Source organism: Macaca fascicularis, chromosome 4, assembly GCF_037993035.2.
Source record: "Macaca fascicularis isolate 582-1 chromosome 4, T2T-MFA8v1.1".
NCBI classification, from domain to species: Eukaryota; Metazoa; Chordata; class Mammalia; order Primates; family Cercopithecidae; genus Macaca; species Macaca fascicularis.
Window position 1 is genome coordinate 25,753,166 of NC_088378.1, and position 286,835 is coordinate 26,040,000.

At 36.7% G+C, this 286,835-nt stretch overlaps 4 long non-coding RNA genes and 1 other non-coding gene across 5 annotated transcripts; 1 reads left to right on the forward strand and 4 right to left on the reverse strand.

Annotated features, from left to right (window-relative positions):
* Positions 1–29,784: 29,784 nt before the first annotated feature.
* On the forward strand, positions 29,785–155,712 carry LOC102139483 (uncharacterized). The gene is made up of 7 exons (XR_001489937.4): positions 29,785–29,951; positions 101,296–101,417; positions 107,008–107,083; positions 108,429–108,587; positions 150,617–150,685; positions 154,142–154,186; positions 154,865–155,712. It is a non-coding gene; the product is annotated as an uncharacterized lncRNA (long non-coding RNA).
* Positions 43,855–43,991, reverse strand: LOC123573230 (small nucleolar RNA SNORA46). Its single transcript, XR_006697959.2, has one exon. It is a non-coding gene; the product is annotated as a small nucleolar RNA SNORA46 (small nucleolar RNA).
* LOC141410210 (uncharacterized) lies at positions 52,301–78,764 on the reverse strand. Its single transcript, XR_012434405.1, has 2 exons — positions 78,627–78,764; positions 52,301–52,764 (listed from the first exon to the last, which is right to left on the reverse strand). It is a non-coding gene; the product is annotated as an uncharacterized lncRNA (long non-coding RNA).
* Positions 86,946–108,504, reverse strand: LOC135970527 (uncharacterized). The gene is made up of 3 exons (XR_010586220.2): positions 108,396–108,504; positions 105,947–106,114; positions 86,946–87,111 (listed from the first exon to the last, which is right to left on the reverse strand). It is a non-coding gene; the product is annotated as an uncharacterized lncRNA (long non-coding RNA).
* LOC123573048 (uncharacterized) lies at positions 112,753–243,229 on the reverse strand. Its single transcript, XR_006697781.3, has 4 exons — positions 243,116–243,229; positions 148,641–148,792; positions 140,673–140,866; positions 112,753–118,522 (listed from the first exon to the last, which is right to left on the reverse strand). It is a non-coding gene; the product is annotated as an uncharacterized lncRNA (long non-coding RNA).
* Positions 243,230–286,835: the final 43,606 nt, after the last annotated feature.

The window sequence follows — 286,835 nt, forward strand, 5'->3', positions numbered from 1 at the left end:
AAATACTGGTCTCTCACACACCTACTTTACAATTAGGAAGTTGGTTCTTACACTATTTCTTTTTATAGTACTTCTTTCCAATTTAACCATATAGAGTGACATTAGATGTGTGTGTGTGTATGTGTGTGTGTATGTGTGTGTGTGTGTATCACCTAGATTTTAAGCATCTGGAGGGCAAAAACAGTATCATTTAGGCTTTTGGTTCATGTTACAGTACATTGTGTGAATACTTGACAATCGTTTTGCCTGGCTAGGAGACTGAGCTTTTTTCTTTTAAGTAAGCAATTATAAAAGGACAGTTATTAGTTACCATTGGTTCATTACCTAATAAGTGCCTGTCCAAAGAATATAGGCATCCTATCTGAAGGTGGGTCTCAATGTGTTCAAATGGGTGCATGTTCAAGCAGGCTGGAGAACTTACATTGATCATAGACTATGGCTGACTTGACAAAAAGGAGTATAGACCAAAGGCATGTGCTCAAAATAAAACTTCTTGTGAAATTATTCTTTAAAAAGCATTAGCTGGAAATTTGGTTGAATAATTCTGCAATAAGGGCATTAGATCTTTTTGTATTAACTGGCCCTTCAGTAGTAAAGGTGTAAGACCCTTACTTTAAATTAATCCAGTGTCTTGAAAATGCATTATTGGGTTCATATAAAAAAACAACTTGACTTTTCTCAGTAGTCTGTTTATATAGATTCTTCTGTAGTATGAACTTTTGGGACATGTGTAGATGATTGTGAGATTCTCTTATGTTTTTAGCTTTTCTATCTGAAACAGAAAACCACAATCCTTCTTCACCTTGTCAATCAGTTAACTGCTACAATTAGATGAGAGAACCTAAAATCAATAATGGAAAAAAAGAGATTACTCAGAAGATTTATTATCATAGGTAGAAAAGTTAGATGTGTCTTTACAATAATATTTTTACTTTAACAGTTTAAAATATTAACAATAATAGCATTATCATTAAGTAGTATGGGGCTGTTTATTTTAACTATAGTTTAAAATATTAATGATAATAATATTATTAAGTAGTACGGGGCTACTTATTTTAACTATCTCTTTGATGTGGTGGAAACAGACTCAAGATGAAAGCTAATTTCTTTGTTCTCCTCCCCAAACTTTCCCATTTGATCCCAGCTACTTGCCTGAAACTCACCTATGGTTCCTATTGAGAGTCCTGAGAAGATATGTTTGAAAATGTCTTCTTTGAGCAGTCCAAAGTTTCACATGCTGTATAGCTCTGTACACTCTCTCTCTCTCTCTCTCTGTTTAATAAGTGTTAAAAATCAAAATTAATGTTTTGGTTATTTCAAGACCATGAAAAATATTCATCTACTAAGCTGAACATTTTTCAGATACAAGTTTTTATCAAAGAGAAATAACATTTTTTTAAAGCTGAAAAATTGAATATAGAGATCCTGAGTAACAAGAAAGAAGCAAACACGTCTTTGCTTACAGCTCTCTGTTACGCCATGTGAGCATTGTACATGCACTTGTACTACTTTACCCTTCTCTGCTTTGAAGATTAAAATAGTTTGCATAAATCATTTTTGGCAAATAACTATCTCAAAATATACTTTATATAAAGTGTGAGCTTCAACACACTGTGGTGACACTCCAGGAAACACTTTGGAACCTCTCTAAGAAGATTTTCAGAAGTTGAGAGAGATTTGTTTCAGGCATGACATAAAATGTAAAAATTGAATTTCTTGCAGAAACTTAAAACCAAAACATCATATAACCTCTCTGTGTTTTGGACCCATTGTGTCTGTCTATTTGGATAGAAACTATTGGATGCACATTTTTTGGTGAGCTGTCAGCAGTGAAGCATGAAAACAGATGTGTTTCTGCTATTTTTATTATTAGGGAAATAAAAGCAGCTGTGCTGGACTGCTGTGCGAAGGAAGCTCTCAGTGAGGCCTTCACACTCAAGAAGCTGGAAAACCTGGCAGCGTAGACCACGGGGGACAAATTCTGGGCATTGTTGAGGATTTCATTCCTTTCTGGAGGTGTTGGTTCAGTTTTTCTGATATCAAAGCTCTATGTGAGAATATATGCTAAAGCTAGATAAAGTAATTATGGCCTCAATTTGCATATGGCAATATGAAAGACTATTTCAGAACTGCACTTTTTCAGAATTTGAGACTCTGTCACTTTAAAAAGTGAATGTTGCTTATTATATTTGTGTTGGGGGATGGTCAGTGAGAAGTATAAACTGATGAAAGTGCTTTGATACAGTTCTGCTAAAGCTGTCTAGACAAAGAGGACCAAATATATGTTTTCTAGACACAATACACACAATGGGGGAAAAATCTAGCATATTTGGTGAAAGAAAAACAAATCAAAGTATAAAAACAGTCTTCTTTTGTGCACTTGCCGACCTGACAATAACCAGATGCTAAGTTTTTTTTTGCATCAAATTGGTCTTTTTTGTGCAGAGGGTCTATTTTGGGTCCAGTTTGGAAAATCTGTCACAAAAGTTTACTTGTCTCAAGCTTTTGCTTCCTTCTGTAGGTGTCTGGTGTTTGTGTTTGTGTGTGGAAAGAGGAATGGGGAGGAGGATTTTGTGTGTGCATCTGCACGTGTGTGCGTAAGGCTACTTTTATATGTGTGTATTCATCCATTCCCATGCTGCTAATAACAACATACCTGACGCTGGGTAATTTATAAAGGAGACACATTTAATTGACTCACACTTCTGCGTGGCTGGGGAGATCTCAGGAAACTTACAATCATGGTGGAAAGGGAAGCAAACACATCCTTCTTCACGTGGCCGCAGCAAGAAGTGCTGAGCAAAAGGAGAAAAGCCCCTTATAAAACCGTCAGATCTCATGAGAACAGCATGAAGGTAACTGTTCCCATGATTCAATTACCTCCCACCGCGTCCCTCCCAAGACATGTGGGAATTATGGAAACTGCAATTCAAGATGAGTTTTGGGTGGGGACACAGCCAAACCGTATCAATGTGGCTATGTGCTTTTCCTGCCTTTACATAGAACACAAGTTATCTCTTGGCAAAGAGAGCAGAGACAAAATGAGAGAATAATGAAACTAGATTTCTCTATATTGATCTGAAGTTTGAACTGATGTTATACTAATGATCAAGATAAAACATGAAAGCAAAGAGACTGATAAAAGGGAACAGTGACGTATTTCACTGTATGCAAAATTATGTAAGTACTGCATTTATTTATAGTATCTTGAGAAATTTTCCCAAGGGGAGAAATTTAAATGGACTACAGATAATCAGAAAAAGTACTAAATTTAAGAGTGTAGCTTTTGCTCTAAAATATAGATGCTATGGTTTCTTTAGGTAACTATGATAATAGCTCACCACTGTAGCCTTAAATTAGTCAGAATCTCCAAGTGAGATATAGCTACATGTGTTTCTAATGAGAAATGAAATTCTGTGGTGCCTTCGTATTCATTTTTACAAACTGCTTGTGTGTAGTAATCTACTAAAAGGTTTTGATTTGCTCTTCCTCTTTTCATATATATATATATATATATATATATATATATATATATATATATCTCTCTCTCTCTCTTTTTTTTTTTTTTTTTTTTTGAGACAGGGTCTCACACTTTTGTCCAGGCTGGAGTGCAGTGGCATGAACTTGGTTCATTGCAGTCTCTGACTCCTGGGCTCAAGAGATCCTCCTGCCTCAGTCTCTTGAGTAGCTACAGTAGTTCACCACTGCACCTAGATAATTATATATATATATATATACACACACACACACACACATATATATATATATATATATTTTTTTTTTTTTTTGTAAAGATGGGGTCTCCATATGTTTCCCAGGCTGGTCTCAAACTTCTGGCCTCAAGCAATCAATTCTCCCACCTCAACCCCCAAAGTGCTGGGATTATAGGTGTGAGTCACCACACTGGGCCATAAATTTTAAAAGGCTGTTTATGAAGCAATTTTAAGAGAAGAGTAAGGAAGAAGAGCAAATTTAGGTATGGATTTCAGAGAGCCTTGGCACGATCTCTAAAACTCCCACCCACACAAGCAATTGTAGAGAGCTACTCAGAGTCTTTCTTTCCCAGGTGAGTATTTCCGATGCTACAAATTTAGCTCAAATATTAATTTTTATTTTCATAACATTCTCATTCTCTCCTCTTTCAGTCTCTCTCTCTCTCTCTCTCCCCTATTATATCTGCCTTTAAATTTGTATTACTACTAGCTATACTTGACCAAGCTTAAAACAACCCAGTGTGAGAAAATGGTTTACACATTACAGTTATGGAATGGTTATTAGGAATGCTGGTTCAAACATGCTGCTTATCTGATCAACTCTCAATGAAGGGCTTTTTAAGATTTTAACACAAATTTTGTAGCATTCTATTGATTCATATTTTGATTCTCAAAAATAACTATTTCCAGGTTGTCACTACTGAGTATTTTGGACTCATATATTGAATGGAAACTCAGGGAACACCACTCTGTAACAGCAGCAGGTAAAGGCAGGTGCCCAGGAAGGGAGGGAAAGTAGCAGCCTCGGGTTCTCCATTCTCCAGGGAGAACCCCCAGAGATATAAATGCCCACCAAATCAACAGCAAGGCCTTCTGGGAGTAAATTCTAAGTTTTTGTCTCTCTTACTCTCATATTCCTACCTTCTCATAGGGCATTCACTCCCCTTTTATTTGAAATTTATAATGTTGGGATTAACCTAAACTTTGTGTAGGTGTTCAAACCTATTGTAAAATTCACTGTTTAACCTATTGCCATCTGGGCTCTTTCCCTTCCCCTCAGGGTAATTCTCCTACACCACTCCATTCTCATCCTACATCTCTGACTTCCCTTCTTGGTTTCCTGAGGGGCTTTTTTTTTTCTGTCTTATAAACTTTTGATGATCTTGGTTTTTTGTTTTTGTTTTGTTTTGTCTTTTGCACATACTTTATCTGAAAGATGTCATTTTATTTCAAGGTGTTATCTAAAGCCTATTAAAGACTTCCACAATGGATTTCTCCAGTATAGACTTCTCCTGGGGGGTGGGGGAGGGGAACATATTTATCTCCTTTGAATATCTAGGCCTGAAATTCAGTCTCTTTCATCTGAATCTCCTCAATCAGTCTCCCTTCCCTGCTCCTTCTCCTGTGACCTTCCCTACAACCCTTTCTCTTACATCATTCACTGCTGAACTACTACCAAATCGTGCAGATGTTATTTTTAAAGTATTTCTTGATCCTGATATCACCCAAAGAAAATCAAAATGTCTCCTCCTAGAATATGGTTTCCTGAGGGTAATGAGTGTTTTAAATTAAAAACCCTTAGAGATCGACAGGCATTGGAAGAGACTCTTTCCCCCACCTACATAAAGATAGGACCCATCAAGGAGAACATTTCTTCTTGTTCCCCTCCCCACATTATCTTATTATCCATTAGAGGAAAGAAGACCAAAAAAAATGTAACTACACCTGACCAGACCCTTTTTCAAGATAATGACTGTCTTCAAGGAACATTTAAATTACAAGAGAACTATTTTCACAAGTTAATTTCTGTTCTCCCTCCAATCTTTTTCCCTAGTAATTTTTTATTGTTCCTTAATACAATTTCTCTTCTTCCCCCCTCCCATAACCTGTTTCACCAGGCAGGATCCAAGCTCCATTCTTTCTGTAACCCCAGGATGGTGTATATGCTCATGTACCACACTTGGAAAGTTGGGTCTTCATTCTAAAGGCTCCCCTGTGTATATGTTAAATAAGTTGTATGCCTTTTCTCCTATTAATCTGCCATTTGCAAACTGATTTTTTTTTCCAGAGAACCTTCCGAGAGCCAATGGGAAAGCTGGACCCAACATACTTCTCTCATCGCTTCTTGCCTGGATTACTACAGTAACCTTCTAGCTCGTCTCCCTGTCTCGAAATGTTTGTTCTTTAAGCCCATGCCCCACACCACTATCAGAGTGGGCCATCAAATATCCATTTTGCTACCATCTGATTCACACCATAAAATTGCCCTACTTGTACTAGACACCTCTACATTTCAGTCCCCCTTCCCATCCCAGTTTGTTGCCAGTGCTGCTTTTGGCACTTTATTTATCTTACCTTCATACCCTTGTTCCTGCTGTTTCCTCTGACTTCATTCCCTCATATCTTCATCTAATTTTGCTCACTCATCAATGTATCAACTCCTTCACAATGCCTTCCTGACTACCTTCAGGACCATTACCCTCCTAGAGGGGTAAGATTTCCTTCCGTGGTTTGGGGCCTCATGATCAAAACAACAACTGCTTCTGTGCCTTAAACTGAATCGATGATAAGAGTAGCACTGAATCGGTGGTAATAAGCAGGCAATAAGGCTGTAGCCCCCAAGCCTCTGTATTTTTCTAAAAAACTGTAAAACAGCCAAGTGGCAAAGGTTAAATTAAGGGAAGTACATCTTCATTCAAGGCAAATATTTTAAACAGCCTCTAGGTAGCATCCATTATGTGGAAAAAGTCGAGGGTGGTGAGTGGGAGGGTGGGGACAGAGGTGGACGGTGAGGCGTGTAGAAGGGAGAAAACAGTACATAAAAAGAAGGCATGATTTCAGGTTTTAAAATTATGTCCAAAACTTTGGCTATGGTTACTCCCAAATAGAATTGAGTAAGAACAAAAACGTGGCAACCTATTAAACTTTTGAAGACATTATAGTCAAAGAATCCACATGTTGTGCTTACAAAGACTTCTAACTCTTCAAATCCTGAATCAGATAATTCTGTAAGCCAGATTGTGAAGCTGGGCAGCCATCAAACATACATACTACTTTCAACATGTCCAGAGAGAATGAAAGATAGACTTGAAAGGTACTTCCTAGAGGCCAAAGCCATGAGGTCATGGAAAACAGGATGCTGGAGAGCTCCTCACGGGGAACAGGGTGCTGGAGAGCTTCTCACTGAGGTAAGAATCAGTGACAGTCAGACAGGCTTTATAAGAAACTTACTCTGGGCTGGGCGCGGTGGCTCACGCCTGTAATCCCAGCTCTCAGGGAGGCAGAGGCGGGAGGATAGCTTGAGCCCAGGAGTTCGAGACCTGCCTGGGTAATATAGCGAGACCCCATTCTCCACAAAAAGGAAAAAAAAAAAAAAAAAGACAAAAAAGAAAGTTACTCTGAGGGAAGGAATCTTTGCAGTTCATACCCATCAGCCCTTGATAATCCCTATGGACAGATGACTGACATTTCTTGTTTTTTCCTATTTAAAACTGAGATATTATGACAGTTCTCTTAGTCTTAATCCACCATTGTAAACTTAGTGTGTGTCTATTGGTAGAGGGGGTGAGGTGGTGGGGAACATACTTGTCTTTCATTTCATAGGTTGCCAGGTGCTGAATAGAACTTAGAGAGGCTTTAATATATTCCTTATATGACACTTAGGTAAGCAAAAGAAATGGATTGTGAGAAAGATAATTTTCTTCTTATCCATGGTAATGAAATCTTACCTTTTACAAGGCCATCCAAAATAAAGAGTACATTTGTAGCTTTTTTGCATCTGGTTGGTTGTGTTGATATGACTTGGTTCTGGCTTCTAGAACAAAAATAATACGTGCTTCTAGGTTTTTCTCTTAAAAGGATATCCTTCCTTTGCTCCCTTTTCCTTTCCCAGTTGTGGGAAGGTAAGGGCTGGGCATCAATTGCAAGATGGAAGCCACATATTGTGAAGGTTGGAACACTGATATAGGTGGAAGATTTATTCTTGAGGCTTGTGGAACTATCATGCAAGCCAAATGACTTGTTTGGGGATTTAGGGACCTTCTTTATCCCATCATCAAACCAGTATCATAACTAATGTAAATTAAATAAAGATAAAAAGTATCCAAATAGGCCAACATAATTAATTCAACTTCATTATTAAACCATGTGTTCATTTGAAGAGTTTCATGATTTTTACTTTTTCAAAAGCAATTCCAAACTTTCTCCAAAATCTGCAATAGCAAAGTCATACATGTATACACAGTTATTTTTCCTTTCACCCACACTCAATTTACTTGAGGGGTATAGTGAGATATAGACTGGAAGTAGGGCACCATTAGTGGACAGATGAAAATTAGATAATCAGATTCCACCCTCTTTGGATATGTATTTTTGGCTCCTTTGAATTCAAATGGCAGATACTTATATTGCATGTTTTTGTTAAATATTAACTTACAGTGGCCCAAGTCACCAAGAGTTGAATTGCAAATGAACACAAAAATGATGAAAAGTGAACTTAATTTGAGACGTTTAGGGAAGGGATAAGAGTAAGCACATTTATGAGAGAGCTGAAACATTGAAGGCCAGGGATTTCCTTGACTCTGGAAACAGAGAAAATTCTAAAGGCCAATCCGTTTGAGCCTGGTCCCTACATTGCCAGGGCACTAGATATTTCTCTTCCCCCTATCTGTGTCCTCTGCTTCCTTGGCCTGAGAGATTATCCTGGATTATCTGTGTGGGCTGTAAATGCCATCAGATTTTCCTTATAAGACAGAGGCATGGCCAGACATGGTGGCTCATGCCTGTAATCCTGGCACTTTGAGAGGCTGAGGCAGGTAGATCACTTGAGGTTAGGAGTTCAAGACCAGCTTGGCCAACATGGTGAAACCTCATCTCTGCTAAAAAATACAAAAATTAGCTGGGCCTGGTGGTGCTTGCTTGTAATCCCAGCTACTCTGGAGGCGGAGGCAGGAGAATCGTTTGAACCCAGGAGGCAGAGGTTGTGGTGAGCCGAGATCATGCCACTGCACTCCAGCCTGGGTGACAGAGTGAGACTGTATCTAAAAAAAAAAAAAAAAGAGAGAGAGAGAAAGAGAGGCAGAGGGAGATTTGACACATAGGGAAGAGTATGTAAAGACAGAAGCAGAGATTGCAGGGATGCAGGCACAAGCCATGGAATGCCAATGAATGCTAGCAGCCACCAGAAGCTAGAAGATGCAAGGAACAGGTTCTTCCTCGGAACCTCTCTACAGAAGGTCGCATTGCCCACACTTGATTTTGGTCGTCTGGCTTCCAGGACTGTGACAGAATACTTTTCTGTTGTTTTTAGCCACCAAGGCTGTAGTGAATTTTTTTTTTTTTTTTTTAAAGCAGCTAAAGGATATTCATACAGTGGGCAAGTCATAACTGGGGATAACATACTTTGAATTGTCTTCTTTTTAAATAAGTGTACACACCAAGGTTACTCACTAATTCATTCCCTTTTCTCTGTAAGTAGACTTCTTTCCTGTAACTGACTGTGGGTGCACAGGTGTGTGAGTGTAGTCATGCTGACTTTGCCCTTTCAGTATTTAAGCAGAGTGATTCTACGGCAATCTTTTCTACATGCCTCGTTCTTTCTTGCTCTTTGTGACTTTAATTTTTCTAGCCTGTTTTTGTCAAAAAAAAAAAAAAAACAACAAAGTTATGAGTAAGTTCATTACTTCAAGTAGTTTCATCTATTACCCCTGCTCTTTGCTGATACATGCAAATACAGTTACTGCTTTGCCTGGCCTGGCAGTAGGATAGACATCTGATGGATGAAATGCTTTATAAGATATTTTACTCTTCTAAGCATTGCATAGGCTTTTCTTAGGGTCGTATCCATGATGAATAGACTATATGTTTTCAAAAAGTAAACAGCTAAGATTTAGAAGTCAGCAAATTGGTCTATAGACAAGGTCAGTCAGTCTTTGCTGTATTAAGCCTATGCTCTACTGGGGAAGATGTACAAGAGAGGTATGGACAATATTTGACAAGTGTTAAATTACTGTGTTTGTATCCCTCTCCCCCATAAACCATGTTTCATCACAGTGATTTTATTGGGGTTGCGCATGGAAAGGAGGCGTTGACAAATGCTTCTTCAGGAAGAAGGAAGACAGAGACATAGTAAAAGTCTATGTCACAAAGCAGGCAGCCAGAACACTCCCTTCTTTCATTGGCTTATGGGCAGAAAAAGAGGAAGAAATCATAAGATATCACGGGGAGGAAAACAGTCAGACATGGGGTTTTGATGAAGGATGTGCCCTTTAAGGAAAATCAAGGCAACGAGGGTTTTGGCCCAGCCGCCCATTAGGTCTCTGGGAGGAGCCCATGAACAGAGTGGCCCCACAAAATGAAATGGCCCACATCAGGTAAGCAGGTGGACTGGCATACACACACTGAGTCAGAGTTCTGTTTTTCCTCCTGAAACCCCCTTAGGTACTGTGTAATGTGAATGCTGAGTTGACAGCCCAGTCCCTGGCCAAGCCAAGCATACTCAACCACAAGCTCATCAGATATAGATGTCAGCAGCAGACACTAGCAGAAAGCCCAAGGGTGGGACTGTGCCAACCACAGCTCACTGGATCCCAGCCAAGTACACAAACAAGGCAGCACAGGATGGTGGTTAAAGACATGGCTTATGGAGCAGTCTGCCTGGGTACAATTCTTGTCTCTGTAGTAACTTTGCATAAATCATAGTGCCCCTCTCTGCCTCAGTTTCTCCAACTGTAAATCAGATTAATAACGGGACAGATGCTTTTAGACTTATGATGGGATTGTGGCCCAATAAACCCACTGTAAATTGAAAATATCATAAGCTAAAAGTGCATTTAATAGGCTGCGCACGGTGGCTCATGCCTGTAATCCCAGCACTTTGGGAGGCCGAGGTTGGCGATCACCTGAGGTCAGGAGTTCAAGACTAGCTTGGCCAACATGGTGAAACCCCATCTCTACTGAAAATACAAAAATTAGCTGGGCATGGTGGTATACGCCTGTAATCCCAGCTACTCAGGAGGCTGAGGCGGGAGAATCACTTGAACCCTGAAGGCAGAGGTTGCAGTGAGCCAAAATGGCACCACTGCACTCCAGCCTGAGACTCTATCTCAAAAAAAAAAAAAAAAAAAGGCGCATTTAATATATCTAACCCACTGAACATTATAGCTTAGCCCAGACTACCTTAATTAAATGTGCTCAGAACACTGACATTAGCCTATGGTTGGACAAACTCATCTAACACAAAGCCTATTTTATAATGTGTTGAATATCACATGTAATTTATTGAATACTGTAGTGAAAGTGAAAACAGAATGGTTTTATGGTTACTCAAAGTAGGATTTCCACCGAGTGTGTATTGCATTCACACCATCATAAAGTCAAGAAGTTTTAAGATAAATTATTGTAGGACAGGAACTGTCTGTGTTTACCTCACAGAGTTGTGATGATTAAATTAAGCAATGCATGTAATCAACTTAGAACAATTCTGGGATTATAATAATCATTCATTAAACATGCTTGAGTTACCCAAGAACCAGCATGAGGCCAGGAAATTCCCTTTCCGTATTGCTATGATGACACATAAATACTTCCCCCTTTTCCAACTTGAGGAAAGCAAGGAGTTCAGAAGTCATGTAAAAAATGAAATAATTGTATCAAACAAATCTAAAGGTGATTTAAATCCTTGGATTGAATTAAGTTTTAAAGTGAAATATACTACATAGAATTTCTTTTTCACTTTTCCTTGCTACTAGCTGGTGTGGTTGGGGACAGGCTCATGAGTAAGACCACATTAGTTAACAGACCAAGAAAAAAAGACTTCATTTTCTTTGCCTTTAATAAATTGTAGTGTAGGTAAAAGCCTGGTCCTGGTCCCAAGTAAATGAATGACCATTTTCTGATAGTAATGATTTGTGACAAAACTTCAAGTGAATAAAATCATGTATAATAACGGGTCAAAGCAGGAACTTTAGAGCCAGGGAAGAACTCACTGAGAAGGTAACATTGGAGTTTAGATTTGAATTTGAGAAGGAGCCACACTGACTTATATTTGGAGGAAGAGCTTTTCAGATAGATGGAGTAGCAACACAAAGGTCTGTTGGCCACAATGAATTGCTGTGTTTTAGGAACAGAGGGAGAGCCAGTGTGCCCAGAATGATGGAGGTGGAGGCACATGACATTGAAGTATTTGCAGGCTGTGGTAGAGAGTCTAGGTTTTATTCTAAAAGTAATGAGAAACCATAGAACATTTTTAATCAAAGAGTAAGATGACAGATGTACATTTTTACAAGTCACTTATATGCATGGAATATGGATTCTAAAGGGACATTAGTGGAAGAGATGTAGACTGTCCACTGTAGGTAATCCAGACAAGTGAACATGATTTGAACTAGGGTGATGGCAGTGGATATGGGAGAAAGTGGATGGATACAGAATATATTTGAGTAGTAGAGACAACAGTTTGTGCCGATGCATTAGTTGTGAAGTTGAGAAATTAAATACCCCTTACTGAGGTGAGAAAGAATGGTTTTTGGGGTTTGTGGCCACAAGACAGAACAGGTATCAAATAGTCTGTTTTGAATGTATTTAATTTAAGGTGCTTAGTACCTAGCCAAGTATAAATGCCAAATAAGTAACCAGTATGAGTGAGTCTAGAGCTCTCAGTAAAATTCATGTCTTTAACATCTAAATCTAGGTGTCACCATCCATATAGAAAGATTTGGCATCATGGGACCATAAGCAATCATCTATTTGGAGAATGTAGATAAAGAAGAGGAGAGTGCTCAGATCTATTTAGGATGAAACAAAACCAAAACACAACACATAAAGAACAAAAATGTTTCTTTTTTTTTTTTTTTTGAGATGGAGTTTCGCTATTTTTGCCCAGGCTGGAGTGCAATGGTGCAATCTCGGCTCACCACAACCTCCGCCTCCCGGGTTCAAGCGATTCTCCTGCCTCAGCCTCCCGAGTAGCTGGGTTTACAGGCATGCGCCACCATGCCTGGCTATTTTTTTTTTTTTTTTTTTCAGTAGAGACGGGGTTTCTCTATGTTGGTCAGGCTGGTCTTGAACTCCCGACCTCAGGTGATCCACCTGCCTCAGCCTCCCAAAGTGCTGGGGTTACAGGCGTGAGCCACCGCACCCGGCCACAAAAATGTTTCTTTATCTGTCTTTTTTGAATCTGCCAATACAGTGGAAAAGTGCACAGAGAATACAAGCTAAACTTGGAACACTGACTCTGACATGGTTGTGGGATTGGAGGAAGTTGAAGGAAAATGTTATCTTTTTGCTTTATGCATTCTGTATTGTTTGAAGACACATGGCTTCAAACATGGAAAGTATCATAACTAATACATATATATTATAGACAATTTAGAAGATAATACCAACCCCAAAAATAAAAGAAACTTTATTCATAACCCCACACTCAGAAGCAACTACAGCTAACATTTTAACATACAGTCCTCTGGATTTTTCTTGTACAAACATATTTAGATATAGAACCTTAAGTATTTTATTGTTAGTATTTCTCAAAAAAAAGTTCCCCAGAGTTTGTGTCGTCAGTTTTCATTCTATCCCAAGTTGATTTTTCTCAATGCCTAAGTTCTGATACCATTTATACCTCTGATCCAGAGTTTAATTCTGCTTATCCTACTTTTGTATCCTTTGACTACCTGTAGTTCCACCTGTGTGCCCTCTCAGAAGCCCAGATTTAATATATCACACTTGAAATGTATGTTTCCCCGATCTGCGCATTCTGAATTTTCCAAACCAGAATTTTCAGGCAGGCTCTTATCCTTGACCTATTCCATTCTCTTACTTTCCATATCTAAAGAGTTAACATGTTCTATATCTTTTATACTCTGTACATCCTTTAAATCCAAATTTAGATATCCTTATTGCCACTGCTTACATTCAAGCTTTTAATTTTTTTATTTAATTGTTTTGTTGCTGTGTTATAATCTGATTTTTCTAAAAAAGTAAACCTGAGTATGTCACTCCCTCATTTAAAGCTACCTACTGCCTTCGGGATAAAAGCTGAACTCCATAGTTTCACATAAGCCATTTGCTGATGGGGTTCCTCTGCCTTGGCTGCATTGTATCTTATCACCTTCCTTCTTGCATCTTTATCTCTAGCCACAGGGAGGCACTTGCAGTTTCCAGAATATACTCCAGCCTCCAATTTACCTACAGTTTCTGACGGACTCCCTGGAACCAAATAGTCATTCCTTACATGCTTATTGAATACCTAAATATAAGTTTAAGAAGGCCTCTAAAACTTACAATGTGGACATGAGAAGTAGCCGACTGTGTAGAGACGAAAAGTCCAAGTGAAAACATGAGCCACAAATATCAAAAGGATTCAGAATCAGGAAGGAATATTTGAAACTATAGGGATATAGTATCCAGGGATTCATATTCTAATCCAGTGCTGTCCAGTAGAAATATGATGTGAGTCACATAGCTAATTTTAAACTTCCTAGTAGCCACATTTTAAAAAGTGAAAATATACAGGTAAAAACAACTTTATTAATGTAAGTAATATAGCCAATATATTGCAAATATTTTTCAACATGTAATTAGCATTTAAAAATTAATATTAAAATGACTGAGATATGTTACTTTTTGAATAGTACTCAAAATCTAGTACAGGTGTATATATGGCAATCGTTACTTTTTAAAGTTTTATTTATTTATTTATTTATTTATTTATTTATTTATTTGGAGACAGAGTCTCGCTCTGTCACCCAGGCTGGAGTGCAGTGGCGTGATCTCGGTTCACTGCAACCTCTGCCTCCTGGATTCAAGTGATTCTCCTGCCTCAGCTTCTTGAGGCAGCTGGGATTAGAGGTGTGCGCCACCACGCCCGGCTAACTTTTGCATTTTTAGTAGAGACAAGGTTTCACCATATTGGTCAGGCTGGTCTCAAAGTGCTGACCTTGTGATCCGCCTGCCTCAGCCTCTCAAAGTGCTGGGATTACAGGTGTAAGCCACCGTGCCCAACCTAAAGTTTTATTTTTTTAATCAACTTGATTAATGAGATAATTTTTCATTAAGTTGAAACAGTAAGATTTTTTTGTTGTTCTTCTTTTGATTTTTTTTTTTTTTTTTTTTTTTTGAGGCAGGGTCTCACTGTGTCACCCAGGCTGGAGTGCAGTGGTGTGATCAAGGCTCACTGAAGCCTTGACCTCCCTAGGCTCAGTAATCCTTCCACCTCAGCCTCACAAGTGGCTGGGACTACAGGCCTGTGCCGCCGTACCTAGCTAATTTTTATATTTTTGTAGAGATAGGATTTCACCATGTTGCTGAGGCTAGCCTTGAACTGGGCTCAAACAATCCTCCCACCTCAGCCTCCCAAAGTGCTGGGATTACAGGCATGAGCCAGCATGCCCATCCTGATATATAGTTCTATAAATTTAACATATGTATAGAATCATGTAATCATCCATAAATGAAGGATACAGAACAGCTATATCACTCCAAAAAATTCTTTTTAGAAAATTGACATGTAATAATTGTACATATTTCTGAGATACATAGTGATGTTTTAATACATGCACTATATAGTAATTAGGTCAGGATAATTAGTATATCCATCTCAAGGCTTTCTCATTTCTTTGTGTTGGGAGCATTCAATATCCTCCTTCTAGCTATTTGAAATTACATAATATATTATTGTTAACTATAGTCATCCTACAACTTCTTTTTTTTTTTTTTTTGAGACGGAGTCTTGCTCTGTTGCCCAGGCTGGAGTGCAGTGGCCGGATCTCAGCTCACTGCAAGCTCTGCCTCCTGGGTTCACACCATTCTCCTGCCTCAGCCTCCCGAGTAGCTGGGACTACAGGCGCCCGCCACCTCGCCCAGCTAGTTTTTTGTATTTTTTTAGTAGAGACGGGGTTTCACCGTGTTAGCCAAGATGGTCTCGATCTCCTGACCTCGCGATCCGCCCGTCTTGGCCTCCCAAAGTGCTGGGATTACAGGCTTGAGCCACTGCGCTCGGCCTGTCATCCTACAACTTACAGCACATAGTAATATACTCAATATATACAATATAATTAAGCCACATTCTCAATATAGAGTAGTCACATATATTGCACATATGTACAATAGATAGTATACACATCATAATGCAGATTAGGGCTCCATAATCTCATGTGGCTAGTGACTACTGTATTCCTATAAAATCTCCTAATCTTCTTCTACAGAGAAGAAACTGGGGTGGGTGCAGGGAGATCTGTTGAATACCATGTTGCTGTCATTGGGGTAAGAGCAAGCATCCAGAAGTTCAAGTTTGAGGACTTTAGGAACACCAGTTCACTGTCTGTGGATGAGATTTGAGATGAGTCAGAAAAGTTGAAAGTAGTGACAAGAGTAAAAGTGTTAGGGAGAAATTTCATGATGAAGGGTGACAATAATAACCATGATGCAGAAACGAGAAGTCCCAAATTAAAAGTTCTATGACTGTGGTACAAGAAAATAGACCTACTTCAGGTAGGCTATCAAAAAGTTTATGTGACTGGTCATGTCATGGTGGTTCATGCATGTAATCCAAGCACGTTGAGAGGATGAAGCAGGAGGATTGCTTGAAGCCAGCAGTTCAAGACCAGTGGGGGCAGCATAGCGAGATCCCCATCTCTGCAATAAATTTTTAAAAAGATTTTCCAGGCATATGGTGCATGCCTGTAGTCTCAGCTACTTGAGAGGCTGATGTAGGAGTATTAGTTTGACCCTGGAGGTTCAAGGCTATGGTGAGCCGTAATTGTGTCACTGCACTCCAACCTGGGTGACAGGGCAAGACCCTGTCTCAAAAGAAAAGAAAATATTTTTTAAAAGTTTATGTATTTAGGCTTTGCAAAAGCTGAGTGTATTTGCTATTTTTTTTTCTGGTTTACTTTTCATGGCCTCATAAAAACAACTGACCAAATATTTCAGAGGTTCTTATAGTTTATTATTTATTTCACAGCACTTTTCATGTGTTGTTATTAAAAATCCAAACCAATGGTTTTCATTTTTGTCACCTTGAATATCAGTGAATCAAAATCTCTAAAATAGTACAGGGTGGCCATGATCTCTAAACCAACTTGATGACAGTACCCCATCCTGCCCTTCAATAAATATGCTGTGAGTCCAGATAGAGAAACCTAGCACCTTTATTAGATAAGGACACTAATTATAGTGAGGTAGGGTGCGTTCAGTCACATCCTCTGGTACTTCTGAAGAAGCAGGAGTAATGATGTGTCAGAACCGATAAAAGGTGCTCAGAAACATGTTTCCTGCTTTTTATCCATAGGGAATACACATCTGTGACTAAAGACATGTTAGTCTTTCTGTGAAAAACTCAACAGGCAATCTTTATAAGGAAATTTTTCATTATTAGGCTATCTATTTGCTAATAAGTAATACATCAGAGTTTGATTTATGTATTTTTTTTTCTGATGTAATGTTTCAACTCTTGGAAAGGTAGTTTATGAAATTTTTAAAAAAGAAGTGCAAAATATTACACTAAAAGCAGAAAATCCTTTTACATATTAAATTAATTGGCTATTTGAACAGTGTCCTAGTTTTCACCATATCTGCAAGCATCTCTTGATATAATATACAACAAATATCAGCAAATGTTATTCTGCTATAGGGTCTTTTCTTTTTTCTTTTTTTTTTTTTTTGAGACGGAGTCTCGCTCTGTCGCCCGGGCTGGAGTGCAGTGGCCGGATCTCAGCTCACTGCAAGCTCCGCCTCCGGGGTTTATGCCATTCTCCTGCCTCAGCCTCCCGAGTAGCTGGGACTACAGGCGCCCGCCACCTCGCCCTGCTAGTTTTTTGTATTTTTTAGTAGAGACGGGGTTTCACTGTGTTCGCCAGGATGGTCTCGATCTCCTGACCTCGTGATCCGCCCGCCTCAGCCTCCCAAAGTGCTGGGATTACAGGCTTGAGCCACCGTGCCCGGCCAGGGTCTTTTCTTATGTTACTACTCCTGATTATATTACCCAAAAGGAGGAAACATTTATGGTATTATTTAGCTTTTTTGTTTTTTAACATTCAATAAGCATTTAATGAGTTTCTTCTATGTCCATTTCAATTAAGAAGCTAGATTTTCTTTACTGATTTTGATTTGATTTTTTTTCTGCCAAACTTAGACATCTTTTAAAAGTTGGCACTAAAATAAGAACAGTAAGAACAATACTTAATTTGTATTACAAATAGCAAAGATTGATGCATGTAGACTACAGAAGCTTGGCTACAAAGCTAGACTTTTGGAGCTAGTAATATGAAGTCTCTCTAATGATGTATAGGTCTTCGTGACCCATATTTGGTTCAAACTTAGCCCTTTACAGGTGGGGGAACGTGGGGCAAAGAGTGGGGAACAAGTTGGGTTCTATTAGCAGGCTGGGGAGTGAAAGGGGTTCTATTAGCTGGATGTAGGAGTGAAGTAAGTCTACCAGCTATTGCACAAATAATGAGTTTTGAATATTGCAGGGAAAACTGTGGTTATTTGTTGCAAGAAAATAAAGTACCTGCCATTTCTGCATTTGTTTCAGGTTAAACAAATGTTTAAATGTATTTTTAAGAAAGACATGTGTTCATGGAAACTAGTAATTTTAATTCTACTTGAAAAATCATGACATAATTTTCACTTTTTTCTTCTCAAACAAACCCATGCTTCCCAGTTGATCTTAAATTGGGACCCCTTCCTCACAAGTTTTAAACAGGTCTAATTCATGACAGTTCATATCCATATCTGAAATTTATGGCAGTGACTCTCTATGCCAGTGGTCACTATCACATGGCCCCATTCAGTTCCCAGAAGGACAATAGTGAGTCAAACTTCTCTAACCCCCATCAGGCTTCAGGGAGAGAGAACATTCTCATCAAGGAGATCCTTGAGAACCCTGGTTTAAAGTCAGCTCCCGTCACTTTGAACCTACAATTTTGCTACAGTACATCTGCTAATTATCTTATACAATCATACACATTTATTTGATATAGAGAACTGTTTTCCTCTGCTTCTTCTAAGCTAATTTTCTATAAGTATTTTCTGTAGAACTGGAAATAATTTGACCAGAGGGAATTGTCAAAGCCAGTCCATACAATAGAGGAATGAGGTTTAGATAATTTGTATTGGCCCAGGATTTACTTTTACTTATAGAAAACTTTAAAAAATTGCTTTTAAAGGCTTGCTGTATTGGGCCTATTTGTTTGTTTCTCTGTTTTGCTTTTGCTTTTTAATTTTTTATTTATCTATGTATTTTTTGAGACGGAGTCTCCCTCTGTCACCCAAGCTAGAGTTAAGTGGCATGATCTCAGCTCACTGCAACCTCCAGGGTTCAAGTGATGCCAGTGCCTCAGTCTCCCTTGTAGCTGGGATTACAGATGTGTGCCACCATGCTCAGCTAATGTATGTGTTTTTAGTAGAGATGGAATTTTGCCATGTTCTCCAGGCAGGTCTCAGACTCCTGAGGCTCAAGCGATCCACCCACCTAGGATTCCAAAAGTGCTGGGATTACATGTGTGAGCCACTGTGCCCAGTCTGCTTTTACTTTTTTAAAGACAAGAATATAAAGTTACTTTCTGAGGGATTAAGTAATACAGTAGGTGTATTTAGTACAACTAGTTTCTTCACTTGGTTACTCACTCTGTAGCCACTAAAAGTACAAATCTAATATGTAATAAGACTTTAATAAGAAGAAATAATTAATGAAAAATTAAAATTAATTTTAAGCATTTAGACCAACTATAGTTGAAGCATGTCTTAATAAAGCTTCTTTTAAAAAGGGATGGAGACCAGGCATAATGGCTCGTGCCTGTAATCCCAACACTGTGGTAATCCCAGCACTGTGGGAGGCCGAAGCAGGAGGATTACTTGAGCCCAAGAGTCTGAGACTAGCCTTGGCAATAGAGTGAGACTCTGTCTCTACAAAACAATAAAAAGATTAGCTGTGCATGGTGGCACGCACCTGCAGTTCCAGCTACATGGGAGGCTGAGGCACAAGCATCAGTTGAACCTGGGAGGTCAAGACTGCAGTGAGCTATGTTTGAGCTACTGAACTATATATAGCTACTGAGCTATATTGCCTGGGCAATATAATGAGATCCTGCCTCAAAAAATTAAAATAAAATAAAAAGTAAATAAAAAGGGAGAAGGAGCTATTATCAAGGCCCAAAGTAAAAATTATAGTGAGATTGATGTTCAAAGTTAATAACACCTGTAATTTTAACATGTTCTGATGTAGACTTTATTGTCAAGTAGTTAAAAAAAAAAAAAGACTCAGTCTCCATTTATAGGACAGTCAGTGGCCTGTGGCAATCTGTAAGGATGAGAGAGAGAAAAAAGCAGGATTAACATCTCACTCTCCTGTGGGACTGAACCATGGGACCTGCAAATCCCAAGACAGAGGGGGACTCATACAAGGTCACTTGGGATTAGGCATGCAAACTAATGGCCTTACTAATTGTTCCAAGGGGTCCTGTGATTGGGCGTAAGGCCAGCACACTTCAGCCAACAAAGCCTTTCAATTAGGTACAGTCACAATGCCAAGTTCCTCAGCAAGAGCATGTGAAAGGGCTGCTTTTGACTTTTGATCAAATCCATTGAAAATCTTTGCCATGGGACCCTGAAAATCACCCTTGTAAAATATGCCTGGAATGTCTCATACCTGGGAGCTAATATTAGATATTATTCTTACTATAGAGCTTATGACCAATGAATTGGTTCATAATGCTCTCAAGTAAATGGATTTCAAAACAAAATACTGCTGTAGATCAGGCTGGAGACAGGAAATCAACCCGCATCTGCCAACAATGTTAGACGATCTCCTTTTGAAGGCAGGGTCCTTGTCTTATACCTCTGTGCAGGTGCAGAGCCCAACATATGGTAGACATTTCATGAATTGTTTTTCTGATTATATTGATAAGACAAACAGTGGATTTCTTGAGCTTGTAAAATATGCCTCAAACAAATAGGTGGTTTACGGTTTGGAAGACTCTTTTCTCCTCTATTTTCTTGGCTACCCATGGTGAGACTTGAAATATTTGTGCTTTTAGGATAGCAGAAGAGCTTGTTTTCCTACCCTGGGAAATCCAGCCCAGTGGCAGTGTGCCGGCTTCGTGGTGGTTGTCTAATCCCTCCTGCTTTGGAACGCTCGTTTGTGCGAGATGTGAAGTCTCCTGTCTTGGATCTGATCATAGAACTATGGAGAAGGGCTTTCACTTCAGTACGCTTTATTTTCTTTTCAAGTGTAAGAAAAACAAGCTTGGACCTACACGTAGTCCTGGATACTTTGTTTTCAGCTCTTCTTTGTCCTTTCTATTGAATTTTTGGTGACAGTAGTGATTCACAACCAAAAGAAGGATTCAGATTTATTCTCTTCAAAAGGGATACTCCCATAATTTCAACTCTGGTGAGGTAGATAAAATAAGGGAAGTTATGGAACCCCAAAGCAAAAGAGTTAGGACGGACTGCAGCAATTTCTGTGGCCTGTGCACAGAATCATCTGCCTGTTCTGCCAACCTCTATGTGGAATCAAACAAGTCGTCAGAGAAAGGAATTCAATTTGTTGTTTTTCTGGTGAAGAATGCGGGAATTTAGGAGACATTGAACTTACATCTTAACCATGAAAGTCTGGAGAATGTAACCTGGAAAAATATACTTTTAAAAATTTCAACAATATTTGCAAATTCAAATGCCTACAGAGACCAAAAAGGTAAGAAATAAATTTGTGAAGTGGGGCAGGTATTAGGTGAAAGAAGTGTTAGGGCTGTGGCAGAGTGGTAAATTTATGCCTGTTCCAAAGTTATTCAAATTATTGAACATACACACACACCTTGGGCCAAACATTTCAGTGGCTATATGTAGTTTTTTGGCCATTATTTTAACCCATAGATCCTATCTGGCATTTTGTTTAGGTTTTCCATGTTAGGAAAGGTTTTCCATGTTAGGAAAGTTTTTCCACGAGGGACTTAAGCCTAGATTCGCTTACTGTCATGTGACATTTAAAGACAGGTATGATTTCAAAAGAACTAAAGATTGAGCCATGTGGAAGCAGGACCTTCTTAGCCCTTCGTAATTCACCAAAAGCTCAATCTGCTACTACAGTGACCCAGTGAGGACTGTCTGGACCCTCATTCAGTACTCTTCTCCTTGAGCTCCCCCTAGAGGTCAGAGTCCTCCATTAACAGGCCCCCTGCTGTTACCCAATATCTTCTGAAAGGTGAGATAAATACGCTGGAATAGGAGTGGTACTGGTGTTGATGCAAAGAAAAGAACAATCAAAAGAGAACTAAGAACAATATTTATATGTGTTTATTCCTCATGTCTTGTTCAATAAATATTGAGGGCATACTACACGCATAAAATTATGATAGGTGTCCTGGAAAACACAGAAATCAACAATACAATACCTCGCTCTTTGGGGAAACTAAAAACCTGCATAAAGCAGCCATTCTTTCTGCCATCTTAACCGTTCTTTCTGACGTCTTACAATTATCTTTCACTAATTTTTCTACTATGTACTTCTTAAGTAATGATGTTCTTAAGAATTCTTTCTGAACTTTCTTTCCTCATTTTACAGACCTTTATTTAGGTACTCCTGTTCTATCTTCTGGTTTCAGTTACCACCTATTTTCTGAAGATTTTCACCTTTATATCTCTGTATCTCTAGACTGCACCCTTCCTGAGTGACAGACTTAAGTTCACAATTTTCTGCTGGAATTCTCCCTTAGAATGTTTCAAATTCAATTCAAATCCAACATATCTCAATGAAAATTCAAGGCCATAAGTATTTGGTGCCATATGTGCAATACTAGCGATAAGTGCTATGAATCTAGATCACTTTGAGCTGAGATGCCTGGGAAAGTCTTATGGCAGAGGTAGACATGGGCAAGACTTCAAACAAAGGATTGTTTATTGGGCAACACTGAACAAAATCAGGAGCACACCTACCATTGTTTCTTTTTTTTTTTTTTTTTTTGGAGACAAAGTCTCACTCTGTCACCCAGGCTGGAGTGTAGTGGTGCAATCATAGCTCACTGCAGCGTTAACCTCCTGGGCTCAAAAGATTATCCTGCCTTAGCCTCCTCAGTATCTGGGACTACAGGCCAGTGCAGCCACACCTCGATAATTTTTAAATTTTTTGTAGAGACAAGGTCTCACTTATTGCCTAGGCTGGTCTCGATCTCCTGGTCTCAAGCAATCCTCCTGCCTTGGTCTCCCTAAGTGCTGGGATTACATGCATGAGCCACAGTGCACAGCCTTATCCCAATACTTTGGAGGTTCAAGCTCGGTTTTGACCTCTATTACAATCCATATTTTTTTTTTAAGTGGAAACTTCCCTCATGGCAATCTTTTTCATTCTGTCTGTTTTATTTTTCCTCTTCTAATTGAGGAGATTGGAGATTGAAGACTAGATAAGCAGAAGTCCCAGCCATATTCAGCTCACCTCAAAAGTATACATATTTTCCAAACATTTGTAGATTTCTTGATGCCTAGGAAACAAAAAGAACAATCCTGAATCCCAGTTGAGAGGCAGCTTTTGAATTCCAGGCATTTTCTTTATTCACTCTCCCTCCACTTAAGAGTAGCTCTGGCTCTGCCTTTGTTTCAGCCAGTAGCTGAATGCAGCCTCTCAGGCTCACAGCACTGCCCTGTAATCCCCTGAAAGGACTGCTGTTCTTTCTGTTCCCTCCCTTACAGTGTGGCACTTCCAGCTTAAGCAACTCTCAGCCCAACTGAACTCTTTTATAATCCCACCAGGCAAGCTCTTTTGATGCTTATTTCAAAATAAAATAGATGTTTTCTTCTTTATATCTTATGCAATGTTGCTTAGAAAGAACACAGAGAGGATTTTCTGTTCCCTGAGTAATCACAGTAGTTGCTTTTCTTCCTAGAATTGTAGATAATTAAGAACATGATTTTTTTTTTTTTTAATCTACAACTGGGTACACCATGAAAATCTTAGCTGTGTTGTACTTTTTCACGAGAAAAAGTGACAGCCTCAGGGGTGAAATAAGTTATACTATGACAGCTTACAAAAAAGGCAATATACTTGTGAAAATTCGCTAGAAAACAAGAGGCTCTATTGAAGAGTTTTAATGTCTTGTGGTTTTTCCTTCCACAATGACAGTTACTAAAATTTTTTAAATTTAATTAATTTTTTTGTAGCCTCTGAATAGAAAACTGTCCATTTGCAAAGCAGGTAAATAGCTTTAAACATTTATCAACCAGGGTCATGAAAGAGATCTTTTATAATTGTATCTACTGAAGTTAATTAGGCATATTATATATCATGGCTTGTTTACCATAATACTGGCTTTGTTGTTAATTGAAGTGTTATTTGGTGAGTCTGTTTAATGGAGGCTTATGTGTTTTCTCTTGTAATTCTAAAAGTCACAAAAAATTTAGCCCAGATGAATAAATGAAGTTAAGAAGCATTTGAAGAAAGAAAGGAAGTTTCCCAATTTTTGTTAGTTTGTTAAGCTAGTGCTCGCATTGGAAAGTAGTGAAAAATCTGTTTTGTTTTTAAAGGCAAAACCAGACAACATTGCACTTGGCTTAGGTTTTGATGGGATAGTCATTTGGCTTTTAAAAATGCATTCTACTGATACTAAGAGCATGCACCGACTAGGAACCGGCATGACTTGTTTCAAAGTTAAGGACACAAATATGGTTATAATATAGTCATCTCCACCCTACCTCCACCACCAATCAATCGTTTACTCCCCTGTACCTCTTTTTAGAAAACAAAACAAAACAAAATGATATCTTTCTTTAAGACCCAACTTGGCTTTCCCTGCTAGGCAAAAAAAAAAAAAAAAAAAAAAAAAAAAAGAAGAAGAAAAAAAAAAGAAGAAAAAATATCCAAGAACCCTAGGAAGGGTGACACTTACCCTGATTCCAACACTAAGCAGAAAGGAAACTATCTGCCCAATTAGACTCCTTCTGCCACTGCTGTTCCCTGACACACAATATTGATGTTAAGGCCTGAGCCTATAAACTGATGGACAGTGGTTATGTACCATCGCTGACGTATTCTTGCTGTTATATATACATGCCAGGCCATAGGGGTGTCCTGTATTATGTGCCAAGGTGGTAGCTCTTTTTGGTTTATATCACCATGCTCAGCTACTGTTGCTGAAAGCACTTAAAATGTGAGGAAAGAATATTTCAGAGGTATAAAATAGCATGTGTTACACTTCGAGACAGAAGAGGTATGGTTATGTCTAGACAGAAATACACTGGAAAACATCACTTTCTAACAGTGAATAACTTTGGACTATAGGATCATAGATGACTTTGTTTCAACTTTCTTAGTCTTCTGCAAGAAAACCACATTACCTTATTATTTAAAAATGTTTAAGTAACCAAAGGAGTAAAAAATCAGTGACAGAGGAAAAAACCAAACCTAGAAGTGATATTATTTTTATTTTTATTATTATTCTTTTTGAGATAGGTTCTCACCGTCACCCAAGCTGGAGTACAGTGGCCTAATCATAGCACTGCAGCCTTGAACTCCTGCCCTCAAATGATCCTCCCACCTCAGCCTCCTGAGTAGCTGGGACTACAGGAACATACCAACATGAATAGCTAATTTTTAATTTTAATTTTTTTTTTTTTTTGTAGAGATGGAGTCTCCCTTTGTTGTCCAGGATGGTCTTGAACTCCTGGCTCAAGTGGTCCACCTCAGCCTTCCAAAGTGTTGGGATTATAGGCATGAACCACTGTGCCCGGCTAGTAATATTTTAAAAAGTGTTATGGAGCAGTACTCAAGCTATATAAGAAGAAGAAAATGAAAAAATGAATTCATCAGATTTAAGGAAAGCATAGATATAGGAATCCAGGTCTCAAATAAAGCCTGGATCTAGGTACTGGCAGATTCTGTGGAGAAGGTTATAGAGAAATGAGAAAGAATATAGGGCTGAATTCAGCATGGAAGATTTTCTTACCTGTTTTTTCTATCTCAAAGGTGTCACCCACAGAGATGCCTGAGAATTTTCCTTAGTCCTTCACTCCCATCTATTTCAAGATTTTGCTTTATGTCTTTGTTTTCCTGCATCTTGAATGTAATATACCAAAGTATAAGAATTTTTATGTTCATCCTGGTTGGTGTCCTCTGAACTTCTTAGATCTGTTGTTTTGTGACTTTGAGGGGAGACAACTGTCTTGCCCTGCTCAAGTGCAACAAAGCAGATAAAAACATGCAGATTATCAACTAAAGTAACTAGAATCAGTCATTAACCATGGCCCTTGTTCCTCTTCCTATCTCCTTTTGGTTTTAATAGATTTTATTACTATTAAGGCATAGTAAAACCAACAGACCAGGAGATAACTGCCATTGAAAAGGTGGTTTATTATACTCTCAGATTCCAAGAGAAGGAATATAGGTCATGCCACAGAGGCCACACGCGGAAGTGCCAGGGTTGGTCCCGAAGCAGAGGGAGAGGGGAAAACTGGTGTCCATGAGCCTTCACCATGGTTTCTATGGGAAAAATGGGCAAGGCAGGGCAATCAGGCTTAGAATGGGAGAGCTTGAAAATTCCAGTGAGTTCTGGGGCGTGTAGGTTGTCCCTAATTGTCTGGCATCTAGCCCTAAGGTGATTACAGCAGGTGTATAGTGGCTTGGAGTGTGAGATAAGAGAGGTGGTTGAGGGTATAGACTCTGAATTAGTTTCAAGCTTACAGAAGCTGGCAACATGGTTAATATACCCTTCTCCCTCTCATCCTCTTTCTGTCTCCCTCTGGCTTTCATACCTCTGTGAAGAGGCTTATGACAAAGGTCCAGTGTACTTTGCTGATGCATAGTGGGTGGAGAGCGGTGGGAGAGTTGAAAATGGGATGGGGCAACAGGATGAATCTCCACTCTTGGGTGCCTCACAGCATTCCCAGTTACCTAAAGAACTTCACTTTATTGAAGAAGTCTTTGGAAGAATTTTGTGTGTAAAATCATAGCTAAGAAAGATGTAACATTAAACTAGTGATAGCTCTGTTGTAAAAAATTACCTTAATGATGAATAATTTTAAAATCATTAAAATGCCTTTATGCATAATTTTTACTCCAAATTTGAATATTTATTAAGCTATGTATGTGTATATATGTGTGTGTGTGTGTGTGTGTGTGTGTATGGTTTAGAAAATACATATTTAGAAAATATAAAGTACATATTTTACAATCTTGGTTTGTATATTAAAAATATAAACACTATATTGTATGTTTTATATTACAAATATATTTATACATATATAAATGTATAAGTGTTATGAGAATTAAAGTGATAATGCATTTATTATACATGGTGTTGACCATGGTTACCAACTTCCAACTTTCTAAATCACAAGTCTTCTTTAAAACCTATTTAAAGTACCACATCCTTGGGGAACTTGGGAGTAAGCCTTGCTCCCTAACAGGCTCATCCTGCTCATGGTATTGCAGGATTACACTTGCTAATCTACCCCAGGATATGGCCAGTCGTGGCCACTGGACTGCCACAGTGTTCTACAAATAAAGGCTTTTTTCTGAATATTTCTGATCACAGTACTCCTAAACCTGAGTTTTTATCTTGAGTGTCATTATCTCTCTCTTCTCCAACTCCTCATGTCCTCACATTCTGTATGCTCAATTCCTAGAATTCTATCTGGACCTGTGTTTTGAGTTTTTGCAATGGTATCCTGCCTTGCTGCTTGGGTCTGCTGAAGGGTTTCTGCCAGTACAGAATCCTAGTCTTTGTACATCATAGACTTCCTAGATGGTGATGACAAGCCTGTCTGTACTGCCAAGTGTCTCCTACTGTTATTATGTGTCTTGCCACCCCAAACCTGCAATTTACTAACAGATGAGTCTATTTCTAAATCTTGGACATTATCTTAAATTAAACCTTACCTTGAGTAACTAGCCATGCCTAGATGATGAGTTGTAAAATAATATACTAAGCGTTCCAGCTAGTTTTGCTCTCTTCTCACACACTTTATGTCAAACACATTGACTTGTTTTGCAGCCAACCGGATTCAGGGAATCACTTCTCCTGTTACATTTGGAGGAGCTGTACTTCCTCCTGTCTACAATTCATCCTTCCACTTGAGCTTTGAATTCTCCCTGCTCCCTGCTTCTGAGACCTCTCACATGTGATTATTTGATAAATGTCTACCTCCCACAGTAGGCTGTAATTTTTAGGAGATCAGTGATCTTATTCTATTTTTGATTCCTATTGCACCCCTAATGCCTGGCAGACTGCCTGGCACATAGTAAGTGCTCAATAAATATCTGTTGAATAAACAAATGAAAATGCTAAGGCCCTTTAAGTATGGGACTGTATAATGTAAACTCCATCTTAGAATCTACTGTTATGTTACTCAGACTCTCAAAATGTATGTAAATGATGAATGAAGACACTCTTGAAGAAATATATAATTTAATGCTGTGTTAGAATTCATAGACTTCGGAAGATTAATCTTCAATTTCAGATAAAATTATTCTGCATAGAAGTTTGGACCTAAATGAAAGAGAACATATCCCTAGATAAAAGTTCAGACCAGCTCTCAATGATATGGTGTATTCCTAGGCTCATTTTGATAGTCAATATCCACATTCCTATTTTGAAATCTGTTTAGATAATTTTCTCCTTTTCATATTGGCAACAAAACAGAATCGGTTTGATCAAAAGACTCAATGCAGTTTCTAACCATGGCACAAGCCAACAGAGGCTCACTCTGGGTTCATTCTTGGGTTAGTCCACATCTCCATCATTTATTATGGAATGTAACTGGTATTTCCTGCTTTCAAAAAGAAACTCAAACCCCAAATGAAATATCAAGAACTCAAAAGGATGAAGCTGTGTTTTCTCCATTCGTAAAACAAGGAATCCTCCCTCCACAAAAGTCTCAAATAAGACCTGAGGGCCTAACAACAGCAGTCCCAATTCTGTTTGCTCTGTAGCAGTGCTGTCCAGTAGAAACTTAATGCCAGTTTCTTAAATACAAGCCACATGTATAATTTAAAATTTTCTAGTATCCACACCTAAAAAACGGTCAGAGAAACGTTGAAAATGATTTTAGTAATGTATTATTAAAACGTAATGCTGTTTATTTAATTTCAAAAATATTTCAGCATTCTAAACATACAAAAAAGAAAAAACAGAATGTTGGCGATCATGTTTAAGTACAGGAGGTTCTTGAACTTTCATTGATGCAGTGAGTCTTCGCTTTGTTGACAATGAAAAGTTCTACAGTTTAAAAACAAATGGTTTAAAAACTACCACACTTAACTGAAAAAAAAAAAAAGCAGAAACAGAAAGTAAACACTTCTGAAGCCAGCTGACCACCTTTTGTTCACGGCTAGGAATGGTAGTAGAATGCTGTGTCATTAGATACAGAAACAAGACAACCTGAAGTGAAATGAATGCACAGTGCAGTCAACAGGCCCAGCTTCATAGTGCACAGCCTGAGCTACGGCCACTCCCAAAGGCATCTTCCACCACAGCCCGAACGTCAAACAAAGAACATCAAGAGTTTGTCTTGGTTGTTTTTACAAACTATAGATATATGCAGTTGATAACTCAGGATTTCTAGCCAATAACCATGTAGTTAACACTACCTTCCAAATTAAAAAAAAAAAAAAATGCCAGAAGCACCTTTAAAGGCCTGATCACACTAACAACAAAGCACACAGAGTGAGGGGAGCATGAAGTTGCCTTTTCATTTTAAAAATATTTGGAAATATGTACAACTTTGATACAGTTTCAGGTTGCTCTAGACCCACTTGGCCACTTCATGTGAACAGTTTCTAGTTTGAGAGACAACAATATGATCGTAATCAAACTTTGTAATTAAAACTAATGAGGGCAACAGACACTTCTCAAATAGGAGATGTGTCAGTTACAGCTCTCCCCTACTTTAAGGCAGGGGTCTCCAGTCCCTGGGCCATAGATAGATAACAGTCTATGTTATCTATGTGCCTGTTAAGAACCAGGCACACAGCAGGAGGTGAGCGGCAAGTGAGCAAAGCTTCATCTGTATTTACAACCACTCCCCATGGCTCACATTACTATCTGAGCTCCGCCTCCTGTCAGATCAGCAGCAGCATTAGATTCTCATAGGAGAATAAACCGTGTTGTGAACCGTGCATACAAGGGATCTAGGTTGTCTGCTCTTTATGAGAATCTAACTAATGCCTGATGATCTGTCACTGCCTCCCATCAGCCCCAGAAAGACTGTCTAGTTGCAGGAAAACAAGCTCTCGGCTCCCACTGATTCTACGTTATGGTGAGTCGTATAATTATTTCATTATATATTACAATGTAATAATAATAGAAATGAAGTGCACAATAAATGTAATGTGTGTGAATCATCCCAAAGACCATCCCCCCACCCATCCGTGTAAAAATTGTCTTCCACAAAACTGGTCCCTGGTTTCCAAAAAGGTTGGAGACTGCTGCTCTAAGGTATTCACAAGGAGACAGAGTTTTTTAAATTTTTTACTCCTCCTCTTCCTCTTCCTTTTCTTCCTCCTCATTTTTTTTTGTTGTCCTCTTCCACCTTTTTTCCAGGCAACTTTAGTGGAACCCTTTGGGCCATCAAACTTTCCTTTAGACTTACAGTCAGCAACGTCCTTCTCACACTTCTTCAGCTGTGACACCTTAGTGATGTAAGGCTGCTTTTTACTGTCTTTTACTGTCATTTAAGTTATTCCACATCTCACCCAGCTTTTTGACACGTCTCCAATAGAGATGTCAGGGTTTGTGGATTTGATCTTGTGGCAGAATTCTGAACAGAACAGAAAGAATCCAGATGGTGGCCTTTTGGGGGCATTAGGGTTCTTCTTGCCTTCCTTAACTGTTTCGTAATTCTTCATTTCCCAATCATAGTGTACTTTATCTGCCTTTGCCATTTCGTCAAATTTAGACTTCTCTTTCCCAGACATTGTCTTCTACCTCTCAGAGCAATTCTTGGAAAATTCTGTAAAATGAATAGGGAACTCTAGACTTTTCTTTTTATGTTCTTCTCTGCCCATCTGCACAAAGAAGGCATAGGTAGACATCTTGCCCTTAGCTTTCTTCGGGTCAACTTTGTCCATCCTGACTATATTGTTCCGATATATTTTATTTAGCTTAAAATATCAAAAAAGTCATTTCGACATGTAATCAATACGAAAATTATTGAGATATTTTACATTTTTTTCTATGCTAAGTCTTTGCAATCTGATGTGTACTTTACACTTCAATTCAAACTAGCCAAAATTTGAGCGCTTAATCGCAAGGTGTGGCTAATGTGCCACTGGGCATAGCTGTACCCGCAGATGACTCCTCCTCCCCGGGTCAGCCTGCGATGTTTCCCCTTAGTCCTCATGCATACTGAGCATCACATGGGCTGCTTGGGAGAGATGGAGATAGTGGGGCAGATTCAGAACCCAGGTCTCCATTCACATTGGGCAGCATAGTTCTAGAATATGCTTCTGTGCTGTTGTTTCCCATACAGTTGAAAGAGATGTCCACATTTATTTCTACTGCAGCCATTGGTACCATAATGAGGAAAGGCCAGCTGCTGAAATCTCTGAAAAGTTTTAATAGATTCAGTAAGCAAGATCTATCCAAGTGCTTCAGTTCTCTCCAAACCTCTGCTCACTGCAGCTGCAGTTGCTAGATTAAGCTCAGCTTTGATACAATGTGACTGGGTTCATGCTGCTGCTCTGATTGCTGCCATCATTATACAACCTTGTCCAGGCTCACTGTGGCCAGACACAGGAAGAACTCTTTTCCCTTTCATGTCAAGTACAACCAAGTGTGCTCAAGCCAAAACTGACTTGACATCTCAGTCCCACAGCTTTTGTCAGATTCACTCACATGTATTCCTTCTGTTTTTCTTACTCTGGGTAACTCTAACGATCAGGAAGCATCCTTCTAGGCCAAGTACCTATAAATGCTAATACCTAGAATAATATATATATGAATTTTTAAATTTATTTTTATGAGACAGGGTCTCACTATTGCCCAGGCTAGAATGCAGTGGTGTGATTATAGTCCACTGCAGCCTCAAATTCCTGTACTCCAGCAATCCTCCCTCTTACCTCAGTGTCCTGAGTAGCAGGGACCACAGGTGCACACCACCATATCTGGCTAATTTTTTAATTTTTTCTAGAGATGGGTTCTATGTTGCCCAGACTGTTTTTGAACTCCTGGACTCAAGCAGTCCTTCTGCCTTGGCCTCTCAAAGTGTTGGAAATACAGGTGTGAGCCACCCAACCACACTCGGCTGAATACTTTTTTTTTTTTTTTGAGATGAAGTCTTGCTCTTGTCACCCAGGCTGGAGTGCAATGGCACGATCTTGGCTCACTGCAACCTCTGTCTCCCGGGTTTAAGTGATTCTCCTGCCTCAGCCTCCTGAGTAGCTGGGTTTACAAGTGCATGCCACCACGCCTGGCTAATTTTTGTATTTTTAGTAGAGACGGGGTTTTACCATGTTGGCCAGGCTGGTCTCGAACTCCTGACTTCAGACAATCCATCTGCCTTGGCCTCCCAAAGTGCTGGGATTACAAGCGTGCACCACCACACCCGGCCCCAAATAATATTTTTTAAATAAGATTTTAACAGACAGGATGAATAAATTTGTGGACAATTAATAAACCAAGCTTTAGTGTCATGAGAATAGCATAAGTTTTCTTAAATTTTCATATGTAGTAAACCACAAAGATTATACTGTGGATTCTGATAATTTCCAGCTCATCTTTAATAGGGAGTGACTGATAGTAGATCTAACCTAAGATGATGTTGTTGATTTTTCAAACTGTGTCGCTTGGACCTAATGCATCTGCTGAGCCTGCTGCTGGGAGCCCTGGGGCAGAGGAGAGAGGCAGGTGTGGATAAAGGGTGGCAGGCAGCAGGGCATTGGCTTCTCATTCTCCTCTTCCCAAATCCCCGTCATTGTCTTCCACTGTTTTTCTTTCAATGCTTCTGGGCAAGATCTGGTATGAATGAATGGTTTCTGTGCCCAATTTTTAAAAGCTCACCTACTTAAGGGAATTGTCTCTGTTTTGATTCAGTCTGCATATTTCTTGTGCTCCCCATATTACATTTTTATCCTGCCATCTGTGCTGAGATGTCCACGTTTTCCTTAGAGGCTTTACTACTAAGTACTGTCTTTGCTTGTGCAACTGTTCAAAGAAAAATCTTTCGGTACCACATATTTTAAGCTCATTTTTATTGTGTGCGTGTGTGTGTGTGTGTGTGTGTGTGTGTGTGTTTTGGCTTTCTGTTTATTTAAGTAATATTCTTACTGTGGAGGAAGAAACTAAATAGAAAAAAGGACATAAAAGTCATCCATAATCGCATCACACAGAGATAAAAATGTTAACATTTTGATAAATTCCTCCTGAAATTTAGTTCATGTATATTTTAAGCTAAATTTGAACCATCTTTTATGTGGTTATCATTATTGTGATCTTGTGTCTATTTCATTAAAGCATAATTGTTATTAACTTTAAAATTCTTTAAAAAAATTTTTTTAAATTACACTTTAAATTCTGGGGTACATGTGCAGAACGTGCTGGTTTGTTACATAGGTATGCATGTGCCACAGTGGTTTGCTGCACCCATCAGCCCATCATCTACATTAGGTATTTCTCCTAGTGGTATCCCTCCCCTACCCCACCCCCAACCCCTGACAGGCCCCAGTGTGTGATGTTGCCCTCCTTGTGTCCATGTGTTCTCATTGTTCAACTCTCACTTATGAGTGAGAACCTGCAGTGTTTGGTTTTCTGTTCTAGTGTTAGTTTGCTGAGAATGATGGTTTCCAGCTTCATTCATGTACCTGCAAAGGGCATGAACTCATCCTTTATATGGCTGCATAGTATTCCATGGTGTATATGGGCCACATTTTGTTTATCCTGTCTAACATTGGTGGGCATTTGGGTTGGTTCCAAGTCTTTGCTATTGTGAACAGTGCCACAATAAGCATACATGTGTGTGTGTCTTTATAGTAAAATGATTTATCATCCTTTGGGTACATACCCAGTAATGGGATTGCTGGGTCAAATGGTATTTCTAGTTTTAGGTCCTCGAGGAATCACCACACTGTCTTCTACAATGGTTGAACTGATTTACACTCCACCAACAGTGTAAAAGCGTTCCTATTTCTGCACATCCTCTCCAGCATCTGTTGTTTCCTGACTTTTTGATGGTCACCATTCTAACTGGTGTGAGATGATATCTCCCTGTGGTTTTGATTTGGATTTCTCTAATGACCAATGATGATGAGCCTTTTTTCATATTTTTGTTTGCTGCATAAATGTCTTATTTTGAGAAGTATCTGTTCACATTCTTTGCCCACCTTTTGATGGGTTTGTTTGCCGAGACCAGCTCAGTAGCGGAGACCCTAACCCAGTGGCACTAGAGGAATTAAAGACACACACACAGAAATATAGAGGTGTGAAGTGGGAAATCAGGGGTCTCGCAGCCTTCAGAGCCGAGAGTCCCAAACAGAGATTTTACCCACATATTTATTAACAGCAAGTCAGTCATTAGCATTGTTTCTGTAGATATTAAATTAACTAAAAATATCCCTTGGGAAACGAAGGGATGGGCCGAATTAAAGGAATAGGTTGGGCTAGTTAACCGCAGCAGGAGCATATCCTTAAGGCACAGATCGCTCATGCTATTGTTTGTGACTTAAGAAGGCCTTTAAGTGGTTTTCCACCCTGGGTGGGCTACATGTTCCTTGCCCTCATTCCCATAAACCCACAACCTTCCAACATAGGCATTATGGCCATGATGAACATGTCACAGTGCTGCAGAGATTTTGTTTATGGCCAGTTTTAGGGCCAGTTTATGGCCAGATTTTGGGGGGCTTGTTCCCAACAGTTGTTTGTTTTTTTCTTGTAAATCTGTTTAAGTTCTTTGTAGATTCTGGATATTAGCCCTTTGTCAGATGGATAGATTGCAAAAATTTTCTCCCATTCTGTAGGTTACCTGTTCACTCTGATGATAGTTTCTTTTGCTGTGCAGAATGTCTTTAGTTTAATTAGATCCCATTTGTCAATTTTGGCTTCTGTTGCCGTTGCTTTTGGTGTTTCAGTAATAAGGTCTTTGCCCATGCCTACGTCCTGAATGGTATTGCCTAAGTTTTCTTCTAGGATTTTTATGGTTTTTGGTCTACATTTAAGTCTTTAATCCATCTTGAGTTAATATTTGTATAAGATGTAAGGAAAGGATCCAGTTTCAGCTTTCTGCATATGGCTAGCCAGTTTACCCCAACACTGTTTATTAAATAGGGAATCATTTCCCTATTGCTTGTTTTTGTCAGGTTTTTCAAAGATCAAATGGTTGTAGATATGTGATGTTATTTCTGAGGCCTCTGTTCTGTTCCATTGATCTATATATCTGTTTGGTACCAATATCATGCTGTTTTAGTTACTGTAGAATTGTAGTATAGTTTGAAGTCAGGTAGCGTGATGCCTGCAGCTTTGTTTTTTGCTTAGGATTGTCTTGACTATGCAGGCTCTTTTTTTGGTTCCATATAAAATTTAAAGTAGTTTTTTCCAATTCTGTGAAGAATGTCAATGTTAGCTTGATGGGGATAGCATTGAATCTATAAATTACTTTGGGCGGTATGGTCATTTTCACGATACCGATTCTTCCAACCATGAACATGGAATGTTTTTCCATTTGTTTGTGTCCTCTCTTCTTTCCTTGAGCAGTGGTTTGTAGTTCTCCTTGAATAGGTCCTTCATATCCCTTGTAAGTTGTATTCCAAGGTATTTTATTCTCTTTTTACCAGTTGTGAATGGTTTAGATTTTCTAGATTTTCAGTCATGATTTGACTCTCTGTTTGTCTATTATTGGTGTATAGGAATGCTTGTGATTTTTTGCACATTGATTTTTGTATCCTGAGACTTTGCTGAAGTTGCTTATCTGCTTGAGGAGATTTTGGGCTGAGACATTGGGGTTTTCTAAATATACAATCATGTCATCTGCAAACAGGGACAATTTGACTTCCTCTTTTCCTAAGTGAATACTCTTTATTTCTTTCTCTTGCCTGATTGCCCGTGCCAGAACTTCCAACACTATGTAGAATAGGAGTGGTGAGAGAGGGCATCCTTGTCTTGTGCTGGTTTTCAAACGGAATATTTCCAGTTTTTGCCCATTCAGTATGATATTGGCTGTGGGTTTGTTATAAATAACTCTTATTATTTTGAGATACATTCGTTCACTGCCCAGTTTGTTGAGAATTTTTAGCATGAAGGGCTGTTGAATTTTAGCGAAGGCCTTTTCTGCATCTTTTGAGATAACCATGTGGTTTTTGTTGTTGGTTCTGCTTATGTGATCAATTATGTTTATTGATTTGTGTATGTTGAACCAGCCTTGCATCCCAGAGATGAAGCTGACTTGATCATGGTGGATAAGCTTTTTGCTGTGTTGCTGGATTCTCTTGACCAGCATTTTATTGAGGATTTTCACATCGATGTTCATCAGGGATAGGCCTGAAATTTTCTTTTTTTGTTGTGTCTCTGCCAGGTTTTGGTATCAGGATGATGCTGGCCTCATAAAATGAGTTAGGGAGAAGTCTTTCTTTATCTATGGTTTGGCATAGTTTCAGGAGGAATGGTACCAGCTCCTCTTTGTACCTCCAGTGGAATTCAACTGTGAATCTGTCTGGTCCTGGGCTATTTTTGGTTGGTAGCTATTAATTGCTGCCTCTATTTCAGAACTTGTTCTTGGCCTACTCAGGGATTCTTCTTCTTCCTGGTTTAGTCTTGGGAAGGTGTATGCGTCCAATAATTTGTCCATTTTTTTCTAGATTTTCTAGCTTATGTGCATAGAGGTGTTTATAGTATTCTCTGATGGTAGTTTGTATTTCTGTGGCATTGGTGGCGATATCCCCTTTATCATTTTTTATTGCATCTATTTGATTATTCTCTGTGTTTTCTTTATTGGTCTGACCAGTGGTCTCTCTATTTTGTTGATCTTTTCAAAAAACTAGCTCCTGGATTCATTGATTTTTTGAAGGGTCTTTCATGTCTCTATCTCCTTCAGTTCTGCTCTGATCTTAGTTATTTCTTGTCTTCTGCTAGCTTTTGTATTTGTTTGCTCTTTCTTCTCTAGTTCTTTTTATTGTGATGTTAGGGTATCAATTTTAGATCTGTCCTGCTTTCTCTTGTGGTCATTGAGTGCTATAAATTTTCCTCTACACACTGCTTTAAATGTGTCCCAGAGATTCTGGTATATTTTGTCTTTGTTCTCACTGGTTTCAAATAATATCTTTATTTCTGCCTTCATTTCATTATTTAGGTTACCTAGTAGTCATTCAGGAGAAGGTTGTTTAGTTTCCATGTAGTTGTGAGGGTTTGAGTGAGTTTTTAAATCCTGAGATCTAATTTGATTGCACTGTGGTCTGAGAGACTGTTTGTTATCATTTCCATACTTTTGCATTTTCTGAGGAGTGTTTTATTTTCAATTATGTTGTCAATTTTAGAATAAGTATGATGTGGTGCTGAGAAGAATGTACATTCTGTTGATTTGGGGTGGAGAGTTCTGTAGATGTCTTTTAGGTCAGCTTGGTCCAGAGCTGAGGTCAAGTCCTGGATATCCTTGTTAATTTTCTGTCTCACTGATCTGTCTAATACTGACAGTAGGGTGTTAAAGTCTCCTACTATTATTGTGTGGGAGTCTAAGTCTCTTTGTAGATCTCTAAGAACTTGCTTTAGAAATCTGGGTGCTCCAGTATTGGGTGCATATGTATTTAGGATAGCTCTTCTTGTTGCATGGATCCCTTTGCCATTATGTAATGACCTTCTTTGTCTCTTTTTAGCTTTGCTGGTTTAAAGTCTGTTTTATCAGAGACTAGGATTGCAATCTCTGCTTTTTTTTGCTTTCCATTTGCTTGGTAAATATTTCTCCATCCCTTTATTTTAAGCCTATGTCTTTGCATGTCAGATGGGTCTCCTGAATACAGCACACCAATGGGTCTTGACTCTTTATCCAATTTGCCAGTCTGTGTCTTTTAATTGGGGCATTTAGCCCATTTACATTTAAGGTTCATATTGTTGTGTGTGAATTTAATTCTGCCATTAAGATGCTAGCTGGTTATTTTGCCCATTAGTTGTTGCAGTTTCTTCATAGCATTGATGGTCTTTACAATTTGGTATGTTTTTGCAGTGGCTGGTCCAGTTGTTCCTTTCCATGTTTAGTGCTTCCTTTGGGACCTCATGTAGGGCAGGCCTGTTGGTGACAAAATCTCTCAGCATTTCCTTTTCTCTAAAGGATTTTATTTTTCCTTCACTTATGAAGCTTAGTTTGGCTGGATATGAAATTCTGGTTTGAAAATTCTTTTTTTTTCGTTTCTTTCTTGAGATGGAGTCTCACTCTGTCGCCCAGGCTGCAGTGCGGTGGCATGATCTTGGCTAACCGCAACCTCCACCTCCCGGGTTCAAGTGATTCTCCTGCCTCAGCCTCCTGAGTAGCTGGGATTAGAGGTGTGTGCCACCATGCCCGGCTAATTTTTGTATTTTTGTAAAGACAGGGTTTCACCATGTTGGTTAGACTGGTCTACAACTCCTGACCTCATGATCCGCCCACCTCAGCCTCCCAAAGTGCTGGGATTATTAGCGTGAGCCACTGCACCCAGTCTGAAAATTTTTTTCTTTAAGAGTGTTGAGGCTGGACACGGTGGCTCACGCCTGTAGTCCCAGCACTTTGGGAGGCCGAGGCAGGCGGATCACAAGGTCAGGAGATCGAGACCATCCTGGCTAACATGGTGAAACCCTGTCTTTACTAAAAATACAAAAAAAAAAAAAAATTAGTCGGACATTGTAGTGAGCGCCTGTAGTCCCTGCTACTCAGGAGGCTGAGGCAGGAGAATGGTGTGAACTTGGAAGGTAGAGATTGCAGTGAGCCGAGATCACGCCACTGCATTCCAGCCTGAGCTACAGAGCGATACTCTGTCTCAAAAAAGAAGAAAGAAAAAAGAAAAAACAAAAAACAAAAAAGAATGTTTGATATTAGTCCCCTCTCTCTTCTGGCTTGTAGGGTTTCTGCTGAGAGATCTGCTGTTAGTCTGAAGGGCTTCCCTTTGTGGGTAACCTGACCTTTCTCTCTGGCTGCCCTTAACATTTTTTTCTTCATTTCAGCCTTGGTGAATCTGATGATTATGTGTCTTGGGGTTGCTCTTCTCGAGGAGTATCTTTGTGGTGTTCTCTGTATTTTCTGAATTTGAATGTTGGCTTGCCTTGTTAGGTTGGGGAAGTTCTCCTGGATGATATCCTGAAGAGTATTTTCCATCTTGGCTCCATTCTCCCCGTCACTTTCAGGTACACCAATCAAACATGGATTTTGTCTTTTCACATAGTCCTATATTTCTCAGAGTCTTTATTTCTTTTCACTCTTTTTTCTATAACCTTGTCTTCTCACTGTATTTCTTTGAGTTGATCTTCAGTCTCTGATATCCTTTCTTCTGCTTAATCGATTTAGCTGTTGCTACTTGTGTGTGCTTCATGAAGTTCTCGTGCTGTGTTTTTCATCTCCATCAGGTCATTTATGTTCTTCTCTAAACTGGTTATTCTAGTTAGCAATTCTTCTAACCTGTTTTCAATGTTCTTTATATTTGATTTTCTGGGATCTCTCTCTCTCTATATACACACACTCTCTCTGTATATACTCTCTCTGTATACACTCTCTCTGTACACACTCTCTCTGTATACACTCTCTCTGTATACACTCTCTCTGTATACACTCTCTCTATACACACACTCTCTCTGTATACACTCTCTCTGTATACACTCTCTCTGTATACACTCTGTACACACACTCTCTCTGTATACACTCTCTCTGTATACACTCTCTCTGTATACACTCTCTCTGTATACACTCTCTCTGTACACACTCTCTCTAAACACACACTCTCCCTGTATACACTCTCTCTGTACACACTCTCTCTGTGTACACTTTCTCTGTACACACTCTCTCTGTACACTCTCTATACACACACTCTCTCTGTATACACTCTCTCTGTATACACTCTCTCTGTATACACTCTCTGTATACACACACTCTCTCTGTATACACTCTCTCTGTATACACTCTCTCTGTATACACTCTCTCTGTACACACTCTCTCTGTATACACACTCTCTCTATACACACACTCTCTCTGTATACACTCTCTCTGTATACACACTCTCTCTATACGCACACTCTCTCTGTATACACTCTCTCTGTATACACTCTCTCTGTATACACTCTCTCTGTATACACTCTCTCTGTATACACTCTCTCTGTATACACACTCTCTCTATACACACACTCTCTCTGTATACACTCTCTCTGTATACACTCTATCTGTATACACTCTCTCTGTATACACACTCTCTCTATACACACACTCTCTCTGTATACACTCTCTCTGTATACACACTCTCTCTATACGCACACTCTCTCTGTACACACTCTCTCTGTATACACTCTCTCTGTATACACTCTATCTGTATACACTCTCTCTGTATACACACTCTCTCTATACACACACTCTCTCTGTATACACTCTCTCTGTATACACTCTATCTGTATACACTCTCTCTGTATACACACTCTCTCTATACACACACTCTCTCTGTATACACTCTCTCTGTATACACACTCTCTCTATACACACACTCTCTCTGTATACACTCTCTCTGTATACACTCTATCTGTATACACTCTCTCTGTATACACACTCTCTCTATACACACACTCTCTCTGTATACACTCTCTCTGTATACACACTCTCTCTATACGCACACTCTCTCTGTACACACTCTCTCTGTATACACTCTCTCTATACACACACTCTCTCTGTATACACTCTCTCTGTACACACTCTCTCTGTATACACTCTCTCTATACACACACTCTCTCTAAACACACACTCTCTCTGTATACACTCTCTCTGTATACACTCTCTCTGTATACACTCTCTCTGTATACACTCTCTCTAAACACACACTCTCTCTAAACACACACTCTCTCTAAACACACACTCTCTCTGTATACACTCTCTCTGTATACACTCTCTCTGTATACACTCTCTCTGTATACACTCTCTCTGTATACACTCTCTATACACACACTCTCTCTGTATACACTCTCTCTATACACACACTCTCTCTGTACACACTCTCTCTGTATACACTCTCTCTGTATACACTCTCTCTGTATACACTCTCTCTCTATACACACACTCTCTGTATACACTCTCTCTGTATACACACACTCTCTCTGTATACACTCTCTCTGTATACACTCTCTCTGTATACACTCTCTCTATACACACACTCTCTCTGTATACACTCTCTCTGTATACACTCTCTCTGTACACACTCTCTCTATACACACACTCTCTCTGTATACACTCTCTCTGTATACACTCTCTCTGTATACACTCTCTCTGTACACACTCTCTCTGTATACACTCTCTCTGTATACACTCTCTCTGTATACACTCTCTCTATACACACACTCTCTCTGTATACACTCTCTCTGTATACACTCTCTCTATACACACACTCTCTCTGTATACACTCTCTCTATACACACACTCTCTCTGTATACACTCTCTCTGTATACACTCTCTCTATACACACACTCTCTCTGTATACACTCTCTCTGTATACACTCTCTCTGTATATACTCTCTATACACACACTCTCTCTGTATACACTCTCTCTGTATACACTCTCTCTGTATACACTCTCTCTATACACACTCTGTATACACTCTCTCTATACACACACTCTCTCTGTATACACTCTCTCTGTATACACTCTCTCTGTATATACTCTCTATACACACACTCTCTCTGTATACACTCTCTCTGTATACACTCTCTCTGTATACACTCTCTCTGTATACACTCTCTCTGTATACACTCTCTCTATACACACTCTCTCTGTATACACTCTCTCTATACACACACTCTCTCTGTATACACTCTCTCTGTATACACTCTCTCTGTACACACTCTCTCTGTATACACTCTCTCTGTATACACTCTCTCTATACACACACTCTCTCTGTATACACTCTCTCTGTATACACTCTCTCTGTATACACTCTCTCTGTACACACTCTCTCTGTATACACTCTCTCTGTATATACTCTCTCTATACACACACTCTCTCTGTATACACTCTCTCTGTATACACTCTCTCTATACACACACTCTCTCTGTATACACTCTCTCTGTACACACTCTCTCTGTATACACTCTCTCTGTATACACTCTCTCTATACACACACTCTCTCTGTATACACTCTCTCTGTATACACTCTCTCTATACACACACTCTCTCTGTATACACTCTCTCTGTATACACTCTCTCTGTACACACTCTCTCTGTACACACTCTCTCTGTATACACTCTCTCTGTATATACTCTCTCTATACACACACTCTCTCTGTATACACTCTCTCTGTATACACTCTCTCTATACACACACTCTCTCTGTATACACTCTCTCTGTACACACTCTCTCTGTATACACTCTCTCTGTATACACTCTCTCTATACACACACTCTCTCTGTATACACTCTCTCTGTATACACTCTCTCTATACACACACTCTCTCTGTATACACTCTCTCTGTATACACTCTCTCTGTATACACTCTCTCTGTATACACTCTCTCTATACACACACTCTCTCTGTATACACTCTCTCTGTACACACTCTCTCTGTATACACTCTCTCTGTATACACTCTCTCTATACACACACTCTCTCTGTATACACTCTCTCTGTATACACTCTCTCTGTATACACTCTCTCTGTATACACTCTCTCTATACACACACTCTCTCTGTATACACTCTCTCTGTATACACTCTCTCTGTATACACTCTCTATACACACACTCTCTCTGTATACACTCTCTCTGTACACACTCTCTCTGTATACACTCTCTCTATACACACACTCTCTCTGTATACACTCTCTCTGTACACACTCTCTCTGTATACACTCTCTCTATACACACACTCTCTCTGTATACACTCTCTCTATACACACACTCTCTCTGTACACACTCTCTCTATACACACACTCTCTCTGTATACACTCTCTCTGTATACACTCTCTCTGTACACACTCTCTCTGTACACACTCTCTCTGTATACACTCTCTCTATACACACACTCTCTCTGTATACACTCTCGCTGTATACACTCTCTCTGTATACACTCTCTCTGTATACACTCTCTATACAAACACTCTCTCTGTATACACTCTCTCTATACACACACTCTCTCTGTATACACTCTCTCTGTATACACTCTCTCTGTATACACTCTCTCTGTACACACTCTCTCTGTATACACTCTCTCTGTATACACTCTCTCTATACACACACTCTCTCTGTATATACACACACACAGAGACACTTTCCTGTGTGCTATAACACAGTTCCTTTGAGTGCTATAACAAAGTAGCATAGATTGAGTGGCTTATAAGCAACAGAAATTTATTTCTCACAGGTCTAGAGGCTCAATGTCTAATATAAGGGTGCCAGCATGGTTGGGTTCTGGTGAGGGCCCTCTTCACAGTTGCTGACTGTATTATTTCATTCTCATACTGCTATAAAGAACTACCCAAGACTGGGTAATTTATGAAGAGTTTTAACTAACTCACAGTTTTGTGGGCTGTAATGAAGCATGGCTGGGGAGGCCTCAGAAAACTTAAAATCATGGCAGAAGGCAAAGGGGAAGCAGGCATGAGTGGGGCAGGATAGAGAGAGCAAAGGGGGACGTGCCATGCACTTTTAAACCATTAGATCTCGTAAGAACTCAGTATCATGAGAACAGCACGGAGGAAATCTGCTCCATGATCCAGTTGCCTCCCACCAGGTCCCTCCTCCAACATTGGGAATTACAATTCAACATGAGATTTGGATGGGGAGGCAAACCATATCACACTCTCTTTACTTATGCAAATTTCTGCAGCCAGCTCCCCACAAAATGGATTTTTCCTTTATACTACATGGTCAAGCTGCAAATTTTCCAAACTTTTATGCTCTGCTTCCCTTTTAAATATAAGTTCCAGTTTCAGACAATCTTTTTGTTCATGCATATGGCTGAGTGCTGTTAGAAGCAGCCAGAGCACATATTTTTTATTTTTAATTTGTTTGTTTTCAAAAATCAAATACAGTCATGTTCCTTAACTCCATACAGCAACAGCAGAATGGCATAAGTCAGTTTTGCAACAGAGAGAGCCAGGATTTTTCTTGCACTACAGTGTAACCAAGAATGGGGAATATTCCCATCCATAGTTCTAAATATAGTGCTACAGATCACATCTTGAATGCTTTGCTGCTTAGAAATTTCTTTCACTAAATAACTTAAATCATCTCTCTCAGATGCATAGTTCCACAGATCTCTAGAGAAATGGCACAATGCCACCAGTTTCTTTGCTAAAGCATAGCAAAAGTGACCTTTACTCCTGTTAGTTCCCAAAAAGTTCCTCATTTCCATCTGAGACCACCTCAGCCTGGACTTCGTTGTCCATATCAGTATCAGCATTTTGGTCAAAACTATTGAACAAGTCTCTAGGAAGTTCCAAACCTTTCCTCCTCTTCCTGTCTTCTTCTGAGCATTCCAAACTGTTCCAACCTCGTCTGTTATCCAGTTCTGAAGCTGTTTCCACATTTTCAGGTATCTATATAGCAATGCCCCACTTCTCTGATACCAATATTCTGTATTAGTCCATTTTCACACTGTTATAAAGAAATACCTGAGACTGGGTAATTTATGAAGAGGTTTAATTGATCACAGTTTTGCAGGCTGCATGGGAAGCACAGCTGGGAAGACCTCGGGAACCTTGCAGTCACGGCAGAAGGTGAAGGGGTAGTGTCTTCACGTGGCCAGGAGAGACAGAGAGAGAGAAGAGGAAGTGCCATACATTTTTAAACCATCAGATCTCATGAGAACTCACTCACTATCATGGGAACAGCAAGGGGGAAATTTGCCCCCATGATCCAATCACCTCCCACCAGGTCCCTCCCCCAGTATTAGGAATTACAATTCAACATAAGATTTGTGTGGGGACAAAGATCCAAACCATATCACAGACTGTCAACTTCTCATTGTATCTTTACATGGTAGAAAGACAGTGAGAGAGCTCTCTGAGATCCATTTTATGTCACTAACCCCACTCATGAGGGCTCCACCCTCATGACCTACTCACCTTCCGAGAGTCTCACCTCCTAAACTGTCACATTGGGAGTTAGGATTCCAACATATGAATTTTGACATTAGGTATATAGCAATTCTTATAGTAATTTTTCCTCGCAAATGTCAACAATTTCAATTTTATTGATGAGGACATTTTGTGTTTCAAGGATAAAACATAAATCTTGACCTATCATATTCATTGTAAATGAAAATGACCCAGATTTTCTTTAATTTTTAATTTTATTGTTTTTTTTGAAGGGGTTGACACACAGGTTTGGTCATAAGCACTCTATTTATTCTGTCACTTCAGGCAGCTTCATCCACACACGGCTTCTATTACACTGAATTCACACAAACTTACATATCCCAGAGCCTGAAATAGAGAGGGCCTATCTTAAAGATACATGTTGAAGGCTTTTATCTAAAAGAGTAGAAAGTAAATTGATAAAAATAAAGCCCATAAGGTTTTATAAGAAATTGTATCAACTTGAACTATAAGACAGAGAGGCAATACAAAATTAAGAGAGGCCTTTGGAACTCCTGAATTACTATAGGCAAAAGGAAGTTAGCGAAGATGACTTAACTGTGAACATGAAACACTTTTTATGAAAATATCACTCAGAGGGATGAGCCAAAAGTCCAGAATATAGTCAAGAGTCATGGAGAAGTATTCCCAGGTAATAGGATTGAGCCTTGGTCAAGGGAATGGAAACATGTCTCTACATATATTTCAGAATTGCTATGGACCATGACTGTTTTGCACCTCTTTTGAATAGAAATGTCTATTGCAGGTATCCTATATTTATCTTATGACTATATGTTGTGGTTGGTGGGGATGTGATGATTAATTTTATGTGTGAATTTGACTGGGCTGTGGGCTTTCCAGATATTTGATGAAGCATTATGATGAGTGTTTCTGTGAGGGTGTTATTTGATAAATATAACATTTAAATTGATTGAGTAAAGAAGGCTGACCTCCTGCATGTGGGTGGGCTTTACCAAGTCAGTTGAAGGGTAAATAGAGCAATAAGTTGACTATTCCCAGAATAAGAGGAAATTTCTTCTGCCTGAATGTCCTTGAGTTAGGACATCTTTTATGTTTGTTTGTTTTTATGCCTTTAGACTTGAATTAAAATATTGGCTCTTCCTAAGTCTGAAACCTGCTGGCCTTTTATCTGCATATAGACCTGATTTAGAGGACTTACACTTTCAGCCAAAGCCTGATGCTACAATGAGAAAAGACTCGTCAGGGGTCCTGGCAGAGGCTTAATGTATTTTTTTATTATTTTTGTGATTTCAGTAGTTTTTGGGGAACAGTGGTGTTTGGTTACATGGATAAGTTCTTTAGGTGTGATTTCTGAGATTTTGGTGCACCCATTACCCAAGCAGTGTACACTTCACCCAATGGGTAGTCTTTTATACCTCATGCCCTCCCACCCTTCTCCCCAAGTCCCCAGAGTCCATTATGTCATTCTTATGCCTTTGCATCCTCATAGCTTAGATCCCACTTATAAGTGAGAACATATGATGTTGGATGTTTGGATTTCCATTTCTGAGTTACTTCACTTAGAATAATGGTCTCTAATTCCATCCAGGTTGCTGTGAATGTCATTGTTTCATTCCTTGTTATTGCTGAGTACTATTCTAGGGTATGTGTGTGTGTGTGTGTGTGTGTGTGTGTGTGTGTGTATGTATATATGATATATATATATCTCACACTTTATCCACTCTGTTGATTGATGGCCATTTAGGCTGGTTCCATATTTTTGAAATTGTGAATTGTGCTGCTATAAACACACATGTGCAAGTGTCTTTTTCATGTAATAACTTCTTTTCCTTTGGGTAGATACCCAGTAGTGGTATCGCTGGAGCCATTAATACCTCTTACCCTACCTGTGGCTTGGTTTCTTCTTGACCACCTTTCTAGGCCCTACCAAGAAAACCCTTAGCTTCATTTTGCCTTTCATAAGTTACATACCCTTTTATTTGGATTTAGTTCTTGTTCTCATGGACTTCAGAGCCCACTTGTGCCCGCTATTTGGGATCCAAATTCTCTTTAGTCCATGATTACAAGCAAGAACCAGCCCCAATGACTTTCATATCAGACACATGGTTTTAGAACTTCAGACTCAGTTACTGCCTAGAAGGAAAGTTTGAGTAACACACAGCAAATCTACTAATGTTCTATTCGGTCACAGATATAGACTGGTCAAGTTATAACATGACTATTTAATACTTTAGGTTTTCATATTATTGTTGAAAAAATTTCAGTAACATATTGTGTAGAAAATCTTTCATGTTGAGATATTTGCATCTATAGACATAAAGTTCTTCATGGTAATAGTTCATATTTTGTTTTGTTTTGCAGAGACAAGGTCTTGTTATGTTTCCCAGACTGGTCTCAAACTCCTGGTCTCAAGAGGTCTTCCTTGCTTGGCCTCCCAAAGGGTTGGGATAACAGGCGTCAGCCTCCATAACTGGCCTTTCATATTCTGTTGTTTTCTCTCTATTTCTTAATTTTGAATTTTCTCCATAGTTTTTAAATTATATTTATAAAAGTTTATAGTTTTTCCTTAAAGATTTATATCTTGAGTTTATTAATTCTACTATCTTTAGATTTTCAAATGCTGGATTTCTGCTTTAGTACCTACAGTTGTCCTTCTTAGAGTTTGTTTTGTTGAATTTTTCCCCTGAGTGTTTGAGTTGAATATATGGTTGGTGCCTTTACATTCTTTCAATGTCTTCTGAATATTGAAAACTTTATATATATAATATAGTCTTCTTATTTTTTTAATTGACAAAATGTTACATATTTATAGTGTAAATGATGTTTTAAAATATGTATACATTGTGAAATGGTTACAAAAACTTATTAACATGCATTACCTCACATATTTATTTGTAGTCAGAACACTTAAAATCCACTTTCTTAGCAACTTTCAAGTATACAATACATTGTTATCAACTATAATCACCATGTGGTACATTAGACCTCTTAAACTTACTCCTCTTGTGGTGTAATTGAAATTGTGTATCTTTTGACCATCATCTCCTCAATCTCTTTACTTTCCCCACCACCAGCCCCTGATAGCCACCACTCTTCTCTCTCCTAGCATGAGTTAGACTTTTTTAGATTCCGCATGTAAGCAACATCATATAGTGTTAGTATTTCCGGGCCTGGCTTATTTCATTTAATATAATGTCTTCCAGGTTTATCCATGTTGTTGGGAATCTATGGAATGGGAGAAAGTATTTGCAAACCATACATCTGATAAAGAGTTAATATCTAAAATATAGAGGAAATCACATTGTTCAATAGCAAGAGAGCAAATAACCCAATTGAAAATGGGCAAAGGATTTGAATAGACATTTCCCAAAAGAAGACAAATATGTCCAACAGGTACATGAAAAAAATGCTCATATCAGAGAGATATAAAATAAAACCACAATGAGATATTACTTCACACGTGTTAGAATAGCTGTTTTGAAAAAGGTAACACGTTGGTGAGAATGTGAAGAAAAGGGAACTGTAGTACACTATTGGTGATCATGTAAATTAGTACAGCCATTGTGGAAGACAGGATGGAGGTTCCTCAAAAAATTAAAAATGTAACTATCATATGATCCAGCAACCCCACACTGGGTATATATTCAAAAGAAATGAAATCAGTATGTCGAAGAATATCTGCACTGTTATGTTTGTTGCTACACTATTCATAGTAGCTAAAATGTGGAATAAACCTAAGTGTCCATCCGTGGATGAATGGATAAAGAAAATGGATACAGGCCGGGCGCGGTGGCTCAAGCCTGTAATCCCAGCACTTTGGGAGGCCGAGATGGGTGGATCACGAGGTCAGGAAATCGAGACCATCCTGGCTAACACGGTGAAACCCCGTCTCTACTAAAAAAATACAAAAAAATAGCCGGGCGAGGTGGTGGGCGCCTGTAGTCCCAGCTACTCGGGAGGCTGAGGCAGGAGAATGGCGTGAACCCGGGAGGCGGAGCTTGCAGTGAGCTGAGATCCAGCCACTGCACTCCAGCCTGGGCGACAGAGCGAGACTCCGTCTCAAAAAAAAAAAAAAAAAAAAAAAAAAAGAAAATGGATACATACAGAATACTATTCAGCCTTAAAAATAAAAATGTTACATATTTAAAACAGAATTCTTGCTTAAATTCTGCTTTGGTCACATCCCATGTTTTTTGACATGTAAGATTTCATTGTTTGAATTTTAAAACTGACCTGCATTAGTATCTTGATTTTTATTTTAATCTTTCTTTTTTGCCAGAGAATATTTTAAAACTTAAGTGTTTTTGTGTTTTTGGTAGTTTGTCAGTCAACTTTATGTGTGTGGGTTAATTTTATTGTAGCCAGCTACTTCGGTCTATTCATTCTCAACTTTTGGGAATATATAGTTTTTATTATGTCCTAGTGTATGATTAACTGTTGTACAAACCTTAGTATAGATATCGTATCCTAATTCAACTGCATTATTTTATTCTCACTCTCTTTAAATTTAAAATACAAATAAGTATTAAATTTTTGTATTTTGTACAAATAAGTATTAAATTTAATTTGCATAAAATACAATTAAATATTAAATTTTGCTTATTTGAGATCAAAAGCTGAGAAAAGAGTGTGAAAGTCTTCCATTACAGTTGTGTTTTTCCTTACTTACCTGTATTTCTAAGTTTTGGCTTTTTATAATTTGATCCTGCATCCCCATGTTTGTCATGACTCTTACAATGTTATTGTGAATTGTATATTATTTAAAATATGAAAACATTCTTGATTAATAAATGCTTTTCCCTTTTCAAAATCATCTTTTTAAAAATTCAACTTTTAAGTTTAGGGGCACGTGTGCAGGTTTGTTATATAGGTAAACCTGTGTCATGGGGGTTGTTATATAGATTATTTCATCAGCCAGGTGTTAAGCCAAGTACTCATTAGTTATTTTTCCTGATCCTCTCCCTCAACCCAACCTCAACCCTCTGTTGGATCCCAGTGTCTGCTGTTCCTCTCTCATCATTTAGCTCCTACTTATAAGTGAGAACATACAGTATTTGGTTTTCTGTTCCTGCATTAGTTAGCTAAAGATATTGACCTCCAGCTCCATTTATGTCCCTCCAAAGGACATGATCTCATTCTTTTTTATGTCTGCATAGTATTCCATGGTGTATATGTACCAAATTTTTCTTTATCCAGTCTGCCACTGATGGACATTTAGGTTGATTCCATGTCTTCGCTATTGTGAATAGTGCTGCAATGAACATATATGTGCATGTGTCTGATATAATAGAATGATTTATATTTCTTTGGGCATATACTCAATAATGGGATTGCTGGGTTCAATAGTAGTTCTGTTTTTAAGTCTTTAAGGAATCACCACATTGCTTTCCACAATGGGTCAAAATCATCTTTTCATTTTAGAATAGCTTTAGATTTTTAAAAAAGTTATTAAGATAATACCTTTCCCCACAATTTTTCCTATTACTAATATCTTACATTACCATGATACATTTGTCACAGTAAGAAAATATTGGTACATTACTACTAACTAAACCTCAGACTTTATTCAGATTTCACAAGTTATTATTATTATTTTTTAAACTGGTATCTTTTCTCTATTCCAGAATCCCATTTAGTAATACCACATTACATGTACTTGTTGTAGTTGTTGTGTCTCCTTAATCTCTTCTGGTCTGTGACAGTTTCTTAATCTTTTCTCTCTCTCTCTGTGTGTGTGTGTGTGTGTGTGTGTGTGTGTGTGTGTGTGTGTGTGATCTTGAAAGTTTTAAGGAACAGTGATCAGTTATTTAGTAGAGTGGAAGATTTATCTGACATTTTTCTCATGGTTAGACTGGAGACATGACTTATTACTGGTGATGTTATCCTTCATACCTGGGCAAGATAGTGTTGGATAGTTTTCTCCACTGTAAAGTTTCTTCTCCTTCCTGTCTCCCCTCTTTTTCTCTTTCTTCATATTTGATTCTTTGGAAGCAAATCATTCAGAACAGTCCATATTTAAAGATTTAAGGTGGGAATAATTAAGTTTCACCTCCTGGAAGGGAGACGTCTTTCACATTTAATTGTATTTTGAGATTTCTTTCATTTGCACTTGACTTGTGAATTTTTATCTGCCTTTAAAAAAAATTGTTAATCTGTATCATTTTTTCATATGTTACTTTTACAGTTGAATTCTATTTTACAAGCCCATGTGTACCTCTTTGTCTTTTATCAGAGTAATTCCTCAAGATTTTATCTTTATTGATTGATTTCTAAGGGATACTACTTGCTTCTAACATGTTAATCAGCAATGTAGGCTCTGGCATAGCTTACCAACCCTAACAGTGGCAGGGAGTTGCTCTGTGTAATGGTGTAGTACTCCGCTGTCTTCTCCATGGTGGGTGAGTTCTCTGGATGGGGTCAGCTTTCTTCACATATCATGGAAGTGAAAGGGGACAATTGAAACCTATTTTGAAAGAGTGAGTAATTTCTAAGCAAGCAATGTAACCTAAAAAATAATCTCTTATTTTGTAATACCATAATCTTTCTGGTTCAGATTTTAATGGCTACCATTTGTACATTTGGCATTATCCTGGACGCTTTACGTATAACATTTTATTTCATCTTCCCAACATTCCTAAGGGTAAGCCTTGTTCTTCCCATTTAAGATGACAAACTCCTCCTAGGAAATAGCAGAAGTTTGAAAACAAGCCCATCTTACTTCTACACCTTCTTTTCTACTGCACCAATCCCCTAGTAGGCAGAAAAATCCCTGACAGCACATTCCTTCTGCTTCCTACCCTTTCCTGGAGGCTTCCAAAATGTTACTATTTATCTGATTCAGGCTCAGAATCAAATAGGCAATTTTACTCTCCTGCTCCCATTAAGTAGTGCAAAAATCAGTAAGTGGTGGTCTAATGCAGGCACACAACAAAGAAAACAGTAAAAGTCACAACGTGAAATTGTAAGGAGAAAAGAAAGCCAACCTTAAATAAATTCAATTCGGCCAGGCACGGTGGCTCAAGCCTGTAATCCCAGCACTTTGGGAGGCCGAGATGGGCGGATCACGAGGTCAGGAGATCGAGACCAGCCTGGCTAACACGGTGAAACCCCGTCTCTACTAAAAATACAAAAAACTAGCCGGGCGAGGTGGCGGGCGCCTGTGGTCCCAGCTATTTGGGAGGCTGAGGCAGGAGAATGGCGTAAACCTGGGAGGCAGAGCTTGTAGTGAGCTGAGATCCGGCCACTGCACTCCAGCCTGGGTGACAGAGCGAGACTCTGTCTCAAAAATAAATAAATAAATAAATAAATAAATAAATAAATAAATAAATTCAATTCAACAAACACTAAATTAGTCCCCTGCTCTATGGAGATCCTTGGGAAGATCAAAGAGTGAATTAGACACAGTATTTCTACATTAGGAACTCTCAGATTTTTATTGAAGGAAACCAAAATATTTCTCTCCAAAATAGTGAGGATTGTTAGATTACGAACACTGAAAACACAGGGGAACACTCTGTCTCAGGCTCTGCTTGCCTGATGGCAGGCCATCAATCCTTCCTTGAGACAGAGCTTGCTTATCAGCCCAGAGAAGTCACCAGGAGGCAACAGAAAAAATTGCAGACATATTTTACTGTCTTCCTACGTTTTCCTACCTTTTGAAAGACTGAAACTGCTCTCTCCTTTGTCTTTCTGCTATATCAGATTGATGGTTCTTTGTGGAAATACTATTTAAGCAAGTCCCCTAAGCCACTGCCTTGAGAGAGGAATACTTTTGAACTGAGGCCTCTCCTGCATGATGGGTACAACATGCATTAATAAACTTCCGCTTGTCTCTTTTGTTAATCTGATGTTTGTTTTCAGGAAACGATCTCAACGAAGAGCCTAAAAAAGAAAGAAAAGAAATTTTGTTTTCTCCCCTACATAATAAATGAGCAAGAGTTGCTTTTTATAAGAATGGGAGTATCCAGAACAGGAGACCGTATCACGACAATGAGGATCACAGTCAGAGGGCTTGTCTCCATTGACATTTAAGCACCATGCTCTGAGCCCTGAGTCAGTGACTCAGTTGGAAAGAATGACCTCAAATGGCCTGTTGTGTATTAGCCAAGAAATTGCAAATTTTAAAAGACTTAAGAAGTTTCCTAGACCGTTCAACTTCTCCCTAGCATACAAAGGAGAGAGTATAAAAAGTATAGAAGACTTTTTTTTTTATTTCAAAATTTTTTTATTTACCTAAATTTGTGTCAAGTAGACACTTCACAGACTTTTCAGAAAGTTACTAAACATTAGTTCGGCATAGCACAATATTTCTAATATTATTGTATTAATATTACCCACATAAATTGATTATAAATTTGTTTCTCCCACTGTGAGTAGTATCATTTTTTAAAAACCTAATGTATTTCAAGGAAACAGAACATATTTGTGATAGATAGTTCAGTTGGTATTTGCAATGCCCAAGTTGACTTGCAAGAATTGAAACCTACCGTACTATTATTCCAAATTTTGATCATAAGTGCCCAAAGTGTATGTTTGAATCTTAGCTTACAAAGTGCATTTGAAACTAAAATGTTACAGATTTTTTTAAGCTCAAGACTATCTGTACAATCTTCTCTCTGATTTGAAATATTTTTTTTCAGATTTCAGTGGGGTTATCTTCAAATCTGGTATTTGTTGAAATGGTGTCTGTTCAAAAGTTGGACATTGTGTTACACATTATCTAATTTGGTGACATTAGTTGTATCAAGTTTCCTGTGTGCAGTCTCTGTCCCTGTGCAAAACTTGTAAAGAGAATCCTAGCCCACACTGGTAGTTTAAGATTTTTAAAATCTTAGTGTACTAAAGTTTAAAAATAAATAAGTTCTATTAAAGAAGATAAGTAGAAAAGTACTGTATTTAGCTTCAGGGACGTGGTATGAAGCCTTGCCTTATGATTTAACTACATTTCAAATTGCAAGACGTGAATAAAGATAAAACTTTATGAGACTATAGTTATTTCTTGTGCAACACTTGCTAGTAAAAATTCTTCTCTGCCTTCATTTATCTTTATTTTTAGTTTAAAAGCTAAAGCCAAGTCAGGAAGAGGAAGACAAGATGAGAAACGCCAAATCAAGGTAAACATTGCTTTAGCAAAGGATAGAATTGTGAAGTAAACCAGAAGGAACGTTATCATGCCTGTCATCTAGGTATCTCCCCACCTCTCCTCCCTTGCAAAAAAACTTGCTTTACTTCTCTTGATATTCTTTCTATAAAACAGATATTGTGTGGTCTTTTTTTTTTTTTTTTTTTTGAGATGCAGTTTCGCTCTTATTGCCCAGGCTGGAGTGCAATGGTGTGATCTTGGCTCACCGCAACCTCCGCCTCCCAAGTTCAAGCGATTCCTCTGCCTCCGCCTCCCTAGTAGCTGGGATTACAGATGCCCGCCACCACGCCCAGCTAATTTTTTGTACTTTTAGTAGAGACGGGGTTTCTCCATGTTGGTCAGGCTGGTCTCGAACTCCCAACCTGGTCTCGAACTCCCAACCTCAGGTGATCCACCCGCCTGAGCCTCCCAAAGTGCTGGGATTATAGGCATGAGCCACCACGCCCAGCTTAAAATAGATACTGTTAGAGAAAACATTTCTGCATTCTCATCTTGTAGAAAAATATGTTTCATATGAAATGTGTTTCTTTTTCTCATTTCCAGCTGATAGAAATATGAAAGATATTTAAGCCTTGCCCAGATGTTGAACAGATTTCTTAATTAATACTATAAAGGCTAAAAAAAAAAAAAAAAAAAAAAAAACTTTAAAAAGAGCTTAAATTTGATAATCATCTGCACATTTTGGTCTACACCTGAGTTTCAAACTCATGTGAAAGTACTGTGAAGGTTTCAGAAAATTCTCTATTTCTTCTTATTTTCAGGTATATATACCTAAGTAGAAGGTATTTCAAGGGCTGTTTTTAAAAGATGGCATTTTGGCATCTTTGCTTCCAGCAGTAGTTAGTCAAAGAGCTTTTTTAAAAATTTTGTTAACCTTGCATTTCATGAAAGTGGCTAAAAAGAAGAGTTAAAACAGCATAGTTGATGGCCTGAAAGGCAAAGATAATTACCACATGATACTAAATATAAAGCGCTAAATTTCTTCAATTAAACTGAAACTTTTGATTACTTTAATGAGGGAATCAAGTCAATGGATTAGTTAACACAAATAATTAACCTATTATCTATTACAGGGACAAAAAAGCTGGAATTGAATAAACAGTAGTCATTGGAATACTTATAATAGTAATAAACTTAAAGTTTTAATGTGCAAATTATTAGGATTATAAAATATTCCATTATTTTATATTAACTGAAGGTGATAAAATATGGGAAAATCACTTTTAATTTAGTAAAATTGCTACTCAAAGATAATTTTTATTTTAAAAAAAGGGTGCTTGGTAAGACAGCTTTCTTTTCAAGTTAACAGTATATAATAGACACAGAGTTGAAATAACTCACATTAAATTAATGTTGCAATGAGTTAAAACTTTAGGGCCTGTTGGAAGGCATGCTTGGTTTGAGATTTGGGAGGGGCAAGGGGCAGAAAGATACGGTTTAACTGTGTCCTCACCCGAATCTCACCTTGAATTGTAATAATCCCCACGTGTCATGGGAGGAACGCAGTGTGAAATAACTCATACTTACTTTACTACTGCCTCCTTCATATGCATTGCCTCTCAAATAAACCTGGTCTAGCCCATTCATGGAAAAAAAAAAAAAACAATAAATCAACATATCGTAACTTGGTAAATATATGAAGCTGAATTCAGTTCACCCATCTGATGAACCTGACAGTTAAATTCTAAGAAAATGTCTATCATGTTCCCATGAATTTACAATGAATGACACTGCCCAATTGTTGCATATAACCTAACCCTTCACACATCTCCACATGCAGACACTTGGCAGTTTTGGTGTGATCAAATAAGCAACAAAGTAGTTGTGTGTCAAAAAACAAAGGAAAAGAAGAAAAAAGACTTTTCTATATCAACATAAGTCCCATAGTAGCTTAACAAATTATAAAATACAAGAATTCCAAAAGGCATAGTGGTGAACATAAGCCAAAATACTGTAAAAGTTTGAAGAGTGGCTGAAGTTAGATAACTTTGGTTGGTTTCTGCCATGTGTTCCCTGCCTTTTTTCTTCTCTGTGCTCCTGCCTGCCACTCTGTCCCCTAGTGGCCACATACAGTCTGACCCAGGAGATCATAGTAGGCTAGGAAGTAGGAAGTAGACCAGGAAGCTCAGCCACCACTGAGTGACACTTAAAATGAAGTCATGTTACCAAGAAGACATGACGTTTTGTGTGCCTGGATTAAGCCCTATTAACTAGCGTGGGATTTTTAACGTTCCCTTCTGTTCTAATTTTCCTGGATACCTGACTTATTTAAAATAACAAGTCTGACTCAATCCATCTTTGTTTCCTTAGCACTGCATCTTAGTTGCTGTGCCCCATCCACTGCCTGGGGTTCGTTGTGATTGGACACATTGCCCAGAAATCAGGATGGAGCATCTCACTATCACCTGAGAAATATTAAGTCAAAGGACCTTTCACTGTTGTCCCTTATTTATTCATTTATCCAGTTGTTCATTCATTCATCCATGTATTAATACATTTATATATTTATTCAGTATCTCCAATAGAAATTTTTTAAGTAGAATCATCAATAATTAGTAACTGATTGGATATACGTGGAAATAAATGGAGACGTCTACCAATTCTAGTTTTGATAAAATCCAGACTTTGCCCCACAAGTATCTGCTACCAGGGAGTCAGATTACAACCCTCAATTTTGCACCCCTCTCCTTCCTGACTCCATGATACACCCTAGTAAAGGAATACCTCTGTCTATAGCCTACTATTCTCTCTCCTCTCCATGCACTTCTTTTACAGCCTGCCTTTTATGCTTCTTGGGGAGGTTGCTTCCATTCTCAATTTGACTTAAAACTTCAGAGAGATAATTTCATATTAGAAGTTAAACATGTAAATTGCACAACCTTATTTTTGCTATTTAGTATAAATGGCAATTAAACTCCATATTCCAAAAGCTTTCCTTAAAAGGAATAGTGACTGGATAAGCTAAATATCTTTAGGTATTTATAAAGCATAGTAAAATATTTAATCAGCAAATGGAATTTGGTGTACATTTCTTATTTTCAGAAAAACTTTCTTTCTGTGTCCATTCTGTGATTTTATCATGTTACCCTTATAACAGAAAGGAAAAGCTTAATTTGGAGAATTGTATTAGTCCATTCTCATGCTGCAAATAAAGACATACCCAAGACTAGGTAATATATAAAGGAAAGAGGTTTAATGGACTCACAGTCCAGCATGGCTGGGGAGGCCTCACAATCATGGTGGAAGACAAAGGAAGAACAAAGGGACGTCTTACATGGCAGCAGGCAAGCAGGTATGTGCAGGGGAACTCCCCTTTATAAACGCATCAGATCTCATGAGATTTATTCACTATCATGAGAACAGCACGGGAAAAACCCACCCCCATGATCCAATTACCACACTCTTGGCTCCTCCCATGACACGTGAGGATTATTACAATTCAAGGTGAGATTCGGGTGAGGACATAGTCAAACCATATCTTTCTGCCCCTCACCCCTCCCCAGTCTCATGTCCTCACATTTCAAAACCAATCATGCCTTCCAACAGGCCCTAAAGTTTTAACTCATTACAACATTAACCCAAATGTCCAAGACCAAAGTCTCGTCTGAGACAAGGCAAGTCCCTTCTGCCTATGAGCCTGTAAAATCAAAAGCAAGTTAGTTACTTCCTAGATACAATGGGGGTATAGGCATTGGGTAAATACACCCATTCCAAATGGGAGAAATTGGCCAAAGCAGAGCGGGTACAGGCCCTACGCAAGTCCAAAATCCAGCAGGACAGTCAAATCTGAAAGCTCCAAAATGATCTCCTTAGACTCCATGTCTCACATCCAGGTCACACTGTTGTAAGTGGTGGGTTTCCATGGTCTTGGGCAGCTCCAACCCTGTGGCTTTGCAGGCTACAGCCCTCCTCCTGACTGCTTTCATGGGCTGGCATTTAGTGTCTGTGGCTTTTCTAGGTGCATGATGCAAGCTGTCAGTAGGTCTACCATTCTGGGGTCTAGAGAATGGTGGCCCTTTTCTCACAGCTCCACTAGGCAGTGCTCCAGTAGGTACTCTGTGTAGGGGCTAGCACCGTACATTTCCCTTCCTCACCGCCCTAGTAGAGGTTGTCCATGAGGGCTCTGCCCCTGCAGCACACCTCTGCCTGGACATCAAGGCATTTCTATACATCCTCTGAAATCTAAGTAGAGATTCCCAAACTTCAATTCTTGCCTTTGTGCACCCACAGCTTCAACACCACTTGGAAGCTGCCAAGGCTTGGGGCTTACACCCTTTGAAGCCACAGACTGAGTTATATCTTGGCCCCTTTTAGCTGTGGCTGAAGAAGCCAGGACACAGGCACCAAGTTCCTAGGCTGCACACAGCAGGGGCCTCTGGGTCTGACCCATGAAACTACTTTTTCCATTTAGGTCTCTGGGCCTGAGATGGGAGGGGCTTACTTGAAGGTCTCTGACATGCCCTAGAGACAGTTTCCCCATTGTCTTGGTGATTAACATTGGGCTTCTCATTACTTATGCACATTTCTTCAGCAGGCTTGGATTTCTCCCCAGAAAATGGGTTTTTCTTTTCTGTTGCATGGTCAGGCTGCACATTTTTCAGACTTTTATGCTCTGCTTCCTTTTGAACACTTTGCCATTTCTTCCACCAGATACTCTAAATGATCTTTCTCAAGCTGAAATTTTCACAAATCTCTAGGACATGGGCAAAATGCCACCAGTCTCTTTGCTAAAGCATAACAAGAGTCACCTTTGCTGCAGTTATCAACAAGTTCCTCATCTTCATCTCAGACCACCTCAGCCTAGACTTCATTGTCCATATCACAAGCAACATTTTTGTCAAAACCATTCAACCAGTCTCTAGGATGTCCCAAAGTTTCCCACATTTCCTTGTCTTCTTCTGAGCCCTCCAAACTGTTCCAACCTCTGCTTGTTACCCAGTTCCAAAGTCGCTTCCACATTTTCGGGTATTTTTACAGCAGCACTCTACTCCATTGGTACCAATTTACTGTATTAGTCCATTCTCATGCTGCTAATAAAGACATACCTAGTCTGGGTAATTTATAAAGGAAAGAGGTTTAGTGGACTCACAGTTCCACATGGCTGGGGAGGCCTCACAATCATGGCAGAAGACAAGGAGGAGCAAAGTGACATCTTACATGGCAGCAGGCAAGAAGACATGTGCAGGGGAACTACCCTTTATAAAACCATCAGATCTCATGAGACTTACTCACTATCACGAGAACAGCATGGCAAAAACTCACCCCCATGATTCAATTTCCTCCCACTGAGTCCCTCCCATGACATGTGTGGATGATTACGATTCAAAGTGAGATTTGGTTGGGGACACAGAGCCAAACCTTATCAATAATGAAAAAAATGTAATGAAGAAATTACACATTTCAAAAATGTGAGCTACTTTTTAAGTTATCCTCAGTACACATCTTTTATTTCTATAAAGTATTTAAAGCAAATACTTTGTATGTAAAACTGCATTCCATGGAAGATATGTGATTGATTGCCAGGCAAGTGATAAAGACTAGCTTTGACATGGTCTTTTTATTTTTTCATACATGAGAGAACCCTATGTTTGAACTCACTAGTTCAGAGTCCACCTTGTCAGCTAACAATTGGTGATTAGAAGAGACTTAATCCCAATGTAACTCCCAGAGGTATGCTGGCAAAAAGAAAACACTGGTGATTCTGCACTTCCTTCACATAAAAATCTATTCTGAAGAGGTTATTATAAGTCTTTTTTCATCCCCTGTATCTTTGAAGAAGTTAGGAATGGTAACTATTACCTTTTTGATTATGAATTTACAAATAAATACTAAGTGGAAAGTGTTCATTTTCCTGGCTCAGTTATGTATAGACAAGGCATATCTTTTTACACTGGTCTACACAAAGCCTAGGTCTCTTTTCTAAGATGTTGGAAAATCAAGTGAAAAACGATTTTAATAGTTCCTGTTCTAATTTTCTCTAAATCTTCTTTCTTTCTTTCTGAAAACATTGAAAGCTAATAAGAAGACATAAAGAGTTTACCTTAGTTTCAGAAAAAGTAAATTCACATGCAATTTATTAGGCATCTACAATCCATTTTAATGATACCTACATTGGCCAATGCCACCTCCTAACAATGAAATTATCCAAAATTTCTGTGTCCTCTATGTCAAAAAGATAAACTCAAACAACCTGTTTAGGGCAAACATACAATTTCCTTACAAACATATAACTATGGAAACAAACAGAAAGTCATTGGAAGGAAAAATGATTGATAGTGCTCAGTATACTGGAGCATGACAGCCTGGTTATCCTGGCTCCACTGTCGGATGTCTAGGATGGCTAATTTCATTCAGAACCTGATGCCCTCTTTTGAGAGAAGAACATCTCAGACAGACCCTTGCAGCCAGTGTCTTTCACTGTAAGTCTCAGGATAACCACCAACCCAATTTGACTTATGTCTGGCCTCCAGCACGTTCTTTCTGCTGTCAGTTTCCTTGACATTCCACAAGTGGAACCAGAATTCAGATTTGTTTCATTTAGATCAAAGGTCAGCAAACTTTTTCTGTAAAAGTCCAGATAATGGGGCCGGGTGCGGTGGCTCACGCCTGTAATCCCAACACTTTGGGAGGCCGAGGCAGGTGGATCACGAGGTCAGGAGATGGAGACTATCCTGGTTAACATGGTGAAACTCTGTCTCTACTAAAAATACAAAAAATTAGCTGGGAGTGGTGCCAGGCACCTGCAGTCCCAGCCACTCGGGAGGCTGAGTCAGGAGAATGGTGTGAACCTGGGAGGCGGCGCTTGCAGTGAGCAGAGATCATGCCACTGCACTCCAGTCTGGGTGACACAGTGAGACTCCATCTCAAAAAAAAAAGAAAAAAAAAAAAAAAGTCCCGATAATGAATTTTTTAAGCTTTGTGGGCAAAGAGGCAAAATTATGGAAATTACATAAATGTTACATAATCAGAGAGAAAACAAATTTCCACATACTTTTTAATTGATGAAGTTCAAATATAATAACAATTATAATTGAGTACTACAGCATTCAAGTTATTTTGAGTACTACAAAATATGTATTTTTTTAACTTTTTTACTTTGTACCCAAATGAGCTGAAATAATTTTAATACAAGTCTAATAATGAGAAGAATGGAGTTCTCTCTTCTGGGAGTTGCAGGTTTGCTTAACTGAAATTCATAGTGTTTTTTCTTATCAAAATCAGTTACAAATATCATCTGTTAATGCTATCCATAATGAACTTTTATGTGTTTCATATTCCAAAACATCTTTTAGCACAGATGGCACTGCCAAATACTGTTATCAATCCACTAGCATATGATTATAATCATAATTAAAACTTGAAATACATTAACACACTCCTATTAGATTCTTTTGATATTTCGCTTTTAGCACGTCACTACATTTTGGATGAATAAGTTCTAATTGAAGGTTAGGTGAAAGCTTCTCAATGTCTTAGTGAAATATATTTTGAAATATGAAATTTCCTTTTCATTTGCATCAAGGTCTAAAGAGTTCTGCTGAAACTGTAGTTTGAGTTCAAAGAACATATCCACTAAATATTCATATGAGGATGAAAATCTTGACTGTTGCTTTAACTTTTGCCAACACGTGGTTCAAAATTGTCATTGAAAAATATTCGTTGCAAAAATGACTTCATTGCAGTATCATTCACATATAAACTCTAAATTCCCTTGCAATTTTAGATTGAATTAAGTAATCAAGTCTGCAGTAACAGAAAATTTCCAAAGCTGTTTAGTATTAAATAATACTGATTTTGGGCAATTATTCATGTTCAAGACAATGTCAAAAGCTTAGTAAAATTGTCCAAATAAGTCATTTTCTACTCTACACTTTTTTTTTTCCCATCATTAATTATAACACATCTTAGCAGATACCACTTCAGATTTTACTGAATTGTTGCTTTCTCATTTTTGGGGGGGAAAATACTCTCTCCTGTAATTATTCCACATGAACTATTCATATACACTAATTCTTCAGTCATCTCAAACTTGGCATTAATTCCTCAAGTGAAAAATAACTCAGCACTATTGGTAACCCCTGTTAACTTACCAAGAGCCAAAAATAACCACTAAACACAATTTGCTTTGTTTATTAATTGACTATTGACATTGCTCCCAATGTCCTCAACTCTTTGAACTGTTATTCTCATTAAAAGGCTAATAATCTTCAGTAGAGTTTTCTCTAGGCAGATATTAACTATAGCTGCAATCAAATGTGATTTAATTAATTCACCATTTGTAAATGAATTTCCTTGCTTAACAAATGAGCAATGTAGACATGTACTTTGGTCACAGTCTGATTTTCATTTTTTATTTTTGTGAAGAAATTCTGCTGTGACAAAATAGTCCATGTTACATTTTTTTATTATTACCTTTTCTGTGAGTTGGGAGAATACTGTAGTGCATGCATAGTTTTTGGTGACGCTGATGTATGTTGCATTTTATCACAGCTATAGTGTCACTGCATAATAAATATAACCCTTCACAATTGAATTCAATAATAAAATAACCTACATTCCATTGTGCCTCAGAGGTGCAACTTTCAGAGCCCCATTTTCTCTTCTTCTTTTGACATAATAAATACCTATTGATAATTTATAAAAATTACGTTATGGTGGAGCAATATGCATGACATACTGAAATACTGCTGAGTTACATTTGAAATATTGTTGAGTTACAATTGCATCACTGTGATCTGTAGTACATTGAGCAGGAGTGTGAAGTCATGAGAGTGTCACATATGGTTTCTGTTGTCATTACTTAACTTTGCCAGTATAGCACAAAAGCAATGGTATATAGTATATGAACAAATGAGTGTGACTGTGTTCCAATATTATTTTATCTATAGATAATGAAATTTGAATTTCATATCATTTTCAAGTGTCACCAGATACTATCTTTTTGAGTTAATTTCAACCACTTAAAAATGTTGGAAAAAAAAAACCAGCTGGGTGCATTGGCTCATGCCTGTAATCCCAGCACTTTGGGAGGCTGAGGTGGGCAGATCACAAGATCAGGAATTTGAGACTGGCCTGGCCAATATGGTGAAAGCCTGTCTCCACTTAGCCAGGCATGGTTGTGGGTGCCTGTATTCCCAGTTTCTCGGAAGGCTGAGGCAGGAGAATTGCTTGAACCCGGGAAGTGGAGGTTGCAGTGAGCCGAGATTACACCATTGCACTCCAGCCTTGGCAACAGAGAAGACTCTGTCTCAAAAAAAAAAAAAAAAGTTAAAAACCATTCTTAGCTCATGGATGTACAGAAAGAGGCAAAGGGCCAGGGCCAGGTTTAATCCATGGGTCACAGTTTGCAATCCTATTTAGATCAAAAGTTTCACATTGCTGCCATTTCTATTTTCATTCATTAAAAAGGAGGAGGAGGAGAAAGACGAGGAGGAGGGAAAAGAGGAGGAAAAGAAGGATGATTTTTAAATGTCTGAGCTACTTAATCTTACTCCTGTCCATGTTGTGGAGAGAAGGAGAGATAGAGGAGGAGAGAAAGGAGTAAGGGGAAGATTAGGTATTTATGTACATCTCACTAAAGCCAGCTCCTTGTGGTCATAGTTCACTTTCTATCTCTAGAATCACACTTGAGCCCTTTGTGACTCTAGTTTTATACTGAGAATATGAAATAACTCACTTCTATAGTCCCAAAGTCATATTTAGAATAAATGTTTTAGGATTATTAGTCATACAAATATTTACTGACTTGTTCTCCATACCTCAATATAAACCATAAAATGAAGCAGCGAAATGTTCATAAATTTTCAAATGTCTGGGTTGTTCATTCTTATCCATGTCCACGTTGTGGGTATACATTTTTGAACATGTGTTATATATAAACTGTAGCTCTCTCCATCTCTACGTCTGCTCTCAAACACATCCTTAAGAAGGAGAAATCATATGGAATTTGATTGAAATACTACTTTGCAGGAAGGGAAACTAAGACTAAGCAATTTATATTTAGTATGATGTCTTTTATAATGACACCACACTCAATGGGGCATAAAAGAAAAAAAAAAGCTTCTTAGAAGAATAATGGTGGAGTCTATTGCCCTAAAAAGGACAGGACAAAATAAAGCTAAATAACCATAGCCTTTCATTTCACATATGCATATGTGTGTGTGTGTGTGTGTATCTGTTGTGAGATATATATATATATATATCTGTTGAGAGAGAGAGATATATCTGTTGTGAGATATATATATATATATCTTGTGAGATATATATATATATCTTGTGAGATATGTATATATCTGATGTGAGATATGTATATATCTGATGTGAGATATATATATATCTGTTGTGAGATATACATATATATCTGTTGTGAGATATACATATATATATCTGTTGTGAGAGAGATATATATATCTGTTGTGAGACATATATATCTATTGTGAGACTATATATATATCTGTTGTGAGATATATATATATATGTTGTGAGATATATGTATGTATCTGTTGTGGGATATATATATGTATCTGTTGTGGGATATATATATATCTGTTGTGAGACATATATATACACACACACATTTGCTTTGTGAGATTTTGTTTTATAATCCTAGTGACCACTTTGATGAAGATTAACTGTCAGATGATCTAGAGTGAAAAAAAGCAAGTTTTCTTTTGGAGGATTTACTGAACCTGAACTGAAACTCTTACCTACTTATAATCATGTAATTAGAATGCATTCCATCTTCCTGAACAAATGAGATTGTTATAAACATTTGAACAAAGTCAGAGGTGTCATTTGAGTTGGTAGGCATGGAATAGACCAAAAAGGGAAACTTCTAACTGCTGAGGAAAGTGATTAGATTTCCGAAAAGGGGGTAAAGGATTGAAATAAGAAACATGAAAAAGGACTTCTTTAGGAAAATGTGATTTTTCAAATTAAAGAGGGAAGTTGTGAAGGAGGATATTTTGCGAGGATGTCTAAGTGTGGAAATATAAAGAAGTAACTACATTAACTACACTGAAAACAGTTCCAATTTCCTTCTTTCTTGTTGTATTACCACCTAGAAATTTGTCCATCTCCTTATGACCTTTGCATATCAACATGTTTAATTTGGTGGAGGCTGATAATTGAAGGTGGTGGAGGTTAGGAGGATACACTGAGAAATGGACAGAAGAGACAATAGGGTATCCTTTCAGTGGAGTATGGGGTGATTTTAGACCTTTTGGGGAATAATCCAATTTAAAAGTATACTAAGATATTTTGCTACTCAATAGGGGTAGGAAACTGATCAATTATAGGAAACTACAGGTAATTCAGATGAATCTTTTCCATAACTATGCAAATGAAATTGATCCTTTAGAAATGCAATCAGTTTAAAAGTTTATATTATATTTCATAGTCTCAAAGGGTGATTCACAGTCCACTTGTGACCCAGAGATTCATTCCAGAGTCCTAAAAGGTCAAAACTATTTACATGATAATACTATGATATATCTGCCTTTTTCACTTTTATTCTTTCACAAGTTTACAGTGGAGTTGTCCAGCTACAGACATATGATATCACCACAGATGACTGCCAAGGCAAATATGAGATTCCAGATGTTTTCTATTAAGCCAGACATTAAGGAGACTTGCAAAAATGTAAAACAGTGCCACCCTTCTCACTAGATTTGTGTCAGTTTTAGAAAATATGACCAATTTTCATAAATATATTACTTAAATTATAATATAAAGTACTATCTGCCACCTCAAGATTATATTGTCATTATATTTCTTCTAGTATTTCAGTGTTTCAATTTTCTATTATGAATTTTTAGTACATTTGGAATTTACTCTGCCATGTGCATGAGGTAGGGATCTAACTTTTTTTTTCAAGCCATTAGCCAGCTCGTTTACTAAATAATCTTTTCTTTCTCAATCATTGTAAATGGCGTCTCTGTCATATATAAGTCTTTTATATACTTATATGTTTCTGGATCTTCTAGTGTATTACATTAATTTGCCTCTATCCTAATACCAGTAATAAACTTTAAAAATTATTAAGATTGGCCAAGTGCAGTGGCTCAAACCTGTAATCCCAGCACTTTGGGAGACCAAGGTGGGCAGATCATGAGGTCAGGAGATTGAGAGCATCCTGGCTAACATGGTGAAACCCCATCTCTACTAAAAATACAATAAAAAAAAAAATTAGCCGGGCGTGGTGGCGGGCGCCTGTAGTCCTAGCTACTTGGGAGGCTGAGGTGGGAGAATGGTGAACCCGGGAGGTGGAGCTTGCAGTGAGCCTAGATAGTGCCACTGCACTCCAACCTGGGTGACTGAGCAAGACTCTGTCTCAGAAAAAATAAAAATAAAAATAAGATTGTATAATATATTTTAATGTATAGTACAGCAAGGAAACCCTCACTATTCTTTTTCCCATTTCTTTCCCAAAAAACATTCCTCTTAAAGAAAGCAAATATGTTCAAAAAATTGCAAGTAAATATTTGAATTATGTGTAAGCTGTTAGCAAAGCATTGAATACTCTTTAGATGGAGTTGAAACTCAGTCTACTAAAACCCCAAAACCCATAATGAGCAACTACTATGTGCCACGTAAGTGCTTTTTAAAGCTTTAACAAGTGCTTTTTATTAACATATATGTTGGTTTTGGTATAACTAATTTTTGTTAGCATCTCAACTCATGTTTTAGTCTTGCATGGAATATAAGATATCCAAAAAGTATTAATGTATCATTTCAAAATTTATCTATATTTAATTTTTCCCAAATCACAAGCCACTATTTTTATAGTTAACTTTTAGTTTGAAAAGAACAAGAGGTCTAATATATTTTTCATTTTCAGCAAGATTGCTTTCTGGTGTGCTAATTATAACAATTATTGTTGTTCAAAAACAAAGTACCACAATTTTCTCTGTTCCATTTTGGGCGATTAGGTTGTCAGGATTATGTAGAAACTTGGAAGTTTCCTCACCTATTCCTTTGTAACAGCAGTGAAGAATGGCTAGATAAGAGACAACACAAATTGGCAATGTCATAAAAGATTTCATTCTCTAAAATCATACGTTAATTTTTTGTATAAAAGGTGATACATATTAACAAATAACTACCTTAGGTGTAAACAAATACAGAAAAGCAGCAACAGTAATAGCTGTACCATTTTAGGAACATTTGAATGACTATTCTCTAGTTCCCTGTCATTCAAATTATTCATTCATTTATTTGTACTAAATATTTTGTTAATGTCTCTTTTAAAAGATTTCAATGGTTTTTCTCTTCTTTTTAGTTTAATTTATGTAGTATGAAGCTACATATATAATGTCTATATGTTTCTTTATACAAATGTTTCTTTTCTCAGTTCTTCAGGCTTTCTATATAAAATGTCTGAGCATAGCTAAGTTATTCTACATTTTACTGCCTTTGAAATTCCAAGAAAGGTTTCCTGTATTCTGTTGGTCCTTTTTCAGTTTCTTTCTGTTCTTTTTCCCCTCAGATTCTCCTGGGCAGTAATATCAAATAACCATGAAGACATCTGATATTTCCAGAGAGAGGATTTCTTGTTGGGGCGGGTGGGGGGGAAACAACAAAAAACCTTTTTGGAAACAGGAAATCATTTTAAGTTGACCACATTTAGCGTTCCAAAGCTAGAAGCTTTGGAAAGTTTTATTTTATTGCTTTTTGATGTCAGCCTAATGTAGGGTTCCATACTTAGTCTGGATGTCTTTCTTAGAATTACTTTAGAAAGCAATGCATAAAAACGTCCTGCAGAATGCAGCCTTATGTATGCACCAATAGTTCTACCCACCTGTCGATCTAGTTCCTCCTAAATAAGCTTTGTATGTAAAACAAGAGTTATATATTGCAAACAAATTCAATGAGTGATAATAAGCAATGATTTATAGTATAAGATGAAGGAAACTATACTGATACTCTGTGATAATTATTTTAATATATATTTGGATTTATGGGCTTGCTTCTAGATATGTAAATTACTTCTATGAATTATAAAATGTTTAGAAGACAAGAAACATAACACAATTGTAATATATTATTTTAGTTTATATAGAGACAATTGACATTACTTTGACCCAAGTTATCCATGTTTAAGTCATAGAATCCATAGAAAACGGATTGAAATACAATTAAAGAGAGATAGATAACATTCCCTCTGTATTTTGTTTGCTTCTCTCTACTCAAAATGTGAAATCTAAGACAACAGAGAAGAAAATTAGTAAATCACCCTTTTTCCAATTTTTAAATTTTTGGTTGCAATGGGCAGAACTTGTAGAGAAAGTTGAAACACAGGCTAAGTGCTCATCATTTTTGGAAGATCTTTTTAATGCATTCTAGGATCACTTAAGTTCCTTTTGCATGACCATATTGGGAACTAAACGAAAACCAAAGACACATCAGCATTTATTTCCTATATGTATCATGTATACATGAGGCAGATAAAGAATTACCATCTCCTCTGGTGAACTGAATTTGTACCTGCCTAAGACAGAATGAATGACTCTACAATAAAACACTTGAGCATCCTGGCATCAATAACAGTCAAGAGAGCTCACCCAATGGGAAAGTGGAGTCCAGCACACTGTAATCTGCTTCCAGCCATGAAAGGCACTGAAGAGAACATCAGGCGCTGTGTTATTACATAGGTCAAATTCCCAGTGCTACTATGGGGAGCTCTGAACACAGTGGTTGTCTGGAGGAGCTCCAGGGGAAGTGACTCTCTTTACCCCATTGTATGTTCTTGTCACAGAAATCCCATCTGTAGTATTCATTATTGTATCCACAGTGTGTACAACATTGTGATGTCCAATGAATTGAGAATATAATAAATGTTATAAACTGACCCATACTGATAATCACACTGAGCATTCCAGTCTCAAAGAGACCCAGGGTCAAACTGAAGATTTTAAAGGGCTCTACTGGGAGATGACCATCACAGGAGCTATGCCTGGCAAGAATCTACTAGTAACCACAAGTCACTGAGTACAGAGGGAAGTATGAGAGACAGCAGAAGGAGACCTGCCTTGACTTGTATCTTTTGCTAACCGAAATTGCCTTTGAAAGCATAAACCCCAAAGCATAGTTCTCTGCTCTCTGCTGTGTTGGAAAGTTTTTAAGTGACAGATTTGGAATTGAAGGGACAAAGGGAAAAGTATAGAAAAAGCAGATGACTCATGTGTACCACTCAATTTAGAGCAATGTAGCATGCACCTTTTGTGAATTCACTACGAGTTTGGCAAAGTTGTTAATCCACATCTCTTTGTGCCTCAGTTTCACACATCTGTAACTTCAATTGTCAGCTCTCTGAGGTTTGCTGGGAAGGACTGACTTAACCCACATAAACCTAGGTTATACCAGAACCAATGATTCCATAATTGAAGAAATTTTTAAGATCAATAAATTGCTCTGGGTTAATTACACAAGGACATGCCTAAACACGGTTCAGAGTATCCATTTCATATATTTTTCCTGAAGCATTCCCTGGCTAGAAACTATATTCATGTTCATTTTTCTCCAGTTCATTTCCTCACACTAGGTACCTCCATTCAAAAAAGATCCATCTATGTAAAGGTCATTTTCATTATATTACAGTGAAATTCATTCCAGGAATAGCCGGTATTCACAGGTGTTGCAGGTGGATTTCCTGCCGAGGAGTCATATTCTCCTAAAAGGAGGTTACCAGTTTCAAGGAAAGCAAGCTCTGCTAGCTAAATTGACAAGTCCTGAAATGGGTATTGTCAGGTGAAATAGTCTTCTTCATCCTAAACCACTGTTTACCAAAGGATGTGGACTGCCGATTGAAAATTACAGCCTCAGAGTTTCCTTAGACTATGCTAGAGGCAGCTTTTCCAAGTTCAGTGTTCTCAGAGTGCCAGCTTAACCTCTTAAATTCATACTCTGTGCTAAGTGAGAGTCCCGTGTAAATACTCTTGGCTACTCTTTTTTTTTTTTTTCCTGTAGAATCCACATCTTTACACTTAAAAATGAGTTTTCTGGGATTGCGAACTGCTCGATCATTGGAAATGTGTTCACAGAACTAATCAAATAAAAAAAATGGTTGCTGTAATAAATTTAATATAAAACCTTGAGACTGTGTCTGATTTCTTGCAAATGAACTGAGGTGGATAACAACGTCAACCTCTGTATACTGAGATTTCTTGCTACTGCCAGGAAAGTGATGTCTTTCCTTAGCCAAAATTCTATTTTACTTATTAATGAAAATTCTGGAAGATATAGAAAATTAGAATGAAAAAGGAAACATTCATAATCTTATATTCACAGTCAACTATATTGATATGTTTATATTTGTCTGTCTAGCAAAATCCATTTTCTATGTATGTGTTCTGTGTTCTCTGCAGTTATATTGTCAAGCTAATACTTATGGAGCATTTGTTAGCCATAATCCCTAGATTTTCCACTTATTACTTTGTTTTGTCCTCACCCAAATCCTATTAATTAGTTTTATATTTTATGGATAAGGAAACCAAAGTTCAGATAAGTCCAGTGAAAGCCCCTTACCACAAAGTTAGTAATGGAAGGATTGAGATTCACATCCATGTCTGTCTGGGTTCAATAACCATCTGTTAGCTCTTACTTTGTGTTGCTAATAGTGTAAGGAATGTGTCAAACACAAAAATGTTTGAGAATGGATCATCCCCAACAATAATCACTTTTTTAAGAGCAAAAATACTGAGTTGCATTCCTTGAAAAATGTTAATGTGTGCATTTATGGTTATATTCAACAAGGCTAGAGACCACTGAGACCTAAATATCTTTCTAAAGCAAATGTTGCCTTTCATAGTCAGAGATATTTGGCAACCCTAACAGAGTCACATGTGTTCATTTCTTCCATGTGCAGAAGCAAACAGATGTGTATACACTGCAAAGCACAAAGGAGCTTGTCCTGGAGACTGTTTTGTCCCAAACGTGATATTCAAGTCCTCTGGGGAAGTATTAAGTCATTGGCATTGTATGCAGTTCTAGCAAGACCTCAAGGGGTTTTAGTAGTTTTGGTAAAAAACATATGGATGATTATTAGGAAACAGCATAAAGCCCAAATATACTTACTTTGACTTAAAAAGAATTGGAATAATTGGATTCAGATTTTCCCGATGACAAGGGTGATTATATACAGTTTAGCTTGAGCTGAGGAGTTAGGTGACACATGTTGAAAATCACACCTGTATCAACACCTGTTCTATGCCTTTCTTCCTCTGAAAAGTCGGGATAATAACACTTTTGAGCACTATTATGAGAGAGAGAGTGCATAATCCATGTAAAGTACTCAGGACTGGGCCTGACTCAGAGTTTGCATTTAAGAAATGCTAGCAATTCAACACTAGAACAGATTAGTTAATGGAATCCTTACCTTAAGCATATTTTTTCTTTCTTTTTAATGGATTTTGTATAGTGTAGCATTTCTTTTCATCTTTCAGTGTATGACTTAAAACTCTAGAAAAAAAGCTCTAGACATACATAATTTTAAAACATTGTTTGTAGACTTTCATCTCATTTTTCTTTATACCAGACTTAAGTCTTCATGATTTGATTCAACATTAAGAGCTCTCACGCTCTTTTCTCTTTTGCATCAGTTGCCCAAGTCATTTAAAATACTGATCATATACCTTTATTCTGTTGATTAGCTTTGTATCTCTCTGATCTTATAGTATCAAGTCTTTTTTTCTCTGTGTTTTTAATACTTTATAGAGAAAACTCCAAATCACAGTGTTTAAAACTGCAAAACAAAAGTGATTAGACACAGAAAAAATGAGTAAGCCAAATGAGCATTAGAGAATCAGAAAAGAAGCCTGTACGCCTTCATATTGCCCCTTAGTTGGTATGTGACCTTGGGCAAATCACTCATGATTTCCTGGTTCAGCTTTCTTGTCTGTAAAATGGAGATTATAATATCTGTCAGGCCTTTCTCAAAGGATATTGTGAAACAAGATAGCAAATGTAAAAACCCTCTGTGTACTCTATAGATTGAGGGCATGAAAGCTTGTTTATTTAAGCTGTGGGATATGCGAAAGCTCTATGTGCAAAAGTGCACATGACATTGTATGGGCTCCTGATGCAGGCACTGTGCTATGATCTGGGGTTTTGCAACATGGTAGCAGCTTTCCAGGAAAGGGAGTTTGCAACTCTAAGTAGAATCTGATGAGAGCCAAATAGGTGATCTTGAGAGTGTGTACTCTAGGTGTCCAGGGAAGGAAAGGAGAACCGGGGACCAACTGAGCTCTTAGGAAACACCTACAAAAGAGGTGGGTTTCTGACCCTTGCAGTAAATATTGGATAGGATGGAAATAAACGGAGGACAGAGGAGGTGTTCCAGATGGGAGGAACAGCCAGATCAAATATATACAGTGGTGGAAGAGCACAATGGCTGAGCAATGGACTGATTTGAATGAGTCAGAACCTTCCTGTGGGGAAGTAATGAGACTGGCAAGGCTGAGAGAGGCTTAATGGGAGCCCAAGATAATGATGCACTTGGTTAACACATCACATTTGAAACGAAGGCCACTGAAGGGTTTCTGAATAGGAGAGTGACGTGGTAAAAATTGTGAACTCGAGCTTCAGACAAACCCATTTTTAATCCAAATTGGCCTTTTAGCCAATATTTTCTTAGGCAACACTTACTGGACACACATGGTACAGTGGAAAAAGTGTGAGACTCGGAGTCAACGGAGGATCTTTGGAATGTAAGGCCTCTTTTCTGGACCTACCTTTGGGCCAGCGTGGCAGGCAAAGCCATTGCCTCATATCCTGCTCTTTCCCAACTCTTCTGGAAACATTCCAGCCACATTCTTGCTTCATTGAATTTCTACCAGTGTTCTCCAGGTTAAGAGTACAAAAAAAGATTAAAAGATGTTTTCACTGAAAAGTCTTCAAAGAGATTTGAAACTGTCCTGCCTGGTATTAATTCTTTTTCTATTCCTTTATTGCTCAGTCTTGTTTTGTTGGTCATGCTGCCTTTCAGCATTGAGTGTGCTATTACATCACAATTAGAAGCATATGATTACATTTTAAATGACCATTTCCTGTCCAAATTCATCACGAAAATGGCCTTTAACGTTAGTAAATTCCAACCCACGTCTAATGTTATTTTAACATCAGATACATTCTTACTATTTAGAATTGTCTTAAGCCACGCTTTTACATGGAGAGTTTGAAAATCTTTTTTTTTTATGTGCAGAAGCTCATGTTAATGATGTCTTTAGCCCTTTCTGGGCCAGAAATATTTGGTTTTAAAGGCATTGGTGGATTTCATATAGATTATTTAGGTTATGACATGCTAGCGATAAGATTTTTCTTTTAAGTAGGGAAAATAGATTCATTTTGCCCATCTGCTCTCTGTTTCTCAAAACTGAAAAGAGGACTAAACTTAAGTTTTTACATATTGCTTGATTTTTATCTTGACCTCTAGAGAGAGGCAGAAACTTGTCACTCCATATACACGTGGAGATTTGGAACCAGCATTTTAAAAATCGTGCTCCACATAACCTAATTAGTACACAAAGGACAAGTCTGCTATAACTGCTGAGCCAATAAACAGGACTGAGTAGAGTCTCCTAGCAAAATGATCAATATGGTATCCCCTTAAAGTATAAAATTGAATTGTTAGGAGCCTAAATCACTACAGTAGAGAATCAACCATCTCAGTTTCTATTTCTTTCTTTCTCATAGAGATTAAATGTAACTTTAGTTGAATTGTCTCCATTTCAAGAATGTATTATTTTTCACATTGTGAAATGATATAGATATTTTATGTCCCAAATAATCATGGACTGACTATGGATCAATGTGAGATAGCTGGAAAACAAGTAAACAATGGTGGAAATGCCTATGGTAATTTGAGTCTGGAAACCATGATAATATTGCCATCTGAGTTTTAAGTTGTTATAAATGAGAATGGATCTAGAACAGTGTTACTATGAATTTATTCCCCATGCCATAATCAGTAACATTTTATAGATAAAAAAAGATATTTCAAAATGATCTTTTAGGGTAGTTACCTTGTAGTTTATTGTTCTTACAATAAAAATGCTCAGACCTTAAATTTTCTGAAACTGAACAACAAGATGGTCAACATGCGTTCTTCAATTTTCAACTAAATTGGTTATGCTCTGTTATGATATCTCTTTGGAGAATCATTCAGATAAACCCACTCTCTGTTTCAAATAAAAGTTTGAGGTAATTAAAAGAGATTTTTATAAAAACAACTTTAAGCCCTGTTAAGAAAATCAGGAATCATTACTGACATGAGATATTTAAAAAAACCTCATGACTCCTTACAAGAATAAAGATATCCCTTGCCACTTTTTGAAAGCCATACTTTAAATTGCATTTTCAAAGCCAGCACTTCCCCCAGATGATGAAATAAATTGAAAACGGAATGTTTTCAATCGAAGAAAGAATTCTCATGCTGGAAGGGAGAGGAAATGGAAAGATACCATTCTTAGGATTATACTTCATTCCAAGTACAGTTATCAAGTCTCACCTTTTAAACTCAAGAAGTCATTAATATTTGTACATGCCTATGACATAGTCTAATGATAAAAAAAGACATGGTCACTGGTTATATTCATATTTGGGGGGAAAAGTGACTGTGTATATTTGTACATACATAAAAGTATGAGAATGGATATGTAATAGCAGAGTGCATGTTAAGAACACAAAAATAAGGGTACATTTTACTACTGTCACAAGAGTGTACACATAAATTAAAAACTAGAGTCTATGAATTAAACCAGAGAGTTCAAGAAAAGATAATATTGTATCATTTGGAAGAAGGATAGGGCCGGGGGTGTTGGTTTACACCTGTAATCCCAGCACTTTGGTAGGCTGAGGCCGTCAGATCTCCTGAGGTCAGAAGTTCGAGACCAGCCTGGTCAATATGGCAAAACTCTGCCTCTACTAAAAATACAAAAATTAGCCAGGCATGGTGGTGCACACCTGTAGTCCCAGCTACTTGGGAGGGAGGCTGAGGCATGAGAATTCCTTGAACCTGGGTGGTGAAGGCTGCAGTGGGCCAAGATGTCACCACTGCACTCCAGCCCGGGTGATAGGAAAGCGGTTTCGCAGAGAGGAAGGAAACAAATACCATTGTGTCATTTGCCTCTGTGTGACCCCTCGAGCCACTCTCCCTCATCTATCTGTCCTTGGCCTCAAAAATGGACCTGCATTGGTCACATCCACAGACCTCCCATGTCCTCTGGCTCTGTACTGTTTCATTTGAGGTTCTATTCACTTCTCCCTTTCCTCAACACTTTTGGATTAAGAGTGGTAACAGTTTACTGCTGCTGGCCACGTGGTGATTCACTTCCTCTCCACTCAAACATTCATAATCTGTTACTTTTTAAATAAATACTCATCTAATTATTTCTATTCTGCTGGGACTTTGGCTGATACATTCATTGGTACTAGAAGTGGCCCCAGGAAACAGATCTCTTGAAAGGAGATCGTAGGATTCATACATCATATCTTTGAGGAGTATAGAGATAATTTTTTGTTTGTTTGTTTGTTTGTTTTTGCTGTGGGTGGGAGGAATCAGATAGGGTATATGGCATATGAGAGCATCATAAATATTCAAGTTATCTCTGGTGGTTGCACATCGGATAATGTGCTAGCAGAGATCAAGTGGTTGTGGGGCTTAGCTGTTCTAACAATTAAGATTATTGAGTCACTTAATTTCTTGTTACAGTTCTACAAAATGTACATAGGGAAAAAGAGAGTTATAACTATAAATGTGTAATTAAGAGTGTATACAGAGAGCCAGAGGGTTTCCTGAATAACTTAGGGTAAGCACTTCTCTCCTATAGTCACAGGACAGATGCAGCTGACAACCAAGCTCAGGGTATGATTGTAAATATTGCAAAGTTTTAGCACTAATTATAAACTTGACCTGCCAGGTCTCATGCTAAGCAAAAGGTAATTGTCAGGAATCAATGAAACTCTGCCTCAATGGGTGAGGACATTTTGGTAGATATAGATGAAGCTAAGAACTCTGACTCTCAAATTCCCATAAACTTTCCTTGTCTCACAACAAATATTGACTATTGTTTCAGACCCACCAGTAGGCCTGTGATAAAAGTTGGAGCCCAGTATAGATTGCACTGAGAGTACAAAGACTATTCACGAAAGGAGGAATGAATATTCTAGCCATCCCAGTAGACAAAAACCTCTCATCCAGCAGAAGTACTTCCAGATGCTAAGAGAGCTTGGAATTGGATGGTGGAAGCAGGCAGTTATGATCATTGATTTATGCTAGTGGCCACCTACAGAGGGAGAATTTAGAGGTTATATTTTATGATACTTCATTATTTTTTTCTTCCCTTTCCCTTGCATAGCAGGCAAGGCCTGCTGGTTCATGCCTGTAGTCTCAGCACTTTGGCCAAGGTGGGACAATAGATTAAGGCCAAGTGTCCAAGATCAATTTGAGCAACATAGCAAGATCACATATCTACAGAAAATAATAATAAAAATTTAGCTGGACAGAGTGGCATGCATCTGTAGTCCTAGCTTCTCAGGAGACTGAGGCAGTGTCATCTTTTGAGCCCCAGGGATCAGGGTTGCAGTGAGCCATGATCGTGCCACTGTACCCCCACCTGGGTGATAAGCAGGAGTTGAGCAAGACCTTGACTCTTAAAAAAAAAAAAAAGGAAGAATTAGAAGAGTTAACTTTTTAGGCTTCAGGAGGTAATATGATTGAATTGATATTATCCTATAGTGATATGATAGTTGATGAGACTTTGTTTCTTCTGTAGTTGCAGGTGTAGGCTTTCCATCCAGGCAGTCACATTATTGAGCAGAAAGCGCTGACTGTCTTGTAATACAACAAAAAGCCTCTTTTCTGACTTCAGTCAACGAGGAGCCTAGTAGGAGGCAGGAAGTAGGGAAGAGAGTGACATCAGGGACTTATTCCTAGGACTGGCTGTGCCCTCAATGAGAAATTCCTGCTCCTCTCCAGGTGGCCTTCTGCTCTCACCTTTTTCCTAGCGAGTTCCTCCTCTTACCCCTCTGGCCATGGGATGGGAGAGGAGAGTGAGAGCTCTATTGATGCTAGTGCTGGGTCCCTGCATGATCTGAGTTGTTTCTTAAACTGTATTCACATCTCAGTCATTAGTCCCTTTGTAAACAAACCCTTCTTAAATTATTCTGATGTGAATGGGCCATCTGTTTCCTGTGAGGAAGGTTTCTGAATGACACTTAGATGTCTGATAACAAATATGCCAAAACCAACTTTAGAATAAGGAGAAGCAATCTTGGCAAGCTTCACTGTTTAAAAAAAAAAAAAAAGAGGTCACTAAGATTTTTCCTCTATTGTGTATCTTTTATGAAAAAGATATCACTGGGTCATCTCAGAGGACATATCCAACTATTTCTGAAATGATGCTGAGCTACTGCTGACATTATCCATGAAGCGTGCTAAATGTCCCAGTCATGGAAAAACTGGGATCTAGGGCAACACTTTGGAGAAAGACACAATGTCTTAAACTGCTTTGCTTCCTGTATATCTAACAATAAATCCCCATTTAGCAAAGCAATCTCTTTGTGAAAAAGGTTGAAATAAAATTTTTCTCAAGTAATATAAAATTTCCACAATAATCCTTTAAATGCCCCCTCTTTTCATTTATATCCTCAGTCAAAATAAGCATGACTGTATTGTGTAAATCATGTGCTTTGAGAATTTTCAAGTTGCCGTGGTGGATTTTCACTGATCCATTCAATCTTTCTCACTTATTTCTCTCTGGTGACTAATGACAGGTTATCAGAGAAGGCAACTCATCAGTAATTACATTTTCTATCTGGTCACCAATCTACTAATGGGGTTAAGCTAATAAACTCTACCAAACTGTGGAAACACATTCCTAGTAATTAAAATCCATTAGGTTTGCTGGCTTCTACATAAGAACCTAAAACAAACAAAATGAAACCAAACAAAAATAACAACATTGTCTCATGCCAGAATTAGTTATTATTATTCTTTTTTTGTAGGTGGTGATTTTACCTGACACATTTATTAATTCTGTCAATATTTGAATACCAATTGTTAGTTTAGGTACTGGCGATTAAAAAAAAAAAAATAAAGGCAAAGCCAAATAATACATGAATTCTTTTGAAGAGTTTCTAGTCTGGTTGAGAAGAAGCAATTATGAAACAATGGGATTAATACTATGGGAAAGATAAGATAATACCATGGACACACACAGGAGGGACAGTTATGTCAGGTGGGAGATGGTACAGAAAATCTTTTTCGGGGCATCACATAGAAGAAAGGTTTTGAAGGATAAATAGAATTAGATAGACCAAGAAAGGGAACAAAGACATTCCTAGAAGAGGGACAAACATGTGTTCACATCATCATGGTACCTCACATCTGGAGAAAAAGGTGAGTATGGGAAGACGACCAGTCACAAAGCAAGAGAAGCAGGAAGGAATCAGATCACAAAGCGTGGATCAGGCTAAGAAGTTTACAGAAGGTCGTAAGGATTATGTCATTTGTAATACTATTCATTGTAAGGATCAGATTATCTTATGGTAAATGGCTTAAAAATAAGGGAACATACTGGTTGTATAACTAAATCAAGGAACTCACTGTGACTTCCTGAGGATGGTTTTTCCCTGTCTCCTGGGTCCAATGTCAGGCTTTGAAAATGAGTATTCTAGTCCTTGGACTCCCACGTGCACACCACAAGGTCTGGAGGAGGAGAAGGAAGCTTCTATCCCAGCATTTGAAATGAGAGTTCTGAGATTCAGCCTAATTGAAACTTTTTAGGTCACATGCCCACTCATAAACCAACCAGGGCCTTCCCCTGGGAGTGGAAAAATTTCTTATGAGGCACATATACCAAATTCTCAAAACGTAAGCATTTCACAAGTAATGGAAATACTCCCATTCCCACTTTTTAAACACTTTATATTTTATTAAGAAGCTCAACTAATGCTCTTAAAGAGATGCTTTATTTCTTTCTACCATAAGCAGTTGGGAAAAGGATTTAGTATCATTTGACCGTGGACACATTATAAACCAAATGGAAAAGGACACATCATAAGCCAAATGGAATTTCATTATGTTAGTATTTTTTTATAGAACCAACATTTAACAGCAGGCTTTCCATGTGTTAAAAACCTTTGTACAGACCATACAAAGGTAGAAAGTGTACTTTCGGAAGATCCGAATTCTAATTCCTACCTCCCTACTTACTTCCTTTGGGCCTGTGAGCAAAAGACTCAAACTTTCCAAAGTCTTAGTTTTTCTCACTTGTAAAATACAGATAATTATCTGTGACCTGAACACATTACAAGATTATCAGAATCAAATAACTTCATTAGAAAGTGTTATGTAATAGTAAAAATAAAATAAGTCTAAATAGTATTATGTTTTCAAATTATTATTCTGTGTAGCTAACTCAACAGGTAAAAATCATTTATTTTCCACTATCTTGCTTTTAAATGAAGATTCTAGGAATATGATTCAGCAAAATAAATTTCTGACTTTATGTTTTATAGCCAACTCAGGTAAGAGTAAGCCTTAAAGGCCTCTATAAAGGATGGCTTCTTGTCTTACCAGAAGATAAATTTTATTTTTTAAATACATATTTATTGCAGAAAATTAGGAAATACTAATAAACATAAAGAAAAAAAATTCCCTTAGTTTCACTAGATATACATTATCAGCATTAAATCCTAAACATATTTTTTCAGAATGTTTTTTACTCATATACATAAATATGCTATATATATACATAAGTTCACACTATGAGGCTTATAATATTTTCTTACAGCTTAGTACATCAAAACATCTTTCAATATTCATCAGATTTAATTTCAAATGTAAACTGCATGAGGACATTTTGTTCATTGCACATCTAGCATGAAGTCTGTAATAGGGGCTTAGTAAATATTTGTTGAAAGGAGAAATGAGTGAATATACAATCATTTAAATATTCTCCCAACACAAATCAGGCTACATAATATATTACAATGAGAAATAATAAAATATTTTATATTCCTTAAATATATGATTTTGATTTAAAATATCCAGAATGGTTGTGTACATTTACATGTTCATCGGCAGTTCATATAATCTTGACAAATTTGCTCTTATTTTAAAACATATTTGCCATTTTGTAAGGTGAAAACTGACATGTTAATTTACATTATTTGAATCTGACGAGAATTGTACATTTTTGTGGTACTTATCCATATTTTGTTATTTTGTTAATTGCTTATTCAAATAATTTTGGATGTGACTTCGAATCTCTAAAGCACGTTATCATCTACAAATTCAGGTATTCATATTATAACAATAACGATAAAATGATTAAAGAGATGTGCTGAGAAATATTCAACCAAATTCTATAATGAGAAACATAAACAGGATTTTATAACATTATGTGCAACAAACAAAATTATGCATTGAAGGCATCAGAATTTCAATGCCTGTTCCTTTTCTAAAGAATAGGTGAGAATTTTTATCCAGTATCAGAACAGCCAAAACAGTATCAGTCTCAAATGCATCCTCTCAATAAGGGTGGTTCACTATTCTGTATTGATTAGTCCATGTAGAGATGTTCACATTTTATTTCAGGCATTTCTTATGAGATTCTTAGTTCTTGCCTAGGTATTTCTTCCACATGCAGTCTTTGAGGATGTCATCTTTGACATTTCTTTTCTAAACCCCGTCTCTACTAAAAATACAAAAAATTAGCCGGGCGAGGTGGCAGGCGCCTGTAGTCCCAGCTACTGGGGAGGCTGAGGCAGGAGAATGGCGTAAACCTGGGAGGCGGAGCTTGCAGTGAGCTGAGATCCGGCCACTGCACTCCAGCCTGGGCTACAGAGCAAGACTCCGTCTCAAAAAAAAAAAAAAAAAAGTTTTTGTAGTACTTATGCATTCCTCTAATGTGTTTTGCACAATGTTGCCTCTGCCTATTCCACACTTTGTCTTTGACTGCTGCATTGTCTCTGGGGTAATCTGCTTGTTTTCATCTCAATGTTCTCATTGTCTCTGGGGTAATCTGCTTGTTCTCATCTTAAATGTGATAGACGTATTTAAGCTCCCTTCGTGAGAAGTTGTTTATTCTTAGGCGTTTGAGTTCATCACAATGCCTTGACAATTTATGAAAATGAATATTTAACTCAAAAAGATAATCCCCCTGTTGAGTATTATATAATGTACAATATTGTCTAGGCTGTACTTCTAGCAACCAATTAATTTTGTGAATCTTTATATTCATGTTTATTAAAGTTCATGTTTCATTTGCATTAGTATAGACTTTCCCTTCCCTTCCAAGCTGGCTTCTTTCTGGCTTTGATTGTTCTTTAATGTTGTTCTGCATCTGGACAGGACTGATTAGTCTCCTCTCAGGTACTATCTCATTTCTAACAGTGTTTGGGTCAACTTTCGCATATGACTCACAGTGATATTACGTTAATTATATCTCTTCATTAGATGACTCACATTGATATTACATGAATTGTATCTCTTCATTAGATAAAAAATTTCTTAATGGTAGCATTAATGTTTTCTTCTCAATCATTCTGTATACTTTCTAGTGCTTGGAGGGCTACACTTCCATGAATATTCAATATATAGCTGATAAGACACGCTCTTAAAATCAGTTAGAAAAAGTACTCTTAATCATAGTCCTTTTGCTTGTATAAATGGTTAAATCAAATGTCCTATCTAAAGATGAACTATCAATATGAAATAATATGGGATTCACTAATGATGTTCGTGATTTTCATTCACCATCTCTGTTGATTACTTGAATTACAGAGTTAAGAATTTGCTTATAAAATTTGTTGATAATTCTAAATTTACAGGGATAACAAAAACTTGATTAAATGTGAACTTAATTTTTTAAATTATTAATTTAAATATGCTGTGATAATTTGGAAACATTAATCAACAAAAATCTAATGGAATTTATATATTCAAGTATGTAAAAAAATTTTAAGGGCACAAGTCATAAGATTTTATCCAAAAGTGACCAATATAATAATAGAGTACAGAATCAACAAAGGGCTACATTATACAACATGTTTTCCCGTTATTATTGGTTGTTTGAAAGTAGAGATATTGCTTTACATTGTTATCATTTCGAGTTTTTAACGAAACAGGCATTTCATTAAAATAGAGTACTGTTTCATAGTAGCATCAGTTTTACCTTTCTTTCTTCGATGTGTAAACCTCATGCTCTGAAGAGTCCTACATCCTAGGGCATGAGTTTGTCACCCTTAATTTGGGTAGCTACCTTATGTTGGAGTGATCAGACCCAATACCAGGTGGTGGGAATGACGAAGTCCGGCGGAGTCAAAGGAATGAGAAAAGACAGTTTGAGAGAGAAAGTGGGTCCAGGGGGCCATTGCTAAGTATGGAGGCTGTGAAGGCCCCGAGCTCTGGAAGCCTAGACTATTTATTGGTGATCAAACAAAGAAACAAGTGGTGAGAATGTAGGGGTGAAAGGGAGGGTTGCATTAAGCACATGATTTACAGCTGTGATAGTTTAGCATATGCTCTGCTCCTTGAGATAATAGAGAGCAGGTTCTTTTAACTCAAGATACAATCAATCCTGGGAGAGCAAGGAGCAAGGAGCCAGCAAGTCTAGACACATTCCAGAGGCCACGAGCCCTGGATTCTATCCAAGCCATGAGGGGTTTTATGCCCTGGACTTAGATTATGGTGAGTCAGGGTAGCCTTCCACCCTTTAGCACAGAGCTTGGTGTTCCAAAGGCCACAAGGGGTTTTAGACCCTGGACCCCGGATATGTTCCAAGACTCTTACATTATGTCAGACGTGCAAGCCGTGCCTCAGCTTCTCCCAACACTCAGCTTTTCTCCCAACACCTGATGAAGCTGATGGATTTTTCTGAGGTCATTTTCAGGTGTCTCTTCTACCATAGTTGTGAAAAAGGAATCATTACGTTTTAGAGTAGTGAGAAAATGTGGAAAATTTCTCCTCTCCATCCTTTGAACCCCATGGAAATTTATATCTTCATTTGCTTTCATAAAATTTGTCTTATTTCTCTATTATTTCTTTAAAGGTAGGTAGGGACTGTGGTATATCATCACACCTCTTGCATCAGTAGGAAAATTTCCTTCATAGGAAAAGTAGAACCACAAGTTTGGTGAATTGAATTGGCTGTCAGGAAAACCACATTAAAATCCCCCTCTTGCTGTTAACTATCCATGTGATATTTGATGAATCACTTACTGGCCTGAGATTTTTTCATCTGTAAAATGAAAGGATTGAACTAGCTGATCTTGAAGCTGATCTCTACTCCTAAAATATTACCAAGTATATAATAGTAATAACCAATCCTTAGTCACCTCCATTAACATAACACAAAAGGAACGTGTGGAACATGTTTATATCCCAAACTAGTTGGATTTCCTTTGCTGAGAATCACCCACAATCTACAAGAAAGTTTGGATTCCACAGTTTAGGCTCTTTTTATTAGCAAACATGCTAAGTTGTATTTATGTAATGTATACTGATAACTGCTCCTAATTGGTGCCAATTCTGAGCAAGGAATCCTCTGCTGGATAAATGACTCTGGAGATGTACCTTCTGTAAGAATTGTTTAGATCCTGCTATTTGCATGACTTTGCCATGTTCCTCCAGGGGCTGAGAAACTTGTTTGTTGATACAGGTGAAATAATTCCAGCAGAAAGTTTTATTTTGTACTCCTGCTTTCTATCCGACTTTCAAACCTGTCCTAGAGCAAGTGAACCACCACTTTTTTTTTCCAGCTTACTTAATTAGGAAAAAATAATAAGGATATATAAAAGCTGCTGTGTATATATAGTATATATAGTAAAGATCAAATTAGTTCATTGTAGATAAAATTTTTACTGAAATAATGTTTCCTCAGTTCCTAAAATGATATATGTGTGTGCATATAATATATATGCTTTGCTGAGCTGCACTTTGACACAGAGGGTGTGACTGCAAAGTCATAATAAGCAGAGTAGCCAACAAAAACCACTTAACTAGGCCCACCTATACAGTATGACCAAGTTGAGAATAAGCCTCACTAAAATATTTCACCTGGCATGTGTTCAAGTTTTGAGGTTGAATGAGTCTGCTTTTGTTTCTCACTAAGCCTGGAAGAAAGGGAACTTGTTAGGGAGGAGGAGAGGAAAGAAGGGAGGAATGAGTTAAGTCCTTAGCATCTTTAGTGCTTTTTCTTTGCTTCTTTTCAAACAAGCACACCACATTGAATAGCATGTGGAAAATTGGCATTTCCAGTGAATAGAAATTAACTGGCAAACAACGAAAGGGAAAACAGAGGAATGCTGCTGGATGCTGTTTGGCTTGTCTCATCTTGTCAGGGAAGGAACACGTGTGAATCAAATGGTTTAAGATGAATTTACCTACATGTTTGGCTCCTGTTCAGATATTTTAGATTTCTTAGTAATTTTGTTTACTTGGGAGGGTTTTTAAAAGTATGATTCTTCTGTAAGTTAGAAATAAAAAACAGAAGACTTAAAAGTAGTATGAGTGAACAACTGTTCAAATATGCCTCTTCAGAAAATGTGCTCACTTTGTTTTCTTTTGGAGAAACACACACACACACACACACACACAGAGACACGCACACATACACACACACTTATTTAAATAGCCAGAAAACCAACACAAGTATCTACAGTGTTCTTACTTTTAGAAAAGATTGCTAGTGTGGTATTTTGAAAAGAAATTTGTTTTTTTAAGAATAGAAAATCTTCTTCAATATCAAAATCCTTTCATATTCATATACAGTAATTTTACCCCCCCCATAATATGATGTATGCACTTCAAAGTTGGAAACTGAAACCTCATTTTATTCTAGTGTATTGTAAAAGTTTACTGTGAACAAGCTGTGTTGTGACATCAGCTACTGAGTGAATGTGTATGGGTTTAGCAAAAAGCAGGAAGCCAAACTCATGGCTCACCTGTTCTTTGCACTTTCTTTGGAGAAGAAAACCGTATGATACAAAATGCAAATCATATTTTTTATACCAATCAATGTTTTCCTGAATATGGAACAGATACTCTCTGTCATGACAACTCAATCATGGCAACTCAATCATGACTTGTGATTGAAGCAATTAATCAAAAGAGGGTATTTGGTTAAAGAGCATATGTCCAGTGACAGAAATCAGCTTTCATGAAGATTACCTCTATAAAAAGTTATATAAGCTTATATTTTAGTGACAAAGTTGTTAAAAAATTCATCACATATGTAACATAACATAACCATGACCAACAATATCAAGATCTTAGAGTTTTCACAGGTGTCAGACATTGTCATTAAATTATGGTGACTGATTTGAAAAAGGGTGTAGCTTTCATGATAATTGAGCATTAACCTTAGGGAAAAATATATCATGAGGAAAAAAATGCCTACAGATGATATTGCTCAGTAAAGCTGGACTTCGTTATTTTATATCAGGTTATAGTCATCTGAAAAGTAGGGACTTTCAGAATCACAGGCTACTTGAGTTGGAAGGAAACTTACTTCACAATGCAACCATTGGCATACTTTGTTTTATTGCATTTCACAGTTAATTGCTTTTTTTCTTTTTTTTTTACAAATTAATATTGTGACAACCCTGTGTGAACCAAGTTTATCAGCACCATTTTTCCAACAGCATGTACTCACTTCATGTCTCTGTTATATTTTGGTAATTTTCACAATATTTCCAACTTTTTCATTACTTTTATATCTGTGATGTATCTTTGTTATTACTATTGGAATTGTTTTGGGGCATCAGGAACTGTGCCCATAGAAGATAACAAGCATAATCGATAAATGGTGTATGTGTTCTGACCACTCCACCAGCCAGCTGTTCCCCATCTCTCTCTTTCTCTCTCTCTCCCTCCACAGGCCTCCTTATTCCATGAGACACAAAAATATTGAAATTAGGCCAATTAATAAGCCTACAATGGCCTCTAAGTATTCAAGAGAAAGGAAAAGTTGCACATATCCTGTATGTGTGATTAAGCTTATAATATAAATGATTAAGCTTAGTGAGTAGGGTATGTTTGAAAGTTAAGATAGGCTAAAAGCTAGGCCTCTTGTGCCAGTTAATCAAGTTGTCAATGCAAGGAAAAATTTATTGAAGGAAATTTAAAGTGCTACTTCAGTGAATACAACAGTGATAAAGCAAAACAGCCTTACTGCTGATACTGACAAAATTTGAGTGGTCTGGATAGAAGACCAAAGTAGCCACAACATTTTCCTAAACCAAAGCCTAATCCAGACCAAGGTCCTAACTCTTTTCAATTTCTATAAAGGCTGATGTAGGTGAGAAAGCTTCAGGAAAATCTCTGAAGCTAGGAGAGGTTGATTCTTGAGGTTTAAGGAAAGAAATAGCAGAAAAAAAGATTTCTTTAAAAATACTACTGCTTATTGACAGTGTACCTGGTCACCCAACAGCTCTGATGCAGATGTACATGATTAATGTTGCTTTCAAGCCTGCTAACACACATTAATTCTGCAACCCATGGATCAAGGAGTAATTTTGACTTTCAAGTCTTATTATTTAAGAAATGCATTTTTAAAGGCCAGAGCTGCATAGATAGTAATTCATCTGATGGATCTGGGCAAAGTAAATTTAAAACCTTCTGGAAAGGATTCACCATTCTAGATACCATTAAGAAAATACATGATTCATTGGAGGAGGTTATAATATCAACATTAACAAGTTGGGAAGAAGTTGATTCCAACCTTCATGGATGACTTTGAAGAGCTCCAGTCTTCAGTGGAGGAAGTAACTGCAAATGTAGTGGAAATAGCAAGAGAAGTGGAATTAGAAGTGAAGCCTGAATATGTAACTGAATTGCTGCAATCTCATAAAAACATTTTAATGAATAAGTAGTTGTTTCTTATGGATAGTTAAAGAAAATTATTTCCTGATATAGAACCTACCCTGATAAATATGCTGTGAACATTGTTGAAATGATGACCAAGGATTTGGAATATTGTTTAAAATTAGTTGATGAAGCAATGGTAGGGTTTGAAAGGATTGACTCCAATTTTGAAAGTTCTGCTGTCGGTAAAATTCTGTCAAGCAGCATCCTGCAGAAAAACCTTTCAAGAAAGGAAGAGTCAATCAATGTGGCAAATTCATCATGTCTTGTTTTAAGAAATTGCCACCGCTACACCAGCCTTCAGTAACCACTACTCTGATCAATCTGCAGTTATCAACATCAAGGCAAGATCCTCCACCAGCAAAAAGATTACAATTCACTGAAGGCTCAGATGATTGTTAGGAATTTTTAGCAATAAAGTATTTTTTAATTAAGGTAGGTATATTACTTTAGACATAATGCTATTGCATACTTAATAGACTACAGTATAGTATCAACGTAAGTTTTATATGCCCTGGGAAAACAAAATATTTCTGTAACTTGACTTATTGCTGTATTTGCTTTTATGCAGTCTTCTGGAATGAACCCACAGTATCTCCAAGGTATGCCTGGAAATTACTTCATGGATGAGGAAGCTTAGGCTTAAAGGTATCAAGTGACTGCACAGCAAGTTGTGGGCAAAATTTGGTCAACATTCAGTTTTCTTAACCCTCCAAACCCTGTGCACATTCTATTATAGAACATTTCAGGCAGAGTCTGGGGATACGCTTGTCTTCATTCCATATTAATGTCTCTGGCATCTAGAATTCAAAGAGGGAAGTACCTGTATTTGGATTGAGGATACCAGACTGAATTTCAAACCACATTTTCTTAGGAAATAAAGGCAGTGCTTCTGATGTGTCCAGGAACACATGACTGCTCACTTTCGATAAATGTACAGTGAAAAGAATATTCTGCTCTCTTTTGAGTGGAGTGAGAAACTCAGTTTCTAAGAAAGAAATAAAGCCTTTTCCCTAGTGTTTTACCATTCTGATGAGTTTCTGCTAGAAGCTGACATTATTTTTCCAAAGACAGATATTCTTAAAAAAGCAAAAGAAAGAAGAGAATGTCGGTTGTAATTTTTTTTTTGGAAAAAAATTTTAGAAGTGTTCATTAAATAAAATATTCCAAATATAATTGCTATATCTGAACTGGAGTCACCCTGTGATTGTTTTGATTTTATTTGTTAGAAAGGAAATTACAAAATTTAAAGGAAAGCATGTTTAACAGATTTTGAAAAGTTAATAATTGTTGACTATAGTAGGAGGTGATTAAGAAAGGGTTCAGAAACTATTTTGCATGGGCCTCTAAATAATTCATCATTTGAATCTGTCCAATGTGTTCAGCTTTCACAGACCAGCTTAGTATCACTGCCAAATTAAAGTTGGCAACTTAAAAGCTTATTGAATCTTTGGACCAAGTGTTTTCTTGTTGTTTAGAATTTTTCAAAGACAGAATAATTATTTAAGGTAGGAAAGTCTTGCCCATGAAAATATGTTTTAACACTGTTTCTCTAAGAATAGGGTTCTATTTTAATACCTCATATTTCTCTTGTATCCTAGTGACTCCTTAATACCCATTTTCATGGTGACTTCCCTCATTTTACTTCGGCTCATAGTAGATGACCTTTAGCTCTATAGGAGAGGGTAATCTGACCCTCCAGGAAGCTAATACTGAAAATATTATTTCCAATCATTTTATTCTTTGACGTTTACCTTCAAAGCCACTTAATAAAAGCCAGCTGAAACAAAGGTTCTTACTTTCCCTTTCTCTATTACTAGCTTATTTTTTCTTAAAAGATGGTGTTTATTCATAATGTTTAAATAGATAACTCAATTTTATATTAAAAAATGTGATTTACCTTCCAAAAATGCAATATGCTTGAATTGCAAATTATGTACTGGATGTATGTTGCCTATAAAACATTGTGTTCAAGCGTCCTCAAGAGGGCTATCTATCTCATTTTACTGCAGGTAGCACAAAGAAGCCAGATCGGATATTCAACACTCAACTTGAAAATCTCTAGCTCGATCATCCCATTCATTAGGTACATTTTCCACTTTCCATGTTAGTGCAGGCAACAGTGTTGCTAAGTTTCTGCCACTATGTAACAAAGATTCCTTTCTTCCAGGATCCAATAACATTCCTTCACCGCTTTTAAAGACCTCCCAGCAGCCTCCTCAAAGACCTTGATGAGACTTTGAGAGTTTTCCTAAAAATCGCTTCAAGGCTTCCAGTGCTTTAATTAACACTCTCCATAGGCCTCCCAAGCGACTTTCTACTACATCATCCCCAGAGCCACTGATATGTTCTGAAACTTTGGCTGCAATAGCACCCCACTTCTAAGTACAAAAATTTGTATGGGCTATCTATTATTGTGTAACAAATCACCTCATAACTTAGTGGTACAAAACAACAATATTATCATCCCTGTACTCTCTGTGGATTAGGAGTTTGAGATTAGCTTCTTGGCTGTCTCCAGCTAGAGGTCCTTCAAAAGATTGCAGTTAGATTTCAGCTAAGAAAGCAGTCATCTGAAGGTTACTGGGGCTGGAGTATTCACTTTCAAGGTGACGTGGTCACCTGGCTGGTGGCTGGTGCTGGTTGCTAGAAGCAGTCCTCAGTTCATTACCACATAGATCTTTCTCCAGGGGTGCTTTAGCATCTCACGGCTTTATAGTGTTAGGAGATGACTCTCCATACATCTCTCACATCTTGTGAGCAGGAGATCTTAAAATTTCCCTTGTTCTGAATTCTCTTTTCGAAGATGTTTGCATAGCAAACTGCCTTGATTAATGAAGATAGTCCCCCTCTAGAGCAAAGGGAATGGATTTTTCACTTAATAAAGATACTGTGTCCTTAAGCTAAAGGTTAGACAAGTTTACAGCCCATTGTAAAAAATTGAGTTTCCTAAATTTGGGTGTGTATCTTCTTTAACACAACCCAGTGCATGTATAAGCATCCCTTGTTCCACTTTGCACTGGTCTGTGGAAACTGGGGCTGAAGGAACTGAACATGCTTAAACTTTTGGTTACTTTCATTGTTTTGAGTCATCAGCTGTCCTTTGACTTTGACTCAGGGATCTCATTTCTTCTATTACCATCCACAAAACTGTGGCAAGGTAACTTGTGTGTTTGCAAGTAAGATAAAATCTCAGATATTCATGGTTCTTGATAGGCAGCTGGCTTCCCCTAGAGTGAGTGATCTAACAGACCAATGCAGAAGCTGAGATGACTTTTTGAATTAGCCTAGAATGTCACATATCATAATTTCTACAATGTTCTGTTGGCCAGCCCTGATTCAGTATAGAAAGGGACTATACACAGTTGGAAATATCAGCAGGTAGACTCATTGAGGACCACCTTGAAACATAGCTGCCACAGCTCTCCTAAAAGTTGTAAAAACCTTAGCTCAGGGATAATACACTGATTATCTTTATGTTCCCTGTAGAGTTCAAACTAGTGTCTTCATACAATATCCACTCAACAAATATTTGTTTAGTATCATTATGTGGAAGAGTACTGAAATTACTAACAACATGTGAATTAGGATCAAGTGAATTAAATATAGCATAGTCGTATTTCATTTAATGAATATTTAACCATATAAATTCAACTTTATGAATTAAGGGGGGAAAAAGAAAACGGTTTTCACAAAGCAAAGCGCTTTAGTCATAAGCAAATTACTTCCTCTGATGCCCAACCAATAAAAACCAATAATCTACCCCTGCTCCAAGGAAAAATAATTCGCTGAACTCCTTGAGAAATAGAATTATATTATATTCAAACCCTGTTTATTCTAATTCATAAAAATTTAATGAACTTTCGTAGTTAACTTTGACTTAAGCAATCTGTCCCCTATAAATGTGTTTAGAATCTAATCACTGAAAATTTCCTGACTGCACTGTGTAACATTTTTATGAAATATTAAGGTAGGGAAAAGAAGAGATTTTTAGTGTGGTGATATAGTTCATCTAACTATATCTAAATCAAACTGCCATCTTCAAGTCCTGCCCCATTTGGTTTTTGATATCAGCTCAGCTAGTGGCACAGGCTTCTTTGAAGCTCAGTGATTGAGATTTATCAAAAACAAACCAAAACCCAAAAAACCTGCCATGATCTTGGTGGAAATAATTTTCAAATTCTTATGCAGTTATTATAGTTTCTGGCTTGTAAGCATAATGAGTTTAAAGCATTAATTAGGAACACATTCCATCCTTTGCCTCCCATGGTTAAACTGTTTAAAGACCTTGAAGCCTCCTGGGCAAAACAATCAGGCCATGGTGTGATCATCTCCCTCTTGTTTTCTTTGCTTTGTGCTTCTTCATCTTTAAAAATGTCATTCGTTTATTCTAGGACTGTTTGGCACTTTCCACTTAGCCAACAGTAGACAAAAGAAGTCAGAAGTAGTTTGGGTTTGTAGATTCTTGAAGTGACTTATTTCTGATGGTTGTATACAGTCATTTATTGCATAAATATTTGTTGAGCAAGTGCCAGCTAAGAATCCTGACACTGTGCTAGGTGCTTTGAAACAAGTGATAAACCAGATGCAGCTCCTGGTTTGCATCTAAAGGAGTGCTCAGGAAAGAAGATGAAATGAGACAGGGACATTCCTATCTACAACCCAAAGAAACAAGGGGTAACTTGCCATGGTAAAATATTATAATAATGCAGATGGTGAAGAGATTATTTCTTGATAAGAGGAATTAAGAAAAGAGACATGGAGGAGATGGGATTCAAGTTCTACTGGAAAGGAATTAGACATGGAGAGGGTGGGATGAGCGAGACTATAGAAGAAAAAAAACAAGGAGGCAGAGGAATGTGAGTCATCAAAGTAAAGAATATAAAAGGAAAAAACAGAATAAATTTGAGCTGAGAAGTTGAAATTCAAATTCTACAAGTGATAGGGAACCACTGAAGATATTTTAGCATGTTGTGATGTCATCTGAAGTTTTCCTTAGGACTTGAAGACAAGAGAATGAAGGTGGTAAGACCAATTAATGGGTCAAACCATCTAGAGTTTTGTTACGTCTTTCTAATGATTTTGGACATTATTCCAGAACCAAGAGTAAGGCATTTTAAAAAAGTTTTAAATATAAGAACCAGTTATTTAGATTTGTATTTTAAATAGCTAACTCAGGCTGAGGTTCAGAGTTTGGATAGGAAGGGATAAGAATAGAGAGAGAGAAAGGTAAGATGACTCCTTAACTAGTCTGCCTTTATAGCTCTTAGTTTTTGCAGTCTGCCCTTTTGCTTGATGATCCGTTTTAGGCAATGACAACCTCTTCTGGCTTGACTCAGTATCCTCTTTCAAGTATCTTTTTGATTTTCACCTTCTGGTCTCTCACCTTGTGATCATAGAAAGAAATGTACTTGGTTTAAATAGAATCAACACTTTGGACCCACTTACTGCATGGTTTCCCCAGTAGTGAAATAAGGGATGGTGAGGTGAGAGGAAATTAGAGAACATTACCGCCATTTGTCATTGTGGTTATTGTAGAGTTTTCTGAGTTTAAATGAGAAGTGCGAGTGTGAGAGTGTGTGTGTGTGCGTGCGCACGTGTGTGGGTGCCCGTCTCAGTATCATTGAAGCCACATACCAAAGACTGTAAGGTTGGCCCTTAACTGCAGGCATGGGACAAAGGAAATCAAAATTCATGTCCTAGACTCAACAGTCTTAGGAAAGATAAACTCTGAAACTTTTAAGTCTATGAAAATAGAGGAGAGCGAGCATTGTGTCCAAAATGAAAAGTCTAATTTTGCTTCTGCCAAAATGCGATAGATGTTAGAGAAATCCTCTGGAGCAATTGAAGCTAGAAGAAGTGAACATTTTTTGAAGAACCTTTAAGAAAGCTTCTGGGCACAAATCATTGTGAGATTGGTTTGCATTTCCTTGATGATTAGTGATGTTGAGTATTTTTTCATATACCTCTAAGCCATTTATATATCATGTTTTGAGAAATGTCTGTTTGGGTCTTTTGCCGATTTTCAATCTAATTGTTTTCTTGATGTTCAGATGTTTGAGTTCCTTGCATATTCTGTATATTAATTCTTTGTCAGATGCGTAGCTTGTAAATATTTTCTCCCACACTGTAGGTTGTCTTCTTACTCTGCTGATTGTTTGTGTTGCCGTGCAAACTCTTTTTAGCTTGATGTAGTCCCACTTGTCTATTTTGCTTTTGTTGTCTGTTGCTTTCAGGCCTTATTTAAAAAATTCTTTCACAGCTCAATGTTGGGAAGTGTTTCCCCTTTGTTATCTTGTAATAGTTTAATAATTTTGGGTTTTACATTTAAGTCTTTAATCCATTTCGAGTTAATTTTTGTATATTGTGAGAAGAAGGGTCTAGTCTTATTTTTCTGCATGTATATATCCAATTTTCCTAGCAGTATTTATTGAAACAACTATCATTTGTCCAATTTGTGTTTTTGTACCTTTGTAAAAAATTGGTTGGCTGTAGATGCATGAATTTATTTCTAGGTTTTCTATTCTGTTCCATTGGCCTATGTGTCTATTTTTATGCCACTACCATGCTGTTTTGGTTATTATAGCTTTGTAAAATATTTTGAAATAAGATAGTGAGATGCCTCCAGATTTGTTCCTTTTGCTCAAGATTCCTTTGGCTATTGGAGGCCTTTTGGATTTCCATATGGATTTTAGAAGTTTTTTCTTTCTGTGAAGAATGTCATAGGTATTTTGATAGGGATACATTCAATCTATAGATCACTTTGGGTAACATAGACATTTTAACAATATTAATTTTTTCAATTGATAAACACAGTGTATCTTTCCATTTATGTGTGTGTCCTCTTCAATTTCTTTCATCAGTGTTTTGTAGTTTTCAGGGTGTAGATCTTTTATCTCCTGGTTAAGTTTATTCCTAGATATCTTTTTTGTAGCTATTATAGAATTTTAATTTCTTTTTCAGATAGTTTATTATTAGCATATATAAATATTTGTAAATTTCTATGTTGGTTATATATCCTGGAACTTTATTGAATCTGTTCATTAGTTTTAATAGTTATTTGGTATAGTCTTTAAGGTTTTCTGTATATAGGATCATGTCTTCTGCAAACAACAACAATTTAACTTTCTCCTTTTCTATTTGGATGCCTTTTATTTTTTCTCTTGCTTAATTGCTCTGGCTAGGACTTCTAGTACTATGTTGAACAGAAGTGGTGCAAGGGAGCACCCTTGTTTTCTCTCTGATTTTAGAGGAGTAACTTTTTAGTCTTTGCCTACTCATATGTTACCTGTGAATTTGTCATATGTAGCCTTTATAGTGTTGAGGTACATACCTTCTATATTTAATTTGTTGAGAGTTTTTATCATGAAGAGTTTTTGAATTTTACTGAATGCTTTTTATCCACCTATGGAAATAAAAATATGGTTTTAAGCTTTCTTTCTGTTAATGAGTTATGTCACATTTATTGATTTGCATTATGTTGAACCATCCTTGCATGCCTTGGATTAATCACACTTAATCATCATGAATAATCTTTCTTTTTATTGTTATACTTTAAGTTCTAGGGTATGTGTGCATAACATGCAGGTCTGTTACATATGTATACATGTGCCATGTTGGTGTGCTGCACCCATTAACTCGTCATTTACATTAGGTATATCTCCTGATGCTATCCCTCCCGTCTCCCCCGTCCCCACAACAGGCCCTGGTGTGTAATGTTCCCCATCCTGTGTCCAAGTGTTCTCATTGTTCAATTCCTATGAGTGAGAACATGAGGAGTTTGGTTTTCTGTCCTTGCAATAGTTTGCTCAGAATGATGATTTCCAGCTTCATCCATGTCCCTACATAGGACATGAACTCATCCTTTTTTATGGCTGCATAGTATTCCATGGTGTATATGTGCCACATTTTCTTAATCCAGTCTAGCATTGATGGACATTTGGGTTGGTTCCAAGTCTTTGCTATTGTGAATAGTGCCTCAAAAAACATACATGTGCATGCGTCTTTATAGCAGCATGATTTATAATCCTTTGGGTATATACCCAGTAATGGGATGGCTGGGTCAAATGATATTTCTAGTGCTAGATCCTTGAGGAATCGCCACACTGTCTTCCACAGTGATTGTACTAATTTACAGTCCCATCAACAGTGTAAAGGTGTTCATATTTCTCCACATCCTCTCCAGCACCTGTTGTTTCCTGACTTTTTAATGATCACCATTCTAACTGGTGTGAGATGGTATCTCATCGTGGTTTTGATTTGCATTTCTCTGATGGCCAGTGATGATGAGTATTTTTTCATGTGCCTGTTGGCTGCATAAATGTCTTCTTTTGAGAAGTGTGAATAATCTTATTAATGTGCTGTTGAATTTGGTTTGCTAGTATTTTGTTGTGAATTTTTGCATCTACGTTCATCAGGGGTACTGGTATGCAATTTTGTTTTTTGTGTGTATCCTGATCTGGTTTTTGTGTTCGAGTAATGCTGTCTTTATAAAGTGAGTTTGGAAGTGTTCCTACCTCTTTAATTTTCTGGAACAGATTGAGAAAAACTGGCAATAGTTCTTAAAATTCATCTGTAAAGCCATCAGGTCCTAGTCTTTTCTCTGATGGAAGATTATTATTACTAATTCAGCTTCCTCACTCATAATTTGTTCAGATTTTCTATTTTTTTATAATTTAATTCTTTCTAGCTTATCAAATCTGTTGATATATAGTTGTCTATAATAGTCCTATTTTTTGTATTTCTGTTGTGTCAGTTGTATGTCTCTTTTTTCATTTCTGATTTTATTTGAGTCTTTTTTCATTTTTTAAATTTTTTATAGATAATGGTGTGTTAGATTTGTTTTTCTTTCCAAGAAAGCAACTTTTCACTCATTGATCTTTTGAATTATTTTTGCACCGTCTATTTTATTTATTTCTTCTCTGGGCCTTATTATTTTATTTTATTCCCTATATCAATCTTGGGTTTATTTTCTTCTTGTTTTTCACTTTCCTTGTCAGATTGTTTATTAGAAATCTTTCTTCTTTTGTTATGTGGGAGGATACTGCTATTCACTTCCCTTTCACAACTGTTGTTTGTTGTGTCCCATAGGTTTTGATATGATGTTTTTATTCTCATTTGACTCAAGAAATTTACCTTTTAATTTCTTCATTGACCCAATGGTTATTTGGGAGCATGTTGTTTAATTTCCATGTATTTGTAAATTTTTTGTTTGTTTTTGATTTCTAATTTTATACCAATATTGTTAGAATATATACTTTATATGCTGTCTCTTTTCTTAGATTTGTTAAGACTTGAATCCTAACATGATCTATTCTGGAGAATGTCTCAAGTGCAGTTGAGAAGAATGTGATTCTGTAACTGTTGAATAGAGTATTCTATAAATGATTGCTAGATCTATTTGGTCTATCAGAATTTCTTTATATGTAAATTGAAGTTTTTCTCTTGATAACTTAAAAATTCGGTTTTGACAGTTTAAGTGTAATGTTCCACACACACACAAAGACAGCTTACTTCTTCAGTCAGTCCACTTGGAATATAGTTGTTTATTTATTGTTTTAGTGCCTTTTTTTGGCGGGACAAGCACCAGGTAAATCCAGTTGGCCATCTTGCTGATGTCACTCCTTCCTATTTACTTTCTTAACACCAGAGAGCAGAGTTTGTGATCAAAATCTTAGCACTTTAAATTCCCTATGGGTAAGTACTTTTTATACCTTTGGGTTGATAATGAAAATAGTTGAGCCAGTTGTAAATATTTCCTTTTGGTATGTGACAGTACATTTTTTGCAAGATAAATGACTATAATTTAAAGAAAATTATCTGCTGGCCTCTTTCTATGTTGTTTCATTGACTAAAACACTGTGACTAGATCAACAGTTTCAGATTTAATTAAAATATTAAAATTGCACTTATATGGGTGGCAAACAATGACATGGAGAGATTGAGTCTTTTGCCCAAAGTTACATGGCAAATTGGAGGTGGTGTCATCATTAATACAATTTATTATCAGGGCAATAAGTGGGTTTGAATTTGCAAGGATAAGAAACTAACCTCAAAACACAACAAAGAAGAATGATTGATGAAATCAATGAGAAGATGGCTCACCACCAAAGAATTACGTTTGGCACTACTTTTATGACTTGCTTCTTATACTTGATCTCAAAGCACTATATGATGAAATTAAGAAAACATTTAAAATGTTCAGCTTATGAAATGTATTTGTTTCCTAAGATGGCATGCTCATTCATGACACTTGGGTTCAATGCACATGTTTAATGGTAAGAAATCTAGCTTAGAAAAATAATAAAACAAGGAGCCATCAAAGCCCAAATCCGCAGTCATTTTTAAGACACTGTTAAATGTTGCTTGCATCATTAAAAACATTTTCATATGTCTATCACTGAATAATCATATACCCAATCTTAGGTAAAAATAACTGCATTTGCCAATAGTTTGCAGTTGAAATAAAAACAAAACTCTTCAGCCAGAGAAACCTTTTAAAATATTTCAGTATTTGCCTATATCAATTTCCTGACATATATTAACTAACTTACGCTCTCAAGAGGTATTTTTTCAATGACAGATTGTGCAGGTCCTTTTTCTCAAGCAATTTATGGTTTAGAAAGGCAAATCAGCAACATATATATTAAGAAATTTTATTAGGTATTTATGTTAAAAATATTGCTCCACTTTGTAAATATGTGAAAAAATTATGTATGGTGGGTTTATTTCAAGATGTATTTAAAAATTTTTTTATTGAAGTAAAATATACATATAAACTTTGCCATCTTTACTATTTTTAAGTGTACAGTTCAGTGGAAATACATACATTTATATTCTTTATCTCTCCTATATACCTCCACCCACCAATCTTCATGAGATCCACTCTTTTTTTAGCTCCCATATATGGGTGAGAACATGCAATGCTTGTCTGTCTGTCCTTGGATTATTTATGTAAGAAAATGACCTCCTGTTTCATCCTTTTTGCTGCAAATGACAGGATTTCATTCTTTTTTATGGCTAAATAATATTCCATTGTGTATATATGCCACACTTTCTTTATCCATCTATTCATTGGTAGATACTCAGGTTGATTTACATTTTGGCTGTTGTGAATAGTGCTACAATAGACATGAGAGTGCAGATATTTTTTGACATATTGACTTCCTTTCTTTTGGATATACATCCAGTAGTGAAATTGCTGGACCATGCATGTTCTATTTTTAGCTTTTTGAGGAACCTACATACTCTTCTTCATAGTGGCTGTACTAACTTTCATTCCCACTAACAGTGTATGGAGGTCCACCTTTCTCTGCATCTTCACTAGCATCAGTTATTGTTTGTCATTTTGATACAAGCCATTTTAACTAGGGTGAGATTATACCACATTGTGATTTTGATTTGCATTTCTCTGATTATTAGTGATGCTGAATTTTTTTGTATATATTTGTTTACCATTTATATGTCTTCCTTTGAGAAATGTCTGTTCATATCTTTTGCCCATTTTTAAATTGTATTATTTCTTTTATTATTGAGTTGTTTGAGTTCTACTTATATTCTAATTACTAATCCCTTGTCAGATGGATAGTTTGCGAATATTTTCTCCCATTCTGTGGGTTGTCTATTAACTTTATTGTTTCCTTTGCTATGAAGGAGCTTTTTATTTGGACATAATCCTATTTTTCTATTTTTGCTTTAGTTGCCTATGATTTTGAAATTTTACACAAGAAATCTTTGCCCAGACCAATGTACTAGAGTATTTCCCAATGTTTTCTTCTCGTAATTTTATAGTTTCAGGTCTTAGATTCAAGTCTTTAATACATTTTGATTTGATGTTTGTGTATGGTGAAAGGTGGGAGTCTAGTTGTATGCTTCTGCATATAGTTACCCAGTTTTCCTAGCCTCCTTTATTGAAAAAACTGTCCTTTTCTCATTGGAAGGTTTTGGAGCCTTTATCAATGATGATTTGGTTGTATATGCATGAATCTGCATTCTATATTTCATTCCATTGGTCCATGTGTCTGTTTCTATGCCAGTACCACCCTGTTTTGGTGACTATAGCTTTGTAATACATTTTGAAGTAAGGTGGTGTGATGCCTCCAGCTTTGTTCTTTTTGCTGAGGATTGCTTTAGCTATTTAGGGTTTTTGTGGTTTCATATAAATTTTAGGATTATTTTCTGTTTCTGTGAAGAATATCATTAGTATTTTGATAAAGGTTGTATTGAATCTGTAAATTGCTTTGGGTAGTATTGCCATTTTAACAATATTAACTCTTCCAATCCATGAGCATGGAATATCTTTCCATTTTTCGTGTGTGTCATCTTCTATTTCTTTCATCAGAGTTTTGTAGTTTTCCTTTATAGATGTTTTACTTCTTTTGTTAGATTGATTCCTAGATATTTTAATTTTTTGTAGTTATTATAAATGGAATTTTCTTCTTGATTTCTTTTTCAGATTGTTCACTGTTGATGTATAAAAATTTACTTATTTTTTTATGTTGATTTTGTATCCTGCAACTTTACTGAATTTATTTATTAGTTTTAATAATTTTTTTAGTGAAGTATTTAGGTTTTTCTAAACATAAGATCATGTCATCTGTGAATACAGCTAATTTTTTTCTTCGTTTCCAATTTGGCTGCCCTTTCTTTCTTTTCTTTCTTTCTTTCTTTTTTTTTTTTTTTTTTTTTTTTTTTTTTTTTGTGAGAAAGGGTCTTGCTCTGTCATCCAGGCTGGACTGCAGCAGTGGGATCTCAGCTCACTGCAACCTCCACCTCCTGGATTCAAGTGATTCTCCCACCTCTGCCTCCCTACCAGCTGAGACTATAGGCACCCGCCACCACACCTGGCTAATTTTTGTATTTTTTTGTTAGAGACAGGGTTTCGCCATGTTGGCCAGGATGGTCCTGACCTCAAGTGTTTCGCCCTCCCAAAGTGCTGGGATTAAAAGTGTGAGCCACTGCACCCAGCCTGTATGCCTTTTATTTCTTTCTCTTGCTTAATTGCCCTGGCCTTTCCAAATTTTTAAGTGTGTATGTAGGCACATCTGTTTTTTAAATTATTTTATTATTTCAATCCTTTTAAGGAATTCGGTTTTTTAGAGATGGCATCTCACTCTGTTTCCCAGGCTGGAGTGATCTTAGTTCACTGCTGCCTCAAACTCCTGGGCTTAAAGAATTCTCCTGCCTCGGTCTCATAGGAAAATCGCTTGAACCTGGGAGGGGGAGGTTGCAGTGAGCTGAGATCGTGCCACTGCACTCCAGCCTGGGTGACAGAGAAGGCTCCGTTTTAAAAAAACAAAAAGCGGGGAGGGTTACGCTAAGGGATTATATTCTGGATTTAATCCCTGTCTGTTACCAGCTGCCTGAAAATTTCCTGATAGTTTTTGGGGCCCTATCCTGCCTCCCTCATATCTGCCTATCTACCTATTCTAACAATAATATCTGCCTCATAGGGCTGATAAGAGGATTAAATTAGTTAATATACCTAAAGGACCATCAATTGTGGCTGTCACATAGTAGTAAATTAATAAATATCATAATCATTAATGATAGTATGATTTCACCAAAGCAGCCAAGTTACTTTATTGAAGAAAATAAGTTTTAAAGTTAGTTATATAAAAATATTTTAATATTGCACAAGTGAAACCATGAACTCATTGATTCCTTTTATTTCACATTCAACCAGTTATGATAATGGGAAAACATAATCTGAATGTAACATTTTCTTTTTATTTATTATATGACACACTAGCATTTAGCTCATAATTTTTTTTTGACATTTTTTACCCATAAGAGTTAGTTTCAGCTCTACATTCTTGCTTATAGTTTCTTGAATCCAAGTATGGTATTCCTCACTTTTCTTATGAACAGGGAGACTTTTCTGAACAGGGAGACAGCACAATTTCATAGAAAATACATGCATGTTTGAATTGATTTTTAATTTTTGCATAAAATTTTAATTTGTGTGTAACCTATGTGTATCTTAGTGGACAAATGATTTAATTGCTCTGAACTTGAATATCCTTAGATCTAAATTGTAAACTAGAAAGCATACCTTGCAGGATTATTGTGTTACCTAGTATATATTTAAAATAATTTGCATGTTGATGGCACATAATAGATAATCAGTGATGGCATAAAGTTAAACAGAAACAGCAGAAAAGAAGCAACATTTCCAACATGTAATAAAAATCAGAACAAAAATAAGACTTTTCACCTTTAGTTTTGGAAAAAATTAAATATTTAAAAATTATGCAGTATGGCAGATGGTTGGAAAAAACTGGAACCCTTACAAATTGTTGATGAAAAGATAAAGGGGTCCATTCTGTGGAGAACAATTATGTAGTGTCTATCAATGTTTAAAAGACAGTCTTTGACCCAACAATTCCACATTTATTTAACTTAGATAACAGAAGAAAATAAGTGCAACATGCCAGAAATCCAGTAAAGAAGTTCAAGTATCAGAAGAGCATGAATCAAAACCAAGTGCAAGAAGAGGCACCTTGACATTGAACTAAAGGCCACCAGGTACTCACTGGGTCAATGACTCTTCTCATTTTTATGTAAATATGAATCATCAGGTGAACTACTTGAAATGCACATTCTCGGACTAATTTCTATTTTTAGAAAAGCTGATGATTCTGGTCCTCAGAACATACTTGAAATACCAAGGTTCAAGTACTTCCTGGTAAAGGAGTACTTAAACAAAAGAGTAAAGAAATGGACACTTCAGTCCCCATGTCCACCCCTCCATGCCTGTGGCCAATAGCACTCAAACTGAGAACACCTTTTCTGATGACCCCATACTGTGTCCAGAATCTAGCCCAACATAATGTCCCATTTTCCAAGTGTAAATCGCTCAGGTATGCTTGCAATATGTTAAAATGTTAAGCCCCTTTCATATTATTTCATGTGGTGGTAGGGAGAGTGATGGTGCTGGTTTCAAACTTAGACATGCAGCAGAATCAGCTGGAAAGCTTGTTTAAATGAAGACTGATCAGTCCAGTCTGGCTGCTGGGTGGAGTTTTAGATTCAGTAAATCTGAGATGAAGCTGAGAATCTGTCCTTTCATAAGTTCCCAAGTTATACAGATGCTGCTGGTCAGGGACCACAATTGGAAAACCACTATCTTAATGCAATTGCTTCTGTGCAAGAAAACCAAAACCAAAGCCCAAACAAAAAAGTTCATGCCAATACTAAGTGACAAAAACCAAAAAGCTCTAATAAATTCAAAGGAAATATTTTTCTTCTCGGAATAAATCAAACTGGAAAAGCAGGCCCTCTCTATCCTCCCAGAAGAAAAGGGAAACAGGATTGGAGAGACAACTTCAAAGCAAAGGTCACTCCCTGGAAAATGCCCCACATCCAAGCTGAGAACAGTAGAAGTGTGCAAAAAGAAAAGTCTTAATCACCCTGTGAAGCAAGAGCAACCTTGATTCATAAGATGTGTAAGCATTGCTCTTAAATGTAACACTAGATAAGGATTCATCTTGTGAACGGTAGGAAGAGGGAAAATACCTGACACATACCCATTCATAACCATTCTCTTGATAAGTCTGTTGAGGTGAAGTACTCCAGGTTTAGTTGTAACTTTTTACATAAAACAGGAAGAAGAGAAGAAGTTATCCGTGACATTCTTACTTTCCTCAAGCAGTAAGACTAAAGAAATAATCAAAGAGAAGCAAATGTAGAAATGTAATGTAATTCTTTGGATAGAAATAGTGCCTTTAGGAATAAAATTAGGTTTACTTGACAAAGTTTATCCAGGGAATAGGATAAACTTGGGGTTGTTAGTGAGCTTGTAAATTGCCACTGTTACTAAGCAACTTTTAGAATACTTATTGTGAACATCAGTAAGCTTGTGGATGGTTTTTCTTTCTATCCCTGATATTAATTGAACTAAAAATAAACCAGACGTTTATCCAGAATGATTTACCACATCAATTATAAATGATTGTTTTACAAAATTTCCTCTCAGATTTTTAAATCTTGGATTTTTTAAGATGAATCAACACCTTACTTTGAGAAAAAAGAAATTATTTACTTCTGAAATTCGTGCGCAAGTTAGCCAACAATGATAATGTTTATCCTAAGAGGTGTAAAAGATTTCCGGGGGCATAAGTTTCCTCTTTAAAAAGGGAAAGTAATTACTAGATTTAGAATAAATTTCCCCAAAGCAGAACCTGGAATTTCACCAACCCCTTTAAGTTCTTTAAGCCTAATAGTTTATTTTTGTTGTTTTTAATTATTGTTACTATATAAAATTCAAGACAGTTTTACATATAAACAGCTAAAAATGAAATTTCCCCAGAGTGCATTAAGGGGGTTGATGTTCCTTCTAGGATTTGTGTGTTGTCTATCATTTAATGTCTCTCTCTCTCTCTCTCTCTCTCTCTCTCTGTGTGTGTGTGTGTGTGTGTGTGTGTGTATGCTTATCTGTGTAGTATATATATTTATATACTTTTATTTGCAAATAATTTGTACCTTGCTTTTTTCATGCAGCACTGTGGAGAGTTTTCTATGTTTCTTCTTTTTTTTTATTTTTATTTTTTTTTTGAGACGGAGTCTCTCTGTCACCCAGACTGGGGTGCAGTGGCGCAATCTTGGCTCACTGCAAGCTCCACCTCCTGGGTTCAGGCCATTCTCCTGCCTCAGCCTCCTGAGTAGCTGGGACTACAGGTGCCTGCCACCGCGCCCAGCTAATTTTTTTTTGTTTTTTTTTTTTTTGTTTTTTTTTTTTTTGTATTTTTAGTAGAGATGGGGTTTCACCATGTTAGCCAGGATAGTCTCAATCTCCTGACCTCGTGATCTGCCCATCTTGGCCTCCCAAAGTGCTGGGATTACAGGCGTCTGCCACCGTACCTGGCCTGTTTATTCTATATCAAGATGTGTAGACCTGTATCATTCACTTAATAGTGGTATGGGATTTCATAATAGAGACACTAGTTCAGTTTAATATTTGTCCCAGTGATAACTTTAAGCTATTACCAGCATTTTTGCTGCATCAATCAATGCTGCAATCAATGTTCTTATAAACACAACTTCGTGTACATGTACAACAGCTTCCTAGATGGCATTGCTGGATCAAAGATTACCTACCTTCAAAATTTTGATTGATTATGCCAAATTATCCTCCATAGGGTTTGTATCAATTTGTCATTCTACTAACTGTGAGAGTTCTATTTTATACATCATCTCTCATACTGAATGTTATTAAATATTATTTCCCAAATTAATAGGTAAAAATGACATCTGGTATTCTTTAGGTTTATGATTGTTTATTAGTTAAGTTGAAAGGAAAGTGAAGACTTCATTCTGGTAATAGCAGGAGGAAGAAGGGAATGAGGGCAACAGCAGCATTCACAGAATATTAGGTAATGTAAAAGCTCAGCTGGTGAAATAGAAAGACCTCAGAATACAGTGGCCTAAATAGTAGGTAAGTTTCTCTCTCTCTCTCTCTCTCTCTCTCTCTCTCTCTCTCTCTCTCACATGAAATGTCTGGCCAGTGTGGGCTGCTGGGGCAGCTCTGTTGCAGGTGATTATTCAGAAACTTATATTTATAGTATTTGCTACTCCTAGGATATGATCCTCTTCCCTATGGTAGAAGCTGGGTTCCCGCGTATCTATGCAACCTGTGGGAAGGGGATACTAGGGAGGTTGAGATGTGGTTTCTAGCTAGATGTTCATGCATTCAAAACCCCAAACACTAGATTTTAGCACTTTTTACAGTGGAAGTGAGAGGTGACAACGTGCTGGCAGCCCTCGCTTGCTCTCCGCGCCTCCTCCGCCTCAGCGCCCACTCTGGCTGCACTTGATGAGCCCTTCAGCCCCCCCCCCCCCTGCACTGTGGGAGCCCCTCTCTGGGCTGGCCAAGGCCAGAGTTGGCTCCCTCTGCTTGCCGGGAGGTGAGGAGGAAGAGGCGTGGGCGGGAACAGATGCTGTGCAAGGCGCTGGCAGACCAGCACCAGTTCAGTGGGCATGGGCTCAGTGGGCCCACACTCAGAGCAGCCAGCTGGCGCCGCTGGCCCTGGGCAGTGAGGGGCTTAGCACCTGGGCCAGCAGCTGCCGAGGGTGCGCCAGGTCCACCAGCTGTGCCGCCCACTTTTGCCCTGCTCAAATTCTAACCGGGCCTCAGCCACCTCCCTGCAGGGCAGGGCTCGGGACCTGCAGCCCACCATGCCAGAGCCCTGCCCTGCCATGGGCTCCCACGCAGCCCAAGCCTCCCTGACAGGCACCACCTCCTGCTCCCCCGTGCCCAGTCCCATCCACCGCCAAAGGACTGAGGAGTGCGGGTGCACAGCGAGACTGATGAGCAGCTCCGCCTACAGTCCCAGGTTAGCATGTACTAGGTGAAGCCAACTGGGCTTCTGAGTAGGGTGGGGACTTGGAGAATTTTTATGTCTAGCTGGAGGATTATAATGCATCAATCAGAACTCTGTGTCTAGCTCGGGGTTTGTGGATGCACCAATTAGCACTTTGTATCTAACTGATCTGGTGGGGACTTGGAGAACTTTTATGTCTAGCTGGAGGATTGTAAACGCACCCATCAGCACCCTGTGTGTAGCTCAAGGTTTGTAAATGCACCAATCAGTGCTCTGTGTCTAGATAATCTAGTGGAGACTTGGAGAAGTTTTGTGTCTAGCTAAAGGATTGTAAATGCACCAATCAGCACTCTGTGTCTAGCTCAAGGTTTGTAAATGCACCAATCAGCACCCTGTCAAAACGGACCAATCAGCTCTCTGTAAAATGGGCCAATCAGCAGGATGTGAGTCTAGCTCTGGGGTCAGTTAAGGGAATAAAAGCAGACTGCCCCAGCCTGCATCCCCTTCCACACTGTGGAAGCTTTGTTCTTTTGCCCTTCACAGTAAGTCTTGTTGCTGCTCACTCTTTGGGGCTGTGCCACCTTTATGAGCTGTAACACTCACCAGGAAGGTCTGCAGCTTCACTCCAAAGCCAGAGAGACCATGAACCCACCAGAAGGAAGAAACTCCGGACATGTCCAAACATCAGAAGGAACAAACTCCAGACACACCATCTTTAAGAACTGTAACACTCACTGCGAGGGTCCGTGGTTTCATTCTTGAAGTCAGTGAGACCAAGAACCCACCAATTCCGGACACAGAAGTGATGCTCCTGACAGCTGCTTCTCAAATGGACGAATTGTTGCTTTGCTCCAAAATTCTATGTATATGCCCTGTATGTGCTGGAGGCTTCGTATAGTGTCCCTAGGGATGAGAAAAGAAAAATGTTTGCCAGTTGAATAGTTGCTATCCTATTAAGCAGGAGCTATGTTAATTTTCACCAGTCTAGATATCACTTTTAGAATAACAGCTAAAATCAGATAAAATTGTTGATAATTCACAGTCATTCTCCAAAGACCATCTAACCATTTTCCCTGGGGTTGATTTGCAGGGTCCTCAAAAACTTCCTAGGTCTAGAAACTGAGTGAGAGGCTATAAGAGGTCATGAATCCACCCCCGTCTCTTTGGCAACTCAAGCCAGATTGCTGTTTAGAAGACATACACTTTTTGCAATTATATAGATCAAGTAATACCTCATCAACCACCCATCCACTTTATTACAGGGAACATTGTCATTAGCCACCGCCACAGATTCCTGCAGGTCAAAACACTGATTGCCACCCCATCTCTGTGACTGATTATGGTAATTGCAACCACCTTTTCTCTGAAGGTTAAGCACTACCACATGGCCTTTCCTACCCCAGGATTCCATTATTCTCATTTAAATGAGAGATTTCTTCTCTCATAAACAAGAAATGAGAGATCCTAATACAATGGCAGCATCCCCCACCTTTATTTTCAGTTTGTCAAAGAGCCACTTCAAAACTTTCTGAAGATGCTGTTCTCTTCTTTGTGAATTTTCTTATTTGCTTTGATGGAAAGAGTATTATTTTTTTAATGCCTTCACAGAAAAAGGTACAGTGTTCTCTGGATATCGTGATGGACAGACAAGGAAGGTGTATACATTGCATATAATAAATCAGCCTCAAGACCTTAATTCTTTAAAGTCTTGTGTTTTTTTTTTTTTTTTCTTCCAATTAGATCAAGAAAGTTCTGGCAGATTAATATCATGAAATGTTGTTTTTCATTAAATCCAGGCTTCAGTAGCCAACAAAGACAACTACTAGAGGTGCTTACAGTTGCCTTGGCTGGCACACTAATTCAAAATACTGGGTAAGTGCATATATTATCTATTGATGAATTGGTTCAATTCACCATTGTATTTTGTCTTCTTCAGTATAACACTCTTAGAAACCATCCCTACACAGTTTATAAGGTTCATGATTATTCAGTTTTAAAAGATCTTTTAAGTTTTATGATACATACTGTCTCTTTATGAAATAGGGTTATCAATTCTATACCTGAGGGCTGCTGAGATATAACTCTAGTTATGGGTACAGAGGCAATGAGAGATAGTGTGTGTGGGGGGGTGGCTTTTGAGAAGAACTGGCATCCCTTTGTGAGTCAAAAGCGCAGATTAGGTCATTGAAAGGTCTTTCTACATAGGAAGTTTATTTTTCTAATACCAGGAAAGAAAGGTTCCTTCTTTTTGCAAAACAATCTTGAGTTGATTTGGAAAATCAAAGTGTACACATTCAAATGGGTCTATCCTATCCAAATATCCTTATCCCCAGTCTCGCAGTGCAACTTCTCAGCCAATGCCCTAAACTTATCATAAGTTCTTTGGTAATGATGTATATTTATAAAATGCAGCAATTCTGCTACTTACACAATTATACATTGGGGCCCAGTCTTCAGGCATGTCTGTCCTGCAGTTACGAGATATAAGGGATTCTTTTAAGATTCACTATAGGAGCTATCTAGTTCTCCACTAGTGCTTTGTGTTTGAAATTTAAGTTGCTGTGCACTTTTCTTGTTTTTTGTTTGTTTGTTTGTTTGAGCTCCCTGCATAGTCATAAGTAGGTAGCCAGCCCATACTTTTTATAATTACCAGTACTGACATATAAATGAAATGCAACAGGAATTGGATACCTGATCCTCCATCCTATGCCAGCGCTGGCAATAATCCGAGTAATTATGATACCACAGCAAGCCATTACCTATCTCCTATTTTCCTTCAGGAAGATAATGCCTTCATCCAACACTTAACAAACCAGCTTCTGAATAACCTATTAAGGAGCTACTTTATGTGGCTATTCCTGGTAGTAAATACTGTATTATTCAGAATCCCTACAGGAAACGATTCTTCCCAGATGGTTCAAATGCAGAGACTTTAATGAAGGACTACTTATGGATGTGTGTGGGGGGTGAAGGGATAGTGAGGCATCCATGGACTCACATCAGTAAGAAAACATTACTCCAAGGACAGAAAGGTCAGGGAGGAAATGAAGTTACTCAAGCACAGAGGGAGCTAGGATTATTAAAAATATGGGCCATCTGGTTGAAGCATTGGTCTTGGAGGGATGCGGCTAGTGCTAAATATACCTGCCAACTCATAGAAACATAAGGGAAGAAATACTCTTACCTCTCTTTTTTGTATTCGCCAATCTCCTGCCAGTGCTTCCAATCGCTGAACTGAACTGGGAACCAATCAACAAGGGAAACCAGGAGATGCAGTCCCTGAAGTTCAGCCTCAAGTAAGGCAGGGGAAGAGAATATGTAAATTTGTGGAGAAGAGTGGTGATGGTGGGAGCTACCAATAAAAACTATCAAAAAGGTAATTATCTCACATGTCATCTCATTTTATCTTTGTACAAATGCTATCAGCATTTCCCTGCATTTTATAAATAAGGAAAGTGAGGGTCAAAGATATGTTGCTAGTAAATTGCTTAAGCTCACATAGCTAGTAAATAGCCGTGCCAAGGATGAAGCCAGATCTATCTAGTGCATATTGCAGTCCTTCCTCTGCCACACCATATCGTGACTTAAACATTTAGATCTCAGCATGAAAATGAAAAGAGACTGAAAGTGATAGAGTCGGTATGGGGAGTGGGCACACACAAAACATGCGTTTTTGACATTCTTGAAACAATTTTAAATACATGTTCTTAATAGAATTTATAATAATATGAGATTATTTATTTACAAATTTTTTACTTACTTGAACGTAGGGCTCATCAGGACAATGATTTTGTTTTTCTTCTTTACTGCTATATTCCTGATGCTAAGATCATTGCACAAAATTTAGTAAATTTTCGAAGAATATTTGTTGAATTAAAAACTAAAGAAATGAATAAATGAGTGGGTCAGGATATGTGCATGTTCCTTTGGAAAACTAGTAGCATAGAATTGTAGCCTGAAACAATAAAATTTTAAATAACTCTTCATACTATTGAGCATTTCCTGAATATTTCCAGGAAAAAAATATATCAAGTTATATAGGTATCTATTTTCTTGTTTAAATATGATAATCATAGTTAGAGCTATACTAAACACAATCAGTTCTGTCTTTACTGCAAGTTTTGGTCTCTATGGTAACAAAATAATATATTGACCACAGTAACCTTTTAAACACTTATTAAGAACGTTATCTAAAAATTATTTCTCTTCTTTAAGATTAAAGTCACTTGTCCCTTCATCTTTTCCTTATACAAATATTTCCAGATAAATTACCCTTTTGGGTGCCCTCTTCTGTGAATGGTTCAATTGTTCATTAATTTTCTGAAAATGTTAATACTTGGTAACATAAACTTAATATCGTTCTCCATATGTTTACTGACTTGTCAAGAGCAAAGTGGGGTGATTGCCTTCCCTTTTTAGGAAAATATATCTCTATTAATTAACCTATTTGGGAAATATATCTCTATTAATTAACCTATCAGTAAATATCAGTAAAACAATTTTCCATTGTAGCCATAGTCTGTTGTTAATTCAAATTGAATATGCAGGGAACTAAAAACATTAAGTAATTTTCACAAAAACTACTCTTAAACAAGATTCATTGTGTATAGGTCTACCTGATAGTCTTAAGACCAAATGTTGAGTTTAGCCACTGACAATTTGCAGAGTGCACCCATATGTGTTTTGCCCACCACTTTATCTGTAGCATGTAGCACAGTAACTCATATATAATAATAAAAGGAATAATAATGATAAACATTTATGAGTGCTTGCTTATTTTCCAGGCACCGAATACGTATCAGATTACTGTTTCAGTCACTAGAGTTGGCTCCTGACTAGTTAGTGAGACTTTATCATTACCAGTTTTGGTGACATATCTTAAATTCCAGGTTTAAGATGATAGTAGGAATTAATTGTGATGAACCCATTCATTTCCTTGTAATGTCTTTTAAGGCTCACTTGGGACTGAATAGAGACCTCAGATTCTAGTCTATTTGATCTGCATAGACTCACAATGAGTATTGTCAGAGCTGTTTCATCCCATTTACTTAGCACTTGCTTTTTGTTACATTTTCCCTTTCTAATTTCTTATTTTTTTAGGTAACTTTTTGTATAACTTTCCTTATTCCATGCCTAAACCATGGAATAAGAGTTAGAGAGAATAAAGGAAAATCACTGCAATATCCAAGGATGTACTGGGGTTTGGGAAGTATAGTTATGTTTGATGAATACAAGAGAAAGACAAATGTTTCTGAGAATGCTTGCCTATCTGTATGAATGGCTATGAAATCCTATGTGTTCATTTGTAATTGGCATTATTACATGAGGTTGATAAAATGTGTACGAATCATTTTCTAAAATACAACATTGTCTTAAATGCAACATTTATTTTTAATGGAACCTATTGTATAATATAACACCAGTGGCAAGTCACATCACATTTAATGTGCAGCCTGAGGTGGAGTCCAGAAACAATGGAATATTTTACCTTCCATTGATCACTATAGATTCAGTCATTTTTCTCAATTCTCCCTCCTGCCATGTGTCTGGTAGTGCATGACCATGAGTGGAGATTTCTCTATTCCAAGGATGTTGGGTTTGGCCACATGAAGTTTTTGGCCAACGAATATGGAATTCTGAGCCAAGATCTTAAGAGACATCCTAGCTTTTTGCTTGCCTCCTTGGTCTTCTGTGAACCACTGTGATGAGAACATGACTTGGATAGCTCATGGTTCTAGGGGTATGTGGAGACATACAAAGCCCATTTGTAGTTAACCTGAAGCCTGGGATGAAGCACAGTCAACTCATAGCCTGCAGCAGAACCATCCCAAACAAACCACAGACCTGTAGAAGAGGAAATAAACACTTGTGGTTCCAGTGCACTGAACTTTTGAGTGGTTTGTTATGTAGTATCATAGTAGCTATAGCTGATTAATACAGTTACATTGAATTGGGAGAAATTTTCAAAAGAAAGGATAAGAGCAAACAAAGTTAAAGATGATGTCAGGAAAGGAGCACAAGAGAGAACTTCCCTTGTTAAAAGCTAAGAGAGGAATGAAAGTTACCAAAAAGAATCAAAGTTCCTTTTGCTTTCAATTCCTGGCCTCCTCTCAAGCACTGGATTAAATTAATTGTTATCCCCGTATTAAAATTTCAGTTTTTAAGGTGCCCACTAATGTGAGTAGTGAACAAAAATATCTAGTGGCAAAGGAATAGTCTAATTTTCTTAACTAAGAACACACTGGTAGATAAAGGGTAAGCACAGATGGGGTGTATATTTCAGCCTGCCTGAGTCAGAATTTCCAGTGAAATTCTGTGTGCCTCTTAATTAGGTTTAAATGTTAGAGGTCCATTTGTAGAGTACAATATATCTGCTTTTGATATCACAATCATATGTCATGGAAAAGATAATTGGGACTTGGGGAAGAAAAGAAAAGAAAAGGACAACATTCTTAGGAAAAAAAGTTCTGAAACATGATGTGAGTTGAAGCTTCCTTTGAGTACCTCTTTGCTACCATCGTATTAGGAGAAGCGGAATAGAAAAACTGATCCATTGTTTTTAAAACTGGGAAATTAGAAAGTTACTCTTCAATGCTTTTATGAATATATAACTAACGAGAAATAAATTCAGTTACATTCTTTAACTGCTACCCCCTCCCCCCACATGAGTGATGTCTCTAATTCAGCATGACCTACTGTCAGCTCAGGAAATTTCCATCCTGAGATTTTCCTAGCAGAGTCAAAACCAGTCACGTCAGAAACAGATAAAAAGTGTTTTAAATGAGAGTGCTTGAAACTGCATTTAAATTCTATCTTGAAAAGTTGCAAAGTGCTTGGTTAATAATTTTCCATAGTATCATTTTTAAACTATTTTGGCATGCTCTATAAACAGTACATACGTTTACTGTTCACATAGTTAAAAAAAAAGGTCTTATATTTCTTGGAACGGAGTATCTTTGAGAAAACAGAAATTCATCCCAGTCCACTGACATTATCCAGCTCATTATGGGTGACAGACAGGTTTGGGTAGACCTTGGCCTGGCAGTAGATTGGAATGAAAGAGGAATTTGGAACAGGTTGGTCTCTCAGGCAAAATAATGGTATGGGTTCCAGGTGGAAGAAACATTGTTTGGGTTTTGGGAAAGCCTCCATCCCTTTTCCCGGGCTGTTTAACAACACATTCTGCAAAGATGTTATTTCTGTACTATTCTAGGCCTACTGTTAAGAGAGTCCCAAGATTCATCCATGTTCCCTTTATTTTTTCCCCTAAATTTTGTAAGGCTGTTTAGGAAAGCTCAGTGAAGAAGCAGAAACAACACATTTAGGAGACAGTCATAAAGGAGGTAAGGATTCATAATCTGGTCAGTTGTCAATTACGTAGTGAGTAGACTAAGAAAGAAGTAGCAAACTTGTTTCTACTTGTTAAACAAAGTTGAAAGCTTGTTTCAATTTTCTATCACTGGGATAAAGGAAACAAGATGGAAGAGGAAGGAGTTCATAGACAACCCAAATCACAATTAAAGCAAAAATAGTCAAATGGATTTGATCAAAACATTTATTTAGGCAGTATTAAACATTTGGGAACAAAAGTATGATTCTGTAGGCATCATTCAAAAATGTAAAAATAATATAATTTTAGTTCACAAAGACCTTAAATTTCAAATAAACTTTCATAAATCATGAACAAAAAGATTTTCTGTTAGTCTGACCTGTTTACATTTAATAAATTTATCTTTTGTCAATTATTGGAGTAGGAGCTGTACAAGGCAAAATTAAAGCCCATGCTCCCTTCCTTTCCTCACTTAATTCCTCCAGTTTCACAGCCAACATAATGGCTTTGTCTGGATTGAGAGCTGACCCTATAATTCACTCTCAGAAGATAGACATAAGCCAGGATTAGATTAGAGCTGGGACTGACTTCACCTTCTCACCACCTACAGCACCGAGTGCAGGATCCAATATGCAGCAAAGGCTTCATCAATATTTGTTGTACGAAAACATGAATAAGAGACTGTTAGCCAGGAGAGGAGTGTTGATGTTTAACAGGCTCAGTTCTCAACAACTCTCTATTCTGTTTGGCTTATGAACTAACTGAGAAGTAGGACAACGGAGTAAGTCAGATGGAAAACAAAATAATTCCCAATGAAGCTAATAAAATAGAATATGGTTTAAATGTATGGGCAAGTGAACTTCCAAATACTGATCCTCAGAACTAGATAAACTTACCTACCCAGTTACAAAAAGTACTGGACTGCCAGATGCCTTCTTCCCAAAATAAATGGGGATAGAAATAGATTAGTTTATATGTATCTAGTTTCTTTTGGATTTACCCATCAGATTGAATGCTGTGTCTTTTTGAAGAGAAATAAATGAAGGAGTAGAGAGAGGCTAAGAACATCACACTGGTGGGATTCCTCCACATAGAAGACAACATTAAGAATGCTGGAGAGCCATCCCCTCACCTCCCAACAGGGAGGACTGTTACAGAGTCAATAGTTGAGAGCAGGCAGCACTTTGTTACACAGAATAGTGTCCTCTGGTTACTTTTTCAGGCATTAAATCTCTCTCTTGCTCTTTTTTTTTTTTTTTTTTTGGTTGACTTTTGGGTAATTAGGAAAAATCTTAAAAGTTCCCAAATGTGTTGTCTCACTGTTTGTCTCCACCATTAGCATTAATCAGCCCCCAGATAATGAAATTGACTCCAACTTCCAAAATTATCCTTTAAGCATAGAGACAAATTCCGTGTCCACCATTATGGAGGTGTTACCGAATGAGGCCACTAATAAAATTACACATGAATCATGCGAAAAATTCAATGCTAATTTTGAGTATATTAAAACTATTTGGGGATTTGTGAAATATGGTATACTAAAGGAAGCTTTTTTTGTTAATTCTGTACATAATAGTATTTTAATACCACAAAACACGCCCAGGAAAATCTTCAAAACAGTCAAATAGGGCCAAGTGCGGTAGCTCACGCCTGTAATCCCAGCCCCTTGGGAGGCCAAAACAGGAGGATTGGTTGAGCCCAGGAGTTCAAGACCAAGACTGGGTGACATAGTGTAGACCTTGTCTGTCCAACAAGTAGTAGTAATAATAATAATAATAATAATAAAATAGCTGGGTTTGGTGGTGTGTGCCTGTAGTCCCAGCTACTCAGGAGTCGAGGTGAAAGGGTCCTTGAGCCCGGGATTCAAGGCTACAGTGAGAGGAGATAGCACAACTGCCCTCTAACCTGGATGACAGAGTGAGCATCTGTCTTGAAAACAAAAACAAAAATGTAAATATGGATTTGTATTTGAGTCCCAAGAAAAACAGAACCCCGTAAAGATCCAACTTTAACTGATTTTAAGGTAAAAAGTCTTAGAAATTACTAAGCAGCACATGGTTCCCCTCAGAATATAACTGAGTCTGGTCAGCCAGAAATTCACCTTTGAACTGTCGAATGGTTTAAAAGTCACCGAGAACATGATCAATATTATTAAATTATACTCAAGAAAAGTTTTATCCTATTTCATTTTACATAGTCAAATTTTTTCTGCTTCCATTTATTTTAAAGCAGCTTAAAGTGTATTTCAAATACTGACAAACGATTGACAGTTGTCAAACAAATGAGATTATGTAGATATACTGAAAGGATTACAAAGTTGTACCTGTCTAGGAAACTTGGAAACTGAATAGGAAAAGTTTAAAAGAGGAAAGCAAAAAAAAAAAAAAAAAAAAAAAAGGAAATAACCCAGGCCTAAATATTATATTTAGAGAATTAAGTTTGCCATGGAATTGCTTTCTTCTTGAATTAAAGCCAAGTCAGTGGGCACTTTTAATAAAAATCGCATATTTGATAAAAATTTGTGACTAATTCTGTCTCTATTTTCAGCTATATTTCTTATGGAAAAAATACAAAAAAATCATGTAGGTACTTTTTGAGTTCATCTACTATGAATTAGTTCTGATTTCATATGGGTTAATTACAAACAGATATTTCTTAATAGTTTAGACCACCTCTTCCTTGAACTCTTTTTCTATGATATTTTCATAAAGAGGGCATAATAACCTCTTAAGATTTTATATGTCGTTATAAATTTGTAGTATTATATTATCAAATAGCATATAATTTTGTGCAATTTTCCTTTATAAAATAATTTTAAAGAAAGGTTTCATGGAGAATCACATAAATATAAAAATACAGAAAATGATACAGAAATAAAGCTTCTACATTGCTGTGCTTCCTTATCTTTTCAATTTCTTTCAACTCTTGTTTTTCCAACAATCTGCTTATGACTCTTTGTCCAGCCTCCCAGTGTGCATTGCCGCAGAAAGCTTCTACTCCAATCCAATGCTTTTCACACACTACATTTTAGACTTACATATTCTCCTCCCACTTGTGGTTCAATCTTAATTTTGTACTTCCTAGAACATTTTTTTTTTTTTTGAAGAAGCCGTGTAAGTAACTAAAATACAACAGTTTTAAACAAAACTCATTTCTTCTCCCTCAGACTGTCTTTCCATTCTAATGTTGGGCAGCAGCTGGGACACTATGTCTATCTGCCTCTCAAGCCAGGAACTTTGCAGTCATACTTTTTCCTCCACCTTTCCTCACTTACATCCGTTCTTCTCATTACACCCTAATTTGTCATCAAACCACCAAGGTTTTTTGTAGTGAAGTTTTTTCCCCTATGATATAGTGCTCTGTTACACCATATCTTCTACAGTGGGGTGCACAAAAAGACAGTTTATGGTACAAATATTAATTCCAATCATATAGAGATAATTCTGGGTTACTGTAGTAATTGAGCCACAGAAATTTTGGTCTCATTACTCTTTAGGTTGATAAAGTTTGAAGGTAGACATAACCACCTGGTGCCAAAATAATAATCCCAACTATGGATTATTAGCAGCCTAATAAAAATAGAACACTACCTATTTCTTTTAGATTTAGGGATATAAAATTATCAATTCATATACCTAAAATATTTGAACTCCTTCCACAGCAAACACTTTTGTATTCCTTAAAAGAACTCTCAAGGTGCTATCACTTGTTCTGGCTTCTGGGCTGCTTATGTAGTTTGGGGGCAGCACAGCTTCTGATACTCTGAGTAACAAGTTATTGGCACCTAAGATTCTTTAACCCTGGTGGTACTGTGACACAAATATGGTGATATTGGCTATTCACACTCCTTCCTATAACTTCTCATTCCTTTTCCTGCTTGCTAGTTGATTTAAGAGCCAGCCATCTTATGAGACAGCTTTAAATTCAACCTTGACTAGAAGCAGAGGGATGGATAAAATATAGATTTCAAGACCCTTTCATTCCTAGAAATTTTGCTTATTTATTTCTTAAAAAATTATTTGGTAAGTAAGTGCAGTGATTCTGTGTTGATGGGTGCAAGAAAAATGTCATCGTATTAACTTTTGTCATTACGCAAAGAGAAGATAGCTCTATATTATTTGTATATTTATCAATTTAGTTTATATATTTGTAGTTTTTCCTTTCCTTTGAATACCATTTCTTTGTTAAATAATATAAAAACTTCACCAAAATTGCAGCAGGTTAATAAACAGAATTGTAATTTAGTTCATTGAAAGATACACAGATGAGTTTAACTAATCAAAATTCATACCTATCTTACTAACTGAACTCGTTAATCAGCTAACAGTGTAGTAATCAGTAGTAATTAGCTATCAGCCTCTTTTTTATGGTCATTTTACTAATTAAAATGTTAGCTTTGATTTGAAGCATAGGAAATATAAATTGAAAATTACTTATTCTAACTACAGATTACAGTGAATTACAGTCACCAATACATTATTGGTTTGTTTGTTAAAATTTCTCTGAGATGACATGTCCAAGTCTTGTGGGTCTTGTGGATATTTCCATCTTAAAGGTGAATGGATATTTTGCAAGACTTAAAGTAAAATTACATATCAAGTAAGTATTAGATCAAATGGAAGAATTAACCATACATTATATTACTGCCATACCATTTAAGAAAAATAAAAGGAATGTTTTTATTCAAACCTGTAAATTACTCCTGTCATCTCACTGAATATCTTAAAAGCATCAAAACAAAACTTCATTTCATTGCAAAGAAGGTCTAAGACATTAAGGTATATTTGTCTTAAGTAATAAACTTTTCTGTCTCCAACACAATAATGGTGAACAAAGTGGTGAAAGGATGCAATTGAGGGATTGTTGTCCCTCTGTTACTCTGATCAGTGTAATCAACATGTTTATCAACATGTACAGGAAACTGGAAAGAGAATAGAAGGAAAAAACAAGAAAATGTGTTTGTACTGTTCATTCAGGCCCCTATAGCTGTGTGATCCAGGGATTACTATCAGCAGGATTTCCAAGGGCCCTTTTTCCTTATTTATCTGAAAGACTGTTGTCATGTAAATAACACTCACGAGGGGACCCCCTACAGATTGTTTCATTAATCTTAATGCTTAAGGCAAACTTACATACAAATGCTCATATGAGACAAAGGAATTATTTTTATAGAGAATTCCACAGCCTCCACGAACACCCCATTCCACTGTTTGACAACGATCATGAAGTTCTGCTTTATTCTATAAAGTCATTCTTTGTCTCGACTTTGTGCGCTGACGAGATTGAGAACATCTGGTCCTCATTCCTAATATAATGACATTTCCTGCTCCAGAGTTCCTCTTTAAATCACCCTCAACCTTCTCTTCTTTAGGCTAAATTCCAGGTCTGCTCACTCTTCTCCAGAGTCATATATGCCAAGCTTTTCGGTATGATTGCCATCCTAATTCGTAAAAAGCCACTCTCCTTTAACCCAGAACCCGTCCCTTAGCTGAGAGGACCAGAACTTCCCACCTGATTCCTGCTGAGCATTGTTACATGACCACCTTCCACATCTCTGTATGCTCATTACCTTCATTTAAGTTCTCAAACATGCTCGAGGAAAAGAAACTATTTTATTTCAGGAAGAGCCATTTCTTTCCATCAACATGCTTTCCTTCTCTGTCCCAAGGGAAGATTGCAGATCACACTGAGCTTTGGGAGTCAAGTGGCAGACAGCTGTGGCTTCAGCTTCCAGCGGTCACACAACTCCAGAGGGACTGGAAGGTCAAAGGAAGCATGTAGAACCGCAGGCTGTTCACGTGGCTTGGAGGAGGAGATGACCAACCCTTAATAAAACACCGTCTGCCGGACATGCCATTGGGACTGGCATGCTAATTGAAAACAGCAGGCGTGGCTCTGCAGCTCTTAGACTTTAGCATTCGGCTTAGCATAACTTTTCCTTCCACAGGAAAGGCAGTCCTCGGCCAGTAAAGCTGTGTTTCCTAAAAAAAAAAAAATCCGAACAAACCACTGTTCTAGTAGAAGATAAAGAAACATTCCTCTTTATTTTCTTTTTTAGGAAGTTCCATCTTATTTAATTAATTTATTTTATTTTATTTTTTCAACTGGGCCAAAGCTTGACACTGCTGTCCACAAATATTTTATCAAATTAGGATGGAAAATATCTATTAATCAAATTCATTTTTTCAAGATTATGAGTGCCCTGTTATTTTTACTACAATTTATTTTTCTTTTTTTCTACATCAAAGTAACATGGGCAAATAGTTCAATAGGTTTGTATTATTTTTATGGAATAGCAATAAAGTGCCTACCTCTCCCAACGCCAGTTTTCTTTCCTGCAAGCAACTACTTTATTCTCTTTTAGCTATTTCCTTTATTACTTACCTCTGTTCCTTTAAATAATATGCTTACTGTTAGTTTTGGTTTTTTAATTTTAAGCAATACATAATGACTTTCTACTATGGAAAATTAACATTTAACTTCTGTCACTCCACCTCTTTCTCATTCATTTTTTGTTTCCCTAGCCCCTCAATATATCATAATTTTGGTTAAATAGGTGGTAAGTATTCACATTATTAAAAATAGCATATATATGTATAAAGCTATTTACCAATGAGCTATATAGGATAAATGATTATTCTTCACCATTTGCATAGCATTTTATTTTCCCTAGAATTTTGTTCTCGTTTTTTTCTGTCATTTAGTTTTCTATATATTTATCCTGAATTCATTTTTAAACTCTCACAAGTTATCTGTATCTCCTTTTTAAATGTTTAAACATGAAGTGTTTTAACAGTTCTTTCTTGTGGCAATATTTCTTCTTAAGCCTTTCTTGCATGCTAACTTCTTTGTCTTTAAATTGATATATCATACATGTACCTAGTCTTCTAGAGTTTTTTGATCTGCTGTAATCTGGACTAGTTTCTCTCAAGGCCTGGTCCAGAGCCATCATCATGTTCTCTCCCTTGACCATTATACTGAGAATTCCATTTGCTTCTCTCTTGAGTGGATCCACTGTTTTCTAGATTCTCTCTCCTTTATATGGATTTATTCTCTTATTTTGGTGAAAGACATCTTCTCAATCATTTCTTGAGAAGGTATATGTGAGTGATGTATTATTTTAGATCTTTCAAGTTTGAAAATATCTTCATATTGTCACATTTAATAAATCAATAATTTGGTTGAGTTTAGAATTCTAGATGGGTATTATCGTCACTCAGAATTTTGACAACTTTCCTCCGTTGACGTCTAGTTTCTGGTGCTGCTGCTGAGAAGTCGACAGCCATTCTGATTCTGGATCCTTCTTAAGTAATTTATTTTGTTTTCTTTCTGGATGCATACAGAATCTTCTTTTTATCCATGATGTTCTGAATTTCACAATGGTGTGCTTTGGTGAAGTACAGCATCGGGACTGTGCTGAGCACTTATTGGGCCCTTTCAATTTCATGATATTATCTTAGATTATTATTATGTGACTTTTTCCACTTATTTCTCTGTTCTGTCTTTGCTGATATTTTGTTTTCAAATGTTGAAATTCCTGTATCACTATTCTAATTATCAATTATCTTTTTTAAAATTTCTATTTATTTTAACTTTCTACTTCCCGGAGTCTCCCATCCTTATTTTTCATTCCTTATACTGGAGTTTCAATGGTAACAGTAATATATTTTAGTTTCAGAAAATTTATTTGTTTTTTGGATTATTTTAAGGTAGAAACTGTCTATTCATCCATGTTCTATTTGATATGACCCTATTCTTGTTTCATAAATGCTACATTTTCTCATATTTCTAATGGGAGTAATGATTCTCTTATTTTAAACTCTCAAGTCTCTCTATAGACTCTGAATCTCCAATTTGTTTTTATTCTGTCTCCTTTGTAATATTTGTGAGTTTTGTGCTAGCAGATTTATTCAAATGTTGACAATCATCAACTGCTCTTAAATAGTAAAGATTATGACACAAATCAATTGATTAGAAACTTAATTCTCCCCATGTGCTTCACTCTTCATGTGTTCTGGCTGAGGTATTTCACTGAGGGAGGCCTGGATATCATTAACGGGACTTTTCTCTTGAGCTGATCAAATTCCCTGGGTAATAACTCTACAATCTTATGCTTGGGAGGCAGTAATCTGTTGCTAGTATTCCGGAAATCAAGCAGCAGAAGAAAACTGGGACTTCAACACTGAATATTAAAACTTTCTTTGAATTCTCCTCTTCCCTGTAAAAATTCCTAAATCTCATCATTTCTTAGTATCCCACAGAGCATGTCTACTTTGTCTTCTGCAGAGGAAAAACATCCTGTATTAAGGTAAAATGGGAGAAGGGCAGTTACCTAGGGTGAGGGAGAGGCTCTAGAAGGTATAACTGTTTCTTAAATTTTCAAACAAGTCTCTTTGCAGCCTTACCTTCAATGCACTTTCACAGATACCTAATGCCATTTTACCAAGTTGTTTTGGGTACTATGGTGTAACTGGTTTCTTCTTAGTTTTCTCAGCTATCGTCTTAAGATTCTGTTTTCTGTCTTATAATGTCAGTTATCACTTATTCAGTTTTTGAGCTGTCTACATTTTATTAATCTTGTATCATTTCTAGTCCCCTTTGACTTAGGTTTCATTTAGTAAGCTCTATTTTGTTATTTTAGAGAAATTCTGAATGAGCGAAGGAAAATCTATATGTTCAATATGCCATCTTCAACTGGAAATCACTTGGTTACCATTCATTCTTCCACTTATTCTTTTAAAAAGTCTAAACCAGTGATATAAATTAGCAGATCACACAGGCCTACTCATACACGAGACATTAATCCATAGACACTGTTACTATCTATTGCATTACATCTACTTGATTCGCAGATGTATTTTGTCTCTAGTTTTGCAGATATTTTGGCTTGTAATCTGTAATCTCTCACTGTAGACAGAAGTGGCTTTGGATTCCAGCCTTACAATTTACTAGACACTTGACTTTTGACAATTAACCTCATCTCCCTGCATTTCAATCCCTTCATCTCTAAATGGGGATAAAATAATTTTCATGTGTGACTATTGCAAGAATAGCTATATTGTATGCAAAGTTCCTGGGATGCAGCCATTATAATTACTTCATTATTTTTCAGACATTGTTTTTCTAAACTTTTCCTTTCTTAAAAATGCCCAAAATGATTAGATAGCTCTGTTTACTCTGTTTTGAGCTACAGCTATGACTTTTGATCAAAATCAAATCAATATAAAATGGATATTGATTGTAAGTGATATATTCTGACCTCAAAAATTTGAGGTAGAAATATATACATTATGTAGTTGTTTTACAGTTATTCATCAGAACTTTATTTCTTAGTAATTCACTTCTTTAAAAGCTATGTAGTTTTTTTCAAGGTTTTTACCATAGCTGAACTTCATATTTTCTACTGTAAAATGAGGATAATGATATCTTCTTCACATGGTTTTATTGAATGAAATGCGATAATCTGTATAAAGTGCCTAGTACTGTGCTTGGCCTCAAGGATGTGCCCATTAAACAGTATCAGAGAAGAAACCCTGAATAACAGCACTCACATGCTAATATAAGGAAATGTTTTATTCAAATTTAGACAGTTATTAAATAACCATCTATCACATTCAATTCCAGGATAATCTAAGAAGTGTCTCTCGCTGTCACTGGTAAAATTTACTCCTTGAAAAAAAACCTCCTTCTAACAAAAATGTTTCTGTCTAGAGATATTTAGAAGGATTCAATAATACTTTCAAAATGTAAGATTACTCTTTAATGCAGTAGTTCTACTTCTAGCATTTTAACCTCCTATATAGATATACGTGTGTATGTGTATATATACATATATATGCATATTCATATATGCTTACATATAATTAGCAAGTCTGAGAAAACACACATCAAATACTTAAACATACATCAAATAGTTATCTCTGGGAACTGGTGAATAAAGGGCAACGTTTGCGTTTTATTTTGTCTCTTCATTGCTTGAAGTTTTATAGAGAGATATTATTTTTGTAGTTTTTTCATAATCAGCAAAACATGTAGTTAAATAATAAGGTTTAAAGTTCTTTGTGGAGTCCATTAGAATCTACATAGGCATACTGAATGATATTTAGTACAGAGGGTCCCTGACTTACAATAGTTCAGTTTATGATGTTTTTACTTTAGGGTGGGTTTATCAGGACATGACCCCATCATAAGTTGAGGAGCATCTGTAATGCAAAGCCCTCTGAAGATTTTGCAGTATTTGAGCATCACTGTAATTTCTCCTTGCTCATTTATTAAGTATCTCATCACTGTAGTTCCCTCACTTTCTTCTGTAGTTTCTCTGAACCCTTTACTACTGGGGAAAGGATAATGTTGTTTAAATACTATACAGTATTATTAGTCACATTGTACTATGGTCTGTTGAAGGAATTGAATATCACGTGATTCCATTTTTAATTTTTTAGAATAAGACAACAGATGTAGGAGTAGTATCTGTATTTTATTGAACTTCATGATAATATGGCAATTAAGCTATTTTAAAATGGACTCGGCTCTGCCACTACAGATAGCTAAAAGTTCAGGATAATATGTAATAAAATTTAAAAAATATATAAACTGGTTTCAAGTGAAAGAAAAATTCTAAGTTGGAAAATAGAAAAAAAGAGAGCTCAAAACCAGATCAAGCTGTGGGGGCAGCTGAGACTGTGTAAACCACAGAGGCTATGGATACAGATATCGAATTTAAGGGCTGGGAGATAGGCTATTAATGCCCAGTTGGGAGGAGGAAAAGGTCGTAAAACTGCAAGCTTTGAAGTCTGAGTGGAAAGAAGTCTTCACATTCTTGCTTAAAATTCTACAGTCCCTTACCGTAACAATCAGAATTAAGTCCACATTAGCATGGCTTGCAAAACCCTTAATCTGAGAATTATCTGTGAAATTTCCAGCCTCAGCTCTTTCCATCTGGTGCCTGAAACATATATACTGTCTTAATCAACTATGCACACAGCCACAAATAGGCTATACACTCTTTCTTTTCTATATGAAAAATTATTATGATGATTATTATTATACTTTAAGTTCTGGGATACATGTGCAGAATGTGCAGGTTTGTTACACAGGTATACACGTGTCTTTGTGGTTTGTTGCACCCATCAACCCGTCATCTACATTAGGCATTTCTCCCTAATGCTATCCCTTCCCTAGACCCCCACCCTCTGACAGGCCCCCGGCGTGTGATATTCCCCTCCCTGTGTCTATTTGTTCTCACTGTTCAACTCCCACTTCTGAGGGAGAGCATGCACTATTTGGTTTTCCATTCCTGGGTTAGTTTACTGAGAATGATGGTTTTCAGCTTCATCCATGTCCCTGCAAAGGACATGAGCTCATCCTTTTTTATGGCTGCATAGTATTCCATGGTGTACATGTGCCACATTTTCTTTATCTAGTCTATCATTGATGGGCATTTGGTTGGTTCCAAGTCTTTGCTATAGTGAACAGCGCCACAATAAACATATGTGTGCATGTGTCTTTATAGTAGAATGATTTATAATCCTTTGAGTATATACCCAGTAATGGGATTGCTGGGTCAAATGGTATTTCTAGTTCTAGATCCTTGAGAAATTGGCACACTGTCTTCCACAATGGTTGAACTAATTCACACTTCCACCAACAGTGTAAAAGCACTCTTATTTCTCAACATCCTCTCTAGCATCTGTTGTTTCCTGACTTTTGAATGATCACCATTCTAACTGGTATGAGATGGTATCTCATTGTGGTTTTGATTTGCATTTCTCTAATAACCAGTGATGATGAGCGAGCTTTTTTTCATGTTTGTTGGCCACATAAATGTCTTCTTTTGAGAAGTGTCTGTTCATGTCCTTTGCACACTTTTTGATGGAGTGGTTTGTTTTCTTGTAAATTTGTTTAAGTTCCTTGTAGATTCTGGATACTAGTCCTTTGTCAGATGGATAGATTGCAAAAATTTTCTCTCATGCTGTAGGTTGCCTGTTCACTATAATGATAATTTCTTTTGCTGTGCAGAAGTTCTTTAGTTTAATTATATCCCATTTGTCAACTTTGGCCTTTGTTGCCATTGTGTTTTGTGTTTTAGTCATGAAGTCTTTGCCCATGCCCATGTCCTGAATGGTATTATCTAGGTTTTCTTCTAGGGTTTTATGGTTTTAGGTCTTATGTTTAAGTCTTTAATCCATCTTGAGTTATTTTTTTCTATAAGGTGTAAGGAAAGGGTCTGGTTTTGGTTTTCTGCATATGGCTAGCCAGTTTTCCCACCACCATTTATGAAATAGGGAATCGTTTCCCCATTGCTTGTTTTTCTCAGTTTTTCCAAAGATCAGATGGTTTAGATGTGTGGTGTTATTTCTGAGGCCTCTGTTCTGTTCCACTGGTCTACATATCTGTTTTGGTACCAGTACCATCCTCTTTTGGTTACTGTAGCCTTGTAGTATAGTTTGAAGTCAGGTAGCGTGATGCTTCCAGCTTTGTTCTTTTTGCTTTTGGATTGTCTTGGCTATACAGGCTCTTTTTTGGTTCCATGTGAAATTTAAAGTAGTTTTTCCTAATTCTATGAAGAAAGTCAATGGTAGCTTAATGGGGATAGCATTGAATCTATAAATTACTTTGGGCAGTATGGCCATTTTCATGATATTGATTCTGCCCATCCATAAACATGGAATGTTTTTCTATTTGTGGCCTCTCTTATTTCCTTGAGAAGTGGTTTGTAGTTCTCCTTGAAGAAGTTCTTCATGTCCCTTGTAAGTTGTATTTCTAGGTATTTTATTCTCTTTATAGCAATTGTGAATGAGAGTTCACTCATGATTTGGCTCTCTGTTTGTCTATTATTGGTGTGTGGGAATGCTTGTGATTTTTGCACCTTGATTTTGTATGCTGAGACTGTGCTGAAGTTGCTTATCAGCTTAAGGAGATTTTGGGCTGAGACGATGGGTGTTTCTAAATATACAATTATGTCATCTGCAAACAGAGACAATTTGACTTCCTCTCTTCCTGTTTGAATACTCTTTATTTCTTTCTCTTCCAATACTATGTTGAATAGGAGTGGAGAGAGAGGACATCCTTGTCTTGTGCCAGTTTTCAAAGTGAATCCTTCCAGCTTTTGCCCATTCAGTATGATATTGGCTGTGGGTTTGTCATAGACAGCTCTTATTATTTTGAGATATGTTCCATCAATAGCTAGTTTATTGAGAGTTTTTAACATGAAGGGATGTTGAATTTTATTGAAGGCCTTTTCTGCATCTATTGAGATAATCATGTGGTGTTTGTCATTGGTTCTGTTTATGCGATGGGTTGTGTTAATTGATTTGCCTATGTTAAACCAGCCTTGCATCCCAGGGATGAAGCAGACTCGATTGTGGTGGATAAGCTTTTCAGTGTGCTGCTGGATTCAATTTACCCGTATTTTATTGAGGATTTTTGCATCGATGTTCATCAGGGATATCGGCCTGAAATTTTCTTTTTTGTGTGTATCTCTGCCAGGTTTTGGTATCAGGATGATGCTGGCCTCATAAAATGAGTTAGGTGGTGCTTATTTTTCTATTGTTTGGAATAGTTTCAGAAGGAGTGGTTGTTGTGGGAAGTCAGGGACCCCGAACGGAGGGACTGGCTGGAGCTGTGGCAGAGGAACATAAATTGTGAAGACTTCATGGACATTTATCAGTTCCCCAAATTAATACTTTTATAATTTCTTATGCTTGTCTTTACTTTAATCTCTTAATCCTGTTATCTTCGTGAGCTGAGAATGTACGTCACCTCAGGACCACTGTTGTACAAATTGATTGTTACACATGTGTGTTTGAACAATATGAAATCAGTGCACCTTGAAAAAGAACAGAATAACAACAATTTTCAGGAAACAAGGGAAGACAACCGTAAGGTCTGACTAACTGCAGGGTCGGGCAGAATAGAGCCATATTTTTCTTCTTGCAGAGAGCCTATAAATGGATGTGCAAGTAGCAGAGATATTGCTGAATTCTTTTCCTAGCAAGGAATATTGATAATTAAGACCCTGGGGAAGGAATGCATTCCTGGGGAGAGGTCTACAAACAGCTGCTCTGGGAGTGTCTGTCTTATGCGGTTGAGATAAGGACTGAAATACACCCTGGTCTCCTGCAGTACCCTCAGGCTTACTAGGATTGGGAAACCCCAGCCCCAGTAAATCTGAGGCCAGACGGGTTGTCTGCTCTCAAACTCTGTTTTCTGTTAAGATGTTTATCAAGACAATATGTGCACCACTGAACATAGACCCTTATCAGGAGTTTCTGATTTTGTCCTTGCCCTGTTTCCTCAGAAGCATGTGATCTTTGCTCTGCTTTTTGCCCCTTAAAGCATGTGACCTACTCCCTGTTCATACACCCCCCTCTCCTTTTAAAGTCCTTAATAAAAACCTGCTGGTTTTGCAACTCAGGGGGCATCACGTACCTACCGATATGTGATGCCACTCCTGGTGGCCCAGCTGTAAAATTCCTCTCTTTGTATTCTTTCTCTTTATTTCTCACACTGGCCGACACTTAGGGAAAATAGAAAGAACCTACTTTGAAATATTAGGGGTGAGTTCCCCTGATAAATGGTACCAGCTGCTCTTTGTATGTTTGATATAATTCAGCTGTGAATCTGTCTGGTCCTGGGCTTTTTTTTGGTGAATACCACATTTTCTTAATTCATCCATTGATGGACACTTAGGTTGTTTTCACCTCTTAGCTATAATAATAATGCTACAATGAACATGGCAGTGCAAATATCTTTTTGAGATCTTGTTTTCAATTCTTTTAGATAAATACCAAGAAGTTGGATTGCTAGATCCCATAGTCATTCTATTTTCAATTTTTTGCGGAAACTCCACACTGTTTCCCACAGCAGCTGCACCATTTTACATTCCCACTGTTGATGACAAGGGTTCCAATTTTCTCACCAATACTTGTTACTTGTTATTTTTCAGGTTTGGTTTTGTTTGTTTGTTTGTTTCTAACATAATTGCTATGCTAACAAATGTGAGGTGATGTCTCATTGTAATTTTGATTTGTACTTCCCTGATGATTAAGAGAGTATCCTCTGTTCAGCATCTTTATATATACTTGTTAGCCATTTGTATGTCTTCCTTGGAGAAATGTCTATTCAAGTCTTTTTATCATTAAAAGAAAATTGGTTTATTTGTTGTTGTTAACATTATTGAGTCATAGGAGTTCTTAATAGTTTTAGATATTAACCGCTTTACAGATATCTGATTATGCCAAGATTTTCTCCCATTTCATTGGTTGCCATTCCAATCTATTGATTGTTTCCTTTGCTGTGCAGAAGCTTTTTAGTTTGATGTAGTCTCATTTGTCTATTTTTGCTTCTGATGTTTGTACTTTTGGTGTCATATATAGGATTTCATTGCCAAGACTTTTCTCTTATGTTCTTTTCTAGGAAATTTATAGTTTTCAGGTATTATGTTTAAGTCTTTCATCCATTTTAAGTTGATTTTTGTGTATGGTGTAAAACAAGAGTCCAATTTCATTCTTTTGAATGTGACCATATAATTTTTTTTTTTTGCACCATTTGTTGAAGAGACTACCCTTTCCCCATTTTGTAATTTTGGTACACTTGTCAAAGATCATTTGTATATGTTTGGGTTAATTTCTAAGCTTCCTATTCAATTCTATTGGTCTATATGTCTGTCTTTATATCAATATCATATTATTTTAATTACTATAGCTTTGTAGTGTGTTTTGAAGAAAGGAAGTATGAGGCCTCCAGCTTCAATATTTCTTCTTAAAATTGTTTTGTCTATTCTGCATCCCAAGTGGTTCCACATGAATTTTAGGATTTTTAAAAAAATTTCTGCAGTGAATACTTTTAGGATTTTGATAGGGATTGCATTAAATCTGTATCTTGCTTTGGGTAGTTTGAGAATTTTAACAATATTAAGTCTTCCAATCCATGAACACAGATGTCTTTCCACTTATTTGTATCTTCTTTAATTTCTTTATTGAAAGTTTTGTTATTTTCAACATACGAGGCTTTCACTCTCTTAGTTAAATTTATTCCTAAGTATTTTATTTTTGGGATTATTGAAAGTGGGATTGTTGAAAGTGGTATTATTTTGTTGTTAATTTCCTTTTCAGATAATTTTTTGTTATTTCATAGAAGTGGTGAGAGTGGGCATCCTTGCCTTGTTCCTGATCTTAGAAAAGATAGTAGTTTTTCACTACTGAGTATAATGTTAGCTGTGGATTTTTCACATATGACCTTTATATGTTGAGGTAAAATCCTTCTAGTCTTTGTTTGTTGAGTGATTTTGTCCTGAAAAGGTGTTCAGTTTTGTCAAATGCTTTTTCTGCATCGATTGAGATGACTGTGTAATTTTTATCCTTGTTCTGTTACTGTGATATATCACATTGATTAATTTTCATATTCTGAGCCATCCTAGTGTTCTAGGGATAATACCCAACTGGCCATGGTGTATGATCTTTTTAATGTGCTGTTGAGTTTGGTCTACAAGAATTTTGTTGAAGATTTTTGCATCTATATTCATCAGGAATATTGACCTACAGTTCAATTTCTTGTAGTGTTTGGCTTTGTTATTAGGGTAATGCTGGTCTCATAAATGAGTTTGGAAGTGTTCCATCTCTTTAATTTTCTGGAAGACATTGAGAATAATTGGCATTAATTTTTCTTTAAATGTTTGGTAGAATTCTTCAATGAAGCCATCTAGTCCTGGGTTTTTCTTTGTCAAGAGGTTTTTGATTATGGTGTGAGTCCCCTTACTAGTTATAGATCTGTTTAGATTTTCTGTTTCTTCATGACTCAGTCTTCATAGGTTGTACATTTTTGAGAGTTTATCCATTTCTTCTAGGTTATCCAAATTGTTGACATATAATTGTTTTAGTATTATAAAGGGGTTAATATCTAAAACTGTTAAGAACTCCTACAACTCAATAATGTTAACAATACTTATAATATTTTTTATTTCTGTGGCATCAGTTATAATGTCTCCTCTTTCAGTTTTTTATTTTATTTATTTGAGTCTCCTCCCTTTTATTCTTAGTCCAGCTAATGGTTTGTCAATTTTGTTGGTCTTTTTTATTTATTTATTTTTATTTCTATTCTTTATTTCATTTATCTCTGCTCTAATCTTTATCATTTGTTTCCTTCTGCTAACTTTTGGCTTAGTTTTATTTTTTCTATCTTCTTGAGATATAAAATTAGGTTGTTTACTTAAGATTGATCTTCCTATTAAATCTAGACATTGACCACTACAAATTTCTCTCTTAATACTACTTTTGCTGCTACCTTTAAGTTGTAGTGTTTTGTATTTTCACTTTTCTTTATCTCAAGATATTTTTTAAATTCCCTTTTAATTTCTTCTTTGACCTATTTGTTTTCATAAGTATGTTTTTTATTTTCCGTATATTTCTGAATTTTCCAAAATTTCCCCTGTTATTGATTTCCTGTTTGATTCCATTGTGGTTGGAAAAGTCTTCTTACATCCATTAAGAACTTATTTGTTACTTAACACATGTTCTCTCCCAGAGAAAATCATGTGTGTGCTTGAACAGAATGTGTATTCTGCTCTTGTTGAGAGTATGTTCTGTTATGTTTTTCAGGTCTATTTGGTATATAGTGTTGTTCAAGTCCTGTTTCCTAGTTGATGTTTTGTCTAAGTGTTCTATTTATTATTGAAAGTGAGTGTCAAAATCTTCTGATATTATTGTGTCAGTGTCTGTTTCTTCATTCTGTTCTGTTAAAAGTTTATATACTTACATGCTTTATATACTTAGATGTTCTGATGTTGGGTGCATATATTTATAGTTGTTTTATTTTCCTGATTAGTTGACCTTTTAAAATTATTTTGTAATGTTTTTCTTTGGTTCTTGTGATAGTTTTTAACTTAAAGTCTACTTTGTCTGATGTAAATATAAATACCCCTGGCTTTCTTTTATTATTATTTGCCTGGACTATGTTTCTCCATCCTTTCACTTTTAGCCTATAAGCTTTAAGTCTAAAGTGTGTCTCTTGAAGATAGCATATAGTTGGATCCTGTTTTGTATCAATTTAGACATTGTTTCTAGTTTTTGTTTAACTTTTATTGTAGGTTCAGGGGTACATGTGCAGGTTCATTATGTAGGTAAATTGCATGTCATGGGAGTTTGGAGTACAGATTATTTCAACAGCAAGATAGTGGGCATTGTATCTGATAGACAGTTTTTAAATCCTCAGTCACCTGCCCCCTTCCACCTTCAGGGAGATTCTGGTATCTATTGTTCCCTTCCTTGTATCCATATGTACTCAATGTTTAGTTCTCAGTTATATGTGAATACATGCATATTTGGTTTTCTCTTCTTCTGTTAGTTTGCTTAGGATAATGGTCTCCAGCATTACCTGTGTTGCCACAAAGGATATGCTCTTGTCTTTTTTTTATGGCTGTGAGTATTCCATGGTATATATGTACCACATTTTCTTTATCCAGTCTACCATTGATGGGCATTTAGGTTGATTCTGTGTCTTTTCTATTATGAATAGTGCTGCAATAAATATACACATGCATTCGTCTTTATGATAGAATAATTTATATTCCTTTGTGTATATACCCAATAATGGCATCGCTGGGTTGAATGGTAATTTTGCTTTGAGTTCTTTGAGAAATTGCAAAACTGCTTTCCACAATGGCTGAATTAATTTATATTTCCACCAGCAGTTTATGAGTGTTCCATTTTATCTGCAAATTTGCCAGCATCTATTATTTTTGGACTTCTTGATAATAGCCATTCTAACTGGTATGAAATGGTATCTCATTATAGACACTCTGTTTTTCTTGATTTGGGAGTTCAATCTCTTTACATTTAAAATAATGATTGATAGGGGAGGTATTACCATTAATACCTTGCGAATTGTCTTCTCTCTCGTAATTCTTTTGCACTTCTTTTCTTTTCCTCTCTGTCTTCTTTTGTGTTTCATTGATTTTTTTTTTTTTGGTAATGACATGCTTTGATTTCCTTCTCATATCTTTTTGTATATCTTCTGTAGATGTTTTCTTTGTGCTTACCATAGAGCTTACATAAAACATCTAATATACATAACAGTATATTTTGAACTAACGATGACTTAACTTCAGCTGCATAGAAAAAACTCTACTCTTTTGTTGTCCCACACAGAATTTATGTTGATGCCACAGATTATATCTTTTTATTTTGTGTATTCATTAACACATTTTATAGTTATTTTAATACTTTTGTCTTTTGACATCCATCCCAGAATTGACATTGATTTACATACTGCCATTATTTAGAATATTCTGTACTTATCTATATGATTACCTTTACCAGCAAGTCTTCTACCTTTATATGCTTTCAAGTTGCTGTTCAGTGTCCTTTCACTTTAACTTGAAAGACTCCCTTCAGCATTTCTTATAAGTCAGATCTAGTTGTGATAAAACTCTTTAGATTTCCTTTGTCTAGAAAAATCTTTATTTCTCCTTCATTTTTGAAGGATAGTTTTGCTAGATATTGTGTTTTTGGTTGGCAAGTTTTTTTTTTCTTTTAGTTTTTTCAATATATTAACCCACTTCCTTCTACAAAGTTTCTGCTAAGATACCAGCTGATAGTCGTATCTCTCCGTGTAGGCTCTCTTGTATGTGGCAATTCACTTTACTCTTGAAGCTTTCAAAATTTTTTTTTGGATTTTGACAGTTTGATTATAATGTGTCTCAGTGTTTTCTTCCTTAAGTTTATCTTATCTGGAATCCATTTGGCTTCTTGAATCTGGATGTTCATTTCCTTCACAATAATGAAAAGATTTTGGCCATTAGTTCTTTAAATAAGCCATTTTCCCCTTTCTTTTTCTTCCTCTTCTATTTCTGGGACTCTCATAATGTGTATTTTGGTCCACTTGGTGGACCAAATAAATTCCTTAGGCTTCTTCTCTCTAATAAATTCATTAGGCTTCTTCTCTCTTCATCCTTTTTTTAAAAATTTCTCTCTGACTGAATACTTTCAAATGACCTGTATATGAGTTCACTGATTCTTTCTTCTGTTTCATCATAGATGATATTGAACCTATTTAGTGAATTGTAAAATTCAATTATATTCTTCAGCTACAAAATTTCTATTTGGTTCTTTTGCACATTTTCTATCTCTTTATTAATATTTGCATTTTATTCTTACATTTTCCTTGATTTCAATGAGCAGTTTTATGATGCTTATTTTAAATTCCTTGTCAGATAATTCATATACCTCTGTTTCTTTAGTGTTGGTTTCTGGAGATTTATCTTGCTCCTTTGGTTTGACCAACTTTAACTATTTCTTTCTGTGCCTTGTTACTTTGTGTTGGGATCCATGCATTTGAAAAACCAGTTACCTCTCCCAGTCTTTATAAACTAGCTTTATACTGAGAAAGACATTCACTAATTAGCCCAATTGGAGATTCTGTGGACTTCTCAAACCATTTCTGTGATTATATCTTCTCTAAACTTGTGCATATACATTTCCCATTAGAGAGGTTTTGTCAGGTTCTCTTTCTCTGACAAGTGAGTATCACAACTTTCCCTACTGGTTTCAATGCAGTTGATTTCATACCCACTTGGGACGCATGAACCTCTTGAATGCTTTCTGGATTTCTAACAAAGATAATTTGTCTGTGTATTGTTATTGAATCAGTGTCTCCACTGGGGAAGGAGGTGCTGGAGCTTTCTATTTTGGCATCTTGCTGATGTCATCCCTCAAAGCATAATTAATTGTATAAATAAGAACAAATTTCTCTAAAGTATCAGATAGTTATTAGAGTACACAGGTTACAAAAGGGTATTTTTGATAGAGCAAAGTTCCACTCTTCCTTTTCTCCCTCTCTTCTCCAACTTATACTGCAGTTGAATTTGGGGTTTGGATTGCAAAGCAAATTTCTAAAGAAAGGGGACCTTACAAGGAAATTTTAAAATAAGTCTTACTGATATTTTTAGAGCATCCAAAGTAAGTCTCTTGGGAAGTAAGTTTCTAAAATTTCATGTCTTTTCTTCATCACTCAGTCTTGAAGTTGGAAAATCATACTTTTTTAGTAACTTTATAAAAAAAGTGTCAGAACTTTGTGTAATAAGTAGTTCAAATCATCTCAATTTTCCTACTTTTCTCAAATATCTTTGTCATGAAGTGATGATTCCCAACTGCAAAATTTTTATTAGCTGTCAACTTTCCATTGACCAATGATTCATTTTCTCAGGTAATAAATCACTTCCACTCCACTACACAGTAGGAAACTTTGTGGTATGTTTCCAGCATAATTAAAAATAGTTTGTTATTCTCAGCTTCTCCTTGACTATTTGAATGAAGATATTAGAGAACCGTCAAAGTCTGCATACTCAACACAGGATTGTCACACTGTTGGTCAGAGTGCCAAAAAGCCGAAGAGAAGAAAACCACAGTTGAAGAAAAAGCATTCTTCTGGCCAAAAGAAGAGTACAACTGCCTCATACATTCTAGTTCTCAAAAACTGGGTTCAGCTATATATATATATATGGAAAAATACACACATATCTATATACACACATATACATACACACACATAGGTGTATCTATGGACAGTTGATACATATATATGTATACATTTATATATGTATATGCATATGAATATATATGAATAGCTTAATATTTATATTCTATACTGTTTATACATATACATATATGCCAATATTAAGCTATTCATAAATTCTGTAAGCTTCTTTTTTATTATTTTTCCTCTAGAATAGAACACATTACTATATTAGATTTTCATTGTTTTTGAGCTCTCATTTGCTACTTACATTGTCTAAAATAAGTTATTTTATTTTATTTACCTGGTACAGTGAGAGAGGCAGATAAAACACAGAGTATAAATAAAATCTTAAGTCAAGAAAAGGTTGACAGTAATTAATTTGAAAATATTTTTTCCCAAATAGCTTTTTGTAGATTAAAAAAAAATCTAGTCTAGCAAGCCACAATGTTATTGGTAGATATTTTGGTCTCTAACTATAATGCTACTGATGAATTTTATCCTAATATTAATTTTAGAAACAATATAAACAAATCAATTATTTTCTTTTTCTTTAACTTTTTTCATTTCTTTACTTCAATATGTTTTTGGGGAACAAGTGGTAATTGGTTACATGAATAAGTTCTTTAGTGATGATTTCTGAGATTTTGGTGCACCCATCACCCGAGCAGTGTGCAATACAATGTGTAGTCTTTTATCCATTGCCACCCCTCACCTTTTTTCCCCGAGTCCCCACAGTCCAATGTATCATTCTCATCCCTTTATAGTTTATGTCTCTTCATAGTTTAGCTCCCACATCTGAATGAGAACATACAATGTTCTCCGTTCATGTTCCTCATTTGATGTTGGTTTTCTATTCCTGAGTTACTTCACTTAGAATAATAGTCTCCAATTCCATCCAGTTTTCTGTGAATGTGATTATTTCATTCCTTTTTATGAATGAGTAGTATTTCATGGTATGTATACCACATTTCCTTTATCCACTCGTTGATTGATGGGCACTTGGGCTGGTTACATATTTTTGCAATTGCAAATTGTGCTGCTATAAATATGCATGTGCAAGAATCTTTTGTGTATAATGACTTATTTTCCTCTGGGTAAATAGCTAGTAATGGGAATGCTGGATCAAATAGTACATCTACTTTTAGTTCTTTGAGGATCCTCCACACTGTTTTCTGTGGTAGATGTACTAGTTGACATTCCCTCCAACAGTGTAAAAGTGTTCCCTTTTCATCAGGTCCACACCAACATCTATTATGTTTTGAATTTGGCCATTCTTGCAGGAGTGAGGAGGTACCACATTGTAGTTTTGAGTTACATTTCCCTTATAGTTAGTGATGTTGAACATTTTTCCACATGCTCATTGGCCATTTGTATATCTTCTTTTGAGAATTGTCTATTCATGTCATTAGCGCACTTTTTGATAGGACTGTTTGTTTTTTGCTTCCTGATTTGAGTTCTTTGTAGATTCTGGATATTAGTCCTTTGCTGAATGTATACATCGTGAAGATTTTCTCCCACTCTGTGGGTAGTCTGTTAACTCTGCTGATTATTTCACTTGTTGTGCAGAAGCTTTTTAATTTAATTAAGTCCCATCTATTTATTTTTGTTTTTGTTGTGTTTGGGTTTGGGTTCTTGGTCATGAAGTCTCTGCCAAAGCCAATGTCTAGAATGGTTTTTCTGATAGTGCCTTCTGATAGAATCTTTATGTTTCAAATCTTAGATTTAAGCCTTTGATTCATCTTCAGTTGATTTTTGTGTAAGGTGAGAGATGAGGAACCAGTTTCATTCTTCTACATGTAGCTCCCCAATAATCCCAGCACCATTTGTTGAATAGAGTGTCCTTTCTCCATTTTATGGTTTGTTTGCTTTGTCAAAGACAAGTTGGCTGTAAGTGCTTGGCTTTATTTCTGGTTTCTTTATTCTGTTTCATTGCTCTATGTGCTTATTTTTATACCTTTACCATGCTGTTTTGGTGACTGTGGCCTTATAATGTAGTTTGAAGTCAGGTAATATGATGCCTCCAGACTTGTTCTTTTTGCTTAGTCTTGGTTTGGCTATGTGGGCTCTTTTTTGGTTCTGTGGTAATATGAGTGTTATATTTTAAAATATGAATTTTAAGATTTTTTCTAGTTCTGTGAAGAATGTTGGTGGTATTTTGATGGGAATTACATGGAATTTCTAGATTACTTTTGGCAGTATGGTGATTTTCATAATATTGATTCTACCCATCCATGAGCTTGGGATGTGTTTCTATTTGTTTATGTCTTCTATTATTTCTTTCAGCAGTGTTTTGTAGTTTTCCTTGTAGAAGTCTTTCACCTTTTTGGTTAGGTATATTCCTAAGTTTTTCTTTTCTTTTTTTTTTTTTCAGTTATTGTGAAAGGGGTTGAGTTCTTGATTTCATCCTCAACTTGTTTGCTGTTGGTGTATAACAGAGAGCTACTAATTTGTGTACATTAATTTTGTATGCTGAAACTTTTTCATTTACCAGTTCTGGGAGATTTTGGATGAGTCTTTAGTGTTTTCTAGGTATACAATCCTATCATCAACAAACAATGACAGTTTGACTTCCTCTTTGCTGATTTGGATGTCCTTTATTTCTTTCTCTTGTCTGATTGCTCTGGCTAGGACTTCCCATATTATGTTGAATAGAAGTGGTAAAAGTGGGCATCCTTATCTTGTTCCACTTCTCAGGGGGAATGCTTTCAACTTTTCCCCAGTCAGTATAATGTTGGCTGTGGATTTGTTGTAGACAGCTTTTATTACTGTAAGATATGTCTCTTCTATGCTGATTTTGCTGAGGGTTTTAGTCATAAAGGGATGCTGGATTTTGTCAAATGCTTTTTCTGTGTCTATTGAGATGATCATGTGATTTTTGTTTTTAATTCTGTTTATATTGTGTATCACATTTATTGACTTGCATATATTAAACCATCCCTGTATCCCTGGTATGAAACCCACTTGATCATGGTGGATTATCTTTTTGATATGCTGTTGGATTCAGTTCTCTAGGATATTGTTGAGGACTTTTGCATCTATGTTCATCAGGGATACTGGTCTGCGATTTTATTTTTGTTATGTCCTTCCCTAGTTTTGCTATTAGGGTGATACTGGCTTCATAGAATGATTTAGGGAGATTCCCTCTTTCTCTATCTTTTGTAATAGTGTCAGTAAGATTGGTATCAATTCTTCTTTGAATGTCTGATAGAATTCAGCTGTGAATTTGTCTGGTACTGGACTTTTATTTTTGGCAGTTTTAAAAAATTTTATTTCAATCTTGCTGCTTGTTATTGGTCTGTTCAGAGATTCTATATCTTTCTGGTTTAATCTAGAAAGGTTGTATATTTCCAAGAATTTATCCATCTCTCTAGGTTTTCTAGTTTGTGTGGATAAAGGTGTTCATAGCAGCCTTGAATAATCTTTTGTATTTCTGTGGTATCAGTTGTAATATCTCCTGTTTCATTTTTAATTGAGCTTACTTGGATCTTCTCACTTCTTTACTTGGTTAATCTCTCAAATGATCGGTTTTATTTAACTTTTCAAAAAACCAGCTTCTTGTTTCATTTATCTTTTGTACTTTTTGTTTGAATACCATTTAGTTCTGCTCTGATTTTGGTTATTGATTTTGTTGTGCTGGGTTTGGGTTTGGGTTTGGATTGTTCTTTTTTCTCCAGTTCTATGAGGTGTGACCTTAGATTGTCTATTTGTGCTCTTTCAGGCTTTTTGATATAGGCATTTAATGCTATGGACTTTCCTCTTATTGCTGCTTTTGCTGTATCCCAGACATTTTGGTAGGTTGTATCACAATGACTCAGTTCAAAGAATTTTTTAATTTCCATCTTGATTTCATTGTTTGCCCATTGAGCATTCAGGGGCAGGTTATTTAATTTCCATATATTTGCATGATTTTGAGGGTTCCTTTTGGAGGTGATTTCCAATTTTATTCCTTTGTGTTCTGACAGAGTACTTGATATAATTTCGATTTTCTTAAATTTACTGAGACTTGTTTTGTGGCCTATCATATGGTCTATCTTGGAAAATATTCCATGTGCTGATGAGTAGAATGTATATTCTGCAGTTGTTGGGTAGAATCTTCTATAAATATTTGTTAAGTTCATTTGTTCTAGGGTTTATCTTAAGTCCATTGTTTCTTGACTTTCTGTCTTGATGACCTGTCTAGTGCCATCAGTGGAGTATTAAAATTCCCCACTGTGATTGTGTTGCTGTCTGTCTCATTTCTTAGGTCTACAAGTAATTGTTTTATAAATTTGGGAGCTCCAGTGTTAGGTGCACATATATTTAGAATTATGATATTTTCCTGTTGGACTAGTTCTTTTATCATTATATAATGTCCGTCTTTGTCTTTTTAAACTGCTGTTGCTTTGAAGTTTGTTTTGTCTGACGTAAGAATAGCTACTTCTGCTCACTTTTGGTGTCCATTTGCATGAAATATCTTTTTCCACCCCTTTACCTTAAGTTTATGTGAGTCCTTATGTGTTAGGTGAGTCTCCTGAAGACAGCAGAAATTTGGTTGGCAAATCTGTATCCCTTCTGCCATTCTGTATCTTTTAAGTGCAGCATTTAGGTCATTTACATTCAATGTAGTAATGAGATATGAGGTATTATTTCTTTCATTTTGCTATTTGTTGTCTGAATACCTTGTTGTAGGTTTTTCATTGTGTTATTGTTTTATAGATCATGTAAGCCTTATGCTGTAAGGAGGTTCTATTTTGGTGTATTTTGAGGATTTATTTCAAGGTTTAGAGCTCCTTTTAGCAGTTCTTGTAGTGCTGGCTTGGTAGTGGCAAATTCTCACACCATTTGTTTGTCTGGAAAAGACTGTATCTTTCCTTCATTTATGAAGCTTAGTTTGGCTGGATACAAAATTCTTGACTAATAATTGTTTTGTTTAAGGAGGCTAAAATATAGGACCCCAGTCCCTTCTATCTTGTAGGGTTTCTGCTGAGAAATCTGTTGTTAATCTGATAGGTTTCTCTTTATAGGTCACCTGATGCTTTTGCCTCACAGCTCTAAAGATTCTTTCTTTCATCTGGTCTTCAGACAACCTGATGACTATTTGCCTAGGCAATGATCTTTTTGCAATGAATTTTCTGGGTGTTCTTTGAGCTTCTTGCATTTGGATGTCTAGAATATTCTCTCAAACATGTTTTCCAAAGTTTTAGATTTCTCTTCTTCCTTGGGAATAACAATTATTCTTAGGTTTGGATGTTTAGCATAGTCCCAAACTTCTTGGAGGCTTTGTTCATTTTTAAAAATTATTTTTTCTTTTCTTTTTTTTTTTTAACAAAATGGGTTAATTTGAAAATCTTGTCTTGATGCTCTGAAGTTCTTTCTTTTGCTTGTTTGATTCTCTTGCTGAGACTTTCTAGTGCATTTTCAATTTCTCTAAGTGTGTCCTTGCTTTCCAGAAGCTGTGATTGTTCTTTATCTATCCTTTCTATTTCACTGAACAGTTTTCCTCTCATATCCTATATCATGTTTTTGATTTCTCTAAGTTGGACTTCACCTTTCTCTGGTGACTGCTTGATTAGCTTAATAATCAGCCTTCCAAATTCTTTTTCTGGCAATTTAGAGATTTTGTTTGGGTTTGGATCCATTGCTGGTGAGCTGGTATGATCTTTTGGGAGTCCTGAAGAAGTTTATAAGTTCTTTAGGACTTTATAAGTTTTATCATATTATCAGAATTGTTTTTCTGGTTCCCCCCAATTTGGGTAAACTATGTCAGAGGGAAAATCTGAGACTCAGGGGCTGCTTTTCAGATTCTTTAATCTCAAGCGTGTTCCCTTGATGTGGTGTTCTCCCCCTTCCCCTAAGAATGGAGCTCCCTGAAACCAAACTGTAGTGATTGTTTTTGCTCCTCTGGGTCTAGTCACCCAGCAGAGCTACTGGACTCCAGGCTGGTACTAAGGAGTGTCTGCAAAGAGTACTGTGATATGGTCTATCTTCAGGTCTTGCAGCTGTGGATACCAGCACCTGCCCTGGTGGAAGTAGCAGAGTAGTGAAATGGACTCTATGAGGGTTTTTGGTTATGTTTTTGTTTAGTGCACTGGTTTTGTGTTGGTTTGCCTCCACCCAGGAGGTGGTACTTTCAAGAGCACATCAGTTGTGGTCCTATAGGGAGTATGCAAACTGGCCCTAGGGATACCTGGTTAAGTATTTGGGTTTCTCAGAAGGTGAACAGGGCCATGGAGCCCCTAAAAGATTATGACCATTGTCTTTGGATACCAGGGTGAATAGAGAAAGACTGCCAGGTGGGGGCAAGGATAGGTATGTCTGAGCCCAGCCTCTCCTTGTGTGGGGCTTGTTGCGGCTGCTGTATGGGATGGCGGTGTGGTTCCCAGTCTAATGAAGTTATATTCCGAGGGGGATTATACCTGCCTCTGCTGCATCATACAGGTCACCAGGGAAGTAGGGGAAAGCCGGCAGTCACAGGCCTCACCCTGCTCCCACACAGCCTGCAGTCTTAAAGGCTGGTCTCAGTCCCACCATATCCCCTCTGCAGCACTGAGTCTATTTTCAGGCAGCTAGTGACAGGCAGAGAACATGTCCCAGACCACCACCTTTCTCAGTCCCTCCTGAGAAAGCAACTCAACTCACAGTTTTTTGGCATCTCAGAGAGCCTGTAGCAGTGATCCCATTCCTTCAAAGGGTCTGTGGATTATCTCGGCTTTCCTGGTATGTTCCTGTGATGGTTCTTGGAGCAAAAGTTCACTATGTGAGTCTCCACGTGCTGCTCTGTCCATGTGGGCAGGAGCTGCAAGCTAGTCCTGCCTTCTATCCACCATCATCCTCTGCAAATAAATAATTTTCAACTGGCATTTATCATTAATCTGTTCCAGGCACTTAATACATATACACATATTGTCTAGTCTCAATGACCACATTATAGGGGAAGATGTTAAGTAACTTGCCAAACATCCCACAGCCAGATAGTGGCAGAGCAAGAATTGATACTGAGCAGAGAAAAGAACCATACTCAAAAACCTTATATTATTCTTTCTTCATTCTTGATGTTCAATGAGTAATAACACAGTCTATTTGCTCTATAGTCTTAAATTAAAACACGATGTGATAGGAAAGGATAAATTATAATAGTATCATCCTACTTTGTTTTATGGTAAAGCAAATCAGTCACCACAAGAGAGAAAATCACTGCACACACACACACACACACACACACAAAGTTGTGAAATTATACAAGGTATCATTTTGTTGTCAATATGCCCCTCCAAAGACTGAGTTGGTTGTACTACACCTTCTCAGAGCTCTATCTGGGAAAGGATAGGAAGGTTCACATGCTTCTTTTCTTTCTTTTTTTTTTTTTTTTTTTCCGAAATGGCAAAAAGCCCAGACATTTTTGTTACCATTCCATGGTAAACATTTGTCTCTCCAGTCACCCAGATTCATGATTCATTTGTTAGGGGCTTAGTGGGCATATTTTGGCTGTCAGCCTGCCGTGTGCCCATGCCGGGCATTGACTGAGTTCTGTATAGAGGAAGTCTCTCCTTTTTGACCATACAAGAGCATGTGGATGGGCTTTCTAACCAGATGCAGTTTAGCAATGAGATAGGTATGCAACACAGGAAAGGCCTAAGGAGGCACCTCGCCCACAAATTACCGTGGGTGCCACACTCAGCACTAAGCAGTGTTGGCCATGAACTACATTAGAGCACAGTAACTGTACTGTTTTATCGTGCCTCTGTATGTGTTAGATGGCACAGAGATGTGGCTTCTTAAGGAACCATCACTGTTTCTAGACATGAAGCAAGTCTAGAACTGCTATATCATGTGACAACTATGTATTTATTTGTTTGTTAATAATGATTCATAATGGTCTTTTGAGTATTATGAATCAGGCTATACAGCCTCATTTTTTACATCATTTAAAAATGAGACGTCTATCAACACCAATTCTAAAAATGTGCATAAAACATCTGCACTGATGCCCCCTAACCTTGTTGGAGCTCAGGCTTTTGCCTTCAAGAAATCATTGTACAGAACAACTGTATAAAACTTGAAGAATAGCTGAGAATATAAATGTAGAAGAAGTAAAGAGACAAAAGATCAGTTAAAGCCACATCTTTTCTTCCTGTTAGGTTGGTGCTTTCTCTAACACTTTCTATGTTTCTTATTTCATTCATTCTTTTAATGAATAATTATTGTGTGACTTCTATATGCAAGGCACTGTAGTAGGAACAAGAATGGAGGAGATAATTTTGAGGCACAGAGTAGTTTGGGGGGTAGGCTGGTCCTGGGAAGTGTGCTAATAAGCATAGTTTAAATTAGGAAATGAGCATAGTATACCCAAATAGCAGCAATATTCAAGTGAGAGAGGAATAAATATAAAGAAGTAAAAAAATTCCCATGTATATTGCCTATGCCAAATTTTATTCACAGCCAGTCCTGTAGCCAGAAAGAAGTAAATATTTGTTCTCTGCCTCCTTCCTTCCTGAACTCAAAGTTCTGTCTCAAGTATAATAAGCACAATTCAACTTAATTACACATTCAATAGGTTTCAGGTGGGGAGAGGCTATAATTTAAAATATTTTCTATCAAAAATTTTGTTTTAAAAGCCAAATAATTTACAGGCAAATTTTGAGGACTGTGTGTACCTACATGGAATCATATTCTTTCCTTTTCATAGGACTTAACTCATCATATAACTATATTTGTAATTATGTAATGATATAGAGCTTAGCTAACTATGTAAAGTTAGGCTGAATATGTAGCAAAATTTCATTCTTCACAGTTAAAAGTTCAAGCGATTAATGGCCACTGTATTAGTCCATTTTCATGCTGCTGATAAAGACGTACCTGACATTGGGAAGGAAAAGAGGTTAAATTGGACTTACAGTTTCATATGGCTGGGGAGGCCTCAGAATCATGGAGGGAGGTGAAAGGCACTTCTTACATGGTGGTGGCAAGAGAAAATGAGGAAGATTCAAAAGCAGAAACCCTTAATAAAACCATCAGATTTGTGAGACTTATTCACTACCATGAGAACAGTATGGGGGAAACCACCCCCATAATTCAAATTATCTCCCATTGAGTTACTCCCACAACACATGGGAATTATGGGAGTACAATTCAAGATGAGATTTGGGTGAGTACACAGAGCAAAACCCATTCCACCCATGACCCCTCCAAATCTCATGTCCTCACATTTCAAAACCAATTATGCATTCCCAACAGTCTCCCGAAGTCTTAACTCGTTTCAGCATTAGCCCAAAATTCCATAGTCCAAAGTCTCATCTGAGACAAGTCAAGTCCCTTCTGCCTATGAACCTATAAAGTCAAAAGCAAGCTAGTTACTCCCTAGACACAATGAGAATATGGGTATTGGATAAATACAGCCATTCCAAATGGGAGAAATTGGCCAAAACAAAGTGATTACAGGGCCTATGCAAGTCTGAAATCCAGTGGGGCAGTCAAAATTTAAAGCTCCAAAGTGATCTCCTTTAATTCCATGTCTCACTTCCAGGTCACACTGATGCAAGAGGTAGGTTCCCAAAGCCTTGGGCAACTCCACCCCTGTGTCTTTGCAGGGTATGCCTCCCTCCTGGCTGCTTTCACAGGCTGGTGTTGAGTGTCTGTAGCTTTCCCAGGTGCATGGTGCAAGCTGTCGGTAAATCTACCATTCTGGGATCTGGAGGACAATGGCCATCTTCTCACAGCTCCACTAGGCAGTGCCCTAGTAGGCACTCTGTGTGGAGGCTCCAACCCCACATTTCCCTTCCACACTGCCCTAGCAGAGGTTCTCCATGAGGGCCCCAACCTGCAGCAAACTTTTGCCTGGGCATCCAGGCATTTGCATACATCTTCTGAAATCTAGGTGTAGGTTCCCAAACCTCAATTCTTGACTTGTGTACACCTGCCAGCTCAACACCATGTGGAAGCTGCCAAGGTTTGGGACTTGCACCCTCTGAAACCATAAGCCAAGCTCTACCTTGACCCTTTTTAGCAATGGCTGAAGCAGCTGGAATGTAGGGCATCAAGTCCCTAGGCAGCACACAGCATGGGGACCCTAGGCCTGGCCCACAAAACCATTTTTTCCTCCTAGGTTTCTGGGTCTGTAAAGGGAGGGGCTACCATGAAGGCCTATGACATGTCCTGGAAATATTTTCCCCATTGTCTTGGGGATTAACACTGGGCTTCTTATTACTTATGCAAATTTCTGCAGCCAGCTTGAATTTCTCCTCAAAAAATGGGTTTTTCTTTTCTACTGCATCATCAGGCTGCAAATTTTCTGCTTTTATGCTTTGTTTCCCTTTTAAAGTGGAATACTTTTAATAGCATCCAAGTCACATTTTTTTTTTTTTTTTTTTTTTGAGACAGAGTCTTACTCTGTCGTCCAGACTGGAGTGCAGTTTTGTGATCTCAGCTCATTGTAGCCTCTGCCTCCTGCCACAAGTGATTCTCTTCTCTGTCATTCAGGCTGGAGTGCAGTGGTGTGAGCTTAGTTCATTATAACCTCCACCTCCTGGTACGAGCAATTCTCCTGCCTCAGCCTCTCAAGTAGGTGGGACTATAGGCATATGCCACCACACCCAGCTAATTTTTATATTTTTAGTAGATATGGGTTTCACCATGTTGACTAGGCTGGTCCTGAACTCCTGACTCAAGTGACCCACTCACCTCAGCCTCCCAAGGTGCTGGGATTATAGGCATGAGTTACCGTGTCTGGCCCCAAGTCACATTTTTAATGGTTTGCTGCTTAGAAATTTCTTCTGCCAGATACCCTACATCATCTCTCTCAAGTTCAAAATTCCACAAATCTCTAGGACGGGGGCAAAATGCTGCCCGTCTCTTAGCTAAAACTTAGTAAGAGTCACCTTTGCTTCAATTCCCAATAAATTCCTCATCTTCATCTGAGACCACCTCAGCCTGGACCTTATTATCCATATCACTATCAGGCTTTAGGTCAAAGCCATTCAACAAGTCACAGGGAAGTTACAAGCTTTCCCACATTTTCCTTTCTTCTTCAAACCCTCCAAACTGTTCCAGCCTCTGCCTGTTACCCAGTTCCAAAGTCACTTCTATATATTTGGGTATCTTTTCAGCAATACCCCACTCTACTGGTACCAATTTACTATATTAGTCCATTTTCATGCTGCTGATAAAGACATACCCAAGATTGGAAAGAAAAAGAGGTTCAATTGGACTTACAGTTCGACATGGCTGGGGATAACTCAGAATCATAGCGGGAGGTGAAAGGCACTTCTTACATGGCAGTAGCAAGAGAAAATGAGTAAGATAGTAAGATGCAAAAGCAGAAACCCCTGATAAAACCATCAGATCTCCTGAGACTTATTCAGGAACATGAGAACGGTATGGGGGAAACCGCTCCCATGATTCAAATTATCTTCCACTGGGTCCTTCCTACAACACTTGGGAATTATGGGAGTACAATTCAAAATTAGATTTGGGTGGGGACACAGAGCCAAACCATATCACCCACTATCTTTCTACCTATTATAGATTCAAAACTTTTTGTGTGTGTGTGTGGATTTGTAGTATAAAACTTTGTATCCTAAACATTTACCAATAATTCATCAATTATAACTTAGAGTATTTTCTCCTTGAAGTTAAATTTGTAGTAGAATTCTTAACCTTTAAAAACTTGGAATTCATTCAATCCTTTTTTGGGTGAAGTTTTTGAGGCAATGAAAGCAAGGATTTTTTTTTTTTCGATTGTGTACTAAGATCATTCCAACACTACATAATTACATTCTTGTGAGTAATTTTAAATGATTTTCTAAGAGATCAGCTTAGTTACTGAACAAAATTTAACAAAAAATGTCATTAAATCTGAAGTTGCTATGTTTATGGTGCAGGTACATTCTTACATTCTTTTTCTTCTCCAAAATTTTTCAGATCCAAACACCGTATCAGAGTTCATTGCTTTTTAGGGCTTATATTTACAGACATTTTAATAAAAGTCATGAGACTTCATCCTGTGTTTTTATGGGACTTGAATCTAAGGAGATGAATCAGAGTGGTTGTTAAATCTGAATTAATATTGTTGAGATTCCATTGGCAACACAACTGCTGATTTGGAATATCTGTTGTGACTTTAGTACACTTTAGTCATGAAGAGTGAGTGCAAAATATTTATAGCATTTCAAAAAATTTTGAAAAGTTCATTTTGGGTCATAAATGTGGTTCCCACTTGCACTTCTCTAGTTACGTGTTTAACAGTAAAGTAAAAGTCCAGCATGACTGACATTCTGGGAAAAAGAATTAACTAAGAGGTTTTTCAAGTTTTATGAATAGAAAAATCACAAGAGAATTCGGATAGCCCCAAAAAACTATTGACATATTATGGTAGAAATCCCTGCTCACTAAGGAGTACTTACAGAATAATCATTCAGAGAAAGGTGAATTTTGGCTATGCCACTTCATAACTCAGAACTTGTGATGTTATGCAAAATGCTTCAACATTCTGGACCTTAATGTCCACATATGTAAAATGAGAGAAATAATAGATACTATATAGAGTTATTATAAGGATGAAATGAGATCATGAAAAAAAGTGGCTGAGACATTGTAGCTTTGCAATACATGGTAGCTGTATAGCTGTATATGCCAGGAAAATAAATGCTGAACACTAATGAGTGACTAAATCACAACAATCTTGTGAATTCTGGGCCTGAGTCCTAAAGAACTTGTGAAAAGCATGATCTTTTCATTGACTGGTATGTGTTTTGTGTAGGAAACATGTTTATAATGTATGAGAGATTGAAGTTCAATTATCTTATTTTCTTTCACTCAAGAGACATAATAGCGTCATGCTCTCAATATTGTTCTTAATACTTGTTTGAAGGATTGAGTCTATGCTGCCTAAGAATTTATGATTGGTAATGGGAATTAACCATATAAACTACATCCTGCATATGTGTTAGCTAATGCTTTTCCTTTGTTTAGTCTAGAAATGCCTTAATTTTATTAAAAATTTACCTCTTAAAAAGGTACTGAGAAATTGCATTGTTGGAAATTTTAGGAAAGACCACTGGGGGTGATTTGGGGGGTTGTCCTATAAATTATCTTTGCAGACTTCTAGGTACCCTTCTGCACATAGGGCCAGTCCTGCCTGTAGCTTCTCTGCTGTTTTCATGTTCCACTTCAGGTAAAAGAGGGACTGTGCTGTTTAATCACACGAGCTTATATGACATAATTTATCCATATAAGCATAATATGATTTATCCACACAAAAAAAATCAAAAGACAAACAATATAGAAAAGCAATGTACACAAAGAAATTCACAACAGCATTTTTTATAGTAATATTAGAAATGACCTAATCACTCACAAGAGGGAAATGACTGGATAATTATCAAATTAAGTCAGTGAAATATTATGTAGTTGCTAAACTAGTAATTGTGAACACGACAATGTCATAATATAATGTTAATTAAATAAAACAGAACAAAGATTGTATTTCCTCATCATTACAACTTCAGAAAACATGTAAGCATGGATAAATTCTAGAAGTAAAAACTAAAAATTATATATGATGGTGAAAATTGTGTGCATTTGCCCTTTCTTTTTAACTTTCCTCTACTGCCATAATTATGCTGGTACAAAAGAAATAAATATGGAGTAAGCAATAAAAAATTGAATGTTATCTACCAGACGTATAGCACTATATAAAATATGTTTAGGTATTATTCTGTATGTAAAAGTTTAACTTGAGAGTTTAAATTAATAATTATAGGAATAGTTCAATACATATAGTGATGTTAAAAATGTTAAAAAACCAGAGTAAATGAATTAGAAGTAGAAGACACGAATTATTGCCTCAACTAAGCCACTAAGTGACAATTTAACTTGAGACAGTTTGTTTGTCTGAAACTGAATTTTAACTGTAAAACTCAGGAATTGACTAAGGTTGTTTCAGGTTTGTTTCCAGTCTGAAGTTTTTTGATTCTGAGCCTACAGCTCTCTATCCAAGCTTTATGTAATGTTTACACCCTTTATTTCAGGCACTATCCTAATAATAATGCTAATTACTACTATTGTATTTATTAGGACATCTGCTGAAAATGTGACTTAATTAAATCTTAAATGATTACAAGTTATATCCACTATTTAAAATTTCTTCTCAGCTCTCTATCAATCTTAAGAATTTTATCTTTGGAGCTACCTAAGGTAAAAATCATATATATGATTACTTTTATATATAAATATATGAAAAATATAGATTCTTTCATATATATAAATTTTATATATGACAGATATAATTACTCTATCTGAAAATGAAAACTAGAGTGTATTTTTGTACATGCTTTTTTCTTTTTAAACTTTTCAACCTAAAAAATGTTTGTGCATAATTTTAATTTTGCAATTCAATTAAGTAATAGAATTATTAAGATACAATTTTTTGTAAAAGTATACTTGGATAAGCTATAATTTTTTTATTAACAGACTAATTAAAACTTGGTAAGAATTTGAAGTGATCAAATTAGTTTGTTTATGAATATAAAACAAATTACCGAGGGTATTTAAAAATAAGCTCCAGCAAGGAACTTAAAGAATCTCTTAAACAAGACATATTCTAATTCTTACCTCCCCTTGCAACTGATCAGAATAATTACAAATGGGCTGTAAAGTCAGGGTCATCGAGAGGCAGCTTGGTTTTTGATATTTTCAGTGTCAGGAAGGAAATGAATTGCCTTCAATCAGGGACTGGTAATTACCACAATTCAGGAGCTCACCACCTACAGGAAATGCAAAGACAGAACATAAAGTCTGTTACAGCAGCTTATGTTGCTTTGATCTTCAGCAAAACTCCATTTGCTGCAGTATCCTGGCATTCTCCACTTTGTTGAATGTGAGGGTTCATAATAGACACAGCATGTTACTGACTAATTTCAGTGAGGAAACTCCACCTCTTTCTCTCTTATTTTCGTGTTTGACAAGAAGCTCTTTCTCCTAGAGATAAACACATTAAACTTTATCTGATATGGCATGAAGTAAAACAGTGTCAATTTGAGGACACAGACAAGTTTGAATGAGCTACATAAACATTTAGGCTTTGTTGGACCAACTAAGTTTTATTATAAAATCTCTCCTCAAACACATTACAGTGTGCACTCAAAGTCACTTGTCCAACAAAAGCCTATTTATTTTCTACCTCTATATTTACTTGCACCAGTACATAAAAAATTTTTAAGCCTCAAGAGAAGACAAATCACAAAATATTCAGCACCAGAAACCCCAAATTTTAAAATTCCATGGGGTTTGGGGTTTGATTTTTTAGCTCAAGTTCTCGGTCAGATGAAAGACATTCTGGTCAGAGGGTTTACAATTTTAGATGCTTTATTTCCTGTGTAATATTTGTGATGTGGCATTTCTGGAAATATATGGTCAGGGAAGGTACAGAGAGCAGCATTTTCATGAGAGCTGGTAGAGAGCTTGGTGAGAGAGATACAGTAACAGGTAAAATAAACCCATCCGATAACCCCTTTTGGCCCTACAAACAAGTGACCCCTCTCTTAAGACAAGCTGACCCAATAAAGCCTGGTTGAGGTATGTCTGTTAATTAATCCAACATTTAATAATTCTCTCCCATGCACCAGGCACCGTACAAGGCACCAGATCTGGCAATGACTACCAAGGCAGCCTCTAATAGGAGCAAATACTCATTTAAAACCCTCCAGCCAACATGGCAAAACCCCATCTCTACTAAAATTACAAAAGTTAGCTGGGCATGGTGGTGCATGCCTGTAAACCCAGCTACTCAGGAGGCTGAGACAGGAGAATGGCTTGAACCCGGGAGGCGGAGGTTGCACTGAGCCAAGATTGCACCACTTCACTCCAGCCTGGGCCACCGAGCAAGACTCTGTTTCAAAAAAAAAAAAGCCTCCAACCTAAAATCTAAAATGACTCCTTTAGTTTTTGTCCACTGGTCATTCTATGTAACCCATTTAGAATCTGGCTTTTAAACTAAGATAATTAAAATGAGATTAAGAAACTATTAAGACTGACATGAAAAAATGTCAGCAAGGACCTTTAGGTTTATCTACTGAATTTGTCTCATGAAATGCTATTCAGTGATATTTACTAAACTGAAGTAGCTACAACTATTTACTTCTAATTGGAAAAAAAAAAAAACAAAAACATTTCATGTAGCTTGACTATGGGTATGGGAACAAGGGGAAAATGAGAGTTACTTAACAGCTGTGGTTTGAATGTGTCCCCCAAAATGCACATTTTCATGAGAGCTGGTAGAGAGCTTGGTGAGAGAGATACAGTAACAGGTAAAATAAAGTCTTCCCATAACCCCTTTTTGCCCTACACACAAGTGACCCCTCTCTTGAGACAGGCTGACCTATCTCCACGTGTTGGAAACTTAATTCTCAATGCAACAGTGTTGAGAGTCGGGACCTGTAGGAGGTAATTAGATCATGAGGGCTCAGACCTGGATTAATGCTCTTATCACAGGAATGGATTAATTATCATGGGAACGGGTTCCTGATAAAAGTGATTTCAACTCTTTCTTGCCTTCTGATGCTTTCTTACCCTTCCACCTTCTGCCATAGGATGATGCACCACAAAAGCCATCGTCAGATACCAGCACCTTAATGTTGGACTTCTCAGCCTCCAGAACTGTAAGAAATAAATCCCTGTTCTTTATAAATTACCCAGTCTCAGGTATCCTATTATAGCAGCACAGAATGGACTATGATAGAAAATTGGTACGAAGGAGTGGCACCCTTGTTATAACAAATACCTAAAACTGGAAGCCACTCTGGAACTGGGTAATGGGTAGAGTATGGAAGAATTTAGAGGAGCAGGCTAGGAAAAGCCTAAATTGCTGTGTATTACTCCAGAATGGTAAGAAATAAATCTCTGTTCTTTATAAATTGCTCAGACTCACAGCACAAAACAAATTAAGACATTAAGATTTGCCCCATTCTTAGAATTCATTTTCTTCCATTTTTCCTTTTAATTAAATCAATGCCAGCATCTAAGCAATGTACCCCTTTTGACCATAGTCTTTCTAATTGACCAGAAGCTTAGATGTGGAAAATGCAAAAATTAGGCACATTTCTGGTGGGTTTAACTTCTGAGAAATTTTCACAAGGTTTTCCTTATTTTATCTGCTCCAGTAAACCTGTGGTTTCATGAACAGGCCTAGAATTTAAGATATAGCTTCTGAACTTCAAAGGTGACTTTTCAACCCATTTGTTTATAGACAAGGTATTAACGTTTTGAGATCTAGAATAGGGTTTTAGAACTTACTTTCATAAAAGTTTATATAGTCAATTCCATTCATTTATGCTAAGGACATAAAATATTTCTAGATTGCACAATAGGTTTCCGTGGGAATCGAATGGAAATCCAGGTTTCCTGACAAGAAACAAAAGGTCTCTCAGTCTCTCTTGATCCCAGTCACTTCTCAAGAAAAATAATTCTTTACCTGGGTTTATCTTGTCTTAAGTCCAGTGCTTCCTTGTGGGATTTTTTTTTTTTTTTAAATGCTGGATTGCAGATTAAATAAAAAGATCTGAGAAACAGGTCAGAAATTAAATCCTGGTGTTGTCATGGTTTTTTTAAATAGCACCCTTGAAATTGGTTGCAGAACATACATTTTATCTGATTCTAATTATGTGGAATTCCAAAGTCATTTTGGTAACAGAAACTATTCTAACCTGTTATTAAACTCAGGACTTTTTTTTAAGAAATAAAAATTGCTTGGTAAGAATGTTAACGTTTAAAAAACTATTAATGAATCAGACCAACAAAACCTCGTCAAATGAATCTGTATCTGTATTCATGGTTCAAGCATTACTTCCACTTAGTTAAAAATGAATACATCCCCTGGAACTTAAAATAAAAGTTGAAGAAAAAAAATGAATGCATCTTTCATCTTTTATGGTTACAGATATAATGGAAAAATTGTTTCTGCCTCAAAGCCCTACTTTATAAATAATTAATGAAATATAGACATTGATAAACATCTCTAAAATTGCATTTCCCATGGATATATCTATTTAACTCCTGATTCTTTTGTTAACATAACCCATACATGGGAAAAGAAATTGAAGCTTTTTAAATTACATGCTAATACATGGCCATCAATTTTAAGGGATTTTGAAAAGTCCACAATAGTAAAAGTAGAGTAGGAAAAATTATAGTGAAGAAATAATAAAATAAAATAAATGAGCTAAACAATTAGCCTCTCTTTATTTATTTGAAGGAAGTATTTAGAAGTATGTGCTGATTCTTACGTTCTCATACTTCAAGATGAGATCATGTTGGCATGCACTATTAGGGCGCTCACTCTTGTCCATAATGTTTTGGCAAGCTTTAATCAGATAGCTCTGTAATATGGTAATACCTTCTCTTTGGATAACTCTTCATTTCAAAGCAATGCATAGACATTACACCTTTAATTGTAGGAGACCTCGAGGCACAAAGCAAAAGCAGAATCAATTTCATCATGGGAATATACACAGCAAGGCATTAACATCTATAGTTAAATATGTCAGCATCAAACTTCTCCTTGTACCACCCACCGTTTCACACAGTTCAGTTAGCTGACTCATTCATAACTTTAAGTCCAATCAGAATAAATTAATGATTCATCACTAATAAAGGTGCAGAGTGTGTACTTTTATTCTTCACTAGGGTAACATGACCCTTCTGAGTACTTCTGGAGCAAATGTGTATGAAGTGCTTGGTCTTTTGTCACTAAGTCTACGTACTCAGAAAAGACATAAATTTTCAGTATTGTGGTTTACCACTTGCCAGGCAAAGGAAACTGTAAATAAATGTTTCACCACACATTTATGTGAAAAAAAATTAATTGGTGAATGGACTTTGTTATGATTCTTAATAATAATGAATCATAGTTTTACACATATAGTAGGATGAAGCATTTGAGATTTGATTCTAGCATTTCTGTTGATGTGTTCATAATTTATCCAATGAAAGTATTAAAAGAAAAGCTTTTTGGGGGGCCTTGAATTCAGAAGTCTCAAAGTTGTGCACTTCTATCAAATGATGTAATAGGAATGTGTTTAAGATCAGCAGATGATATATTGAATGTAAACATAATGTGCTTATGACAAAAGCCAAAACACTATTTAATTGATTGGGAGAAAACAGAAATTCACCAAGAGTCAAAATCCCAAATAAGAGGTCCATGTTTTCAGGGCTTATTTTAATAGTATTAACTACTTCAATAAATTATTTTTCTTTGCTTTTTTCTATTCACTTAAAAATATTTAATGGTTTTATTGAACTACATTTTACATATAAAATTCGCCCATTGAAAATATTCAACTTGATGATTTTTAGTAAAATTTAGAATTGTGCAACTATGATAGATTCCATTTTAGATAACTTCTGTCATTCTAAAAAGATCTTTAATGTCCATTTTTAGTGAAATCTGCTCCCACCCCCAGTCCCAGCAAATACTGATATAATTTTCATCTACTTATTTTTGCTTTTTCTAGAAATTTCATATAAAAGTGTGGTTTGCAAAATAAAACCCCCTGCACTTGTCAATATGTTACATCACACTGGAAAGGGGACTTTGCCAATGTAAATAAGACTTATAAATGAGGAGGTTATCCAGGACTATCTGGATGGGCCCAGTGTAATCACTTCAGTCCTTAAAAGCACAGAACCTTTCTCAGCTGGGTCAGAGAGATACAATAATGGAAGAAGAGTGAGAGAGATGCAACGCAAGAAAGACTCAGTCTGCCATTGATGGCTTTGAAGTTGGAGGAAGGGAGCCATGAGTCAAGAAATGGAGGGGACCTCTAGAAGGGAACAGTCAGAGAATAGATTACCCTCTAGAGCCTCCAGAAAGAAACACAGCCCTGTCAATTTACCTTGGTGAGACCCATGTAGACTTATGGCTTCCAAAATGATAAGATAATACATTTGTATTTTTTTATGTCATTCAGTTTGTAGGAATTATTATGGTAGCAATAGAAAACTCATAGAAATGACTTATTATGATTTTGAGATGCATTCATTTTGTTGCATGGATTATTCTATTTTATTGCTGAGTATCATCCTATTGTATTGATGCCATATTTTGTTTTTTCCAGTCACCTATTGGTGGTCATTTGGGTCGTTTCCAGTTTGTGGCTATTGTAAATGATGATTTTATAAACATTTATGTACAAATCTTTATGTGGATATCTAAATATATGATTTTATTTCTCTTGGATAAATACCTAAGATTAGAATTGCTGAGTCATATGGTATGGATGCTTAACTTTAAAACCTCCCAAACTGTTCTTCAAAAGGGTTGTGCCATTTTACATCCCCACCAATAATGTATAAAGGTTCCAGTTTCTCAAAATATTTGCCAACACTTGGTATGGTCAGTCTTTTTGATTATAGTCATTCTAGTGGGTATATAATGATATCACATTGTAATTTTAACTTGCATTCTCCTAATGACTGATGATGTTGAGGATGTCTTCATTTGGTGTTTTTATTATTTTATTTTTAGCCATACGTATATCTTCTTTAGTGAAATGCCTATTGAAATATTTTGCCTATTTTCTTGTTATTTGTCACTTATTATTGAGCTTCAAAAGTTCTTTATGTATTCTGTTCAATAGCCAGATGACCTCATCTTTTGGCATTTACACCCTTGAGCAGTGCCTTCCTCATTGCTCCAGGATTGGTCTGACGAAAAGAACCAAACAACATACGGCAGAAATGATGGTATATCACTTCCAAGGTTAGGTTATAAGAGACTGTGTTTTCCATCTCAGCTTCTTTCTCTCCCCTGCCAAACTCCTTTGCATCATTCATTCCAGAGAATCCAGCTGCCGTGTCATGAGGACAATCAGATGGCTTATAAAGGGCCCTTGGGATAAGGAACTGAGGCATTTTTCCAACAGCCAACAAGGAACCGAGGTCTGCCAACAACCATGTGAGTGAGCACGGAATTTTCTAGCTCCAGATGACTGCGGCTTTGGCCAACAGCTTGTCTTGAGACACCCTGGGCCAGCACCACTCAGCTAAGCCACTTCCAGATTCCTGCCCCTCAAAACTGTGTGACTTGTTGTTTTGAGATGCTAAGTATTACAGTAATTCGGCAACAGATAACAACTATATTCTGGATACAAGCGTTTCTGATATGTATGGTTTGCAAATGTATTTCTCACTTTGTGGTTTGCCTTTCCATTTTTGAAATGGGATCTTTTGAATACCATCAGTTTTCAATTTCGATGAAGTCAAATTCTCCAGTTTTTATTTTGTGAATCAGGCTTTCAGAATCATGTCTAAGAAATTCTTGCCTAAGGACACACATTGTTTATCAGATGTCGTCTTCTAAAATGTGGATCGTTTTAATTTTTCTACTTTTGTCTCAGATTCGTGTTTATTTAAACTTGTATATGGTGTAAAGTAAGCATCTAAGGTTTTTCGTTTTGGTTTGATTTTTGTTTCGCATATAGCGATCCATTTGTTCTAACACCACTTGTGGTAAAGATGATTGTTTTCCTCTTGAATTGCCTAGGCATCTTTGTTAAAAATCAATTTACTGTAAATGTGTGGATTCTTTACTGGGTTCTTCATCCTGTTTTATTGATCTACATATCTATTATTATATTGATGTCATACTGTGTTGATTACTGTACTTTTGTATTAAAATTTTACACAAGTCCTCCAGCTTCATGCTTCTTTTTCAAAATGTGAGTTGGAATCATGACTATTTGTTATTAACAAACTCTTCTTTCAACAGCATGATAATATTTTTGAAATGAATAAAGCAGATGAATCAGTTCTGATAAAAATTAAGATATCCAAAATGTTTTCAGAGGTTTTCACCATAGTAAAAAAAAAACATACTTGATTTAAATAACTATTATTCACCTATCATTTTCTCAATGGCTACATTTCATAATGTTAGGACTGATTAACACCAAAAGCAATATCCAATATAAAAAAATCAATGATGTTTTTTGAAAAGATTTTAACTATTTATTGATAGCATGTAACTTTACTAAGAAAACGGGTAACATGAACAAAAATTTTAACTATTTTTCAGCACTTATCTGTTGGTCGTGAGAATTTAGAAGGTAAATCCTCATATTGCTGTTAGTGGAACAGTAAATTGTTCCAAAAAATGTTTGGAGAATAATTCATAGATTTCAAGGAATATTTTAAGATTACTTTTGTACTATTTATCAAAAACTGCTTATTATTTTCTGGTTTTTGTTTTTGCTTTTCCTGAAAGAGTACAAATATCAATTGAATTAAACTTTTCTGTATATTATTTCAAAGTATTAAAAATAGTACCCAGTGGCAACTTTTTGTTCATCGAGACACTATGAAAAATTTCCAATATTATGCAAGAATGAGGTTGTTTTCATTAGGACTATTCCTATCTACTAGTTAAATTGAATCACCTTTAAAGCATCATGTACAGACTTAAAAAGCTTTGTCCTTATTGACACTCAAAGAACCCAGGAAATCTGAACATTTGATTTTCTACCACCTCTTTCTCTCATGAAAAAACATAATAAAGATTTTCTTGTTTTACTTTCTATGTTCCTGTTGTATCGATGTTATTAGTCTAAGAAAAATCATTTGAAAGTTTGATTAAGTGAAATATCTGAGTTATTAGCTGGTACACTCATTTTGCACAGTCTGTATAAACAGGATAATTACCTGTAGTATTGGATCTCTGTCATTATCAGACAATTCCAAAATGAATGAAAATGTCAAAATCCGAAATTTCCTGTTTACTTCTGACTCGGACAAGAGTCAACAAGGCACATTTGACATTTAGCCTAATTACCATAGTTGCAAAAAATCATTTAGAAAAATGTCAGTGAACATAAAATAATATCCTTTATCTCATATTAACTGGTTTAATAGTTTTCTCTAAATCTTTATGGAAGAGAATTTGGAAAGGTCTTTCATTGTCAGTTTACATTTGAGTTGGGTTGTGTAAATATGCGGAAGGATATCTGGACATCTTTCAAGATCAGTTAATTTGGGGTTAGGGTTAATCCAGAATTCTTCTATTTGGCATGTACTGGCATATCTTACTAAATTCAATAAAATAGGTAGCCTATATAGAGGTATTACTTATATAAATTATAAGAAGACTCCAAAAATGATTAGAATATGTTAAACCACACATGTAACAGGGTAAATTACTGAAAATTACTTTTCCTATGAGAGCTAATGCTAAACTTTAGTTTTTGCTGAACTTTAGTTTTTGCTAAAGCAAAAAATTGAATTGAATAATATTCAATTCAATTCAATTTTATGTCTGCCACTAGATAAGGTGTGTGTGATCAGATATACCACCCAGATTGCAGGCATAAATTTCTATGTTTCAAAATTTTAAAAATATAAAAAGCTAGGTTTATTTCATGAAATAAAAGTGTTTTGAAACTCACTTAATTAAATAAAAATGGTAAGTAACAAAGCACGGTGATTTCAATGCTGAGTTCTGTGCTCCACAAAGATTCCATTTCTGGCTGAGACATCGGTATGCTTTCAGGAAGCAGTAATGCCATCAAAACATTAAGTTCAGATACCCTGAACTCTTAGTACTGACTGATTTGTCAATCAATCCTCTGCATTTTTTTCTGATCCAAACTTTTATTACATATGCATTTGTAAAAATTGAAGTCCTGCCATTTGTTACTTTATTTTTCTGTATTTACATATTTTAAGTTTTATTAAGAAAACAGGCAGCATGAAGAAAAATTTAAACTATTTTTCAGCACTTACCTGTTGGTCATGAGAATTTAGAAACTAAATCTTCATAATGCTGTTCATAGGAAATTGTTCCAAAAAATGTTTGGAGACTAATTTGTAGATTTCAAAGAATATTTTAAGATTACTTTTGTGCTATTTATCAAAAACTTCTTGTTATTTTCTGGGTTTTGGTTTTGTTTTTGTTTTAGTTTTCCTGAAAGAGTACAAATGTCAATTGAATTAAACTTTTCTGTACATTATTTCAAAGTATTAAAAATAGTACCCAGTGGCAATTTTTTTCTTCATCTAGACACAATGAAAAATTGTCAATATTATGCAAAAATAAGGTTGTTTTTCTTAGTATTATTCCTATTTAAATTGGATTAACTTTAAATGGTCCTACTTAAACTGATCCTTCAATCAGTCATTTATTCTGTTATACTAATCTTTTTTCTTTCAAATGTTATACTTTAAGTTTATAAATTTGTGTACCACTCAGCAGCTGGGAGAGTAATACAGGAAGGACATTATTTTCCACCAAGTAAAATATAGCACACAAAATGTTAGAAGAGGAGAGCTTAGGTGGTTAGGAGAATTATGATAAGCCTTCCATACCTCTCTATGTCCAAGGAAATACAGAATTTTTTAAAGGACTCTACTATATGCACCATATTTTAACTTCCGTTTACATAGGATGGGGGATTTTTTTACTTTTATAAAGGAAAGCAAGGAGAGAGATCGTATCTAGCTTTGTTATACTACATTCTGATTTTGCATCGTTACACTATTTTCCAATATTTTATAAAGTATCTTGTAACAAACATTTGATGGTGGGAGTCAGGAGAGGCTATGTCTAGCCATAGTGAAGTGCTAGTCTATCTAAATAGACGTGGCTTCTACTGTATGAAATCAGTAGCTTTTCTGGTAAGTGGTAAATTTCTTCATACATTTGATCTTATTTTGAGTTAAGGTTTGCAGATTATGTTATGGTTCACTGAAGTCCCCAGTAGTTTCCAGCCTTTTCTTTCTAAGTCACATTAAACATTTATCATTGGGGCAGAATAAAAATATGCACAGCTATTTTAATAAAAGCTAGGAGGCCAGGTGCAGTGGTTCACATCCGTAATCCCAGCACTTTAGGAGGCTGAGGCGGGTGGATCACCTGAGGTCAGGAGTTCAAGACCAGCCTGACCAACATGGTGAAGCCCCATCTCTACTAAAATACAAAAAATTAGCCAGGCACGGTGGTACATGCTTGTAGTCCCAGCTGCTTGGGAGGCTGAGGCAGGAGAATCGTTTGAACCCGGGAGGTGGAGGTTGCAGTGGACCGAGATTATGCCATTGTACTCCAGCCTGGGCAACAAGAGTGAAACTCTGACTCAAAAAATAAAAAAAGTAAAAATAAAAATAAAAACTAGGAAGTTCTCTTGGCAAAAGCAATATTATTAATAAACATAACCCTTTTTTGTTTGTTGCCTATGGTGACATTCTTAGATTTCAATAGAAATGAGAAATGTAAATAAGTAGTTATTTCACAATTTAATGGTTCAGACTATGACAAGTTCTAGAAATGAAATTTCCTACTGTCAATGATCTCTGCCTTCCTAGCCTAGTTAACATGGTGAGGAATATCACTTCTGGTAATCCAGTCAGATGCCGTATCCAGTGTGAGTGGCTGAGTGTAAGCAGATATTTTTTCTTGGGTCTCACGTGACATTGGCTTGGTCTAAGTCTTGCCTGGCATCCCGATAAGTCTGTATGACACAACTTTTACTATGCTTTTCCAGCTCATTCTTTTCTCAAATTATGGACTAAAATGCAGTACTAACATTCCCAACTGTTTTTACTAGACTTCTTCAGAACATTAGGAGTACTGTAGATAATACCAGTATTATTTTATTGGTTTCTTTAAATAGTTTTTGAGTTTCTTTTTTTTTGTTTTGTTTTTTGTGGTTTTTATTTATTTTTTATTTTTTAAATTATTACAAGCAATGTATTGAATATATAGGGAGTTATATTTTAACAGAATTTCAAAATAGAAAAGGAGCATTTTACTTTTTTGGATTCATGAGAATTTTCAAAATCATTATTCAAAAGGAATGCTTCTCAAATTTATTGATTCATAGTATATGCTCTTTGCTGGCACAACCAAATCTGACTTTGAATGTCAAAACTCATTTTTTATTGTTTTGCTGTAATTTTCAGCAAAATTACAGACCAGTAATCAAAGTAAATAAGGAGATTATGTGACACAGTATCCTTTATTCTTTCAGAGCAAATTTGGTATTGTTAAATCTACTTATAAGCATTTGGCTTTTCTTTTTAATGACTCAATGGCCTTGTAGTAATTTTAATTCTAGTAAAGATTTTATGTATCAGTGATGAATTAATGCTGCTAAGATTTGATTTATAATTTTAAATATATATGGACAGTAAAGAAAATCTGCACATATTAATTGTTTCAAAAAGAATGGGTTCACTTTCTTTTATAATTATTTGTGATTCTATGTGTGATGGTATGTGCATTTAAGCCTACCTATATGCAATCATATAGTTTTAAAATATAAGATTATCATCAGTTTTTCAACTAAGATAACTTAAATTATGTTTAATTTGGGGCTTAAAAATTCAGGCAATAATAGATAATAAGGGTTCCCTTCTAAGTTTATTGGTGTTGAGATGAAATACCAAATGTCATAAGCATTGTCCTTTACAATTCTGAGTATGTTTTACTTTTGAGAGTTTTGTGATGTGCCATTTGGCCTACTTGTTTTACCTCCTTGTTTGCCAAGATAAGTCTCAAAGGAATGTATGAAAGATATTTGGGGCCAAATAATAAAGTGTGGTTGAAAAACACTTGCCTCCTGTAAATACAGTTTTACTGAGAGAATATCAAGATTTGCATCTCTGGCAATAATACGAGGTAGTCTTGTAAAATTCCTCATGTCTTTGCTTTACTTTGTTTATATGTAGAATTTTAAAGAAGATCAATGATGTGACATGTAAGATGGTACATAATTTAAGTTTCTAATTTCAAATTCTCTGTAAATTAAAAATCAGCAAAGTAGTGTTTGATTTAAATGAGACATTTTCTTTGAAAGGATTGTGTCAGAGATTGTTGTCTAGAAGAAGAAAATACTTCCTTAATATACATGGTACCTTAAAGAGATTGTGGTTTGTAACTCATTTGACAACTGTCTATAAAACTGGTTTCCAATATATATGTATAATAAATCTTTGCGTAGATCTTAGTCTGCTTATTTATGTTTATTTACAAAGTAGCCTTTGCAGTGGCCCTGCTTCTTCTGGTATTTTATCTCATCATGGAAGCTTACATGTGCAGGTTTTCCTCACTGCTTGGTTTTGCAATGCCATTGGAGATATGTCCTGTAAGGTGGGCTTGCTGAAATCAGCTACTCAAGGACTATTGCCTGACTCCCAAGAGTTCTGTGCTTCCTCTCACTGCTTGTACCTACTAAACAAATTTTGTTGTCAAGGTTCATATAAGACCTACATTTGGAATTCCTGGAAAATTATTCAAATTAATTATTTGGATGTTTCTTTCTTCCTGGAATTATAATTTTGATGACCATCAACTTTATGCAATACTCTAGAAAGATGATAATAGCATTTTCACATTCTCAGCACTACATTTTCTTCTCTACTATTTGTCAAGTATTAAAGGCCCCAGAGGAGTCAGCAGGATGAAAACTGAGGATTTGTCATCATACAATTCCTGGCTAAAATTCGAGGACAAATTTCTTTTTCTTTTTTTTTTTCAGATTAACTCATTATTTAAATCTGAAAAAAAAAAAATCCCCAGTTAAGAAAATGACATTATCCCCATTTTTCAGACAAAAACATTGAGACCTGCAGGTGTTAAAATCCTACTCTATTATCAAACAGCAACACCAAAGAGAAAATTTGAACTTAGATCTCCCTGACTCTAATGCTTTCACTTTTTCTTTTTTTCTTTTTTTTTTTTTTCTTTTTATTATTATACTTTAAGTTCCAGGGAACATGTGCACAACGTGCAAGTTTGTTACATATATACACATGTGCCATGTTGGTGTGCTGCACCCATTAACTCGTCATTTACATTAAGCATATCTCCTAATGCTATCCCTCCCCGCTCCCCCCACCCCACGACAGGCCCTAGTCTGTGATGTTCCCCATCCTGTGTCCAAGTGTTCTCATTGTTCAATTCCCACCTATGAGTGAGAACATGAGGAGTTTGGTTTTCTGTCCTTCTGATAGTTTGCTGAGAATGATGATTTCCAGCTTCATCCATGTTCCTACAAAGGACAGGAATTCATCCTTTTTTATGGCTGCATAGTATTCCATGGTGTATATGTGCCACATTTTCTTAATCTAGTCTATCATTGATGGACATTTGGGTTGGTTCCAAGTCTTTGCTATTGTGAATAGTGTTGCAATAAACATACGTGTGCATGTGTCTTTATAGCAGCATGATTTATAATCTTTTGGGTATATACCCAGTAATGGGATTGCTGGGTCAAATGCTATTTCTAGTTCTAGATCCTTGAGGAATCGCCACGCTGTCTTCCACAATGGTTGAACTAGTTTACAATCCCACCAACAGTGTAAAAGTGTTCCTATTTCTCCACATCCTCTCCAGCACCTGTTGTTTCCTGACATTTTAATGATTGTCCTTCTAACTGGTGTGAGATGGTATCTCATTGTGGTTTTGATTTGCATTTCTCTGATGGCCAGTGATGATGAGCATTTTTTCATGTGTCTGTTGTCTGCATAAATGTCTTCTTTGAGAAGTGTCTGTTTATATCCTTTGCCCACTTTTTGACTGTGTTGTTTGATTTTTTCTTGTAAATGTGTTTAAGTTCTTTGTAGATTCTGGATATTAGCCCTTTGTCAGATGGGTAGATTGCAAAAATTTTCTCCCATTCTCTAGGTCGCCTGTTCACTCTGATGGTTGTTTCTTTTGCTGTGCGGAAACTCTTTAGTTTAATTAGATCCCATTTGTCAATTTTGGCTTTTGTTTCCATGGCTTTTGGTATTTTAGACATGAAGTTCTTGCCCATGCCTATGTCCTGAATGGTATTGCCTAGGTTTTCTTCCAGGGTTTTTATGGTTTTGGGTCTAATATTTAAGTCTTTAATCCATCTTGAATTAACTTTTGTATAAGGTATTAGGAAGGGATCCAGTTTCAGCTTTCTACTTATGGCTAGCCAGTTTTCCCAGCACTATTTATTAAATAGGGAATCCTTTCCCCATTTCTTGATTTTGTCAGGTTTGTCAAAGATCAGGTGGTTGTAGATGTGTGGTATTATTTCTGAGGGCTCTGTTCTGTACCATTGGTCTATATCTCTGTTTTGGTACCAGTACCATGCTGTTTTGGTTACTGTATCTTTGTAGTATAGCTTAAAGTCAGGTAGCGTGATGCCTCCAGCTTTGTTCTTTTGTCTTAAGATTGTCTTGGCAATGCAGGCTCTTTTTTGTTTCCATATGAACTTTGAAGTCGTTTTTTCCAGTTCTGTGAAGAAAGTCATTGGTAGGTTGGTGGAGATGGCATTAAATCTATTAATTACCTTGGGCAGTATGGCCATTTTCATGATATTAGTTCTTCCTGTCCATGAGCATGAAATGTTCTTCCATTTGTTTGTGTCCTCTTTTATTTAGCTGAGCAGTGGTTTGTAGTTCTCCTTGAAGAGGTCCTTTACATCCCTTGTAAGTTGGATTCCTAGATGACATGATTGTATATTTAGAAAACCCCATTGTCTCAGCCCAAAATGTCCTTAAGCTGATAAGCAACTTCAGCAAAGTCTCAGCATACAAAATCAATGTGCAAAGATCACAAGCATTCCTATACACCAATAACAGACAAACAGAGAGCCAAATCATGAGTGAACTCCCATTCACAATTGCTTCAAAGAGGACAAATTTCTTAAGCTGTCTTAGCCACACTTTCCTCATATATAAAATAGAGCTGAGAACAGAGGCTAAATGAGTATTAACTATCTTTACCTCAGACCATTTAAAATGAAACTAACTTGTAAAAGTCTGAGTAACAAGGATTATAGGAAGTACAATGAAATACGTAACAATGAAGCACATAACTTGTGTCATGAGAGATCCTGTGAAAATGTCCTTTAGAAACAGTGACCAATGTATACAGGTTAACTTGTAATGTCTTTAATGTAGAAAAAAACAAACAAATGCCGATTCTTTTACTATCAATACAACCTCTGGGGTAGGTGATGGTTTATAAACCATCAGCTATTTTTTTTTCTTTCCTTTAAGGTCCAGTATTTCACTAGAATATGCATTGATATTGATTATTCTGGGTCAACATTATCAGATAATCTCAGATGTATGAAACAATGTGGATATTTCAATTTGTAGTCACATTTTTTTCAGGGATTACATTTTGTTGTGCATTTGTTCTGTTCCCTTGTTTCTCCTTCCCCAACTCCCTTTTTATCCTTTTGTTAGATCTTCTTTATCAATCTCCATAATTTGTCATAGTCTCGGATATCTTTTTATCTCTTCATTTATTTCAATTTTTAAAAAAGTATTTGCTTTCACTTTCTATTTCTCTTAAAATATTATCTATTGTGCTTTTCTTTTGCAGTGTTTATAGTATTCCTTGATGGTAGTTTGTAATTTTGTGGGGTCAGTGGTGATATCCCTTTCATCATTTTTTATTTTGTCTAGTTAATTCTTCTCTCTTTTCTTCTTTTATTAATCTAGCTAGTGGTCTATGTATTTTGTTATTTTTTCTGAAAAACCAGCTCCTGAATTCATCAATTTTTTGAAGGATTTTTCTTGTCTGTCTCTTTCAGTTCTGCTTGGATCTCAGTTATTTCTTGTCTTCTGCAAGCTTTTGAATTTGTTTGCTCTTACTTCTCTAGCTCTTTTAATTGTGATGTTAAGGTGTCGATTTTAGATCTTTCTAGCTTTCTGATGTGTCCATTTAGTGCCATAAATTTCCCTCTTAACACTGCTTTAGCTGCATCCCAGAGATTCTGGTATGTTGTCTCTTTGCTCTCATTGGTTTCAAAGAACTTCTTGATTTCTTCTTAATTTCATTATTTACTCAGGAGTCATTCAGAAGCAGAATGTTCAGTTTCCATGTAGTTGTGTGGTTTCGAGTTAGTTTATTAATCCTGAGTTCCAATTTGATTGCACTGTGTTCTGAGAGATTGTTATGATTTCAGTTCTTTTGCATTTGCTAAGGAGTGTTTTACTTCCAATTGTGTGGTCAATTTTAGATAAGTGCCATGTGGCACTGAGAAAAATGTATATTCTGTTGATTTGAGGTGAAGAGTTCTGTAGATGTCTACTAGGTCCATTTGTTCCAGGGCTGAATTCAAGTCCTGAATATCCTTGTTAATTTTCTGTCTCAATGATCTGTCTAATACTGACAATGGGGTGTTAAAGTCTCCCACTGTTATTGTGTGGGAGTCTAACTTTCTTTGTAGGTCTCTAAGAACTTGTTTTTTGAATCTGGGTCCTCCTGTTTTGGGTGCATATATATTTAGGATAGTTAGCTCTTCTTGTTGAATTGATCCCTTTACCATTATGTAATGCCTTTCTTTGTCTTGTTTGATCTTCGTTGGTTTAAAGACTGTTTTGTCAGAGACTAGGATTGCAACCCCTGTTTTTTTTTTCTTTCTTTCCATTTTCTTGGTAAATTTTCCTCTATCCCTTTATTTTGAGCTTATGCGCGTCTTTGTGTGTGAGATGGGTCTGCTGAATATAGCACACCAATGGGTCTTGACTCTTTATACAATTTGCCAGTTTGTGTCTTTTAATTGGGGGCATTTAGCCCATTTACATTGAAGGTTAATATTGTTATGTTTGAATTTGATACTGTCATCATGATGCTATCTGATTATTTTGCATACTAGTTGATTCAGGTTCTTCATAGTGTCATTGATCTTTATATTTTGGTGTGTTTTTGCAGTAGCTGGTACCGGTTTTTCATTACCAGATTTAGTGCTTCCTTCAGGAGCTCTTGCAAGGCAGGCCTGGTGGTGACAAAATCCCTCAGCATTTGCTTGTCTGGAAGAGATTTTATTTCTCCTTTGCTTATAAAGCTTAGTTGGCTGGATATGAAAATCTGGGTTGAAAATTCTTTTTCTTTAAGAATGTCGAATATTGGTCCCCACTCTTCTGGCTTGTAGGGTTTCTGCTGAGAGGTCTGCTGTTGGTCTGATGGGCTTCCCTTTGTAGGTGACTTGGCCTTTCTCTTTGGCTGCCCTTAACATTTTTTCCTTTATTTTGACCTTGGAGAATCTGATGATTATGTGTCTTGGGTTGATCTTCTCATGAAGTATCTTAGCAGTGTTCTCTGTATCTCCTAAATTTGAATGTTGGCCTGTCTTGCTAGGTAGGGGAAGTTCTGCTGAATAATATCCTGAAGTATGTTTTCCATTCATTCTCCTGTCTCTTTTAGGTACTCCAATCAATCATAGGCTCAATCTTTTTACATAGTCCCATATTTCTTGGAGGTTTTGTTCGTTCCTTTTTGTTCTTTTTTTCTCTAATTTTGTCTGTATGCTTTATTTCAGCAAGATGGTCTTCCTTTCTTCCTCTTGGTCAATTCAGCTATTGATACTTGTGTATTCTTCATGTTGTTCTTGTGCTATGTTTTTCAACTCCATCAGGTCATTTATGTTCCTCTTTAAAATGGCTATTCTAGTTAACAGCTCCTGTAACCTTTTATCAAGGTTCATAGCTTCTTTTCACTAGGTTCAAATATGCTCCTTTAGCTCAGTGGAATTTGTTATTACCCACCTTTTGAACCCTACTTCTGTCAATTCACCCGTCTCATCCATCCTCTGTCCAGTTCTGCACCCTTGCGGGAAAGGCGTTACGATCATTTGGAGGAAAAGAGGCACTCTGGCCTTTGGGTTTTCAGTATTTTTCTCATTGATTCTTTCACTTCATCGTGAGTTTGTCTAGTTTTGATCTTTGAGGCTGCTGAATCTTGGATGGGGTTTTTTTTTTTTTTTTTTTTTTTTTTTTTGAGACGGAGTCTTGCTCTGTCACCCAGGCTGGAGTGCAGTGGCCGGATCTCAGCTCACTGCAAGCTCCGCCTCCCGGGTTTACGCCGTTCTCCTGCCTCAGCCTCCCGAGTAGCTGGGACTACAGGCGCCCGCCACCTCGCCCGGCTAGTTTTTTTGTATTTTTTAGTAGAGACGGGGTTTCACCGTGTTAGCCGGGATCGTCTCTCGATCTCCTGGCCTCGTGATCCGCCCGTCTCGGCCTCCCAAAGTGCTGGGATTACAGGCTTGAGCCACCGCGCCCGGCCTGGATGGGGTTTTTATGGAGGCGTTTTGTCGTTGATGATGCTATTTTTGTTACTTTCTGTTTGTTTTTCTTTCAGTTATCAGATCCCTCTTCTATAGGGCTGCAGCAGATTGCTGTGGGTTCACTTCAGGCCTTATTCATCTGGTTCGCTCCAGCATCTGGAGATGTCACTCAAGGAGGCTGCAGAACAGCAAAGATTGGTGCCTGCTCCTTCCTCTGGGATCTCTGACCCTGAGGGGCACTGACCTGGTGCCAGTAGGTATGCTCTGAATAGGATATCTGACAACCCCTTTTGGGGGGTCTCACCCAGTTGGGTGGCACAGGGAGCAGGACCCATTTAACAAAGCGCTTTGACTGTCCCTTGGTGAAGGGGGTGTGCTTTGCTGGGGGAAAACCCACTTGCCTGGGCTGCCCAGACTCCTTAGAACTAGCAAGAGGACAGACTAAGTCTGCTGTTCTGTGGAGACTGTGGCTACCCCTCCTGCTAGAGGCTCAGGCTCAGGGAGATCAGAGTTCTGTCTCTGAGATCCTGGCAGGAGTTGTTAGAGCTGCTGCAGGGAGTCCCTGCCTAGTGAGGAGTGATGGGTCAGGATCAGGCCTGAAGAGGGTCTCTGGCCACAGTCTGCCACAGTTAGGCTGTGGGGGATACCTCTTGGGACTTCTCCGCTCCAGCAGGGGAAAAGTATGGCCTGGAGCTATAGGGATGGCAGCTGCCCCTCCCCCTCCCTAGGAGCTTAGTGTTAGGCAGCTATCAGTCCCAATGCTGGCTGCTGCCCCTCCCACAAGGAGCTCAAATGGCTTAGATGGTGGCAGGCAGCAGTAGCTATGGTGCTGGCCACCCCTCCCCCCGGGAGCTTAGCAGACTCTAACTGATTCCAGATTCTAGCTGAGTACCTTTTGAGAATCTGTGCAGCTCCATGGTTGGGGCCCTCGGCCCTGGAGGCATGGGCTTACAAGTGGGATCCTCCAATCTGTGGTGGCACACTTTCCAGAACAAAGCACAGTTTCCCAGCCTGGGGAGCATCCTCATTCACTGCCTCCTTTGGGGGTTGGGGTCTCCCCTGCCCTGTGTGGCTGACAGCTGCGCCGCCACACCACACTGTTCTTCCTTCCTCTCTGTGGTCATGCCAGCCGTGTAGTCACTTCTGATGACAGAACCTGTCTACCTTGGTTGCTGGTGCTGGATTCAGGCTGTTATGATTCTTTTAATGGGAGCCTCCCATTGCTGCTGCTTTTGGTCAGCCATCTTGGTCCCACCCTCTTTGGTATTCTTGATATTTGTTTACATCATCTACTGGAAAAGCTGTTATTTCTATTTCTACTTATCTTCCTATAGAAGGAGGTTGCCGTTTATACCTTTCTGTTAAGAGGAATTTTTCTTTTTCTTTTTCTTTCTTTCTTTTTTTTTTTTTTTTTTTTTTTTTGAGAAGGACTCTCCCTCTGTCGCCCAGGCTGGAGTGCAGTGGCACCATCTCACCTCACTGCATGCTCCACCCCCCAGGTTCACGCCCTCTCCTACCTCAACTTCCCGAGTAGCTGGGACTTCAGGCGCCCACCACCGCGCCTGGCTAATTTTTTGTATTTTTAGTAGAGACTGGATTTCACCGTGTTAGACAGGATGGTCTCGATCTCCTGACCTCGCGATCCGACCTTGTGATCCACCCGCCTCCACTTCCCAAAGTGCTGGGATTACATTCCTGAGCCACCACCCCTGGCCAAAAGGAACTTTTCTAATTCTAAGTAATTATTTAGTTACAATGATAATGTACTTAAAATGGCCAATAGACTTATGAATATTCAATTGTAAGTTACTAAGTAGAACAAAATTTTGGATCAAATAATTTTAAAAATACTTCAAAAGAAAAATAGTGAATTACTCAAATGTTGAGGTTAACATCTGGCTACATTTTTTGAATCAGGTAGTTTGAAATTTTTATATAATGAATATATAAAATTAATTACATGAATGTATAGATTAAAAAAAAACTAACAAGCTTATTACCACAATTCACGTGAATATAAAAGCTTGCCCTTAGATGACTAGCCCGTGGAATAGATACTACAACCCATGTTCTCAAATTCAGTCTCAAATTTCACTCTATACAGCTGACAATATTAAAGAATTTGACTCATGCATAAATATTCATTTCATGTCAACAAACATTGGGGCAAAGAAAGAAAAAAGATTGAGTCACTCCTCAATAATAAATAGAAACATATTTTAATAGTTGGAGTTAAATTTTTTTATTGTGTTGATGTTTTTATCTGATGTTTAGATAACTGTTACAACTTTCTGTTTGCACAGATGTGTTAACAGATACTTGAACAACCTTTGAAAGGAGTTATACATATTAATTTTAGTCAGCAGAATTTTCAAAACGATATAGCTATTTAAACACATTTAAATATATTATTCTGCAATAAATAGGAAAATTGTGTGTCTTAGCATTTATTTAAAGTTCAATATAGACTATATTTTAAAAATTAAAAGTCAACATATAAATTAATCTTTATACTTCAAGATATGAAGTATCTCTGCAAATATCCTAAAAACAGGGTATTTGCGGAAAAGAGAAAAACACATGGATATTAAATATACAGGTGGGTACATTTTTACATATGTATCCTCTTCCGTTGTTGCTGGAAGTCAGGGACCCCGAACAGAGGGACCGGCTGAAGCCACGGCAGAAGAACATAAATTGTGAAGATTTCATGAACATTTATTAGTTCCCCAAATTAATACTTTTATAATAATTTCTTATGCCTGTCTTTACTGTAATCTCTGAACATAAATTGTGAAGATTTCATGGGCACTTATCACTTCCCCAATGAATATCCTTGTGATTTCCTATGCCTGTCTTTAGTTTAATCTCTTAATCCTGTCGTCTTCTTTGTAAACTGAGGAGGATGAATGTCGCCTCAGGACCCTGTGATTGTATCAACTGCACAAATTGTTTGCAGAGCATGTGTGTTTGAACAATATGAAATCTGGGCATCTTTAAAAAAGAACAGGATAAGGGCGATGTTCAGGGAACAAGAGAGGTAACTTTGAACTGGCTGCAGGTGAGCCAGACAGAACAGAGCTATATTCTTCCTCTTTCATAAGCAAATAGGAGAAATATCGCTGAATTCTTTTTCTCAGCAAGGAACATCCCTGAGAAAGAGAATGCGCCCTGAAGGTAGGCTTATAGACGGGCCCTTTTTAAGGCGTCCGGTCTTTTATGGTCGAAGCCAGAAGGGATGAAGTAAGCCCAAGTCTCCTATAGCGCTCCCCGGCTTATCAGTTGGACAAAAATTCCCACCTAATAAATTTTAGTCAGACAGGTTATCTGCTCTCAAACCCTGTTTCCTGATAAGATGTTATCAATGACAATGCGTGCCGGAAACTGCATTCACAATTTTAATTTCACCTCATCCCGGTGGTCCTGTGATCTCGCCCTGCCTCCATTTGTTTTGTGATATTTTATTACCTTGTGAAGTATGTGATCTCTCTGACCCACATCCCATTCATGCACTCCCTCCCCTTTTGAGAATAGCTAATAAAAACTTGCTGGTTTTACCGCTGGGGGAACATCAGGGATCCTGCTGATATGTGATGTCACCCCTGGACACCCAACTTTAAATTTCTCTCTCTTGTGCTCTTTCCCTTGATTTCTCAACCCAGCCGAGACACTTAGGAAATAGAAAAGAACCCCCGTTAAACATCGGGAGCGGGTTCTCCCGATATTCCATGATACCACCACTAAGACCAAAATATAGAACATCTCTAGCACATTTCTTACAGTCCACAACACGCTAGCCATAAACCAGTATTCTGATTTCTACCGCCACATATAAGATCTGGCTGCTCTTGAACTTGAGACAAACGTAATCATTCAGTGTGTATTCTTCTATGTCTAACTTCTTTTAGTCAATATTATCTCTGTGATAGTTGTACATGTTACTACATGTAGCAGCAACCTACTCTAATTACTATGTGGGATTCCAGTGTATCTCACACAGTAATTAAAGTATGCCAAATCAATGGTTTATCACCATTCATTTCTTCATTCTACTCTTTTTTTTTTTTTTGTGAGACGGAGTCACCCAGGCTGGTGAGTCATCCGTTTGTGAGACGGAGTCACCTCTGTCACCCAGGCTGGAGTGCACTGGCTCGATCTCGGTTCACTGCAAGCTCCACCTCCCGGGTTCACGCCATTCTCCTGCCTCAGCCTCCCAAGTAGCTGGGACTACAGGCTCCTGCCACCACGCCCGGCTAATTTATTTTTCTATTTTTAGTAGAGAAGGGTTTCACCGTGTTAGACAGGATGGTCTCGATCTCCTGACCTTGTGATCTGCCCGCCTCAGCCTCCCAAAGTGCTGGGATTACAGGCATGAGCCACCGTGCCCGGCCTTCTTCATTCTACTCTTGATGAACATTTGGATTATTTCCAACGGAGGTTTTTATGAACAAAGTGCCCATGAACATTCTTAAATAGGTCTTTTAAATGAACACATGCCCTTATTTTTTTAGTTATCCCCGTAAGAGTGGACTTGTCATTTCGCAGGGTTTAAGTATGCTTAGTTTTAGTAGATACTACTATAAATAGTTACCCAACATGCTTTTACCAACTTACACTTCCACAAGCAGTAGCATTAGAGTTCTGGTTGCTTCACTTTGTCATTGACACTTGGTATTGTCAGTCTTTTTAATTTTAGTAATTCTGATGGATATATGAAAGTGCCTCATTGTGTTTTAAATTGTGTTTCCACGATGAGTTATAATGGGTAGCACTTTTATGTTTTTGGGTATTTAGATATCCTTTTTTTGTGAAGTACCTGTTCAAATCTTATGTCTATTTGTTATTGTGTTTTTTGTAACTCTAAAACTTGATTTACAGGAGTTTTTTGAAATTCCGGGTACAGATGATTGGCCAGATAAATATATTGCAAGCATTCTTGCTCATCATTTTGTCTTTTCACCCTCTTAATGGTGACTTAATAAACAATAATTCACAATTTTAATGAAGTCTAAATTAATAATATTTTATCTTTTTGGACTTATTTAAAACATATTTCCCTACATTAAATTATTTTTCTATTTTTCTGTAGTTTTAATGTTTTATCTTTCCCACTTAGATTCATGATCTACCTCAAAATAATTTTTGTGTACAATGGAAGGCAGGTGTTTTGTTCCCCTTCCCTGCCATGGAAAATACTATCTTTCTTTACTAAATTGTACTGATGCCTTTGTTGTAAATCAGGTGACCACGTAGGCATGAATCTGTTTCTGGAATCTTTGCTATCTTTTATTGGTTCAGTTTCAGTCCTTGTGCCAATATTACACTGTGATAGTTACTGTAAATTTGTAAAATCCGCCAATTTGTTCTTTTTCAAGATTTCCATGCCTTACCTAGGTCCTTTGCATTTCTATGTACATTTCAGCATCAGTTTTTTAGTTTCCACACACACACATACACACACACACACACACACAAATGCTTTCTGGTAATTTTGATTGTAATTTTGTTGATTATGTTGATCAATTTTGAGAGGATTAGTTGTTTTACTCTCAGCAATTTAGTTTTAGGCATAGAAATTTTTAATGTCTTGTTAGATTTATTCCATGAATTAAATGTTTTATTGCTGTTACCACGTATTATAAATGGCAACTTTTGTACATTTCGTTTCTAGCTGTTTATTACTTTTATATAAAACATATATGTAAATTTTATATTGAGTATGTATCCAGTGACTGTGCTAAATTCACTAAAATGTTATAGATTTATTTTTTATTTTCCACATAAAATTATGTCATCTGTAGATCATGAAAGTTTTCTTTTTCATTTTTAGTCGTTAAAACTTGATTTCTTTGTATTGCCTTTGTGCATTGGCGTAAGTATGGTGGTTAGTAGAAGTGATGGTAGTGGACATTCTTGTCTTGATCTTGCATTCAGAAGAAAAGTTTTCAATACATCATTGTTATGTTAAGTGTAAGCCTTTTTGTAGGTATATTTTAACAGAGGAAGGGCATTCCTACTGGCTGACGAATGATTTAATCATGAGTGAGGGCTGTTTTACCAAATGCTTTTAGCATTTATATAAATTGTCATATGGAGTTTTGGGGAGGATTCTGTTAATGTGGTAAATTGCTTCCGTTGAGGTTGAAAGCTAAACCAACCTTGATTCCTAGAAAAAAGTCCATTTGGTCATCGTATGTTATCCTTTTAATAAATTACTGAATTCTTGTATTATTTTATTTAGTATTTTTGCATTTGTGTTCATGAGGATTATTACTCAGTGATTTTCCTTTTCTTACAATGTTTTACTAGGCTTTAGTTTTAAGGTTATGCTGGTCTTATGAGGTAAAAAATATTTCTCCTTTTTTGATTCTTTGAAAAAACACCGTTTAAGACTGATGGTTTTTTATTTTTAATTTTTTGAGGTACATAATAGGTTTGTATATTTATGGTGTATATATGTTTATGGTATAAATATAGTAGATGTACATATATATTTATGGGGTACATAAGATATTTTGGTACAGGCATGGAATGTGTTTTAATCATATCAGAGTAAATGACCCCATCACCACAAGCATTTATCCTTTCTTTGTGTTACAGACAATTCAGTTATACTCATATAGTTATTTTTAAATGTACAATACATTATTGTTGACTGTAGTCACACTGTTGTGGTATCAAATATTAGATTTTATTCATCTTATCTAACCATATTTTTGTGCCCATTAGCCATCTCTACTTCCTCTTCTCCACTCCACTACCCTTCCCAGCCTCTGATATAACCATCATGAAATTCTTGTCTTGTTCTGGTTCTCAAGGGGAATACTTCCAGCTCTTGCCCATTCAGTATGATGTTGGCTGTGAGTTTGTCATAGATGGCTCTTATTATTTTAAGGTATATTCCTTCAATGCCTCGCTTTCAGGGTTTTTAACATGAAGCGATGTTAAATTTTATTGAAAGCCTTTTCTGCATCTATTGAGATAATCATGTGGCTTTTTATTTTAGTTCTGTTTATGTGGTGAATAACATTTATAGATTTGCATATGTTGATCCAACTTTGCATCCCAAGGATAAAGCCTACTTGATCATGGTAGGTTAGCTTTTTAATTACTTGCTAGTATTTTGATTATTTGCTAGTATTTTGTTGAGGATTTTTGCATCTATGTTTCCCCTGCCCTGCTGTCCAAGTGATCTTTTTAACATCTCTAAAGTCTTTACAAGTGTCCCAAAGTTTATTCTTTGTATTGATAATTTGTCTTTTTCTCTTTTATATTCTAGACAATTTTTATTGAGTTTATTTATTTATTTATTTGTTTTATTTATTTATTTATTTTTATTTTTTTGAAACAGAGTCTCACTCTGTTGCCCAGGCTAGAGTCCAGTGGCATGATTTCGGCTCACTGCAAGCTCTGTCTATCGGGTTCACACCATTCTCCTGCCTCAGCCTCCCGAGTAACTGGGACTACAGGCACCCACCACCAAGCCTCGGTATTTTTATTTTGTATTTTCAGTACAGATGGGGTTTCAGCGTGTTAGCCAGGATGGTCTCCATCTCCTGACCTTGTGATCCGCCCGCCTTGGTCTCCCAAAGTGCTGGGATTATAGGCATTAGCCACCACGCCCGGCTGAGTTTATTAATTAATCTTTTCAAAAACCTACCTTTGGTTTTGGTGATTATCTCTATTACCTATTCGTTTTCTATTTCATTGACATTTATTCTTTTACTTATTATTTTCTTTATTCTACGCTCTTTTATTTACTTTGGAATTCTCTCTGTAGCTTTTTAAGATGTAAGCTTATATCACTAACCTGCAAATGTTCTTATTTTTATGTAAATTTAGATTTGTAAACTTCATAGTGAACATTGCTTTATCTGCATATCATGTGTTCACATGTCCTGTTTTCATTGCTTTCAGTTCAAAATAATTTTTATTTCCATTGTGATTTCTTGTTTGACCCATGTTTACTTAAAAGTGTATCACTTGGTTTCCATACATTTGCACAATTTCTAGTTGTATTTTTATTATTGATCTTTTAGTTTAACTCCACTGTGATTCAATAATATATTGTTTTATTCAAATCCTCTGAAATTGTTGAGATCTGCTTTATAGGCCTATATTTTGGCAAATATCCCATGCCCACTTTAAAAAAATGTAAAAAATGCAATTGTTTAGTGCAGTGTTCTGAATATAAATTAAATTAAATCTTAAATACTCTTGCTGTATTTTATCTGTTTGTTCCATCAGTCATGAGATACATTAAAATCTCCAATTATGATTGCTCCATTTTTCTTTATAGTTCTCTCAATTTTTCTTCTTTTTTAAAAAAACTATGTTATCTGGTGCACTCACATTTTGGATTGCTATATTTCTCTACTGAATTATCTTGGGATATTATGAACATCCTAATATATTGCAATTATTTTAAATATTAATTAAAATATATTTACACACACTTTCAAAGGCTCTGCACTCATTCCTGTATTTTCCCACTTCCTTTGACTTGAGTAATTTATTTTTAATACTTTCTGTATCTCCATTTTGCTAACAAAGTCTTTCAGTCTTTATTCAACGACACACATTTTATTTTGTTTTTATTTTTGAATACTTTCAATGTGCTTACAATTTTAGTTGGCATTTTGTTTTTCTTTCAGTACTTTAAAGATGTCATTCTGCAGTCTTCTAATTTTCAGTTTTGGCTGAAAAGCCAGCTTTTCATTTTGATTTTTCTTATTTGAAAGTAACATTTCTTCTTGGACCTCCTAGCTGATTTTAAAGTTTTCTCTTTACTTTTGGTTTCTGTAAGTTTGCCTAAAATAGGCATAATGGAGTTATCTTTGTATTTATCTGGGTTGGGGTTTGCTGACCTTCATAAACGTAGTGGTTCATGTCTTCCTCTTTCCTTCCTTCCTTCCTTCCTTCCTTCCTTCCTTCCTTCCTTCCTTCCTTCCTTCTTCCTTCCTTCCTTCCTTCCTTCCTTCCTTCCTTCCTTCCTTCCTTCTTCCTTCCTTCCTTCCTTCCTTCCTTCCTTCCTTCCTTCCTTCCTTCCCTTCCTTCCTTCCTTCCTTCCTTCCTTCCTTCCTTCCTTCCTTCCTTCCTTCCTTCCCTTCCTTCCTTCCTTCCTTCCTTCCTTCCTTCCTTCCTTCCTTCCTTCCTTCCTTCCTTCCTTCCTTCTCTTTCTTCTCTTTCTTCTTTTTTTTTTGAGACAGAGTTTTGCTTTTGTTGCCCTGGCTAGAGTGCAATGGCATGATCTCCACCCACTGCAACCTCTGCCTCCTGGGTTCAAGTGATTGTCCTGCCTCAGCTTCCTGAGTAGCTGGGATTATAGGTGCCCACCACCACAGCTGACTAATTTTTGTATTTTTAGTAAAAACGGGGTTTCACCATGTTGGCCAGTCTGGTCTCGAACTCCTGGCCTCAAGTGATCCACCTGCCTCAGCCTCCCAAAGTGCTGGGATTACAAGCATGAGCCACTACCCAGCCTATTTTAAAATAATACTTGACATCATCTCTTCAAAAACTGCTTTGGTCCTATTCTCTTTTCCTTTTGAGACAGCAATAACATGTTTATTAGACTATTTTACTATGCTCCTAAATTCTCTTACACATATTCCTCACCTACAATGATTGGATTAGAAACTGTGGCTCACCTCTCGAGTTGAAACAGAAACTAGAAAGCTATAGTTCTCATACAGTATCAAGGAAAAAATTGTGACTTTATAGACTAATTGCTTTTAAAACAGGATGTGTTTTTTTGGCAATCCATGTGTAGTTTTCCAACTAATTAAGCCAAGATCATTTTAATGAGAAATCAAAGCTAAAATTGATGGATTATGTGTGTGATGACGCAAAGTAGTAAACATGTAAGAAGCCATGTTGGCTTATTCCTGCCTGCTTGAACCCCTGGCTCTGTGATGAATTGCAGCTCTCCAGAAGAATGCCTGGAAGATAAAACAGAATATAGTACATGGCCCCCCATGTTTCTTGCCTGAGTCTCTCTATTCCCTAAAACATAATGACCATAGTCCTTGCCTTTTTCTACACATAAAACAATGTCTGACAGGATTACTGACTGTGCCTCTGTAGTTTATAACCAGATGTGCTATTATACCCCGATCTTTTTAAAAACTATTTTTTCAATAGCTTTTAGGGTACAAGAGGTTTTGGGTTACACAGATGAATTATATACTGGTTACACCCCAGTCTTGATGTGGTTCTGCTTTAACGTAACTTCTGAGCAAGCTCAATGTGATTTTGCATGTACTGAACCCCCACCACCCGTACGTAGCAGTGGGCTGAACTACCGTGCCAGAGCAGTCTGATGGTACTGCTCCCAGGCCATAGGTTTAGTCGATAGTCCTGAGAAAGACTTCTGAATAATACTAATTAATTCTTTAAATACTAATTAATGACTTTTTTCTTTTCTTAACATGTTCCCAGTAAATGCCACTCAAATATGCAGAATAATTAACAAGATACAGAGCAATATTTTTCAAAAAGCAAGTGATCACCCCGGCACGGTGGCTCACACCTGTAATCCCAGCACTTTGGGAGGCCAGTGTGGACAGATCACCTGAGGTTAGGAATTCAAGACCAGCCTAGCCAACATGGTGAAACCCCGTCTCTACAAATATACAAAAATTAGCTGGGTGTGGTGGTGGGCACCTGTAATCTCAGCTGCTTGGGAGGCTGAGGCAGGAGAATTGCTTGAACTTGGGAGGCAGTGGTTGCAGTGAGCCGAGATTGTGCCATTGCACCCCAGCCTGGGCAACAAAGTGAGACTCTGTCTCAAAAAAAAAAAAAAAAAAAAAAAAGCATGTGATTTTCTCTGAATTGCAATGTTGTACAACAAAGTAACAAATCTACTGAAACTTCTTCAAAACTGCCTGTATTCTAGAAAAATCAGTCCATCAAAGAAAAATATCAAGTTATTTCTATGTTCTTAATACAATGCTAAAATTCATTCTGAGTCTAAATTTTATTACAGAATTAATTCTATCACAGAATTAAAATCACCACATACAAGCTCTCTTACTTAGTTGTTGTAAAAGTTAATGACACAGGACATTTCTCAGCCAGTTTGAAACCAGGGACCTCCACAGCCAGTGACACACCCCTGCCCCCAGCCCTGTGGCCTGGCATCACAGGCACCCTGCCCACTTTGCCTGCTGGGCCAAGACTAGCTTGTGCACTGGCTTAGCCCATGGCTGGGCCAGACGTGCCCTAGCTTGCCTGTGTTATAGCTTGTACCCACATTCAGTGGTTTCTGAGCTCATGACCCACATCCAAAAAGAATGAGATTATACTAACATTTTGAAGGGTGAGGAGGGTGGAGAATAATTTTATTGAGTGACAGACCAGCCCTCAGCAGAGAGGAGATGTGGGGGGCTAGTCCCCCACCCCTGCAGTCAGGTGGTTTCTCTCCCTGTGTGGTTGAGTCTGGGACTTTTATGGGCTCAGAAGAGGGAAGTGGGTGCTGATTGGTTTGTGAGTATGCAGAGAAAGACTAAAGCAAAGGCACTACTCAAAAGTGAGCATGACAGTGTAGAAAATCAATTAGAAAAGGGTAGGTATATGTATTATAAAATAAGTGAAGTGTAGGGATCACTCAGAGGAAAACACACCAAACAGGAAGACAGGTTCTCAATCTGGTTTACCCAAGGCTATCTTTGGCTTGAAGGTCAGGTTTCACTGGGGTCCCACCTCTATGTGCCTAGGCATTTGACTGCCTCTTGTCACTATCATTAATTCATAGAAGTAACTATACTAAGTAAAAATACATGCATGAATAGCACCCAGACATATCTGAAAGGGTGTACCAGGACTATTTTTGTTTCAAATTTGAAGAAATCCAACTCAAGTCAGCTTAAGCAAAAAAAGAGAATGTATTGGTTTACATAAATGAAAATCCAGTTTTGACAAGATATGGTCATAGCCCAATCCTCAACTTATCACCATGGATTGGAGAATGGAGGGGTGGAGGAAGATATTAAGGTATTTGGCCAAACCTAGATGAGTGCTCTAACCTTGGAACCCCAGGTCAAAATGGAGTAAATGTGGATATCTGAGCAAAAATTGCAGGTTGAAGGCTGCATCAAGGATAAGGAAAAATGAAATTGGGAAGGTAACAACTGAAAGAGACAAATAGAGACAATAAATAAGAAAACAAAAAGGGAGTATTCATTGGATAGTTGGGGATTGCAGTTGAATTTCATTTTGTTCTGTTTGTAAAAAAATTACGTCCTTCAATTTGAAAAATAAACTAAAATATTTGCAGTTATTCTTTTTTGTTTTTGTTTTTTGTGTTTTTTTTGAGACGGAGTCTCGCTCTGTTGCCCAGGCTGGAGTGCAGTAGCCGGATCTCAGCTCACAGCAAGCTCTACCTCCCGGGTTTACGCCATTCTCCTGCCTCAGCCTCCCGAGTAACTGGGGCTACAGGTGCCCGCCACCTCGCCCGGCTAGTTTTTTGTATTTTTTTAGTAGAGACGGGGTTTCACCATGTTAGCTAGGATGGTCTCGATCTCCTGACCTCATGATCCACCCGTCTCGGCCTCCCAAAGTGAATATTTGCAGTTATTCTTACTGTAAAGCAAAAGAATAATAGAGACTTAATAATAAAACCCAGAGAACTATCATATAAAGAAATCTTAAACTCCAGATAAAATGATCTGTAAGAGTGAATTTCTAGCTTAATCAATTTATTAAAAATTCTGTATGTGCAGGGTTTCTGGACATTGTGGAGAAAAACAGCGATTCTTTTGGTTGCCAAAGGCAAACTCCAGTCATCCTCCTCGGGAATGTATCTGAGAAGAGTTAATGCCAGAAATATGTGGATCAGGCCTTAGGCAGGAACATTCACAGACTCTAAATGGATTCTGGAGTTTCTAATCTCTTTCTTGGGAATTTTAATGTCAGGGAATAGATTAAGAGGTCCAGCTTAGTTCGAAAAACCGGAGTTGAACCTTTAGAGTCAAAATCAGCATCAAAATTCATCCCATGAATGTATCTCAGTGTCCCTGTAAAAGAGGAGATACATAATCGATATGCTGAAGATTTCAACATGATATTGAAATGGGAGCATTTGCAAAGTAGGTTTATTAGAAATAAATATGGGCTTTGTTTTGTTATTATGATAATCTATGTAAAGCATTGCTATAAAGCTAATTTTCTAATGTGTGCTAATACATACCTTTCCAAAGATAGCTATCCAAAGAAAGAATGGGTCACATCAGGGAAATAATATTTCTACATTTGCAGAAATTATAAATCTACAATTGTAAATTAGAAAAATTAGGGTACTTGATAATTTATTAGGCTTATCTGTTTCCTATGATGAACATTAAAGTTAAGTCTGTAAAACTTACATTTTCCTGTAATTTATTTCCTTTTGAAATCAAATAAACCAATGTGTAATTATAAATTATTTCTTTTACAACAAGGAAAAGCATTAATTCCAGTCTTCTATATCCTCAAATATACACTAATAATATGCTTTACATAGCATTGTCAATTGTTTGACAAGATAAATAATCCATAATATCAAGTTACTACCTTGTTAAAAACACACATAGAGTGAATCCTAATGTAAAGTATGGACTTTAGGTGATAACAATGTGTCAATGTAGGTTCACTGATTGGAAGAAATGCACAACTCTGGTGAGGGATGTTGATAATGGGAGAGATTGTGCTTGTGTAGGGGCAGGGGTTTCTGTGTAGGAACTCTGTATTTTCCACTCAGTTTTGCTGTGAACCTAAAACTGCTTTTAAAAATAAAGTTTATTAATTTTTATTAAAGCACACACAAAATCTTATTTTTTATCTATAAATATGTTATTCTAAGAAGTATTTCAATAATTGTATTCATAGTTGCAGAAATTCAAGCTATTCACAAAATTTATGCTACAGATTTTTTTAACTTTGTTTTCTTTGAGTACTTATTTCTCATTTTCTCAATTATCTCATACTGATACAATTAATCTCTTTACAAAATAAATTCCCTGAGCTTCTATTATTCTGAAGTGTCCTGGAAATGAATCTCAATGCAGCTTTGTAAAAGTATGAAGCACAAGGCTTTTATCCTTCCGGGAATATTACATTTCATGTTTCACTTTTGTGGAGAAGTCAGTAACAAACCGCTCACCCATCTGTTTGCTTAATTGAATATTTCAGTCAATGAGGCTGGTGTCTGGAGCCAGACAGGCCTGGTGGCACTGGGCTTTGGCCAAACATCTCGAACCATTTTCCTAAATGTTTCAGAACCAGCAAAATACAAAGCTGGTTTTACCAAATGCTTTTTCTCTTTAATTTTTAAATTTGTTCACATTGTGAGGGAAATGTAATCCATCTGCTTCATTAGCACTTAATTCAACAAATTATTGCTTTTTAAGAGGAATTTGATGTCCAAGATGCCTTGTGAGTCTTTTTATTCTCCCCATTGGAACCCCTGGGAAGTGGGGGTTTCCAAAGACAAATGTATCTCAGAGTTTAGAAGGTACTGGTGTAGTGAACAATATCATAATATTAATATCCTTTAACCTAGAAAGGTTGTGTCTAGTACCACCAGAAAGATTAATTAAAAATACAGTCTAGTGAATATAATTATTAAGCTTTTGTTCCAGTTTCTTGGCTTCTTTCAAATTTTTTCTAATTCCAGCTATCCCTAAGTGATATAGTACATTGTTCCCAACCTAAATAATTTTTTTTTCATGCTCTGACCATTAAGAGGTTATGTTTTTCTACCAAAGGCTTTGATTACCACTAAGTGATTCTATTTCCCTAGGGCTTGGCTCTGTGTACACTTGGATGTGTTTGCATTGTCTGTATAGGAACGCCCCAGGCATATTCCATATCACTAACTCTGCAGGATCTTGATGTGTGTTATATTTTAAAAGGCTGTGTGGACTCATAAATTTTGGAAACACAAGGTTAAAGGAGACTCAATGGGTTTTTTAGTTCAGGATTTTGGGGCCTTTACTGTTTTAATGAGCACTACGCGTCCCCTAGAGAGGACAGCATATGGAGCGCTGCAGAACTGTTTCAGCGTGGAGCACACTTTTCTTGGAGCATCTGGACTAGAGTTCCGTGGGAAAAACTTTGGAAATTCTGACCTACATCTTTTCTCTTTGCATTTATTTCATTACCTCCTGGTGTCTGGTGTCTATTGTCTAAAGACAAATAACAAACTGCCTTCTTTTAACATTTAATTTAATTTTCTTTTCATTACAGAGGGCAGGATTGTTCTGTTTCACTGAGGAAACAATCCTACCATCAATAAAGAGTCTGAAGCATCAAAGAATATTTTGCAACTATTTGAATGGAAATCCCCATTTACGGGTTTAGTGGGCAGTGTAGCAGCTTGGCATTAGAAGAGCTGCATTGCATTTCTTTGATTAGTTTCTATCAAATTGTGCTACGATAGGTAATTTATCTTTTTTTTTTTTAATCCTGTGAGAATTGGCCCATCTTTACTAAATTGCAAAAAGAGGAAGCAGAAATATATTTTAAAAATAGCTTAAAAGTAAGAAAGAGATAATATTGGGAGTCTTTTCTATGAAGGTGAGCTCTATCTGTCTGTCTGTCTGTCTATCTAGAAGTACATGCAAGTAAGGATATAAACATTTAGAATTACTTTTTCTCTTTCATCCTGAGGCTAATCTCCCTAAAATGTCTTTTCGGTATTTGTCTCAATTCCATGCCTCAATTTTCTACCTGGTTTAGGAATCACCTTGAGAGACGGATGGGTAGAGAAACTCATGAGAACAGTCACATCCTTTAAGAGGGCCTATATAAATCTTTCACTTCACTAATGCCTTAGGGACATGTGTGTGTGTGTGTGTTTGTGCGTGTGTGTGTGTGTATGTGTAGAAAGAGGAGAGAGGTCACAAATTCCTAGAAAGAAATAAACTTCACTCTTCTCAGGTGAGTCAATTCTACACTAAAAGTGACACATTCTTTTTGGGCCGCTTCTTTTGGCTATAACTCTAACTTCAATCTCCATTTTAAGGGCCAAGGATGCCACCAAAACACACTGTAATTGTTTAGTGAAATCACCTGCATTACACTTGCGTTTTCTCCTCATTCTGCCCTGTGTTCCATCCACCTAGTTTGTTCTGAGATTATCAATGATAATGCTATTTTTTGCTGCCTGAATTCTGCTAGTATCTCTCAATATTGTTCCTATTCACGCATAAAGGGATTCATAAAGGATTCATGCCTTCCTCTCTGTTTATGTGCAATGTCTTTTGCATTATATATGCCATGGTAAATTCATATATTCATTTGTCAACCATTTATGCAACTCTCCACTTATTCATATATTCATTAATGTATGCATTCATCCATTTAGCAAACATTTATTCTGCACCTGCAACACAGCAGCTAAGGGTGTTTTTAAAGTTTTTGCCTTCAAACTAAGTAAAAATCATCCCAGATTTCCTACAAAAAGACTTCCAGATGAAATGTAAACACAGAATAAAATAAATATTAAAGGCCAATAACATCATTAATGGCAAGTTTAATTCATTTTAGCTTAGAAATGGGATTCTTTTCTTGGGCTCATATGATATCCACGTAATTCTAGGATTAATACTGGGTCCAGAATCACAAGGAATAATATTTTGCTTAAATATAATATTCCACATAGGAAACTCAGTCAATATTTTACATTTTCCCTAGGCTCCAGCTTCCAATTTTATTGTGTTATAGTATTGCAGTCACCTTTTATTTTAGTTGTTAAATGGAATATCACTTTGGAATGAAAATATCTGAGAGACAGGATGATATAGTTTATAGGACAAGTCCCATAATATAATTAAATATGGCACTGATATTTACTGCATTCTATTTGCTTGTGTTAGCTAAAATTTAAATAGTCAGTGTGGAAATCATTTATTTAAATAAGTTTTCGAAACATTAATTCCCTTTTATGCCTAGATTACCAGCTCTCTTAAATCTTCATAGTTCTGTGATTCTCCAACAAATTTCCCTTTCTCTGCTTCTTTTTAAATGAGATCTCCCCAAGAGAGTTGTCTAAACGCAATGTCTTCAATTTCTTTCTTTTCTGTTTTTAACTATGTAAATACTAATTAGGCTTCATCTCAGTCATTATTCCTAACTGTATCCTGCCAATTGCCCAGGATGAAAAAACTGGGAGTCATTCTAGACCCTGTTGTGTCTTGCGTAGCCCATATCCAATCCATCAGCAAATCACATCAGTTCTTCTGTAAATGTTATACAGGGTGCAACAGACTGACTCACCACTTGTACAGCTACCACCTTGGTCTAAATCCTGGCACTAGTGTTGCCAGACTCATAGGATCCAAAATAAAATGAATGCAAATGTAACGTTTATTGCTGGAAAAAGCATAGGATTAAAGTAAGAATGCATTCCGGCCAAAGGCTGCCTCTCAGCAAGGGGTCTAGAAAGCCTGCATATAGGCGCCAATCATCTCCTAGTTGTAGGAGTCTATTGTTTTCTCTCAAAGATCAGGGACCTCCAGTGTGTCCAAGAAACACCTAGGTGGATTTCTGACTGGGTTTTTTAGTTCCTTGCTGGACAATCAGGCATGTTCTCTGCGATGTAACATGCTTTTCCTTTAGACAGTTGCTTGGCCTCCTCCCTAGTCTCCTTTGAGTCAATTGTTTAGCCTCAACATCAGAGCCCTGTGGAGGTCTCACTGAAACCAGGTACAGATCATCAATCTTGCTATTATCGGTAAACAAAATAATGCTAAAAACCTGGTAGTAACTACCCTGAAACTTGCCTTGGACTCATGGTTACAAAGTAACACTATTATTCTGTATATTTCATGCCTTAACTAAGGGATCAGTGTCATCCAGATACATCTCCTACCTTTAGCAAAACAGTTCAGGCCAGTTCCAGGCCTGCTGGAATTAACGGACACAGCACAACCCTGTCAGTTCTCTCCTGAATTGTTGCACTTTTCCCTGCTTCCATTTTAACACTGGACAGCCTATTCTTGACAAAATCAGAGAGATCCTTTAAGATAACAAGTCAGAACATGGCACTCCTCTACATAAAACCCTCCATGAATTCCTTTGTTTCATGGTCTAGAAGACCTACACCACCTAGACCTCTACCTCCTTCCCTTTCCAGCTTGGTCTTCTCTAACTTTTCCCCTTACTTTCTCCGCTCTGGTCACACTGGCCTTCTCACTGTGGAGGTCATGGCTGGAAACGGGCCTGTGTGCTGCTGCCCTTCTGCCTGACATGCTCTTCCTTTAAATAGTGTTTAGCCTCCTGCCTCATCTCCGCTAGGTAAATTTTCAGATCTCATCTTCATCGTGAAGCTTTCCACAATGACAATTGAAAATATCCCTCTTCAAATGTTTCTTTTTTAATCTTCTGTGCTTTCAGTTTTCTTCAGATAATTCAAAACCATCTGACATGCTATATTTTCTACCATCTTTTCTTTAATGTCTGTCTTTATCATAGATTGTAATCTCTCTGAGGAAAGGGGTATCTATTTGAGATTCATTGCCAAATCTCCAACTCCTAGAACAATGCCTGCTAAACAAGTGAGTGAATGACAGGTTGTAAATTCATATCTGAAAATTTAGAATATTCATTAGAGGTCTGGGCTTAAAAGCATAGGAATCATCTCTTAAATCAAACACACGACAGACTTAAAGCAATAGCCTCATTTCATAATACCCAGAAAATGCTGAACTCCAAGAAGTGTATAAGGTCTCAGCAAATGAATACACTCTCTGGCTGAAGTGGAATTAAGGAAAATACCTCACATATTCAGGGAAGATCATTGCTTATACATTTACTTTATACATTTGAGCTTTTAGAATGTAAGCAACTCAAAAATTAGGTAGGTTTTGGTTTTTGTTTTTTAACTATAAATCAAGATACCGTGAGATAAGTTCTTCAAATCCCTGGAAATGAGGGAACATCCAGAGTTTAGACTTGGCTTCCAATGGGGTGATCATAGAAGGTTTCATGGAGGATAAACATTGAGGCTGGATGATGTAACCACACGTCCAAGTGCCTCTGCTTCTACCTGGGTTTCTCATAGGCCACTTAAACTCTCAAGTCAATAGCTGGGGCTTCATCTTTGCTAGACCAAATCTGTGATACTGTGCTAATCCTAATCTCACTGAATGGAACTAGCATCCACTTAATTGAAAAACAAACAAACAAAAAAACAGGCCGGGCATGGTGGCTCAAACCTATAATCCCAGCACTTTGGGAGGCCTAGGCGGGCAGATCACCTGAGGTTGGGAGTTTGAGACAAGCCTGACCAACATGGAGAGATTGCATCTCTACTGAAAATACAAAATTAGCTGGGCGTGGTGGCGCATGCCTGTAATCACAGCTACTCAGGAGACTGAGGCAGGAGAATCACCTGAACCTGGGAGGCAGAGGCTGCAGTGAGCCAAGATCATGCCATTGCATTACAGCCTCGGCAACAAGAGCAAAACTCCGTTTAAAAAAAAAAAAAAATTGAAAACTTGGAAAAACATCTTTATGTCTTTTTTTTGCCGTCAACCCCCAAAACTAACCAAACATCAATTTTAGCAATAAATATTTGTATGTCTTCCTACTCCTTTCCAAGACCCCTAACACTGCTCCAATTAATGCCAGCAATATTTTTTACCTGGATACTCACCAAAGCCTCCTAACTGATCATACTGTCTTCCATCTCTTTGACATCTGTGTTCTCCAAACCACCCAAATGCAACTTTCAAAAATGCAAATTGTGTTGCACCTCTGCTTCAATGATTTTCTATTGTTCTTAAAAAAAATTAAACCTCTTAACATAACTGTCTTGGAAGGCCATTTGTGCCTCTGCTTGTTTCTTCAGCCTCAACTCTTTACCTATTGTGAGTGCACCCAATTGAGCTACTTTTAGAATCTACAATATGCTAGACTGAAATCTACTATTCCTTCCTGTATAATTTCCTCAGGGAAGTTACCCTGACCTCCGTGTTACAACCTTCTACCATATATATACTCCACAGACTGAAGTCAAATGCTCTTGCATTGCATTTCCACCGCCTTCCAAAACTCCCCTGACAGAGTACTTACAACACATTACTGTAGTTGCTTCCTTAATCACATTTTTCCCACAAGACTATAGTAATAGTAAAGATAGTAAAAATAAATAGTAAAGATTAATTGAGTGATTACTGCATGCCAGATTCATTCATTACACACAACACCTGATGAGGTATGTCTTGTTTTACAGTTAAGGAAGCTAAAGCACAGAGAAGTACAATAATGTATCCAGGGTCATACATCCTGGAAGTAGCAGAATCAGTATTTGAGGCCAGAAACTCTGCTCTTAATCCTAACAATATTTATGAGAGCACACAACACTATAGACATACTTTAAAAACTTTTTTTTTTGCTTTAATTATAAATAATTTCACAACTAATAAAACAACACCACCAGCTCCTCTTGAAAAATCCATAATCTGTGTGCACTATACTCATGGTGCACAATACTCTTTACAAGGGGCATGGAATTTCCAGCTTTCCACGATCTCCACTTGCTGTTGTCTCCCTGATAGAACGTGTTTCCTCCTTTATCATGTTTGTTTACCATTATAAATTTCTTGGGAATAAGGACCTTGCCTATCTTATTGCCCCAATATTAAGATCCCCAATAATAAGCAAAGTTTCCAGGCAAAATATAGGTACTGGATAAATATTTATCAAAAACATGAAGTAACGAATGCATGAACTGCAGAGATATTAGAGAAAGTAGAGTTGATACATTCAAACAGGGAAAACTACATAAGCAAAGCAATCTCCTAAAGATATTTTCATAAGGGTATTATAATTATATTATCCATTTTTCATGAAATCATAGACTTCTGAAGTTTCTCTAATTGTGTAATTTTCTAATTTTTGTATCTGTGCTGCTGAAGCGAGTACAATTGTGTAATTTTCTGTCCTTAAATGGTACTTTCTGGGAGTGAGTAACGACAATTCCTAACTGTACCCCTCGTGCACTCGTGAATTAAGATTTAAGCATCATTTACCGATTTTCATATTTGTTGCTGTATATGCAACATGCTGTTCAACCAATTAGTAACTATATTCTATGTGAGTGTAGTGTGTTAGTATAAAACAATAAACAAGCAAAACCACCAAACCTTCTTAAGTCAATATTATGTAGATAATTAATATCAGTGTTGTGTCAAAGACTTTAAGAACATGTTACCAAGATTGCTGATGATGTAGTTTCTATATCCCTGAGAAACAGCAGGCTCTGGAGTCCTTGGAGAAAGTTAGTTTCTCCCTCCTTTCAGTATGGATTTTCTCTACCCAACAGAAATCAATTAATCTTTTTATGCCCAAGATTATGCTTCTATAAACTGTAGAAAATGGTTGCTAGCTACACGAAGAAGAATGTTCTGATAAACAATGAAGTCATGTCTGAAATGCAGTATACAACAAAGTACCATGATTTTGAGGGGATTAGAATTAACTTGTTTTCCAGTTTCTAATTAGTCTATAATAACTGAGGGACAGTCTAATAATTCTTGACCCCTTTTTCTGGGTTACTCAAGCAGCTCCTAGGAATTCTAATGTGCACATGTAACACTCTATCTGTTGCAAGTGGCTTCATGTATAAACCAATGATATACAAGTAGGGCGCAAGATATTCCATTAAAAAGAAAATAAGAGGACTTTGCCTCATTTTCAATATTTTCCAAGCTAAGCAATGTGACTTTCCCCTTAATTTGGTTATGTTCACTTTCTGTAGTAAATGTTCAAAAGTCATTTATTAGGACAGAGGGAAAATTTGCTATCACTTTCTCTGAACCAATAAAGAACACATTGAAGTTTCAAGCAAAAGAAATTTCATTACAGAGCATTGGTATTTTGGGAAGCATTATGGTGTTGATATAGCAAATGCTAATTAAATGACCCTGTAACTTAAACAGGGTCAATCTAACCTCTTCTTTTGACTGATATTTGTGAGGTACAGTTGTTTATAAAGTACTTTTGGGCTTGGAGTAAAGTACATTTTCCCACATTATTCAGTAATTCACTGCCTCTGTGCAATCTTTAATTCTTTTTAGAGTTTGGGATTTGGGGGAAATGCCTTTACAGTTTTAGTTACTTTGCAAATTAAATTCTAATTTATATGAAGCCGATTCAGTCTTTCTTCTTTCCAGAAAATGTAACAGAAAGCTATAAGGGCATTAGCCACTTTGAACCTTTCTATCAAGATGTGTTCAGATGGGGAAAGGCACCTAATAGAGGTCTGAAGTTTAGTAAAACTTTATTATTAAAATCTATTTCATTATAATTATTTTCTTGCACTTTTCTAATTGACTTCTTTTCGAATGGTTATTTACATACTGCTCTTCCTGCATCATATTTCCCTTTTTAAAAAGCTTTTTGCAAAAGCCTTTTCCCCCTTTTTTGAAGAGGAAAAAGATTTTTCGTTCTTAATTGAAAAGACATTTACTTTGGCAAATCTCTTTTCTCTTCCATTAACTGTGAAGCATTCTGAGGTCTGAGAAAAAGAGGTTTTATCCCTAAGATCAGTCCCCAGGTGTTGGTAGTTTAATCCATCTTGGTAGAAAAGACCAGGAGAAGGGAGAGAAACAAGGGGGTGTTATAGTAACACTGATAAGAAAAGATTGTAAATATTGAATTATTTTGTATGACATTTAAGGCTAACTTCCGACTTGAAGGTGAGGGTGGGTAGGATGGAGAACTTCTATATGACACCAAAAGCCTCTGCCTTCATTTTGAAAGAAAGGGAGGGCTATGCATGTTTACCCTGCATTTGCCTGTAGAATTCAATCATTCCCTGGCATAAACTCCCCACTAACTTACCAGAAGCCTCCTCACACCCAGACACATATGTTTCCAATTGAAAAGCGCTTACAAAAAGACCACCTGCCAGCAAAGGGAATGTTTTTCCTCTCCCAGTGGGGTTCTTACAGACAGGACTGAATGTAGTTAAGCAGGAACAGAGCTAGAAGCCTAAAACAATGATGCTGCAGGCTAGCATGCTTATTGAGATTTTCTTTCAAAAAGAAAAGGAAGATGTATAAGAGACTAAAATGATCACTGTTATTTTGTTTTGCTGGGACTCCATCAGAACTTTGAATCCTCTCTTCCCCCACACCTCCTTTTCATATTTCTTTGTTCAGTCATGTTTTGTGATATGCTTGAATAGTTTTAACTAAATAATAAAATATTTGAAAATAGTTTTAGTTTTTGAGAGGTACTACTTTAAAGCAAATGAAAGGATTTTTCATTGTGAGTGTAGATGAAAATGAATCCTGTTGTTTACCCTGTACCTATTTTACAGTCACCGAAAGCAGAGAGAGTCACACAGGTTGCTGAAAAACTAACAGCTGAATCATTTAAGTATTAAAATTAATCTTGAGCATCAAATAGAAAACTTCCACACACACAGAGTGAAGTCGTTTGGGTGGAAATTGAGGAAGAGGAGAAGGAAAGAGGGGAGAAACTGAATATCCTCGAGTTTAGGAATGGAGTCATTTCTTATTTCCTGTTTCTGTTATTTTCTTTTCACACATACTCAGTCACTCTACGAAGTGTAAACAGATGCTGGGGACTGAGTTCTGGGATTTAATAACACTTTTTTTTCTTTTTTGAATGAAAGAAAAGCCGGATGAGGGAAGCCCAGCCACAGTATTGGGTGAGATAAAAAAAGCTGTAAGTGAAAAGTTCACACCTATTTTGTTTCATAAAATTAACCTCACAATCAAATAGCTAGAGGAAATGCTTCCTCCTTTGACATTCTTAGAATCCTCCTCCTCCTCCCCATTGGAGGGCTTTATATTAATCTCACAAGTACAGAGATTGCAAGTAAAACCATTCCATCAGCAGTGATAGCCTTGTGTGGGAAGTCTGAGTGGGCCGGCGCTCATGCAAACACTGCAGGCACATTCCACAGGGATGAAAGTGATCTCAGACGCCCAGCTCCAGTTGACAAAATCTAGGAGTCAGGTGACAAAGTGGTGACATGGTCAATGATGACAGCCAAGAAGCAGTTCCAAGTTAATATCACGTACAGAGACTTGAGCCAGCTGCATTCTGTATCATATTGTTATGTAGCAGAGACAAACTGCAGTGAGGAAAAAAAGAGTTAAAAAAATTCATTCCACAAGCCTTCACTGTTGTGTAATGAGATAACAATACAAAGGTTTGCTACCTATGGGAGGTCTTTGAGCAATTTACCACCCAGGAACCAAAGTGAACTAGATGAACTCTTCTTAAAACAATAAGCTGAAGGTTCTAACTTGCATGACCTCACTAGTCAAAAGCGAAGTGAAGAAATAGGAATATAATAAGGAAATAGGTACATTTTCTATGGTGTCTTTCTCATGATACTTTTCTCTTGAGAATTCATGGACTAGCACTGTTTTACAATAACTTGCTTTAGAAACAGCATGAGAGAAGCATATGCAATTCATGTTTAATGAACTGAGAGCAGTCTTTTGGTTAAATGGTGTAGTTAAATCCCTGCCAAGGCAACCCCTGGTCTGTGATCCCCTAGGAAACTAGGATTGAGAGTATTCCAGAAGTATCCATCGCTTTCTTGTTTCTTATGGAAAAATCTATTTTTAATTTTTTTTCTTGTTATTGTTCTTTTTCCCAGAAGACTAATTCTATGTGTAAATTATGTGGTTCATTTTTTCTTGCTCTGCAAAACAAAATCTTTAACTTCTGCCAAAGTTAGCATTTATGGGACAGTTGTCTCCCCTTATCCACAATTTTGCTTTTCGCAGTTTCAGTTACTGGTGGTGAACCACACTCTGAAAAAAAAATATGTGTGTGTGTGTGTGTGTATAATATATGTACATATATATATCCAGAAAAAATATATGGATATATCTATATATAGAGAGAGAGATTTTTTTTTTTCTTTTTGACACTGGCTCTGTCACCCAGGCTGAAGTGCAGTGGTGCTATTTCTACTCACTGCAACTTCCGCCTCCCACGTTCAAGCCAGCCTCCTACCTTAGCCTCCCGAATAGCTGGAACTACAGGTGTGCACCATCATGCTAGCCAATTTTTGCATTTTTGTAGAGACGGGGTTTTGCCATATTGCCCAGGCTGGTCTCGAACTCCTGAACTCAAGCAATCTACCCTCCGCAACCTTCCAAGTGCTAGAATTACAAGTGTGAACCACCGTGCCAAGCCCTGAAAATATAAATGGGGAATTCCAGAAATAAACAATTCCTAAATTTTAAAGTGTGCACTATTCCGAGTAGTGTGATGAAATATTGCACCTTCCCAACTGTGACTCGAATTATCCCTTTGTCCATTATATCCACGCTGAAGACACTACCTGCCTAGTCACTTAAGAGCCGTCTGGGTTATCAGATTGACTGTTGTGGTATTATAGTGCTGATGTTCAAGTGACCCTTATTTTTTTTAATAATGGCCTCAAAGTGCAAGAGTAGTGATGCTGACATGTCATTGTAATTATTCTATTTTATTATCATTGTTGTTATTCTTTTACTGTGCCTAATTTGTAAGTTAAACTTTATTATAGTTATGTATGTATGAGAAAAATCATAGCAGATACTGGGTTTGGTGCTGTCCTCAGTTTTAGATATCAACTGGGGTGCTTGAAACATGTGCCCCATGGATAAGAGGGCTCACTGTATTTATTTTATGTAGGCAGTAGCTCAGAACTACACATCTCAACCAAATTTTCTTCTTATGTTACATGTTTCCAATTTTAGAACGAAAACAAAATGTCTCATTGGGAGAGAAAATCTATTACCTTGTTCAGAATACTCATAGAGCATGGCAGAAAAAAAAAATCACTGTTTTTTCCCATTTTCATGATGTTAGGACCTTGAATTTGACCTTTCAACCTGTCACCTAGCCTTTTGGTTCCTGCCTTTCGCTTCCAATATCTCTCTCTTGCTCCCTCCTTCCTTCCTTCCTTCCCTTGACAAAAATTCACTGACGACCATTTACTCTGTGCCAGGTAGTTCTGCCAGGTTCCACGGGTGATAGAAATGTCACCTGAGAAGAATAAAAGTTTTCTCTTTTACATTTTACTTCTGAACATTTGAATTTTATCCTAAAAAGTATATATCACTTTTCAAAGATATTCCAAATTATTTTATAAAAAATAATTATTTTAAAACAGAGGTCAGCAAACTTTTTTTTGGTAAAGAGCCACACAGTAAATATTTTAGGCTTTGTGGGCCATATGGTCTCTGTTGCAACTACTGAACTCTGCCACTGTAGAGCTAAAGCAGCCACGATGATACCTAAACCAATGGGTGTGACTGTGTTCAAAACAATTTTATTTACAGAAACAGGCAGTAGGCTAGATCTGGCCCATGAACTGCAGTTTACTTACCCTGATCTAAAATATTGAGACAAAGCCCACTAGTCCAGACAAGTGCAGTCCAGCCATTAGTGCCACTAGCATCATGCATGAGCCATAGTAAGCATTAAATTACATATCAGAGTACAATGATCTTATACAGATTATTAACTATCTTAGGGCTTCAGTCTCTTTATTTACAAATTCATAGAGAAGCCTAATTAGATATTTTGAGTGTTTTTCTAACTCTAAATTTTGGTTATGTCTTATCATTCATAACCAAACTTCAGAAGAAGAGAAGCTGCTTGATACAATTTACTGAGCAATGTATGTAGAGAGCAGGTGTCTCTTGTCACTGATAAGACATGAAGGGTGGAAACTGGTCACTTGAGTAAAAATTATAAATTGTGTTAAACAAATAATAAAAGGTAAATCACACTTCATTTAATAAAAATTTTATGTACATTTTCTCATGATTCTCATTACAACTATGGTCCTCATTACAACTGCATTAGATAGCAAGAATGGTTACTATTTCCCTTGTCTTTCAGATAAGAAAGTAAGAGATAAGAGAAATTACATGAATTACCTATTTTTCAACATTTAATGCCTAGCTGAGCAGAATGTAAATGCCAGCCAAGTCTTAATTTAGAGCTCTTCAAACCATGACAGCTTCCTTCCAAATTACATGCTTTAGAATTACTTTAAAAATTGCAGTATCGGCCAGGTGCAGTGGCTCATGCCAATAATCTCAGCACTTTGGGAGGCCGAGGCAGGTGGATCACTTGAGGTTAGGAGTTCAAGACTAACCTGGCCAACGTGTTGAAACCCCGTGTCTACTAAAAATACAAACATTATCTGGGCGTGGTTGTGCGGGCCTGTAATCCCAGCTACTCAGGAGGCTGAGGCAGGAGAATTGCTTGAACCCATGGGGAGGAGGTTGCAGTGAGCCGAGATCACACTCCAGCCTGGGGAATAGAGCGAGACTCAGTCTCAAAATAAATAAATAAATAAATAAATAAATAAATAATTAAAAAAAAAAAGGCCGGGCGCGGTGGCTCAAGCCTGTAATCCCAGCACTTTGGGAGGCCGAGACGGGCGGATCACGAGGTCAGGAGATCGAGACCATCCTGGCTAACACGGTGAAACCCCGTCTCTACTAAAAAATACAAAAAAAAAAACTAGCCGGGCGAGGTGGCGGGCGCCTGTAGTCCCAGCTACTCGGGAGGCTGAGGCAGGAGAATGGTCTAAACCCGGGAGGCGGAGCTTGCAGTGAGCTGAGATCCGGCCACTGCACCCCAGCCTGGGCGACAGAGCAAGACTCTGTCTCAAAAAAAAAAAAAAAAATTGCAATATCAGTCTAAAATGATAGAACAGCAGTACCAATGTGACTATTAAATTACACCTGCAAAGGTAGGTATTTTGTAATAGAGTTCCATAAAGTTCAAAAATGAACCACTACCACCAACAGAAAAAAAAATAGCAGATGAAGCAACTATGTACAGTGCCTGTAGATGACACCAAAATACAAATCTCAAACCCTTAAGAGCATGAGGAGTTCAGGCCAAGCCGAGCTCTTCTGTTCTGCCCATGTTTACAAAGACATACCATTTTTACTTTCTAGGAAAAAGTGTAGTGATCAAACTAATAATGCCTTTCTAATTAATTTCTTTCAAAATAAACATACATTTACAAGCTGGTCACTTTAAAGACTGTGTTTTTCTCATATTAAAATTGAAGGTTTAGTCATTCCAGATGACAACAAAAATATTAATTATTTTTAAAACCTGTTCTTGCTGAGACATGCCATTTTTACTTTCTAGGAAAAAGTATAGTGATCAAACTAATAATGTCTTTCTAATTAACTTCTTTCAAAATAAACGTACATTTACAAGCGGTCGCTTTAAAGACTGTGTTTTTCTCTTATTAAAGTTGAAGGTTTAGTCATTCCAGATGACAACGAAAATATTAATTATTTTTAAAAACTGTTTTTGCTGATTTAGTTTTCACTTTTTTTCATGTTTTTCACACTCCATCTGGTTTTACATATTCTGTATCCTTTTCCTTTTTGTCAAGTTGAAAAAAATGCACATGCGTCAGTCTGCATCTTCAAAACATTTTACAAACACTACCAAACTGAAATTCTTTAGTGGTTAAAATGTTTTTCTCATGAGCTTCTAAAATACCTCAGTAAATGGTTTTTCTTTTGTTACCCAAAAAATTTTAGTTCTCTACTTAGGCAAATATTGTCTGTATTTAATTTAGCACTTATTAGAACATATGTATAGTCCAAGCTTTTAAGGAAAAACATGTTAAGAAATAGGGAATCCTTGCTTTGTTTTCATTTTCTCATTAAGTTCAATATTGATTTAGGTGTCAAGAACGGTATACAATGTATCCTAATATGAAGACAATGAAGTGAGCGGGCCTTTAGGAAGCCATGATTGTTGAGGGAGACAGATATGACCACACCATTTTCTTACAGTAGGCTGTGGTGAGGGCCAGCATGAGAGAACAATGACAATGACATTGACATTGACGATAATGACAACAACAATAATGGCAGGGGCAACAGGTAATACTAAGTCCTCATTGTATAGAAGGCATTTTTTAAAAGCTTGCACACAATTAACTCAGTTAATATAACCAACTGTGAATGTTATGGTAGGGAATTAAAATTTACTTTCAATTGCTTGATTAGTATTCAGCCAAGTTTGGCTTTTAAAGGCTCTCAATCATTTGTCTTTCCTTGCCTCATGCAGTGGTTTTATCAGCTACCTTTATGGCATAGTTTTCATTCCCCTCTCGCTTTTGACTTTGTAGTCTGCAAAAGCCCCTGTTATGGGCTGAACAGTGCCTCCTCAAAACTCACATGTTGAAGTCTTAACCCCTAGTACCTCAGAATGTGACTGTATTTGGAGATGGGGTCTTTACAGAGGGGATTAACTTAAAAGGAGGTAGCCAGAATGAGTCTTAACCCAACATAACTGCTGCCCTTACAAGAAGGGAACATTTGGAAACAGATGAGTACAGGGTGAAGACCATGTGAAAACACAAGGAGAAAATGAGCATCTACAAACCAAGGTAAGAGGACTCAGAAACAATCAACCCTGCAGACACCTTTGTCTGGAACTTGAAAGGTCCCAAGCTGTGAGTAAAGAAATTTCTACGTGCCAGTCTGTGAACATTTTTATGGCAGCCCAAACAAATGAATCTACCCAATTGTGCAGTTTTTTCACATGGTTTTTGTATTTACTTATATTTTATTTATTAACTTTGTGTTTTTACATATTAATTTGTAAAAAGGACACAATCTCTAAAAATCAAAACAGAAAGGGGGAAAATCAGGCCCCGAGATAAGCCACTCACACATCAAGGGACCTTAACCCGTCTTTCCATCACCTTTGGACTTGGATTTCAGGTTTACATTTACAGCCCTGATAGTAGTAACAAAAATATACTTGTCATTTCTGAAGTTTAAGTAACAGATAGATAAAATTCACATCGTTAAAATACAGCTTTATGTAACAGGAAAAAAGATCCAGTGGCTATTTCTCTCTTAATTCTAAATGATAATTTATACAATATTTGGGGTCGTATGCACTTCTTTTTGTTCTTCTTTTGAGACGGAGTCTCACTCTGTTTCCCAGCCTAAAGCGCAATGGTACGATCCCAGCTCATTGCAACCTCCACCACTTGGGTTCAGGCTACTCTCCTGTCTCGGTCTGCTGAGTAGCTGAGATTACAGGCACCCACCACCACGTCTGGCTAATTTTTATATTTTAAATAGAGATGGGATTTCACCATGTTCGTCAGGCTGGTCTTGAACTTCTGACCTCAAGTGATCCACCCACCTCAGCCTCCCAAAGTGCTGGGATTACAGGCATAAGCCACCACGCATGGCCTTTATGCACTTTTCTGAAATGTAAATATTAGCTATATGTGTAGCTCAGGCTGGAAAAATTAGTATTTTGGAAAGAGTACATAGTCTCAAAAATTACATAAATTATTTTTTGAATTATTTTTAAATTCTGAGAACTCATAGGGAAAACAAGAACTGTTACTGTCTTCTGTTAGCTTGTGCAGGTCTAACAGAGTTTTAAATTAAAAATTCTCATAACCTAGATTCTGAGATTCAGGCCTAAAAAATGCAGCATGATTGCATTTGGGATTTAGAGACTTAAGGGATGACAAATATTAATAAATAATATTAAATCATTTATTTATTTTTTTCTTTATTAAGTACTCCTTTTCTCTAGTACCATTACTCCTTCTCCTGGCTCTTCTGTAGCAGGGGTCCTGCCTCTTGCTTTTGCTTCCCAAACCCTTGTTTGCTACAAAATACTGCAAGTCACTAACCTGCCCTAATAAGTAACACTTTTTGTGCCACTGCCTTTACTCACCTAGAACATCTTACCTGGGTTCCCTTTTTCTCCTTTTCCTAACGCTCCTGGAGAATACATTTTCAATTATTATTAATTTTAAAATCTTTTTGAACTATAATAGACTTCAGAAAAGTACATATATATGAAATTGATTTTTGAAATTCTTTACTTAATCTAGATTTACAAATGCATTGCTTTGAAGTTTATTATTCTCCTATAATTTTTTACTCTTGTTATGATTTCCCATTTCATTTCTAACAATTATTGGTACCTTTTTATCTTGAATATACTTGCTAAAGTGTCTTCTTAATCTTTCAAACACTGATTTTTGCTTTTATTTGTCAGTTTTTTACTTTTTGTCCCATGGTTAGTTGGTTTATGCTTTTATTTATATTATCCTTTTATTTTATGTTGTTTATTTTATTTTCCTGGGCTCCTGTGTTCAGAGCATAGATCACTTATTTTTTATCTTCTTTTCAAATGGATACATCTAAGTTCATGCATTTTTTTTTCCTCAGACGTGCCTCAGCCATACCCTCAAGTTTTGTTACATAGCATTTTATTTTGTTATTCAGCTCCAAATAGTTTACAAGTTTCATTTTTATTTTTGCTTTAACCTAATAATTATTTGGAATTGTGTATGTTCATGCATGTGTGTGTGTGTGTGTGTGTGTGTGTGTGTGTATGTGTCTTTAATTTGCTTGTATGTGGTTTTTTTGGTGGAATTTCTTGTAATTGTCCACAAATAAGTAATTGCAGCCTGTGTACTATCACCTTCATGGAATTTGCTGACATTTCCAATGTGGTATAGTACATGGTAAATTTTTGTGGCTGTAATCTGTGTGTTTGAAAATGATGTGTAGACTTAAGTGTATGGTAGACATTTTTGTATTGCTACTCAGTCAGGCTTGTTAAGGGCATTACACAACTCCTCCATATCCCTCTTTATTAGTTGGCAGTTACTTGGTTGGTTTCTGAGAGGGATGTTCAGCCTCTCACTGTGATTACGAATTTGTCCATTTTGCTTTGTAGGGCTATCAGTGTTTGCTTTATATATTCCCCTCGGTGGTACCCCCGTTAAACATCTTCCTTGTTGCGCTGGGCCCTGTGGTCCCAGGTGTCTACTACTGAGGCCGTGAAGAAGCCTAGTTACTTCTCAGCTTCCATAACAAAACTTTCTCTTGCACATTTTGTATCTTTTGTTCTCTTTTTAATTTGAGCTCTGCTTTTAGGATTTCTTTTAATGTCCAGTCCTCGGAGAATTCTCCTTCTTTTTGTGAGCATTGAGCATTTTAAATGTTTAAATTATTCTGTTGTAACCTCTATATGGATTTGATAGAAGAGGTCGAGGAGAGGCTAAAGTATATGCTCATTTCAAGCATTTCAAGATTAAACTTGAGTTATTCTAAGACACCTTTCATGGTCTTTCTCTTCCACTCTCCAGACTCTCCTTTTATTATGCCATCTCTTGCCCTGACTTTCCAACCAATGTTTGCTCCTTTCACATTGTTATAAAGGAACTACCTGAGACTGGGTAATTTATAAGGAAAGGAAGATTTTATTTAGTTCACAATTCTAGGGACTATACAAGAAGCATGGCTCTGACATCTGCTTCTGCTGTGGGCCTCAGGAAGCTCCCAGTCATGGTAAAGTGGTAAGAGGAGGAGGCTCAGATGAGAGAGGAGGAGGGTGCCAGGCTCTTTTTAACAATCGGTTCTCCCATGGAATAACACAATGAGAACTCACTTATAACCGCAAGAAAGGTACTAAGCCATTCATGAAGGATTTGCCCCATGACCCAAACACCTCTGACTCTAGGCTCCACCTCTAACATTGAGGATCAAATTTCAGCTTGAGATTTGGATTTGCAGGAGGCAAAGTATATCACAATGCCATCAATCTTCTTTCAGTTTCTCAATGCAGAAAGATCTGTCCTGACACAAGACTTTTACATATCAGAATTCTCTGCCTGGAATTGCCATTTTCCCCATGATTGACCTGATAACCATATTTATCCTTCAGAAATGAGATAAAATGTCACTTACTTAGAGCCATCTTTGGCAATCTAACATAAACCAGGCCGTTCAATTCTTTTTTATTCTTTTTTAAAAACTTTTATTTTAGGTTCAAGGGTATATATACAGGTTTGTTATATAGGTAAATTGCGTGTTGCAGGAGTTCGGTGTATTAATCTGTTTTCACACTGACTAATTGGGTATTAAATAAATACCCAAGACTGGGTAATTGATAAACACAAAAGGTTTAATTGACTCACTGTTCTGCATGGCTGGGAGGCCTCAGGGAGGCTTACAATCATGGCAGAAGGAGAAGCAGGCAAGGTGGCAGGAGAAACAGAGAGAAACCTAGGGGAAACTCGCCATTTATAAAGCCAACAGACCTCGTGAGAACTCCCTCACTATGATGAGAGCATGGGGGAAACCGCCCCCATGATCCAGTCACCTCCCACCCACCAGGTCTGTCCCTCAACACCTGGGACAGGTGTTGAATTATAATTCAAGATGAGACTTGGGTGGGGACACAAAGCCTAAACATATCATTTGATATACAGATTATTTCATCACCCAGGTAAGGATGTCTGTTGTTCCCTTCTTTGTGTCTGTATGTACTCAATGTTTTAGCTCCACTTATAAGTGAGAATATGCGGTATTTGGTTTTCTGTTTCTGCATTAATTTGCTTAGGAAAATGGCTTCCAGCTCCATCTATGTTGCTGCAAAAGACATGATCTCATTCTTTTTTATGGCTTCATAGTATTCCATAGTGTATATGTATCACATTTTCTTTATCCAGTCTACCATTGATAGGGATTTAGGTTGATTCCATGTCTTTGCTATTATGAATAGAGTTGCAATGAACATACACAAGCATGTCTTTATGGTAGAACAATTTATATTTCTTTGGATATAATACTCAACAATGGGATCTCTGGGTCAAATGGTACTTTCGCTTTAAGTTCTTTGAGAAATTGCCAAACTGTATTCACAATGGCTGAACTAACTTACATTTCCCCCAGCAGTATATAAGCATTTCCTTTTATTCACAACATAACCAGCATTTGTTTTTGTTTGTTTGTTTGTTGGTTAGTTTTTTAGTTTTTAATGATAGCCACTCTGACTGGTGTGAGGTGGTATCTCACTGTGGTTTTGGTTTGCATTTCTTTAGCGATTAGTGATGTGGAGCATATTTTTTCATATGCTTGTTTACCACATGTATGTCTTCTTTTGAAAAGTGTTTGTTCATGTCCTTTGCCCACATTTTAATGGTGTTGCTTGTTTGTTTCTTGTACATTTATTTAAATTCCTTATAGATTCTGGATATTAGACCTTTTCTGGATGCACAGTTTGTGAAAATCTTCTCCCATTCTGTAGGTTGTCTGTTTACTCTGTTGATAGTTTCTTTCACTGTGCAAAAGGTCTCTAGTTTAATTAGATCCCATTTGTCAATTCTTATTTTTGTTGCAATTGCTTTTGGTGTCTTCATCATAAAATCTTTGCTAGTCCTATGTCCAGAATGATGTTTCCTACGTTATCTTCCAGTATTTTCATAGTTTTAGGTTTTACGTTTAAGTCTTTAATTCATCTTGAATTGATTTTTGTATGTGATATGAGGAAGGGGTCCAGTTTCAATCTTCCACATATGCAGACCTTTCAATTCTAGTTTGTTGCAGTACCTCTACTTTATTTCAGTTTAGCATATTTCATAATCGTATACCTAACTAATTATTCACTAATTTATTCTTTATTCCAAATTTAGTTTCAAATTCAAATTGGTCAGAGACTATGTCTAGTTGTTCTTCGATGTATTCTTATTGCCAAGACAGTACTGGAAATATAGTAGGTATTAAAAGAACGTCTGTTAAATGAACAAATAAATACCAGCCCCAAATAGTTGCACACTTTGGGTAGGGGTTAGGAAGATCACAGGAACTAATATCAGGCTAAAATTCCATATAGACACGACACATTGATTTTAAGGAGATATATCTAGTCTGAGAATTTAGGAAAATCATAAAAGCTACAAGCGCAAGACATTTTATATTTATGATAGCTAGTCTTTACATTAACATTGAAATTTACAGATAAGTTGAGGATTAGGGAAATCAAGTAACTTACACAAGATCAAGTTATTTATAATAGCAGACCTGGGATTCAAAACCAGATATGTTTGGTTCCAAAGTTTTTCCTTTCTTTACACTAGTACCCTATTCACCATTACTCAATATTTGATATCTAAGAAATATTACTAATTTTATTTTGAAGGCAATTTATTTTAAGAAAACCAAAATGACATTTTCAGCTTTGGAATTCATCTACACTGAGACAAATACAAAAATCTAGCTACCAATATAGATTTAAAAAATTATTTGTACAACTGAAGAAATATTGAAAGATATCAATTTTCACTAAGTTGCTAGTTTCTGTGGACTTCTCTAACAAATTTTATTGAGTTCAATTTACCAAAGTAAATAAGCATGACCATAAGAATTGATGGAGATATGTGAGAACCGTGCTTATTTCTTCATTAAGACTGTGTAGATGAGCTCCATTTAATACTAAGTCTAATTCTTCTGTACATTAAGATAGCAACTCAAGTCAGTTTGGGCCATCCAATTCTTCCACATAAAGTTGGCTAAAACATCTGGATGATTGATCAAACATCTGGGTGATTGATTAAATATGTGACTGAACTGATGGAACACTTGGGCATCATAAAAACAAACCAAGAGCTATTTTTGCCTGACTCTAAGAAATGGGAAAATCAATATTTCTCTTTAAGACTTTTCATCACCTGCCTAATAATCTAAATATGGCTCCTAAGAAGATGAACATTGTGTGCATTTTACATTCCTCTCATCTCTAGAGGGGTTTTGTTTATTTAGTTTCTGTGGCTGAATGTTTAAAACAAAAATGAAAAGAACAACTTGGAAAGATTTTTACAAAAACAATAGGTCCACTCCACCCTTATTACAACATTATTTTTATTTAGCTAGTTTTTAAAATAAGTAGTTTTGCAATAAAAGCGATAAATAAAAGATATAAAAACCTAGAACTTCCTAGGTTATAAAAATTCAGAAAGAAAAACTTGAGTAATACTTAATATATCAACATGAAAATAGCTACATAAGAAAATATTAAATGATAAACTCAAGAAAGTAATGAATAAAAGGAGAGAGAAACTGAATATGATACCTTTGAGAGAGGGTCATGTGCAATCCAACAATAATACCTCAATTACTACAATGATACACGCTGACAAAAAGCTCAAAATGTAATAATTATTAGTCTTGGTGCAGTGGCTCACACCTGTACTCCCAGCACTTTGGGAGGCTGAGGTGGGCAGATCACAAGGTCAGGAGTTCGAGACCGGCCTGGCCAAATGGTGAAACCCATCTCTACTAAAAGTACAAAATTATCTGGGCACGGTGGCACATGACTGTAATCCCAGCTACTCAGGAGGCTGAGGCAGGAGTATCGCTTGAACCCGGGAGGCAGAGGTTGCAGTGAGCTGAGACTGTGCCATTGCACTCCAACAGGGCAACAAGAGAAAAAACTCCATCTCAAAAACAAAAAAGAATTATTAATTTTATTAAACAATAATTTTGCTAATATTAAATTAAAATTATACTTTCTCAAATTATTGATTTTGAAAATTTATTTTATTTACTTTTTTCCATTTTGATTCGCTTTTAAAGACATTCATTTCCAGTATAAAGAAGGTCACTGTATCTCCTCTATGTGGCACATACATGAAAAGTATGGATTTGTTGGAAATAAGTAAAGTTGAAATAAGTATTGGATTTCTTGGAAATAAATAAAGGTAAGTGTAAAATAGGCAATTAAGATAATAGGTCTGGAGTCATATTACATTTCCATCTAAATCACATATGCAAAAGAGTCACAAGCAGTGCATACAAAATTGCCTCTAATTTCTATTTGTATAACTGCAGTAAAGTTATTTAATCTATCTGTGTCTCTATTTGTTTCACTGGCTAATCACAATAAAAATAATGATAACCCTTGTTCAGTTGCAGTGTACCAAAGTAAGAAAGAAAATTTTTTTTTTTAAAAAAACAATAACCCAACAAGGTCATTTTGAGAATAAGGTTGATCATACACACAAAGCGATAGTACCTGATATAGAAAAAAAAATATGCTCAAAGCCATCAAGAAGAAAATTCACTGGTATATTTCTAGTATTAGCTATAAAACAGCATTCTGTAATTATTTGTTTATATTTGTTTAATGAGCAGTCTGGTGTCCATCTTTTTCACAGAGAGATGAATGGAAAACAATTACACAAAATACTATAGGCAAGGAGAGTGCAAAGGATAAAGTACAGGGAAAATTAGGCTTTTTTTTTTTTTTTTTTTTTTTTTAGTGCAAAGCGGATATAACAGGCACTCATCTTTTGTCATATGTTTCCTTAAACATTTTACAAACGCTTTTTTACAGCCTTGAAATCTTGTTTTGACTCCCCATTCTCTACGTAACGAATCACAAAGATCACTAATAATTAACCCCTTTTGAGGTTTCATCTTCAAGATGCTCCCTCCCACAGCACGTGACAATGTAGACCAATCTCTGTCTTTCCCCTTTCCATTTGCTTTAAATAACATGACAGTGTATTGATTTTTTTGTTTTCTTCATTTTCCTCCCAGTCTTCTTTGTTCTTTGATGTATTTTTTTCTTTATGTCGTATGTTCTTTCTTGGACATACTACAAGAATGTGTATACTAGGTAAATGAGATGCCATATATGAAACATCAAACCCAGGGTCTCATATATAAGGGATCAAAATTTAAGTTCCCTTTCTTCTCTTATGCTCTACTTATCTCAGTGATGCCATCAGTGCTCATGACTTTAATAATGACTTCCACATAGACAAGGCTAAAATATTTATCTTCTACTAACTTCTCTCCTCAGATTTACTCCTCTGTTCCTACCTGCCCACTGAATAACCATCAAGTCGACCTCAATTCTTCTTTTCCTACCCCGGACCACATACCACTACCCCTAGCTTCTGTGTAAGCCCTCCAACTTATCTACTTATGGCACTGGTGATTTATTTCGATCCTGCTGTAAATATCAAAGCTTGCTTTCCCTCTTTGTTGTCACCTGTAAAAGTCACTAGGTACTGGAGGATCTACCTTCACCATGTCTATCACGTTCATGTTCTCTTTTAAATTCTCATTATCACTTTACTTGTTTAAGACTGTTAAATACTCAATGCTGGATAATTTGTCGTAGACTCGAAACTGCTCATTCCAAATCTATGTTTTCATCATTTTGTTGTCACTACTACTACATTAATCTTCTATATATGTATATAGAGCATTTCTTTGATTATACCAATTTTTTAAAAAGTTTCTCAAATACAAACTCAATGCTTTCTATGAATTTATAGACTTAGCATTCATGATTTTAATTCTTCCAGCATGTTTCAAGAAAGCTACATTAGTAAGAGCTCCCTGCTTCTGCCTTGTTCTTTCTTACCCTTTTTTATCTTCCATATGAGATTTTCTCCCCTACAATCACCACTGATTGACATTAAATGTATAATTCAAGTCTCAGTGTAGGTACCATGGTCTCCATTGAGTAATTCTATTCACTTTTCAAGCTTAGAGAGCAGAAAGCATATTTAACATAGCTTTTCGTTGTTCACAGGATTCACCACAGTGCCTTTCATATTGTAAGTAATTAATATCTGTTTGATGAATGCAAGGATAGATTTGTTTTTCTGGGGTTCCGTGTACTTATCACTATGTGCTGTAGAATAAAGACCTTTGAGAGCAGGAGCTTTGTCCTGTGTTTCATGTTTCATTTCTCCACAGTTCCCAGTAACATTCCAAAAACACCTAAAAATAAGGGAAAAGGGTAAATTTTATTTATATTGTTGGTTTTGAAGAAAACAGATAGTTCTATCTCACAGATAGAAATATGAAATGACAGCTAGCTGTGGTTAGAATGAGCCATGCCCAGAGGCCTAATTTGAGTTATCAAAAATGCAATTTCAGCAGCAGCAGCAACAACCACTGTAACCACCATCAGTTTTGAGCAAAATATGATAGGTCTTACACTCAAAAAAGGCTCAGCATTTGTGATAAAGAAAAATTGTAAACAGAAGCCAAAAAAAAGGATGGTCAAAGGGTCATTCGGTGCTGTTGATGTCTTCACCAGCAGAAAGGACTGAAGACGGGATATTGGAGTTGAGGGGATTCTGAGCCACACCTTGTAGGAAAGGGGCTTACATTTTCACTTCAGCTTCTTAAGAGGGGATTCACTCACTTAGGTCTATTTTTTTTTACCTGCAGATTTGGTGATGAATAAGGCAAAGTATAGAAGAGGGAAAAGGCTTCCCTTTCCTGGGACACAGTACAAATGTGGCCTAGACTATGTTTTAAAAACAATTTGGGAAAATGTTCTTTACCGGCTCTTGGTGGTGAGAGGCTTATATGAGGTGATTGATATGGACCTCAGAGGGTTTTTTTTAGCATATATTTTCTCCATTCTCTCTTCCCTCCCCGCCCCTGCCACCATGAGTATTTAGTCCCTGACCAGTTTTACAGAAAGACCAACTCAAGGAAAATAGGTTACTGAAAATGAGCTTTAGAGAAAACAGTCCTAGGGTTAAATCCCAACTCTTTCACTAGGGTAAAATAAAGATAATTATAAACAAAATGAAACAAAACAACAAATATGAACAAAAATAATGGCAGCTTCTACTTGTTGAACACTAACTCTGTATCAGTTGCTATGCTGAGAACCATCCATTTATTTTCTCATTTACTCTTCATATCAGTCCTGGGAGGAAGATATTATTATTTGCATTGTGCAGGTGAAGAAAATTTAACTTCAGAAAAGTTTTGGTCTCAATTATGTGCATGTAAAGACTATTTTCTTCATCCTTGTGGTTTGCCCCTCTGATTCTACAATGCTGCCTTTTAATTAACTCCTCTGAACATCAGACATATTGGAAAGCACAGTCTAGCCATATTCCCTTCTGATACTGAATTCTGTGCATGGGATTTAAATTTAGGATATTTTATTCCATATCAAAGAGTTTCTTAACTTTATTTCACTTTGTACTGTTCAGACTTGGCTTACATTTGGTACTTATGAGCAGCAACAAAAGTAAAATGAATTGCAAGTTATTGGCTCAAAAGAAAGGTTTCATAAAAACTGAAATTTTTGAGCACTTAAATAAACAATCAGAATCATGAGGGCCATATGAACAATATATTAGTATGTCTTCACAAAGTTTACAGATTGAAAGCAAACATTTACTTTTGGAAAGGATAAAGATCATTCATTAGTAATTTTTAATCAGTACCATAATTAGAATTCTAAGAAGAATTATTAAGACTGTGTGATGGTTAATTTTATGTGTCAACTTGCGTGGGCCATGATACCCATTATTCTGATTGTTTCTGTAATGTGTTTTTGGATACTATTTCACTTAAGTCAGTGGACTTTGAGTAGGAGATTGCCCTCTATGCTATTGCTAGGCCTTAACTTATCAGTTGAAGGCCTGGATACAACAAAAGATCAACCTCCCTGAAGCAAGAGGGAATTCTCCAGGAGACTGCTTTTGGACATCTGCAACATCAGCTCTTCCTGGTTCCTCAGCACACACACTATCTTTGTACTTGAACTGTGGTTCTTTCCAGAGTCTCCAGTCTGCCTGCCTCCCCTTCATACTTTGGGCTCACCAAGCCTCCAAAATCATGTGAGCCAATTCCTTAAAATGTGTGTGTGTGTGTGTGTGTGTGTGTGTGTGTGTTCAGTTGTCCCTCAGTATCCATGGGGAATAGGATTCAGGACCTCCCTAAGTTACCAAAATCCATGGATGCTCAAGTCCCTGATATAAAATGGCATAGCATTTTCATATAGCCTATGCACATCCTTCCGTATACTTTAAATCATTGCTAGATTACTTACAATGACTAGCGCAATATATATGCTATGTAAACGGTTGTTTACCCTATTGTTTAGGGACTAACGACCAAAATGTCTGTACATGTTTGGTACAGATGCAACTTTATTTTCTGAATGTTTTAGATTCATAGTTGGTTGAATCATTGGATGCAGAACTCACAGATACAGAGAGTTGACTGTATATACATATACATCTTGTTGGTTCTGTTTCTCTGGAGAACCTTAAGTCGAACAGAGTGTTACAGCAGCATCCATCCATACTTGAGGAAAAGTTTCATCAATCTTTAGAAATGAATAATTCCATTGAATTAAAAATCTATTAGGATGACCAGCATACATTTTGAGATGTTTATTTTCAATGAAAGAACAGAAAGAGCTATTAGGTTTAAGGGTTTCAATTATTAAAGACCATTTACATGGTTTAAGTTATCTAAATTCTGGTTAATGTTGAGAAAGAAGTTTGCATCAATATAGAAAGAGTGATAAATACATCTCAACCATTTGCTATGACCAGTCTGTAAGACTAAAGTTTCCTGTGGATTGATGACCACTATGATTTCAGAGAGGTCATCATTTAAAAGTGTTGATTAGAAATTTGGGGAAGTCACTTCAAGCATAAATCCTGGTTTAAAGGCTATATTTATATTTATAAACTAAAATTTCTTACTAGAAAAAATTTTAAAGATTTTCTTTCAATATTTTATAAAAATTAAATTGTTTTTTCCATAAAACTGTATAATTTATTTTTTATTGTAATCATACAACCTAAATAAAAGACAATGATTACTTTTTAAACCAAGATCTATGTAGATGCTAAAACCCTCCACACCAGCGTACTCCTATAAGCCACATAAATATTATGTTTCTATGTATCATAATGCGAAAAAGATTAAAAGTGCTGTTGTAGAGAAAAAAATTGGACTCTTTTTCTAAAGGCAATATAGAATAATTGAACTATGTAACACTAAAAGGACATGAAAGATTATAATATAATTCTGCTTGCCACATTTTACCTAGATGGTTTTGAGGTTTCATGCCAGGAAATGTTTTAGAGATGTTTCAGATTTTAAAAGCTTTCAGCTACAGCTGCCTCACCATGATGAACAAGACAAGACAAGACCAGATACATAGAGACCATTTGAGGTTGTTGCAATAATCCAGGTGAGAGATGACATAGCCTGAATCAGGGTAGTGTTAGTGGTAAGGGAGAGAAGTAGGAAGATGTAGGAGATATTTATGAATTAGACTCAGTGGGATTTTTATTGATTTGATGTGAAGGGTAATGAAGAGAGAGGGAAAAATAAAGGTTTCTGACTTGAGCAACATAAACTGGCAACAGTACCAATGAAGAGCTCTGTGTTACCCAAGAGTGTGGTGTAGGATGACATTCACATTAATCCTCACCTTCTTCATCCACAGAGCATGTGGTGGCCCTCAGATCCTGTCCTCAAAGAAGCCAAGGAGCCCAAGAAAACCATCAGCTCCTTGATATTTTCTCCTTTGACCAAAAAGGATGAGAATAGCTTTTTCCTCTTTCACAATGTCTTACAGCCCTTCCCAGAATTCTAGGTCACTTTAAAGGAACACCATTCAGAGCTATCTAACCTAAATTTAGGCAACTATATTGTAGCTTCTTGACCTAATCTTTATTTCCCTGAAGTGGAAGCTTACTTCTTAATCATTCCCACCTACCTCCATTACAGTTTGTATCGTTGTAGTACAAATTATATTCATTTAAGGGAATTGGGTGCCTTTGGGGGATTCCCTCTTCAGGAGTGGAAAAGATAGCCAGACAGGGAAGAAGTATTAATAGATCAGAACACATTCAAGATTGAGAAGGATCTTGGAAACCTTGATCCATCTTTTTTTTACAGACAGAAAAATTGCAGCCCAGAGGTAAAGTACCATAGGTTGGAACAAGGGAAGATAACAGGACAGAATGTTAAAGGTTACCAGAAATAGAGATGTAGATAAATTAATGAGTCAGATCAATTTTTCTATCTTAATCACTATAATATTTCACCAAAATTAAGATAACAACAGTTGTAAGGCATGAAAAAAAGCACTGCCCATTAAATTATGACAAAATGCTGAGATGTCACCACTGTAAGATATATCTCAATTTCTGGTTTGTTAAGTATTAAACATATTTCAGTATTATTGAATTCAGTAAACAATTCAGTAGAATTGAGGAACTCTGATAGCAAACTTTCCAATCAAAATTCCTATGGCACAACAAACAAAAATTACAAAAAAAAAAATTTCTATGGCAGATGGTGACATTTCTAGCCTACTTTTAAAAGTCAAGAATCTCTTAAACACTATGATACACAATCAGAAATTATATCCACTCAAGACTTTAAAACTCTTATTTTTTTCTATGTTATAGAAAAATGAACTTACAATTACATGTTTGGGCTCATTCAGAATTTTGGTTACAAAAAATTGCAATGATATGTAATTAGTTATTCATCCTGAATGACTATAAACCTCTTATATAATTTGAAGAGGTCACAGACCACAGACTTCTACCTTCTGCTTTATTTCAAAGCTTATAGCAGTCTAAGTAACTCTGGAACCATTCAGATGATACAAAATGTACACTTACTTTTATTTTGTAAGCATCCCTTAAACATGAATCATTACATAAATTTCTTGTTTTAAGAATATTTACTGGATTATTATTAAGTAATAAAATATTAAGCCAAAAACGGATAATGAAAGCACATGCTCTAAATTGAAGGAAGGAAAAAATAATAAAATGTTTGATGTAGTAAAATGCATGATCATGTAAATGTTATCCAGCCTTCTTAAGTAGGAACTGTTTTTTCTTTTGAGAGTACATTCTTGCATGATATGCATGGAATAACATTTTGGAGGTGTAATTAGAAAAGCAGCACTAAAATCTATCTTTCCTGCAATGTAGTATGACTTAACCCTAAGATGAAGAGTACAATATCAAAGTATACATTTTGCTTTAAGTTGACAGATTGCTTGGAATCTTCTCCCAACAGACTTACTATGGTTGAGAAATGCATATTTCAGATTTGTCATAAGAGATTATCATAGGTTCTGCTTACCACATTGTGTCTAGGTGGCCTTTAGGTTTCCATGCTGGGAAGTACATTTCTTATATTTCAGAATTTAAGGGCTTTTGGAAACAACAACCTCATTGCATTCTTGAGAGGGACATGTTACACAAACACTCAGAAAATAATATAGATTAATATAGACTCAAAGAGTCTATATTCAAGGCAAGGAGTTTTATGTAGAAAAACATCAAGATGATATTAGAAGATTCCATACTCCTGGCATTCTTATACAAATCTTGTGTACTGTAAACAAAACAAAACAAAAAAACAGCTCCTTAAAAAATTCTACTTTCATTTGTATTATCTCTTAGATTTTCTTTCTTTTTCTTTTTTTTTTTTTTTTTTGAGATGGATTCTCGCTCTGTTGCCCAGGCTGGAGTGCAATGGCACGGTCTCAGCTCACTGCAACCTCTGCCTCCCAAGTTCAAGCGATTCTCCTGCCTCAGCCTCCTGAGTAGGTGGGATTACAGGCATGCGCCACCACGCCAAGCTGATTTTTTGTATTTTTAGTAGAGACGGGGTTTCTCCATGTTGCTCAGGCTGGTCTCGAACTCCCAACCTTAGGTGATCCTCCCACCTTGGCCTCCCAAAGTGCTGGGATTACAGGTGTGAGCCACTAGATTTTCTTTTATTAATGTTTAGAGAATCTCAATATTTGCTATTCTTTTCATTAAAACTTTATTTGAGATTTGCTGGTAATGTCTAACATTGGTTTTATTTGATCTCACATTGAAGTCACGATACTTTTTAAGAGTACAGAGGAAATATCATTCAATAAAATTTTTCACACAGTTTTAGTAATGTATGGAAATAGAGGGGGCATCAAATGATATCAGAAGTAGAGTTTTCTTTCACACCTTTACTTCCTTCAGTTTCAGGAAATGAAAATGATGTGCTTAAGTAAGAAATACCAGACAGAACAGACGTGAGCAGGGTGCTATAGCTTTGCTGCTGGTTGTCTGTCTATTTGATAAACTTTTATTAGAACAGGCAAAATATACAAACATCAAATCCATCAAACTGACCAAACTCAGCAACAGTTAACCAAAATAACCCACAAGAAGAAAAAGATAGGAATGATGCTATATGAATGAGCCCTTGGGTGACTCCTGCCATCCAAAAATTATAATCCAAAATTTTCTTCCTTTTTTTTTTTTTAATCCTCAAGGATTACTGTAAGTGATTTCCACAATTGCAAAGTAACCTGAAGCTCCAGGAAAAACATTTTAAAATAGTTTATGTTTGTATATCATAATTTATCCTTACCTACTCCTGGTTTTCTTCTTATGAAAACATGTGTTCTTCTAATCTTGTGGACCATCTTTTTTTGCAGCCCAAGTAATTGAGATTGACCATGCAATTATTATGTCCAACCACCAGTAGTTCAAATTCATAATAAATTTTATCTTGAGTTTAAACACTAATTCATCATGTACCAAATGACTCTCCTAAGGGTGCATATGTGCACAAGGGTGTGTGTGCATACATGTGTGTCTTCAGAACTATAAAAAATTTCAATAGGCTACAATCCCAAAAGTGCAAATCTCTTATTTTAATTTATGTGCTAAAAATAATAGTATACTTTAGTCAATTTCTGATCTACTGACCAACCTTATTTTCAGCAATATTTCATTTAGAATTTGTAATTTCATTTATGCAGACTATTAATTAAGCTAAAAGACTGTGGTAACTCTGTGGAGAGTTACCTAATTTAGTTGGGTAACTGGAAATGAAGATGTGTCCTTCTTCCCTTGTTAGAGCAAGAGGAAGGGATTCAACTGTGATGTTGTTCTAGGGACCTACGTGGGATTCAGAGATGCCTTCTGGCTTACTTCACTGTAGGCCATCCTGGGAAATTTCAAGTCATTCACAAATATACACACCAAAATCAAGTTCTAAATTGCAAACAGAATAAGATGAGTAAGTAAAGATCAAAGTGAAGAGGGTGTGGAATTTGGAGTGCCAGTGGGTAGAATGGTGTGCCATGGGAAGGAGAGAGGAGTTTTAGCAACAAGGTAAGGGAGTGGTTTATTAAATTTCTTTGGTACATAAATATTGACAAACCTTGTGGGCTTCAGGTTCTAGCCTAGGGCAGAACAAAGTCGACAACCTGCAAAACTAGTTGGACCTCTTTTGACTTATGGGACTCAAAGACCAACTAGTAGGTTTTATGACACTTTCACACTCATGAGTCAGTTTCTTGATACATTTTGTCTCTCTCTCTCTCTCTTTTTTTTATCCCGAGGGCATTTATTTAAATATGTATTCACCATTGACAGTTTAAGATATTCTAGAAAACATCAAAGCAGGAAATCTTGTTGAGCAGGACTCAAACCACCATCCCAACCCAACACATACCTCTAATCTCTGACGCTAGCTAGAGCTGATTTTATGAGGATGTGAACTGAGAGTCTTTTACAGCAGTGTACATATGTGAGAATCAGAGTAGTGGTGTTGAATAAGTTTTAAATGTCATATTCAGCAGTTTAATTACTTTGTGTGTGTGTGTGTGTGTGTCCGCGCTTAATGATGCTTATTTGGCTATTTTACTAACCTCAAAGTAAGGAATGAGATTTTTATACTCATTGAAAGGGAACCTGGGCTAAAAGGTTGAAAGATGCATTCCTATTTTATGTAGGATTAGGGCTGAGTATGCTTGCTTTCCAATCTACAAGGGTGGGTGGAGGCAGAGCACACATATTTGTCATGTATGGCACAGGCAGCTGAGAGTTGCAGTGAAAAAGGCTGAAAGGCTAAACTGCAATGTGGAAGGCTGAGCCATACTGGTCTCTTGACCTTGAATCTTAGGTCATCTTGGTCAACAGTAGAGTATTGTTACATGATATCACACTGCTTCTCCTTTCATGTACTGGATTCATGCTTCTAAAAGAATTTAATTGATGTTTCTAGTGCAGATTTATAACTAGCAAATTCATCTTAAGTACTCACCTTGCAGGTCACTTCCTACTCAGGGTTATAGACAGCATTTCTAAGCTTTGTCTTCATGGAGCTCATTAAGGAGTGTAGAACATAATGGAAATAAAGACTGGGACATTGATAGGTAGAAGTACAATATGGCACCTTTCACCTTAGCAATGTATATAATACACCAAAGGATGGAAGGAGAAGTATTTGTTGAAATATTTTTGTTAAAACACATTATTCTGGACTTATGCACAAGCAATAAAAAGATAAAAATAGACATACGAAGGATTGTTTCAAGAAATAGAAAGGGCATTAATAAGTTTTGCCAAAATCCTTAAAGACATAATTTGTATATCTTATGTCATAAAGTCATGTGACACATATTTATAGAGAAATATAAAAATACATGTGGGCCAAATGTTTATGGATAAAAATATTTAATAAATCAAGTGCTGTATTAGAATTTGGCTGGAGATGTTGATGTTATTTTTAGTTTTTGTGAGCAATTACTAGGATACTTTTGGCAAATGAGGTGGTTAAAGGAGGGTCGTAAAAAATAATCACAAATTATTACAGGTCTTATGGCATACAATTGATAGTGTTTTCCAAATTTGTGGCCTAAGCTATGTATCTGTGACAGATGAAAATCTCCTTTTTAATTCCAAAAATTCACGAAATATATTTTCAGATTATTGTTTTCAAGGATCCTTTAGCAATAAAATAAGCAGTTAAAATTCATATCCTCTGCATCACACTAAGAAGCAGAGAATAATTTATGGCTAGATATCCCAAATTTCAAGTAAGGTTCCTTCCAGACACAACTGTGCACCAAATGAAAATGCAAAGCATTTCATTATATAGTACATCACTTGATTTCCAATTAATAAACGGAAGATTTATTTCTAACAGTTTCTCTGTTCACATCTAGATATATAATATGAAATGTAGAAGGAAGTTCTAGTTTGATAGTGTCTCAATTACAATTGCCAAAAGTAATTATTTATATTTCCAAAAAATACAGTCATCCCTCTTTCGGGCAGTAGACAAAACATTTTAAATATGTTTTAAACACTCCTTCTACATGAGCATGTCTCTTTCCCAAAGAACCTCAGTATACTTTGTTATTAGCTATCCTTGCTGTTACGTGGAGGAATTACAAAATTTATTCTGCATATCCTTATCTTTACTACTATTTCAAAAGCAGAAAAGATTGATAAAATAGCTTCATTTACTGAGTGTTGGAAAAAACTTAACAGTTAAGAATAATCGTAGGCCCGGCGCGGTGGCTCACGCCTGTAATCCCAGCACTTTGGGAGGCCGAGGCGGGCGGATCACGAGGTCAGGAGATCCGAGACCATCCTGGCTAACATGGTGAAACCCCGTCTCTACTAAAAATACAAAAAAAAAAAAAAAATTAGCCGGGCGCAGTGGCGGGCGCCTGTAGTCGCAGCTACTCGGAGGCTGAGGCAGAAGAATGGCGTGAACCCGGGAGGCGGAGCTTGCAGCAAGCCAAGATCGCGCCACTGCACTCCAGCCTGGGCGACAAAGCGAGACTCTGTCTCAAAAAAAAAAAAAAAGAATAATTGTAGAGTATAAACAATGAAAAAATATATTGAGGAAAGAAAGGAAAAATATGATATTGTCTGTTTTATAATTCAAGCTAAGATGGCAAGAAATGACTTAAAAATGTGTTTTGTTTTTATAGATTCACAGGAAGTTGAAAATGGAAAAAAGTAGTATTACTCTCCACTCAATTTCCCCCAATGGTTGCCTGCTACACAACTGTAGGATAGTATCAAAACCAGAAAAATCAACATTGTTACAGTATTAATATTTTATCATCTGGGTAGATTTGTGTAATGACCACCACAATCAAGACACAGAACTATACCATCACCACAAAGGTCACTCTTTTCTCTCCCAATCCTTTTATAGCACTCTCCTGCCACCACACATAACCTCTGGCAACCTTTAATTTGTTTTCCATCTCTGTAATTTTGTCATTTCCAGTATGCTATATAAATGGAATCATACAGTATGTGACCTTTAGAGACTGGCTCTTCTCTACACAGCATGGTACACTTGAGATTCATCCAAGCAGTTGCATATATGAACAGTTCATTTATTTTCATTGGAATAAATGCCCAGCAGAATCAATGCTGGCTCATATAATAAGTGTCTGTTGAATTTTTAAGAAACTGCCAAACTGTTTTCCTGAATGACTGTAACATTTTACATTCTCTCCAGCAATGTATGAGAGATCCAGTTTCTCTGCATCCTCACCAGCATCTGGTATTGTCACTATTTTCACTTTGGCTGTTCTAATAGGTGTTTGATGATACTTCATTATGGTCTCAAATTGCATTTCCTTAATGTTAATGATTTTGAACATCTTTTCATGTACTTATTGTCATCTGTATATCCTCTTCAAATGAGTGACGTCTATTTACTTTAAATATGTTCATAGGATACAAATTGATATCACAGAATATCAAGTGATTTCTTTAAATAGTGAGTATATTTGTTAATCAAATATATTGGATTTTTCTGTAAAGGGTCCTTGGTGACAGCCCCAGGAATTATATGCAATAAAATTACAATGGATATACAATTCTATAATCAAGGACTGCTAGTTAAGTCGAGTTTTCAAAACAGTAAAAAAAATATAAATAGCAAGCTCCCCAAATAAACCAAGTAAAATAAAAAGCTAAACCCTCAATGTTTTCCACATAATTTTAAAACCATGAGTAAGGTTGTAATTGTAAGACAATACAAAGGAAAGGCTGATGATAATGTTTTGTCTAGAAAAAAAATATTTTGTACAGAATAAGTTGATTTAATGAATATACTCATAACAATCAGGAGGTGAGAAAAGAACATTTAATCTAATCACATTTTTACATAGAATAAGTTGTTCAAGTGGTTTTCCTTTATCCTCGTTTTCATTTCTTATTAGTAACACAAGGAAAGCTACTGACTCCACACACAATACGAAAAGTAGACTTTTCATAGGGGAACCAAATGCTGACATGATACTTACTGAAACTATATTTCAAAAGTAGCTGATAATTCTCCTGAAAGATTCAATTAACTTAGGTTAAATTATTTATTAATTCATTTAGGCAGTACTTATTAAGTACCCATAGTATATTTTAACTAATCAAATACTGTGTGAAACTCTTGGGATCCATGAACATATAAAATATATTCCATGCTTTTCAGAGACTTAAAATATAATACAGGGAAACAGAATTGTATAAAGCTTAAGTACACTAATGTTTCCTTAAAATTTTTAAAGAAAAAGAATGATATCTGATGGTCAAGGATGGTTACCTCTCTGAACTTATAACAAAACTGTTCTGAATACTTACTTGATAGAGTTCATTTACATAGTCCTTTGTTACTATTTATTTTCACTTATAAACTGTTTTTAAAGTCATGAAAAAAATAGCAAAAAGAGAAAGATGAAAAGAGATGGTAGCTGAAAGCAACATTCTATACCTAACAGTTATGAATTATATTTTATTCATTTTGCTCTATTAATTTCTCCAAAAGATTGTAGTTGTTTCTGGCTAATGGAAATACTATATATATCTGTTGTGTACTGCAAATATATACATATGTTGTTTATTTAATAACTAAATGCATGTTTAGATACTAATTGTATATGTGGGTCTGATATGAATGGCATATTAGAATTCAAGAAGGCGTGGTGGGTAGTCATTTTCCATAAATTTGATGTGTTTCTCAGACTGAAGATCCTAAGGAAGAAAAAAGTGCTTGTGTAAAGTAAGAGTGCTCCCTATAGAGTTAGAAGGATTTGTAAAGGAAGGAAATGGAAATAATTTTTCTGAATTTCACTTAGGACCAAATATAAGGACAAGAAAAGATGTGATCTAAATAGATTTCTTAAGTGTTTCAAATTTGAAAGTGGTTAATGAAGTGTGTTAAAAATATCCATCTCTGAAAAATACCTAGAATAGAATTTCCCTTTTCAAGATCTAATAGATAAGATGAACTGGATTCCTTCTCCAGGTCACTCTAACCTCTGAGAAATCCATGTGTTCTCTTCTGTAAGAACAGATCCTCCTCCCCTCCTCCCCCACCCTGATCAAATGAGGCAATTGACATTTTGTAACTGCTTTCTTAATGGGAATAACATAATAAACAGTGCCATCTACTGACTAACATATGTCATTGAATACCTCTCAACAGTAGTAAATATTCTTGAGATCGGAAATCCTACTGTAATGTTTGTTATATGTTTACATCAGTCACATGTCATAGATACTTAAAGCTGCAGGGAATGTAGATATAATTTCTTTTTATCTTTTCTGGATTTCTAAGAGATGAGGAGATTGAGATCCAAAAAGATCAATTTGCCCAAAATTTTGACTTAGTATTTTTCATTGAGTACCACTCTCAACTGAATCCTGAGATACTAGGAAATTTAACATTTAGAGCTAGCAGTCAGTCTGCAAGGTTGTCTATCCACTAGAAAAAGAGTCTGACAGATATGATTAATGAAACAAGTATGAAATCAATATAGCAAAGCAAGTTGGCAAACTGCTGATGTAAGTTTGGGGAGAAGTACATGCTGACGTGCAGGCTTACAAAAAAAAATAAAAGAGGAACTAAAGTACTTTGCTACTCTGTTCTTAATAAAAAAGAGTGGCAACTGTTTGATGATGGTTTTAGAAGCCTGATTTGTCATTACAAAAACATAATATACAAAATGGACCCATTATGTTTTAAGACACATCTTGTCAATACCAATTTATAGCTTGAACTAAAATAAATATAGCTATACTATGAATCTTTGAATTTATGGCAATTAGGCTGAGTAAAATAGGGTCAACTCAATAAAAATGCTTTTTTTTCGTTATTAAGAATTAAGCCGGCCGGGCGCGGTGGCTCAAGCCTGTAATCCCAGCACTTTGGGAGGCCGAGACGGGCGGATCACGAGGTCAGGAGATCGAGACCATCCTGGCTAACACAGTGAAACCCCGTCTCTACTAAAAAATACAAAAAACTAGCCGGGCGAGGTGGCGGGCGCCTGTAGTCCCAGCTACTCGGGAGGCTGAGGCAGGAGAATGGCGTAAACCCGGGAGGCGGAGCTTGCAGTGAGCCGAGATCCGGCCACTGCGCTCCAGCCTGGGCGACAGAGCAAAACTCTGTCTCAAAAAAAAAAAAAAAAAAAAAAAAATTAAGCCATATTTGGTTTATATTTGTGCCTAAGAAACACACTTAATATTTATTTCTATAAATATTAAGCTACATCTAAACGTTACATTCAGATAGGTTCATAGTTATATCATCCATGACATTTTAGTACAGGGCCTTGTTGATGTAAGGGGCTTAACGAATTTTTGTGGAATGGAATACTGGTGGAAATATATCCTACCTTCTCATTTCAGGTAGTAAGTTGTCAAGCTGATTACTATAATGGGATAAAGTATTTTGATAAAGTATTTTGTTATTAATGATTTTAGGCTCATACAAGTTTATATAGAGCACATGAGAATATTAGAAAATATACAAGCAAGTTTATATAAATGAGATTAGAAAATTTACAGTAAATTAAGAAATTTGGGGTTAATCAGCAGCCAAGTGAATTATATTAGAAAATATTTCTAAGTACAATACTCAAATTTTATCATATTTTCTACCTTTCAAACTTAGAGGTAAACAAAAGTACTGAAAACCTAGGTTTCACCATAAGTTGGGACCATATGAGCATAGGTTTCAGAATATGGCTTTCTTTCTCTGCTAACTGTACTCCCAACACCTTTCCATGGGTAAAACTAGAGTTATCTAAGGAGCCAGAATCCACCGGAACTAAGACACCAAATGTAATAGCATAGTGAAAGCACTGGAGAAATGTACTTTCATAAGAGTTGCACTGCTCTGCAGGATACACAGGGCTTTGACAGTGGTTTTGAGATTAAAGACAGGGACCCACAGTGAGGTCCCTGTCTTTAATCTCAAATTGCAAGTCTCCACAAAGATGTCCTCTTGGCACAGGATCAGGACAAAGCCCAGAAATGCTGACTACAGCAACTGAAGCAAATCCCAAAACCACATGACCATTCAACAGAACACACAGATACTTGTTCTGCACACACGTATGTTGGGGTTTGGACAGGATTTCAAAATAGTTCACACTCAGCATCTTCTGTTTCCAGGATCTTATTTGATGACCCCCTTCTCTTTCAATTATTTGATCAGAAGACTTGGAAAACATGACTCTTGACTTCATTTTCCTGTTCATCTCGGAATTAATCTGCATGCTGTATTTGCCATTTATGCTGTTGCATTTATGTTCTGTGCCTTTTTTTTTTTAAACCTCATGTTAGCAGAAATTTTAGACCTATTTAAATTATATTTATTTGCAGGTGACTGGTAAAATGAGGATAATACAGTATGAACATGTTCCCTCTTCTTCCTGCTTTCTTTCTTTCTATTATGTTAAGTCCTCAGATACTCAAAACTGAAATACATCTTGATATGGTTTGACTGTGTCCCCACCCAAATCTCAACTTGAATTGTATCTCCCAGAATTCCAATGTGTTGTAGGAGGGACCTAGGGGGAGTTAATTGAATCCTAGGGGCCAATCTTTCCCATGCTATTGTCGTGATAGTAAATAAGTCTCACAAGATCTGATGAGTTTATCAGGGGTTTCCGCTGTTGCTTCTTCTTCATTTTCTCTTGCTGCTGTCATGTAAGAAATGCCTTTCACTTCCCACCATGATTCTGAGGCCTCCCCAGCCATGAAGTGTAAGTCCAATTAAACCTCTTTTTCTTCCCAGTGTTGGGTCTTTATCAGCAGCGTGAAGACGAACTAATACACATCTACTACATGATTATCAATATCTGTGGGCCAGTTAGAAACTGCTTCATGTAAATTCTGAGGTTAATAAAGGGTTTTAGGATTTGGTCAATTCTAAATTTAAGGGAGGAAGGGGATGTGTGTGTGTGTGTGTGTGTAAAAGAAGAAAGATCAAAGCATCCACGTATCTCTAGAGACAACACTAACAACAAATAAAGAATATTCACTATGAGAAGAAGCCTAATCTATTATCCATTAAGAAATTTAAAGCACAAATAGGTCGTAAAGATATTTTATTTTATTTCATTTTATTTATTTATTTGTTTGTTTATTTATTTATTTATTTATTCATTCATTCATTCAAGGTGTCTCACTCTTGTTGCCCAGGCTGGAGTGCAGTGTCATGATCTTGGCTCACTGCAACCTCTGCCTCCCGGGTTCAAGTCATTCTCCTGCCTCAGCTCCCCGAGTAGCTGGGATTACAGGAATACACAGCCTTGCCCAGCTAATTTTTGTGTTTTTAGTAGAGACAGAGTTTTGTCATGTTGACCAGGTCTCCAACCTCTGACCTCAATTGACTTGCTTGCCTCGGCCTCCCAAAGTGCTAGGATTACTGATGTGAGCCACCATGTCCGACCAAGAAGTTTTAAAATATAAAACGCACCACAGACGAAGAGAAACAGCAAGGCTCTGTTTAATCCTCCCATTTTCCATAGACGTCATTTACAAATTCAGATAACAGCCTCCTCATACATAGGCAAAAGAGTTCTCCCACCACAAAAGCTCAAAGTCTTTTTTTAAATAGCAAATGAAAACTTAGTAAATGTTTGAAAAATCCTGGCCCTTCAGTAAAACTCTTATAGAAGAGTGTGCCTGTGTCATTCTAGAAAGAGTACCAACACAAACTGTCCGTTTCATGAAGGTCACAATTGCTCATGGTTTTACAATCACATTGACTTAGAAAGAAAAGTCATACATTTTCCCCATCTCACTCTTATTACTCCGAAAAGAAGAATCCATTAGGGAGTCTGTTTAACTTTACACGTGTGAAAATTCTCTGAGCATGAGATGGGATTCTAAATGTACCTGTTTTTTCCTTATGGTATAACTTTCTTTTTTTTTTTTTTTTCTTTGAGACATAGTCTCGCTCTGTCGCCCAGGCTGGAGTGCAGTGGTGCGATCTCAGCTCACTGCAAGCTCCACCTCCCGGGTTCACGCCATTCTCCTGCCTCAGCCTCCCAAGTAGCTGGGACTACAGGCGCCTGCCACCATGACCGGCAAATTTTTTGTATTTTTAGTAGAAATGGGGTTTCACCGTTTTAGCCAGGAAGGTCTCGATATCCTGACCTTGTGATCCACCTGTCTCGGCCTCCCAAAGTGCTGGATTACAAGGCATGAGCCACTGTGCTCGGCCTCTTTATGGTATAATTTTCTCACCAGACACGTTCTCTATCATCCAGTGTTATGCCTCAACTTATAATAGCAAATGCAATTCATGCAGGTAATTCAAAGTGAAGTTAAAATATGTACAATAATTATTTACTACTTATGTATTAGGTAACTAAAGGTGTGATATCTAATAGGATCTAGTCAATTAGTTAAGTGGCAGACAGCAAAGATCTAAAAAATGAATTCTCTACTTGATTCATGTCTCTCAATTGCCACTTTTTCAGTTAAGCTTGAAAGTTATTAAAAATTACAACCAAAACCCTACCACTAGCAATGATCAAAAAGCAAGCCTGTGGATTTTGGATTAGTTTTAATTCCTACTGATTTGGAAAAAGAAAATCCAAGTCCTGCTCACAAACACCCCCTCCTAATTAATCGTCTTTCTTAAGTGGTCTGATGGGGCAGAACAACGTCAGCTTCTGCTTCAGCCACTTCAATCCTTTAGAGCCCAATTCATGGAACTCTTTGTATATCCAGGTCTATTCATAGTTTTGAGCATATCTTGATAGACATAGGCAAATATTAACAACTCTTCAATTCTATCAAGTAGAGCTTCAAAAATAAGTTAAGTTTCAGTCCACAGAATTCAGAGGCCGAGTTAAGATTGTTGTGCTCCAGCATGCCATTCCCATGCTACCCTTCCCAGTGGATACACCTGCGTTTTCAAAGACAGTCAGAGGCACATTAGGGAAGCCCATGCAAGGGAAATCTATTTGATGTCATTCAGTATGAGGCATCAGTTTAGGTGTTTTCTCCTTAGTTTTCTCATCTAAAGCAGAGCCCTAGCTTGAAGAGTTGTCTAACTGCAGACTTCTTCCCTTCTCAGGGGCTGTATCTTCTTTACATTTTAATCATTATACTGGGAGGTCTTTTATAAATAGGATGAAAATATAATTAAATATATTTGCAGATGACTTGTGAGAATGAAAGAGAAAGGTATTAATAATGACACCAGGAAAACAGATATGAACCAGGACTGCCTGAACAAATATGGATATATGGACACTATAAGCCCCTAGGGTTTTAGAAAAGAAATGAAGACTCTAGTTGGGTCCAGTGCTGTTTGGTGAACACTTTCCCATCATTCAAAGCCCATTCCTTTATAACTATTTTTTGTCTTTCACTTCAAATGTTCCCTGGCAAAGGAATCATCTGTTCTACCCAGCGCTCACCTTTGCAATTTATCCACCTTACATTTAGCACAAATAGATTATATATACATGGTCTTAAACACAGTAGGAAGAGATAGGAATGAATGAACAATCAAGTAATATTGCTGGTTTACCAGAGAAATATCGATGTTCAAAACATTGACCAGGTTCTTCAGAAATGGATTTCCCAAAGTTTGCTTGGAACTATTCATCAAAATTTATTTGACAGTGTCCTTAATATTCTCCCTAGTGAAATGTCTTATACAAACTAACGAACGATTAGAATACCATTCAGGGAATCATCATCATTACTATGCACGGTTTATCATGTGGGATTTTTTCTTTTGGCTTGAGTGTATTTCAAGTATAAATTTTCTATTCTATAACATTTTTCATCCTGGTCTTTAAAAGGTGGGTATTGAAAACATAGATGCATTTTCCATTGTGTGATTTTTTTTCCTTCAGTTTCTAATGGTTAGTAGTTATATAACCTTTGTAGATATTTTGAACTGCTTTTGATAAGTACCTTTTGCTATGCTTCGAAATTTATGTTAAAAAAGAAATGCAAATCAAAACCACAATGATGTACCACTTCATACCCTTTAAGATGGCTAAAATAAAAGAGATAATAACAAGTGTTGACAAGGCTGTGGAGAAATCAAAACCATCATGCCCTACTGATGAAAATGTAAAATGATGCAGTCACTTAGCAAAATAGTTTGGCAGTTCCTCAGTTAAGCATAGAGTTACCATGTGACCCAGCAATTCCACTCTGTGGTATAGAACCAAGAGAAATGAAGCCAAATGTACACACAAAAATTCTTACAAATAATGGTGCTATGAATGTACATACAAAAACATTCATAGCACCATTATTTGTAAAAGCCAAAAAGCAGGAAAAAATCTATAAACTAATAAATGGATAAATAAATTAATAAATAGATCAACTAAATAGACAGAAAAAAATCTGTCAACTAAATCGATATATGCATTCAAGGGAATATTATTCAGCATAAAAAGAAATGTCATGTATGCTACAACATGGATGAATCTGGAAAACATTATGTTAAATGAAAAAAGCTAGTCACAAAGAAAACCTCACATATTACATGATTTCATTTGTATGAAAAGTCCAGAATAGGAAAATCTATGAAGACAGAAAATAGATTTGCGGTTTTCTAGGACTGAAAGGATGGGGAGGTTAGAAAATGACAGCTAAGGAGTGCAAGGTTTTGTGGGGCAATAAAAACGTTCTAAAATTGATTGTGATGATGGACACTTAACTGTCAATACATTAAAAGCCAGTGAGTTGTACTTTAAATGGGTGAATTATATACTATGTGAGTTTCATCTCAATAAAACTGTTTTTTAAAAAACATAGTTAGGATATATTTTTCTTACAAAACCATAGGCCAAGAATACATTCATTCATAAGTAAGAGACGGGCACAAAAGTACATACATTAAAATAGAAGCACATTAGCAAGCATATCAATTGCTAGTTAAATTATGAAACGTATAACTCAGTAACAAGCACTTTCTAAAAGTCCCACATGAAGGGAGAAAACACAAATCCTAGGCGGTTAAATTCCTAGTTGAGTAATGATATAAAGATAAGTTGCAGAGCTATCAAGATGAATTTTCATAGCTTGGGCAGATCCTTCTAGATTTATTCCTGACAGAAGATCTGCTCATTAAGCCAAGAAGTAGAAATTATGGTTGAATAATATAATAACTTTTAACCTGTACTTGCATATGAACTTAGCATTTCCTCAACTTAGAATAGTGGTTATGAGTGTGAGATATGGAATTTAAATCAACTTGGGCTTGAATCCTCTATAACTTAAAAACTGTGTGACCCAATTTAATGTTTTTCACTTCTCTAGGTTTCAGTCTCAGCATCTCTAAAATAATATGTGCTTTATAAATGCTATAATAAACAGAAATTCTTTTGATGTATAATAAGCACTCAATTTACTATTTTTATTACTCCTGCTTTTAAAAAAATCAGACACAGGCAGTCATAGCTTGAAGCATCTTTCCTTTGGCAATAGATTTCAGGGAAACATACTGAAGTGAGCACAAAAGTCTCCTAATGAGACTGAAACTTTAGTGTCAAATTGTCACATGACTCCATCAGTGATGAGTGAGGATAAAATTCTAAAAAGCACTCGTTAAGTTGAAAATGATACAGCATCTCATCCAACAGAAAATTATCCCAGTTATTCTGACATTGGAGAATCATGAACCGGGGCCATGAAAACATTTAAATTCTCTGCTGAGTAAGTGAACATTTATACATATAATACTTCATTATTTGTTGTGTCTCCTGATCTACTTTAAATTTTAAAATATTTCATTTTACCTTTTTTTATGCTTTGGTTTTATCTCAGAAAGTACTGGCTAACTTTTTGCTTCTTTCCCAAGCTTTTGTGTTGGAAGAAAATCTAGGAAAATCTCCAATGTATCTTCAGGAATAACTGATAATGGTGCTTCCAAGTTTTCCGAGATTACTAATAGAAACAATGTGTAAAAGATACAATGACACCATCACATTATAAGTTATTTTAATGAGGAATATATTACTTTCTATTTTGCAAAATAGTTGAACTATTGGAATACAGAAATAATTATTGTTGCAAAATGAAGAGATCACCTATTTTTAAAAAATACATAACCCTTCTAAACTCAAAAGGAGAATGAACATCTAATAGCATGTCAAGGAGACGTTTCAACATAATACAAAGGATTAAGACTGCTACATCTGACATCAGACTATTGGGATTTAGTTTCTGCTTCTCCTGATTGCTAACTATGATTTTTGGGAAATTACCTACTCTATGCATTGGTTTTATTAACTGTTAAATATTAATATAGTAATAATAATACCTGCCTTATTTTCTGTTTTTGTTAGAATGTGAAAATTATTTAGAAGAAGGCTTGACAGGTATTAACTGTTCAATAAAGGTGTTGTCAGTTAATATTTTTTAACTACTCAAACCAAGGGAGCAATAAAATACCCAGATTCCCTTATGTTAAAATGTTCCAATTATTTATAATTATGATTAGAAAATAGCCTTCTTAGAGTCACAGACTATTTTGTACTGATTTTTGGAACCCTAGTATCCCCTCCAGTGCCTGTGTGTAGTTGGCAGGTGACAAATCAAGACAGGCATGCCTGGCTCCCCTAGTTTAACCTCGACTTCAAAATCTTTGCCTTAGAAGCCCCTTTGCATGCCACCTAGTTAAAAACAGTTGATCGCTCCCACCCTTCTCAGCTCACTATCTATTTTGCTCACATCTCTTATCACTCCCACAAATTTTCTTTTATTTGCTTCCTTATTGTTTTTACCCTACTGGGATATAAAGTTCACAGAGCTCATGAAACTTGTTGGTGTTTTAATTTCCATCACATCAGTGCCCAGAACAGTGCCGGAAACCTAACAGTTTCTCCACAGATATCTGCCAAATGAAGGAATTTATTTTTGGATGAAGACATAGTGTTATGAAATAGGATGGTAAATTATAAAGAAGAGATACTTCCTGTTTTTTCATCTTGTTGCATTTTGGGTTTTCTAGAAAGTGAAATTTGGTTTTGAGATGTTTACTAGGGAGTGTCACTTGGTTCAATAATACCTGTGGAAGGAGAAGTGAAATGTGGGGTTGATCAAGGGAGGAACCCACCTTTGATTCAGACCAGCAGCCTTGGCCATGTCGGAGTTAATATGTCTCAACTTCATAGTTTTCCTGTGTTAAAACCACATGGCCTTTTCTTTATACCTTTGCCTCAATCAGTCATTGTGTGTGGCCCACCCACAAAATGATATAACCTTGGCAGCTCACCTCTGCAGCTGAGGTGATCTGAAAGGGCTGATAGCTGAAGGCTGTGGGACAGCAAGTCTTCCTTCCTTACAGAGGGATCTGGGTGGGACATCACATCACCACACACTCTGTATTTCCCATTCTTTTATACTTTTCACTTATTCATTCAACAAATATCAGTGTGCATTTTCCATGAACCAAGCACCATCTCAAGTTCCAGAATGTTGACACTGAACAAAACAAAGTCCTTTCCCTCAAGGAGCTAACATTCTAGAAAGGGAAGATAAGCAACAACCAAGCATACACGCATGTGTAATTAGTCAGGAAATACTAAGTGTTATGAGGAAAACCCCTTCAGGGTTAAAGCTAGGAAGTGATATGCTGGCTGACAGCTGAAGGAAGTGAGGGAGAAAGCCATACTTACACAGAGTGTACTAGGCAGTAGCAGCAGCAAGTGAGAAGACCTAATATATTCAAGCAGCAAGAGGGGGCCAGTGTGGGAGGGTTGCAGGCCACGACGCCAGTGAGGTAATTGGGGCTGATTTATGAGTTGTATTCTAAAGTTCAGATTTGGAAACCTAGATTTTTTTTCCAGTAGTTTCCTGAATTTCTGCCCGAAATTTACTCTTTTATCCTGACTAGGGATATTTAGTTTGAGATTTCGTGATTCCTCCTATTTATATACTTTTCCATGGACTTATTCAACTGTTTACAAGCAAGGGGCAAGAAAAGTCTTTGTAACCAATGATTGTAATTTTATTTCACAGCTGAAATCTCCCAGATGTTTGCTCTGTTTCCCACTATCCCGAGAGAGAGGCTTTAGATGCATCTGCTTACGGAATGAATATGCTACACCTCATTTTCCTTTCCTTGGAGGATGTGTTCTTTTGAGAGGTTTTATTTTTAATTACTTTGCCTTTCTGTTGTTAGTGTTGGTGATTTGAGATGGATACAACATCTATTTTGGTACACAGTGCTCCATAGCATTTATCACAATAGCAGAAGTACTGCTAGACAAAACTAAAACCAAAAAGGCGATGCTCTGCACTCTAATCAGGGGGAAAAATGAGTCATTCCCCCTAGTATTCTTTAGAGAAACCAGGTGGTTTTATCATAAATATTCTACTTAAACATATGTAAGTCATTATGCATCACAAAGGAGACAGGCAAACAAGATCAAAGTTCAAATCTTCAACTGGTATCAATCAAGAGAAGCAAGGACAGAAGATGGGGAGTGGGATCAGGTATTCTCAAGGTCCAGAGGAAGCTAATTCACTGAATTTCATCATCAAACACCTCGTCCCCAAAGCTCACTGCAGCACAACCAAGAGCAAACTTAAGCCAACCTCAGTTGGAGAAACTTCTCCAGCATCTGAGTTCACAATTGCATGCTCAATTTGTCCTGATGGTCCTCAGAAGGATGTTTCTAAGAGAAGTGGTGACTCCTTCTCATGCTTTGCTTGGGGCCTCAGAATTTACATCTATGCCAAAAGAAGTTTAGAATTACTTCATCCAGCCAGAGATAAGGGAAATAATAGAAAATGAAGGGAGATGTTGCATAGGGTTGAACAGAAATTAAAAACTAGAGAATGATTTCTCACCAATCACATATATTCTTCTCCTCCCTGAAAGTAGGTGAAGAAGAGTGCACTGTAATACTCTGCCCTTTCATCTCTCTTTCATAACGGGAAAGACAGAAAACTGATCTTCCTTTGAGAGATGAACAAACTCTGTCTGATACACCCTCAATGGCCCTGATATGAGCTGGAGAATAGTCAGGGTCTACATAAAGGCAGCAAATTCTTCAGCAGGTGCCTTGCAAATAGCATGCTAGCTGCTGACATTTGACATACTATCTTTGCTTTTCTACCAGAAATAAGAATATAGAATTGAAATACCATTCTTTATTCATCCACAGCCAAGAAATTAATGACAGGGACCAAAAGAGCCTTACAAGGCACACAAATTAATTTAAAAGCTCAGAGCCTTTAGCAAAGACAACAGTAAAACGGGGTTTCAGAAGTCCCAGATTTTTATTTCTGTTTGTCATGTATGCCTTCCTTTTTTAACTTTGCATCGACCTCTGACTCATAAATCACCACCCCCCTTTTTTTTCTTTTTTCTTTTTTTTTCTTTTTGCCTCCTGTCTTCTATGTCGGATAAAATGCTAACAGGATGGTACAAAGAAATGAGACACGGATATTACCTGGAGAGTTAAGATGAACTTTATGGAATGTAGGGCACAAAGTTGAAGTGAACTTGATAGATGGAAAGGATATGGATATTCCAATCATAAGTAAAAAACAAGAGCATGCAGTACACACCAAATAGTTTTTGCTGGGAACAGTGGGAAACTGTGCCTGTGGCAGAGGTTGGGAGATGGTGAAAAAGGAGGGGTTGTGGGTGGGCTAGGGCAGGTGCTAGGAGCCTTAGTAGAGATAATAACTTTCTTTACATGTCAGCACACTCCTGCTCTGTAAATTCCTGCCACCTCCCCATGACTACAATGTAACTCCACTCCTTAGTCCAGTCATTTTCTCCTGTTCAAGGGATCCTCCTGAACAGGAGGACCTCCTGAATTTCAGAGGTCCAGTCATTTTCTCTTGTTCTGAAATAGACTGAGTTCTTATGCTGATGGGGATGAAGTTTTGGGTGAGGATGAAGAATAAATAAAGAATCTTCTTTTGGTTCCTGGACCATAAAATACAAAATTCATATATCATCAAGAGTTCTTTGTAAACAACAGAATGGTTCCATTAAGCAAAATAATAATATATATATAAAATTAGGATACTGAGAACATAATAGAACCATAAGAATATATGAACAAACTTAGGGAAAGAGAAGAATCTGACTCTTTGGATCTAGTACCAAGATCTCAGGGACCATCTCCTTATAGTGCTGCAATTGAAATGCTCAGATCCAATCACTTTCCTTTTTCATTTGTCTTCCCTTGAGATACAAATTTCCACACGGAAATTGTGACTGACCTAGTGTAAATCACTTATCAACTTCTGTGGGGTGGGATTAGGGTTGAGGAGGGAGGGATAATCCTATGACTGCCATCCCAGCAAAACCAGTACTAATGGGAGAAGGTTGAACATGCACCCAAAAGAAGGGATACCCGGAAGACCAAAACCAGATGGGTCTATTATAATTTGGGAGAGTACGTTCATGTTTTCTATCATGATAACAAAAAGTGTGATGAGATGCAATGGCTCAGGCCTTTAATCCCAGCACTTTGAGAGGCTGAGGCAAGGTGGGCGGGATTGCTTGAACCCAGGAGCTCGAGACAAGCCTGGGCAACATGGTGAAACCCTATCTCTACAAAAAGTACAAAAATTAGCCAGGGGTGGTGGGTTGTGCCTGTAGTCTCGGTTACTCCGGAGACTGAGGCAGGAGGATCACTTGAACCCAGGAGGTGGAGGTTGCAGTGAGCTAAGATAATACCACTGTACTCCAGTCTGGGTGACAGAGTGAGACTCTGTTTAAAAAATTTAAAAAAAAAATGTGCAGAAGGAAAAGGAAGCTGGGAGGGGTTGGGGAGTAAAGAAGAGAGAGAAAATAAGCAATTGGAAATGTCAGCAATCTCAGATGTCAGGTCTGCAACCCAAGGAACTCAACAAATACACCATAAAAACCAATAACAAACTCCTACTGAGTAACTACTATGTGCTAGACACCATTATATGTGTTGCAGACATAAATCTTATTTAATAGTCTCAACAATCCAGTGAGGCATGTCAGGTGTTCCCAACCCTTTTTTAAACCTTAGAATTATCTGAGGAGCTTTTTAATAATAGCAAATAAGGGGGTAAGCTCCAAGCATCACTGTTGTTTAAAAGCTCTTCATTTGATACCAAATGTGAAATGGGTTAATAATCAGTGAATGGCCAGGCATGGTGGCTCACGCCTGTAATCCCAGCACTTTGGGAGGCTGAGGTGGGCAGATCACCTGAGGTCAGGAGTTCCAGATCAGTCTGGCCAACATGATGAAACTCCGGACATGGTGGTGGGAGCCTGTAGTCCCAGTGACTTGAGAGGCTGAGGCAGGGGAATCACTTGAACCTGGGAAGCGGAGGTTGCGGTGAGCTGAGATCGCGCCATTGCACTCCAGCCTCGGCAACAAGAGTGAAACTCCATCTCAAAAAATAAAAATAAAAAATAAAAAAATATAAAATAATCAGTGAAGGGCCAGGTGCATTGGCTCATGCCTGTAATCTCAGCAATTTGGGAGGCCACAGTGGGCAGATCACGAAGTCAAGAGATTGAGACTATCCTGGCCAACATGGTGAAATTCTATCTCTACTGAAAATAAAAAAATTAGTTGGGCGTGGTGGTAACGTGCTGTGGTCCCAGCCACTCAGGAGGCTGAGGCAGGAGAATTGCTTGAACCTGGGACGTAGAGGTTGCAGTTAGCTGAGACTGCACTACTGCACTCTAGCCTGGCAACAGAGCGAAACTCCGTCTAAAAAAAAAAAAAAAAAAAAAAAGGAAAAGAAAAATCAGTGAAGTAAGCATAATCAATACCTCCATTTTTCAAGAGAAAAACTCAGCTCAGCGAGATTAACTAGCTCAATAATTACATGATAAAGCCAGTCTGGCTCTAAAATTTGAGTTCATACACCATGTGGTGGCAAAAACATCCTCTGGTTTAAACATATCTGGATTCAAAGCCTTATGTTCCACTTAAGAAGTATTTGGTCTTGAGCAAATAATTTAACCCCTTTGGTTCTCAAATTACTCAGTTATAAAGTGGGCGTAACAGTAACTACCTCACTGTGCTTGTGTGAGGATTCCAGAAAATCAAATGCATGTAACATATAAGGTGTTTCAGTAAATGGCAGTTACTATTCCTTATACTGAGATGTCAGTACTATTGGTTAAGCCCTCAGGTGGATAGAGAAAACCTCCCTCTTGCTGGGATTTGCTTATTTGCTCCCTGTTGTGAGCTGCTACCTTTTTCATTGCACATAAACATTGAATTGGCAGAATATAATACTGTATATAATTCAGATCTACTTACTCTAACGTGAGACCTTGAGCTCTTTTTATTTCTAATATATATGTATTAAGTTGAAATCATTATACTCAGAACGGGATTTTAGGCAAAGTCTGGAACTTTAAATGAAATCTGTAACTCATCCTATGGAAAGTGTCTTCTGAAAAAGGCATGTGTTATATGACACATGGACTACATTACCCACTGATGTAATTGGTATTTACTTGTTTTTGTCGGTTTCAGTCTGAGCTTTTCTAAAACTTCTCTCTTTTGTTTCCATTACCTTATTTGTGAGAAAATGTGATCTGAAGGTTACACCTGGAGCCAAGGAATGCCGTAATTCTAATTCCATAGTCTAATCCCAGCTTGACTCTCACTGGGGTCCTTGAAAATTAACAATTAATAATTCTAAGATTTGCACCTACAGAGTAAATCACATTATATAGTAAACCTGGTAACATTTTGAGAAATGAGGCATTAACATATGAAGATTACAAATGAATAAAATGTTTATATTTGCTTTGAGCATGATATTTCTGAAATGGCAACAACATCTTATAAAAGCAGCTATTCTGAAAGAACTGTCCAGCCTTCCCGTCAATAAAGGAAGCTCAAGAGAAGAAAAGTCGTTGCTCAGAACGAAAAAATTCTGCTCCAGGTGTATATGGGAATAGAGATGTGCAATATATGTGGCTTACCATATACAATGAGAACTGTTGTAAGGTAGAGCAGGCTATATGAAGATATTCAACACTAGTCTCAATTTAACTAAAGTATTGATTCATTGAGTAGTTTGAGTGTTTTAAACTATGGTGCCTTGTATAGTTTCAGTAAAGTTTAGGAAAAATTGAATAGTGAAGATGATGACTTTGAAAAATCGAATAGTGAATTATTGACTTTGGAGGCAATATAAAAGCATAACCATACATGTTGCTATTCCAGTATCACATTTCTGCAGTTGTTAAATGCATAGACGTTACAGTTCACATGGCAGATAAGGATGAAAAATGAAAAAAAGTAGCCATCAATGTATCTCAAATATGCCCAAAATTAAAGTTTGTTATCTCAATTCAAGATGCCACTATCAATGGTTCAAAACAGTATTTGAGGAACCCATTAAAATTAATTCCTTTACATCATTCTTAATAGTTAGCATATTATCTTCAATTTTCAGTAGAGCAAGAAAGCATATTTTAAATGTTTTCACCTAATACATTTATGCTTTATAAAACAAAGTAGTGTGAAATATCATTAATATTATTTGTATTTCTTTACTAAAGGTATTACATTAATAAATGTACCAAATAATTGTTTTTTTTTTTGCTTTCATTCATTAAAGTGAAATTACATGTTATTTTAAAAATGTAAGTGTTAAGCTTTCCCTTCCATCCTTTCTCCTCTCCCGGTAATGCAACTCAGATTGCCTCAAGGAAATGCTGTAGCTTTGTAAAGTAATGTTTTGCTGATACAGAAGACAATGATTCAAACATAGATTAAATTTCACTCTATAATCTTCAGGACATTTTAAAAATAGAAATTTGTTTGGAAAGTAGTAGTTTGGTGTTTACCGAACCTCATACTTTCAGAAGGAATCTTTGATCTCTTATTCCCTCTCATAAATCTCTCAACAACAAACCATATTTCAGTAACATTAAAGAAAACGATCGCAACTCTCCCTTTTACTGTACAAATAATTTTCTCTCTGCTAGACCTCATCTAAAACTCCATAATATGAGTATCTTACTGGAGTTAATTATCATAATGTTTTCATCTTTAGGACAAGTGAAAGTAGGAAATAAGATTAAAAAAATTTAAAAAGGAAAAGGAAAAAAAATTAAGATGGTTTCCTGGGAGTTTCATTTTCTAAACTTAATTCACACTTGAATAATTTCCTATCCATCTTTGTGATTTGTTTTGAGACTGTATGAAAGATTAACTAATTTTTTTCACTTCTTTTCCTCCCACGAATCTGAGTTTTCCTTTGCAGAGCTGATTAAATACATTTGAAGGCTACTGCGATATTTTTCTGATAATCTTGGAGAAAAGCAAAATAAAATCAAAAAATCCTGTAAACTATATTATACAAATAATAAAAAGCAATTCAGTGTATGTGTTATACTGAAAAATGATTTCTATTACTTTTGTTCCTTGCCCCATTGCCCTCTGAGCAACTCTGCTCCTTTCTTTCCTCTCAAACGGAGCAAGTCATCACATAGACCCCTCACGCTCACTACAGCAGCCTCTGGAAACACTGGCAGTGGCACCCGCACAGCAAATGCAGCACTCCTGAGGAGGACCACAGGGCAAGAATTGTTTTTAATGTGGGTGTACATTAGTCTCATTACTTTTGAGTCAAATAAACATAGGATATTAAATTATGATTTACATAAGAAACAGAACTTTTTAAATGTCTTTCTTTTTTTATTTGGTTGCCTTCATAAGTGGTTAAGAAATAATACTGAATTACATACTTGCATCATTTTGGGGAATTCCACTTATGATGTTTTTGAAGAATTTGCAGCCATTAGTTAAGAATTTCATTTATACTTTCATGGTTAAAAACAACTAAAAGTTAGTTATTCAGATAATAAACTGAAATCAGTTGGAATCAACTGCTTGTTCTGTGAAGACCATTATTATTCAAAAGACATTTTATGTCTGTGTTATATTGAAATAACAGCGAAGTGTGATTCAATTCATACTTGAAAATAATTTACTATTCATCTTCTTTGTGATTTTTTTAGGTATATTGTTTAAAAAAGTAGATTAATTAATTAAACATTGCATTCTCAGATTGTCTCACAACTGTAGGAGTCCAAAAAATCACTAAAACAAAAATCAATTTACACATTTTAAAAGTGGTATTGTTCTAGTTCACCATTTAAAATATGCTGTGGGTCGGGCGTGGTGGCTCACGCCTGTAATCCCAGCACTTTGGGAGGCCGAGGTGGGCAGATCACAAGGTCAGGAGTTTGAGACCATTTGGCTAACATGGTGAAACCCCGTTTCTACTAAAAATACAAAAAATTAGCCGGGCGTGGCAGCGTGCGCCTGTAGTCCCAGCTACTCGGGAAGCTGAGGCAGGAGAATAGCGTGAACCCGGGAGGCGGAGCTTGCAGTGAGCTGAGATTGTGCCACTGCACTCCAACCGGGGAGACAGAGCGAGACTCCGTCTCAAAAAAAAAAAAAAAAAAAAAAAAAAAAAAAATGCTGTGTGTCATGGTTTGTATCTTAGCAATCGCCATTTTTATGATTTATCAGTGTCAGTGTGCCCATTCCACAAAAAAAAAAAATCACATGAAAGATATTTCCTGAGCCAGTGTATATTTGGTCCCAATTTTTAAAAATGAGAGGAAGTGCATAGGTTTTGCATGAATATACATGGGACAAATGAAACAGATCTGTGATGAAGCAAATTGTTTGCATGTGTGGCTTTATCTTTATAGCCAAGTGGCTTACTCAGTCAAACATGTGAGCTGAACTTGACTTCTGCTCTAGAAATTATCCCAACCTCTGCCATACTGCCCACTATACCTCCCAACTCTGCTAGAACAACTTCACTCTGCACACTTCACTGTGGCAGATACAGTGCTGCGCTGTGTTCTAGACACTGCAGGTACCGAGGTAAGACATACCCAGAGGACTCACAGGGCAGCAGGCACAAGTGGTTACAAAATAAAACAGAGGAAAGCATGATTTATAAAGTTCATGGGGATTCAAAGACCACAGAGATTCTGCACCAATTTAAGGGGGTAAAGGGGTAATAAGAATTTCTTGGAGGTCTCTTTCAATAATACGGAGGATTTCAAACCGTGAAGATAGTGGAGAAGTTGAGAGGCCAGAAAACCCAGGAAAAGGAGGAAGGGAGGAAGACTTTAATGGTAGGCTAGGGATAAGCAATAGGATTAGCAATGTGTTCTACCTTCATTTCTCAAGCAAGACTTGAGCCAATTAACCATGAACAAGACTGCTTTGCCATGGTAAGAAGCACTTGTTAACAATTAAAAATGAAAATCTCTTTCATATGACTGGATACAGCTCTTTAACTCAGTTTAATGGAGCATTCACTGTCAATATAATTTGATGATATTACTTAGGACTGGTTTTTATTGCTTTATATATTTAAAAACTGAACATTTTCTTTCTGTATATGCAATAATTTAGTGTGTAAACTAATTGGGGAAACAATATTCCAAATGGCCATTTTGGTTTATTCATGAAATGAACATGAGTGGTGTCTGTACTCTACCAAATAATTTGTTTGGTCAGAGTAATACATTTCTGGAAACTTTATAGACCCCAATCCCAATTTCTCATTTTCATTTTTCTATTAGCATTTTTCATGTTATTAGGAATCAAAACTAATCCATAAGTAATAATACTTCATAGGAATAGTATTTCATGTGTGTGATTCCTCTGGTCTGAAATGTATTGAGATTATATCGGAACTTACGTCTATTTTGTTTACTTAAGAGAAGGAGTGAATTTTATCATATCTTTTGATTTGATGTTTTCTACAGTTTTATAGCATCATATCACCATTCTTATTATTTATCAGAAAACAGTGATCATCCAGGTAAAATATTTTGCCCTCAAGCTAGTAAATGGCATGGCCATTATTCAAATATAGGCCTATTAAATTCCAAGCTACATAGTATTTCCACTATATTACAATGTCTTTCTGAAAGAAAAGAAAGTATAAGTAAGACCTCACATGCCAAATTGCAGTGTTTTGTTTAGATATAAACAAACAAAATTATTTCTGGGATTCATTTATCATTGGTGTTTTGTTTATCCTTTTAGGTTGGACATAGTGAAATTTTAAGGTCTTAAACAGACATTGCCTATTTCATAAACAAAAGAAAGAAGTTAACAGATATACACTCAGATTATATGTATCCTGAAATTGGTAAGGCACTAAATATTTCACATCAACAGGGATAAAAGCTCAGCAGTGTTTGGGATTGGAACATCCAACATTTTTTTCCCAAATCGGAAATTCATTTTGCCAAGGAATTTTTCCCTTAATTTAAAAACCATGTTTTGTGTAAAATATAATACCGAAATATAATTCAAATATTTCTGATTCATTTATGCTCGGGCTCATATATATATAAATATATATTTTTAGTAAGGGCAGTCATGAATAAAAGTACCTCAACTAAATAAAGCATTTGGATTTTTTTAAACAAATACAATGTTTACTAGAGTGGGGTGTGAACTTATTCAATATTAAAGAACTTAGGGCTAATTTACAACCCAGGAACTATAGATAACATATGTCACACAGAAGGAAGAAGGGGAGGAAGAAAAGCTGGAGTGAAAGGATAGAGAGAGGAAGGAAAAGGGACAGGGAAAGAATAAAAGGAAGAAAAGAAATGAAAAGAGAAATGGAAGATAATTATGTCTGTTATTTTCATACTGTTTTATGATTTTAAATATACTTTCATATGTATTACTTCATATTTCCTCTACTTTTCAGGTATACTACTTTATATTTCCTAACAACTTTGAATGTGATGTCACAATTTCCATTTTATAGCTAACTGAAGAGATGCAGATTGTTTATGTGAAGTGCTTAAGATCACACACGGAGTTGAAAGATAGCTCCCTTAAAGTCTTTCTGAAACAATTTGGGCTATAAATGGTAGTGCAGCTGGGATTTTAATCAGATCTTCTTCAGCAAGGGCAAAGCTGTACCTTTTGCACGGTGGTTCTCAACTTGAGTGTGCCTCAGACTAACCTGGAGGCCCTGTTAAAACACAGATTGCTGAGCCCCATCCCCAGAGGCTCTGACTCAGGAGGTCCAGAATGAGGTCCAAGAATTTGCATCTCTCTCAATCCCCAGGTGAAACTGACACTGCTGGTCAGGAGACCACCTTTGGAAACTGTCAATTTTGCCAGCCTTCTGGAAGTTTGGCCTCTGTGTAGGGGTGAGCCACTGGGACACAATGTGAGCCAATACTGCTTGCATCATACACGAGCTAAGACTAGAAATAAGAGCTTAAATTTAGAATAAAATCTGATTTTTTTTTCTTCCTCATTTTTAGACTTTACACCAGGAAGAGTTCCTTTTAAAATTGGCCTGGGTGGTAGAGGCCAGAACATACACAATTCAACAACAACTCGCACCCCCCACCTCCATTTCCCTGCTCTACAGGACCATCCTGACTTCCACAGTGACCCGAGCACTGGCATTCCAAGGACTCAAATGACCACCTTCCTCGCCCTTCAGTAAAGCTGCCTGAAATTCTTCTAAGTGACACTTATTCCTACCCATTAGGGAATTTTCACCTCACATTTCCCTTGCCCAAGAGCAAAAAGCTCAGGGAATGATTGGCTTTTCAATCTAAATAGTGGGAGAGCCTGGGGGTGTTGAAGACCGGCTAGGTAACATTTGAAGGGAGGAGAAATGCAAGTCTAGAAGTGGGGCTTCGGGGCGGGAGGGAGTGGGTCGCCAGAGTGATAGGGCTACTTTTGGAAGATGTGGGAGAAACATTCTGGAAAGACAGAGGGGAGACACACAGACAAAGGTGGCTTGCTTGCTCCAACAGCTGAGTTTACCCTGACAGGCTTCTGTGTCCACAGTGCCACCCTGCCTTCTAGCCATAGAGGGGAACTGGTTGACGGGTCCATCGTGAGTAGGTCAGATTAATTTTTTTCAGGGCAAAAGAAAACACTGAAAAAAAGAGCTTAGATAATGTTTCCAGGGCATCTTGAGAAAAGTATAATCTATAGGAAATGAGAGTATTGATAATATGAGACCCTAGATAATACTAAAACCATTTGAGTAAAAACTATGATAAGACTTTGGGGCTGCAGGACTATGTCTCTGAATTTGGGGCCTTTTCAAGAAGTCCTGCAAGAAAAGATAGTTTTACCTTTAGAAAAGCTTCTGTACTATTTTTTTAGTTTGTAACTGTAACAGACAAAAATTCACGTTCTTCAGCCCGAGTCAGGGTGATGTGAGGAGACTGTGACTGTGAATCTCACTGTCATTTATTTTTCTTCAGTATCTCTCAGTGAAAAAAAATATTTGGATGAATGACAGAAAGCATCCTGAACTGCACCTGCAAAAGATATTTCACACATTCCTTTTTGGACATTTTGTTATTTTCCTCTAAGCCGATAGCCTTTCCATCTTGTGCAGGAAAGATCATTAAGCATTTCATAGGCATAAACAGTTCATGTTCAAAACTTTTGCTACTTCAGTTGTAATATTGTTATTGTGCTACATAAATCTAAAGTAAAACCAATTTCTCTGCCCAGTACCTATCAGATGCAATTTAGGGGAAGTGCCTTTATATTTATACCCTATGGGCCCAATCAGGTAGAAAGAGAATTATTCTTTATCTTGTCTAATGTCCTCAAATCTCCCAGGTCACAAATCACAGAATGGCAATGTGGTAGCATTCTTCTGGGAACTCAACAGATATATCCTCAAAGTACTTTTGTCAAATACATTATTGTAATCAATGTGAATCCTAAAATGTTATTGTTAATAGTATAGTTATATAGTGTCAATTTTTTTGGATTATGAATCATTTTTGTAAGTAATGTGTCATTTGATTATCTCAAAAATTCTGTCAAGTTATCCCATTTTGTGGGTCAAAGAACTAAGGTTCAGGAACATGAAGGGACTTGCTTCAATTAATTGGTCAAGATGTGATGGGGGGAAGATTTGGAGAGGCTCCAGGGTCCAAGGTGAGCATTTGTGCTATTCTATGTGGCTTGGCTTCTAGCAGAGCACAGATCTTAGATGTTTTGCTCTTCAGTTACAGGATGGAGAGGAAGGAAAGTCAGAAGCACAGGGTCGGTCCTGTTGTGTAGCACTGATTTTCAGAATCTTCCCCCACCACTTCGTCTTTCTCCTTGTTCTTTTTCTGACCAAGCCTTAAATGACCAGTTTAACTTCTAGTTAAGGACCAATTCCTTCTGGCCCAGTGCTACAAGGATATTAGCAATCCCACTCCTTCAGAGAGCTGATTGTGAGTCTTGCTAGCTCCTCCTCCAGGCAGAACCAGGTGTGGGCACTCTTTCTGAGCTCTGCATCGAACGTGGGGACCTGGGATGCAATGTTTGCTGTTCCCACTGGGGACATACAGAGAGGGCGATTTGTTAGTGACAGTCAAGAAAGCCAGTTCTGGTTCTTTCTAGAGACAGATGCAGGGGCCTAGATGTTGTTATTAATCATTCATAAAAAGTTCTGTGTTCTAAATAGCAGTGTTTACATGTTTCATAACAGGTCTAGCCTCATAAAAAGTGGGTTACAGGCTATCATGATAACATTTCATCTCCTTCACCATGTTGTGGCCAAGATAAATAAGCTGTCACTGCTACTTGCATCCTTGACCCTCCAATATGCTAGAGCACAGCCGCCAATGGGGTGTGCTGGCAGCAAGGTAGCAGGGAGAGGGGCAGGACTACTCCATCAAGATACCACCACGAACCCTTTTCCCATATTTAGGCTGCCTATTTGGATTAACTATCAACCAAAGACCTTTGTTTTTAAACAGAACACTTTGTCTCTTTCACATTTGATAAATAAAAGCCTTAGATTGAAATTTTTTCTGATTTTACTGCTTCCTTTAAGTTTTACCTCATGACATTTTGGATAGACTGAATGAAATCATAGTTTATTTCCCTCCCTCTTCTGGTGCCCACCCTGTCCCCCACCTTTCCCACTTCCCTGTTCTCTGAGCCTGTCTGATTTAACTGTTTAGGGAAGATGGTATTAACGTAATACCATCTGAGGAACACCTGCCTGCATTATCACTACTTTCCTCTGAGTTAGAAGCTCCATGCCTTTTTCAGTAACAAGAAGAGGGAGAAACCATTGTGAAACACACTACTCAGAAAGGACAATTTAGGCACGTGAGAGGAAATCAGTCTGCAGCAAACAACAACAGTAACAAAACAAGAATGAATTTCTAAGAGTCTGGTGTCTGGAAAGTAAACTAAATGCCAATTGAGAGCAGAACCAAGCCCTACACTTGTGTTTTAATCCCCCTCTGTTCTTACACAGCTTCACAGCTATGAAAAAATAGTCAATAATATTTGTATTTGCTCCTCTATTCATTTTTTTCTCTCCACTTGATGATAATCTGACTTTCCTCACCAATGCCAGTGCAAGTGAAATATTAAAATAACCACCAACCTGGGGCTAAAATAGCAAGCGGACTCTGTTGCTCTGGGTGTAACCCCAACACTGCCCTAGTTTGGTGGTGATACTTTGGTAGTCAATCTGTATTTGCCAAGGGAAAAAAGTAGGATGCTAATGTAATCTTCAGTCCACACATGCATTAGAATCAATTCCAAGCATGTGCAGGTTGTCATCCCTACTGGGGGTCTTTGCTGGCCATGAACAATGAGAGAAATTTTAAGTTTATTAGAGAGAATCCAGTCCTCAGCTGGCCAGATAATGACAAGACTGCTTTGGGAAATGTAAAAGTAAGAGGCAGTCTAGGAGAGGGACTCCTAGAAAACCAGAAAAAGTCTTGAGATAAACATCTTGAATTTCTCTATAGGTGAGACTTCTGATATTTCTGAAAGAAGCTGAGGGTTCAACCAATACTATTAACCAAGATAATGAAATGAGGACACTATTAAGAACTAGGAAGAAACAGGGAGACTCACATGTCTAACTGGACCTGTTTATATTTGACATGGAGAGTCTACAGTGAGACTTTTGATTCTGAGGAATTCTTAACAAATTTTCTAGAAAAACACCAAAATTCTAAAGCTAGGAGCCAGGTTTCTTGCACACTTCTCATAAATCATCTTTTAATTATTATTATTATTTAGTTTTTGATCTGGAAAAGAAAAATGCCATTCTACCTTTAGGCAGTTGACTCAAAACACTCAGCTCTGAGAAAAGGAGGAAAAGAAATGAAGATTTAGAGATTTTAGGGATCCTATATTAGGACAGATTACACTGAGTAGACAGAAGGATTTCCCTTAATAATATTCTTCCTCCTTGGAACCTTTTTGGCCATTATAACTGTTATATTATGATTTTGTATGTATCCATTTCAGACTATGCCCCTCCATCATCTGATCATCTTTTCCTTAAGAACAGAGATTGTGCCTTATTCATTATATGCCCTTTAAAGCACTTAGCACTAGTTTCCAGTAAGTGTTTAATAAATATACATAATCTTTGCCCAAATGCCCTAGAAAAAAAGGGCCTGGAGCATAATATTATGTGTTAGTACTTTACTGGGGAGTGCATTCTCAGGGAAGCAGGAATGCAGATAAAGGGGAGAGAGGCAGGGAAGGGGAGAGAATAAATACAAAGGGTGCATGACCTAGCTGGCCACTGCTTGAAATTAAGCATCACTAATTGTTTGATCTTATGGAATTATCTTTAGAGAGAACATGTGGATAACACATCTCAGGACAGTCCTTCCAGGGAAAAGGAAGAAGACGAATTTTTTAAATATCTCCTGTCTCTCATTTGGCAAAGATTTGCCACATACATAGCTCCCCTGCACTTGCAAGTTGCATATGCCTAAGCCCTGAGTATGCCTGCAGCCCCTCCACCCAAAACAGAGGTTCTGTTAACCTACAGCAACAGGTAAACATGAAGTTGATTGGACCACTATCATAGCATCAACTGGGACAGAACAAGTGTACAAGGACCTGGAAGACATGTGAGACCAAGAGACTCTCAGGTGGGGCTGAAGAGGTATCTGATAGTTTGCTCACAAGTTTGCTAGAGCTCTCAGACTAAGGACTGCCTGAAAAAGCTAGATCCCATAAAACTATCTTTGAGGTTTCCTGGGACAAATGTCACTTGACAGTACCTGTGCTGTATGGTTCAGGTACTGTCTTGGAACATTTTTTTAATGACAAATTTTCTTAACATTCAGTGCAATGCCATTTACACTCTATATGAGCCATATTTGCTGTGAAATATATGTACCAAAAAATGATGCAACATAGTCCTGAGGTCAGGTTTATCAACTGAACATCATATAGCGGAACATATTGCTAATAGTACAAACACTCATTCCTCCTTGAGAGTTTCCAATAGTGAAAAATCCAAGAGAATTTTTATAAAAACACAGATAAGCATGGTGGGTCAGCACATTTCTTCCATACAGATAAATACAATCTAAAACTTACCAAGTCAGCTGCTACTCTGATCCTGACAGGAACTGAAGATGCTTGGATAAGAGAGAATTGTTTTCAAATTGTTCACATTCAAGGGAGGTGGATAAACATCCACACAATTGTATTGGAGTACTAGAGTTACTGTACTGTGAATATAAACCCACTGAAGAGAGTGGGTACCTAGGTCTGGGAAAATTCAGGAAAGATTCAAAAAGGCTTCATTTAGATGAGGCTTAAAAGAATAAAGAAATTCTCTAGGAGGCAGAGAAAGGGAATGGCATTCCAGGCATAAACAACAGCAAGAGAGAAAGGCTTCTTTCCAGTAAACACGGCCCTTATTGAACTAAGAAACATCTACTCATCTACGAACTTTGTATGCATACGGTGTTAGGGACTTAACAGTTTCTCTCATCCAAACCCAGGACTTGAATTTGAATTTGAATTAGAATGAGGAGAAAGGATGGTCCAAAGAAGCATTAGAATAAAAGCTAGAGAGGGTACTGGTACTCAAGTCCTCATGCACATCCAATGACAGAAACTCTCCTTTGACGTCTCTGCTTCTTGCCCTTGGGTGATCAAGCCCCTTGTCTAGTTTCCCAGTAGGACCTCAACTGTTAACATTGCATTAAGTGATGGGGGATGGTCGTGAGCCAAGTGAAGGCATGGAGAGTTTCAGAAAATTCTGACTGGGGATGAAAATTTCCCTGGATTTTACGTACCCACCCGCCGTAACTAATTGAGCACAACCTTTGTGCTAGGGTCCATTATCTCTAGTGATTATTTTTATAGATTATATGGTAACTTTTAAAAAGCATAAACATTTTAAAAGATTTTTTTTTTCTGCCTTTTGGCAAACTAGTAAAAATACATTGTCTTTTTCTTTTTTATTTTTGAGACAGAGTCTGGCTTTGTCTCCAGGCTGGAGTGCAGTGACATGATCTCGACTCACTGCAACCTCCGCCTCCCGGGTTCAAGCAATTCTCCTGCCTCAGCCTCCCAAGTAGCTGGGATTACAGGCGCACGCCACCACGCCCGCTAATTTTTTTTGTATTTTTAGTAGAGATGGGGTTTCACCATGTTAAGCAGGATGAGCTCTGTCTCCTGACCTCGTGATCCATCCATCTAGGCCTCCTAAAAGTGCTGAGATTACAGGTGTGAGCCACTGCACCAGGCCGACTTTTTCTTAATTTTGTTTTTGACCATTGATTTATATACCTACTTATTTAAAAATTTTTAGAATAAGATTAACATCTTCTTTGATTCGATGATCCTCTAAAGTAGCATGATAAGCAGAAAGAGGGAAAATTTTATTTAAGGAAATTCTACAAAAAATGAGGAGTATATTTTTTAAAAGTGTTAACTTATATATTGCCTTCCAGTAAAAAAAAATCTGATTACCTTAAGAAAAACTGTATACAACTTTTTGGATGGAAATAATATATTATGCAACCTCAATTTTTTTTTTGAGGGTGGCATTGGAATGCTTGAATAGTTTGCATTTTACTTTTAATTGACTTCTGAACACTCATGTGCTGTGCTGGCAATATTTACTAAAGAGTAATAATTTATCTTTTATTAGCTTAGAAATGTCATAATATTGAAGCTCCACAGCTAAATTTCTATGGTGAATATCAGCTACTTTTGGAACATATTGTTTACCTATTCTACCAAGTGTCAAAAATTTAGCTCAAGAAAGAAATGCAATTTCCTGGACTATAAACCAACTTTTGGTGCATAAACACATATCTAATATACTTAATGTTAAATCCTGTGGTACTTGCATATGAATGTATTAACAAAAACCCAGAATAGCTCCTTTAACTATTTACATACATTTCATAACTTCCTTTTTGATTCAGAATTGCTTCACCCAAATTTTTGTGCTTTCCAGAGCATTACAACAATGTGATACAATAGGAGTTATTGTGAAAACCACTAGATCATTTCACCTACTCCAAAATGCAGGGGCAGCTTGCTTGCTTAAGTGTCTCAGGCAGATGGATCATATTAACGTCTGTGCACTACAGCTTGCCCTGGCTACCAGGGTGTTTCTGGATGCAGTTCAAAGGGTTGACTTTGATCTATGAAGCTGTATACATTTTAGGCCAGCAACTATTTATCCTAAAATCACCCATAGTGGGCAAGATGAAACAGGGAACCATTGTTGAAGCTGCCAGCATCATAATTCAAAGTTAGTAGCTTTCTCAGTAATGTCCACCAAGTTGCCATTACCTGAGGAATTCAACTGCACTTTTACTATCCTTTTAACTGTATAGCCGAATGTAGAAGATAAAAGTATAACTTTCATATAACATAATATCTCATGTATTATGACTACAGTTAAATACTTTGGTATATTTAATTTACATGTTAATATCTTACAAATTTTCATTAAAGTATGTAACTTTTTTTAAAGAAATGGAACATCTTAATTTCAGATAAGGTTTTATATGCCTAAGGACCACCATTAATGTAGATCCTCAAAATTTAAAAAAATGAAATAATCCATGGTTTTTTAAAAAAAGGAAAAGTTATTGAATGTAAATAAGCTGAAAGAACAAAAATAATTAAAATCACCCATCATTCTACTGATGCAGGGCAAAGTAAGCCCCCACATTGGGGCTCAGCCCAGGAGGGTTTTTGGCTTCACCCAGGAAAGAATTCAAGAGTAGGCTGGTGGAGTTAGGCAGCAACTTTTATTGAAGTGGCAGCAGAGGTGCTATTCCTTGCAAAGCAGGGATATCCCATAAACAGTGTACCCAGAGCAATGGCTCAGAGGCAGTTCTGCAGTCATATTTATACTCACTTTGAATTATATACAAATTAAGGGGCAGGTTATGTAGAAATTTCTAAAAATAGGGTGGTAACTTCTGGGTCATCAGGTTATTGCCATGGAAAGGGATGGCAACTTCTGGGTGTTGCCATGGCAATGGTAAACTGACACGGTCGTAGTGGGCATATCTTATGGGGAGGTGCTTTTGCTTCCTCCCTGTTTGAGCTAGTCTTCAATCTGGTCTAGAGCCTGAGTCCTGCCTTCCACCTCACTACCACCTAGATTTTGTAAAAGATTTATAATGGCTTTGAATTCAACAAAAGGCTAAATCCACCATTAACCAAGTGAAGAGACATTCATTTAGCTCCTTATTTATTCATTTATTTATTAACTAAAGCAGTGCTACAGACTGAGTTAGAAAGACAGATGAGACTTGGAACCTCATCTGAATTAAGAGAAATCATGTCAATAATTAATTACAACATACATACTATAATGTTATAATAGTAATAGTTGAGGAATATTTAAATGAGCGTAGTGGCGCAAATGACTCAGTAACTAATTTAGTCAGAGGCAGTGAAAGTAAAATTTAAGGAAACTTAAGTTAGATGTTGAGGAATGAATTCAACTGTATCAGACAGACCTAGGTAGAAAAAAGAGGAAAAGCACTAACTCTGGTACTAGTACTAGGATCTGGATTTAAATTCTAGGCTCTACCTGACACATTTTATCTAAGTGATCTGCAAGTTACTCAATTACTCTGTGCTTCAGGTTCCTCCTTTCTAAAAAATAAGGATAATATTTACTTCAAATAGTTACATGAATTCATCTACCTAAAATACTTAGAACAGCATTAGCTACTGTTATAGACATGTGAAACATCAGAACACACTTCAGGAACTGTAAGTATTTGGGCCCTTGAGTACAGAGAGAGCTGGGGAATTGCAGAAAATGAGGCTAGAGGATAAGTATGGGTCAGAGAATGAACAGGCTTAATTACTTGCAAAGATAAGGAGTTTAGACTTTATCCTCAAGGCAAAGGAGAGCCAATTGAAATCTATAAGACAGTGGGGTAATGCAATACAATTTTTGTATAAGCAAAATAACTCTGGTGATAATGGGGAGAAGATAATGGATCTCAGAAGGAGACTGGAGGTGGGGAAAATAGTTCAGAAACAAATCACTACCACAATGATGTATTATCAGCAATTATGGAAGTTCCCTTTGCATTTTCCCCATTTTTAATGAAAAGCTAAAAAAAAAAAAAAACCCTCAAATTGACGTTACTGTAAAAAAGGAAAGAAAGAAAAAGGCAAACAGCATAAGAAAAAAACTCATTAATGCCATTTTCATTCTTCCTTTTCTATAAAATACTCCACGTATCTCTAAAGCACTATTTGCATCCCACCTCCTTGAGGTCTCCTCTAAGGATTCCAGGCCTAGGGCCAGGGCTATGCTTCATTCAGATCTCCAGAGAACTAAGCAGAGCTGTAGATCTAAATATATTTAGAAACTGACAAATAGCTTTTGATTAATTAACGTCAAGAGAGGTGTTTAGGACAAATTTCACTGAAACGAGAATGGTGTGCCTTCTGGAAAGGAGGAAAAAAAACCTAGCATTTTAATGAAATAAGATGACCAGCTTTACTAGAATCAAAATCTAGAATACATATGAGCATAATTTAACTATGAAAGAAAAAATTGCCTATGTATAATTTCTTTCTCTCATTCAGGATCATGCAAAACAGCACTTGTGTTTTGATTTGTTTTAGCTTTTCAATTTTGTATATTTGTATAGTTGTCAATAGACCTCATTTAGTTATTATTTTACAATATTTATTGGAATAAATTAAAGATATTTTACTACACACTGGTACTTTCTACTCAGATGATATTTGTAGGAAAAGTAATCAGTATTTTTCTAACTCATCTCTACTGCAACAATTGGCAGAGATTAGAGTCATTCATACGTAAAATATATGTAATTTTTTCTCTTAAAATATGAAATCTCCTTCTTGAACCTAATAAATGTTGATTCACATTCTCTGGTATTTTTAAACCTACAGAACACTTCTTAGTCTATATTAAAAAATAACTCCACACTTTCTCTAAAGGAAATTCTACTCCAGGGAAATGTAGAAAGGAAAATCTCGGGTGAGTAGCAAGGGCTGGGAATAACTGAATGGCGATATGTCTCTGAATTAGAAGTTGTAATAAACCAGCTGCTCAATCTGGTATAGGGCTTTTCATGCTAAGGCTGGGTAGTGGAAAATGTTAAGGAGAAATTTTCCATTCATCTCGCATACTTCACTGCTTAGAAATATGAACCACCTGTAACAGGAGCCCCAGGGGATTAACAAAAGTCGTACAGATTACCCATTAATGGCTCAGACCCCCTTCTGTTTGAAATTCAGCCCTTTTTTTTTCTCTCTCTGAACATTTCATGATCTCCTCCACCAATTATTTGGAATTCGTTTGTAATAAATGCCTTATGTTTCCCCTACTGAGGCATGCTTGTTCACTAACATTTCACTTTCTCTGTATGATGTGAGTACCACAATAGAATTCCAAATGAAGAAAAGATAAACTTTGGGTTGAGTTGTGTTTGCTTTAGAAAAGGAGAGGAAATAAAAGTGTTTATTTGGGCTGCGCTGAATGGTCCAGTCATTGCATTTTCTCTGGTGATTCTTTCATTTTCTACTTCACTACAGACAGAAAAAATAATATATACATATGTATGTGTATATATATATTTTAATTCTTGGGGATAATCAAACTTGTCATTGAACTGAGTGTACAACGTTTTTAAAATTATTTTAAAGATGCCATTCTATTATTTGTTTAGTCAACAGACACATATATTTGGATCCAGGACTCCAGCAAAGCTATAATGTATCAGCCTTTGGGCTATTGCATGATGCCAAACGATATTCTTAGAGACCTGCATCACTGGAATGTTTTTAAGAAATATCTAGTATCTGTATGCTTAAGTGCATAAAATGTATTTGCTTTCACCATGAGGAAATAGTTTTTATTCTTACTTAGTAAAATAGCTAAAAGATCATTTTGGCTGAAGCTCTATCAGTTTCTAGACCAGTGTTTCTCAAGGGGATGCAATTTAGCCACCCCCAATTCCCACCAAGACATTTGACAATGACTGGCACATTTTTGTTTGTCACAAGTAGGAAAGGGATGTGTTATGGGTATCTCATGGTTACAGGGCAGGGAAGGGGCTAAACATCCTACAGTGCACAGGACAGCCTCCGCAACAAAGAATCATTCTGCCCCAAATGGCAATAGTGCTGAGATTGAGAAAAGCTTATCTGGACAAAGTTAGCATCTCTGAGCTTCACTTTCATAACCTTTGAAAAGGCCATTGTTCTGAAAATTCCCATAACCTCTTCATGCTAAATAAATGTGGCTGTTTTTCTTTTCATATGTTAGGAGACATGGACTAGTAGTTACATTAGGAATTCCTTTATATCTTTGAAGAACACAACTTCTGGACCACAGAGACACAGAAAACCATCTCATAGATACTCAGGGATGCTTTCAGAGCAGGCATAGCAGAATAGCTTACCCCTAACTGGGTACAGGAGAGTTTTAAAAAATAGCATTGATGAGGCCGGGCGCGGCGGCTCATGCCTGTAATCCCAGCACTTTGGGAGGCCAAGGCGGACGGATCACAAGGTCAGGAGATCGAGACCTTCCTAGCTAACATGGTGAAACCCCGTCTCTACTAAAAATACAAGAAATTAGCCAGGCATGGTGGCAGGCGCCTGTAGTCCCAGCTACTCGGGAGGCTGAGGCAGGAGAATGGCGTGAACCTGGGAGGCAGAGGTTGCAGTAAGTCGAGATTGCACCATTGCACTCCAGCCTGGGCGACAGAGTGAGACTCCGTCTCCAAAAAAAGAAAAAAGAAAAAAAAACAGCATTGATGAAATACCATCAATGGACTTTGCAGGTGGCACCAATAAAATCTGGCTCAGGTATCCGAGGTGAGATATTAAAGGGATTACCATCATATTTACCACATGTCTATTTCAAGGGGGCATGCAGGTTTTTGTTTTGTTTTGGTCTCAATTATTTATGATGCATAAAGAAAAAGCTTCTATTTTATTAATAGTTAATCTTTATCTACTTCGGTAAGGGGAAACAACATTAAGCTTCCTTTTTCAGGTCTATTCACCAGAGAAACAAGATACTTTCTTGTCTGGGTCCCAGACAAACCACTCTGTTTCTATATGCCTGCAAATACTCATTGCTTAAAAAATTGACATTGACTGACATCAACAGAAATCCTCCAGTTTTTTTTTGGTCCCTAAAACAAGTCAGGTTTTTTCTTCCATTAGGGCTTCTCACTCACTAGTCCTTTGACTGACATAGTTTTCCCCAGGATGGTATCACAATTGGTTTCTTTTTTCCATTCAGGCCTAAGCTTAGATGATACCTCCCAAGATAGTCTTCTCCTAACCCTAAAATAAAGGAGTCCCTCTCATTCTGTTTCACTCCCTTTGAATAATTTTTTTTAAATTTACATATGTGTGTGTGTGTGTGTGTGTGTGTGTACATATATATACATATATGCTCAGCATTTATCAATGTTAACATATTTTTACATTTTGATTCTCCCCCTCACTAGAATGTAGGAGGGCTTCTCTTAATCACAACTGTTTTAAAAAATATTGCCTAGTAAACAATCAGCACTTGATAATTGTTTGTTGAATAAATATATGAAGGAAGGAAGAAATGGAGGAAGGGAAGTAGGAAGGGAGGAAAGGAGATAGGAAGGAATGGATTTGGAAAATCTACTATGTTCTAGCAACTGCTGGAGGTCTTGGAGAGTACAACATCAGCGGAATGAGGGGGTAGTTGCCATCTTCTTCTCACAGAATGGAAAGGAAGTGGAAGTATTAAAGTAGAGGTACAGAAAAGGACTTTGGAACTATCAGAGGAAACAGCTAATTCTGATGCCATGTACATGCTGGGAGGGGAATAAGAGAAATCATGGAGAAAGAGACATTTGAAATGGACCTTGAAGTATTCACACTATTTTGCCAAAAGCGGAAGGATATTCCAGAAAAGATGGCCTGAATGACAGTTGGGAGGCAAACTTATACAGTATATGGTATGTATTGAACAATGAAATACATGTTTTAAAAAATGTTCATATCTTTTACTAAAATTATTCTAACAAAAATAAAATTATTTTATCAAATAAATTCTTAGATATAAGTATGTTGAGTAATATATGGCAGCTTAACAAATCCTTTTGTTATATTTATGTCTAAGATTTATGCATATTAACATTTATTTAAGCCTTTTACATGTATAATAAAAACAATTTTCTCCTTAATTTCTAGAGTTAGAGAATATGATTCTGTTGTTTTTTTAAATTAGCATAATATAAAATCACTTGAGAGCTGTTGTCACCAATATTAATGCCTAAGTTATTATGCAACCTCAGCTTTATGGGTCAGTTTTCATGATTTATTGAAGAAACATTTTAAGTGTTGGCTTATGAGAAATAACGCAACATCCCCCAACTCTTCTGCCTACATTCCACTCCTACTCATCACTGCCAATTGCATTAGTTTCTCCTAATTTGTGTGCTAGAAATGATACATCTTGAAACTGAAAAATATTGTCAGAATGTGTGAAAGTACACTCCTTCATAATATGGTTTTATTTTCATTTGTACTCCTGAGTCATTGACATAAAATGTGCTCTCCTTTTTTAAAAAAATTCTACCCTGCCTATTTTTTCTCCCTAAAAAAAAAAAAAAAAAAAAAAAAAAAAACAACTAAGTTACTATATACATGGCTAAGATTTAAGTGAATGCTTGATGTGTTATAAGAAATACTTAATTTTGTTTATTAGGAAACTAATTATTTCATTGATTTAATTAGTGTTTTTCAAGAGCCTTGGTTTTGCTAATACAGCAATGTAAACAATATTAGAAATCTTTGCTCTCAAAAGGCATTCAAGAGGATAAAAGGTTTTTATAAAAAAGATATCAATAAATACAATAATTTTAAGTAAATACATGAGACGTGAATAAAATAAGACAGACCAAAGTAAAAGGAGCAACTGGGAGGAGGCAGTATCAGATTGGAAAATGAGAGAAGTCTTCTCCGAAGAAGGATGATTTGAGATGAGACTGTAATATAAGGTAGAACCAGTTGCACAATGATACACTACAATCATCCAGGAAAAAGAAGTAAGCTTGGTGATATCCAAGGAACTTCAAGAAACCCAGTGTGGCTAAAACTATGTGAGAAAGGGAAAGTAAGATAGGAGAGGAGTTGCCGGGATAAATATAGGACAAATTTTTTCAGGGAAATATAGTCCATAAAAAATGTGTTTAAAATTTATACTATTACTATGGGAGGCCACTGAAGAGTGTTTAAGTGGAGGAATAATACAATCTGATTTAAGATTTTAAAAGAGCATTTTGGTTGTTCTGTCGATAATTGACTATAAAGAGTCAAAATTGGACACAGAGAGAACAGATGGGAAGCTATGGCAGGGTCCAGGGAAGAGATGATGGCCCCTAGGACTATAATACTAATGTGGAGATGAAATGAGAGTTTGTGTTTAGGGTATAGATTTTGGAGGTGGATTTGGTAGAACTGGCTGTGGATTGGATGTGGGAAATGGACAAAGAGAAGAGTGGAGGATAGACTTGGCCTTATGTTAACTGGACCTTATGCTGGAAGCCTAGTCCTGACACTTGCTAGATGTGAAATCTCAGAAAATATTTTACCACTTCAAGGCTCTGTTTTCACATCTTTAAAATCAGGATAAAGATAATTAGAACTGATAGTATTACAAAATTTACAAAAGTAAATTTCTATGCTATGTCTAATGGAGTGCTTAGAAGTCAACATGTGTTTAATCAATATAATATTTCAAAACATTTAATAAATAGGTATTCAAAAATTATTTTTTTATTTTTTATTTTTAGAGATGGAGTTTCGCTCTTGTCACCATGGCTAGAGTGCAATGGTACAATCTCAGCTCACTGCAACCTCTGCCTCCCAGATTTAAGCAATTGTCCTGCCTCAGTTTCCTCAGTAGCTGGGATTGCAGGCACCCACCACCACGTCCAGCTGATTTTTGTATTTTTAGTAGAGACAGGGTTTTCACCATGTTGGCCAGGCTGGTCTCAAATTCCTGACCTCAAGTGATCCAGCCTCGGCCACCCAAAGTGCTGGGATTACAGGGTGGCCCACCGCGCTGGCCTATAATTTATTTTGCAGTGCACTATGACATCTGCAAGACATTTAATGAAATCTTTCCTGATATTTAGTGAAAAAATGAAAAATGACTGAACCTGGTGATAATAATTAGGTGTTGTCATATCTGATTTGTCCGATTGTACCAAACAAGTATTGATTACTGGAGTCTGCCATCTGGAAGGATGTCCCTCTCTGCTATCATCTCTATGCCTCTACCCTTGGTCAGGCAAGTGTTCAGCATTTAGTTAATATTTGGATAAAGACAGAGAAGACAGGAAGTTTTAGATGACACGAGAATAGAAAGGAGAGCTAATAAAAGAGATGTTGAAATCAGGACTCAAAATATTCTCAACAGGCCAACAGCATGGGCCAGAACAAACAAGAAGAACCTTGAGAGCTAGAAACGTGAAGTTCTACATTTCTGTTAAAAAAAGATTAACCTCACACGTACAGGATTAACAGTAACTCATGTGAAAGGGCTTAGCAGTTAGAGTTGACTGCAAGGTCAGAATGAACTTGCAGCATGACTTAGCTGCTAAAATCGTAAAGACTATTTTAATCTGCATTAATAGAAGTCTAGTGTCAAGGACAAGAGAAGGGTTGGTTCTACTGTGCTCTGTTCTGATCAAAGCCATCTGGAGCATGTCCATTTTTGAGGCCATGATTTATTCTTTAATTATTAAATAGTGGCAATATATAATATAAGATTGAAATGTAGGAGTACAAAACTATATCAAGCAGAGATACTGCACTCAAAGGTTTCACAGCAGAATGAGAAGAAACTGACATATATGTAAATAGTATACAAGAGAGAAAGATAAATGCCTCAGGAAAGATAGCATTAAAAACTAATGTGGATGTTTTAGGTAGATATTGATCACTATCAGCTGCTATGGAAATCAAAGGAGTTGGACTTCATTCTGTAGGTAATGGGACAGTCATTGGAAATGTTTGAATTGGTGAATGATGTAATCAAATCTATGTTTCAAGAAAGAAAACAGAAACTAATACCCAGCAATTTACAGATTAGTCCATATGATCCTCAAAGCACTATCTTGTGCCTGTGGAATTTAGCCTCTTTAGATGGAACCAGAAAAACCTGAGAATTGCAAGAAGACAGATTTTGATTCAATATAACAAAGAAATTTCTACCTATCATGTTGTCTTAAGATGAAAAAACTCTTGGTAAGCACCTGACCAACCTTTTCAACTCTTTTTGAAGAGTTTCAGCAAAAATTAGATGGCCATATTTCAAGCCCTACATGCAGTGGCTGAGCTCAGGGTTTCCTTCTAGTCATAGAGATCTTAGAGGTCTATGTTTTCATGGCGTATTAACATGCATATTAATTAACATGGTGAACAAAGCAATTATTTCTGTATTTTGTTAGCTTCATGTTTGTACTTTCTATTGTCTATAAAACACCACTATGCATTTTCTAACTTATTATATGATTACATTAAAAAGTCTACTTAAACTGCTTTTGTCATTATTTTAATTCAAAAATTTAAAATTATTTATTACATGTTTTAAGTAATTTGATCAAATCATATTATTTTGTCTTTAGTCCCAATAAGAGATCTTACCAAATTTTAAAAAAGGCCATAACATAAAATTAACCACAGCTATATATATATGCTACTAGATTATCAATTAGTACAACCAACAGGGAAAATCTGGATCCTGTGTTTCTTCTGTTAAACATACACGTATACTCAAAGTATAGAAATGGTGATTTTGCTTTCTAATCAATCATTTTAATTTCAAGAACTATTATAAAATATATTCATGATTTGGATCACAAATTATCATTCTGATTTTTAGCATTTTTAACAGAGCAATATGTCCCAAATTTTTGTTAGCTTTATGTTCATTTTTAATATTATCTGTAAAATGCCGAAGCATAAACAATAATAACATGTGTCTACTTTTTTTATACTAGAGAAAGTAAAAATCAATCACTGTGCTGTCAACAGGCAAGGAAACATTCAGGAAACAACAGGAAAGGGGACCACAGCACAGGCTTGTAGTGATGAATTACATTGCGTCCCAGGGCTTGCAACTAAATCAACAGTGGTCTGATTAATGGTTCCTCCACATAACATTGCTGTATGAAAAAGAAAGCTTTGCAAGTTTTCATGAGAGAGTAGTTTCAGTACACCTACAGGCACAGTGTGAAAAATAATATGTATGAGAAGTTTCTTTAAAAAAAAAAAAGTTGATTAAACTTGGACTAATATTTATTAGCAGAAAACTTACCCTGAGAAAAATAGACTCCTATTGTACTTTATTTATTTTATATATTACTGGTTTAGGTAAAGTTTGTGTGGCCTTTCAGAATTGTATATCAGAAATTATTATTTTTCTAGAAAAAACAAGTATACAACTGACAGACAACATTTATGAAGTGTAAAGATGTTTTTCTTGATAAGTAAAGAAATTAGAATCAGATAATATTAAATAACAGAAAATGTACATCTGTGCAACTGCTAGCAATTTTCATTTTACAGGAGTGAGCTCAAGTTTGATTTTTTTGTGTACAACTTTTTTTTAACATTTTTTTCAAAATTTGATTTTTGACCTCGTGTTCCAATTAGTCCCCATTTTCAGCAACCAGGTTGTCAATCCTCAGTGGTGGGAAATCCACTATCTGCTTCTTCTGCTCCTGTTTCCAGGTAGCAGAAATGTGTTTTGGGAAAAACAAACCACAATACAAGACAGACAGCGCACTCAACGAGAACTCCATTTCCATTCTCTCCACCACAAAACTTCTCTGACATTTTACATAATCTATATGCCTTTCCTTTCATTATTATTATTATTATTATTATTAAATATTATTGGCCAGGCGTGATAGCTCATGCCTGTAATCCCAGAACTGTGGGAGGCCAAGGCAGGCGGATCACCTGAGGTCAAGACCAGCCTGGTCAACATGGTGAAACCCCTTCTCTACCAAAAATAGAAAAATTAGCCAGGCATGGTGGCAGGCATCTATAATTCCAGCTACTCGGGTGGCTGAGGCAGGAGAATCGCTTGAACCTGGGAGGCGGAGCTTGCAGTGAGCCAAGATCCTGCGATTGCACTCCAGCCTGGGCGACAGAGTGAAAGTCCATCTCAAAATAAATAAATAAATAAAAAATATCACTGTTACTAAGTGAAGATCATATTTTATTCATATTTCTTTAGTTTTTACCTAATGTCTTATTTTCTGTTCCAGGATCTCATCCAAGTCAGGACATTACATTTTGTTAACATGTCTCCTCAGACTCCTCTTCGCTGTGACAGTTTTTCAGACTTTCTCAGTTTTTGATGACCTTGACAGTTTTGAGGAATTCTGGTGGGGTATTTTGTAACAGTCTTCTCAATTAAGATTTGTTTGATGTTTTTCCCATGGCTAGACTGAGATCATGAATTTTTAGGAGGAAAAACACAGAGGTAAAATTACGTTTTCATTACATCATATCAAAGATATATACTATCAACATGACTTACCACTGTTGACATTAAGCTGGAGGTAGAGTTTGTCAAATTTCTCCAGTGTAAACATACTCTTGCTTCTCCTTTTATACTGTTCTGAAAGGAAGTTGAAGTCACTATACTCAGCTCATACTTTTTTTTTTTTTTTTTTGACGGAGTCTTCCTCTGTCGCCCAGGCTGGAGTACAGTGGCGCGATCTCGCTCACTGCAGCCTCTTCCTCCAGGGTTCAAGCGGTTCTCATGCCTCGGTCTCTCGAGTAGCTGGGGTTACAGGCGCCCGCCACCACACCCGGCTAATTTTTGTGTTTTTAGTAGAGACCGGGTTTCTGCCATGTTGGTCAGGCTAGTCCCGAGCTCCTGGCCTCAACTGATCCACCCACCTCAGCCTCTCAAAGTGCTGGGAGTACAGGCTGAGCCACCCCACCCGGCCTCAGCTCATACTTTAAAAGGTGAGAGTTATACCTTGTTTTCCAAATCATCATAAAATCTAATCACAAATTTCCCTGGAACACCGCAGCAACACAGAGATAGTACCTTACTGAAAACTGTCGCCTTTGACATAGAGACAACAGCATGTCAGCCAATGTGTCATATTTTGGGTACTTTCCCAGCTCCCAGCCATATGGCTTCTAAGAACAGCTGTGATCCCAGGCTCTTGGGCCCACAGAGGCATGAACCTGCTGAATGAGTCTATAAAGCAGAAAAGATGCCAAGACTGTACAATTCATTAGTTATTATTCCTAATCTGTGATTCCTGCTTTATGCTTAGTTTGCTTAATTTTTCGCCAGTTTTGAATTGATTTTTCATTTCTTTCTCTTTCCATTCTTCTTTCCTTATTCTGCCTTATTTCATAACTGCTGTATTCTTGAGTGTCTTCTTACGGGTCACTCATAATGAGTTAACAACAAATCTGATGGGATAAACCTTAAGCAACATCATGCACTACTTCCACAGATTGCTGATCACACCCCCATGCCTCCTGCACTAAAGTTGAAATATGAAATTCCTTTGAGTAAAGAATAAAACAGAAACTATTTCCATGGTAACATCATTACCAATTAGTTTAATAAAATGCATAATTCAGTGTGTAGAATACTAAAGAAAAGAGATTCTGAAAGCCAAGATGACACCAGGTTTCTGCATTATCTTTCCAAAATATGTACTAGACATATAGTATCTTCAATCTATAAATGAGATGCTGAAGACATAAAGACTTTTTTTAAAAATGGCCTCTGGTATCAAGAAACTTACAGACCAGTTAGCTGCTCCTGTGGCATAACTGAAAGGTTATCACCAACAAAGAGTTTCTTTGCATTTATTCTGAAAGTACAATTATTACTGCAACTCTTTGTGAAGGCTATATTAAATTCTCTAGCACCATAATTAAAGAATTACACATTAAATAATAACACATAGTTTTTAAGATTTAAAAGAGTGAAACTATGTAATGTTGTTAGGATGTATTTTATTATGAATTTATTGTTCATGTTCTTTGCTGATTTTTAATTAGGTTATTCACCTCCTTTGTGGGAACTCTTCGTATATTTGGGTTACAGTTTCTTTATCTATCATAGATTTAAGATGTTTTCTGATGTTTACTGTCTTTTTATGTATTGATCACATTTTTACTATTCAAAGGTTTTTAATTTTACATGGCCACACTTACTGTTTTCCTACCAGATTTCTCCTTTCATATCCTTTTGACACTCTCACTAAAAACGTCAAGTAGAAAATATTGAAGTTCAACACTATGTAAACAATATGACTCCAATTGTGTAAAAATAAAATAAACAAAAAAGAAGGAAGAAAATTGTATTTCCAAAATTTCCCAAACTTTTCTGGGTTAACATGTATTATTCTTATAATCAGATTAGACTATTAATTGAACAAGTATTTTTAAATACACAGGTGTCTCTCAAAGAGAAAATGCATAAACCCTCCAGTACCTACCATTATTTCAGCATGGAAAGGCCAGTATTCTTGGGATCAGAGCTTAGAGTAGATGAATTTTAGCAAATGTCTGTGGAGACTACTTTTCCTCTTGGGACAGACATTCTGCCAAGACTAGTAAGGCTGATATTACCTGGACATAAGAGAAAGGACATTGAACCACTGAGAAGTAGAAAGAGCCAAGAAGAAAACATGAAATGGTTGAATCAATAATATGTCAATTATTTATTCATATTTGAATGAAGGCTCCCTATTTCAGTTAGTAACTGAAATCTGTAAATAATTTGGAAAAGGCAATAGGGATTAAAAGGTCATTCTCTTTTTCATTAAAATACACTAAATGCCTCTGAGTCTATAAAGTGTAGCCATTTAGACCAGAGAAATCAAAGAAAATGTGAGAATTTTAAAACTGTCAGTCAACAAAAGACTGAAATTAGCAAAATGGAAAGAAAAGTATTGACTGGACAGAGAAAGGAAGGATTTAAAATAATTCTGACAGTAATATTTAATTATAAAAATTATAAAAATAATAATTTTAAATATTTTAAAACAGGAGGCTAAGGAGTAATCTCCAGATGAAGAGACTGCTGTGTGCACTAAGCCTGACTCTCTATTCAGTCAGTGTGGTCACTGCGCTGGGGAAGAGTCTGACAGTGGGACGGAAGCATTAGGAGTACCTGGGCTCTGAAGCCAGTCTCAGCTTCTCCATTTAGTTATACCAGGTGACATTAAGCAATTTGTTTAGTCTTTCCACAAGGTTCACTGTGGAAAGTGTTTGAGATGATGGCTATACGGAACGTGGTCCAGCTCTTGCCCCACTGCCTAGACTGGTGCTGCCGACACCTGGTGGGTGCTCTATGAGTTGCTGAACAAATGAACAGAAAGCACTTGATGATGACCTGAGATGAGTTATTCCTTTAGAAAGGACAGTGGACGGTAAATGGTGCAGACACGTGTTACATTTGCTAAGAAGAGGGACAACTGCTCTGAGCGAGTGTGGTATGGGCTGTGGTTGTAATGGAAAAGCTAGAATTTGATGTGGTCTTTAATGACTGGGATACATTTAAATGGATAAAGAACAAGAAATAGAAGAGACCAAAAACAAACAAACAAACAAAAAACAAAAAACAGTGTGAGTAGAAGCATTTGAATGAAGCTGCACAAATCATTTGTGACTCAAATAAATGGAGTGTGGCAGGAAATGAGGTGTAAAAGTAGGAAAAGTTGGGAGGTCGATTCACGAGTGTTTTATTATTATTATGTTGTATAACTTACATGTAGATCATGTGTATTTGTTTGTATCTCAAATACTAAATAATATTTTTGAAATGGATTAGAGCTGGAGAGGAAGGTTTGGTGCACCAAATTACTAACTGGAAGGAAGATACCTCTAAATGTATGTTTCATGGAGAAAACTCTTATCCCGTGTTTCTGGTATAACCATTTCCTCTGCTTTTCTAACATTTTGGAACTGTTCTTGTGGACTTAATAAAATGGTATAAATTTATTTTAGACAAATTCTTAATAAAACTTTAAAAGAAGTATGTTGTTGTATTTTCTCTTTTATCTCAGAAATTCAACTCCTGAACCAACTCATTAACATATTTCTGGACATACTTGTGTTGCTACATGACAGAGTATAAGGTTTAGGTCTGAAATAAAGCACCTAAAGTTAATATGGTGCACAATAGCTTTTTTGGTTTCCTGCTGTTTTACTGACATAATGCATTTTGTTGAGAAACTGCCCTATAACTCAGCCTGTTTATCAGCATTCCCTTTTGAGAATTTTAACATTTTAACAAATTAAAATAGAATATGCATAGCATCTCATTTCAAAATAATTTTGTGTAGAGTTTTTTTTCATAAGAATTAGGAGTTTGCTCAAAATGGAGTAGAGGCTTTACTGGTCCCAGGAGAAAGTTGGGACGAAGGCTAAATTGCACTGGAGGGAAGGATTGGGGGTGCAAAGAATTGGAGGAAGTATGAATTCCAGAGACAGCAAGGTAGAGGAGTTCATGCTGAGACCAGCAGTTCTAGATAAAAGTAAGGAGAGAAATCTCTGAGTGAGGCTAGGACCAATGTTTGGGGAGGGGAAGAAAAAGCACTGGAGAGGCGCTTCACAGGAAAGGCCAGAAAAAAATTTAAACAAGAAACAGAGTCACACTTAAGCAAAATGTGAAAATTTGTGCCCATTAAGTGAAAGAAATTTTGATGCTAAGGGCTGACACAAATCTGCCCTTCCAAAGTGCTAGCAAATTCACAGTAAATTCAAATTAGGGCCATCAGAGGCTGGTCACTAAAACAGAACAATAACAATATTAAAAATAAAAATACTGGCCCAACAGTGGTTATTTATTGGGAGGTTTCTGTGGGCCAAGGTTGGGCTAATTGCATTACGTAGATTAATTGCTTTCTTCTTCCAACATGGGTGTTGTTACTCCTACTTTGTAGATGAGGAGAGACCTGAAGAAGTTAGGTAACTTGCCCAAAGCCACAGGATTAATGAGTCCTCAGGGAGGGTAGGAGCTGCCAGAAACTTCGAAGTTTTCTGTGTATATTCAGGGCACTCCTCACCATATCCCAACACTTTTACAAAGTTGTCTTTAAAATTTTGGCTCCTATAGCTCCTGAAAGAATTCTGAAAAGCTTCTACTCACTGACACATTCATAAGTTAACATCTGTATTTTTCCAAAGCTTAAATGGTTACAAATGCTGTCATTTCTGCTATAGTTTAAATATAGACATTTTAAAATAAAACTCTTTCATCACTTTTAATTTATCCAGTGGAACTTCTTCATAACAGTGTTTTAATACCAATCACTATTTATTTTAAAAATACGTGAACAATTTTTAAGTTACTATTTAACCTCTTCCTTTTCTCCACTTGAACTCCTATTTCCATTCCACTCTCCCCCACAAAATTGTAGCCTACCGTAATGTATCTTTGTGCTTGAAATCACTCTGACATAATGTGCTATAATAAAAACACTTACATATTTTTAATGTTTTATGTTTAATTTTCCATGCCTTCAGGCTCTAAGAGTTAAAATAATTTCTTCAGACTTGAGTTATTATTTTAAATATCATTTGTACACAGTTGACTAAAACAATATAAGTATAATCCAAATGTTGATAGTTACCACACCTAAAAGTATAATTTTATGAGGAAAACATTATTAAATGGTATAGATAGAGCTTTTTTCCAACTGGTTAATACACTCAGGAATAAATAGTACTTGTTGCTAAAATGAGTCAGGACTGCCTAATTTTTTTTTTTTTTTTTTTTTTTCTGAGATGGAGTTCCACTCTGTCATCCAAGCTGGAGTGCAGTGGCATAATCTCAGCTCACTGCAACCTCCGCCTTCTGGGTTCTAATGATTCTCCTGCCTCAGCCTCCTGAGTAGCTGTGATTACAGGTGCAGGCCACAGCTAATTTTTGGTATTTTTAGCAGAGATGAGGTTTTCACCATGTTGGCCAGTCTGGTCTCAAACTCTTGACCTCGGGTAATCCTCCTGCCTTGGCATCCCAAAGTGTGGGGATGACAGGCATGAGCCACCGCACCCGGCCAGGACTGCATAAAAATTAATAGCAAAAAAGGAGAAAGTGTTTGGCCACGTCTGAGAGTAATTTACCAAAAGCATATGAGTCATCATTGTTGTGTTATATTAATAAATAAAGAGGAAAGTAGTGAGGCGTCACTGTGAACAGAAGGCTTTTGCCCATATTAAGAAAGATGATTAAGAGATGGGGTGCAGTGGCTCATGCCAGTAATCCCAGCACTTTGGGAGGCCGAGGCGGGCGGATCACAAGATCAGGAGATCGAGACCGTCCTGGCCAACATGGTGAAACCCCGTCTCTACTACAAAATACAAAAAATTAGCTGGGCCTGTAGCCCCAGCTACTCGGGAGCTGAGGCAGTGAAATTGTTTGAATCCAGGAGGTGGAGATTGCAGTGAGCTGAGATCGCACCACTGCACTCCAGCCTGGAGACAGAGCAAGACTCTGTCTCAAAAAAAAAAAAAAAAAAAAAAAAAGAAAGAAAAATGTAGTATATTATTTTACACTATAAATGTCAACTTTTATAGGTTATTAAGTTAGATTTTTTTTCTTGTACTTACAGGCTTAACACGAATTCATCAGAATCTAATGTGAAAGTTTTTAGTTCTTCTTTCATGAAAAATATATCAGACACAGATGGGCACCTTGGCTAAATGATGCTTTCCAGAAACGAATATTTTGAAAACTCTCTTTGTCACCATAAAGTTGCTTAAAAAAATATATATTCTCTAAGACAATGCTCCACAGAAAGGTTAAAGGTTAGGATGTCTTCCTTTTTAAAATGGAAGAATGGTAGATATGATATTGTGTATTGTAATGTAATAAGGAATATATGTGTGGCCTCTGCCCCTGGATAAATATTAGTAAAGTGTTTCCCTGAGTTCTGTGAGCTGTTGTAGCCAATTAATTGAATCTGAGGAGAGGGTCATGGGAACCCTGATTTATAGCTGGCCAGTCAGAAGCACAGGTCACAACGTGGGGCTTGCAACTGGCATCTGAAGTGGGGGCAGTCTTGTGGGACTAAGCCCTCAACCTGAGGGATCTGACTTTATTTCTAGGTAGAGTGTGTCAAAATCTAGTTAAATTATAGTACACCCAGTAGGTGTCTGCTGGAGATTTGCTTGGCGTAGGGGAAAAAAAGAACATGTCAGAAGTGCTGTGTTGAGTGGTGTGTGAGAGTAGAAAAGACACTTGGTTTTTCTCCTTCCTCTAATAGTAGGTGTGAAAGTTGATGCAACAAGCAGAATCCACATTACACCCGTAACCAGAAACAGGTCCTGAAAACATACCAATGAACCCCTTGGAAAGTCTGTGGGCGAACCCAAGAGTACCGATGCTCAAGCTTGAAGGCCTCTGAGGCCACATCAAATATGCTTGAAAACTAAAGTGGAAAGGACATCAACTTTAGAATCAGTGAGATACAGGTTCTAATCCTACTGCTGCTGCTCACAACTGATGTGATACTGAGCATGTGACTTAAGCTCTGAGTCTCAGGTTTCTAATCTATAAAGATGACAATCCTAATGCTGGATACCCCTGATTGCTGAGAGGGTAAATGAGACAAGATGTGTGATCTCACGGTGCAGTGCCTGGACAAATGTACTCGAGACAGATTAATTTACTCTTAATAAGTTTCTTTATTTTCTAACACAAATAAGGGTACTTATTCCACAGGATTTGCTGAAGATTTAAAAAGATCATTTCAGTTTTGCTTTTTTTTCCCCACTAGAGTGTCAGAAATGTTTATTTATCAAAGAGTTTGAGTAATGTATTTAGTAAATATTTATTGAGTGATTATTATGTACTAGGCACTGTTCTTGGTGTGTTGGATGCAAAAGTAAATAAGACACAGTTCCTGGTTTCATGAACAAAGCTCACAATTTGGCCACAGATGAATGTACCCACTAACTATTTAATAATGAGTTAACTACTAATTGTATTTAGGATATTTTACTGATTTCTGAGAGAAAAACTTCAGTAGGAACATAGGAACAGATAGTAAATTTTGGTTGTATAAAGAGTACGTAGAAAGTGAGAGAAAGTATATAGACTACTTCATCAAGAAATTTAAATCAAAATGGAAGAGAATGAAGAAGGTGGTGGATCAGAAGGCAGAGTGAAGGGATGTGAGAGATGCTAGGACATTTACAGACCTGGCACGGGGAAGTGGTACCTAAGATAGAGAATCAGCATTGCAGAGGCAAAGTGCAGACCAGTGATGCGCAGGTCCCAAGGGAGGTTGGAAACTATGGCGTTACAGCACAGTCGGAAGTCAAGTAAGAAAGTTAGGTAAGAAGAATGAGACAGGAAAAGTCAATTTTGGTTACTGGGTCTGGATTCCTGATACCAAGGCACAGCTAATATTCATCTTTCAATAGCGAGGCATCCTGTTTCTACATCCTTGTGTCTGATCCATCAGCAACATAATCACCGGCAGAGCACTGAGTTTGACAATGAAACTATAATGATAAACATAAACAAGTGATAAAAGCAAGACATTAATCAAAGTAATACATTTTTGACAAACCTCTTTGTATTGATTTTATTTAGACTTTCACACAGATATGATGTCTGTTTTATGGCAAGAAAAAAAGAGGAAGTTGAAGGACATGGACGAGATAATAGCTGGAAGAGGGGTTGAGTATATACCCATGAAGCTGTGAAACATGAATATATACTCAAGCCAAACCCATATCTACTGAATTATGGGTTCCAGGGGCCTGGCCCCAGAACATAATTTTTTGAGCACTACTTCCCGCTACGTCAGTGATTGTGATTAATATTTGTGACCTAGTGATTTAGAACAGACTGAAATTTGAGGTCGTTGTTATTAAACAATTTACCGAAAGCCAGGTGCAAGTCAGTTTGTTCCATTTGAAATGATTCCAATCGCAAAACTATTTAGGTGTGAAAATGTCTTGAGAAGGTTCCACCCTCCACTAACCTCAGCACCAGCATTTCCCACTGGGTTTCTATCCAATGCAACCTACAAACCAGGGTCTTACAGGTTGCATTACTTGGCTGGGATCCTCTAGTAGAAGCACTTCTTTAAAAGTTACATATTCCTCACTCACAATTCCTTTTATGCTTTCTTGTCTAACTAGAGCCAATGACACATAATCCCCAAATCTTAAAGCTATGTCTTCATAATCCTCTAGAGGCAAAAAGGGGCAAATCTACTCAAGGTTGGAGTTACTAAGGAAAAGGAAAATACTGGTTTTTTTTTGTTTAATTTTTTTTAAATACTTTAAGTTCTGGGACACATGTGCAGAACGTGCAGGTTTGCTACATCAGTATACACGTGCCATGGTGGTTTGCTGCACCCATCAACCCATCATCTACGTTAGCTATTTCTCCTAATGCTCCTGCTTTTTTTTGGTTTGTTTTTTTAGTACATTATGTGCTATTATTCACTTACTCTGTCCTTAATGAAATAGATTTTAAGAAAGTTACCAGCATATTATGCATGATAAATGGGAGGATTAAGGGTGTGTGGCAATTTTATAGTTCCTTGTAGAAAAAAAAAAATGTTTAAATTATGTATTTGTAGATTTAGACTTTTACCAGATCTCCAGACATCATTGTGTTCTTTCTTCATGAGAAATTCTTTAGAAAATCCACCAAAAGTAATCCCGGTTGAGCTGTTCTCCCTAACTGAAATATGTATGCTTGCATCTTGAATAAAAGACAAATGATAATTAAATGCATACCTAAGTGAAGGTGAATAGTTTTGAAGCTTGAAAGTATTAACAATATACTGTTTAACAATCATTAACCTCTAGATGGTGATGTCTAGATCTCAAGAAAAAATGGAGATAAATCTGTCATTGAGTTCTCACTTTAATGTTGTACATTAGTGAAGGTTATATAAAGGTTAGTAAAGTGGACAAGTTAATTTTTATTTTTAATAATAAAATATTAATTTAATATTAATTGCTGATAACTTAATTCAATCAACAATGGACAGAAGATCAGTAAAGTATTTTCAATTTCAGTAAGATGATGAGAACAGATACTAAATCCTGGTTGTGTGAGGGGTAAGTGGAAAGTGAGACAAAGTATATAGACTACTTCATTAAGAAGTTTATTAATGTGGGGGATGCAAAAATAAATAAGACATAGTTCCTAGTTTCATGAACGTAGCTCAAAATAAAATTATCTGACAATAAAGTCAGATCCCTCAGATCTCAACTTCCACTCTGTCTACCCTCCTTGGAGGTCAGCGAGCAGAGCTGAAAGCCCCAACCCTCTAATCACTTGGTTGGCTCCTCTGGTACTGGGATATCCCCTTGCACTGAGTAAATACTTAGTATAAATCATAATTTTTAGTCCTCCTAACTATCCTGCTATTATCACTAGCAGGACATAGAAAATAGATTATTGGAAAATAAAGTGACTTGTATAATGTCAAAAAACTAGTAAGTGGCAGAGCTGAATTTGAACCTAAGCAGTCTGAATCTAGAGCCCAAACACTTCTACTCTAAGCATTATTTCTTAAAATGTGCAGGTGTACACCATGTTCTCACTCATAGGACTGAACAATGAGAACACTTGGATACAGGGTGCTCTCTGTGTCCAACCAACACAGCACATGTATACATATGTAACAAACCGGCACATTGTGACCATGTGCCCTAGAACTTAAAGTATAATTTTAAAAAATGTGCAGGTGTAAAGAATTGTAGTTTAGGTATAGAACTCACCCACAATATGCACCCCCCCCAAAAAAAACAAAAGAAAATAATGGCATGAAGGTAGTGGTAACCTCTCGATGAACTCACAGGACTTATATAGCTCATGTTGTACAAGAATTCAGTAAAAACATTCTCAATGTGAGCTATAAAAACACTCTAGGTCATACTCTGAAGCCAAATGGATTAAAATCAGCCAGTTTACAAAAAGCAGCCTCAGATGTGATGTAGCCCTATTCGGTTTCAGTAAATAAAGAGGTCAGGAGATAGTTTCCATATGAGCAAAGAGGGTTTGCTTCCTAGATCATGCTGTTAATGCTTTTCTTGGGAACCTATGGTTTTTCACAAACTTTGAAGGGAAACAAAATGAATTAAATGCCAAGTAACAATGCAAAAACCTTAAAATTTGTACCAAAAATTCTCAATTTATGTATTAATTTCTATAATTGCTATAATACTTAATATTTGTCAAATACTGTGCTTTTCCTAGGTTCTTCTGACCTATATAGTACAACTAAGTGCTAATTACAGTCATGCACCACGTTTCAATCAACAATGAACCACATATACAATGATATCCTATAGATTATAAAACTGTACTTTTACTATACATTTTCTATGTTTAGATACGCAAATACTTACCATTGTGTTACGATTGCCTATGGTATTCAGTGCAGTAACATGCTGCACAGTTTTGTAGCCTAGAAGAAACAGGCTATACCCTATAGCCTAGGTGTGTAAAGCCTAGGATATACCATCAAAGTTTGTGGAAGTACGCTCTATGATGTTCACTCAGGAACAAAATTACCAACCAATGAATTTCTCAGAAGATGTCTTAGTCGCTAAGTGATGTATGACTATATATGACTACATAGACTAGAAAACGAAGGTTTCGTATTAAGAGATGGTATTCAATCTCAACCTGACTGTGCTCATCCACTACTCTAGTTCTAACCTGTGGATAATTCAGAACATTTCAGGAACGGAGATACTTTAGACGGGTTTAAAAGACAAGTAAACAAAGAAGAGCTAGAATAGTGACCAGGTGAGCAAAAAAGAGTTTAAATAATATGACTCGTTCAGAGACTTCTTAAAAAGGTGTAAATGTGCTAATGTTCACTGAGCACGGCGGAGCTGGAGAAGATGAGACTGGAGAGAGGAGGGAGTCTGGTTCTAGGGCCTCTTGTGGTATTATGTATAACTGGAACTTTAAAGCAGGTAAGAGGCATCATTAGATTTGCATTTTAGAAAAATTACTCAAAAAGAAAGAAGAGTTTCCTGTGGCACTAGAGAGGAAGGACATCAAAGTGTGCATCCCAGGTTACAATATACCTTCTCCCATCAAATTATCTGAAATGCATTCCAATCACATTTACACAACTAATTTTTAGACGCCATTTTTTATCTTTTCCCTTGAAAAATTGTAAGAGTCACAAATTGTTCTTCAAGATAGAAATAGGCCAGGCGCGGTGGCTCACCCCTGTAATTCCAGCACTTTAGGAGGCCGAGGAGGGCGGATCATGAGGTCAGAAGATCGAGACCATCCTGGCTAGCATGGTGAAACGCTGTCTCTACTAAAAATACAAAAAATAAAAATAAAAAAATAAAAAAATAAATAGCCTGGCGTGGTGGCGGGCGCCTCAGGAGGCTGAGGCAGGAGAATTGCTTGAACCCGGGAGGTGGAGCTTGCAGTGAGCCAAGATCGCGCCACTGCACTCCAGCCTGGGCAACAGAGTGAGACTCCGTCTCAAAAAAGAAATAATAACTATGGATGTTCTTTGTCCATTATTTCTTGCAGAGTACTGTCTTGTCAGATTGTAACCTTTTTTCTCAAGGCTCTGCCTTTGGACATTCTAGAAAGATGTTATAATAGTGAAATTATATTGGGGCACCAGGAAGGGAAGCTATTAAGCTTATTTATCCTGATGCTACTCCACAATGTGGGGATTTGAGGAGGCAGAAAGTAAAGGCAGGAGACCAGTAAGGAGTTTACTGAAAAAATTCAGGTAAAAATTAATATGTAAACTAAGGCAGTGGAGGTGGAAGTGGAGATTAAGGCTTGGCAAATGTGATGGGATGACAAAGGGGAAAGAAAAAATCTAATGTGATTCTTAGGTTTCTTGTTTGGGTATCAAGGACAACATAGAGTACAGGAGGAGAAATACGTTTGCGAGAGTGAAAGTGAAACGGGAAGAATTCCCTTTTCCCCCTCAAAGGCATGGAATGGGGGTGTGACTCCCTTCTTCAGTGCCTTGATGCTCAGACCTCTAGGGGAGCATACAGGTAGGCAGGCTGTGGGGCTCCGACCCCGCGGCAGTGTCTAGGGGTGAATGTTTACAGCTCCTGAAGTTTTAGTGGGCATGTGTTACAGGGTGCTCTTTTAGTTTGCCATCTATAGATGGTTTGTGCTAACCAGCTCAGTTAGTCCCTCTACTTGTCACAAGGACAGAGCACTTTCTGTATCCCAGGTTCTTGCCTTCATGTACCGGAAGAATCGGATTACACGTGGGCTTGGAGAACGAGTGCAAAGTTTTAGTGAGTGGAAGTAGCTCTCAGCTGATAGGGGAGCCAGAAGGGAAATGCTTTTCCCTGGAGTTGCCCTGGCTCTCCTCCAACTACTTGGGCCAGACTCCGCCTTGTCCTTCAGGTCAGTGGCCTGCTGGCGTGCTGGCATCTGTTGGAGTGCTTTTCCGTCAGCTTGCTCCCTTGACGTCCTCTCGCCATCCACCGCTTGTCTCTTCTTCACTGATGCGCTCCTCTCCAAGTCTGGTCACCTGTGTGTCTGCCCGCTAGGGCCTCCAGTTTTTAGAAGCCCACAGTGGAGTGGTGACAAGCCAGGGTGGTCTTACAAAATGCAACAATTGGGCCGGAAAGCAGGAGTGCCTGTCCTCACTTAGGTCCATGGGGGTGGAGCTCTAGCCCGGTACCTGCCTTTCTCTATCTAGCACTTCCCTTCCCCACTTCCGTATCATTTAAAGGGATCATGCTCTTCCCCTTTCAACCCTCCCATATCAAAAGCATTGGAGGAGCAATGAGAAATAATCTTTGGAAAGTTTAGCTTCGTGCATCTACAGCACAGCCAAGTGAATTGTTTATAGAAAAATAGATGCATGGTTTTGGAATTAAGGGAAATAAGATATGGATGAAAATAAATGTATGTGGGTTTAATTGGTCACCAAATAATTAAGCAGGGGGGTCATTTGGAAAGAATATATATTAGGAAATTTAAAAATAAGTCTGATGTTAGAATCCTAAGAGCCATGTATAAGATAAGCTACTAAAGAGAAAACAAAGGAAGAACATCAGACAGGTGGAATCTAGAGGTAAAACTGATATCAGAGAAGATGGGGTGATATACTTTAAGAAACAAGGCGTGGTTAGAAAGACCACTAGTGAGAAAAAGAGAAAAAAAAGTCTTTGATGGACAACAACAAGGTCAACTATCAATGAAAAATTCATATACTGCTTGTATTTATTAAGCTTCCCAAAGTAGTAGATATAATTCCAAACTTTCCTTTCCTAATCTGTCCACTCAAAGAACAGAAATAAGTGTACCAATTAAGAATATAAGATATTATCACATTAATATTAAGTACAAGAATAAAAAGAAAAGAGACTGTATGTGTGTGTGTGTGCATGCACGTGACACAAAGAGAATATTATGTTAAGGAAAGATTATTAAACAAATGTGCAAGATAATTTGCTAGGTGCATGAACAAATAAGTTTAGCTTTTAACCTTACACTCTATGTCAATATTAACTCTAGATTGATTTGAAACGTTAAAAGTTTTTGAAGTGTAGAAATTAGAAAAAGTATGTGGGTGAACATTTGACTAATTTTAAGATGAGGAAGGACTTTCTAAAGTTAAAATCAGTGAAAGGATAAAAGAAAACAATTTGCATGTAAATAATTTTATAATATAAGCATATCAAAAATCTTCTAACAAATGTTGAAAAATTAGAAAAATGTTTCCAACAAATACTACAGACCATGTACTATTTGCACTGGTAGAATCTGTCTGATGTAAGTGTAGCGTCTACTGAAGCCTTGCAACTTTCAGGGGAGGGCTTGGACAGTAAATTGTGGTTAGTTTTAATCAATTTCAGCTTTTAGCAGTAGCAGTAGCAGCAGCAGCAATGCATCTTCTACCTCCCAGCCCTATGGCTAGCATCCACCATGTGTTTCCGAGGCACTTGCACATAATTTGTGAGAGCCAGGGTTAAAAATAAGGACCTTGCCTTCCAAATATCAGGAATCTGATTGCTGCTTCTGATCATGGAAGTGCACACACAGAGGCAGACAGCCATTGTTGTACCCCTCTCACTAGGGCTGAAGCAACTTCTAGTGGAGTTAAAGGACCAATGCTTTTTTTTTTTTTCTTTAATCCAAGAATCCCATACCAAGCAAAACTGTCCTTCAAAAGTGAGAGAGATATTAAGACATACCCAGATGAATCAAAACTCAGAGGATTTACTTCTAGACCTGCCCTACAAAAATGCTAAAGGAAGTCTTGCGGGATGAAATGACAGGACACTAGACAATAAATCTAAGCCATGTGAAAAACTAAAGATCCAAGTAGAGATAAACACATGGGTAATCATGAAAGTTAGTATTATTATAACAATGATTTGTAATTTTACTCTTGAGTGTTTTTCTCTATGATTTAAGAGACTAATCAATTTTAAAGAAACAAATAGCCTAAAAGCTTATTATGGGCTAATTGTTTCTAAGTATTATTATAACTTAGATTTATAAATCCATGTTTTATTTTCTACATAATTTAAGAAACTAATGTGTTAACAAAAACTAATTGTTAGTTTATGTTTTTCAAAACAACATATAAAGATGTGATTTTGTGACATCAATAACTGGAAGGGGTGGGAATAGGACTGTGAAGGAGCAGAGTTTTTGTATGTTATTGAAATTAAGCTGGTATAAATTAAAGTTATAACTTTAGCATATTAAATGTAATCCTAAGGTAACCACAAATAAAATAGTTATAGAATATATACAAAAGAAAATGAGAAGGGAATTAAAATGTTTCATGACAAGAAAATAACTAAGTGCAGAGGACAATAGTAGTGCAGGAAATGAGAAATAAAAAAGCTATAATGCATGTAGCAAACAAATAGCACAATGACAGAAGTCCCTCCTTATCAGTAATTACTTTAAATGTAAATAAACTATTCAGTCAAAAGACAGAACTTGGCAGAATGGATAAATAAACATGATCCAACTATATGCTGCATGTAAGAATCACTTTGATCCAAAGACACAAATAAGTTGAAAGTGAAAGCATTAAAAAAGATATTTTATGCAAATAGTAACAAAAAAGGGGCAGAGCAGCTATACTAATATCACAAAAAATAAATTCTAAATTTAAAAAGTTATTAAAAAAACAAAGAAGGACATTATACAATAATAAAAAGATCAATATGGCAAGAAGATGTATCAGTTATAAGCATTTATATGCCTAATAACAGACCATCAAAATATGTGAAGTAAAAACTGACAGAATTGGAGGGAGAAAGAGATAATTCTATAATAATAGCTGGAAGTTCTACCTATTGAGAGTACCAATACCTACTCTCTGTAATGGATTGAACAACCTAACTGAAGATAATCAAGGAAAGATTGTACAACACAATAAATCAACTAGATCTAACAGATATAACAGTACATTGTATCCAATTTCTTGAGGAGAAATTCACATTTTTCTCAAGTACACATGCGACATTTGCTAGGATAAACTACATGTCAAATAACAAATTAAGTCTTTCAGTCGATTTAAAAAATAGATGTTATACAAAGTGTTTTCTGCAATTACAATGGAATGAAGTTAAAGATGAATAATAGAAAACTGAAAAATTCACAAACGTGGAAATTAAACCACACAACTTTAATAACTAATGGATAAAAGAAGCAGGGACAATGGAAATGAGAAACTACTTGGAGATAAATGAAAACAAAAACACATCATATCAAAACTTATGAGATGCAGCAAAGGCAGTACTAAAAAGGAAACTTAGAGGTGTAAACACATTTTTAAAAATAGATTTCAAATCAACAACCTAACTTTACAACTGAAATAACTAGAAAAAGAAGTACAAACTAAACTCAAGCCACCAGAGTGAAAGAAACAGTAAAGGTTGCAGCAGAAACAAATGAAATACAGAAAAGAAAAACAATAGAGAAAATAATAGAAATACAAACTAAAACAATAGAAAAACATAATAGAGAAACAATAGAGAAAATCAAAGAAACAAATGCAGTTGACTCTTTAAAAAGAGAAATTTGGCAAAACTTTAGCTGGATTAAGAAAAAAAGAGAAAACTCAAATTAGTAAAATCATAAATGAAAGTGGAGATATTACTACTGATTTTACAGAAATAAAAATATATTTATTAGAGTTGTATTAGTTCATTCTTGCACTGCTATAAAGAAATAGCTGAGACTGGGTAATTTACTTTAAAAAGAGGTTTAATTAGCTCATGGTTCTGCAGGCTGTACAGAAAGCATGGAGGAAACTGCTTCTGGGGAGGCCTCAAGAAACTTACAATCTTGGTGGAAAGGGAAGGGTGTGCCAGCACTTTACATGGTCAAAGCAGGAGGAAGAGGTGGGGGGAGGTGTCACACCCTTATAAACGACCAGATCTCATGAGAGTTCACACACTATCATGAGAACAGCACAAAGAAGATCATGCTAAACCATTCATGAAGGGCCATTTCCATGATCCAAACTCCTCCCATCAGGCCTCACCTCCAACATTGAGGATTACAATTTGACATGAGATTTCATGAGGTTACAGAACCAAACCATAACAAGAGTACAATGAATAATTGTATGCCAACAAACTGGGTAACCTAGATGAAATGGACAAATGCTTAGAAATACAAGACCAAGTCTGAAATACAAATAAATAGAAAATTAGAGCCTATAAAAAGTAAGGATATTGAATTAGTGATCAAAAGTCTCCCAGCAAAGAAAATCTCTGTACCTTATGGCTTCATTGGTTAATTCTACCCAAAATTTAAAGAACTAACATCAACTCTTCCCAAATTTTTTTAAAAAACCAAAGTGGAGAAAACACTTCCTAACTCTTTCTATGATATCAGTATTGCCCTGATACAAAAACAAGACAAATAAATGACAAGAAAAGAAAACTACAGACCAATAACCCTTTTGAATATTAATGCAAAAATCCTTAACAACAGAATAGCAAACAAAATTTAGCAGCATGTTATAAAGATTATACACCATGAGCAAGTAGAATCTATTCTGGAATGCAAGGATGGTTCTACATACAAAATTCAATCAATATAACAAACCACACTGACAGAATTCAGAAAAAAAAATCACATGATCATCTCAATTGATGTGGAAAAAGCATTTGAAAAATTCAACCTTTTATAATAAAAGAATTCAAAAAATGAGGAGTAAAAGGTGCTGTGGCCTGAATTGTGTTTCCCAAAATTCATATGTTGAACCCTAATCCCCAATATGATGGCATTTGGAGATGGGGCCTTTCAGAGATAATTAGGTTCAGATGGTGTTATGAAGATGAGGCCTTCACGATTAGATTAGTTCCTTTATAAGAAGAGGCACCAAAGAGGTTGCTTTTTCTCTCTACTATGTGAGAACACAGTAAAATGGCAATACCTGCAAGCTAAGAAGAGAGTCCTCACCAGAACCTGACCATACTGGCACGCTGATCTCAGACTTCTAGTCTCCAGAACTGTGACAAAATAAATTTCTGTTTGTTAAGCCACGTAGTTTATGACATTCTGTTAAGGCAGGCAGAGCAAACTAATACAGAGAGAAACTACATCAACATAATAAAAGTCATATATGAAAAACCCACTGCAGGCATCATACTCAATGGTGAAATATAGAAAGCTTTTTCTCTAAGATCAGGAACAAAACAAGGATGCCTACGTTCATCCCTTTTCTTCAACATAGTACCGAAAGTCCTAGCCAGAGAAATTAGTCAAGAAAAAGAAATGAAAGGCATTCTCATTGGAAAGAAGAAGTAGAATGATCTTTGTTCATAGGTGATATAATCTAATGTGTAGAAAACTGTAAATGTTCTACAAAGCAGGTCACGGCAAACAGTGCAACCTCAATTTTGTGACACTTAAAGAGGTGGTTTGGAACTGAAAACACTTGGAAGGACATACAACAAAAAATTAATATTTATTCTCCACATTTTTCCAGGTTTGATAAATTCTCTACAATGATCAAATATTGCTTTTATAATTAGAAATTATGTATAAAAGTGTAAAAAGCCTATGCAAGTTAAAGAAATATGTGGATTAGTAATAAAAACAGTAACCAACATACATGTATTTGGTCGTTCTTGCATTGCTATTAAGAAATGACTGAGACTGGATAATTTCTAACGAAAATAAATTTAATTGGTTCAGTGTTCTACAGGCTGTACAGGAAGCATACTAGCATCTTCTCAGCTTCTGGGGAGGCCCCATTAAACTTCCAGTCATGGCAGGAGGCAAAAGGGGAACAGGTGTCTCGCATGGAAGATCAGGAGCAAGAGACAAAGTGAGGGGGAAGGTGCCACACACACTTTTAAATGACCAAGTCTCACAAGAACTTACTATCACAAAGTCAGGACCAAGTATTTGAAGGATCCACCCCCATGATCCAAACACCTCCCATGAGGCCCAACCTCCAGCACCAGGGATTACAATTCAACATGAGTTTTGTGTGGGATCAAATATCCAAACTATATCAATATATAAAAGAGAAATACCAATGGCTAATAAGTCTATGAAAAAAATCTAACCTCACTGGTAGTTAAATAAATGCAAATTAAAACCATTACAAATTATTAAACTGAGAGAAATAAAATACTCATTGCCAGCAGGGTATCCTCATCTCCTGCTCCAGTGGGAATTGATTGTTACAGGCTTCTGGACAATTGTTCCTCTGACTCCAATTCAAGCTACTTTAACAAGAAAAGAAGGATTTGGGGGAGACTACTGGAATCCAAGGGAAAGTTAAAGAATCTGGCCACAAAGAACAAGGATATAGTAGGGCTTCATGCATCACTGAAATTGGGAATTTTACAGCAATTAGGACATTACCAGTGTTATCATAAGTAAACTATCTCTCCCTTCATTGCATACTGACTTGCTCTGCATGTTGAAATGGGGCCTTTGCTGGGTGCGTTGGCTTACACCTGCAATCCTAGCACTTTGGAAGACCAAGGTGGAAGGATTGCTTGAGGCCAGGAGTTCAAGTTCATCACTGTATAAATAAATAAATAAATAAATAAATAAATAAATAAATAAATAGAAGTAGGGTCTCTGATAGCTTTACTGCTTCACAATTTCTAGCTTCAGCTACCAGTAAGATTCTGACCTGCCTCTTTCTTAGCACCTGGTCCATAAATGCTGGGAAGATCCTCCAGACCAAAATTGGGTGATTTATTGGCCCTCGAAAATAAAATGTGGCTGCAGGAGCAAAGTTGAATAAACACATGGAAGGTTCTGTGGAAATCACATAGAAAAGGGAGAAACAGCATTGCCAGAATAAACAGGGTGGTGCTGCATATTCCAGGCAGTAGGTGTCCACCACATAAAATAAGACCCTTTACATTTGGAACCTTGGACACAAGTCTGATACTCCATCTTAAGGAGAGATAAACAGGAACACTGATACATTGATGCACAGATATTTATAATAAGAGGAATCAGTCAGTTTGTATACATATACACACAAATTATAGCACAGCCACCTTTCAAGAGGGGCCTAAACTTCAGCATTTTTCACTCTTCCCACCGTCGGTGGAGAAGGGCGTGACAAAGAGTGAGCAAAGCCTGCCCATGAATGTTCTCTGGCTTCTCCCGTCTTCACATGTGGGCCCATACAACTAGATAAGCAAGGATGCAAAGTTGTGTACCTTCAGCAATTTCAATGTCTCTAGGGATAATTGAACATTTGTTTTTCTCCAAAGGCTATCTCTTAGAAAACAGTAGAATGTCAGAGTAACACCATGCCTGGAGGCTGTGGCAACCAAAATTCATCATTTTCACATATTCGTCGAAGAATATGCTGAGAAAACCATAGTCAAAATAGGGCCATTAAAAAGATTTTTGCTATAAGCTAGCAAAAATTAATGGCCTAGGAAAGTATTTCTGAGAAACATTACTGACTAAAAGGTCTGTAACACAAATACGTAGGTATGTATACATTTATAAATACAAATATTCATGTATAAAGCCCCTGATCGTATGCAGCCATAATAAATTAAAAGATACAAAGGAGGTTACAGCACGTATGCCTGGAGAGACAGAGAGAGAGATAGAGCTGTAAGTAGAGCTGAAGAAAGGCACTTAAAACTTAAAAAAAAACCCAAAAAACAAAAAACAAAACAAAACCAAAACCAAAAAACAAAAATCTTAAGGGCAGGCCTTGGTGGCTTATGCCTGTATTCCCAGCACTTTGAGAAGCTGAGGTGGGCAGATCTCCTGAGGTCAGGAGTTTGAGAGCAGCCTGGCCAACAGAGTGAAACCCCATCTCTACTAAAAAAAAATTAGCCAGGCATGGTGGCAGGCACCTGTAGTCCCAGCTACTCGGGAGGCTGAGGCAGGAGAATTGCTTGAACCCAGGAGGCAGAGGTTGCAGTGAGCTGAGATCGTGCCTCTGCACTCCGGCCTGGGTGACAGAGCGAGCGAGACTCCGTCTAAAACAAACAAACAAACAAACAAACAAAAAACAACAACTTATGTACAAAATTCTTAGCATCCTTCTGGAAAAATGAGATTTCTGTGTACCAAATGGATGGTACTGAAATTTTGCTTTAATATATTACAATGACTACACACAGAAAGACTCTATTCTTAATCCCTTTCAATATGCCAGATACTGTCTAAAGATTTAACATATATGAACTCATTTAATCATCACTACTACTCTGTAGGGTAGGCCATGTTGTTATTTCATTTGCTGATAGGCTTAGTAACTTGCTCAAGATCCTCAGCTGGTACCTGGCAAAGCCAGAACTGGAATCCACAGAGTCTGGCTCCAGCATCTGGGCCTTAGCTACTCTACTGTGTTGACTCCCTTATGATAAATTCATAACACAGCCTACTATTTTGTTTTAGTAAAATTATAAATCCACTTTGTCACTGTACAACATGGGAATACATTTTAAAACAACTTATTGAACACTTTTTATTTTGTGTTTTCTGTGAAAAGCAAAACAGTAGTACTTTACCACAGGGAAAGTGTGTGCTTAAAGCCTGCCCACTCGAAGAATATTATTCATAGAGAATTATATTAATTATAAATATAATTTCCATATCATATTCTTAAAGAATGTAAAAAAGAGGCCGGGCATGGTGGCTCATGCCTGTAATCCCAGCACTTTGGGAGGCCGAGGCGGGTGGATCACGAGATCAGGATGTCGAGACCATCCTGGCTAAGACGGTGAAACCCTGTCTCTACTAAAAATACAAAAAATGAAATTAGCCAGGCATGGTGGCGGGCGACAGTAGTCCCAGCTACTCGGGAGGCTAAGGCGGGAAAATGGCGTGAAACTGGGACGTGGAGCTTGCAGTGAGCCGAGATCGCGCCACTGCACTCCAACCTGGGCGACAGAGTGAGACTCTGTCTCAAAATAAATAAATAAATAAATAATAAATAAATAAAAAAGAATGTAAAAAGGTACAAATTCTTTTTCAAAAATATTTCACCTCTCTAATTTTCTAAATCAGGCTTCATGTGAAAATAAACCACTGTATTTCACTGTTGCTTCAAAATATATCTTTGAAAGCAGTGAAAATAAAGCATTCTATTTTATATTTAGATTTTCTATTTCATGACCATTTTAACATGGCATGGGTTAAAATAAAAGTATTTCACTAATCTGTACAGCATAATTAGCAGAAAGTTAAAATCTTCAGATCTGAGATTTTTGTGGGAATGAAATAGACACTGCAAAATCAATTTTATTTGTATAAACATATAAAATAAATAAGTTATTTAACAACCAGTAAATCCGAGTATATTCTAAGGAGAAAAACGAGTATTTTTTAAAGTTGATTATATATATATTTTTAATAAAGTTAATTTAGAAGAAATCTTTGCCTATCCTTCTAAGAAAATTTTTGTAAGAAAACGGGGTTGGCATGCATTGTTGAAGCAATGTTGAGGAAATAGTTGAAAGAGCTAAAAAGGCAATCCAGAAAAAGACAAAAATCCCCAAAATAGATTCTTCTGAAAGAATGAGATAGTCAACAATCTGCTGAAATGAGGTTCCTTGTGGACAAGAATCATTGGTTATTCAAATGTGTAATTCTAGCACCTAGGAGAGCACCTGTCAATGTGCTAGGGAGGTCTGTTCATCTCTTCAATCAATATTTATTATTTGTCTGTTTTCACACTTCTATGAAGAACTACATAAGACTGCGTACTTTATGAAGAAAAGAGGTTTAATTGATTCACGGTTCCACAGGCTTAACAGGAAGCATGACTGAAAGGCCTCAGGAAACTTACAGTCATGGCCAAAGACAAAGGGGAATCAAGCACCTTCTTCGCATGGTGGCGAGAGAGGGAGTGAGAGAGAGAGAGAGAGAAAGTGACACACCCTTTTTAAACCATCAGATCTTGTGAGAATTCATTCACTATCAGAACAGCAAGGGGGGAGTCTGCCCCCATTATTCAGTCACTTCACACCAGGCCCCTCCTCCAACACAAGGGGATTACAATTTGGCATGAGATTTGGGCGAGGACACAGAAACAAACTGAATCACCTGCTTAATGGGGGGTCTGTGTTAGCACTAAGAAAATATAGAGGGTATAGGCTGGAAGAAGGAGAAGGTACTGAGGTGATTCAAGTAAAGGCCTCGTTTAAGAGGGGGAGGAAAATGATTCTGTTCTCTCATCTTGGTTGAAAACCACTGTGAGTCTCTGTTCCTGGGCTATGTGGTTTAAATGGTCATTGTATAATTAAATTCAAGTGTATATATTGACTTATTTTTCCTATTTGAGACATTGAAATCAGATAACTGTTTATATAATATTCACATATATTCAAAATAATTAGGCATATTATATGGTAGGTTCTTTATGACTTTGTTCCCTAAACGTTCTACACCTTTGGTGGAGAATTTGTGAAATTTCTCCACCAAAATGTAATCCTTTATTTTCCCTCATATTTAGTCACTGGGGCATTCTTTCTCACTTGTCTCCCGGTGGCCTAGGCTTCCTCACACTATGGTGGCTCTGTTGTAAGAGTAAGCATTTCAAGGAGATGCTTTTATGACATGGCCATGGAAGTCAAATAGTGTCAGTTCAACCATAGTCCCCACCCAGATTTAAGGGGAAGTAATAAAGACCCATCCTCCCCAGTCTTGATGGGAAGAATATCAGTGTCGCTCTGTAAGAAGTTCATGGGTGATTAATATAATAGCTAAATATAAATATGGAGCAATTTTAGGAAAATACAATCTTCCACAGTTTACCTTCTGGCCACAATTTACATGCCTTCCATGTAGGAAATATACTCATTTCTTCTCTCAAGACCCATAAGTATCATTACATTATAATCAGCTCAAAATCCAGGATCTTGTCAAATAACCAGGTTGAAGTGTGGGGTAAGGCTCAGGTATAGCTCCTTAGGTTCAGCTCAATGAGTATAGTTTCTATCAATTAAAGATTTTTTAAAATAAAGAAAAATAAATATTCAACACACAATGGTGAGATAGGGGTAGGACAACCACTTTGCACACACCCATTCAAAAAGGGTGAAAGTACATATGTTTACAGCAGCCCAATTCACAATTGCAAAGATGCGGAACCAACCTAAGGGCCCATCGACGAATGACTGGATAAAGAAGTGGTATATACACATCATGGAGTGTTACTAAGCCAGAAAAACGAATGAAATAATGTCTTTTTGCAGCAACTTAGATGGAGCTGAAGGCCATTATTCCAGATGAAGTAACTCAGGAACGAAAAACCAAATACAATACCGTACGTTCTCACTTATAAGTGAGAGCTTAGCTATGAATATGTAAAGACACACAGAGTGATATAATGGACACTGGAGCCTCAGAAAGGGGAGGTGGAGGGTGTGGGATAAAAAACCGCATACTGAGTACAACAGACATAACTTGGTTGATGAGTGTACTAAAATCTCAGAATTCACCGCTATATAATTCATCCATGTAACCAAAAACCACTTTACACCAAAAGCTATTAAAACGAATTTTTTTTTTTTTTAAAGAGGAGAAGTGTGAGGTCCACAAGAGTCAACTGGGCTTACAAGAATCAATAGTCTTTAGCAATTCTGAAATCCAGAGGCACATAATATTAGTTCCCTGATCAGGGCTTATCCTATTATTACCTGGGAGTTGTTCACTGTGGTTTCCTGGCCCTACCATAAAGGCTTTTGGGTTCACCTCTGGATTACCTTTTCATTTTCATAAAATTCAGCCCGTATTTTCAGTAGAATAGGTTTTTATGCCTGCATCCTACTCATAAAAGTTAGGAAGTCCAAAGACCTCTCTTTCTTTTTCTTTTTTTTCTTTTTGTCTTTTCCCTCCCTGTTCCTTTCAGTTCGAACTTGTATTATTCTTTTAAAAACTTTCAGAGGTTTTGTGTGCCAGTTTTTAATCAACCCACAAATATCTTTGAAAGAAACTGTTATTTCCTGGGAGCTTTGTGAGCCTGAAGAAGGAACACATCTTTAAGATTCTCAGAAGTCCTACTGTTTAACAGAGAGGTTGTGCAAAACATTCTCTCAAGATCCTTACAGGGTCTTTTGTCTGTTTGAAGGGATCTGTGAGATATCATCTCAAATCTTTCTAGGGTCTTAACAAGGGCTTCATCTTTAGACCAAGTTTTCCTTTCAGTGCCTTGAATTTTATCTTAACTAGAGCCAGTTTTTTTTAACTTTAGAAACATTTGCTATCTGAAGAGGCTGAGAAAAAGATTTTGATTCATTTACTTATTTTTAAATTCACAAGTCTTGGTATCTTTACATTAAATGGTTTGTTCCCTATTTTATCTTTCCTATAGGATTTTATGACAAGCAGCAAAAAATCAGATGACATTTTTAATATTCCTTCTGCTCCTGTGATATCTTCATGTATTTGCACAGACTGTCTTGTTTGGTTGGATTTGAAAACATGATTCTATTTACTTTTCTGGTTTATTAATCTTTTTGAAAGTACAAATTTTAGGTATTATTGAGAAAGTCTAATTTGCTTTTATTTTTTAATTTATTAATGAATATAATTTATTAATGAATATTTCACTTTTAATTTTTCTTTAAGTATATTTAATTGTTCTTCTAGTTTGTTAATTTTTTTTTCCTTTGAGCATTTAGAGTTATGTCAGTTGAGAACCATTTGGCCACATGTATTATTATTTATTTTTATTTTTTTCTTTATTATTTGTTTTTTAAATTTTTTCTTTATTTTTAAATAGTTTGTAATTAGTTCTTTTAATTTTTAGATTGCTAGAGGCAGATTTGAAACTTATTAGTTTTATTACTTTTTATGACATTGTTGTCAGAGAATGTGATTTATATAAAATCATTTATTTTTTTCTCCTTTAAGACTCTTTCTTTTCTTTTCTCTTCAGTCTAATACTTTCAAAGACCATTCCACATGTCTTTGAGAAACTTGTATTTGTTATCATATATACTTATGTATGTAATGTATATCATATCAAGAGTCTTAATTGTGCTATATAATCTTTCTTTCTCTTTAAGTTTAGTCTACTCAGTCTGCTTTTACTGAATATGTTTTAACCCAATCTAAGATCATGTCTTTTTTCAAAAAGAGAACTAGTTTCTCCAGACTTGTCCTCTCATTCCCTCCCTGTGACATCAAACATTATATTAATTGTTCCTTAAAGTTCAGATCATAGTTTTTAAAATTATAAATCAATGTTTACTTTAACTTAATGCAATATGCTGGCTCTTTTGCTCATAACTGTTTCTTATATCCCACAACTTCTTTTCTCTTAAATTTATATTTTCTTTTGCTAGATTATAAGCTTGACTACTTCTCTAACCTTCTACTCTAACTACTCACCCAACCCTAAATCCCTGTCTATTTCTTAGAGTAGTAGTTTAGCTGTTTCTTTGTCTCATATCAGTCAAGACAAAATAAATCAGTAATGACCTATTATTATTGATGCCTATCCCTTTGAGTTTGTTTCTAAATAGCTTTTTCTACTTGAGAAGAGTTCAGTGAACAACTCTACTGTCATTTATTTTTCTCATTCCATTTTAAAAATAATTGTTAAACTATAAAAGATATCATATATTTCTCTTTCTTTGAATAATTTAAAATACACAGAAAAGTGGGAGCCACAAAGAAGACACCATAAATTAATAGATTTGTTGATGGATTGCATTGAATTAAATTCTACTCAATATCTTGTTTAAAAGCATGAAAATTTGAGAATTCAGCCAGTAGTACTGTACTGAAATTTTATTTGGAGTTTTTTTTTTTTTTTTTTACATGAAAGTTCTACACAGAAGATGAAAATTATTAGAAATAAAAGTGAAATTGTCCTGACAGAAGCAGGGGATTCCACAACATGTCTGCCCACTCTGTCACCCGCCTAACCCAGTACTTCTCCTCCACAAGGCTCTTTGGAGAATCTGCATGAACCCCCAGAGGTTTATCAGGACACTTAGACACTGGCATAATATACCCGAACAATTCCTTGTAAGTCAATATCTTTGTCAGCCAATGCTTTAATGGCTTTTATCTTTGGACTTTTATGAAGGAAAAATATAAATAACTATATCTCGAGATTCTAAAATCAAAAGCCATATGGTAGCCTAAAAAGACAGATTTCTATTCAAAATAGGTGAACATGAAAGTCACAAATAAAATCAAAACAATTCTTTGCTCATCCAGCACATGAAACTTCTCAAGTGTCAAATAAATTTCCAGCTACATCCCCAAAGAGAAAAATCATATTGGATTATAGTTTAGCAACATTAGGTAGTGTGCTACCTAATAATCTTTGCTCAGTGACCCCTTAGCTAAGAATGCCTGTGTTCTAATTTTATTTGGGTATTTATTTTCTTCAGAAACTGACTTGCATATGATCTGAATAGACGTCTCTGCATCGGAAACACATCTGCACCTGATGTTGATACACATCACTTCACACTACATTTTCATGAAGCAAGTCCGCATTTACTCAAAATGAAAGCTGAATAAAAAACTATTCAGGACTTGATAATAAGTACGTTCTTTTGTTCTCTAAAAATCTGTTTTCTTTTCAGATAGCTAGACATGTCTTTCTGAGATTCTAAATATTTACTTAGAAAACTCAACGAACCCCTAAAATAGCAGAGTCACCTTTTATAAATCATGAATGAAAGAGTGCATATGATGTAAAAGCTGAATTTGATTATTTTGTAATGCAAAGTCCTGCTGAACTTTTTAAATCCCAAACTTTAAAATATTTTTTCAGTTTCAATATAAAATTTAATCAGTACAAATAATATTTATCTTCTCTTTTGATATGTGTATCATGTGAGTTAAATAGGAATAGGAGATGTTTTGTATAACAAATCTCTCAGTCAATTTGATTTTAGACCTACACTTTCTCAATTTTTTAAATATCCTCTATCATAAGGTACATCCAATTTGTAAGTAAAGTTAAAATAGATTGTGAGAAATCTCAAATTATTTCTTATTAGACCACATACAATTTTCACAGTCCGAGGAATTGATAGTCCTCTGATATTTGGTCTTCAAATTTCATATTACATTTTTTTCAACATTTTATTGCTTTTCACTTGGCTTAATTCTGCATGTGTTGCTGGAGAACATAAAAAAGAAAGTAGTATGTCCAAAGAGAATGTGCAACAGCATGTGATGCAGCTTTCTGAACATTATTTTGACATCCCTAATAAAAATCAGGACATACTTCAAAGTATACATCAAGAACTATTACTTATAAGCCCAAAGCAAACCAAATGGAAAATAATATCCTCAGCAATTTAATTTGGATTACATTCATCCATGTTTACTTCCTTCTGTACACTTAGACACACTAATGCTAAAAAAAATTAATGTTGGCAAGAGGAGCTGTGCTAAAAACTTTTCCTACGACACTACTCCCTCTTATCTTTTGGAATGCATAATCTGTAAATTCTACTGACAGTGTAAATCCATCAAAAGTGCTTAGAATGCCAAATGAGTGTATGCTTCATAGTTAAGTGGACAATAATGGAAAAGATGAAAAACATTACTGCACCCCTGGTATTGTTGAGAACACTTATGTAATTACACAGCTCATCAGCCCCTGCCAACTAAAAGGGCAACAGCCAGGTGGAGCATCTTGATTTGCCACATCATTCCTTATCAGGAATATTCAAAAATATGTTATTAAATTTGAAAGAGGGAAGAGTCAAAGATCAGCTCTTAAGCCTCCCAGAAAAATGTATTTTCTTTTCATCCTGTCAGCCTTGTTTTGGGAGCAATAATTTCAGTCAGGAAATAAGAATACTTTTTTTTTTTTTTTTTTAATGACAGGCTGATACTGCTCAGGGGTAAACCCAAACAATAATCTTCTTTGACATTTGCAATAATTTTTAGTCTTTCTTGTGTGAAATAGTTTTAATAAATCCAACTCATGAACAATTGTGTAACCAGTGGCACACCCAAAAGGGTACAAGCCCTCTTCACAGAGAGAGAATAATTCATAAGAACTTTCAAAATTAAATGAAAAAAACGAAAATGAAGCAAACAAAATTATTCTTTATCAGTATCTGTCATTTATCAAGATCTTGGAACAATAAGGTTATACTCACAATAAATAGTCAGCTACAGATTTTATTTAAGGATAACTTTAGTGCAGTTCTGGAGTAAACTATGGATCTTTCTTCATTAGAGTAAATCTTAGAGTCACTAGGAAATATCCCGTTGTGGGTCTAACTGGATGTCTTCTGTTTGTGCTCAGTTGGTTACAAGTTGGTTCTTTTCTTGTTCTGTGGATTCTCATTCTCTATGTGAGATTGTTTCTTCCCATATAAAAGAGCTGCTATGCACTGTGCAAGAAATACCTGTCTCCAAAGATGTTCAGTACACATATTTTACAATGTAATACAATTTCTCAAACAAATATGCTTATATCAATAGCTGTGTGGGTTTGTACCTTCTATTGAACTAATGGCTGTTACAGAAGCATCGCGTAGCATTGCTGTCTTCACTTCACAAGAAGTCACACACCTTCTAAAAAAATGCCACCCACTCTGTTCCTTAGTTCTACCATAGGTTTTGTGAAGCACTTTAGGTTAGCAGAGTAATGGAAGAAAAAGGAAAACGAAATTGTTACTGAATACTGACTTTGTGGCAGACTAGTTACACCATATATAGACCATACTTTTTCTCATTTAATTCGTAGACTAATTCTCTGAGGTAGATAATTTCACCCTTAAATTAAAACTAAAGATGTCAAGCTAGACTTTGAGAGGTAAAGATCCTTGCCCGGGCAATATCCAGGTTGTTGATGGAGCCAAAATGTGAATAATCTCCGAGCCTCGGCCTGTTTATGTTACGATTCCTAGACTCCATGGAACCTAAAAAACTTGCCTGTCATTAGAAATAAGACTCCGTGGTTTTTCTTGGCTTTATACTATCAAATTTGCTCCTATTTCCTTCTCCTGCCTCAACTTGTAGAAACAGTTGAGGTAAAAATAATCACTTGTGGCTCCACTGGAAGTTTTTTGTTTGGCGATTTTATTACCCCTACGTAACTGATCTTATACAGAAAGGACTTAGCATTGTCTGTGCCAGGGCGAGGGGACTTACAATTGGTGTTCCTCAAGACATGTTTTTGTACTAATGTTTAATGTGGTTCTTAGAAACTTGAAGGTAAGAATGGAAGGCATACTTGTTCATTTTGCCATCTGCAGCCTTGTGTGCAAATTTACACACAAGAAAAATAGAGAGTACTGGCCAGAACCTTTACGAATTAAAGACAATTTGAAGTTTGAACTCAATAAACTAGAAAGAGAAACAGAATTAAATTCAATAAGG